This window comes from Cuculus canorus, chromosome 2 (assembly GCF_017976375.1).
Source record: "Cuculus canorus isolate bCucCan1 chromosome 2, bCucCan1.pri, whole genome shotgun sequence".
NCBI lineage: Eukaryota > Metazoa > Chordata > Aves > Cuculiformes > Cuculidae > Cuculus > Cuculus canorus.
Genome location: NC_071402.1, coordinates 117,869,254 through 118,080,972, shown reverse-complemented (window position 1 = coordinate 118,080,972; position 211,719 = coordinate 117,869,254). Strand labels below are relative to the sequence as shown.

General features: G+C 40.6%; 5 protein-coding genes across 6 annotated transcripts; 2 read left to right on the top strand and 3 right to left on the bottom strand.

Annotated features, from left to right (window-relative positions):
* Nucleotides 1-31,574: 31,574 nt before the first annotated feature.
* Nucleotides 31,575-65,426, top strand: DYNC1LI1 (dynein cytoplasmic 1 light intermediate chain 1). The gene is made up of 13 exons (XM_054058535.1): nucleotides 31,575-31,799; nucleotides 32,012-32,085; nucleotides 43,699-43,815; nucleotides 45,230-45,460; nucleotides 49,592-49,761; nucleotides 50,939-51,032; nucleotides 52,647-52,782; nucleotides 53,162-53,273; nucleotides 55,081-55,140; nucleotides 55,265-55,309; nucleotides 56,265-56,385; nucleotides 56,566-56,724; nucleotides 59,342-65,426. The coding sequence occupies exons 1-13, from the start codon at nucleotides 31,618-31,620 to the stop codon at nucleotides 59,452-59,454; spliced, it is 1,614 nt and encodes a 537-aa protein (XP_053914510.1). The 5' UTR covers nucleotides 31,575-31,617; the 3' UTR covers nucleotides 59,455-65,426.
* Nucleotides 65,427-67,637: 2,211 nt separating this feature from the next.
* On the top strand, nucleotides 67,638-82,123 carry CMTM6 (CKLF like MARVEL transmembrane domain containing 6). Its single transcript, XM_054058506.1, has 4 exons — nucleotides 67,638-67,815; nucleotides 74,900-75,076; nucleotides 75,977-76,075; nucleotides 77,472-82,123. Exons 1-4 carry the CDS (start codon nucleotides 67,693-67,695, stop codon nucleotides 77,619-77,621), a joined length of 549 nt encoding a protein of 182 aa, XP_053914481.1. The 5' UTR covers nucleotides 67,638-67,692; the 3' UTR covers nucleotides 77,622-82,123.
* Nucleotides 82,124-89,886: 7,763 nt separating this feature from the next.
* On the bottom strand, nucleotides 89,887-120,378 carry CMTM7 (CKLF like MARVEL transmembrane domain containing 7). The gene is made up of 5 exons (XM_054058507.1): nucleotides 120,218-120,378; nucleotides 97,360-97,533; nucleotides 94,308-94,406; nucleotides 93,217-93,298; nucleotides 89,887-92,872 (listed from the first exon to the last, which is right to left on the bottom strand). The coding sequence occupies exons 1-5, from the start codon at nucleotides 120,359-120,361 to the stop codon at nucleotides 92,859-92,861; spliced, it is 513 nt and encodes a 170-aa protein (XP_053914482.1). The 5' UTR covers nucleotides 120,362-120,378; the 3' UTR covers nucleotides 89,887-92,858.
* A 3,669-nt stretch (nucleotides 120,379-124,047) lies between these two features.
* On the bottom strand, nucleotides 124,048-165,221 carry CMTM8 (CKLF like MARVEL transmembrane domain containing 8). The gene is made up of 4 exons (XM_009570379.2): nucleotides 164,870-165,221; nucleotides 133,561-133,734; nucleotides 129,435-129,551; nucleotides 124,048-126,673 (listed from the first exon to the last, which is right to left on the bottom strand). The coding sequence occupies exons 1-4, from the start codon at nucleotides 165,032-165,034 to the stop codon at nucleotides 126,590-126,592; spliced, it is 540 nt and encodes a 179-aa protein (XP_009568674.2). The 5' UTR covers nucleotides 165,035-165,221; the 3' UTR covers nucleotides 124,048-126,589.
* A 17,560-nt stretch (nucleotides 165,222-182,781) lies between these two features.
* GPD1L (glycerol-3-phosphate dehydrogenase 1 like) lies at nucleotides 182,782-211,432 on the bottom strand. 2 transcript variants are annotated; one of them, XM_054059684.1, is made up of 9 exons: nucleotides 210,218-210,248; nucleotides 209,171-209,276; nucleotides 203,622-203,799; nucleotides 202,086-202,226; nucleotides 198,025-198,163; nucleotides 196,714-196,826; nucleotides 188,972-189,205; nucleotides 188,575-188,681; nucleotides 182,782-185,198 (listed from the first exon to the last, which is right to left on the bottom strand). In XM_054059684.1, the coding sequence occupies exons 1-9, from the start codon at nucleotides 210,231-210,233 to the stop codon at nucleotides 185,102-185,104; spliced, it is 1,131 nt and encodes a 376-aa protein (XP_053915659.1). In that variant the 5' UTR covers nucleotides 210,234-210,248; the 3' UTR covers nucleotides 182,782-185,101. The 2 variants fall into 2 exon arrangements, with proteins under 2 accessions (XP_053915659.1, XP_053915660.1); XM_054059685.1 differs by lacking the exons at nucleotides 209,171-209,276; nucleotides 210,218-210,248 and adding an exon at nucleotides 211,330-211,432.
* Between the last annotated feature and the right edge of the window lie 287 nt (nucleotides 211,433-211,719).

Below are 211,719 nucleotides of genomic sequence, written 5' to 3'. Positions count from 1 at the left end.
TCTCTCAGCCTGTCCTCATACGGGAGTTGCTCCAGCCTTCTGATCATCCTTGTAGCCTCCTCTGGACCTGTTCCAACAGCTTCATATCCTTCTTATGTTAGAGACTCCAGAGCTGGACACAATACTCCAGATGAGGTCTCACAAGAGAGGAATAGAGGGGCAGAATCACTTCCCTCGCCCTGCTGGCCACGCTTCTTTTGATGCAACCCAGGATACTGTTGGCTTTCTGGGCTGCGAGCACACACTGATGGCTCATGTCGAGCTTCTCATCGACCAGCACCCCAAATCTTTCTCTGCAGTGCTGCTCTCAATCACATCATCCCCCACCCTGTATTGAACCCAGGGACTGGCCCAACGCAGGTGTAGGACCTTGCACTTGACCTTGTTGAACCTCACGAGGTTCACACAGGCCTACTTGTCCATCCTGTCCATGTCCCTCTGGATGACATCCTATCCTTCTGTTGTGGCAACTGCACCATTCAGCTTGGTGTGATCTGCAAACTTGCTGAAGGTGCACTTGATTTCACTTGTCAATATCATTGATGAAGATATTTGTAGCCCTCTTCTGGACCCATTCCAACAGATGTTACGTCATGCTTGACAGGAGGACTTTGGGAAAGCTGGCTCTGTGAGAGAAAAGCAGGAGGCTGTCACCTGAAAAGAGATTGCTGTCCTCATCAGCTTTCTGCCATATCATATAAGCCACAAAAAGCCATATCTCCCACATGCATATACCCAAAGACACCTGGAGAGTGACTGCAGTCATCATCCTGATACAAAAAGTAGTTACTGTTACAAAAATGTGGAATATTTCTTATTTGACCTAAAGGAGAGTTAAGTTTCATCTAGGTAATCATATTTTTTTCTTTGAAAGTTAGACAGAATGTCCCTCTGATAGCATGTTTTCTTTCACAGAGCAGTTTTCCAGGCCCTGTTCATTCTTTGGAGATGATAACGTGTTAAGCATGATCTGTGCTGTACAGATGTCTCCTCTTCTGTAATCACCTCTGTTTGCAGCCTTTCTCTATGTCAAATGCAAGGTCAGACAGAGAGCTGGCTCCAAAGCTCCATATTAGCAAAAGACTTGACTGGAGTGAAGTTCATAATAACATTTAAATTAGTTCTTGGAAACTAATAGAATATGTATAAGATTTCTGGGAAAATTGATACATATGCACATAAGCGGGAAATATATTCTGTAACCAGCTCTTGTCTCACTGTACATGATTGATGGAGATCGGTACCTCATGTTGCCCAGGCCTGATAAAGGGTGCTTGCTTTCTAAACTCCAAAACAAGTCTTAGAGACTTTATTTGCTGGCATTTTTTGAATCAATCCTTCTTGCACCTTTTCTCCATGTCTCCAAGGACTGTTGTTCTTAAGTTGTCCTTTTCCCAGGCCGTGTAAATTTTATCTTGCGTGAACTGTGCTGTTGAATACCAGAGCATGTCTGGAATTACTGGTTTATTTCCAAACTCTACAGGCAGGGGGATAATCTCTTCCTTGGAAGGGGAGGAATCCATCAAGTGACACTTTCTCCAGAAGCATTTTGAAGGGTATGAAGACCAGCCAGAGTGTTCAGCCTTTATAAGATGATGACAGTTTGTGGCACCAAGACTACATTTTTCTATGGAGCACTGCACTACTAGTGTAAATATAACAAACTTCTTCAATGCTGTACAATAAAAAGGGGCCCCATGATGGCGGGTGTCAGCTGGGCTGGGAAGAGGCATCTAGACAGGAGCAGCCACAGGCTACTTCTGTGAGGATGTTTTTCAATTCTTCCTGAGGAGAAGGAGCAGGTGCTAATACCTTCTCTCTGGCAACCAATTATAGGACCCAAGGGAATGGCAGGAGGGTGTGCTAGGGGAGGTTTAGGTTGGATATTAGGAAAAGGTTCTTCACCCAGGGGGTGGTGGAGCACTGGAATAGGGTCCCCAGGGAAGTGGTCATGGCGCCAAACCTGGCAATATTCAAGGAGTATTTTGACAATGCCCTCAGACACATGGTGTGAATGTCGGTGTTGTCTGTGCAGGGACAGGAGCTGGACTCGATTGTCCTTGTGGGTCCCTTCCAACTCTGGACATTGTATGATTCTATGACCAAATTAACTGGCAAGTGTTGGCCACTGTCTTGGACATATTTTGTCCTTCCTTCCAGTTCAGATGTGCTGGGATCCCTTCCGGAGCCAGTAGTGGTGACACTTTCTTCGGATGTCACCTGTTGGTGGCATGGAATTCTTCAAACTCTTCACTGTTTCTGGGTTTTTCTGTGGATTATCATCCTATTTTAAGCACTGTTATTGTGCTCATCATCATAGCAATGAAGACAGGTGAGGCAGCTCCTGTCTGCATTCTGAGTGCCTGTGGAGATGGGTGTCTGAGCATCATTTCCATTCCCCCAGGAGACGCCAGGAAGCCTGATTTCACACCCTGAGTTTGAAGTGTCTCTGGCATTCCATGAGCCGAGGGTCAAAGTAGCCCTCATCTGAAGGAAACTCCAAGTAGTGTTTGTTGTTATTTTCTTTGTCATTAAAGTAGCTGACGTGGAATAAATAACGCAACATCATAAATATTAAATATTCTTAAATAATAAAATTCTTACATGCTTTTAATGACTTGGGAACTCTATGTATAGTGTTTAAGGGCTCACCTTTGCTAAGAGGTATCCTTGTAGGCTCAGCAGCCACATATTGCTTTGGCTCTTGGGGCCTCATCTCTTTGGAACCCTTGCTGTTATATACAATGGGAGATGGGATGAGACTTGGTGAAAAGGACCTAGGGGTGTCCCATCTCAGGCTAGGAGTGTCTTATTTCAGGCACCAAAAAGCTCCTGGTGTTTCTGTCCCTTGGGCTCAAGCTCTTGTGACACAGAGACTGTTACCCTTCATTGCCATTCTGTGAATGTGACTTTTCACTACTGTGCTTCCTCTGTGTCACGGAGAGGTTCCTGTAAGACACTGCTTACATAAATTTATGATCTGTTACTATGGGGACAATTTCTTGTATTGTTTCTCTAGATGTGGTTCTCTGAGACTTCCCCTCTTCCTCATTTATTGCTGTTCAACATAGACTTGTTTTTCTACTTGCAACAGTAACTGTGGATACGCCTGATTTTGATGAACAGATTTTACATTGTAGGATTCTGACCTTGTTGCCAGCAGACATTTATCAAGGAAGCCCAGACAGTCTAAAGCACACTTGTCCCTGTTGCATGCCTCTTGCAGATTAGATAAAGATTTGAGGATGACATTTGTCCTTAGAGAAGTCAGTGGCAAAAGTGATTTAGTGGATCAGCATTTCTTCTTGCTGGTCTTCTCGGGGTAGCCCTCCAGCTAAGATTTTTCCCAAACACTACTGTTTGGCACCTCAGAGAGGAAATGCTTGTAAGGAAATGCAATACTTGGTTTAACAGAGGGATACAGTTGGAAACAATACCCCTATTTTTTAGACACTCCAGCTCTGCACACCTTTAAAACATTGCAGCCTTTAATTAGCCAGGCCCTGTAAAATAAAAGATTTTGAAAACGTTATTTCAGGAATTTCAAGAGCAGGATGATTCTTATTATTTTGTAATTGAAATCCTGATTATTCCGAAGTATGTCTAATGACTTCTGTTAGCCACTACTTCTTCAGTTCCTCTTCACTAAACTAGGATATTCAGATTTTCTTTTACACACATACACATGCACATGTATATGAGAGAATCCTGCAATTCTTATTCATAACTATCTTATTCCAAGTCTCTGAATTTGTTCTATCTTCTTTTGTAAGAAATAGTTGCTGGTTCAGACCTTTAGACTGTATATGTATTAGAGATTATCTGCCAATAAGGTTGTAATAGTGAGCCCTCCTAATGTGTATGTATTCCTTTAGCGTTATTATCTATTTATGTTGGCATTTTACTTATTTATTTATTTATATATGCATACATACACATGTATGTAAAAACCATGCTGTTTTGGTAAGCATTAGAAACAACAAAGGCAAAAGCACTGTACTACTACTTGTAATGGTGATTTCTCTCTGTCTTTTATCAAAACAAGAAACCTGCCCCAAATCCATCCTGAGTGACAGATCAAGACCTTCTAATGTGGGCCTGATGTGAATGTGTATCTCCCCCTCTCTCAGGTTTGGTACAGTGTTTATCACCGGTGTCTAAGCAGTAGCCTGCTTATTCCAGACCACACCACATCCAGGTGGGCACAACAATAGATTTGCTATTCCTTACTGTAGTTTTTCTTGAATTATTTTGTCAAAGCTCGTTCTTCTCCACGTACTGCAGCCCTGGTATCCACCTTTTCACTCCATCGACATCATGACACTTGGAAGACAGTGATAATCGTTTGCTTTATCCGCTATGCTATGGTTTTACTGCAGGTCTTGTTTACCTGCAAGGTGCTTACAGCAACATTTGGTATATCTTGCAGCATCCTTTGGCCAGGTTTGTGGCTTGTAGTTTCAAAATATTTCACCACCATTACAGTTTCTAAAGCACAGACAAAGAGATTATTTTTCAGCTGGTTGAAATGGTGATTTGTAAATGGTGAGATGAAATGCCAACTGCAATGTGTTAAAAACCCCCAAGATTAACGACAAAGATAACGACAACGACCCTTGTCTTCTTGTCTCTCAGAGTCATTGAGGTGGACTACACAGATATGGTTACACCTTAACGACTCTGGGTGGGACTGATCTAATCCCTCCCGGGTATGCAACGAGGTTCCAGGAATAAAGTAGGATTTTCATGAATATGAAAACACCTCTGTGTATATAAAGTTCTCTGAAATCACAGTTGGGTGGAAGCACTCTGAGGACGAATCTCAAGTCTTCTTCAGTGCTGTATAAATTTACCGCCTTAATGGTTAAACTAAACTGTTAAGTGTAAGTTTCTTTGTTTCATGGCCTTTTCTCTTTTTTTCAGTCGGGATGATTTTAAAAAGGAACTTAGCACAAACAAAATCAGGTCTTTCCCTCCTTCTTATTAATTATCAAATCTTAATTGCCTATGTGCGTGGAGGGTACTGAAGGAGGGGAAGAGACAGATGCACTTTGTTAGCGTTACCATTCAAGCATACAGGCACGCAATCAAAAATGTTATTGACATTTTTTCTTGAAAAATATTGTCATAACCTTCCTCTAAGGACATGGGAGAGACATTCTTGCCTACGTACACATATAACTTGGATTCTGCCTGCAGATCACAGGAAGAGTTTGGTCTCAGCAAGGCAGGTACGCCATCTGCTGAGAAAGCTGTTACAGAATAAAATCAAACCCCATTTCAGATAATTTAAAGTCTGTGGAAAAGAAACTTCTAAAATATTAGCTCTCCTGTAGGTTGTTTTTTTTTTTTTCAGGAAAGAAATTACCACATTTCAGGCTTTCAGCCTAAAACTCGGTTTGAAAAAACAAACACATTATACAGATGGGCAAATTTTTGTAGGTTTCTTTTGCCTCTTTCAAGGCTACATCAAAAGAAGCCAACTGTAATTTGTAATGTGCAAGAAGGAAAGGGGGGGGGGAGTTTCATGAGGAATAAAACATATCTACTCACAGACAGAGTGTAGTCCTCGTGTCTCCTTCCTCCCTTGCACAGAACCTTTCTTTAGGAGACCAGGTTAAGCAGAAACAGGCCAGGAGTTCCTCTCAGATTTTGACCTTGCAAAGCAAACTTTTCAAGGCTCTATTTTAAGTTCTTGCAGACTGAAACCCAGCAACACAGCAGTCTCCTACCCAGCCTTGCAGCATTAGGTGTAGATAACCTTTCCACTGATCATAACAGCAAGACCTGGCTAGTAGAGGAGAAAATCAGGGTTTGCAACATGCCCAATCACTGCCAGACTGTGGCAGAGAGAAGAGTATGGCCAGCTCCAAAGCGAACTGTGAAAGTTACAATTCTTTTGCCAGATACAACAGTATAGAAATCTTGGCAAGACTTTGTTTACCTACTAGGTTCCAGAATACAAATTGTTGGATTAAAAAAAATACTTCCTCTGCTATCAATGGGGCTTCCTATCTTTTGCCACCCCAACGTTTAAAAGCTTTTAACCCCTAGATGGCACTATCTAATAAAGTGAGGCGTTGTTAAGTACTATTTCCCCCCTTACAGATGGAGTTCTTATTTAAAATGTAAAGTAGTGTAAATTTGAGTATGTTGAATGCAGCTATTAGTCTCAGCTTGGTAATGCTTTTTTCCTGAATCTGTCTCTCAAAGTCAATAAAATATACTGCTGTGAATCTCATCTAAATACAGGATTTTTGCTTTCTGAGTGCTATGGAACGTTTTTTCCTGCAAAATTATGGTGCATCAGAAACTATTACAGTGTTTGTTCTATCTGTGAGCAGTGAATAAACCAACATAGGCTGTGTTTACTTTAGCAATTCACTTGGAGCAGCAGGAGTTGACTGGCAGCCGTACGCACCTGGTGCTGAGATATCTCACATCTCCAGTATATTATCCCTGAGAAGATATTTTGCATCAGGTATTCCACATGTGGTACCCAGTACCACACATTGCCACTATACATTTTAAAACTTCCTGAGGTAAAGTTGTCTTGTAAAACTTCCTCAACCATGGGGCTTGTAGGAAGCAGCAAGTTCCCCTTTCACCTGTCTCGTGCAGATGTTTCACACCAGCCTCCACTGTCTACATAAAAACGTCATAGGTGGAAGGAAATCTTACAATTTTTTTCACTATTGCAGTTTCTGCATGACACTGTTTTACTTGTTTCTGATCCTGCTCTTCACTTTGATGCTGAAACACGCATTGCTTGGTGGTGCAGGGGAGGAACGTTAGCCTTCACTCAGCAGCCACAGTAGCAGTGCCCGGAAAATACCTTTAGCAAGCCCTTCTTACAACTTGTCTTTACAGGCAAAAAGGAGAGACAGAATGTCTTTCTGACAGCTCTTACCACTGTGACAGCTTTGCTCACAGTCAAGTGGAGATGTACTGAGCCTGGGAGACAAGCCTAGGAAGAGAGACAGGACCTCATCAACACTAGGGCATGGAAAGAAAACAGGCGGGTCCAAAATTTCTGAAAGCAGGGAGTTATGGCTGAGTAACAAAAAGAATGATGGGAGCATAGGGAATTTAAAGGATAAATTAAAATAATAGTACCACAATATCAGCAAATTCTCTGATTCTCCTTTTGAAAAGAGGTGCTCACTTTTTCCTCGCAGTATAGTACTTGGTGGCACCTAAGTACTCACATCATCCTCCTTCCCTCATTCTAGATCTGCTCTGATTTTGCTTACATATGGTGTTGTTATCTATTTCTCCCCCATTTGGCTTTCATAAGAATACTATTATCTTTTTCTGTTAGTGGGTTTAAGTACAGGGATCACCCAAATTGTGCCATGTAAGGTTTTCCTAGAATAAGAAACAAAGAATGGTTTTACATTCTCTTTGTCATTTTCCCCTTCTGGTGTCATCCAGAAGATATTTGCATACCCAATTACAATTACTTGGAAATCCAGGTAGTTGTGGAAGGAAAACTATACACATATAACATACCTTTTGGGTTGTTGAGAAGGCTACCTAAAGCTTATGGAACTTTGGTTTGCACTTAAAATCTCAAATTGACAGAAAAGTCTTTATTTCAACAGAAGTCTACAAATGCCCAATACTTGCAGAGGGGCAAAATGTCTAGCGTTACACAGTTAAGAGCGAAACAATCAGGTCTCAAACATTCTGTGATAACATCAGTACCTCTTAGCACAGGCAGGAACTAATTTGTTTATAACAGTAGTATGTCTGTGTGACCAATGTGTCAAGCATCTTTGTGCCCTTCTACACTGCAGAGTGCTTTGACTCTTTCTGAGATGTAGAAATAGAAAGTGAATGTACCTGTGTCAAATCAGAGACTGAGTAAACATTGATTCTTTTAGCCCAGTCTTAAGAATCCTTCCTGTGCCAGCCTAAGGGATACACGCACTTTGTAGAGGAGTCTAGTGCTTGACATCTTTGGTATTGCAACAGTTTGGAAGCTGGAGTTTATTGAGAAATTATGTTATGTCTCCAGGCCTGAGTAATCTATAAATCTGTACAAAGATAAGTAAATTCTTACTAATAATTTGTTTATGGTAGTTCTTGTTCTGAGTGTTTCTCTAGACATTCAGAAGGAGACAATTTTTCTCTTGAGCAGTGTAAAGCAATTCTTTTTTCACTAAGGATATAAATGAAGTATTTAACTCATAAATCCTATATGAAATGTGGCAAAAGACAAAGAATATGTTCAATACAGTTTTCTGCCTTCACACAGTGCAGTAAAATCTTTGTGTATGTTCTCATTGTGCTTCCTTTTTTAAGCAACTTTTTTAAAAGTTGCTACAGACTTCTAAGTGAATGTAAAGAATTTTTTCCTCCAAAACTTTGATGAACTTAGGAACATATGATTTTATTGTATTTTACAGGTCACACAGTGTGCTGAAAGATGTTAAGACTATTCTGACAGAGTTCTTTTTTTAGGAGACAGGAGGTTTGTCTAAAACAGTAGGCCTCTGTAAAACTTGCATCTAAATGCTTTCATACTGCACATCTGCAGATTATATGAAGATAAACTAAATTTGTTTGTTTGTTTACAGGAAATACCCTGTTGGCAGCTACCATTGTGCTCTGCAAGAGACTGTAAGGTTCTGACTCAGGTGCTCTCCAGTTCCAGTTGAAACCTCAGTATTTAATGACACGGTTAAATACAAAAGTTTTCTCTTTTTTTTTTTTTTTTAATTATATTTTAACTTAGTGTTTTACATACTAGGGATAAAATATTGCATACGATCCTGGATGAATCCAGGACTAAAATCCCAATCTGTACAACGTTTTCTTTACTTATAATGATCAATGCAGATTTTGTTTTGTTTCAATAACTCATGTTGGCTTTTCAAGTTCCAAATTATATTTGACTATAGTAGTAATATCTGAAAGCTATTTTTGCTTCTTCCTATCAGTTCTTCCTGCCTAATCAAAGTCAGTTGTCAATGCATGTGGCTTCAAAGGGAAGGAGGAAAGAAACATAATGACAATAGTCACATGTTCCAAAATGTTAAAAAGAGGGGAAGCTATTTAAAGAAAGAAACATGTCTCAGGAGCTAGAGAATCACTGCGGACTGACATATGGTAATTGTATGTCAGCATATGTCTGTGCTGCATCTACAGCATGTATCCATTTGCTAAATTCTATTTGTGTCCAAAGCTTTTTGTAGCAAGAAGATCAAGTTTCAATGCGGCTAGAAAAATGTGGAAGCATGATGATATGTTTAATTTTTCATTTACTGTAGAAGCAATCTTGTACATTGTTTATTCTTTCTTTGTTCCTTTCCCTGACCTCAGAGACCATCCTGACAGTTAAAATAAATTTACCCATCTCACCCCATATTAAATTCTCAGTGTCAGGAAAGATGAGACCAACACTAAGATTGGCTGGAAAACAGGCACTACAGAATTTCTGAAGTCTTTACTTATTTTTCCCTCTATGTGAGAACAAAACTCCAATCTGTAAGTTGCAGGAGGAAAAGATTCATAATATCCAGTGCATACAAACTTGTGGAATTAGGAGAGGGGAAACAATTTCACTCCCTTCTCCATATCTAATAATTTATAACCTAACCAGTGGGTCACTGTGTGTATTTATCCCATTCTAGACCTGAGAAATCCCCCCTTGGAAAATTTTGCTGACATTAATATAATTTTAGTTTCAATGAGATACAAATATTAGAAAAGTGCTTGGAACTTTCCAATGCTGGTCAGCTGCAAACTAGCTGTGAGGTAGGAGCTAACCCCAATTCTCTTGTTGTTTCCCAAAGAAGCTTTTGTTCCTCCACATCAAAGCTCAGGATACCTGTTTGTTCCAATTTTAGGGCCAATATTAGAGTTATGTTTGCCTATTCTGGCAAGTAGAAATATACATTATTATGAGCTGCAAATAATGTCGACAATTAACAGTGATAGCAGTGAATATTGTGTAACACTTGGCTGGTCTAAAATTTCTTTCATTACTCAAGTGTAGATGGAAAGTGAGCATTTTACTTGAAGATATCACGTGACTGTGAAATAGGTTTAAGTGAGAAGAGAGACAAAGCTGTAGGACTTTCAAGTGTGAAACCATGTTGTTTGAGTTACATGGGTAAAATAAATGGAGTATGTATTTCCTTCCTATGCAGAAACATTCAGTGAGGAATTTAGATTTCTAATCAGAAGGTCAGGGAAGGGATTCTCCTCCCAAGATAAACCCAAAATAATTCTGCCAAAGGAGCATCACTCCAGATGAAAAATTAACCCACATTAACTGACTCTTAAGCATGAATAAACACAGCAGAACAGCGAAGAAATAATTTAATTGTTTGGTTGCATTAAATGGGACACATGATAACTACATGCATCAAGACCCAGGAAAAGGAAAGCTACCTTTAAAATGCATAGGTCCTGGGGTTAGACAATCACCAGAATTTCTATCTGAGGATTGTTCCACTGAAATATACTGAAGGTTGTTATGTTAACCGACCAGGGTAGTGGTGTTTGAGGAGAGGCTGTGTGATCCTAACTTTGGTTTTTGCTTCACTGCGTTACCTTGCAATGACATTAGCGTATATTATACATTCTGTGAGGGGAATGCTTCCCTCCTCCTCTCTCCCGCTTAGAAAGAGTGAAGAGATGAGATTTGACACTCGAAAATGCTATCGCGCTGTGACCTCATCAGGGTATAAGACAGTCTTAGTGGAGGCAGAAAATTCAGCTGCCTGGAGTATTTTTCCTTTGTCCAGCTGGTGTCCTACCATCTCCAGTATGATCTAAAATACAAAGCTGCTTCCAGACAGCATTGCTTCGTGCTTTGTTATTCACTTGACTTTACTAGCCTTATCAGAGTTAATTGGATTTGTGACATGGTCAGATGTTTATTTCTTGTTTCCGTTGTGCCTTGCCTTACAGGACATGTATGCCAGAGGAAACTACAGCACATCTAGGAGATACTGAAAATATGAAAAGATACATGGACATGCTGTAAGGATTTTTAGGAATTAAATTTCAAGGAAATGCATGCTTATAATATATTTTTTTTAATTCTAGTTTGCATTAATATTGACACAGCTCCTGATGTATCAAAATAATTAGAGCATTTCTAAATCTTTTCATTTAAATATATGCATAGCTCTCTAAACAGTCTGCTATCTCTCTCTTTAGTATGATCAGGCATAAATGCCCAGCTAAATCTTGTTGTAGATGAATACTACTTCAGGGAAGATTGCACGTAGATCACAGAAGTATGAGGTTACAATGTCTTAGTTTATTAAGTACTATAAAACCTATGTTGTTTACTAAAGCCACTGCCTACAGGCATATTTCTTTTATACTTTCCTTTGTGTAATAACTTCTGTGTTTTGTATATGAGATGAAAGTCTCAGGCTACCAAACAGCTCTTGTGCAATTCACTTTCCAGATCTTTGCTACTATTACCAATTTACTATTTTTGCTGTAAACATTTTAAATACAATGAGAAACAGGTATCAATAACTGTGATAAACCCTAGGTGATTTAAACTAAAAGCCGTATACAGCTACTGCAAAAAGCATGAGTTTGGGAGCAGATTCACGAGAAAGGCTTTATTCTGAAATGCAGCCTATCTGATTGCAAAAGTTTTGATTAGACAAGAGGCCCATACATCACCTTTAAGAATAGATCCACACAGACAGAGCATATTGCTATGGAAGTCACAGTGGACCCAGTAAGTCATTATACCAGCCTTTTCCTTGGGCTCGGAACAAGGGTAAATGAACCACATTTTTGTGCGCAAAGAACATGTAGAAATAGCAGAATATTCGTTTGTATGTTGGCATGAGCTAAATTTCATCGATTTTCTATGACATTAAGAACAAGAGAGAAAGAGCGAGACAGGTTGACAAAGCAACTAAGCATGGGCTTAGCTTTAAGTTTATGCCTAAATCCTCATGGAGTCAACAACTATGCGGTTGGAGCTATGCCAGCACGTAGCTGAAGATATGACCATCATCATCTACTTTATATAGGCATGTTGTTAGTAAGTTTGTAAGCAGAAATGGAGTTAGGCGACTACTTTTAATGTCTAAATGCTGTGGAAAACATGTTAGCAAAATTTTTACGCTGACTGGTGCAAAAGAATAAGGAAATCAAAGAGAAACTATCTGTCATCATTTCATCAAGAAACAGTGTGTATGATTTATCTCTATTTCACTCTGCATATTATTAGCATGTGTCCCATGCTTTCAGCACACACAGTGCTGGAGTAACACAGAGGCAAATCGGTTCAGTGTAGTTTCATGTAGGACAGCTCATTGGAAGCATCTGCTAAATGCATACCAAGGCCAACCTTCTCCATGCCAACATGTTTTATTAGTTGAGAAACAGGATTTTAAATTATGATGTTTTTATTCTTCACACTGATTTTGATGAGCCATTGGTCCAATCGAAGAGGACGATGTTTGGTTCTTCATTTCTTGCACTGCTAGATAACACCGTATAAGCAAAAAGATTATCCACCTAGATTCTGAAATCACCATTCTATCTGACTAGGAACTTCAGGAATGGACTTAGTATCTTTAGTGGGACAAGGTATGGAGTGAAGTTGCTAACTAAAGTTGCTGAAAAAGTTACTAAGCCTGAGAAATTGATCAGAACGTCATCTTTTATAGTAATATTGTTTCTATTTGACAAATTAATGGTAAGAAACAGTAATTATCTTACGCTCTAGTGTATCATGTTAATTAAAACTCATTCATTAACTTCTCTTGAGTGTAATTGAAAAAAAGTGTAACTTCTCCAGGCAACAGTCTATAAAATATTTGTTGTATCACAGTTGCTGCATTACCTTAATGTCTTTTTCAATATTATTTAACTTGGGTAAAATAGAGATTTATTTAGTTATTTATATGGCATCTACTAGCAACCTACAAGCAGTAGCTGGAGCAGAAAAAGTTGTTCTCCAACCATACCTGCTATTGTGGTATCAGTTTATTTTTGGAATAGAGCTCTGTGGGGAAAGGTAAGTTTTCTAACAAGCTATTTAAAATAGAGTGAGCTAGTAGAGAATAATCAGAAAAAGAAAGTAAAATCTATTCGAGTGATTTTTATTATTTATTAACCTTTAATAACCTAAATTTATTAACTGAGTAATGGTTAGCTCTTATTTCATACAAACATGACCAGTTACAATCCCCCAAATTTCACTATTGTTGCTCTGTGCTATTTAAATTGTACTGTTCTGAGCACTAAAAAGATAGGGAAAAACTCTTAAGGTCAACACCCATGCACGCAGTAACATACAGCCTATGAGCTTTAATTTATTAAATTAAATAAATTTAATTTAATCTCCACAATCCATTATTAATACTGAAGTTGTATCAGCTACTGTGAATATCTGACTGATAAAAAATTGCATGTTAGTCCGCAAGATACTGGTGAGGTCTAGTTGAATCTAAAATGAGATTAAATATCTGTAGGAGAAACAAGAACATCTGTTAAGATAAAAAGAATACCCCAAACTCCAACAAAGCCTAACGCTCTGGCGGAAGCTAAATTCCAACTCAAAAAACAACATTCCTCTAGACATGATGTTGTGTTTAGTATCATTTCTAGGTGAACCTTGGAAGTAGGATTGCTACAAAGTGATGCGTTAAATGCATACATCCCTCTTTTCAGATCCAAGCTCTTCCTTAGTGAAAGGAATAGAATGTACGTTCATAAAACAATTTCTTAGAAAACTACCAAAAGCTGGCACAAAATAAGATATCTCCAGACCTGCAAGTTCCTTAGCATACCAGCCTGCCAGGAGGCTGTCGGCACAGCACCTGAGAGGAAGTCCATCTGGCCACCGGCTCTGGAGCCTGCAGCCCTAGAAGTGCTGCCATCCCTGACGCAGAGGCAGCTGCAGCCTTTGGAAGGCTGGGCAACCTGCCAGGCGGATGGGTAGATGAGCTGGCAGGGAGCCAGCAAGTTTCTGGCAAAAATCTGACAAGCTTGGGTTCCACAAGATTTCTTATTTAAATCACAAGAATGCTAGTTTCTATTCATACCAAAGTACTAAATAGTTTATATTAGGAAGTGCGTTTTGTAAAAGTCCATTTTCTCCCTCCTAAATACATGTCAAGGAAAATTTAACCTGACAGTTGTTCTTGAAGTTCAGATAAAAATACACATTAAGTGTTATATGCCTAGTTAGAAAAAAATAGCATCGAAATAAGCAGAACCATAAAATCATAGAATCATAGAAATACTAAGTTGGAAAAGACTTCTTAAATCATTGAGTCCAACCATTCCTATCTGCCACTAAACTATGTCCCTGAGTGCCTCGTCTACCTGTCTTTTAAATACCTCCAGGGATGGTGACTCAATCACCTCCCTGGGCAAGAGACATTGCTAAAATATCACAAGCAATGTATCTGCTTAACCATGGCACTTCCTCCGGTTGGCTAAGGCCTAAGTGGGCAGACATTGACTATAAAAAAGCTTTAAAATGTTATCATTCTCTCAAGTTTTTGTTGACTTCCCTTAGATGAAACTAGTAAAAAGGGTGATGTGTGCTCTCCTGTTTTAGTTCAGTATGAAGCTGTGTCAGCACAAACTTTAATCAGTCTCCAAAAGTGTTTCAGACATAAAGTAGCACATATTAATGTTAATGGAGTTATATCGTTTATTGCATCTGAGCTAATTCCCTCAGCTTCAATTGTGCAAAGTTTTCTTACATATTTAGAAAGGCAGGAAAATCTACAGTCCTTCCATTGCCAAACAGAACAATAATTAAGTAATTAAGTAACAACTACTTAGGTCTGGGAGCAGCTAAATTCTAAAGAACTTTAGTGGCTCTTCTGTATAAAACATTACTTTGGGACTGAAGGTTGAATCCACACTGATTAATCTGATCTTCCTTCTGCACTTGTGTCGATGCTTTACACTCTGACCAGGTAGCTGGCATGCCATGAGTCAAATACACGTTGCTTTATAGCCAGGAGTTCATTGTAAGGAATTCTAACAGAACCTACAGTGCACCTACATCTCACTGCATTTGGTTTTCAATATTCCTCCTTTGTCATCTCAGAACAAATGCAAGATGCATGCACCCACCTGAGTATTATTTAGCCTGAGGCCTGTCACTTGGGAGCAAAGTAGCTTTATGTTCTCTATGTAGCTTTATGTTCTTTATGTAGCTTTATGTTCTTTATGTAGCTTTATGTTCTCTATGTAGCTTTATGTTCTCTATGTAGCTTTATGTTCTTTATGTAGCTTTATGTTCTTTCAGCTCTTAAAACTGTTAGAATCAGCTTCATCGGTTAGGTACAATTTAACGTCTGCTTTTTTTGCAGGAACATAAAGAATCTGTTAAGGAAGGTAGGAATCACTGTAGGAAAGAAGGATCCACATCAGGTATTCTGTCCTTTGCCAATACGAAAACTCCTGCATGTATGATACCCTTTAGCTACCTGGAATTTCTGCTGTACCAGAATAAAACATCAGAGAGAAAATATCCGGCAAAAGTTAATGAAAAATGAAAAGCCTCGTCTTAAAGTTTCCATTTTTTATATTCCACAATTTTCTTCTTTGACCAAGCAAGAAGGTGAAGGCCAGCCCTTCTTTCCTGATAGCCAGCAGGAATAATAGACCGTAGGGGCAGTCAGTGCATATTCTAGTGTTCTGTTGTCGTGTACTCTCTGGAGCGCCAAAGGAAACTGTGCATTCCTTGTAAGGCTCCCACTCTAATGAATCTCTCCTGTTTGGCTCCTTTCCTAATAATACCTAGCAGCATCCAGCGTATTGTATCCAGCTCATATTGTACCATATTATATCAATAGATCTGTAAATGTGAAAAAGACCCACATTTTCTGAAGTCAGCAACTGCAGCCAGCATTGTACATAAAGACTGCACCACAGGAACTGATGAGACCACCTGGTGTAAGTCATAGCCTTTTCTACAGAGAAGGATACCTTTATTTCACACACTGGTTTAAGCTGACTTTCTTTTTCTACCTTATATGTCTGAAGTCACTGGCATTTTTCATGACACAAAGCAAATGCTAGTACTTTATGGGCAGTAAGGAAAACAGATGCTAATTATAACGGGGGTTACGAGAGCACTTGGTCAACCTGAATCTTCACAGAAGGTTTAAGTACCTTCAGACTGTATTTAATCTGTCAAAGCAGCAGCAAATACGACGTAAAATGTAGAGCAGGTCCAATTTTAGTGTGTCAGTAGAATCAGCCTGCAGTTATTTTTAACTGTCTTGGAAAGCTTAGCAGGCAGATACAGTTAATCCTTTAAAGGATTTGCAGGTATTCATAGCTTAATAAGTAAGCATAGTGGATTAAGCCAATAGAAGATGGTAGACGGTCCAATACAGCCTTTACATACTAACATTCAGTAAATAAAAAGAACAGTTGCTTTTACAGTTTCTCCTGACAATCACTCTCAATTGTCAGTATGTGCCATAATCCCATACTTTGATGAAATAAAAATGTTAATTACAGCCATTGAACTCAACATGCACGATGATTAAATCATCAAATAACAGTGAATTTCTGCTGTCTTGTTTTCCCATTGTCCTATGAGTCCTTTAAAAAAAAGAACTACATCCTGAAAATGAATTTAAAATGCATCTACTTATGCAATAAATAATGAAACTAAAATTCATTTTAGGGACAAGAAAAAAGGATGAATTTTTTTATAGGTCAGATTTTATATTGCTTGTATTCTTTTCTTCACAAAGAAATATTTACACTAAGAAAGTACTATGATTCACTCACCTAGGCTCAAACGAGAGATCTGGGCCTTTCAACATATTCATTAATTATGGGGGAAAGTACACACATAATAATAAAACAAAGAAAAAAATCAGATGACACAGAACTATTAAGCTGAGCAAATCTAAAACTGACTATGAAAGGCTGCAGAGGATGGTTCAATACTGAATGGATGATAAAATGCCAGAGGCTATTCAGTGTCAGTAAGTGTAACACACATCAAGAAAGGAAGGGAAAATACACAACTACTCATATTACATGAGCTGTTAGTCAGCACCACCATGAAAGAAATCTGAAAACATCTGGTGCTTAAAAAAGCAAAGAGAAGCTTAAGAATTATTTAAAAATTAACAGACAATAAATGCTAATAGTGTGTCCTGTATGCATTCAGGCCACAGACACATAATGAACACTATATGCAGTCTAAGTCGCTCCATTATCACAAAGGTTATGGTAGAATTCAAAAAACATCAAAAGAAGGATATGATAGAGATATAGTAATTCATGAATTTTATGGTAAAAGTGAGCTAGCAACAGTTATTCACTCGTTTTCATAATATAAAGGAAGGCATACACATTGTTTTGTGTAATGTTAGACTAAACTCATTTTCATTAGGTATTGTGCGTCCCAGATTGTACATGGATCAAAAAAAAAAGAATCATGACTTCATGAATTCAGCAGTTCTATTCAGTAGGTCAGCAATAACTGTCAAACAAAAGAGTCTCCTAGTCACTGAAGGCTAGAAGAGCATGATGGAAAAATCACCGTAAGCATGACTGCCTCTGTACAGTTTTTTCCATAAGTATCTACTTACTAAAACAGGTTACTGGGTTAGGTGGATTTCTCGTTTGGCTGAGTTCAGCAGGTCTCAAGTCCCCACGACTAGAATGACCGAAATAATCATATATATTGTTTGGCATATTTTTACAATAAATTTGACCAGGACATGGTTATCTCACTGTTATTTAAAAGGATCAAGATTAAACAATTTTTTTGAATTATCTGTACAACTGAAGAAGCCTAAATCCCTATATTTTCAAGGTTACATACTCTGGCTTCCAGAGAACACACTCTTTTCATCCCTCAGCTCTGTCTTTATTTATATAAATAAAATAGTTAAAATATTTGTACAAAGACAAGAGGAGATTATTACTCCACAGGTTTTAAATAGGATCCTGCTCTTCCCAGATTATTCAATAGCAGAGCTATTGTTGGCTCTGTCACTTCAACAGAATTGACAGACATTGGAACACAGGACTAGGAGGGAATTCCTGAATCACTGCAAAGATCTACTCTTACACTTGCAGTCATATCACTTAGCCCCTTTCAGAAACGAACCAAACCCCCTTTTGTAACTACTCGATCAGATGGCAGTCCCGAAGTATCTCTGCCCCGACAGAAAATTCTTTTTGATTTTTAGACTCAGTGTATTCCTAGCCAGTCAATGACTTACGCTTTTCTACTAATACTCTCCGTTAGTTTAAACAGAGCTTTCACCTCTCTGGTGATGCATTCAGAGAAAGAAATCATGTCTTCTGTTTACATTAATTTTGCCTAGCTACTCAAGTCAAGCTCTTATACAGCACATCTCTTACAACATGCTTTAGAATGGGAAGAGGTTCAAGCTTATTGGGACACTAAGCCAGTCAGTGGAGCTGCAGACAATCTACACCCACATGGCCCTGGTTCTAAGAGCTGCTATGTTCCTTCCAAGCTCATGTGCCCCCGTCACCAAGACAGCCAGTCTTCCTCAACAGGTATTCGATGCCAAACCAATGCAGCTGTACTTATTCAATTCTGGAAATAGTTTAGTGGTGGTTAGATCAATTATTTCCGCACCATACCTCACTATGTAGCGCTCCTATTCTCACACGGTATGTTTGTAATCCCATGGATCACCGTACTCTCTCTCCTCACTGACTCTGTAGTAATTTGCCTTTCTGGAAGGCAGAATTTCTGTAGAACAGACTAATTTTTTCATACATATCAAAGTCTGTGATAATCTTTGATGTGCAGGCTGAAAAGATTTTTTTGAGTTTGCACTGACAGCTTTGCTGGGATACTTAGCCTTACGAGTCACCACAATGACTCTGGAGTTCAGTGATGACTCTATTATGAGAATGACATCAATTCTTATCATTTTGGAAGAAACATCTCCTTAATGTAGTACTGGCAGATAATTGGTATCATCGTCCCTGAGTTTCTAAGAGATGCCTGAGAAGTGAAGAAAGGCAGTTAAAAGAGTAGGAAACGAAGATTGACAGAACACTTGACACTGGTTCCGCTCTTTTTTTTTGCAGGTGTTTTTGATTTTGTTGTTATTAGGTTTGGTTTCTTTTTTTATAAACAGTCTATCTTAATTCCTTACACGTATCTATCTGTCTCCCATGCAATCCAATTTTCTTAGGTAGCCTGGACATCTTTCATCCTTCACGTTTTTTCTGGCTTTGTTCCACACTGCAGATTTGTTACTGTGAGACGCTCTTACTAACAGACACTGCCTAGAGAACATGGTTCCAGGAAGTCTACCACTTATCTGACTGGATGCTTCCCTGTCACGTTAGTCAGCACTTATTTTAGGCTGGAAGGCCACGGGTCTAGGGGTAGGAATGGAAACAACTGCTTGGACGCTGGACCCTTCATACAAGCGGGAAGGGAAGACCAGCACAAAGATCAACATAAATCTTAAAGGATTTGAGGACAAAAGGGCGCTCCGAAACACAGGGATGTAGGAAGAGCTTTATCACAAAGCAAAAACATGAGAAACTCCAGGACCTTAATGACCCAGAGTAACTTGCTGGACAAGAGGATGAGGAGCATTCATGTTTTATAGATTCATTAGAAATGCTGAGGGAAAATGAGTTGGGAAAGATCCAATGGATAAGGAGAAAAGGACATACTGAAAAACATTTAAAATGGAGATTTTTTGAAAAAAATCGTGGGGCCTACTGCACAAATTGAGATTTAGTTATTGAATATAACCACATAACAATAACAACTGTATATGCATATTTATTCTTATGAAAGAAAAGATTTCTAAAGTCTGGATCACGGGATCAAGTGTATCCTAATGAACTTTGCTGATGACGCCATGTTGAATGGGCAAGTAGACATTTCACAAGGGAGAACTGCTTTGCAGGAAGACCTAGATAGGCTGGAAGAGTGGGCTAATGGGAATCTTATGAACTTCAACAAGGAAAAGTCTACAGTTTAACACCTGAGAAAACATTATCCAGCAGTGTAGCACAGGCTGGGATCTACCTGGCTGGGGAGCAGCTCTGTGGAATGGGACCTGGGGGTCCTGGTGGATAACAAGCTCAATACGAGCAAGCAATGCACTGCTGTGGCAAAGGAAGCCAAAAGGATACTGGTTTGCATCAACAAGAACATTACCAGCAGAGATAAAGAAATCATTATCCCACTCTGCTCAGTGCTTGTTGGGCCACACATGGAGTATTGTGTTCAGTTTTGGTCCCTGCTGTGCAAAAACGATGAGGAGGAAAAAGGTGGGAAAAGGTCCAGAGAAGGGCCAAAAATAGGATAAAAGGAATGGGAAGCCTGCTGTGTGAGGAAAGGCTGAGGGAACTGAGTTTTTTTCAGCCTCGAGAAAAGAAGGCTTAGGGAGACCTTACCCCTGTGTTCCAGTATGGGTACCGGGTACAAGTTACTCCAGGGGAGATTCTGATTGGATACAAAATGAAAATTTTTCACAATGAGAACAATTAGCCATTGGAATAATCTTCCCAGGGAAGTGGTAGGTTCCTCTCCATTGGACACTTCTAAGATTCAGCTGGACAGGGTGTTTGGCCATCTTTTTTACATTGTGCTTTTGCCAAGTCAGGTTGGACCAGGTTATCCTCAAGGACCTTTCCAACCTAATATCCTATGATTCTATGATAATATGCAATCAGTATGTATTTACCTCAACAGGAAACCTCAAAATGTTTATTTTAAAGTCATTTATAAGGGTTACAACATGCAGCTTTTAACATATATTTTGGAAACCTGTAACACATATCTGAAAACAGACTATGCAATTAGAGAGGGATCTGTACTTGCTTAGCAGAAGAAGCAGGGCAGTAGTACTCTCTCATTCCCATTTTGTCATCATGATAGACAACCTATTGGCACTGTATCTGACTTCTGTGTTCCCCGCATGTTGAAGCAATGAATGAACAAGAGAAAACAGCCGGCACAAAGTCTCTGTGCTTGATTATCCTTTCATGCTCGTTTTGCATTGCTGCAATACCTCTGGTGTAAGAGAGGTTTCACTTGGTTTAGTTCCAGTCGAGAAGAATCAGCCCTGCGATGTACCTCACCACCACTGAATTCCTATACCTATGCAACAACCCCTTAACGTTCCTGACTGGCATTTTGAATGCCTGTCCAAGGGCAAAACAAAGCAACGGGAGAGCTTGGATGCAATCAGAATGTAATGTGATCTGAACCAGAAAAATTCTTCAACTGAAGTGCAGCTCTTAATCTCTTCCCAAAACACGGAGTGTGTCATTAATAAACATCAATACTCATTTCAAAGCCTTCAGAGTACCTAGCTAAAATACTTTTACTGTATTCCTACAGTCAAGGTCCAGCAGGTTTCTGCCATAAATCATTATCTTAAAGACAGTTGCCACATTGGCAGTTTGCAAAGAATTTGAAGAAAAAAATTCAACCAACCCCAGAAACCCCCGATGAGAAACAGAACACTGACAACAATCAAGAAACACTTTATAGACAAAGAAATCTGAATTTCTCATGCAATGTGCCACATTGAATAAAACAAGACTCTTCCTTTTTTTTTCATTTCCTTTATTTTCTTTGATACTTTACTCACTCAGGTATTATTGATGTGAATCAGTTTCATAGCCTAGTAACTCCCTGAAGTACAGTTCAATGTTTTTTCTTTGCAGTGGCTAGATTCTAACCAAATTAATGAGAATTTTTTTTTTGTTAGCCATGAGGTGCAAGATTTATTCTTTCACTGTGAGTAAATAAATCTATAAAATATTCTGCAGGTTTTTTAGATTTTTTTATATATAAAATCCTGAATCAAATACTTTTAAATGCAGATAAAATTAACATTATTTTCAAAGATGAGTTAATCCTCAGCTACATCCCTAGAACTGCTTCCATCTTATAGGGCTTAAGAATTAAATAGAGGCCTCTCACTTGAGTTGAGCTTCACCAAGCTAAAGGCAGGAATAAGAGCCTGGGAGGGTGCTGTGAAAGGGACAAGAGCAGAGCATCTGTTCCTGGGTAGATTCTTCTGTCCTCCCACACGTTAAAGGGAGAGATGCATTTGAAGTGTGTACAGTGTTTATTTTTAGCCAGCCAGGCAAAGGGCCACCACATGGCTCTGTCCCATTACTCCTTTTATCTCAAACACAGCTACAAATGTCTGGTGCTGAGACTTGATTTTCTCTGCTCGTGACCGCATTTCCCTCTCCCCACGCACTTCGCTTTTTAAACGTTGCCTTATATGTTAGAACTGTGTCTGGACAATACATCTTCTTGGTACCCAGGGTGCAGTTCTGCTAACTGTTTTTGCACCTCGCATCTCTTAAAACCACAAAAGAAAAGATTTCTTCAGGACTTAAATAGAAGCCATAAAAAAATCCAAAGCAACCAGGCCTGCTTCCATGCTAAAGAACCTTTATAACTCCATTTAGTGAATATATTATTTCTTTAGGGTTTGCTTTCAAGAAAAAACTCTTACTGACTGTATTTCCCCTCTCATCACATTAATAACTTCAGTTTTTAAAAAAAAACATGGTAAGACACTGTGAGGTTATTCTAAGGCAATTCTCCATACTGAAAATTTTTGTTTATCTTCTGTTTGGACAATTTTTTCTACCAATTCACAGAGAGTAGAGTACAGGTTAGTCTTACATTCATAACTTGATTATACTTAGTAAATTCACCTCCTCATGCAGTTCTGGGGATGACTTCACCAGGCAGTTTCATTGACAAGGACATTATCCTTAACAGAGATACTATTCACAATTCACAGAAAGAGAAATATGGAAAAGAATATCTTCCTTCAATATATGAAACAACATATCACTTAGTTAAAACAGCAATTTCTAACCAAGTAGCTTAAGGAAGTGTGTGTGTGTCTGTATACATATATTTTTTTTCTTAACTTCGTAGACCTTCAACGACTAGAATTTTAAACGAAAAAGAGGAGAGAAACATACCGGTTCGTGTAAATAAACAAAACATATTCAGAAGTTTTTACTTTTTAATGGATAGCAGACTGAAAATAAGAGATGTATTTTCGTGAGAAACGGTATCTATAACAAAACCTGTAGCAAAACAAGTAACCTGTCCTATGCAGAAGCAGGATAAAATGGGAGTCTCAAGAACAGTAAGTCACTGAGATGATGAAAACCTAAACCTAATGTCTTTAATACAATACTCACATAACTATAATAGAATATTTCTTTCCAAGCTAAGCACTCTAGAATGATTACTGAGGTGACAGCTAAAAATGCTCAGTGTCTTCAGAGGAGGACTATGAGTTTTGGAACATTAGCCCCTTTTATGTTTTTTATAAATAGTTTTGGAGATACTACCCAAAGACTGGGCCAGAGGAAATAGACCAATTAGAAACCAAGTCCTGTAGATGAGACATTTTCTGTCCACACAACAGAGCAGTCAGGTGACGGTTTGACAACCCTGCTTAGAAGAGCAGGTTTATATGAATTACTGAAGGTAGCCTGAGTACAGGTTTACACCTTTTTAGCTAGCCTGTAGTAATTGTCTCTATGAACACTCTAATTCTTCAGTAAACAGAAGATATCTTACTTTCTTCCTATGGAAGACAGAGCAAATACAGATGTCTTCGCAGGTACCTTGAGACAACATGCACAAAGTAGCCACCACACCACAACACACATCCTTCCTTCTATTCTGGTAGCCTATCCAAGTAGCCACGTCACCTGACAACCAAAAAACCAGTATAAAGCAAAACAGTTACTTGAGAAGCAATCACTCAGTTCCCTGAGGTAAAGAACTGACTAAATAAGCAGAACTGTAAATAATGCACAAGGAAGTGCCCGCTGCTGGCTGCCTCTACAGTAATTGCAGAAATTATTAATTTGTATATATTTTGTTCTGAATAAAGAGGAGTGTTGCACTAAAAAAAAGTAAATTAACTAATATATTTGTCTCTTTGAAGAAATGATCCTGCTTAGACCAAAGAAACCATCATACTTATTTCATGTGGCCCTGAAGGAGCTGAATGTGCCCTTAGAGGAAATATACCTCGTCTCCCAATGGGAAGTAAGGGCAGATAGTTCTTGACTGATTAGATTCTGGACAGTTATCTTCTATAAATATATAGCAGGCACATATTTTTAATCATCAGCCAGACATGTAAAACACATTTTAAATCCCATTCATTCCAAGCAAATATAAGGGTGTACTTAAGCATATGTTTAAGGTGCTCTGCTGCATCTGCTGCAGAATGGTAACAAATTTATATTAAAAAAAAGAAACATGGTCTCTGTGCAATAAAAGTCTTTGACTCCTTTGCAACAGGCCATAATACTCTAGTTCATAAAATTAGTTAGTCCTGCAAATTCTTAAAAAGTTACAATGCAGTATGTAGAAAATAAATTTAGAATTAAGTGGGACATCGCTGCATGTTCTGCAGAGGTTGTATTACCAACCAGCAAAAAACACGGGATGAATAACAAGATTCATACTTAGTCAAATCAAAACCAAAACTGTGGTACGCAAAAGGGTTCATTGTCTAATATTTCTATGGATTAATCTCATTAAGTCTCCTGAGATGTATTCGTTATTCTTAAGTATTATCCATAATTTTATATAAACAAATTTCAGCATACAGATTGAAACATTAATTCTGTGTCAGTTACCCATTTGCAATTTGTGCTATTGTCAAACGTCATACAATAGTTTTTCATTTCCTGGCAGAATGACTTGAGCACTGTAAACAAGAAAATAATCAGTAATTCACTTTCAAGATTAAGTTTCAGAGGACTAGCTGTTAATGCTACAAAAAACGTACTTTCAAAGATCATTACCATCTTCATTAATGCTTTGTGAATATTAACTGCACACATATTTAGATCAACAAATAACAGCAAATCACACTTGTCTTCCTCTTTTTAAGGTTTAGTTTTGTACTTTTTAATAAACTACAGCCAAAGGCGGCAAAACATCTTCTTGAAAATCCTATATATTCTGCTTCTTGATTGCTGCCTTTTGAAAGAGATGCTTTCTGCACAGCGAGCTACTATCATGTATTGAGCACTGTGACCTTTATGATTTTGATTTCAACAACAAGGTCAACATCGTTAAAAAGCCACTTTTGCCTTAAAGGCAAAATTTCTCTAACAACCCAAAATGGATCTTTTAAATGTAATTGAACTATAACAATTCGTTTCCATAGGGTTATGGAAAAAAAAAAAGCCTTCTAAACTCACAACCAATTTTATAGTATTTGGCCACCGGCAATCCATGCAGATGGAGAAGCTGGCCTATTACTTTTTGGATTTCGTATAATGCTGACTCAGAAAAATGTTTCTATGGGAAGAGAACCACTTAAGAACAAGCAGAGAGATACAGGATAATCAAAGCATGTCAGGAAAAGACAAGGCACAAAATATGAGAGAAACCAAGATTCCATTCCCTCCATCGCTAACCATCTGTGCACAGGAGATGTCTTTGCGTGCTGGTCCATCAGTGTGGCACAGCCATCTCCCAGCTACACAACTGACACCCTCAGGGTCTGCACTTTGGCATCACCCCAGGGCAGCTCACAGAGGGATGCAGATCATGCCTCTATTAGGAAATGTTGCTATTTTGCCAATGAGATGTTCTCATAATTTGCCCTTACCCATGAATGTAGCTAAGCCATTAGCTATGCTTTCTCAAGTTAAAGCTGTTGCTAACAATCAACAGCTGAAGCAATGTTATTTTTCCTCATAGCTGATGGATCTGAATCTTCATTATCTTTGCGTGTCTTGTACAGCCACATCTACCTCTGCAAGTGTAACAGTGACTGGGTATAAGACACTATCAAATCAGAATGGTAGTTTTAAGTAAGAAAACATACGTTAAATTTATAACTTTAAAAATTATCATTAGATAGTCAAGGACGATCTTATGTTTAATGTACCTAATTAAATAGCTACAGGTTGTGTGAGGTAGGAGAAAATGAGACTTTTATGTTTGCTGGGCATCGCTACCATCAGTTCCTGTTCAGAGCTACCTTTCAGAAAAGGCTGCATGGAATGGCTGTTGCCATACATTCACAAGATCATTCTGCCAGACAGAAACATAGTTTACAGGGGAGAAAAGGAAATAATGTCTTATTGATTTCCCCCCTATCCCCTCCTATGGTTGCTTCATCTTCATTACCAACTCTTCCTAAATCTCCTCTTCCTATGCTGCTGCACGGCTAACTCTACGAATAATTTAATTGAGATACGGTATCAGCATACTGCACTGTATCATGAAGATTTGATTCTCTCAACATTTTCGTTTCCACCTTGATTTTTTTTTACCTAACCTGAGAGTATGATGACCAAGCATTTCCATTTTAACCTCCTCCTCTGCAGCTTCTGAGAGAGAAATAAAATAGAGAGGAGGCAGAAGGCGGGGGGGGGGGGGGGGGGGGGGGAGGTTGCTTCTGGTAAAGGTAGCAAATATACCACAAGACCACCTTGAGAACTGTCAGATGTGACAATCTGGTAAGTGAATACTCAGAGAATTTTGATTGTACACATCTCTTGCAAAGGCACTGAGCAAAATCCTCCATTACAAGAGGGAGAGACAGTGAAAGCCACCTTAAAAAGACTTCTGAGTGAATGGATGTCAGGGGAAGGAGGAGGGGAAAAAGAAAAGAGGTGGTTTCTCTTTCACTGTGAATAATCTTTGGTAGATTCACAGGTCTTTTTTCTTCCAGCTGGCAACATAAGCGTCTATGAAAGCAGAAGAGGAGGAAATATGCACTGTCTTTTCTGAATATCAATATGTTCCTTACTAGGCACAAAGCAACGTGGTCTTATTATCATTCTTCCATGTAACCTTCTGTTTTCTACTGCTTTCACATACTTAACTATTAATTGCTGTCATACACATTCTGCTTTCAAAAAAGTCCTAGAAGAATATCATTTACATACCTCAATTCAATATAGTTCACATGCAAACAATATTATATAGAATTTAATTTAAAATAATGAGCAATACAAAGTAGCTTAAAACCCTCATTATTTTCAGTGCCTTTGGGAAAGAGGTGTTAAAAGCTAATTCATGGAATTTTAGAGATTTTCCACTTTTTAGTAAAGCTTCACAAAAATCTCTAGACCACACACCCAGATGAATAGCAGTCTACCTGGCAAATTGTGCTAAAACCAATGTTATCTCTTTTGTTTAAAGAAGGCAACTAAAGTATGGACTCTTGGAAGATGTTTCAGTTAGGAAATGTATTCTAGAATCTTTTTTTTGGGGGGGTTGTTTGTTTGTTTCCTTTCTCTTAGAACAGCAACTCGACCTGCAGCAGAGCCAACATGACTGTTCGCTGTCACTGAAAGTGCATTCCCATCCCACTGCTTTCCAAATTCAAACTCCTCCTTCATTCTGCCGTTTCTTCTCTCTGGTCAGTTCTGTTCCCCACCCTTTCTTCTGTCTCTTTCATTCATCAAACCCTTTCTGCAAGCTGATTCAATTCACTAAATTGGAAGAGTACTTCCATCATTCTAGTAATCCATTTTCTGGTATGTTAGTGACTTAAGTTGACCCAACAGTGACAAAACCCAGAGATATCAGAAGGGAATTCATGGCAGGCCACAAGGAGACAGGGGAAGAGATGGGAGAAGAGACTCCCTCTTCCAGTTGTGGGAAGCTAACTTGCTCTGCTGTCTTGTGTGTACTTAGGGTTATGTCTGTTATGACAAGTACCTGTAATTCAGTATACGGTTACTGCTGTTTCAGCTATTTTATACCTAAAGAACTTGACTGAAATTTACTTCCATGAATGGTGACCTACAAGTTCCAAGATTTAATCTATTCTCTACTACAACAATGTATGAGAGGATCATCCATATTTTGGATTGCAAAGAAACAGAAAGCCATTCAGAGAAACATAGGAATTAGAAAAATGGATTGCTTTTTTCCTGTTTTAAAATTCAACTAAAAAGCAGTCTTTTCTGGGAAAAATAAAAATTAAACACAGGAGCAAGAAAAAACTTAAGTACAAACTGCTGGCATACATACATTGCTAATACTGCTAATACCTTTCTGTACATCCAGAGGCTTTGGGAACACGCATCTTTCTCTACTCTGCTCTTCTGCCCCTCTAATTTGCTCTTTTGAGACCTCATCTGGAGCACTGTGTTCAGTTCTAGAGTCCTAAGCACAGGAAGGACATGCATCTGTTAGAGCAGCTCCAGAGGAGGGCCATGAAGGTGGTCAGAGGGCTGGAGCACCTCCTACGTGAGGACAGGCTGATGGAGTTGGGGTTGTTCATTCTAGAGAAGAGAAGGCTCCAGGGAGATCTCATAGTGATGTTCCAGTACCTGAAGTGGGGCTACGAGAAAGCTGGGGAGGGACTCTTTATCAGGGAGTACAGTGATAGCATAGGGGGTAATGGTTTTAAGCTGAAAGATTCAGATGAGATATTAGGAAGAATTTTTTCACTGTGATAGTGGTGAGGCACTGGAAAAGGTTGCCCAGGGAGGTTGCGGATGCCACATCCCTGGAGGTGTTCAAGGCCAAATTAGATGAGGATTTGAGCAACCTGATCCAGTGGAAGGTGTCCCTGCACATGGCAGGAGGGTTGGAACTGGATGATTTTCAAGGTCCCTCCCAACCCATTCTATGATTCTATGATCATTTGTTTGAAAGGCAGGTACACAACATTAGAAAATCTCTAACAGTTTTTCCATGAATCAAAGGGGCAAAACTCACTCATCAAATCTTTATGGAACTTTAAGGTGACAATGTGTTACCCTAGCAAATATGTTACCCCTGGAAACTGAGGGTAAAAAGTTGACATGCTGGCTTGCTTCTTCTTCTGGGACTCCTAGCAAGAGTGGAGTTGTGAAAACAATGGGGACTTGGCCCATCTTTTCCCAACAAAGAACAAGTAACAAGTAGGGCTCTTGGAGAAGATAAGAAGGCATTTAATATTCTTAGCTGGACTGGGATGCGAGCTGCTTCCTTCAGGGCTGGGCTGCCTAGGGGTCAAAAGGTGCCCTGACCCAGGAGCAGCCCCCTGCTCTGCAGCAGTGTCTGGCACAAAGGCAGATGGTGGCTGCTTTGCCTCACTTCACAGGGGACAGGTGGCCCTGCCCAAGGCACTGGGCTGAGCATGTTGGGGTTGTTCAGCCTAGAGAAGAGAAGGCTCTGGGGAGACCTTACAGTGACCTCATATTGCCCGGGCCTGATTAAAGGGTATTTGCTTTCTAAAAGTCCAAACTGTGTGTTAGAGAGTTTATTTGCCCACAATTTTTATATCATCAGCAGGACTGGATCGATGGTTGGACTTGGTGATCTTAAAGTTCTTTTCCAACCCTAAAACATTCTACGATTCTATGATTTGATTATTTAGTCTATGATTCTATCATCGATTCTATGATTCTGATTGAGTCTATGAGTCTGATTCTATTATTCCATTATTCTAGGACTGATTCTATGATTCTATGATTGTTTTTATGATTCTAATTCTATTATTTTATGACTGATTCAATGACACTATGATTCTATCATTCCATTATTCTATGATTGATTCTATGTGTCTATGAGTCTACGGGTCTATGATTCTATGATTCCATTATTTTATTGTTCTATGATTGCTTCTATGATTCCATAAGTCTATGATTCTATTATTCTATGATCGATTCCATGATGTTATGATTCTATGATCGATTCTATGATTCTGATTCTATTATTCTGTGATTGATTCTGTGATTGATTCTATGACGCTATGATTCCATCATTCTAGGATTGATTCTGCAAGTCTATCATTCCATGATTCTGGTGAGAGCACACATGGAGTACTGCATCCAGCTCTGGAGCCTTCAGCACAGGAGGAACTTTGATGTATTGGTGCAGGTCCAGAAGAAGGCCACTAAAATGATCAAAGGCCTGGAACATCCGCCCTACGAAGAGATGCTGAGAGAGCTGGGATTGTTCAGCTTGTAGAATAGAAGACCCTCTTATTGCAGCCTTTCAATACTCAAAGGGGCTTATAAGAAAGATGGGGAAAAACTCTTTGGCAGGGCCTGTAGCAATAGGACACAGGGTAAGGGTTTTAAACTAAAGTTTAGACTAGATATTATTTTTTCACTGATGGTGGTGAAACACTTGAGCAGGTTGCTCAGAGAGGTGGTAGATGCCCCATCTCTGGAGACATTCAGTGTCAGGCTGGATGGGGCTCTGAGCAACATCATTTAGTTGAAGATGTCCCCATTTACTGCAGGGGGTTTGGACTAGATGACCTTCATGATCCCTTCCAATCTAAACCATTTAAATCTAATTCCAATCTAAACCAGTCTAATTCTTTGAGTCTCTGAGTCTACAAGTCTATGATTCTCTAATGCTATGATTCTGTGATTGCTTTTATGATTCTATGATTGATACCATGATGTTATAATTCTACAATTGATTCTGTGATTCTGATTCTATTATTCTAGGATTGATTCTGTGATTGATTCTATGATGCTATGATTTCATCATTCCAGGATTCTATGAGTCTATGATTCCATGATCCTATGATTCCATTATTTTATTATTCTATGATTGCTTTTATGATTCTATGAGTCTATGATTCTATTATTCTAAGATTGGTTCCATAATGTTATGATTCTACGATTGATTCTATTACTGTCATTCATTATATAATTCTACAATTGATTCTATGATTCCGTTTCTATTATTCTATGACTGTGGTTGATTCTATGATGCTATGATTCCATAATTCTATGATTGATTCTACGAGTCTGTGACTCTGTGATTCTATGATTCCATTATTCTACGATTCTATGGGTCTACAATTCTATTATTCTATGATTGATTTAATGATTCTGGGTCATTATATGATTCTATGATTGATTCTATGAGTCTGTGATTCTACAATACTATGATGATTCCATTATTCTACAATTGATTCTATGATTCTTATTCATTATGTGATTCTTATTCATTATATGATTCTATTATTGATTTTCTGATTCTACTATTCTATGATTGACTCTATGATTGATTCTATGAGTCTATGAGTCTGATTCTATGATGCTATGATTCTATGAGTCTACAATTCTATTATTCTATGACTGATTCCATGATGTTATGATTCTATGATTGATTCTATGATTCTGATTCATTATATGATTCTGTGATTCTGATTCTATTATTCTATGATTGATTTCATAATGTTGCGATTCTATGATTCATTCTATGATTCTGATTCATTATATGATTCTATGATTGATTCTATTATTCTGATTCCATCATTCTGTGATTGATTCCATGAGTCTATGAGCCTCCAGGTCTGTGATTCCATCATTCTATGATTCCATGATTCTATGATTGATTCTATGATTCCATGATTCTATGACTGATTCTTTGAGTCTCTGGGTCGCCAAGTCCCTGCTCCTCCGAGTCTATGATACCCTGACTCCCTGATCGCTTTCCTGACTCCCCGACTGACACCGCGCCCCCCCCCAACCCCGGCTCCCGCTCTCCCCGCCCCGGCCCGGCCCGGCCCCGGCTCCCTGCGGGCGGGGCTGTTGGCTCCGCCCCCCGCCGCGCGCCCCGCACCGCCCCCCCGCACATCCGGGTCCCCGGCGCCGCCGCTCAGCGCTGAGGGGGAGGCGGCGGCGAAGATGGCGGCGGCGGCCACTGCGGGGAGAGCGGGTTCCTTCGGCTCCTCCTCCTCCTCCTCGCCCGGGCTCGGCTCGGCTGCCGGTTTTTCTTCTTCTCCTTCGTCCGCCGCCACGGGCGCGGCCCCCGGGAGCGGCGCGGAGCTGCGGGCGGGCGGCGAGGAGGACGATGGGCAGAACCTGTGGTGAGCGTCCGCCCCGCCCCGCCGGCCGCCGCCCTCGAGCGGCTCCGAGCCCGGGGGGAGGCGGGGGGCTGCCCGGTGTCCCCCTGCGGTCCCTCTCGGTGGCTCCTGCCCTGTCCCCGTTCCCCGTGCGCCCCATCCCGTTCCGGGAGGTGGCGAGGATCGGGGTGAGGCGGGACTGCATCCTCCTAAGCCTTGTCATCTCTCCGCGCCAGGTCGTGCATCCTCAGCGAGGTGTCCACTCGCTCCCGGTCTAAGCTGCCTTCGGGGAAGAACGTCCTCCTTCTGGGTAAGAAAAGCATCCCGTTCCCTTTCCCGTTCCCTTTCCCGTTCCCTTTCCCGTTCCCTTTCCCGTTCCCTTTCCCGTTCCCTTTCCCGTTCCCTTTCCCGTTCCCTTTCCCAGCTGTATTTCCTATTCGCCCTTTGGAGCTTCTCTTGCTTAGTGCCCGAAGGGAGGAGGGAGAGTTGATGGTGGCAGTGTCCAGGCATAACCCTCTCGCTTCTTCCCATGTGTGTTTTTGCTTCATTTTGGATATCCAATATCCAGACATGCTTTAGATATCCCACTCATCGTAGCTACCTCGCCATAACACCCTTACTATTCTTCCCCCACCCTAGTTCCTTTGGTAGAGATGGCTTGGAAGGGTAGTTTTTATTGTCTTTCTCTACCGATTAGTGTTGACTTCACGGTGCCTGCAGGTCCTTCAACTTTTTCTAAAACCTCCCTTGTTCTTGCTTGCTGATCCTTCTGGTGTGTCATACAAACGCAAAAATTGCTTCCGTGGCCCTTATGGTATCAATGACGGCTGCTCCCTGTTGGCCAGAGGGCGGGGTAGGCTCTATGGGCGTGTTGGTTGTGTCCTGCCCGCATGCACCGAGCTTGTCAGCAGCAATATCATCAGCAAGTTGTGCAGTAGCAGCTTGGCTGTCATTGTGTTCTGTTATCTCCACCCAGTGCATGAGTCCAACCTTGCGTTGGCAAGGATTAGGAGTTACAGGATAGGGTGATAATGAGAGACCCAGCTATTATTTAATGCTGAGGGAAAGAAGAAAAAATATATATCAAGCAAAATAAAAAACTTAATGGGAAAAATGGATGCTCTCAAATGCCTGCGTCTGTATTATTGCTGGCTATTAAAGGCTATTAAATAGTATTACGAGTAAATAATTTAATGAATCTGAGTGGATGGATTTGTTAACTAGCAGCTTCTTTCCTCCTTTGCCAGCTTCCCTGTCCCCAGAAATAACTGTGTGTTAGTATTTGGAAACATGGTTAAAACCCAGGAAAGATAGTCATGCGGACTCCATGCAACCTATGATTCTATGCAGTCTTGTGGTTTGTACTCTCTTGAGGTTTTTCAAGTTAGGCTTTTTTTCCGTAATCCTAAAGCAATCACAGTGACCTTTTTCTTCCTGTTATGATAAGCTGAATGGTGGCTTAAAACTGACTATGAAGGAGTAAATTGTGTGAGGATGATGGGATGGCCTAGTGAACCTGTTATAGGACTTATAACTCTTTAATTTGTTGCGGTTTAGATTATGTAATTAAGTAGGATATTGATTCTGGAAGTTCTGTTGATATTAAAGAAAGGAAAGATTTCATAATGATTGACAGCTTTTTATGTGATACTTTGAAACTAAATTGGTTGGCTGTCATTATTGAAGCTGAAAGATTCTTCTTCAAGCTGAGATCCTTGCCAAGATTACACTCTTTGTTTTTCTCTTTCCCTTCGTAGTTAGGCGTTCCTTAGTACTCAGTAACTGGAGGCTGTGCTTCCTTCAGAACTAGAGAGGAAACTGTAGGATGTTTTCAAATGCATGTATGTTTCCTGCTGTTTAATACATTGTATAGAAATTTTCTTCTTACTCAGCTTATAGAATGACTTAATCTAACTACTTTTGTGTTGTTGTTTTTTACTGGCACATTTTTTTAAAAGATGTGCAGGTGTGCTGAAGAAATTCTAGTTCTTCCTTAGGAATTGTGATTTCTAGGCACCCATGGTGCAAGGCAAAACACAAAGAAATTTAGCATGTATTTAGGAAAAAGAGCATCAGATCTGATGACTGGTCTATGAGAATCATGGCCATTTTCTTTGTGAGATACCTAATCCAAGCATTGTGCTTTTCTGTTCACTTGCATGTCATGATGCTGCTCCTAAGGAACGGTGGCATGGAAAAGGACAGGTCTTCTGTATGGGACAGATTCAGCATGTGAAGTTCTGTCTCTTCAGGTTCTTGAGCTGTGTGTTTGCAATTTCTCCATTTTCTCACATTTCCCTTATTTTTAGGCTTTTTTTCCTTTAAATAGTTTTGTGCTAGCTTTTGTTGTTAGCACAGATCACCCCTTGCCATAAGTAATCTGAATGTTTTTAAGCAGGAGTTGTAAAGTTGACCAGGGTCTTGATGGTTTTTACTCATTTTGTGGTAGGCAAATATTTGCAGTACAAACAGTATATTGGTCAAAACTTCCTAGCTGAACCATGATAAATAGTGGCAAATGGATGCTTATTTTCAATACAGATTGTTAAAAAAACCCAAACACCTTGGCCTTTAACCCCTGCCACCCCCCGCCTCTGAAAAAAAAAAAAAACCCACACAGAAGCCTCCCCAAAAAATCCCACCACTTAGTGTTCTTTTGTTTGATAAGACCAGTTTTCTAATTTGCCTGTAGCATTTATGTTTTTCAAACACAGTAGGTACTTGTATGCCTAGTTGTTCTGGGAACTTGGCTGTGTCTGGCATGCTAATTCTGCTATTTCATTTTTAGCTATGTTAACATCTCATTTTCAAGAACCTGGAAAGCAGTTCAAGGCATCACAGAAATAATGGAAGGAAACTGGGATGCCAAATGTTAATCTCTATATGTGGCGCATGGTTTTGTGAAGTGAAGGTTAACATGTAATTCTGGTAATTGTCTGCTCAAAATTGGCCAAAAAAAATAGATTAATGTACAGGTTTCTTTCTTCAAATTGGTTTCTCAGACATTTTTTCAATAACTTTTTCTGTGAGGACTTAACTAATTTGCACCACATGTGATATAAAAACATTTTTCTTTTCTTGTATGAACAAATAATAAAAATGCAAGGTTTCCTAAACATTTCTGTAGGACAAGTACTCTGTGATTCCTGTTTTGTGATAGGGACCATAGCTACTTTATTTAGGAAACTATACAAGAAAACATGAGATGTCCCTACCTTATTAAGGACATTGGGTGCAGTCAGTGACATTTCTGGCCACTTTTTGCAGATAACCAAAAGGGTGTTTTTGTTGTGGATGCTGGGGTTTTATTTTCCCCTCCCTCCTGAACTCTCTTCTGCTCACTCTGTATAATGAAAAGGTAGCTGATTGGAGGAGATGGATGCATTTTGTTGAGTGTGGTGAGAAATCTGATGCTTATGACTGGGACCTCTCTTGTTCGTTCACTTCCTGCTATAATTATAGCTGAACCACCAAGCGAAATAGAGGGAGCAGCTAAAAAGTCACCATTGCAGGTTATGGGTGGAATCCATAGTGTTACAGAATGTGTGAAGGCTTGAATTCAGAGACCCAAACTAATTGTTTATCTACTAAACTGCAGCATGCACTCAAGCAGTAATGTTCAATGTCATTTCAGAATGCATAAGAAAACAGGCTCTTAGCTTGCAAGTGAACAGAATAGTTGCTTTCTCTCTGGCTTTGTATTTCATACATTCCTCTGTCTCTGAAGCCCAGTAGATTCTTTGCCTGCTATTCTAATGATGTCAGACCATCCAGTGACACATGTACACCTGACCTCAAGTATCAGCATTGCACACTTCAGGCTTCTACTGAATCAGTAGCATTTTGGTTTGCTTTATGCATTTTACTCCACTTGGTGATAAACCATTTAATTTAGTGGGCAGTGAGTTCAACTGCCTTTTGTCCACATTTTCTCTTTACCCCAGACATCTCACTTTTCAGGGCCAGGCCTGTTTGCTTGAATCTTTGAGCTCTGTTCCTGTCCAGTGGCTGTCAGGATGCTTGAGAAGGTGTTTCCACAGTCTACAGCTAATTTGCAGGTACACTTTTGTATGTGTACGTATATTGGGAATGGCTGTTGTTGTAGAAAATGGTACATCTTGGAGAGCTGTTTTAGGTTGCTAGTGACTTTTAGTAGACCCATGGAATATAGCAAACTTCAAAATTAAGTTATACAAAAAATTGTCGTGAGAGTATGTAACAGTAATATAAAATCGGCTTACTTAAATTCGTAATCAACACTACAAAAGTTACTTTTCTGTGTTATTAAAATAGCTGAACGTTATGCTGTGATCGTTTTGTCATTACAGCTGATGAGGTACTGCTTGTTGATACTGTCCTTACTGTTCATCTGAAATGTTTCTTAGTACAGCAGAAGTTAAGTCAGATAGCTTCTTTTCCTCCTCTTCTTGCAACTTCACTTTCTACAGTCCACAAAGGACTTCCAAATGTAGCCAAGTTTGGTTTCAATCAGCAGAGTTATAGTCTAAAGTGATTCTAAAGTGTCAGTTTAGATAAAATCCTAATTGCTTGGTTTGCAGCTGTATTTTTTTTAGAGCTAAGTAGTACTTCTTTGTAGTGTCCTGCCTCCTGTAATATACTTCCAAAAACCCAGAATTACATGGATACTATGTAGTAAAACTTATTTAGAACTGGACAGGAAGTTCTGAAAGTCTTTAGTTGTGTTTATTCTAACTTGTCTCTGCTTTGCCAGAGGTGCTGCTGGTTACTGGATCTATCTCTGAAATAGCTCCAAAGGTAAGAAACAGTGAAAGGAATTGTGCATCTGTGTTCTCCAGGCAGATAAATGGCAGGAGTACCGATAAAGATGTCACTTTGATAGTAGCATGGGATTATTCTATTTTGGTAGTGAAATGGGGTAAAATACACTAGATGACTTATTGCTGTGTTAAAGGAGAAGGCTTGTATTAGAGGTGTGCTGTTCATATTCACTATGGAGTTCTCTGTGATTTTTATCTGTCTACGGGTTTCTCCAAGCATAACACTGTTACTGCTGCACCTGTTTCCAGTCAGGCTGTGTATGCTTTTGGTGCAGGACTTGACAAAAGGCACAGTGGATGTTGTAATGCAGAAGTGCAATTTAGGTACTCCTCAGAAAAGTTATTTAATTTTTCAGTGCCCCAAAGACACCAAATGACTCAATTGTGTGTGAGGGGAAAGATTTAATTGGTGGAGTAAGGCAAGCTTGGAGGAGAATATTTTTGTCCAATGGGTAAATTGTAATTTAATGGCAAGTTATCTGAAGACTTGATATGACCTACTTAGTCTGAACTTCCATGTTGTTTTGAGGGATTCTAGAGAAGGATCTCATCAGCATAATTAATTTTTTTCTTCAGTTCTATGAAAGCAAACTAAATTTGTCTTACTCTGATTATTTTGGTCTTGTTCTGCAAAAGGCATTCTTCAAGTACCATGGTGTGTGTAAACAAGTCTCTTTCACTAATATGCCGCTGTGGGAAAGGCAGTTATTAGCTTGTGAGAAGTGTTTTATCTTGAAATTAGCTGTGGTACATATGCGCTTGGTTTTAGGAGGAAGAAGATTATGTCTCCACTCCACTGTATTATGATTCAGATATTCCACATGGTGTCAGAATCACTTTGTGATTCTGGTAAGGCATCTTTGCTCCGTTTGATAACTCAAGTTTGGGTTTGAAGACTTTGTCCTATTATATTTAAGTGAGGTGGCTTTTTTTCTGTTAATAAAAATATTGACTATTTCATCTTAGGAATGTGTTGTAAATTGTTCTACAGAAACTGTCTTTGTTTTGTAGAAAATATAAATACGATTTTTGGGGAGTGGAAGGAGTTAATTATAACCATTATCTCTAGTTTAGCTTGGCCTTGCTTGAACAATATTTTTAGAGATGAGTTGTATAATTCTTATATCAAGCTAAAATTTAATCAATGGTTTTAAAAAGAAAACAAAAAAACTCCATCAAAGAACCAGTAGGATTATAGATTAGACACAATTAAGTGCATCCAGGGCTGTTCATTCAAACAGCTGTTGAAAAGAATCAGACCCCAGGATGTAAGGGGTGCAGAACAGCGGTATTGATGACACAAAAGAAAACCTGATCTCTTACTTCTTTGCCTTGACATGTTTTAAACACACTTGACATTTTACAGTGGAGAAACAATTTAAATAAAAAGGTAAAACTCATGTCTGTCCTGATAACACATGGCTTGCTCTGTTAGAAGAAATAAATGTCTTTTTGTAAGACAAGCAAAAATCTGCTTCTGCTTTCCTTTTCTAAACTGAAAGAAATGTGGAAGTAGCATAAGTACTAAATAGTCTTAATTTTAAAATATTTAATTGAAGTTCAGAGGAGGTCTGTAATAGAGAGCCTAAGTTCTCCCCAATGTGATTGTTTATGGTTGAACCTTTTAAATAGTGGCTCATAGATGAGTGTCTGCTTGCTTGTATTCACAGAAGGCGATTCATTCACCTCATTGCCCATCCTTGCTCTGTATGGGTGACCATTCCGCTAAATTCTGTGTTGTAGCAGAACACTTAGTGATACTCCATTTTCTGCTCTGTAAATGTGCTTTTTGCCTGCAGCAGTGAGAAGAGAGGAGGCAGGGCAGGGTTTGGTAGTATGGCTTTCTGGATCCGTGAGGGCAGCAACGAGAAGAATGCTGTCAGGCTCTGGTTTGTAGGCAAAGTAGCACCTTGGACAGGGAAGCTTTGACAAGCACAGCCCAAACTTGGGTTCATCTGAATGAAGTGTAGCAGCATGGGGCTAAACGTGAAACGGCTTCTGTTTAGTTGAATGTAAGATTTCATGTTTTGTTAACAAGATGGTGCAATACTGTGTGTAAGCAGATTGGTTTGGCTTTGTTTCAACCGCTTCCCACCCTGACTTTTCTGCAAACTTAGATCTGTTGTCCCTCTTTTATTTGTGTTCAGCTTTGGTGTATAGCACTGCTTGCTGGCAGCAGCAGTTCCATTTCGTTGATGTGTAAGTGCAATTCAATGTAACGGAGACTTAGTTCTTTAGGATTTACTTTGGAACAGGAGGACTTCTTACATTACTTGCAAAAGAAGGATGCAAAATCTTAAATTTTCAACAGTCTACTTGTTTTTTATTCTACCTTGTGGTTCTGTATCAAGAACAGTGTGTCAGAAAACTTTTGCTTTGTGAGTTTCTGTACAGAAGCCAATTGTTAGCCCGGGCTAGAGGGAGGTGTCCCTGCCCATGGGAGGGGGGGGTTCGAAATGGATGATCTTTAAGGTCCCTTCCAACCCAAACCATTCTATGATTATCACACAGTTAAAAATAAAGAAGCTAAAGGACTTTCCATCTCAAAATTTTGGAGAGAAGAGGATGATCACGATGTCACTTTTTGAAGGTGCATGAGGCTCTGTTTTCTATATTGGTTAAGCTGCATGTTAAAAAAAATTCTGTTTCTTAAGATGCAGTTATGTTCAAGTGTGATGAATACAAAATTTCCCTTTTGCCTGAAACTAATCAGCATTACTTATTCATGTATTTAGAGATGTCCAGATTCAACATTTTGGTCCACAGTTTTGGTCAATAGCTGGCTGAATATGAGCCAGCAGTGTGCCCAGGGAGCCAAGATGACCAGTAGCATCCTGGCTTGTATCAGAAACAGAGTGGCCAGCAGGACCAGGGGAGTGATTGTCCCCCTATACTTAGCACTAGTAAGGCCACACCTCGAATACTGTGTTTAGTTTTGGGGCCCCCACTACGACAAATATATTGAGGTGCTGGAGCATGTCCAGAGGAGGGCAACAAAGCTGGTGAAGGGTCTGCAGCACAAGTCTTGTTAGGAGCGGCTGAGGGAACTGCGATTGTTTAGCCTGGAGAAGAGGAGGCTGAGGTGACCTTATCACTCTACAACTACCTGAAAGGAGATTGTAGTGAGGTGAGTGCTGGTCTCTTCTCCCAAGTGACAAGAGATAGAGTGGAAGGAAATGGCCTGAAGTTGCACTAGGGGAGGTTTATATTGGACATTAGGAAAAAATTCTTCACGTAAAGGATTATGAAGCATTGGAATGGGCTGCCCAGGGAAGTGATGGACTTACCATCCCTGAAGGTCTACAGATGTGTAGGTGTGGTGGTGCTTAGAGGCATGGTTTAGTAGTGGACTTGGCAGGCTTAGGTTAACATTTGGACTTGGTGATCATAAAGGTCTTTTCCAACCTTAACAATTCTACAATTCTAACAAAATGGTTAAATAATTCAGTTCCTTAGGGTCTATAAATTTATATGCCATATACTGTGTGTTTGTATTTGTATTGTAATTGATAAATTGTGTTTTTTAAAAAGCATACATACTTCTATATATGTCCCTGGTAGTACTTCATGCTACTTGCATTACCATCAAATCTAAAATAGCTAATAGGCTTCAGTTTCTTCACAAATATTTTGCCCCTTCTCTAGTGAAGAGAAGGTTTTATACATATTAAAGGTATTACAATAAAATGCCTGAGTTTTGAGAAGTCTTAAAAGCTAGCATTGCATGCACTTAGAATTAATTTCCTAATGACATTGTAATAGCTATTCAAGAGTTTTGGGTAAGCATTGGTTTAAGATTGATTTGTATTTTAGTATTCTTGCTGAAGAGTAAGTACATAGCAAAAAAAATACTGCTGCTCTTTCCTAGCATAACTTGGTATATTCAAAATGTGGCGACTTTTCAGGTGTTTTGTATTGAAGAATTTCCAGTTGGGGAAAAAAGTAACTAATAAGGATACAAATACATTTGCGACACTCCCAATTTTAAAAGGTGTGTGCAACATTCTGAAAATAGAAAGTAGAAGTAGATGAAGCCTCAAGTGTTAGCATGTTCTCTTTGGCAAGGCAGTCGTCTTTTCCTAAGTTTTTATGATGAATTGTGTGACCAAAATGCAGGAAACCCTTATGTCATATACAATGGGCCTGGTTTTACTTTCTGACAGCTTTTTCCATAATATTTTCTCTAATTTAGCTTAAATCTGTTGAACTTTAGATCTCCTGTGGAATTGGGTGCATCAGGCTAGGCATCAATCTTGCACCCTTGCAAATGAGTCATCCTATTTTTGTCAACTACTTGTTTTATGCATTGCAAACTCATTTTGGACCACTTGTCAGTATTGCTTCTAATAGTTTTCTCCACAGATCTTTTGGTTTCTTTTCTATCATCTGCAAACTGTACTACTCTCTTCATTTACCCGAGTGATTAATGAAAGTAGTAGCATACCCTTCCAACTTCACTGATGCGTCATTCTGGATTTCTAGTGAATAATAAGCACCACTCTTTGCATGCGGTAACTTGTATGATACAGTTACGTATGTCAGTGATCCACTTACCCAATGTTGTTTTGAAATGAGTGGGTATTTGCTAAGGAGAAGGGAGTAAAGAGTCTTCTTCACAGAACAGATTAAAGCAAACCAATTCCATAATGGAAAGCTGAAATTCTGACTCTGCGTACTTGTTTCCAAAGGTACTGATTTTACATCAAATCAACTTGTCTTATGCTCCACCGATAAAATTTCTGTCTGGGTAGGCTCTGAAGATAATTATTGGAAAATTTGAGAAAGGAAAATAACATTCCAGCTCTTATTTTGTCCTAAGACATTACCTTAACAATACCGAACTTCAGTTTACTTCAAGCATTTGGAAATACGAGTGTGACAAGGAAACTGCACAACACAGAGCCTTGATAGGGGGCTTGTGGGACATATATTTCTGCTTATATTGTTTAGCATGGGCACTTTCAAACAATAGTTACATAGATTTTAGCATTTGTATATGTATGTTTTAATTTAGACTGCTTAAGTGTATCTTCTGTCATGTTTAGAACTTGTTCTAAGCACAGATGTTTCTTAGCCTTAGTTATAGACACTTTTGTTAAGAACTGGCAGATGTACTTTGCAGAAGATGCTAAACTTCCCCAGTGCAAAGAAGTTGTAATTTTTATTGCCGCTTATGTGAAACACACTAGTGTGCAAGAGAACTTAGAGGTCAGCTGTTCTGAGGAACTAGGAAAGCCGGTAAGTGCAACCGCTTTTAAAAGCAATAACAAGTCTTGTTTTGTCTTACCTCTTGAGCCTTCTGCTGGCACAAATGAATTGGAGGTGCCTGTTCAAAAAGGTAAAATAACAGAATGAATCATACAGAAATTGTTGGCAAAAGTAATAGCAGCTTCAGCAATGTAACATGTCAGTGCAGTAGCTCATAATAAGTCTCCCCAGTTATTTGTAAATGACAGATTTAGGAACTTTGGGTGAGTACTTGAGTGAGGGAAGAGGAGGAATTGTAATTAATCTCTGGTAGAGAAGCTTGAACGCTTCTTGGGCAGAACTTCTATTTAAAATAATATTCTTACAAGTAGAGGAAAAACTTGATGATTGAATACAAAATAGCTGTGCTTTCTATTGTTTACTTAAAATTAGCTATAATTGTTTTCTTAGGTGAATCTTGATTTAATAAAGTTAAGGACCTAGCAAACAAATGGTTAAATGTTGGAAAGTTAAATGGGTACAATTTCATTTTTCACTTAGCTTTTTAACACTTAAGGAGATCTTAAATTTCAGTTCTGGTGGTCTTTTCCTTTCTCTTTTTTTAATGACTTTTCATTGCATTGAGTAAAATCATGTGGGCTACTTAGAGCAAAGAGTTTTATGCTTTCTGGTAGCTTTTAGACCGTAAGTGAAATCTGAACCTGAAGTTGAACTTCAAATTTAAGACTTCATGCGGTAATCTTGGCAAAGTTATGTTAAGTAAATTAAAAATAAGTCTGTCAAAATAGAATTTTTCTGCTTGTTTCTGTGATTGTATCTGTAGTCTTTTTAATGTAGCTATAATATTGTCAATAAGATCATGCTGAATTCCCTCTAAAGGGAAACTTCATCACTTTGTTTACCAGTGAAAATTAATGTCCTTGAACTCTACTTTTTTATGTAGTTAAAAATGAGTGTTTATACTCTTCTGGTATAGAACAGCCTTGGGAAAAAAAAGATGTTGTTTGGCATAAAACTGATGAAGTACTTCTTAGGAACTTAGGTTTAATTTTATAACTTGCAACTGAGTTCCGGTAATTTTCGAATGTCTAACTGTTACCTGCCCATTGTACTGCCAAATTAGAGTGGCAAAACCCTGCTACGTGTCCAAATTCAGCTTGGTTGCTCTTTCAAACTGGAAGAACTGCACATGAAGTTTCCCATCCCTGGGACGTATTGTTAGAAGCAGAATTTTTTCAAGAAGAGTCTCTGGCAATAGTAGAGGTGTTGACACTGTGCTTATGCTGTAAGATTCACTGGTTATCCGGAGCTCCCTTTAGAGAGGAGAGAAGTGAAGTGAATGGATCTGGATTGCAGGCTTGCACTGTGTGTGTACCTAATTATGCATGCATTGGTAAGGTGATGAGCTTACTGTTTGTTTGCCTTTTTTAAAGTTTTTTTTTTAGACCTGTAACAGAGAAAAGATTCAAAGCGAACTATAAAAGCTAAGGAAACAGATCTGCCTTACTGAGCCTGGTGGTGAGAGTGTTTTAAATCATATTTTTCTGATTGTAAGATGAGCTTACTGTGACCAGAGCTCTACCTTAGACTTTGTTACCACTTTGGTTGCAGTTGCAGACTGAAATTGTTGGAGGTACTTAACTACTTTTTAAGGTATCTTTTTAAAGATATGTGTAAGAGCCGATTTCAGATAGGATAGTTCATGAGATAATTGCACTTGTCAATAATTGGAAATAAGAGTTGTAGCTGAGGCATGTACTTTGTACAGATGGATGAGTTGGGCAAAGTCTGCTCTGTTTCAAAACTCTAATGAGCTCAGTCACCCTATTAATATATGGTTTCCTTCTTGCCTCAGGTGGTTCTTAATATGTAATTGTGGTTAAAGATTGAGTGGTATCTAACTTCTGTCTCTCCAGGTGAAGATGGAGCAGGTAAAACTAGCTTAATAGGAAAAATTCAAGGAATCGAGGAATACAAAAAAGGAAGAGGATTGGAGTATTTGTATTTAAATGTGCATGATGAAGATCGAGATGGTAAGTTTGTGTTTGTAATAACGTCATAAACCACTTGGAAAACAATGGTTCGGTGTGATATTTGGAACAGCAGTGGGATGTTTTTCTTCCTTGATAATTTTCGGGAGCTCAGCTTAGACGATGAGTGATTTCCATAATAAGGAAGTTTCTTAGTGTAATTCTTTTAGTGGATAGCATGAATGACCTAAGTGGTAGTGAGGGTGAGGAATCGGTCAAAAGAAAAGGCTGAAAAGACTGAAAACAGTCTTAGTTGCAACATTCTGAATGGATTATAGGCAAAGGGCGTTCCTCGGGTCTAGAGGAAAGGGCCTAGGCTTGTATCTTGCATCTTAATTATTGTAGCAAGTATTTATCTTTTTGACATACAGAGAGACTTTTGTCTTGGTGGTATTAGAAATCTGCAAGACTGCGTATCATGTATTGATGGGTAGGAAAACGTGCACAGTACTAAAAGAGACTTTAAAAACAAACAATAACAAAACCAGACAAACAAAACCTGCAACCAAACCACCAACCCAAAAATTTGGAGGAAGGAGAAAGTAAAGTAGCAGTAGTGTGTCAGGTTGTTTGAGTTGGCTTATGGCTAAAAGGTAAAAAAAGATATTTAAGATTCAGACCTCAAATAGCTACAGATATGGAATGGGTAATTGATGCTTATAGATGGGGGTACAAGGAAAGGAGTTTGACCAGGCCCTCTAGAGGTGTGGTTAATTATTTAGAGGAAATAATTTTAGAGGGAGTGGGATGTTAATAAGGACATACTGGAAACTCTGGGGAAAAATGGGAACTCTAGTGCACGCTGTAAGAACAAATATAGATAGAAGGAGAACGAGAAGAAGTGGAAACATTGGGATAGTCTATTTGTATGGTGATTGTCCTTTTGCAAATCTGAAGAACGACTTTCTTGCCTGCTAAGTCCACGTAAGTAACTAAAAAACTTGCAGTTCTGCTTCAGTTCTCTGATGGGCCAAGGTGTATTTTGTACTTTGAGTTACATAGGCATATGACATTGGAGTTTTGAAGGGGAGATAGTAGACCTTGAGATCTGAGCAGACCAAGAGTTGAGAAGCATTGGCTGAATTCACCCAGTTCCCCCCTCCTAAACTGCATCTTGAAGAAAATGTTTTCTGTCTCTAAAATGGTGAACATTACTTTTGGAAATGTTAAATGCTATCTCTGGATTTTCGCTTTGGGATAATGTATTAAAGATCTTCAATTATTAAACACCAGGGTTTGGAAGAGGAGGGTGCCCTCCAAAAACTGCAGTTTACTTGGGTTTTATGTATGTTCAGTTGGCTGATGAAACATGTCATCTGCTTTCCTCCTTGTGTTTTGCATGTCTAAAGAAGATTTAATAGCCATTATGTGCTGTACTGTTTTCATTCATAAAACGTATTTTTCCTTTTTTTTGTAGACCAAACAAGATGCAATGTATGGATTTTGGATGGTGACCTGTATCACAAAGGTCTTCTTAAGTTTGCTTTGGAGGCAAGCTCTCTAAAGGACACTCTAATTATGTTGGCAGTAGACATGTCTAGGCCTTGGACTGCACTGGATTCTTTACAAAAATGGGCAAGTGTTGTAAGAGAACATATTGACAAGTTAAAAATTCCTCCTGAAGAAATGAAAGAGATGGAACAAAAGAGTAAGTATCCTGCAAATATGTAGGAGTACATTTAAATCAAATATGCCTAATGCTTTCTGCACCATTTAATTTCTTCATTTCAGTCTTTTTCATTCTTTGAAAATGTGACTTATAGTTCGGAGTTATCAAGTAAGTCAAGCTTCTAATAAGTCTCAAGTAGCTATATGAACAATACTAGTATTTCTTTCTAACAGAAGTACCTTAATTTAGTAGGGGGGAAAAAAAAAAAAGATCTTTCAGAATGAACTCAGCTGGGTTGAATTTACCATCTTGCTTGTTACTGATCTTAATAGATAAGATTCTCCTAGCAAAAAAACTTCTTGGCTCTCAATTGTTATTTTGGTTTTTTTAAAGGCAAGTCACTGCATCAGCTTCTTAACTGTTCCTGTAATTAGTCACCCTAGAGAATCTGGGACTTGTTCCCTGCCTACTAGAAGTGTAAATGTTGAAAGGATTCATGACAGCATGGTAATGTGTGGGCCCTTTCCACTTGAACAGTTTTATCATAGTTATTATTGACATTAATGCAGCTGTATGCTTGCTTCGGCTTGGATGTGGTATAGTTCGGTCAGTGTCTTGTCTCTTTAAACACATAGAATACAAAGATTTTGCAGGATTCCTTTAAACTGTCTGAACTCGCATCATGGCTCCCTATTACTTTTGAGTAGCCACTGTATTTCCCTTGGGGTACTAAAAGGTGACTCCCATTCATCTGTCAGTGAACTACTACAAGGAAGAGCGTTAGAGAAAGCTATGTGTTAAGATCAAGTAGCGTGATTAAACTCTGTTCATATGTCTGAAGTTGCTCTCTGGAACTGGTATGTTCTTACGTGACTGCCTGCCAGACTGCTGAATAGTTTTTTTCAGAAATGCAGGTTGTAGCCTTGCAGGGATAAAGTAGCCCATAAGGTGACAGGTGTAGCTATCTGGACCGGGGGGCGGAGGTGTTGGTTGTTTTGTTTATTCTTTTGAGAGAGATTCTTCTAAGGGAAGTATCATATCTTCCACGAGAAGAAGAAGGAGGGAAGAGCTGAGCACATTTGGGTGTGGGTTTTGTTTTGTTTTGTTTTCAGGGGATGGTGTGTGTGCGTGTATTAAATGCCCCCCCCCCAACAGTTTCATGGTAGAATTTTAGTGGATGAAAATACTAAGGACACAATATCACTGTTATCAAAAATGTGTAGGCTAATAGTGTTGCTTTTTCACTGAGTGAACAGAATAATGAAACTCTACAAAGTCCCAGAAATGTAGGTGACGAAAAGCCGCTCATTAAAAGTTTTGCCTGTTCTCTTGTTCTTTTATCATCTGGTCTAATTTTTAGAGATATTGATGTTCTGCATATTTGGTATAATAGAAGCCCTAGACACAATCCAGATATAACTGGAAGCTGGTTTTGATTTGAAGCTCCTGTGATGTGGCTTCATGCATTGCTAGGTAGGCAGCAGCTTGATGCTGCCAGAAGGCAGAGGAGAGGAATCTTGCTTGCCTGACTTCTGGCTACGTGGTCCTACTTCTTATGTCAGGCTCAATGCTCCTGAGAGCCTCCTGTGAGCTGATTTAAGTTGCTAAGGGGACTGTATTCTCCTGAGGGTTTGTGTGTGTAGTTTTCTGGAGGTGTGCTGCTGTGTTTGTCTTCCAGCTCTAGCAGCTTAACTCTATTCAAAAGACAGGCTCTGTGGGCACTTAAACTGGTATGGAGAGGCAGTAGGGGCTACATAGCAGCTGCGTGTGATGGGTTGGAATAGCTCTTCCTGTTACTGAGTTCAGCTGTGTCTAATGAAGCCTTGTGGCCTGGTCTTTCTCATTGTCTCTGAGGAAAACCTGAGACTGTATTCCACAGTCTTTGAGCTGTGATATACTACATCAATCCTCCTTTTTACTGTTTTCTGTACCTGTATAAGGATTAGTACATCACAATCATACAGTGGGAACCTTGGCACTCCGCTGGAGGAATTCTAGCACTGGAGTGGTGTGACTTTTGTTATCGTGCAGTTATCCCAGAGCAGACAGGATGCTGTGTAGGAAAGATTCCCTTGAGTGGCTGGCATTACTTCAGGAGAACTCTGGGTTTAAAACATGGCCAACTGGTGAGGCTCTCAGAAGCTCTCAGACCAGAATGAAGTAGCAGCATTCCCTGAATAAAAGCCTGAGTTGACTCTTTAAGTAGAGAATCACAGAATCACAGAATCACAAGGTTGGAAAGGACCCATTGGATCATCGAGTCCAACTATTCCTAACACTCCCTAAACCATGTCCCTAAGCACTTCATCCACCCGTTCCTTAAACACCTCCAGGGAAGGCGACTCGACCACCTCCCTGGGCAGCCTGTTCCAGTACCCAATGACTCTTACTGTGAAGAATTTTTTTCTGATATCCAACCTGAACCTCCCCTGACGGAGCTTCAGGCCATTCCCTCTTGTCCTGTCCCCTGTCACCTGGGAGAAGAGGCCAGCTCCCTCCTCTCCACAACCTCGTTTCAGGTAGTTGTAGAGAGTAATAACATCTCCCCTCAGCCTCCTCTTCTCCAGGCTAAACAACCCCAGCTCTCTCAGCCGCTCCTCATAAGACTTGTTCTCCAGCCCCCTCACCAGCTTTGTTGCTCTTCTCTGGACACGCTCCAGAGCCTCAACATCCTTCTTGTGGTGAGGGGTCCAGAACTGAACACAGTACTCAAGGTGCGGTCTCACCAGTGCTGAGTACAGAGGGAGAATCACCTCCCTGGACCTGCTGGTGACCCCATTTCTGATACAAGCCAAGATGCCGTTGGCCTTCTTGGCCACCTGGGCACACTGCTGGCTCATGTTCAGTCGGCTGTCAACCAGCACGCCCAGGTCCTTCTCTTCCGTGCAGCTCTCCAGCCATTCTTCCCCCAGTCTGTAGCGCTGCATAGGGTTGTTGTGCCCCAAGTGCAGGACCCGGCATTTGGCCTTGTTAAACCTCATCCCATTGGTCTCAGCCCAGCAGTCCAGCCTGTTCAGATCCCTAACGGTAATCTATGCATGTGCTTTTTGTTATTGTGAACTCCAAGATCTGTAGAAAAGTTGAATGATCTTGGCCTAATAAATCTTTTTTTTCTCTAGGGTGAAGTAAGTCTTGCTCTGTTAATTTAGCTAATGCTTTTCTAGGTATGAACTCAGGGCTTCAATCGGTTTAGTGAAGGTAGTTGAGGTGGACTAATATAAATCGGGACAAAGCAGTAAGGATGTACTGGAGTAGTTAGCTGCTCATTTACATGATGCAGCTGAATTGTCTTGCTGCCCAATTGATTTTTGGTTTAATTGGGATGTGCTGCTCATGGAAAACTAATCAGTGGTGGGTTCTAGTAGAATCCAGAATGTTTGCTGTGTGAAACGGGACCTGTGATGTGAAAGGTACGGACGTTTTATGCCTAATATTGCATGCCTGACTGTAGGAATAGCAAATGATTGTGTAATTAAAGGCTTGGGTGTATACATTGTAACCCGACAGGAGAGTTATGCTTGTAACTATCTTTTTTTCTAATTCTTGTTATATTCTGACTTACCCTCCTTGCTAAATTTTAAAGTAGTATCTGATCTACTGTAAAAAAAAAAACAAACACCAAAACAAACAAATGTTTATTATGCTATTTACTAATTATAAAACTAGTTAGTAACTAATATTTGTGTATTCTTTTTGCTTATTACTACTGTAGATTTGTTGTATTGCAAGAGAGAAGTATAGACAAAGGAGTTTTAGGTAAAACCTAGTACACAATAGCAACTAAGCAATATGTTTATTCTAGCAAACTCTTCCATTAATTTCACCAAGAAAAATACAAGGAAACTTATGTCTTTTAAGAAAGGTATGGAGCAATAATAGTTTGTAGTAACTGCCTAGTTGTTCCACAGTGATACAATAAAAATGGGTTAATGCTATCCCTGTGGACAGTTTCATCTGATCATGTTCTGGCTGCTGGTAAAGCAGATCTCAAACTTAATAATGCTCTGCTGTGCTGCACAGAGCAAATAGCACTTGGTGCATGCTCAATCTTTTCAGCATGAAAAAGCAGTACTATTACACACTTAACAGTCCTAGGGATCAATGGCAGTGGGAATCATTGTTGAAATAATAAAGTAGCTGATCTTTTAATGTAACTTTTTTTACTTTCAGTGGTAAGAGACTTCCAGGAATATATAGAACCAGGCGAGGATTTTCCAGCTTCTCCACAGAGAAGAAATACTTCATTACAGGAAGACAAAGATGACAGTGTGATTTTACCCCTGGGTGCAGATACACTAACATGTAACTTAGGCATTCCAGTAGTAGTAGTTTGTACAAAGGTTTGTTTCGCATTTTAGGTGTTTTGTCTATTTTATTTAAGCAACTCTGTCAATTGTGGATTTGGGGTGGGAAACACATCATTCTTAAGTCATTCCAAATATCTTGGATAAAAGTTCTTTACAAATGTTTAATGTTGCAAGTTGGTTAGTTTCTGGAAGCCCTGATTGCATGTAATTTGGGAATAGTTTTTCCTTTAGTTATACCAGTTTTTAAGGAATTGAGGAATACCTCTAATCTGAGGTATTCTATCTAGTTCGTAGAAATGGGATAGTAAGCAACTAGAGTTCTCCTTGATCCCCACAGTCCTCCTTATTTGACAAATAGTGTTTTGGTAGGTGTTTTTTAAAATATTTCTGATCTTTTTATGAAGATTAATATATTTGAGTGTTTTAGTTAGTAAAGTGCTGATCTTAACTTTCTTCAGTTCTTAGGGTGTTTCTGTGATCTGTTTTGGTTTCTGTTAGATACGTAACAAATTATTAGACTGAAGAAATGATGGTGCAATTCTCTTGTGGCTGTTTTTTGTCTTTTTTCTTTTCCCACCCCGGCTCTTCAGTTCTCATTGTCATTAAGCATAACTGCATCCGCAGACTCTGCTGGCCCACAGTGAAAGAGTAAACCATTGGATGTGTGTGCTGTTCCTTCACTGGAAGGCTTAACCTTGTCACTTGAAATGCAACTTTATTCTCACCTGCTAGCTCTCTGTTATTCTTCTCCCCCATCCTTCTTTTTTTTCCTCTCCTTCCACATTTCTTGCTTTTACTTCTCTTTGCAAAGGCCTGATTAGTAACTAGATTAAAAGCACCATGTCCTGTAGTACCACAGTGTGTAAAAAAAACCCTAAAAAAGTTGTGCTGAAAATGATGATGTCATTCTGTGGGGTCAGTCTTCAAAAAAGAGTTTGAATTATTGCATTGGGAGCGTGAATGAAAACCAGCCATCAGTTTACCTCCCAAGTTAATGCTGACCACAGTAGATGCACATCAAGTTATATATTATTTTTTAAAAGAACTTGTTCAATTATGCTTCTAAACTATCTCAGCAGGTTTTTATTTTTCTCTGCACCACCCACCTCACTCCATCCCCCTTGCCCAGTTGTGAACAGGGCATGTAGCAGCACTGCTATTTCAACAGATAACGGAAAGTGGCGTATTAATTTTGTGTTTATCTTGACAGTGTGATGCCATCAGTGTTCTGGAAAAAGAGCATGACTACAGAGATGAACACTTCGACTTCATTCAGTCACATATCAGACGGTTTTGCTTACAATGTATCCTTTAACACATCATAAAGATAAGAATTACTCAATTAAATCTTTGCATTTATTATAAACAGCTTAAAAGAATATTTGCATCTGTACCTAAGTAGTATGCAATTTCTTTACTGTAGCTGGCAGTCTGCTTCAGCTACCCCTAAGACAATGTTGATTTAAACTTCTCTACTTTGGGATTTTTTTTTTTTCTCTTTTAACTGAGCTGCAGGAAGAGTCTAGCCTGTCCCCTTACCATTAATTTCTTTACTTGTTTTCATTTCTGTATTTCGATGTCAGCTTGCAAATCAGCACATCTTAGGTGACAAGATCCCTAAAATAATAAGTCCTTCAAGCATGATCTTGCTTCAGGTGCACATAAGGCATGTTACTCTTTTTGACCCAAATATGCACTTGCTTCAGTGTTCAGCAGTTCCACAGGATGAGGTGATGAGGGAAGGAAAGAATTGCTGTAGGAAAGATCCACTGGACTCTCTTGTGTTGGTACAGAGACAATGCACATGAGCTGTCACTGTGCTGTTGTTACTTTTAAACTTCATTTTATTAAAAGTGTATAAAATACTGTTTACTGGTGTTTAGTCATCTAGACGTGCTGAGATCTAGGTTTCAGATGCCAGTATTATGCCTACATTGTGTCTTCATTTATGCTGTAGCAAAGGGAAGTTTAAATGCTATTAGAGAGACAGCAGTTAACAGATGGGAAATTAGTTCAAGAACCTGAGACCTCACTTCAGTACTAAGATGGCACTTTCAAAAGGCTTCCAAGACCTAGTTTTTTAAAATAGTAATTGTAATAAGTCTTGTGAGTGCAAGAAAAATACAAAAGATTAGTAGGAATTAGTCTCTGACTGTATATGCCACGTACAACTTGGAATTGTATTATAAACTCCATTGAATGGGAATTGGATCCCATTATATATTAATAACTTTCTTCTAGAATTTGAATTGCTTGTGTGTAGAAATAAATCAAAGGGTTTGGCATTTTTATAATCCCAAAGTAAAAATTACTCAAAATTTCCCTGTCTGCTTTTATTAATCCTGTGCATAAGATCTGTTAATTTGATACCAAACCCTGCTGGAATGAAAGCACTCTCCTGATCTTTTAGTAACTGATGTACAGCACAACTCATTTGCCTTCGTTTTTTTTCAAAAGCAGATCACTCTATAATGGAAGAATTTCCTCCTCTGATTTAAAAATCCAGGTGGGGAAGTGAAAGATTTTTGGCATTTTTGAAAGTACTAGTGTTAGTGCTGTAGTGTCTGTGTTGCATTATGTGACAATGACAAGATACAAGGATATGGCATGAAAACTTTTGTTTACTAAAAGCAGAAGATATCGTGGTGAAACCACTGCTATTGTGGGATTTAAAAGTGAGAAGAGGCTGTACTGTAATCTAAAAGCTATGGCTGAATTCACCTAAAACAAATACAGAAGGAAAGATTTAAATCGCTAAATAGCTTTTTTGAAAGACGAATGTTGGAAGTTTTTGCCTATGTAATTTTGTATTCCCTCTCTAAATTCTACAAAGTAGATCACCTTTAAACTAACAAAATAGTTACTTTATTATCTCTTACTAACCACTAAACTGAATTTTCTTTAACATGTTTATTCAGATGGGGCAGCACTTATTTACACTTCAGTAAAGGAGAACAAAAACATTGATTTAGTGTATAAATATATAGTCCAGAAGTTGTATGGATTTCCTTTCAATGTTCCAGCTGTTGTTGTGGAAAAAGATGCAGTATTTATGTAAGTTATCTCCATTATGTGTATACGACTGCAGAATGTATTTGTGCAAGACTGGATAACAGCATTTAGAGCCTTGGTTTTTTATGGCTTTCAAAAATTCTTTTTAACATTCTCAGGAGTTGAAGTTTGGTGAGTGCCAGTGGACTGAGATTACAAATACTCACTGCTCCAAAGAGAAGTGTTAAACTCTTGAGATGTTGCTCTTCTCTGTTATGGTGAACCAATCTCTCATTAGTCATAATAATCAATAACTAGCTTGCATAGCAGAATGGGAGCTGTGACAACTTTCCTGGCTTTCAGTTCTGTGCAGTTCAGGATTGCATACAAGAATAACCTGAAGTAACAACAGAATTTAAAACCAAAATAATCTTTTATCTAGTCCTGCAGGTTGGGATAATGACAAGAAGATAGGAATATTGCACGAGAACTTTCAGACACTAAAAGCAGAAGACAGTTTTGAAGATATCATAACAAAACCACCTGTCAGAAAGGTAAATTGAGATATTTTGGCATTCATCTTCTTAGCTGTTTATTCACCTGTCAGTTTCTTGACTGTTTCCCTTTCTTTGAGACTGCTTCCAGTTTATCATTAGTGTGATAAACTGTGTGTGTTTATTTTGTTCTTAAGGGTCTGCTTTAATTGTCAAAAAATCATTATGTAGTTCTGTTCTACATAGCTCTTTGTCAGCTTACACTGGGCTTTTTTCTGCTTCTGTTACATTTTTCAAGGCTATGAATATACTTGTTTTGCTTCCAGTGCATATTTGTATTGAAAAGTAAGTATAATTTAACTGTTGGGCATGTTGAGTTAATATTTCTTAAGAACACTCTGTTTTGCCCCAAGTTGATCATGACTTTGTAATGCTTTCTGTTTCAATTGGAGTATTTAAAATAAGAAAGCTTGAGGCAGTGTAAAATCAAAAATAACACATGAATATGGGTTCTACATATATTCAGTGTATTTTTCCCTCTCATAATATTTAACCAAAGGTTTTGACAGAACTACTTGAAAACACACATGTGGGACTGTTGAGAAAAATGCCAGCAGCAGTGGGCCTCACGTGTACAGAAGTTATTCAAGGCAAATATTTCTATAGCTTTTCCTAACAAAGCTGAGAATTTGAGACTGATCATATTTCCGGGTGTGAATTATTTTAGCTGAAAAACTATTACAATATCCTTTCTGCAGTCTCTAGGGAAAAAAATCAAGACACATGTAGTAGTGTGTTATATTGAAAGCACCCAAGGAAAATATAACTGACTTTTTTTTGCATGCTTATAAACTTCAGGCCTGATATTTTCCCTGCTTGTCTTGGCAAAGTTTTTGTGGTGAGCTTATTTGGAGGGAGAGTGCTTGTGATTTGATGCATAGGCTTGGGATCCAAGATGTCTCTGTCCAGTTCATATATAAGTCTGATGCAACACAGTCACTTCTGCCACAGTTATGTATAAAATAATACCAAGATTTGGCCTTGATAAATTAAGAGATATGAGCATGCTGTAGAGTCTGTACATCTGTGAATGTTTCTTACAGATTCTGAGATCTATTTCAAATCTGATTAGTTTAGCTTAAATGGAATCATGAAGTAGAGGTCTTAAATATAGAAAATATGATCTGCAGTCAACATTGTGCTTCACACATTTATTTCCATTGTTGAATGCCTTAGTCATTGGTCATGGTTTAACACCAGCTGGCAACCAAGCAGCACACAGCCACTCACTAATCTCCCCCTCCCCCACAGTGGATGGGGAGGAGAATGGGGAAAAGAGTAAAACTCATGGATTGAGATAAAGACAGTTTAATAGAACAGCAAGAGAGCGCAACAATAATAATAACAGAATATACAAAATAAAGGACACATATTACAATTGCTCATTAACCAGGAGCTGATGCCCAGCCCATCTTTGAGCAGTGATTCCCCCTCCCACTGTGGCCAACTCCCCGGTTTATATACTGAGCACGATGTTATATGGTGTGGAATATCCCTTTGGCCAATTTAGGGCAGCTCTCCTGATGATGCTCCTTCTCAGCTTCTTGGGCACCTCTCTGCTGACTGACCGTGGCAAGTTGAAAAGTCCTTGGCTTAGTATAAACACTGCTCAGCAAAACCTGAAACCATCAGTCTGTTATCAATGTTGTTCTGGAACTAAGTCCACAACACAGCATTATACCAGCTACTAGGGATAAAATTAACTCTATCCTAGCCAAAACCGGGACAGGCCCATTCACGAGGAAGTATAAAAGGAAGTATGTTTCTTTCTTTTAGTTAAAATCATGTTAATGTTTTTGTATTGCAGTTTGTTCATGAAAAAGAAATAGTTGCAGAAGATGACCAAGTGTTTCTTATGAAGCAGCAGGTAATTTTCTGTTTAGAAAACAAGCAGCCAGTGTTTCATTTAACAACACTCAATAAAAATCTGCGGTTGTTTTCCTAGTTTCTGTAATATCTAACACAACATGGGTTTGTTTGGTTTTTTGCAGTCACAGTTGGCGAAACAACCACCTACTGCTGCAGGAAGGCCAGTGGTTAGTAATAAAAATTTTAAGTATCATCACATGACAGTTATTCGCTTTCATATATCTAGAAGGTTCTTTGGTTTAAATGTGTTACCAAATATTCTTTGATTGAATTTTTTTAAAACTACATAGTATTTGAAGTCTACATCATACACTGCTTTAAAATTATGACGTGTCTTCACAGCTAGTCATGACGATTTGTATTGAAAGCTAGGGCTAAATGTCATGGCTTTCCTTTTCATATGTTAAAAGGCATCTAAGCAGTTAGTTGGCTCTCCTTTCTGTCCCAGAGCTTACCAGGGAGCAGACTATGCTGGCTGAATTGCCTTGAGTTCTATATCCTAAATTTGGCATTATCTCTCTGGGAATATTAAGTCTCTGGCATAAAATTAAGATCAAATTTAAACTATGACATCACTTACATTTAAACTACAAATGAAATAACTAAAAGGTAACCCAAGTCAAATGGGGATTATGTGATCTTACAAAGGTGCATCTTTTTAGATGAACTGCAATTATGCAGAAGCATGAATTGTTATCCTTGAAGTAAAGAATAATGCTTTTTCTCCTGGGTTGCATTTAGTCCTTTCCACAGTATGGATGCTATGTGGTGTCTTTCCAAGAAATCTGGTGGCTTTTATGATCCAGTCAGTGCAGTTTTTATGGCCAGAGGCACTACTGAGTAGCAGGTGCATTTTCAAGTTTGTCATTGGCATAAAATGAGAGGCTTCACTACTGCGTTAGTTGCACTTTACTTAATAATTGTAAGAATGTTGTACACAGTCATCAAAATCTAATTCCGCATCATTTCAGATTCTACATTATTAGGAAAAAAAAGAATTGGGAGCTGTGTGAACAAAATGCTTCATTTCACATTCTCTTACATGACATGATTTAATTCTGCAGAAGATCAGCTAGTTAGTTCAGCTTTGGATTTTGTTGTTTTTTGGTTTTTTTTCCTTAGGATGCTTCTCCAAGAGTTCCTGGAGGTTCTCCTAGAACACCAAATAGATCTGTAACATCAAACGTTGCCAGTGTAACACCTATCCCTACTGGATCAAAAAAAATTGATCCCAATATGAAAGGTATCTCTTCTCCTGAGGGCACAAATACATTTGGGGAAGTAAAATAGCTGCTTTGCCTGCTTTTTTTAATATGCTTATTTAGATTCACTGACACGCAAAATCAGTATTTACTTAGAAAATCTCTTTGTTTTGTTTTTTTTTTTGTTGTGTTTTTTTTTCCCTCCCTCCCTCCCCTTGTAGCTGGAGCAACTAGTGAAGGAGTCCTGGCTAACTTCTTCAATAGTCTCCTGAGCAAGAAAACTGGTTCCCCTGGTGGCCCTGGTGGTGTTGGCGGCAGTCCAGGAGGAGGTGGCACTGGAGGTGCTGGCAGCAACTTACCACCATCAGCGAAAAAGTCAGGTATGATTAATGATAAAAGATCAATCAATTGTGAGTTGGGGATTGCAGCGAATGAAGGACTCCTCTTTCAAATGGCAAACAAAATCCCTTTAATGTGAAAAGGCAAAGGCTTATATAGTGCTCCTCGACCCAGCTAACAGCTACCCCAGTGAATTTCCATTGAGCAATGACTAATGCTGCAGATGTGGTCCGTATCTTCATGTTTTGGTTTTCTGCTTGAAGTTATGCACTTCTTTAATGATTCCAAGGTCTTAAACTCGGTAGGAAGCTTCAGGGCCTCTGCTGCTGCCTCTGTGCTTGCTGCTGATATCGCAGGTGTGCCAAGGCGTTGGCTGCTTGCGTTGGCATATGCATGGCAGAGGAATCTTTTATGCCCACAGGGGATCATTCCTATTAGTATAGTTTATCAGAAGTGTGAATGCTACTATATTTAACTAAGTGTTTTATTGGTATGGGTTTTGCTTTTGTTTTCACCGCAATTCAGTATAAACTCATGGGCTCTCAGAGGGTCAAAGAAAAATTTTTCATCTAGCTGTGCAAGTGTGAATTGTGTCCATGTAACTTCATTTTTCCTTTGTTCCCCACCATGCCAATAATGGGTTTATGCTATAAGCCATTTTCAATATCATTCAGATATATTTGGACTTGATATGAGGTTAATTTTTTTTTAACAATACTGTCAGTGTTAAAATAGTTTTAAATTTTATTTTGCTAGTGATCTAGCTCTGATGTGATGAAGGTTTTGATTGATTGTTTGTTGGCAGCTTATAAACCTATTTATGTGTTATTTTCTATTGATAGCCGTTTTTACATGATGTGATTAATAATTAGTATTAATCTAAACATGTCTAATAGTGACTAATCTAAATCTAGATTCAAGACTACTCTGATGTACCTTGCTATTCTAGATTAAAATGTTTCTATATTACTTAAGAACATACCTGTACAGACATCTTCCTGCCTCCTTTCTCCAGAGTTCGGTAAAGCTGTGCTTAGGTGAGAATGCTGGTGTTTTACTAGTACTTGACATTAGTGTTTAGAACAAACACCTTCTTTCCCACTAGCCTTTTATGTGGATCGATCCTGACTTTTATTTTAGTGTGTTTGTACTTCCTTTTTTCAAATGCAAAGCTCAGTTTGCTGAACAAAGTTTGAGTGCTTCCTACTCTGCTGCAGTGCTCCTTTGAACATTATATGGAGATTGTTCAAACAAGTGCAGCTGACGCAATATGAGATGCAGGAAGCACTCACAGAAGAATCCTGTGGGGAGTGGCCAACAATGGGTTTGGGTGATGCCAGACAGATGAAGGCGGCGCTCCAGAAAAGCGGTGTGTCCAAGGCTGTGGCAGAAACTTCAAGAACAGAATTACACTACTAAGGAGAAAAAAATGTTCCCGGACATTTCCTACCAGGCAACACATGAAGGATTAGAGCGTAGCGAGTTTAATGTGGCAAAGGACTAGGTTTTCAAGGAATTACATAAATAAAAATGATTGGCTTAGATGTGGCCTCTTCACCTTCCTCAGTATTTCTTGTTTTGCATTTACTGTTCTCTATAAAACTTACTTTTCAAATCTGAAAATTGGCTAAGATATGAGTTTGGGATTTGAGAATAACTTTTCCTCACAGCAGCTATGGGATATTCCTCTGCTTATAACTTGCAGTACTGGCTGCCTTGATTCATAGAATCACTAGATTGGAAGGGACCTACTGGGTCATCGAGTCCAACCATTCCTAACACTCCCTAAACCATGCCCCTCAGCACCTCAATTCAGATGCAGTATTTGCTCGCTTTAAATGATTTAAAGAGCAGCGCAGTACATCTGGTAAAGATCAGCTTTGTGGATAGTTCCTATTACTTTGCATCTTCAGAAGGGACGCTGGGACATTGTTAAAGCTGCGTATGTGTCAGTATTTTCCTTTACAGCTAGAGATACTAAGCAGACTTGTCATAGTGTTCTGCATTGCCCTTTCCCTTATGGTCTTCTCCATTCTTGTGATAGAGCATGGCAGGATAGAAACCTAGAGTGAAGAATAAGAGTTAAGAGTAAATTGGTGGGGTGAAAATGGTGTTTGTTAAGCTTGGGTCAGGTCTGAGTGTGACTGCACCAATATTTGTGCCATATAAAGTTAGGGAGGAGACCAGCAGGTGTGGAGAGAGGGATTTGCCATCTGCAGTTCTGTGTGTGCTTGTGAGCAACAGTGTCAGGTTTATGCTGACTGAATATTAAAAACTGACTTCACTAGTCTGTGGTGAAACCTTTGATTTACTTTCAAAATGATTTAGAATACATACGATACAGAAAATTGTGTAGATGTGTTCATAACTGCTAGCCTTAATAGACTTTTCTGTATCTTATACTTTACATTAACTCTTCATATAGTGACAATTAATATATAGTTATGGAAGTTTCTTTGAGATATCGGATGTATAGAAGGATGTGACTTTCTGCTGTTTCATTTCTGTTTGTTTTGGGATTTGGCCATATGTCTTTACTCTGCACCCAAAGTGTGCACTAAAAATGTTTAGGAATTGTCTGATCTGAGAATTAGATACTACAGGCCTTCCCAAAACTGTTTCCTAAACATGACTGAATAATATGCATTTATTTTGTAGGTCAGAAGCCAGTTTTAACAGATGTTCAGGCAGAATTGGACAGAATTTCACGAAAACCTGAAATGGTCTCTCCTACATCATCTACATCTCCCACAGAAGGTGAAGCATCTTGAAGACACCAAATAAAACCAGTTGTTCAGTTTTCTGGGATAATTCAAACTTGCCTCTGCCTCTTCCTTCAGTGACTGGAACTAAAGAACTGAAGTATCTTTCAGAACACAAAGAGTTGTTGTCTGTCTTTCTTTCATATGTGTTGCCCAGCTTTACAAAAGGGAGTTGTACAGATGGAAAACGGTTATCACATCATGTAGGACTACTGTTCACAGTGCAAGAATAGTAATTTTTTTTTCTAGGTTTTGTTGAAAAGTCAGTGTAATTCTGTAAAACTGCAAGTATGTCCACTTAAGTGATAGGGGTTGCTTACAGCAGGAAAACTGATACACACCACAGGCACTTAATTTATATTGATTTTCCAACCTGTTAAGCAAGTTTTGTACTGTCTTAAATAGATTAATCTCTACAGGAGAGAACAACTGCTAGTTTTTGGAAAAGAAAATTAATAGCACAGAGCTGTAACAACAAGCAAGAAACTCCAGTTATACTTGAAAACTTCATTTAGAGTATGATTAAAAAAAAAAATCTGTTTGATCTCCACTGAGATTTACACTGCATTCAAAAACCCATGCAAAAATTCATTCCAAGTGTAAAACTAAATTGGCAGCCAGTTTCTTTGGTTTTTCTCTTTGATTAATTTCAGACACTGAATAAAAGATGTATAAAGAAAAAGCAGAGGTTAAATGTACAGATTATCAGTATCCAGATTTGTCTATATATATATGGCTCAGCCTTAACGTCCCCCAATGTTTCCCACATTAGTTATGGTTTAAAATTGGTCATCAAAACTGTAAACAGTTAATAAAGTATTCTCTGCATTCGAATTTAAATAATGTTCATTGAAGCTATGGTATTCTTGTTCGTTTACAGTGAAATTGAAGGATATTTTACCTCTCAGCAGATAATATCCCTGATACTTAAACTTCCTCAAAACATTGTTTCTGGAAGGAAGTGGGTAAGTCTGCAGTGTTAGTAAAACTATTACAGCTTATCTGACTTTGGATGCTTTCTGCTGTGGAGTGTTTTTAAAAGCGCACTGGTTGCACTGAGGATCCTGCTGCCGACTGCAGTGTGTTGTCTGAAGAAGCAGTTGCCCGGGGTTAGGACTTTACCTAAGCTTTCACTACACAGTTGTTAAGCATCGCATTACTGTTCTGTGTGAAGTTTGTGGTTGATTTTTGCCAGCAGCCACAAAAGTACATCCTGATCAACTGATTGCTAGGAGGCTTCTTTAATTCAGGTTTTCTAGGTTTTTAAATGAGCAAGTCTTACATTATTTTCTCTGATTATTTATGAAACTTGAACCAGGGAAGAGGAGGGGTTAAATTCTCTCTATTTTGAGCATGGTGGTACTCTTCTCCAGTTCCTGTGTTCTGTAGTGGTCCTGGTGAATTACCTCCCTATTTTCAAAGTACCTAAATTTACTTAACCTCTATGTGTTACATATCAAACTGCCTAAAGTTAAGCATATATGTCAAGATTGACTTGGAATATTGAATTGTGGACTGACAAGTTTCAGTAGAGATTCTTAACCATGGACCAATTGTTCAAACTGGAGGCCTTAAAGTTTTGCTTATGGCAGTGATTCAGTAAAGGTGTCACAGGGAGAAATGGATGACCTGCTGATGAACAACTGGATAGAATAAATTATGTCTTGAAAAAAGAAAAGAAAAGATGAAGCTTCCAATCATGGGTGCATGTCATGCATTGCTATCGGAACAGTCCTCTAGATTCTGTATGCAAGCTTCTAGAAACAGAATTGGGGATATTCTTGAGAGAATGAGTCCTGTGCTTATCATCACCAGTGCACTCCCTCGTAATAGTCATAGGTGTTGGGTGAAACTTTGGATATTAGTGCAACATCTTAAGCTAGTCCGTACTGGTGAGGTGTTTGAAAGAGAACTTCAGCTCTTGCAATCTTTAATTTAGTTCATTTGAGCATCTTATTAAAGCACAACACCCTTTCTGAAGCTGGAAAAATAAGTGTGTAATAGATGAACAGCTCTTGTACTTGGGTGCTCTTCTTGGTGGAGGCTGGAAGAGTGGAGAACTTTTATAATGAGTCATAATTTCACTTCTTAAAGTTGGCAAAATGTCACATATTTAAAGCTTCTAAATTTATTTCTTTTCTAAACTGTGATAGTCATTTAGTTTTATTAGGAGGGGCAGTTAATTGTTACTTGCAAATTACTTTTACAAAAAGACTAAGACCTTGGTATCTCTCATCGTGCCTTTTCATTCTATAAGACTAAAGCAGCCTACTTCCCTCCTTAAAGTTCAAACTCTCTTAATACTGCTGTCACTATCTGCAGCTTGTCTGCAGAGTAGACAGTTAAGATGGGATTTACCAGAACTACCATAGAATCATGGAATGGTTTGGGTTGGAAGGGACCTTAAAGATATCCAGTTCCAACCCCCCTGCCATCAGTAGGGACACCTTTCACTGGATCATGTTGCTCAAAGCTTCGTCCAGCCTGGCCTTGAACACCTCCAGAGATGGGGCATCCATGATTTCTCTGGGCAACCTGTTGCAGTGCTTCACCACCTGCTTAGTGCAGAATTTGTTCCTTACATTTAATATAAATCTACCCTATTTCAGCTTAAAAATGTTACCCCTCATCCTGTCACTCCACGTGCCTGTAAAAAGCCCCTCCCCATCTTTCCTATAGGCCCACTTCGGTACTGGAGAGCTACTGTAACGTCTCCTCAGAGCCTTGTGTTCTCTGGGCTGAACAACCCATAGTCTCTCAGCCTGTCCTCATATGGGAGCTGCTTCTGCCCTCTAACAATCTTCATGGCCCACCAGACTCCCTCCAACAGGTCTATATCCTTCTTACATTGGACACCCCAGAACTGAACACGGGACTCTAGGTGAGGTCTCACCAGAGCAGAGTAGAGGGCAACTCCCCTCCCTCAGCCTGCTGGTCACAATTCTTCTGATGCAGCCCAAGATATGTTTGGCTCTCTGGGCTGCAAGTGTGCATTGCTGGTTCATATTGACTTACCAAAGTCCTCGGGACTGCTCTCGATCCACTCTACTCTCAGTCTATAATTGTGTTTGGGATTGTCCTGACTCAGGTGCAGGACCTTGTACTTGGCCTTGTTGATCTTCATGAGGTTCACAGAAGCCCATCTCTCAAGCCTGTCAAGGTCCCTCTGTGTGCCATCCCTTCCCTCTTGCAAGTCAGCAGCACCACACAGATTGGTGTCTTTGGCAAACTTGCCGAGGGTGCACTCCCAGTGTCCATGTCGCTGACAAAGACATTAAACACCACCAGTCCAAATACTGACCACTGAGGAACACTGCTTGTCACTGGTCTCCACTTGGACATTGAGCTGTTGACCACAACTCTTTCAGTGTGACCATCCAACCAATTCCTTACCCACCAAGTGGTCTATCCATCAAATCCATGTCTCTCCAATTTAGAGACAAGGGTGTTGTGCAGGATAGTTGAATGCTTTGCACAAGTCCAGGTAGATGACATGAGTTGCTCTTGCCGTGCAAGATGAGTTCTTGTGACAGAAGGCCCTTGTCACAAAACAGTGCCGGTGAATCCTTCTCACTCTTCATCTTCTTTTGCCATCAAGTCAAATGCCAAAACTAAATAAAAACCAAATTGGTTAAAACAATGAAGCTGATTTGGCAACAAAATGATACTTCTGCATAATCCTTTATTGTGTTTCAATGCCCTAAGCTGTGTGTGGGTTAGCTTTATGATGACTCCAGTTCTGAAAAGAATAACAGCATGAATAACTTTAATTTTGCTTCTAATCACTCCTGTGTGCCTTTCATGCTTTTGTGTCATTTGGTACCAAGTTTCAGTCTAGCACACAATGTGCAGAAAACAAAGATGTAATATAAGAACTACAGGGGATGATTCTTGATAAAGAACAATTAATGCTTTTTAAATATTTCATAGTATGAGTACTGCAAAAGCACTACAAAATAAATAAACCAAATACATTCCTTAAGTCTTTCAGGGCTAGTTCTGTGTAGACAGGGAGCTGGTTAGCTTCAAATTAAACTGTTTGAGGGAGTTTTACAAATCTCTTCTTCCCCTCTCTCTCCACCATGTTCCTACATCAATTCTTTGAGTATACTGGTTGTAATAAAGCTGTTGTGCAGAGTTTAAGCTTGAAAATCTTGAGTAAATGACCACCTTATTTCCAGACAGTTCATATTTCTCTGCTGCAAATGGCAGTCTCTGAAATGTGCACGTAACTTTTAAGTTATATGGACTTGATAAGGTATTACACTCACTTTAAATTTCTAGTGATAGATCTGAAATGCAAATATCAGCCTGCTGGGCTGCAGTCCCTTCTTGGGGAGCAAACTTTATTTGTAGTACATCACCTGCATCTGTAGAACAGTTGCCTATCAAAAACCTCACGGCTTTATGCTTCTCTGCCATGCAGATGCACTCACTGACAAGAGTTGGCTTAACCCTGCATTTGGGAAATGTGCAGAGTTGAGGAGGGTTTAATCTTGTGCCATAAGTGATACTCAGAAATAGCTGTTAAAAATGCTAATTCTTCATCTTCAGCTGTTTAAAAAATCGCACATTTTAACATGTTAGTATGGTGACTGAGGTTCATAGTTAGTATGGTGAAATTGAGTTGCAATACTGAGCCCAAAAATAGAGCTTCAAGAACTGATGCAACACGTCCAAATCTTCTGAGCTCTTTGATGCAGCACTTAGTATATTCCATTTGCTAGCTAGTCATCTTGTATTTATTTCATTTAAAGACAGGGCTAGTATCATGAATAAAAGCTGCTGAGATGCCTGTGTGAGAACACCAGAAGCAAGGCCAAGGAGTGAGCCCTGCCTCAGACTGGGTGACTTCAGAGATCCCCAAATTGTGCAGCAGCGATAAACCTCACCACATCTCAAATGGAATTGAGCCCAACTCCTTCAGTGGTTTGGGCTTTTAAGCTGCTTTTCTATTCCTCTACCTCCTTCTCCCTCAAGCTCTAAGAAGGAAAGCAAAAGCCCCGTAACTGCATTTATAAACATGGAAAAAGGAGGCTATCCATTAGGGATAAGTCAGATCAGTGGAGCCCTGCTGCTGTTTTTGAGTGTGAGGGACTTAGGCTTTAGCGTAATACTGCAACACAGCACAAAGCTAGTGCCTAGAGCCACTGGGGCCTCACTTCATGTAAACAATGATGCATCCCTGGCCTGTATCCACCTTATTCTAGGGCATGAATTAGATGAGGGGATTGGAACTAGATGATCTTTAAGGTCCCTTCCAACCTAAACTATTCTACGATTCTATGATGGCATTTACTCAACTGATTCAAGGATCTCCAGTCACACATTTTCGTGAATTAGTTCAACATCAGTGGCAAGGGGTGATAACTGTCATATAGCTACACTGTAATCTCCCCTAATGAGGTGGCTTTCTCAACTTAATTACTATTGCTTTTTGGTCACTATGGTGGGTATCTTTGGAGAAGACATAATGAGGGAGAAAACTAGGTCACTCATCACTAATCTGCTTCCATCCATCTCTCACTCTCTGCCTGGCTGACTGGAGATGTTGCCATAGCACAGGATCTCACTCCAGGGCTGCTTCTCTTTCACCATGTCCTGACTTTAGCTCTGGTTCTGTTATTCCAGCACAGGCCATGGTGGAGTAGGAAAGACTTCTCTTTCTTGAAAACTGTCAGATGTAGCATAGATACAGAAGAAAATTAATAGATGTACATCTGGAATGGGATTTCCATTACTGGACAGTTAATTACAGTTATTTGCATTAAACAGGCTTGTTATTTGTCTTAACTGTTGGTTTGATTTGCATTCCCTCTTTAAAGGAAAGATACTGTACTCGAAAGACAGTTCTGATGAAAAAGGGAAAGAACACCTGCAGTTCGTGTAAACAGCAGCATTTGTATGTTTTAACAGAATGCTTTAAGTATTTTTAAGCTGTCAGGTCCTACGCTGTCACCCAATTTTCATTCCTTCTGTCACGTTCCTGTTAAAGTTCCTGTAGCTTTGCTGTTGCTTTGCTCTCCATGCACCTTCTTTTAAATAAATAAATAAATTGGCCTAAATAAGTTAGGTTTTAAATGGCAAGCTAGCCTTTATCATTCATGCATCATTGATATGCATTTCCTGGAGAAGGCCTGAATGGGAAAAAAGTTACTCTTAAAGACAGCAGTAACTAGAAAACAGTTGCCATATATTTTATCTTTTGTAGGCTTGTCTTGTCTTCTTGTGACTCCTTGAAAAACAGCAATCTGTCCTCAAGGCAGTTATCTTCAATACTAACATCTGTGTTCTGAATCTATGCTGCGTTAAGAGATTGGTAATGACTCAAAAGAACAACTACAAAACAGCCTTAGACGCTGCCCAACACCTTAAAAGAACTCACAATTCCTTCTGTCACCGTTAAGTCCCGTTTCCCTCTGAACAGAGCGCAGCCCAGTCACACATTTTGTGGCTTTGGAGTTATTCAGCCCTTTTGAGATATTATCAAGAAAAAATACAAAACAAAAAGGGATTTTCCTTCAGAAGGAAGATGCCAGCCTCTGTAATATAATCTTACTTATAATGTACTGATGTAAAAAAAATTGTAATAAGGGCACTGGGGACTCCTAAGCGGTGACAGTAAATGTTATGGACTACAGCTACCTGCTCAGTCCTGCAGTATGGGACACTGCCAACCAAGTTAGGTTAGACTCATTCCAACCCCAGGCAAGAGCTAGGGCACACCCATGGCAATACCGCACTTATTTTAGTGGAACCTCCCATGCCTTGGGAATTACGGGACTTGCCTTACTCATTTGCCTCTCAAGCCAGTTCCTACAGCCAAACATTGTTTATGGCACAGACAAGCCTGTACTATCCTGCCTGGGGACCCAGCAGTGTTTTCCTAGCTTGTTTTTTCTTACTGGGAGGTGTCATGAATATGGCCTCCTGGGAGACACTTAGCACAGACTATGACCTAGATGCTTTTATCTGACCTGTACTGCTGCATCTGTCCAATTAACGGTGGCCCTTGGCGGAGTTATAAATAGCATCTGCCTCATGGGTCATTATAGTACATATCCTTCCACTGCATGGTGTGGTTCTGAGAGGCAGTGTCCAAACAAGCTGCTCTGTTCCGTCAGCACGTATAAAGCTGAGGGTAAGAAAGCAAATCACCACCTTTTCTATTGGTAGATTGTATTTGAATGAATTTAAATAAGCGCATCTGAACTTGCCTACGAAGGACCATAATAGTTCTGTGGGTAATCCATCAATAACGTAAAAATGAATGTAACACACTTTTGCTTACATAAAATGGGCTCGATCTAATCCTATGTTGGCACCAAAGCTGTAACTTTTGTAGTGGTGAGGCACTGGAACAGGTTGCCCAGGGAAGTTGTGGATGCTCCATCCCTGGAGGTGTTCAAGGCCAAATTAGATGGGGCTTTGAGCAACCTGATTCAGTGGGAGGTGTCCCTGCCCACGGCAAGGGGGTTGGAAATGGATGATCTTTACAGTCGCTTCCCGCTCAAACCATTCTGTGATTCTATGAGATCAGTGTGTTTAACCTGGAGAAGAAGAGGCTGAGGGGCAGCTTCATTGCTCTCTACAACTACAGAAGAGAAGGTTGTAGGGAGGCGGGTTTTGGTCTCTTCTCCCATGTAACAAGTGATAGGATTGAGAAGAAATGGCCTCAAGTTGTGCCAGGAGAGGTTTAGGATGGATATTAGGAAAAAATTCTCTACTGACAGAGCGGTGAAGGATTGGAACAGGCTGCCCAGGGGAAGTGGTGGAGTCTCCATCCCCGGAGGTGTTCAAAAAGCATGTAGACGTGGCACTTTGGGACACGGTTTAGCGGGCACGGTGGTGTTGGGCTGATGGCTGGACTGGTTGATCTTAGAGGTCTTTGCCAACCTTAATGATTCTTTGATTTCATTCGATGAGGAACGCAAGCAGTGAGATCTTTGGCTTTAAAAATTAAAAAAAAAAAGGCTTCTGATGTCGTAATCTCGTGTGACAAGAGCAAAGAATCTTGTAAACTCTCTCTCATCAGCATACCCCTCCCCCCCCACTTCCCCGGGCTCAGCTCCGGCGCCCCGAGGCCACCCCCGCCCGAGGAGAGAGACCCGGGGCTGCGCTGCGGCAGGAACCGCCTCCCCCGGGCAGGGGCCAGCCTTCCCTTCCCCGCCCCTGCCCCTGCCCCTTCCCCGCCCTGCCGCCGCCCTTTTGCTTTCGCTTTGCCGCCGGCTGCGCCGCCGCTCGGCCATGGAGAACAGCGCCGTCTACAACGAGACCACCGAGCCGCAGGTCAAGGCGCCCCGACGGCCCCTCGGCTGCACCGCGCGGCGCCTGCGGGGGTGGCGCTTGCCGCTCAAAGCGCTGCAAGCGGTGAGACCCCAATGCCCCCTGCCTCCTCCTCTCCCTCCTCCTCTTCCTATTCTCTCCCCCTCTCCTCTTTCTCCTTCCTCCTCTTCTTCTCCCTCCTCCTCTTTCTCCTTCCTCTTCTTCTTCTCCCTCCTTTTCCTTCTCCCTCTCCTTCCTCCTCTTTCTCCTTCTTATCTCTCCTCCCTCTCCTTCCTTTTCCTCTCCCTCCTTTTCCCTCCTTCTCCCTCCTCCTCATTCTCCTTCCTCTTCTTCTCCCTCCTTTTCCCTCTCCCTCTCCTTCCTAGTCTTTCTCCTTCCTCCTCTTTCTCCTTCCTCTTCTTCTCTCTCCTCCCTCTCCCTTCTTTTCCCTCCTTCTCCCTCTCCCTCCTCATTCTCTTTCCTCTTCTTCTTTCCCCCCTTTTCTCTCTCCCTCCTCCTCTTTCTCCTTCCTCTTCTTCTCCCTCCTCCCTCTCCTTTCCCTCCTTTTCCTCTCTCTCCCCCTCCTTCCTCCACTTTCTCCCTCTTCTTCTTCTTCTCCCTCCTCCCTCTCCCTCCTCTTTCTCCTTCCTCTTCTTCTTTCCCTCCTTTTCCCTCTCCCTCTCCTTCCTCTTCTTTCTCCTTCCTCCTCTTTCTCCTTCCTCCTCCCCCTCTCTCCTCTCCCTCCCCTCGCTGCAGCCCGGGCTGTCGCTGCTGGCACGGTGACCGTGTCCCCTCCGTCCGTGCGGCTCGGCGCTGCCCCTATCCCTGAGCGGAGCCGGCACCTCCCGCAGCGGGGCGGGAGGGGTCGAAAGTCCCCGGGAAGGGGGGAGGGGATGGATGCGCGCCGGGATGGCCCCTGATGGCCAAAAGTCTGGCTTTGCTCTGGGGGGTGAGCTTGTGTGATGACCTTCAGCTGCCTGAAAGGAGGTGGTAGCGAGGCGGGTGTTGGTCTCCTCTCCCAAGGAACAAGCGATAGGAGGAGAGGGATGGCCTCAAGTTGAGCCAGGGGAGGTTTAGGCTGGATATTCCGAAAAAATTCCCAAATGACAGAATGGTGAAGCATTGGAACAGGTTGCCAGGGAAGTGGTAGAGTCTCCATCCCTGGAGGAGATGAAAACACAATGTGGTGTTTAGCAGGCACGGTGGTGCTGGTCTGACGATTGGGCTGGATGATCTCAGAGGTCTTTTCTAACCTTAAGGATTCTATGATTCAGGGCAATCCCCCGCAGTTTAAAAGTTAGCTCTTCAGTGGCCGAGGGCAGGCTGGGGGAGGCAGCGGTGCCACGACTTCAGGGAATGACTTATGTCAGTCAGGAAAGGGCTCTCTCCACCAGAAACCCTGACTTCAGGCATAGCAGAGGCAGTGCCCACCTGTGCTGTTGGTCACTAAGTCTGCGTAGACTTTTAACTCATCTACAAAGCAGACATGATGTCTTACAACACCGTCACTGCCACAGGTTCAGATTATTTTATGGTGGGGAAGTAAGAGGCTTATTCCTTTTTCCTGTTCCAGCTACAGGAACAGGTGCTGACATGTGATGGTTGTGTGCGTCGTGCAACCAAGGCTTGGTGCTGCAGCCAGCATCGTTCAGCTGCTTGTCATTGTTGTGGTTTTAAACCAGAGGTAAACCTCAGAGGAAATTTAGTATTTTCTTCTGAGGGCCCTTTTGGGTGAACCTCAGGGTAGGGCAGTAGAACCAGGAAGGGATATCTGGGTCTTCAGATCTAGACCTCGCTCTCCTTCTGCCCCTGCAGCTTATCATGCTGTACTGTCCGTGCTAAGCTGAGAGAGTTGGGGTTGTTCAGCCTGGAGAAGAGAAGGCTCCAGGGAGACCTTACAGTGGCCTTCCAGGACCTGAAGGGGCTACAGGAAAGCTGGGGAGAGACTGTTTACAAAGGCTTGTAGTTATAGAACTAGGGGCAACGGGTATAAACTGGAGAGGTGCAGATTTAGACTAGACATAAGGAAGAATTTCTTCACCATGAGAGTGGTGAGGCACTGGCACGGGTTGCCCAGGGAAGTGGTGGATGCCCCATCCTTGGAGGTGTTCAAGGCCAGGCTGGATGGGGCCTTGGGCAGCGTGATCCAGTGGGAGGTGTCCCTGCCCATGGCAGGGGGTTGGAACAAGATGATCTTTAAGGTCCCTTTCAACCCAAACTATTCTATGATTCTATGATTCTCCTGTGACTTGTAGAAAATTGCACCACAAATGTGCAGTGTTGATGGTGGCTTATTGTATGAGACGTTGCAGAGCATCACTTCATGTTGGGTAGTCTTGTACCCACCAGGAAATAAAAGGCTTATATTCTGCCTGCTTTTTATTATTTTTGTCATTCCTGAACACTTTCAGCAGTTGGGTCCTGATTCAGATTCCTGTTTGTTCTGCATTTGGCCATGGGCTCTTCCAAAATGCACTGGTTTGACTGCTGAGAAGGGTGTGATGAGCATCATTCTGAAGCACTGGCAGGGAGGTAGTGAAACTGACAGTAGGAAAGGGCAGTCGAGTGTAAATGTGTGTCAGGGTACATTTTCTAGCCAGCAAAATGGGTTTTTTAGTCAGCTGTCTCATGCTTATGGGAATTGTAGGTGATTTCCAACCATTTCTCATTACTTCTCTACGGCAGAAAAGAGGATGTTTGGTTTTTAAAGTTCATCTTGCACTCAGTCAGACCTCTCAACCAGAAACATAAGAGTCTTAAGTGCTGGTGAAAGTAGTGTTAACGCTGCCAAAAATAATGTTTTTGCGAAGTGTTTAAAAAAATCACAAGAATGCTTTAGATAAAGAAATGTAATAGGACATAAACTTTTACTGCATCTGGAGATTATTAAAGATCTGCTGGCTGTTGTTCACTGTTCACAGTTCATTTATATAAGTAGGTTCACTGACTAAAATAAACTATTACATGTGCAAATTTACTGGTGTACCAAAGCCTTAAACTGTTTACTTGGGCAGAGGCATTATCTAAAAAGCTTTCTCGGTAGGAGAAAGGAAAAGTATGATTATTCTAAACAGGATGGGTAGCTGCTTGGTATACCCCTAAAGATTTAGTAGTTTATGTCCTGTACCTATCCTTCAACGAGAGGTAAAAGAAAATGGAATTACAGTAGCTCACCCTCCTAATTTCCGACAGTTTTTTCCCTCCTTTTTCTATCCCTTAACCAAAATGCAGAGATTTTGAAGCTCTTGGTCAAAATGCTTTAAAGAAGCACCAGAAATTACTGGCGAGCCTCAGTATCTCCAGTAAGATACGTGTTTCCTGTTTTGGGAAAGTGTTGATTTTAGGGAATGCCAGTGACTGTGATGACCATTAACATCTACGAGCCTTGCGTTACAATAGTGATTGGGAGTTGTTATTGGGATTATGCACTGATAATCACTTGTGTGGACTGCTCAATAGAGTATTGCACTTGAAAAATCAGCTGTCTTCATTATAGAAGTAATCAAGTAGTTTGCAAGATATAGCGAAATCACCTGCAGAACACTGGCTTCTAGACCTTAGAAGCGCTTTCCTTCTGATTAATAGTGGCATACTTTGTAACCTTAGCATGTCTTATTAAAGCTTTTTGGGCAAATGAAATAAGGAAAATGTAATTGCCAAAAGGATAGTGGGAAGGCATGCTTATTACAGGGTTTTCTAGAGGGTTTTTTTTTTGTATATAGGTAAAATGTTTTTGTTAGTTCATGACTGGTTCAAATTCTGCAGAAAGGTAAATGGCACAGTGCATATTGTGCCAAGATTGAGGTAGAAATGAATTCCTGTCATACTTGTCATCAACTATTTTTTTACTTTAACAAAAGTGCCCTAACTGGAAAGGAAAATTGTAATTCAACGTTAAACATCTCTTTTTCTGAGCTGTTCACTTCCTATAGCAGCTCTCATTGTGGAGACTTACAGAATTCATATGTGCCCCCACCTGAACCAGAAGATTTTGTACTGGGAATACCACTGTTGAGCAATTTCACGAGCCTGTTGGAAAGTTCATTAAACTGCTTTATTTTCATAGCATTCTTTTGTGGCCTTTCACTTATTAAATCTAGAAACTTGACACTTGTGTAGAAACTTCCAGCAGTAATGTCGATAAATCATTTCTTGCTTGTAAGAGACAGGTGAAGATGCTTCATTTCAGATGTACACATGAACAAATAGGACTAATAATTAAAAAAGAAGTTAAAAACTGCATCTCCAATGATGCTTTTCCCTTTACAACACAGAGGAAAGCAAGCAGTATATAGTGAGAGGTGTGGCTTTTCCTGCAGGAACCAGCGAGCCAGGCTCTGAACTCGAGGGAAGGTGGCTGTGTCTGCAGGTGTTACCCTGGACTTCAGGGTGAAAGAACATCTGCCTGGAAAGTTTAGTTCTCCAGAAAATGAGAAACATATGAGCTCCGCCCTCTTCACTCCTTATTGATGGCTCAAGCAAAAGAAGTAGTGATATTCTGAGTATCAACTGCTAGGGATTCTCCATGGGATCAGTGTGGAGAAGGCAGATATAAAAATATAACAGATGGAGCTTGGCCTCTTAATGTAAGCTGGTAGAGGTCTGCAGTCATCCCAGGACTAGCACTGGCTGATGAAGGTGGATCTCTGGCAGAACAGTTCTTGAGAAACTGAATGAAATGCAGAATCCCCCTGCTTGTTTAAAGCAGCTCGTGTATTTCTACTGTATCTAATAGTGGGACGTTACTAAAATGCAGATGAATAATAGAGATGATAATCTTCTGAAAAAAAATCTTGCTATGTTATATAGCTGTAACTAAATAAACAGAAGTAAGGAACTACTCTTTCAGTAGTATTTAAAACTATTCTGGTTTCACAATAGGACAACAGAGTAGTCTCTTTTGTTTCTTGTAGTGATATCAAGAAGCAAGTTAAGAAACCCAGGCAGAACTCTCTGGCCGCTTATAAACATGCTGCTGATACACTTTGATTAAAGTTCTTCAAGACAAAGTTTATTTAATTATGTACTTTATTTTGTTGTTCAGCTTATTATTAAAAAAATTGAATATTGACTTGGACAAGTCCCATACAAGACTCCACTTAGTAAATCTTATTTGTGTAATGCTCAACCTTTTATAGCTACTCTTTGAGTGGGATTTTTTTCTACTTGTTTGTACAATCAACAGAGAGGGATTTTTCAGTTGTTTAGGTCATTTATAGTTATCTGGGCTTATAATTTCCTTTATGGGCAGGTTTATGTACTTTCTGTTCTATTTTATCCTAGTTGAAAGACATGGCATTCAGTTTCCAGTGCTCATAAGAAGAGCAAGAAACATACATATACATGAAAACATACCTGACACTTCAGCTGACCTTGTGAAAAGTGTGAAATTGAAAGTTGTTGGGTGCAGCTGTAAGAAAATCTATTGAAATGCAATAAAATACTTATAAAGTGGAAACTCAGAGTTCAAAACATTCCTTGGACAGCTCTTGTAGTCACTGCTTTAGGTGCGAGGGCTGAGAAGTTTGCCTTGCCAGCTACTGTGGGAGAGAAGGGAAGTATGTGCAGGCCTGATAGTAATATTGCAGTTTCCCAGCTCAGATTCTTTTCCCTTTCTGAGATCCTGTTTACTTTATGTAATTGCAGGGTATTCAAAGTATGATGCTTTGAAACACCCATCTGAGATATGGTATAGTGAGTGGGATTTACAGTTCCCAGGTGCAAAATTGCTATTCTTATTTTTACTGTCAGAAACCTGAAACTGAAGGTTGGTGGTTGTTTTCCAAGAATAAGGTGCAGATGAAGCATCTGCAGTTGCTAATAACTGGAAAAAAAACAATTCTGATTTTTAGAATTTGATTTTTATTTTATTTTTTTAAGAACTGTCAACCTCCATGTATTCTTATTAAAAATAGGGTCGTCATCCTTGTATCAGTCTCAATTTTATGAAGAAGTCTGATTCCTATAGTGATTTTGTTTCAATTTGGTGAACAAATTACAATGTGGATCTATAATCCTGTATCAACATTATGTGATGAAGGAAACTAGCAAGAAAAGTGAGAGGGCATTTAAATAAAGCAATATTATTTCTTGTACAGTAAAATAGCAGAAAATCCAGCAGCAGATGGATGGTTACTGTAAAGGAATTAACTTGTGTTCTTTCCTCCAAACGTACTGAGGTGGGAAGGTGAACGTAAGTTTCTGCATAGATCAAACACTACTCAACATAGCTTAAACATAGTTTAGAGTTTTGGTTCCTAGAAGTATGGCTGAGCTTCTGTCCTTTCTTGGGGGGTCATAAGCACTTGAGCTGTTAGCTGCGTGCTCTTTCTCTGAAGTTCATGAAGGGAGGCAACGTCACCTGTAAATTTTCAGTCGTAGCTGACTGTGTCAGTGCCATCCAGTTTCCTCCTCTGCCCTCAGTCCAAATGCATTTAAAATTAAATGCAGTTGTAAGTAGTAAGCAACAGCATTTTTGTTTGCTCTGAGCTGGATGTGTCCTGTCCGTGCAGCCTGCTTTGTCTGCTTCCAACTGACACTTGCACAAAACCACAAATAAGGAGTCTTGACTGTCTAATCAAGAAGCCTGCATTTGGTGGTGTGTGCTCAGCTAACCTGAGTGCAGCTTATTGACCAGCTTGAAGAGCAAGTGTAAACCATGTCACTATATCATTATTTCAGCCTGTAAGAATATAATGAAGATTTTCCTTACAGCTGTCTTTCATTAATGTTCATATCAGAGACATCTATTTGCTGAAGTTATTAGAGACTTGACCCAACTTAAGCATGTTATTGGGGTTGTTCGGCCTGGAGAAGAGAAGGCTCTGGGGAGACCTTAGAACAGCCTTCCAGTACCTGAAGGTGCTGCAGGAAAGCTGGGGACGGCCTGTTTACAAGGGCATGGAGTGATAGGATGAGAGGGGATGGCTTTAAATTGGAAGGGGAAAGATTTAGATCAGACATTAGGAAGAAATTTTGCACAATGACGGTGGTGAGGCACTGGCACAGGTTGCCCAGGGAAGCTGTGGCTGCCCCATCCCTGGAGGTGTTCAAGGCCATGTTGGATGGGGCCTTGGGCAGCCTGGTCTGGTGGGAGGTATTCCTGCCCATGGCAGGGGGAGTGGAACTGGATTATTATGAAGGTCCCTTCCAACCCAAACCATAATATCATTCTATGATTTGTTTGCAGATTCTCTCTCTTGTGGCCGTTGTCTGTGAAGAAATTGTGGAGGTTTGTATCAAGTGTGAAGGCCTTTACTTCTTTGAATTCACAAGCTTCAGTGCCTTTCTTTTGAGCCTCCTGATCCTGGGCGTGTATTGCACTCAGGTGTATGAAACACTCGGTGAAGATAAAGTTCAGAAAGTGGTAAGTATTTTTTTTTTTTAAAACAAGCTATTTCTTGCAAGGGCTTAAAGACTACTGTGGAGTAAAAAGGCTATGCAGAGTGAATGTCCTTTTCTTCTTTATTTAAAGGGTAGATAAAAGTAGCTTATAGTTAAAAAAAGGAGTCTACTTTGAGAAGCCTTTTTGTATTGACAACTTTTCCAAAATTGTGTTCGTTACCTCCAGGATTTTAGGACTTGTGTGAAATTCCTTCACAGAGACTAATGCTACTGTGTAGTCATTGCATGTATGTTTGTATACCAAACACAGTTTACTGCCAGCATGATAGTTGCAGTTTGCCTGTTTACGGTATTTGTTTTCCTGCGTGTAGCCTACCTGCTTTTTCGTAATAATCATCACTCATTACACTTTATGCTTTTATATTTTGGAAGATTCAACAGTGGCACAAAGTTGCTCTGTAAAGTCAATAGAATATTATACTGTCTTATCAGTCTCCCTATTTGTCTTCAGAGCAAACAGTGGGTTCTTTATGTGACAGTACAGATAAGGGAGTGTAGCAAGAGATTTGAATGGGCGTATTTACTTACACATTTCAGATTTCCTGTATGTTTCACGTAGGGAACAATACTAGCTTGGTTGATTTGAGCTTGAATTTGATTGTGAAAAGAAGTTAGATAAAATGAATGAAATACTTGCAGAAGACAAAAACCAAGGGAGTGTGCGATGCACACTCTTTTAGACAGATGATAATGTTAAATGTTGTTTGGAATGTAGTTATAAAATATGTTTACTGAAGCTTCCATTAGCATCGAAAGTTTCAAAGCATAAATTCACTGGCAGATTAGCTCAGCTGTTGTGATGCGTGATCTTTTTCAGTTAGTGTAGCTACAATTCTATAACATTCTTTTTTTATATTTGCAGAATTTTTGGGCCGTGCTAGCCATAGGTGTCTTTTTTCTGTTAGCATCTATAGTGCTTGCTGCGACCATCTCTGGAACTGCTGTTGAAAAATCTGCATCTGTAAGTCTTAAAATTGCACGATTTACTTTGTATTTATCTTGCACATTAATTTCTCTGCCTTCTAAACTTCACTCGATTTGCAGGGAAGAAACTGGGCAGGGAATAGAACTTAGTGCATTGCAGTGTTTCAGGAGTAATTAGCTATCTCAGACCTTCCAGAAGCTACCTTAGGAAATCCAAAGAGCAGACATTCCTCGGGATTACTGGAAAGCTCTGCATGCACTTGCAGCTCCCCAGCACTTGCAGCTTGCTTCTGGGTTCCTAAGACTTCACTGCCTTGGCTCAGTATTGCTCCCTGTCGCCTGTCACTGTTTGGACATTGCCATCTCTCACAAGCATATGGGGAGACTACTGACTTGCGGAGGCTGCAATAAGAGCAGCAGTTTCCTCAGTGACAGAAGTAGAAGAGCGACAGGGTGTGCTGAAGAGCCACTGAAGAGGCTCGGAACAAGGCACTGAAGAAGCTTTGGGATGCTGTGGGTGTCATAATTCCTCACTCATTTGGAAATTCTTTTGAATAACCTTGGAATTATGAATACATGAATTTAAAATATTTTGATTTTATTCTCAAATGAGAAAAAATGATTTAGAAAAGAAAGCAAAATGATTCATTTCCCAGACAGCATGACCTATTAGAGTTACTTGATGACCTATTAGAGTTACGCTTTTGTAAGTCGTCTTCTGGGACGTTGATATATTCAGACCTAATGGTTTGATTACAAAGTCTTTAATGTTTTTTTCTGGAGCTGGAAAAACAAAACCTATTGTGATTTAAGACTTACTAGTGTCAAATTGCTTTGGGGCAAACCAGTCAGGTAAAATTTAGGTAGAATTTAGAATGATGCACATGTTTCTTTCCTTGTTTGAAAGAAGCTGCTGAAACCAGCCATCTCCTTAACACTATCTTGCACTGACTAGTAATGAAATGTCATTAACAAAATGTCATTTCATCCCCCCTTGCAGACCCAATAAGAACTTGCTTAGGCTTTGCAGATTTTATTTCCCTTCATCTTCCATGTGTTACTACTTTTCCTTTACTCCCTTTAATGAGCATCTGTCTCTTGGATAAATATTCTGATATACCACCACTTCTTTAATAATTAATTGTTGCAATAAAGCTAATATACTTTTGCTATTAGGGGCTGTTTAGAACATTATAGGAGTCACACACATTAAGAGACTGAGAAATTTAAAAACTTTTGCATTAAATGTGCTAGAATTATGATTTCTGATCTGTTTCTAATTTAAGTGAAACTACTGATTTAAGGGGGACTGTGATCTTAATTTATAAGCATTGTTAACGTATGTAAATAGTTCAGCAGATCTCTCCAAACAATGTTAGAATACTGATAATGTTTGTACATTTTAAAGTCATATACACCTTTCACTTTCGCAGGTGTTCGGATTTCTTGCAAGTGGTGCATTTTTAGCTGAATTTATTGTAGAATATTTTCACAATCGGAAACAAAACGTCAGTGGACGCCCTGAAAATCCTGCCAACACTCAGAGTGCCACAGAAAATCAGCCTTTGAATAAGCAAAGCTAACTTTCTGGATTTTTTTTTTTTTTTTTCTGAATGGAGCAAACTAAAATGAACTTTTAATGCACTGTAGGTAACAACTTCTGTCTCTTCATTCTTACCAATTTTGTATGCATTGCTCATCACAATTTTTTATAGATCCTTAGGTCAAGTAATGGCATCTTGAGCATCATATGCTAAGGTTACTGGTCCTGCTTAATAACTGGTCCTGCCACCCATGCAGGTGAAATACACTAAAAACACTTGTGTCCGAATACATTAACTTAAGGACAACAGTGATTTTGATTTTGATAGAGGTGACTAATAAAGGTTACTGTGTGATGCATACATTTTTAGTGATACCTTAAAGATATTTTCTGTATAAATGGACCAGATATTTCTGTTACAAGTTATGAATTAGTAGAGCAAATATCAGTTTTGTACACACTGGTCAAGCTGTGGATGTAAAAGGGATACCTAAATGGACCCTTACAGAAATGCTTATCCTTACGTAAGGGGTTTTGTTTTGATTACTCATATGTCTCAGTTCTGTCTGTGGAGATCAGTTTAATGGAGTACCGAGTGTGGGGGTTTTATGGGGACAGTAATGTAATGGTATATTAAGGATATAATTTTGTACCCCATGAATGTCAGCGTTTGGACTTGTATGCCAGAATCTTCTTTCCAATTGTTTTGGAAGCTGTAGAAGTTGCAGGAAGAAAGCTGAAAAGCCAGCTGTGAGGAGAAAAATATAAAGAATAAATATTTTCATGAAGTAACCCAAAAGTGGCAATCTGAACATCAATGGATTAGATGTTAGAGCACATTAGTACTGTCCTGATGAATATTACTTGCAAAGTCGATACCATATGGAGCTTGTTTACGCATAAATAATGTTAAATTTTGGCAAAACGGTCATGGACCACACCATTTTCTTTGTTTATAAATATGCCACTAGCTTGAGACTTCTTGCTGCTGACTAGCTGAGTTGGTAAACAGGTAAATAAGCACTTGTACCTTTGATTTGTCTTAAAAGTGACAGGCTGTAAGACTGCAAGAAACAACTGATGCAACACGTATCAGACAAGTGATGGATGTATCAGACCAGATGTTGATGGCTGTAAAAGAAATGAAGTAGTGAAAAGGCATTTTTCAGATGCCAGAGGTAGAAGCAAGACTGCTAGACCTCACTTAAGATGAAAGCCTTCAAAAGTAGAGCAAATTGCTGTAAGCCAGGAGATGTTCCAAAATACCAAAGCAAACGAGAAAAAGCTGATTGTGCAAAAAACAATTCCTGTCTGAGTGCTCATGACATGTGCTATATCTTCCAGGCATTAACTCCATTTCATCAATACCGTAGCCTGACAATTTATAGCCCTGTAACCTGTTGTGGCAGCAATGAGACTAAGCCCTCCAGAAACTGGCTGGGCAGGCTGTATTTGGAAAAGGATGAGGAAGCTGTTCTAAGACGAAAGACTGTAAAAGAAGATCAGAGTTCTTTTTAGTGCTGCCACTTGTTGATGAATGTGAGTTTGTGATGTTCTCTCTCTAAACTCCAAGGCTTAAGCCTGACACTACACTGCTTGGAGGACGTAAAATTTTGATGGGTGGTGTGAAGCATCAAGTTTAAGCTGTAGCTTGGTTTCAGAGCCATGCATAAAAGACCTCATTTCCATCATAGAATTTCCTGCTTTGTTAAGAAGAAATGCTCTTTGGACTGGCATTTTTCTGGGTTTTTTTTCCTTTTTTTTTACCCCTGTATTTATTAGTGTTCATTTGCACTAAAACCTGATCTCAGTCTAAGTGTAGGGAGCTTGCTGTAGCTGTCTCTGAAAACTGGGTAGATTAGATACTTTTATTTACAAGCAATGTTACCGATTATAAGAAACTTGTCATATCTCTGCTATGATTTGCAATGTCTTACTTCAGGGATTGTGTCCATATCTATGATTAACATTCTAAGGGAGGGTTGAGAGATTTTTTTAATTGCCCAGGATTCCACTGAATTTGTTTTCACATTAAAATGTCTGTAGTCTCTAAATCTTGATCTGTAATTAAAAGCTGTAAATATACTGTAGGAGTAAGAATGTGCTGCTAATATTTATTAAGCAATGCAATACCATGATGGGACTTTTATCTTGAGGTAATTTTTCTTGTAATTTTTCTCAGGTTAAGAATATGTGAAGAGAGTTCTGGGTTTTGGTTGCTTTTTCTATAGACTTTTGCCCTCCTGAGTGCTTTGTTATTGTTGTCCGCTCCTGACTTGGAGATACTGGTACTGAAAAGGATATGTAAAGTATCTGTAGAGTCATCTCTCTGCCTTGACCTCTCTTGACCTGTCTATGATAGCTACTGCTGATAACTTCACAGAGAAACTGAAATACAGAGCAAGTTATTTTTATGAAGCAGTGCCACAAGGAGCTGGTGTCAGAAGAAGCGATTCTGACAAAGATGTCCTGACTGCTATTAGGCCTTTTTGAAACAAATACTGCCAACCTTTGCAGAACGGTTTGATGGATCCTCCTACTACATACCCGCTGGCATCCCTGGCACGTCTGGGTTTTTTAGAGTGACGGAGTTTTGACATATTTTTCATTTTCATTTTAGCTGTTCCGAGTAAGTAGTTTATACCCATTCTCTCACCAACTGACTCATCCACGTATAGATTTGAGGATCAGGTTCCATCTCTGACCGAAAGGGACACAAGCATTTCCATTAGCTAATGAAAATGACAAACAATAGTCTTTGGGAAACTGGTTAGTTGTTTCCCTCTGTGTCACAGGAGATTACTAATAGGAGAGTCCTGCAATTCTTTACAACAATGCGTATTGCTCCACTCCAGATACTGTTTATCTGCCATTAATCTGTCACATAGCAGTTAAATGCTACAAGCAAGTCACATATTGGTTAGAAGTTTAAGGCAATTGCTAAATTATTGCTTTCAATCCAGTTATTGGCTAACAAAGCAGTTTCTGCATGGTGGTATATATTATAGTAGGCTGCATAGCAGACTTGTAAGTATGAGATGTTCTTTTTGTTCTGTTTTCAGATGGTCAAGGAGCAGGTTTGCTAGTGCGTATGCTGTTCTCTGGTTCTGTGAAGTTGTTTCTTTAACTGCTTTATCAGCTTCCTAAGATAAAGGGGCAGGTGTGTGTCCCTCCGAAATCCTCTGCCCTCCCAGGCTAGGTGGGGGAAGAGACTCCCTTGGGGCTGCACGGACTGGTCTCCTGCAGTCCTGAAATACCCCCTTTGATGCTTCTAGTTTCAGATTCAGGCTTTGAATGTGTCTGTCTTTTAATTAGACTGATCCCAGAGGATGGTGTTGGAGCTGGATTAAACGTCTGGTTTTGCAGGAGCTCTGAACGTGCGGTTGGATGTCTCTTACCCCTCCCATGCCCTGTCAGCAAAGCGGTTTGCTTGTTTCCCAGCCTGCTTCTGATGAAGTCAGCCTACTTTATTTAAACTAGCTATTCAAATTGCTTACATTAAGGTGGCTGATTTTGACTGAAGTGAATTAGGGATTGTTCAGGGGAGTGGTGGGAGCTCTGGCAGAAGTGCTGTTACAATTAACTGTCTTAAATTTCTTCTTCTGTTTGCAAAGTAACCATCTCTGTAGCATCTTAACTGGTAGTAAAACCTAGGGAAGAAAGCAGCTGGCCCCGTACATTTCTCTGGGGATTATCTTCTCCCTTTTTCACTGTGGTGTTTGGCAGTGGCGTTGAGAGCCTGCTCAGACACATTAAAAGCTTTCCTCTTTTCCAGCTGAGCCCTTAATACTTAATGACTCTGCACCCACTTTCAGGTTTGGTTGACAGTGCCTTGAGAATGAGTGGAAAGGATTTTCCAGGATGTATGAGCAGTTGTTGTTAAGTGGCTGGATTGTGAGCTTCTGCTCTGAAAATCTGCATGGGCTTCATAAAGGTTGTGAATGTTACCAGTGCCCTTTGGTTCTAAATATGTGAAGGAGTTGTGCCTTAGTGCTTGTACTCTTTGCCTAAAAATAGCAGGGAAGGGTTGTGGTCTGTCACAATTAATTTTCACCTTTGCACCCTCCAACACAGTTCTCAGAGCTCTGCACGAGATATTTCTGCATAATGGCTATTGTGGTGATCCTTTTTTCAAACAGCTGCAATAAAAATACCAACCTTTCTACACTGACGGGAAATAGTTTGTGAAGTTTTTGAAAGGTTACATAAGATTGTAATGAATCAAGATGCTGGAGTGCCTTTAAGATCAAAATTTATCTTTGTTTTAGTCTATTGCTGTAAACATAAGCAGCTCTTTAGATATTAAATTTTCTGCTGTTCAGAACTATCTCACTTTTAGTACCTTTGAGAATTTAAGTGACTTTTAATGATTATTAAATCGAGATGATAATACAGTAGTTTTATATATATAAAATAAAAATTTTATACAGTTTTATTGCCAGTGTTGCCTTGAGTTTCCATTTAAATAATTTTGAAATGCTTAAATATTTTTTCCATTCTAAACCTGTGGTCTTTTTTTTAATGTATTACCCTTTTTTTAGTCTTAAGAACTTTCTAAAATGTTTTGTAATAATTTTTAAAATAAAATATTAGTAAATAACTGAAGCGTTTCTCATTGCTGCTGCTGCTAGGATTTAGTGTCGCTATGTAGTTCATTCAGAGCAACCCATAGGAAATAACATCATTCTTTGTTCCTGGTTTGGAGGAAGGAGCTTGCATTGTGTTTGCCTGTTACTGGGGAAGAGGGTCCAGCTTGCAAAGCTGGATATTCTCACTGCAAGTTCCCAGGAGGAAAGGTCTGTTAAGGTCAGCATTGCCTTTTTCCACAGGGTCCCACCAAACTAGTTTGCAAAAATCTTCATCCCTGCTGTGGTCTGTAGGTTACTGTGCAAATTGTGATTCAAGTGCTGCTTTCCTATCATGTTGATTAGTTGGAGCTGAAAAAAATAAAGTGCCAGACTTGTTAAAGGAAGGAGCAAAAGAGGCGTTAAGAGCAAATATTTTCCTCTGGTGTAGAAAAATGCAGGTGAGTTACTTGGTTGAGGGGGAGCCTCTAGGACTTTTAAAATGTTTATCTGATTGTCAGTGGGAGGGAAAAGGGAATAAACCTACATGTTTTCTAGCAGGGTAGCTTTCTTGTTTCATAATCCTACAGATTGCTTATTATCTGGTGGTGGTGATGTAAACAGGTGGAGAATGGCACTTTCTTCATTGTTGGCACTGAAACTACAATGCCAACAATATATTTTTATAACATGAAAAGTGAAGGTGTCTGTTTGATGAAGTTGCTGGAGATGAGTCTAACCATAAAGGATTTGTGAGGGAAAAAGGTCTCTAATGCTTTTAATGAAATTTGAAACTTAGATGCAAGAAAACAATTGATGCAGAATGTTACACTTAAAAGGTACACCAATGGTGGATGAGAAAATAACTCAATAGTCCTAAGAAAGATTAATAAAGGTTTAATAATTTGGAGCATGAGCACACACGACAACTCCTTTCTCAGAAGAGCAATCCAAGTGAGTTGAATGTAAATTCCCAGAAGAGTGAAGCAGGGCAGAATATCAGCAGGTTCTCTGTGGCTTTCCTGTGTAAGTGTGCAGGCACTGCTTGGTGCTGCCGTTTGTGCGTCTGTTGTTCAAGGCACGTATGTGTTTCCTTGCTTTTGGTTGGGCTTTCTCCTTACAGCAAAGAGCACGACCAGGCACCTGCTTTATCACACAGCCTCATTTGTGCTGTCACACCAGAACCAAGCAAGGTTAAATACTTGGCTGGGTTTTGGATTCTGAATAGCTATTTTTTTGCCTGCTAAAGGAAACACAAGAAGGCCAGCGGTGTTTTTTGCATTCTGTTCATGCAGTCCGCACAGTGCACTTCTCTGCACAGGCATCCGCTGAGAAGCTGCAGGAGAGGAGTTTGCCCACAAGAGGGCAAACATGATCCTGTAATAGAAATTATTTGGTTTGGAGGAGTTCACCCTCTTCCCACCTGTATTTTCACTGGAGTTAAAGCCCCCTTCCCCTCTTTTTTTCTTTTGTCATTGTGGCTATAAATTGAACTGTATATTTTAGTGATACTGTTCCAATAATTTGCTTATTTCTCGAAATGTAGCTTGAAGAATTTTTATAATATAATTATATTGTCTCAAGGAGATATTTTACCTAAGCAGTTTGAAAGGGTTTTGCTTTTATTCCTTTTGGTTTGTAACCTCTCGAGAGATGGTTTTAAAACTCCCTTTTTGATTCCAAAATCAACCTTCAGCTGTGACTACAGCTGCACCTATAACACTGTCTGCAGCTTGGACGATTTTTGTGGACAGTACTACACTGTGTTTTTTGATGAAAGGTCTGTGGATCATGGGTGGGTGATAAAAGGAATGGGGAGTACTTCAGCATTTCCTGGGCTCTAGGGAAGATAAATGGGAGCAGCTTATCATTTAAAAAAACCAAACAAAACAGCAAATTATGCATGCTGGAAAAATGTCAGGGTCTACAAACAGAAATGTTGGCAAACATAGCTGCAAAGCACGCCAGACGGGGCTTCTTGCAATTCCGGTCCTCTCAGGGAAACTCGCTTTGAGCAGCCTGCGTGTCCTGATCACTCATTCGGTTTGTTTCTTATGACCTATTATCTCTTGGCTTAATATTAGATCAGCACTGTGAAAATAAAACAGACTTGGCTGTTTTGATGTTGGCAAGACCTGAGGTGAGAGTCAAGGCTTCACAAGGAGGTGACAGCATAAGCACATTCCTCTGTAGTGTGACTCATGTGCAGCCTGATGAGGACAGCAAATACGCAGTCAGGTATCTGTTGCTAGATGTGCTGCCTGAGAGGATGCGGTATTCTGCAGTGCTAAGTTTGGAGTGGACTTTAGAACTCTCTTTCTAGTGCTCACTGAAAGCATAATATTGTAAGACAAAAGCATGACAGGTTTTCTATCACCATATGCCTTACCCTTTGCTTAGAGAAATTTGCTCAAAATAATGCGAATCTGTCGGCACTACAGCCCTCCTTTGAACTCCTTCCTTTGCACCAGCTGCCCCTTTCCCAGAAATGTCAGTGCAAGCATGATTCTGAAATCTCTGCTCATCTTGAGCTGTAGGTAAGGTAAGAACAGTTAATTGTTCCGTGGGCTCTGCATGCCACTAACCAAAGCCATGGAGCTGCTACGCTGGTGTGAGCAACAAGGCACCCTCAGAATTGGAGGACAGACTCACCACCTCTACTTCTATTTTTGTTATTAACCCAACATCCATTTTCACTCTCCTGTGCCTGTTTGCTCCGTTTCAAAGGTTGCAGATAGCTGGTTATTGTTACTTGCATTGTTTAAAGCCCTGCTTCCCATTCCTGTCCCTCAAATCTAAACTAAACCTCCCTATCAGTGCAATTCATAGCAACAAGAGCTTTGGCTGAAGCTCTGCCTGCTGGTTTCTCAAAACAGCTGGGATAAAGTGGCTACGGAGGTCTATCTGAGGGGTACAATACCGCACTAGAAACCACTGTCTCATTAACATAAGCCTGTCTGTTTTCTGCCTCATAGCCCTTTTGCTCAGAAAGGCTGGGTTTATGAATGAATAAATGTTGTCCTTGACTCGATACAGTTTTTTTTTTAATTGTAAACGCTTGTTTCTGGCAATTGGGCCTCTCATTTGAGGGAAACAAGGGCATAATTATTCAGCTCTTGTGCATCACAAACTGCTGAGCATGAGGTATTAATGGAGTGCTTTGATGCCACCATAGCTTAATAGCTACAGCTGCAGCATTGTGCTCTTGTTTGGCTGGGGTTCATGAAAAAGGGGGATGCAGATCATTAAGTTTTATGTTAAGAGTGATTTACAGATGTAGAAATAACAGTAGACCGTGCTAGATGGACGAAGCACTTCTGATTTAACAGGAGCCATTTTACCAGCAGAGCTGTGATTCGTACTCAGGCAATACGAAGCCACCAGCACTGGTCCAGCTCGTAAAACCCCCAGTAGTCTCAATGAAAGAAAGTTGTGTTAGTGTAATTGTGTGTGCTGGCAGGGCTGTACTGGAGGAGAGGGGGGAATTGTACCCTATCGTCACAGCTGTCTAGCAGATGTAATAAAAGGAAGCTGGAAATGGAGAATTTTGGCTAGCTACAGGCTTTGAGGAGATACACAGCTCCTAGTCCGGTCTCTTCCCATCCACCGAGCTATTGCTTTAGCTCTGTTAAGTGCTGAGATACAAGTGGCGTAATTAAGAGGTAAGTGTTGCCCCAGCTCCACATGGGAAAGTAAAAGGAGGTATCTCTTCACCCCTGCCCTGAGATGTTCCAGCTGGGAGGCCCAGCTCCCCGCAGTAGCTGATGGAGGAAGAGGCATGTCTAGGGGGTGAATCGGAGGGAAAGGGTAACTCCTGCACTGTGAGTCACTCTTGCACTTCTCTTTCTTCATTGAAAACCCAAGGGAGAATGGCTGGGGATTAGGGCTAATCCCATGCAAACAGCCTCCAAGACACACTGTGTTTTTCCCTGGGAGAATGATATTTATTCTCTTTGGGCTGTAAAAATAAGTGCAGGATGAGTGCAGTCTCTAATTTGGTAGTCTGTCCTTGTATGCTTCAGGGTTAGGTGCCTCTGTGTCTATACCTGTGAGGTTTTTTTTCCCAAGGTTTCTAGATCCTTGGTACAATTCCTCTTACGCCACTTGTCTGCTATTGCTCTTCCTGCACAAGCGCAAACATGTAAAAAAATGAACAAGTGGTTTAGACATACTTAATTTAGCAACGACTCTACATTAGTGGCTTGGGGATATTCACCCCTGCGGGAAGAAATGCCCTAACACTCTGCTTGGCCTACCGCATCATCCACACACCCACACCAGCTCGACTTCAAAAGCTGTTATAGTCATCTTGTCTTTCTGGTAGCCCCTTCAACAGCCACAGAGACACGCAGGTGTTTCCTTCACCACCACACGTTACTTTTTTCTACGCATACCCACACAGGCAAAGCACAGAGCACTCAGTCTGTTCTTTTTCTCTTCTGCTATTCCCTTTTCCCCAGGTGCTTGGTTTGATGCACAGCTGCCTGCCTACCTCTGCGCGGTCCTAGCCTGCAGGTACAACCTCCCTGGAGTCACAGGCGAGAGGGGCTTGGAAGGTGACCTACGTGGCAGTGCCTCTGTGCACCAGGCAAGGCTGAAATAATTTAGGGGCCAGTCAGAATAACCTGGAGGCTTTGTAGCACAGAGTGTTGGCACCCAGACCCCCGCGCCTTCCTGTGTCACTTCTGGCTGAATTTCCTGCCACAGTGAGGAGGGCAGAACTGCTGCTCTGTTGGTAATGCTTTACAGGTCGCAGTTTATTCCTTTTGAATGGTTGCTTTGTGCGTTGCTGTTCTTCTAGGTCTGTAAACATCTAAAGGGCATTATATGAAATCTACAACATCTTGGGCATTTTGAATTTAACTCAGTTCAAGCCAGGATTCACAAAAGTACCTTTTAATTGAAGTAATTTTATCTATGTCCTAATCCTTTCTTCTGTTTCAAAAGCTCTGGCCTTCGTGGCTGGCTTGTGCTCTGAAGGACATACTTGGCACTTAGCCAGTGACAAAACTGCTTTTGAAAATACCTTATGCACCTTTCTCTACAGCCGTAGTTCAACAAAATGCAAAAACCAGGTGCTGCTGGACGTCACATCATGTTCAGGATGTGATAAGAAAACACGAACCCAAGGAGCGGCACTGTTCTGAGTAGCTCACTCAGGAAATGTCGGGTAGCGCTGCTACTCAAGTGGCTCCTTGGTTTTAGCTTTTTCATCTGCACTTTCTTTTCTAGCTCTGCCCTCCTTATTACCCACAACCCCCAACCCAAAAGGCAAAGTGCCTCTCAGCCTCCTTGTTATGAACACTCCCTACCACCCTACTGCCCCCCCAGCGGATAGCAAGCATCCAGAGTCCTGCCTTCAGCTACTCAACACTGGCTTCTTTGAAGCCAAGCTTTCACAGCACTAAGGGAGAACAATGCCAAAGATTTCGATACCTAAATTCTTCCTCCATATAAACCCAAAAGCTTGCCTTAGCAGCTACCTTGCCCTAGAGGCAGGAAACTCCTGTGGGGCTGCAACTATTTTTTTTTTTTTATTTGTTCTTCTTTTTTTCTTCTCCCCTAACTTTCAAGCTTCCTACCTGCATGAAATGCTGCTTCTGGGCATGGCCAGACAACTTCCATTTCACCGTCACAGCAGCTCAGACAGAAGTTTGACAGCAGGCAAAAAGCAGAGATTTTTTTTTGCCAGCTGCCCCGAGGCAGAGAGGCTGGTCCAGGCAGGTGATGAGAGCTTGTTTGGTCCTTAATAAATTGGCAACTCATTAACCCAGTAAAGCAGGGCAGGTATGAGACAATAAGAGGATAAAGCTACTTCATTAGCTGTTTATAAACACGGAGTTTGGGTGGGTTTCTTTTCCATGCAAGCTCCTGGATGGTAGGAACTTGCTGTATACTGGTCAGTGCCTAATTACAAACAATGGTGCATACTGGGCCATGAGAAACCAGAGCGCTGATGGGCTCACACAAAGGCAGTATCGAAATAAACTCTGGAGTAGCCAGCTGTGGGTAATCAGTGACCTCTAGAAGGGACAAACATAGGAAGGAGCAGCCAACAGCACTTACTGCTTTTCCTGTTTTCCAGCTGCTGCTGGAAAAACGTTGATCCTTCTCCAGGAGAGACAGATGACAAGCACCAGTGTGACTTTCTGACCTGCTTCCATGGAGCAGGGTTAAACAAGCCCTAGGACCAGGGACCGACACCAAGAGCTGCCTGCTGGTAACGTGATGGCCTCGCAAGTGCGCAGCCCTGTGCATCTGCAGAGGAGTGTGAGGTACGCCACAGCACCCACAGCTGCACCCCAGTCTGAAAACTGAAGCAGCCTAAATGGGAGGGGTGTTTAACAATACCCTAGAGCTTTGTGGCGAGGGCTCTCTCCTGTCACCTGGGTGTAAATCTGCAGGCAGAAAGAACAGAGCGTGGGCCTCCTAGCAGCCCTCTCTCCAGTACCTTCTTCTACCCATCTCACGCATCCTGCAGCACCTCCTGGGTGCCAGCCCAGTGTCAAGCTCATCAGCAGAGCCCAGCAATATTATAGCTCCAGCTTTCTTTGGCGTTCAGATGACACTTGATCTAAAAGCAAGTCTGTACTTTTGCGCCTAGACAAGGTCCCTGGCCAGCACTCAACATCTCCTGCTCAGCAGCAGTGTTTTGCTCCATGCTGTCTCTAAGAACAGTGGAGCCCTGAGCAATTTTACGTTAAACAAGGCAGAACATTCGGCAGCTTGATGCCATGTTCCGCAGCTTCTGGGTCAGGTGTAGTGCATCCTCTTGCAGCTTTAGTAGAACGTGAAAATCCCAGATGCAGTGTGTGAAGTACACACAGCAGACAAGCAGAAAGGTGAGACTTCTCTGTCACTCCAGGCGCGCCTTCCCTTTAAGTACTGACACCGCCGGAAACTGTTGATACCTGCCTGCATTTCTATTAGTGCATAATGTGCTCCTATTAGTTCCTCCCTTCATAAGAATTCTACTAATGTTTGCACTTGGCTTTTCCTTGTGCCCTGTTCCTTTTTGCACTAATAAGCTCCTAGTCCTCTTCCCTGGAGCATCACTCAACACTTCCCCCCAATATACACTTCATTAAAACCAAAAAAGTAAGTTGTCATTATCCTAGAGTCCTGCATTCCCTCCACACTCCACCCAGTGATTTGTTTCCGAAGCCTGTTAGAAGCAAGAAACCCATTCCTTCACAGTTCACGCAATGCAAAACACAATCATTTCAAAGCAACAGAAAAAATGTGCAAGCTGTCACATAGCCTGCAGTGTCTCCATCCAGCATTGTGGTCCTCAAGCTTTTCAAAGTCACCCTTTCTCTTTTTTTAAAAAAAAGTTTCATTTCCCTCTCTCATCTTCCCAGTTTCTACCTGACAAAAGCACTATTCACTCTCTAACATATTTCAAGGCCAGAGCTCAGACATCAGGGCTTTTTTTTTTGCAGTAGGAAACACTTTGTACTCCATATTTTCTTGTCCTAACATTTCCGTTTTGATTTTCAGTAAAACTGAGCCCCGAACTCTACCTGTGTTGGCTCAAAGGATACTCTACACTTATCTTGGAGCTGAAAAGGACGGGCAACTTTAGGGTAAGATAGTCAGAGACCAGCACAGCCACACCCAAGGGCTGTTTTTCTGTTTTCCTACCTCTTGTCCTGCAGTTACAGGACATATTCTGATACTCCCCAAAGAGAAAGTCACTGCTCTTGTAGAGGAAGGAAGAAAACAGGCAAGATGACAATCTGATTCTCAAAGCCATTACATCATCCAAAGGGTGAACATAGTTTATTTTTAAAACAACTGGAATCCCATATTTGAGAGTTGCAGACAGACGGAGCTTTCAGAACCAGGTTGACACTGAAGGAGACTTAAAACACTTTTGCTGGCAGAGCTACAGTAGTGAGGTGGCCAAGTCCCTGCCAGACAGAACTGTCATTCAGAGACCTCTGGCAGAGTTGGTGGTACCAGCAAAACCTGCGCTTTTCTTGGTAGACACGTTTCACAAGGAGGATTTGTGGGAAGCAAGGAAGCTTTGGCAGCTGATGTGTCAGTTTTCCAGCCTGAAATCATCCCACATTAAGAGCATCTGGTGGGTCTATGGACCCAGCACCATCATAACATAATTCTTTGGTTATCAGACTGTGTGAAATTCCTCCGAAGGTTGGTTATTTTCCTCCACATGGTGACAAGCGTCATGGGAGGCTGCAAAAAAGATGCTAGTGTAGCGCCAGGAGAAGGGGCATAATTCCAGCAGAGGGTGGAAAGAGCCTTTTCTTCAGAGCAAGCTCAGGCTCCAGCACCAATCCTTAGCAGGTGCTTCTCCCTGCTGCCACTGCAGCGCCAAGTGCTCAGCTGCATTCACACTGTGTGCAGCAGAACATCAGTTTCCCACAGGACTGGCAAGAGGGGTTAAAGCTTGTAGGAAGGTGCCTACTATCCATGTGAGGTGCTATCTCAGGAGGTTAAGGAGAAATAGAGCACTTCTCTTTCCTCTATGGGAACAGAAGAGGTTGTACCCTTAAATATCTAAAATGTCAGCCCAAATTAAAGTCAGAATGCTGGTTTCCAGAAACTGTAGTTAAGCTAGTCTTGGCAGGAGAACTGGTGACCAAACACCCCACTGCGTGTGTAATTTCTTTTGCAGGTATTTTCACTCAAAGTGCCCAGAATGAAGTCTCTCGTCCTTTGATCTGGTCCTGCGTTGGCAGGGCACGGAAGCCTGAACCATCACTGACTCTCCTTGACAGCGGATTTCTGGCTGACAACGTCTGTTCTCTTAAGCCAGAGAGCCCTTGAGACATGCTCAATTCAGGCTGTTAAAAAGAAAAAAGGCAACCCATTTCTGACCAAACACAAAATATGTTATCTGAAGGTACAGGGCAGAAAAGCAGGCCGAAGTTGGACATTCTAAAGTAATAAGATATAATCAATATTAAATTAACAACATTATAACTGCCTGTTATATAGCTTTATTTAAATAATCCTCTATATGAATGTCAAAGCAGTTTATTTTGGGGTGAATATATGTATCTCCATCCACAAACGGCAGATTTTTGTGCTTTCGAATTACTTTCTGCTCTATGTTGCTGTAAAGAGGACACTTCCTTATGAAAAGGAACAGCAAGAATAATCACAGAAGCTGTGCACCATGATAAGGGGGATTTCTACCTTTCCAGGTTATCTGCTTTGTTATTTTCATTTACTTAAAATTTTTGACACCTGGCACAGTTGGCCAGTTTCTCTCATAAAAGAGTGAAAAAACAAATCAAAGTAACGATACATATATTAGGATGAGAGAAAACAATTAGGTGGCAACCAATGGCAATGTATGATGACCTACAATGACACACAGAGAATTTTCTGAGAACCATTAAATTATTTAGCAGCACTGATGCAGATTTTCAGACAAATAGAAAAAGGCCTAGCAGGCCAGAAAATGCTTTTTTCCTCCAGATATGACCTGGTAAACTGCATAAATCCTACTTTTGGCGAAATCTGCTGTACCATCATGCCGTTGTCCCAACAGAAGAGACCAACTTATAAGCACAAGTTGTACTTCACGGCTAGACATGAAAGGGGAAGCAATAAAGAGGAGTGCCCAGTGCTTCCCTTTTTTTCCTGCAAAGAATTTCTAGCTTACCAGAGATGGACTGCAAAAGAGAGAAAGAAAAAGGTGCCAAAAAGGCATTGACTCAGCCTTGCAGTTACATAGAACTTCACGACAAGAGCGGGCTGGACAAAACTGAACTGTTCTGTCTGTCCAAGCTCCCGACAGAGTCTCCGAAAGCATGGATTCCAACAGAGGCAGAGGAAGGAACAAACCCCATGTAAGAAAGAGAAAGAATCTCATTGCTCCATTCACAATGGGCTTTCCATAAACACTGTCAGACTGCAAATAGAATAATTCACAGGAAATGCACAGAAATTTTCTACAGAACAGCTCCTACAAATACCCATTTTATAAATCAGTATTTGTGAAAAGGGAAAAAAAGATCCAACAAAACAATAAACGCATACTCTTGGGTATATATTTTGCTGTATTTGGCAGAAGGAAATTGTAAGAATAATCTTTGACTGTTAATAACCTTTAAAAATTAATGGAGGAAAAAACCTGATTCTTCATGTCCTGTTCAGGCTAGCAGGGAGCGTTTGCAGTGATGTAGTCAAGATGCAGTTCATAATTTTTGATTCTGGTGGAGCTGATGTTGAAAAAAGTCCACAGTTCTGATAGAAAGAGGTAACAAAGACTTGGGTCAGCTTATCCAGGCACAAATCAGTCTGTAACAGTTCCTTTCTTAAACAAATCATCCTTGGAAGTTAAGAATCAGGTAGAAATTTGCAGGATTTCCCTTCTGTAAACGGAGGAAATCAGAAGCAATTTTTCCATCTCCCTGAAAGGAGAACCCAATGACTCTCCAAATAAGTTTTAAATGCACTTATTGCAAATAACAGCTTGTGAGATAGAAGTTGTCCTTCTCTGTAAAGCTCATTCTTCATTATCTCTGTAAAGCAGAATCTCCATTATAAAATTCTTTGGGCAGAGGGGGGCAAAATAACTTTGGTTCAACATAGTTTTGCATAGGCATTCAAGTAGATCTTCAAAAGCTACTGGCTGTTCAGGCTAGTAACTAAATACCCATGCTCTCTCCTCAGTAGTGGATGATCATCTTTGGTATCCTATTTTGTAAGGCAGACGTCTTGCAGAGATGAAGGAGTCATACAGATGCATCTTTGAAAAGGAAGACAGTGTCATTCATGCTGCCATAAACAAATTCATCTACTTGATTAAGGAACACACAAGATGGTAGGAAGTGGGGGAGGGAGAAGAGAAAGCACCGATACATTCACTACCTGGTAGAAGCAAGTTATTTTGCTCTTGTACTTAGTTGTTAACAGCTGTGAGTAGCTGTGATAGGTCTGCGTTGACAGAAAAAGTGGAATTATTGCTTTGTGAGCAGTTTTGAGTAACAAGGAACAGGAGGTTAATAAACCTCGATAGGCACTGCCCTGTGGCAGAAAATATAAATATTTACTTTGGGAAGCATTCTGGCAGTCACTAAGCATGATACTTACTTGTGGACTGCGTGACGCAAGAAACCTTGTAAGAGGACCACATGCTTAAAACACAAAGGATCGTAGCTAGGAACCCGAAAGTCTGGATGAGAAAACAAACAAACCACAAATACTTACAGAACACCAGATGACACATATTCCATGAATGTATGGATGCTCTTGTATATTCAGCAACATATTTTATGACATTAACAGACCCCCCAAAAAAGATATTTTTACTCAACTCTGCCAACATACTAAAAAAAAGTTTCCTCAGTATAATAGCAAATTATGTCTTGTCACAACAGTGGCTGAAAGGTAAACTGAGAATCATATGCAAGGAGGGAGAATAAGCTAGACAGCAGCATAGAGTCTCGCCCCCTAGACTTCTCACTAGGGTTCTGCAATAAAGACCTTTTCTCACACCTCTGATTACTGCTCTTTCACTGCCCCATTAAAACCAGTCTTTCCCCACCATCTGACAAATAAATGAGTCAGGTAAGTCTTCTGCATCATCAGGACTAAGTTTCTGTAAGCAATTCTTTATTCTGGAGGAGCTGTATTTCAGGTCCTGCTGCTGTGAAAACAGTGTTGCCCACACTCAGAAGTCATGTCTCTCTATAAAGATCTCCAGATCAGAGATCAGAGGCAGAGAACATCTTCCAGTCCAGGACCCCAGTGGGTTTTAGCTCAGGAGAAATTATCTTGAACAGTGCTCTGTTCAGGAGCAGGAGATGTCAAAAGCCAAAGACTGGAGTGAAATCCTTTTGGTAACTTCTAGCTGCTACAACTCCCATTTGTCAAAACTGAATTGTCTTAATTCTTCCCTAAACATCTTATTTCTTACGAGCTAAATCAGGAGCCTTTGGTTTCCAGTCTTTGACAGGACAAATACCCACTTTAGGGGCCAGTCTGCAGTCTCATTACAAAAATATTTTTGTTGGCATTGTGTTACAGAAAATTCACTGACGTGAGCTAGAAGGTAGTTCACCCAAACAAGACACAAGAAAGGCAAGTCTGTAAGAAATAAAATTACAAGTAATAGATCTCCAACACCCTACTTAATATTGATTGCAATTTAAAAGTGTCAAGACTAATAAAAACAGTCTCACCGCTCCAGCCACAAGTCCTGTCAAATTGTAACTCTTGGATGCTGCTACAATTGATGCAATGAGAAGCAGAATTGTACCGATTAAATAATGAAGAAACTCCTGTAAAGACAAACACAGTCTGCATGAGAAGGGAAACTTATCAGAAAAGTATTTCAATATGCCTCAGAATGAAAACAAGTTGGCAGCTGCTCAAACCTGGAGGACAAAACACCAGTCAAAAGGAAAAAAAAATTAAAAGTTTAAAAAAACTAAAAAAAAAAAAGAGGAAAAACCCCCTCACCTTGTGAGTGGGGTTTGTACCATACCTGACTTTCTGTTCAAAAAGGGAGAGGGGGCCAATCTTCATGTTTACCAGTGTCACTGTTATAAGATCTGCTTACTGGGTATGGATGCGATGTTTTCAATTCTACATGGTACATTAGTGAGGGTCAAACATCTATCTTTATTGCATCAAGAATGCACCTTACTCAAAGACATGGTTCTGGAGGAAGAAAGAAGCCCCAGGGGCATATTTCTTTAGCCTCTACGAAATCATAATAAATGGCAGCAAATGGTGTAAGAGGAAAACAAAATGCTCCTACTTCTGATAATCTTAGAAAGTAAGCGGTGGATCTACTGCTGGATTTCCTAACAACCTATATCAAACAAGACTGGAAACAGGAGGGAAGCCATGAGAAGTACAGCTATGCAGACAGTCATAACTAACAGCCCAGCTTCGAAGCTGGTAAGTGTGGCTGCAGCTGTCCTGCAGGAAAACACGATGCCATGTTCTTTTCTGAGAGCACAATGAAGCACTGCATTTAAGCTCTTCTCTAGCGTAACGAGTATCCATCCATTCAAGAGTCAGTTTTACTTTGTTATAAGCAAGGGTTACCTGTGGATTTAGATTCTGAATCCTCATGAAGCTTATGGAAATCCAGTATGGGTGTTTGCAGACTGAACACAGACTCACAGAATGGTTTGGGTTGAAAGGGACCTTAAAGATCATCTAGTTCTAACCCTCTGCTATGGGTCGTTTCTTTTGCATGGTGGGGTGGGCAGGAGGGTATCTGTTTACTTTATCTGCGTTGCATTACTAGCATGAGCCAAGCAAATGCCACGCATAAGGGAGACTGTCTAAAACTGAAGGAGAAAGAATATAGTCCCAAAAGGAAATTGTTCAAGGAAATCCCTGAAGAGAAATAGTCTATCATACCATGCCACACCACAGTTTACCTCTGCTCAGGTGTTTATGAACAGCTGAGGAGGATCTTTGCCTAAAAGTAGGCTCTGAGACTGCAACTTACTTTTCTCATTTGTAGCCTTGTTTCAGGTAATCAAATTCTTGACCCTTACTTTTGCTAGAATAAATTGCTTCTGTAAGGAAGCTTCTCTGGCTTATCCACGATGCAGCAGGCCAATTAGATATGTCATTGCCTCCTTAGAGACACCAAATAAAGCAGTGTACACAGGCCACTACTTTAGAGGAATCTTAAGGATAGGAAAAGGTGCAAAAGAATCATCAAAGACTAAATTAGGTGGAGTACTAACCCCTAACAGGGCTGGGAGAATGCCCTTCTGAAGAAATATTTCCCTGCTTTAAAAGGTGCCAGTGCTGAACAACCTCTTGAACCATGGCAACTTTCCCGACTGCAAATCACACCCCTGACTGTAATACAGAGATCCTGCCAGGAGACTCAGCCAAACACTAGCCGTAGTTTCCTAATGTCCCTTATGGGTCTTCCTATTCTGTTCTAAAGATACGTAAATACGTAACTAAAAAGGAGGTTGGTTGTAAAAGAGCAGCAATGTTCAAGCATTGCCTTCCATAAAGTTATCTGAAGGTGCGCAGCAACAAACTGCAGTGCCTTAAATTAGTGACTCTGGAACATTCAGGAATGATTAACTGCACAACAAAACCCAAAATTAGCCCATGCAGAGATCAAAATGGCATAGTCTTGTTACAGGAATGCACATATTAAATGCTGCTTTGCTAAGTTGTCATTTATTAGCTTATTTCAATCTCTTATTTCAATCCATGCACCTGTATTATCTCTAGATAAAGAATTACTTTCTAGAGACACGTAGTGGTGATACACATTTGAAAAAATAAAAAGACGTGCAAGTCTAAGCATATTCTTCAGCTAAAAAGAAAAAGAAAACTAAATTTTTCATTCTGGTTAGAACTAGACAGATGGACAAACTGCTACCTTAGATTTGTAAACTATCTACACAGCTTCCGTTAAATGCAATCTAAGCACTTCTTGGATTTCAAAATCCCTCTGTATCTCTCCAGCTGGCTTTCCCATCCCTTTGGTCCTTCCTCTGTGGAACTAACATGTGACTATGTGTGAAGGAGACATGTTCTAAGAGGTTATTAAAATCTGTCATCCCACACTAGGACACTACTGTTAGCTGACCTGACTCAAAGCTACTGAGGAAGTTCAGGTATCACGTTTTCTATGCTGCTTGTTAGTCCTCTTCTAGGATATGAGAGATGGATGTGGAGAGGAAACGTGGGAATGAGACAGGAACATCCTGCAGGATATCCCAGGAATGGCCAGGCTATGGCAATCAGGCTGAGGCTCCTATTCCTTGCTATTGTTTAAATTACCTAAAACCGTACCAAAAAAAGACACATTTGACTTTAAATAGCACTTGTAGACTTTATTTTGGGACAGGATATAGTACATGAATTCTAATGCTATGATTTGGTACGTTAGTAATCCCTTAACTGCTATAAACAACCTGAACTAGGACTCATCTGTTGAAGGCTTGATAATCAGTAGCTTTTTTTCAGTTGTCTCAGAATAACACCATTGCCTTCCCTGGATTAAATCTGAATTTATATCTGTGTAAAGGAGGGCAGGATCAGATCCAAATCAGATAAAAAAACATCTGCTGAACTGAATGCTAATAACAAAAGCAGAAAAAAAAGGATTTGTATACAAAGCAAAAAAGAATTATGGGAAAGACAGTCTACCATTGTGTGATGGCACAAGTAAATGGACTACGTAATAGAGACATGAACTCACAAAAGAGGCAAGGAACCCAGGCTATCTAAAAGGCTTACCGCAAGTGGCCAGCTGACGCAAGTGAGCTTCCTGTAGACTCTGAAAATGTGGATAATGTAGAAGAACAAAATCATAACCAAGTCGCACATGGTGACAATCTGAAAGTAGCTGTATGCACTGTAGTTCGTCCATGGGGAATTATTTACACTTATGAATCCAACCAGCAGTGCGATCTGAAAGACAAAAGGCACATTAAAGGTATTTACAATGGTGCTCAGAGGATTGTGGAGATAATTTTAAGCACAATAAAATGGTACGTAGAAACAGAAGACAACTATCTCACGTAAGTTGCATGGTCCCAACAAAATGGAGGATAAAGTAACAAACGTGGTAATAATGTTTTATAATTTGCTCTTAAATGAGCTAAAACAACCCTGAAGAGTGGGGAAAGAGCCACCTGTTAGGAGGAAAGCAGCAGTTTCAGCCTGAAGAATCCAATCTGAAGAAGTCTCTATGTACAATACAAGAGGTCCCAAACAGCGAAGGCATTGAAGGCCTGGAGTTACACCAATGACTGAAGCATTTAAACCCCATGGACTTCCCAAAGGAAAAGACTGAGAGCTGTAAAAATGAAGGTGCCCATGATGACACGCACCTTCACTTCCTTTTAGTGAAATTTCTCACATGCAAAACTGGAGGACCAGGCTGCAACTGAGCTAACAGTTTTACCCTTTCTTTTCTACCCCCTATAGAGCCGGAATATTAGCTAACTATAAGGTAGCATCACAGCAAAATAACATAATCATTTGGAGGAACTGATTAATTCACACCACTCCCAATAGAACAGTGATAAAGTTTTAATATGTTAACATTGTCACATAAAACTATAAAGCATTATTGTACACCTTCTATCAGTTGTAGGCGTGCAAAGGACAAAAGCTATTTTATTTTTTAATCTAAAGCTACTTCTTTATTTTACTAATCTTGCTGCTTCTATGAGCCTGGCTAGCCTGGGTGATAAAAATAAATCTACAATTTTAGATTGTAGATAACCAAATATTTTCTTACTACAGACTTTGTCAATGCACACTTTCAGTCACTGTATTTTTTAGTTGATCCAAAATCAGCCAGGAGCAGTAATGATTCACATCTGAAGTGTTTCTGCAAGACATTAAAAACTATCTGAGGAAGCCAGCACTTCAAGACTCCACCATCCTTTCCTGCACACTCATCTTCTAAACTCCTAACCAACAGCATCCATTATTAAAATAATTTCCTTAAGATTAAAAGGGGAAAAAAAGACCCAACACCCAAACAACATAGCTTAGATTCTCCCTGCTCTAGTTTTAACTGAGTTTCACCTGCTTGATTCCAAGCTGACAGGCTAAACATTTGCATCCTCAAGAGCAACCAAAAGCTCTATACACACATAACAACATCACAAGAAGCTCACAAGAACTTGCCATCTTGGCCAAACTCTATCCAAACAGCCACATCAATGTTGTGGCAGTGAACCACCTCAAAAAGGTGGCTCCAAACAGAAAAGTCAATGCTGCAGGATCCTTCTCCACACAGTTGGCTAAGCTGTTGTGATATTTGGTCCAGCTCTATTATTTTTACCGTGGTAGTAGTTGATATTAGCATTTTAAGTGATGCTCAGTCCAACCCAGTGACAGGCTTCTGCACTAGAATGTGCCTACATCTCCTCCCGCCTTTAGAATAGATACAGAGTAGGGAAGATAGAACTTTGCAGGGCTACATCATGCTCAATGCTTCTCAAGAATGGAGGTCACACACGCCTTTGAAAATGCATGATATTGCTCAGGCCCTTTGTCCCCAGATATGTTCCTGCCCTCTGATTTGGGAGTGTAGCATCACAGTAGCGTCCTGCCTGTTTAGTGCTTCTGTCTGTACCACGTTTGCACTCCAAGTCTCACAGCCCAGGCACTGGGGAGTCCTAAACGCATGAAGTCTTGCATCCTGTACATGGCAGAGCTTTCTGCGAAAAAATTCTTAGAAGACAACAAAGCAATGCTCTCCACAATTCAGCATTTTAAGGCTTTTCACCCCGTTCTTCAATTCTGAGATAATTTTAATGAAATTTTGTCCAATCTATGTCTACATATACCAGGTCTACATTTGAAGCTCTGGCTTCATGAGGGCCCACAGCCTTTGTTATCTTCTCCTTCCCACCCTGATTTCACTCTCTGTCATACACTGGTTTATCCCTTCATCTGTGCTAAGCCATCTCAGTGTACTAAGCAGAAAACTGAACCACTAAAAAACCCTACCAGCTATACTCTGACCCTGCCACGACACAACGCAGGGTCAGGTGAGCAAGGATGTGTGAGGAAGAAACTAGGACTACAAGGGAAAGGATAGGAAGAACTGAGCAGGCAGGATGGCAGCAGCCAGTAACCATACTGGCTCAGGCTGCTGCAAACCATACATCTCGGTTCCTTGAATCTTACATCAGCTGAGCAAAAAGTCATCTGACTTGGCTGTTGAATAACTTGAACAATCAGAAGATGAGCAAGTAATTTACCCTACAATCTAGAAGAACACTTGAAGTGATGCAAGACACATAGGTATTACTTGCATGAGAAAATCAAAACTAAATTTAGCTAAATTTCATTCTATAGGAAGACTCAACAAGAAGTAACAGTAAACACTGCGTCTCGCTCTTGGATAAAGGTGGGACAAGGAAAACACTTCTTTAACCAACAAAGTTTACAAGAGGTCTCCCTTAATTCAGATGTCTTCATAATAATCAGTTCTCAGTTTCAATTACACTGTACAAATCAAGGAGGAAGCGCTAATTCCCAGAAATACAAAATCTGTCTGTTGGCTCATTTCATGCTTGAATCATTAACTTTTTACGGTGTACAAAGGATAAGAAGAATTGGATCCCTGAAGCACAACGACAAATGATAAGAAGCAATGGTAAAAAAACCCCTTGGTTTAAACTAGACCCAGTTCTTTCAACTTCATGGAAGCGTAAATGTTTTAGGGGGTTGTTTTCACTTAAAAGATATAAAAAATTGAAAGAATGTGAGCCATGCAAGGACAAGGTCAAGAAAGTCACCTAAGGTGTTATACTCCTCAGAAATAAGAAGATACAAGGTACCAACCAGTCAGTGAAGAATCTGCTCAGCTCCTAAGAACAGGGTAGAAAAATATATTTGAACAAACACGTTTTCCATTTCAAGTGTACTTCACAATTAAAACAATTCCAAAAACAATTAGTAAAGATTCTCTCTTCTTTGGTTTTCGATCTGCCTCAGCACATGGGGAGGAAGAAATCACTGGATGGCAAGAGGTATTTCTTTCAAAGATTTCCTTTGATAGCATAAATTTTACAACATGAGATCGCACATAACACTACTTCACCGGACAAGTGCAAAGGGGACTGTATCAACAACTTTATACAAAGCCATACCATGCTGGCGACACTGCATTGCCTGCATGGCTAGCAGGTACAATCAGAGTTTAAAACTCATCTATTGAACAAAAATGCTAACAAAGGTAGGAAACAGAACCACATGATATTACTTGTCCTTTAAATGTGATGAATATTGAAGTTCCTTCCCTAGATGTCGGTTTATCATGATATACCAAGTGATGGCTCTTTTTTTTTCCCCCTGAGAACCTGAAACGGAGTGACAAAATTATTAATATGTAACTGTCTGGGATACAGTTCAACGCATATCTTAGAAGTCAATTTGTGGCACAGAGAGAAAGAAAGAGAAACGAATGGCAAAGCATCAAAATGATCAAATGTCATGACTGTTCTTTATGCATCTGTGCTCAGAGAAGCAGGTTAATACATCTTGAAAAAAAACAACTAGAGGCACAAAAAAATTAGGTCACTGCCATTTCCATTTCAATACAATATTTCACAAATTATGAGAGCAGCAGACAGGTAACCCATAGCCAGCAAGCCAGTCAGACCAGAAGTACAGGTTAAATGATGGTCAGTCTCATTAGAAGATTTCAATGTGCTCCACAAAATATATCCAGGTTTCAGATCTGCATTACAAAAGGGGTAAGGAATGCATTGCATGACACTACTATTTAAGTGCTTTCTGGTTTCTGCAAAGAAAAACTAAGAACATGTGCATCAATCAACTCCAAGGAGGAATTTTTCAATTTAAATAAAGTTCCACTTTTACTCTGCTTCACAGAAGTTTCTTGACTTAAACTAATCCACTTCCTGACTTTCCATTAGACCAGATATTTGAAGTGAATAATGAAGAATGATTAGGAACACTGGTGTGTTTTAGGAACTATCTCACAGGGAGCCAACATGAGCTAAAGGCAGTCAGCAATTGCCAGGAGGCACTCAACACCTTACCAGACAGACTAGAGATCAAAACCAAAAGATGGTAAGAGGCTGCATTCTCTATTTTGAGCTGGAGACAAGGCAACCACATCCTCTGCAACATGCCTGTGGAAAATGCTGGCTCTTGAACAGCACTGACACAAGATCCTGAGCATAAACTCCGTTCTGACTCCAAGCGAGCACAGCTCTACCAAAAATGAAACATAATTTGCTCTTTTCTGATACAGTTTTCCTTCAAATCCAACTCATGGTCCCTAAAAAAAGGGTGAATAAGCACAGATCTTTCGAGGAAGTTAACCGGCAGATGGGACATAGTCTGGGAGATCTAATCTCCGCAACAAAGAAAAGCCAGGTGTCATGCTGCTCCTGCCTTTAAGTGATGAAGGCAAGGCTCAAGACCCTTTTTCCCCTGTGCTATGGCACCACTTGCTCAATGTGCCAGGCAGGGGCCAGGCCAAACAGTCACACGCAGGGCTGAGGGGTGAGAGACGGGGTGCAGCAGCACTATGTGTGACATGCGGGAAATGTAAATGCAAGCCAGTTGTGTGTCTTGCGCTCACAGCAAGGATCACTGATTCAGAGAATGGTTGAAGTTGGAAGGGTCCTCTGGAGGTCATCTTGCCCAGCTCCCCTACTCAAGCAGGGACACCTAGAGCTAGTTGCCCAGGATTGTGTCCAGCTAGGGTTTGTTGGTCTCCAAGGATGGAGACTCCACAACCTCTCTCGAGAACTTGTGCCAGTGTTTGACCATCCTCATGGCGAAAAAAGCATTTTGTGATGTTCAGATTGACTTTCAAGTGCCCAGTGCCTTTTGTCCTGTCACTGGACGCTACTGAGAAGACATCAGCTCCCTCTTCTTCACTCTCTTCCGTTGGGTATTTATACATGTTGTTGGGCTCCCCTGAACCTTCTTTTCTTCAGGCCGAACAGTCCCAACTCTCTCAGCTTCTCCTCATGTGAAGGGTGCTCCACAATCTTCATCATCTTTGTGGATCTGTGCTGGACTCACTTCACCAAGTGAATCTCTCTCTTGCGCTGGGGAGCCTGGAACTGTACACAACACTGCAGATGTGGACCCACCTGTGCCAAGTAGAGGGGGAGGATCTTGACCCACTGGCAACGCTTTCTAAAGCAGCCCAGGCCGCCTTTGCCACAAGAGTACATTGCTGGCTCATGGTCAGCTTGTTGTTTGCCAGGATCCCAAGGTCTTCCCTGCAAAAATGCTTTCCAGCTGTTGGACCCCAGCCTGTACTGGTGCAGCGGCTTACCCTCAGATATCCTTGGATTAAGGGCTTCACATTTCCCAGTTTTGAACTTGATGAGATTTCTCTCTGTCCAGCCTGTCAAGGTCCTCCTCCATGGCAGCACAACCCTCGTCAGTCACTCCTCCCAGGTTTTTTATCATCTACAGACTTGCTGAGGGTGCGTTCTACCCCATTGTCCAGGTCATGAATGAAGATTCATGAATGAAGGCCTCAGTATTGGCCCCTGGGGTATACTGCTAGTGACTGGCCTCTAAGGACTTTGTTCCACAACCCTCTGGGCCTGGCCATTCAGTTTTTTATCCACCTCACTGCCCCCTTATCTAATCCATACTCTTGTCAGCTTGTCTACAAGGATCTTATGGGAGACTGTAGCCTTACTAAGCTCAAGGTAAACAGCAACCACCGCTCTCCTCTTGTCCACCAGGCTAGTCACCTCACTACCAAAGGCAGTAAGGCTGGTCAAGCATGATTTCCCCTTTGTAATCCATGTTGATTACTCTTGTTCACCTTCTTGTCCTTCATATGTTTGGAATGCTCTCCAGGAGGATTTTCATCATCTTCCAAGGGACTGAAGTGAGGCTGATCAATTTGTACTTCCCTTGATCTTCTTCTCTGTCCATAGAGATGACATTAATCTGCTCAGAATAGCACACTTTTCTTCTGTGCGTCTCAGGCTACAGAGGATAAGGAAGGACTGGACAAGAAAAATTCTCTTTCCCTGTGCTATAAAATGCTGCTTTAAGCATTCCCTGGAAATGCTGAAATACTGTTCCTTTTTAAAAATCAGCTGTTTTCCTTCTTGATTCTTCCTGCCCCTGTTAAAGAATGGGAATATAAAGTCTACTGATCATTGATTATGCTACGTAAAAAAGAAGGAAAATGTGTATCAAGACTTCAAGGAAGTCAATCTTCCACTCCAGGAAAATTCAACATCTTCTTAAGCAAAGGAGAGATTATATACAGGAAGAAGATCGAACTTCCAATTACTCTCAAGGCAAATGTACACTGCAGAAAATACCCGTGGCATTATGTCCAGATGCCACTGTCCTGATTTCAGATGGTTTGAATTCCACCTAACTCCCTGTGCTTACTCTTGGCTGGCTGTAGTTCTGCAGATGCAGTTAGATTACAGAGAAAGCTTGGCTCCAAACTTCCTAGCTTCTCAGGAATGGGCATGATGTTGAGATCAAGAGCAAAGCTGCAATACAGTTCTCAGACCCTTTAGTTGCGAGATCTTCTTGTGGTTTCCAGTCTTCACATGGGCCACCATCAAACTGCCCAAGAGGTGTTCAACGCCAGCTTGGGTGGGGCCTTAAGCAGCCTGATCTAGTGGGACATGTCCCTGTCCACGGCAGGGGCGTTGGAACTGGATGATCTTTAAGTTCCCTTCCAACCCAAACTATTCTATGATTCTAATAGCTGCCTGCATCTCAGGACTAATAGGCCGGACTCACCTTCACCAACATAGCTGTGCTGGATTAAAGCAGCAAAGATATAAGAACCTGGAACATGCTGGGAAGTTCAAAGCAAATCAACAGAGAACCACCCACTCCAAGGAAGGGGCAGGTAGAAGTGCATGTCCACCACTCAAAAGATTATAGACACAATTTTCCTCACTAGTGTCCTGAGGGTAACGAAGGAACCACAACACGAGAAAGGACTTGTTTTATTCTCCATGTACCTACAGGCCAGCTAGCACCACTAAGCATTTTCTGATCATGTTGTAGAAAACTGCAGTTTATCTGACCACAGAACAACTTTATAACCCAGGAATCAATCTGTGCAAGTGCTCTGTATGATCTTTTTTCCTACTGTCTTGCTTTAATGGATCTAATAAATAAAGCTCTGGCTTTATTACCAATACTTAATTCACCTGTAACACTTGGAGAGAACTAAATTTTCCTCAGGCACAGCTACCTGCACAAATATAAATCCAGCATGATCTCCATTATTGACAAGAACCTACTGTAAAGGAAAACCTAATATTCTAAGCATTAAAGATGCATTCCCACAAACACTAACACAACAAAGAAGGAACTGTATGTCTCTGGTTCTTGAATTCTGATTCCAGTTTTGTAACTATCTTGCTGTATGAACTTCGGTAAATTATGTCTTTTGCTGCTTCAGCTCCCCCATTCACCAAATGAGGACTAGTAAAGACTTCACACACGTTGTGCTGAAGTTTTTCACCTTCAAAACACTTTAGATATTCAAAATAAGGGAGTGAGCACCCTTAAACACCACTAATAAGACTCTAAGTTGTCTGTTTTTCTTTATAGTGTGAATTAGAACAAAAGCCAAACAAACAAACCCACCTTCCCACTCCCCCAGAAAATAGCCCAAATCAACAATAAACAGATCACAGATGTAAGACACAGGTGAAAACATGTGTGGGAATGACACAAAACCATCCTAGCAGGAAACCACAGAACAAGTAAAACAGTAGGAAAAGGTTGGTCTTCTGAGAGTTGTTTCTTTGTGCTTTTTGGTTGATTTGTTGCCATTCCACCACACAAGATAAACGAAAATGAGAGTCCTAGCTCACTGTAAAATGGAAATTGGTATTTATTTCCTGGCTGTCACTTATTTATTTTGTTATCATGTGTTGTGAAGAAACCGCTACGCACAAGACATTGCAAATAAACTCTTTTCTAACTGGAAGTACAATCTTTAAAGCTAAGGGTACTTACTATTCATCCTCTTGACCATTCCTGACTGTTCTGTACCGCACATTATCACTTGCCCATATTCAGCTGTTCTATCACAATTCTGTTACTGACTGTGAAGTAAGAGTTACTCTATCCCAGTGTCCCACTGTGCCTGTACAACACCCCACACAGTGGTGATATACTGGCTATGGTTGGGATAGACTTAACTGCCTCCACAGCACCTCGTCTGGCACTGTACTTTCCATTTGTGGTTAAAACAGTGTTGATAACACTTCTTTTGGCTGGTGCTGGACAGTGCTTGCACAGCAGCAAGGTTTTCTTTCTCCATCTCTTCATCCCAATGAAAGTAGGCTTGCAAGTGGGCAAGACGTGGAGAAGGGACACAGCCAGGACAGCTGGCTCCAACTGACCAAAGGGTTATTCCTGACCATAAGATGTCATGTTCAATGTTAAAAGCTCAAGAAAAGGAAGCACAAGAGAAAATGTTAGAGGCTATAGTGTTTGTCTTCCTAAGCAACCAGTTCACATGCTGAGGTCCTGCTTTCCAGGAAGTGGCTAAACACCTGCCTGTGGATGGGGAGTAGTGAATGAATTCCTCTTTTAGCTTTGCTTGCATTTGTATCTTATGCTTTCCTTATGAAATTGTCATTATCTCAATCCTTGAGTCTTCTATTTTCTCCCCACCCTGCAGGAGACGGGAATGAGAGGCTGGGAAGGTGTTAACCCACTGTGGGTGGCCTACTCCTTGCCTGCGACTTCTAGATGCTGCAGTAGGACCAAGAATTAAATTAAAAATCTTCATTGCAAAAAGGAACTGAACATGGGTTTTACAAATCTCAAGATCATATCCCGAACTGACAGGCTGAAACTGCTGTCTTACTGTGCAACTTTTAAGTATGGAAAATAATTTTCTTTTTCTATATAGAACCAAGATGTGAAACGCCAGCTAAACCTCAGGGAGGAAAGAAAGCGTTGATAAGAAGTAAAATTGCCGCAAGATGTCCTGTTCTAGAGAAACACTATAACTCTTATCTCAAAGATTTACCATAGTACTGTGACACACACATTGTCAGGCGTAATCCACCCAGCACTGCATTATCTTTTCATTGAATTATTTTGCCATGCAATGTATAACCACATTCTTGCTTTATGCAGAATATTTTCCTATCTTTCTTGATACTCCCCTCTGCTACACTCTCCCATAAGAAGGTGTACTATGACTTTTTGTCTCCAGTGTTTCCTTTACTTTTTTTTCTGCTCTTTATCCCCCTTTCCTCTTCTTTCCCTACATAACACTCCATATTTTTTCTCCTTTATATGTTTTATTCTGTCCCATCCAAAATATGCAAACGCACCATAATTCTCTCTTTTAATGTTTCCTAGTTATCATCTTCCCCACTATCTTGCATCAGGACATGTATTGCAATTAACTAACTACAAATACTTAATTTCAGGGGAGAAAGGTCAGGGGAAAAAGGTCAGGGGGTAGGATTCAGCATAGTACTACACCTCTACAAAGACAGCTTTGGTTTACCAGTCGCCAATTGCTAGTTGGCAATACCTGAAAGTGCTTTTCCTTTCCACCATTCTCTGACAATTTAACCCTTTAGAAGACCAAAACAGTGCTTTCCCCTCCCTCCCAGATGCTGTTTAACAGCGTTATGAACAGAGCTTCTCCATCGCACTTGCTGGAGCACAGATGAACCTTTGTACTGCTTTGAGGTCCCTCCTCCTGAACCTGAAAAGAGGAGGACCCTGAGAACTATCCATTAAATTGATAAAAACTAGTCGATTTGCACTCTCCTAACACTTACCCAAGTTCTAGTGCAAGCAATAATACAGAAATTGTCTACGGATCTGGAGCAAGGGAGAACACTGACTCATATCCAGTTTTATCACTGCCTTTCTAAAAAAAAAATGCTAAATGCTTTTCATATTTGAATGAAAAAAAAGGCAAAGTTTCCAGCTTGTGACACCAGCCAAGTAAGTGGAATTTTCCATCCCTAAGTGAGCCAATCAGGATAACCATGCCCTGAAAACATGTCACTGACTGCAACCATACATTTCCGAATGTTACATCTCAACACAGTGAGGCAACACCCCGTTTATTATTAAGTACATATTTCTGGACAGGATAAAACATTTTTTTTTAACAGCTTCCCAAAACAGAAAGATGAGCGAAGCGCTGGCCAAGGTTGCAATTGTAGTTCATGCAAGACTGGTTCAGCTAATTTAAGCACCAGCTTTGACTGCTGCGGCAACTGAGATTTTCTTCTTCCAGGGTGGTGTTGGAAATGTGAGCTGTAACAGCCAAACCCCTACTAGAAAAAGGAGATAAAACCCCCAGCCCACTTAAAACTTCACTAACGTCATATGAAATCAGCTGCCTTCAAAGTGCATGGTTCTGTGAAGCAGTCAGTCTTTGGTTGCACAAGAATCTCTCAGCCCCTGCGTCTGGGCAGATTTCCTTCTTGTCTGGCTGCTTTGCTAAAATAAAGCGGCTGCCTGTCCTCTGATAAGTGACTTCTCTTGTACACCAGCATCCACAGGATATTTATTGAAGATAAAAATGGTGAGAGGGTGAGAAAAGGTGAAATAATCTTCTTCAGACCCTCTACGACTCAGATAAGAGGACAATCCTAAGTACAAGCAAGTGGTATTCTTTATCTATTAATAAGAAGTTATCTATCTGCTCAGGCACAGGCCCCAGCGGTAGAAAAGGATGTGTGGCAAGCACAGAACCAGCCTATGAATAATGTTATTAAAAAGCCCTTGTTATGGGGTGTTAGCCACAATCATTAAACAGGCAAGTCTTATTAATGCCTAGCTACAATTAAGTCCTGCCTATCACTGCTCACAGTTTACACAATACACCAATCCCACCACCGCCAGCTCAACTAGCTCCCTGCCTCAATCCCTGCAAATACCTCCAACACCACTGCACCACACTGTAAGACACGATAAAATCCTGCACCTTGTTAATGGAAAGCTGAGGACTTTACAGTTATATGGCAAAGAATATGCTATATTCTCACCGGGTCGTGAATTAATTAAAAAAACCAACCACAATATAAGTTTGTTACCACCATCAACCTCATAATTTCATTTCTTTTCTCTCCAATTCAATATTAAAAATTTGTTTTAAAAATTAACTTAAAACATTTTAACTTTAAAAGCATAATTAGTAAGCTTTTCAAATCTACATAAAAGATGCACACACAACATTCAAAATACTGCAGCAACATAAGTGATAGTTGAGTAACATTGCACAAGTGCCATATTGAATTACAAACAATTCCCAAAACACATAAAACTCATTGCAAAACAGTATTTTTAGCATGTCTGCAAATGATAAGAACAGCATTTGAAATACAGCAAATGCCCTAGCAGGTTATTAAATCTGGGAAACACAGCTGCTTTCCCTCTAACTCTCAGAGGTGCTTATGTCTTTCTGGACACCTGCAACGACTGAAAGTATTACTCTGGATAAAGCCAGGAGACCCTTACACTTTGCGAGCACATAGCTTGTCTATCTATTAATAAGGAATTACTTCTTTGTGCAGGAAACAGCCTCAATGTAACAGCTGTCCGGCCAGCCACACTGGTGGTCTCTTTTATCTGAAATCAAGCCATGATCATAGATGAAAAATACTACCTGGCTGCTGCAAAAAGCATGCGTATGTGCAGCTTCTGCTGTAATAATATAACCAAATCTCTGCAGATACAGAAATTGCACAGCAAGCTGTGACTGTTACTTCTCTCCTCCGCAAGGCAAGCAATTCTGACATCTAGATCCACAGGGAGAGCCACATCAACTGTTCTCTCAACCTGGTCAACCCAAGAGTCAGACAGAATGTCAGGAGAAGACGATCCACAGTGTGGGTAGGCTTGTGGAAAAGGGAGCACACAAGGTGCTTCAGAGGCAAAAAAAAAGAAAAAGACTGGGGGGAGAAGAGAACTGTAAGCCAACAAAAGTGGGTTTGGTAGAAGCTAATAATTAAGAGGTTTGAGCTGTTCTAAGGAATGGTAGAAAAGTAGCTCTTGATGGTGGAAAGGAATCCAACAATGATGTATATAGGAATACACATGTTTACGGAGGTACAAAGATACTTAAAGCATGCAAATATTGCTGGAGAACTTTGTCCTACGAGGCTGTTCAACAGAGCTCATTGACCCTGGGTCTGGAGAGGGAGCCCTCCTTGGGGGGCAGCTGACCTCAAATATTGCTGGAGAACTTTGTCCTACGAGGCTGTTCAACAGAGCTCATTGACCCTGGGTCTGGAGAGGGAGCCCTCCTTGGGGGGCTGCTGACCTCATCTGACATACTTCCTTTTAATTGGTGGGGAAGAAGAGCTCCTTGTAGGAGCAAGGCAACTCTGAAACCACTACTCTAATCCATTCTCCGCACATATTGTTTGGGTTGTTTGTACTGTCTGCTCTTTAAATAGTCAATAAAGTCACACATTATCAGTGATATACAATATAGAGAGAGCTTAATCCTTACTTGTGAGCTATAGAGCTCTTGCACATAAAAGTTCACGGCTGTCTAAAAACGGATCTACCGACCATGCATGGCAATACCACCTACAGCCCAAATTGCCTGACTAGCCAAGCCTGGCTCAGACTGGCTGGCTGCTTGAAGCCCAGGGTACACAGCATGTATTATGAACAAACACCCACAAACTCTGCACAGCAAGCTGTGAAGTTTCCCCCTTGACCTGGATATCAAATACATATCTACTAGCATACAGCTCCTTGAAACACAAATAGGAACATAAACGGGCCCTACAGGAAAGCTGAGGAGGGGCTTTTCATCAGGAAGTGCAGTGGCAGGATGAAGGGGAACAGTTTTAAGATGAAAGAGGGGAGATTTAGGTTAGAGATTAGGAAGAAATTTGTTATTGTGAGGGTGATGATGTACTGAAACAGGTTGCCCAGAGAAGTCATGGATACTGCATCCCTGGAGGGGTTCAAGGCCAGGTTGGATGGGGCTTTGAGCAACCTAATCTAGAGGAAGGTGTCCCTATCCATGGCAGGGGGGTTGGAACTGGATGATCTTTAAGGTCTCTTCCAACCCAAACCATTTTTTGGATCTATGATCCCATGATATAACACAAAACCAGTAACCCATGGCAACAATTATTCTAATAATCTATCAATCTAGATGCACAAAACATAAAAAGCATATACAACTTCGTCTTCCTGGAAGCAGTTACTGAGATAAAGAATTCCTTGGGAACTGCTCAGTGAAGTCTCAGTGCCTATGCCTGCTAAGCCTAAGCAAGCAATCTGTTCATCACTTGCCCTTACAGATGCTGCTCACAAAACAACCCCTTCTCATTGTCTGAGGCATTTATTGCTTGACTGACTCAAATCTTCAGTTAACACCTGTCGTATCTCTCCTTGCCCCAGAGAACACCACACTAGCATCTGGCAGCTGCACAGACAGCAGTTTAAAAGTTCGTATCTGTCATCTCCAGCAAAGGCGTTGTTAGCCATGGCAACAGAGCCTTCCACACAGTCTCCTTGAACAAGCAGAGGACTTGTTTACATCCATGAAGGCTGTGCTGTTAGCTGTGCTAGAACATCATAATTTTTATCAGTAAAAAGCAGGTGAGTTACCAAAGACGCTAACATAATGACAATTTCCAGACCAACCGGCATCTTTCCAACCTAGCTGCTGGATCAGACTGGCCCTTAGCACACGAAAGAGCAACCTTTTCTAAATGCAAACACTTGACGCTTGGCAAGGTGCCATGGAAGTGAAGGGCAATGAATGAGGGGGGGGAAAATGAGAACAGACGAGATACCCCAGCGGCACTATCACAGTTGACAGCTTTCAGTGACTGCCTGGAATCTGGCAGGCCTCTCAAACACGTTGGGATAGCACTTCTGTGTCTACTAGGAAGCTTCGCTCAAGCCATCTACAAAAAGTTCAATTAGCCAGCAGGCAACAAGCAGCATCTGGGGACTGTATTTTTCCCAAACAAATGAAAGAGCTCTTGAAGTGGCCTTCCCAGAACATGATTACAGACTTGCAGGAAAGTATGTGAAGTCTTTCTGTAGTTCTGCAGCTGCTGCCGGTCATCTCAGGTTAACAGCACACTTCTCTCCCAGCAGTCAGCACTTGTTTTTTGAACTCACTAATGGCATTTTTTTTTAAAAAAAAAAAAAGGGAAAAAAACCAATAAACTATCAAAAACATTTTAAGAAAATTTTCCCTTTAAGCAGTTTCTCAGTCTTGTCACCACCGCATTTCCATTTTACTTGAGGGAAGCTGTGAGCAGGAGAGGAAGCCACAAGCGTTGCAGCTGCTGCTATTGTTACGCGAACAGCAGCCAAATTTGCTTTGGCTTTAAAAGCTACAGCCACCTAGCTTTGACCAGCCAGACATTCCTGTACTCGCCACTACGTTCATCAAACTATCTGCACTGTAGCACAGGGAGCTGCTTCAGTCGTGACGATGCCTTAAGAATCTGAGTTATGTAAAAAAAAGAGGAAGCTCACAGGTGAGTAAAAGGAAATTACAACAATTTGAGAGTTTGATCTCTGTGTACAGAAAGTAGCACTTTCTGGCTGCTGTATACTTTACATCTCGCCACAAAATAGGAGGACAAGGCCATACTGTGCACGATGTGACAATAGGACAAAGGAGACAACTCAGCGACAGTACTGCGTGAATATCTCACAAGGACTCCCCAGGGAGGAGAGGAGAAGAAACACTTCCTCAGAGCATGCAAGCACTGTCTGGCTTTGAGGGACAATACTCTGTTACCCCAGTAATGCAGAGCAGCTACGTAAACGAACCCCCCGGTTAGATGTACTGCCTTCACTGAGGTATGAGCTATGTGCTATGAGACACAACAAATTGTTCCTGCATCTACAGCCTGGAATGCTTGGCAAGATGCGCTTTATCATTTATAGGCTCTAAGCTAATGGAGACTGCACTCGGAAAGAACTGATCCCAGGTTTCTGTTTCTCTGTGGCAGGAAAGGAGGACGTTCCAAGGAACACCATCTCCAAAGAGAGTGAAGAACGGGAATGCACTTGCATCTCTTGAAGGAAAGTCACAGAGCAGTAAAAATCCATGCTTTTCACCACATCTCATTATCCATGGGCACCATGTACACCTGATGAAGATTTTTAAATGGCATTTGCAAATCTAACTTCCTGTAAAACAAATGTGCCAGGAAACCACTGCCAATACTTCACTCTGCTCTTTGAAGCATACTAAACACGTCTCAGGTGATGTGGTAAATTTCTAGGCTTCATTTCCTGTTTTTTTTGTTTCAGAAAATGTATTTGCTAACTCTTGTTCAACAATCTCTCTACAAAAAGCACTACATGCACTAAGGTTGCTAATGAATGCATTGCAACAAACCCTAATGGATGCGTGAAATGAGCAATGAAAGGTAGCTCCAACTTCGTGCTTTTAGGAAGCCTCTTCTAAGACACCAATAAAACATTCACTGACACATTCAGAACAGATTCCCTAGTACTTGACAATGATCATAATTGTCTTTTTAGAAAATGTACTGGAGTTGAATTTTTAGACTTCTAGAACAGTTTCTACATTAAAAAAAAAAATTACTAGAGATAGAAATTAAAACAGATGGTACAAAACCTTCCCCTGCCCAAGAGAAAAAGGACTAAATTCTCATCTTGTGGTTTGAAGCACATGGAACCACTTCAGGCTTATGTAGTTCCTGCCTTTATAAGCCAGACACTTGGTCTTGCTCACAGTAGTCTCTAGGGCTGCACTATTCTCTAAAAACTCTTATGGAGAAAAGAAAAATGAAGGATAGTTGAAGTACAGCTACATAACTTCCCTGGTTTTGTTTACTGCGTAACCCTGTGAACAGTGGCACTGCCACAGCTGAGAACAGCTGCATGGAGGTGAGACACAAAGGAAAAAATCCTTAGACTGATTCTTGTGGATTCTTGTCTCATCAAATAAAACTGTGTCAGCTTACAACCAAGAGCTCCTTGGTTAACACACAGGGAACACACTGTTTGCTCCAAGCTCTTACGCAAATACCTGGGCAGAAATTCTAAAATTGCCACCCAGAGTAGAAGCATGGAAAAAGTACAATTGGCCAAGCCAGCCTGTTTCAGTGACCTCAGAATGGAAATAACAGGACTTCACAGAGCTATTGATTTTAATTACAAGGTTTGGACATTCCTCACTCAATTGCTCCTGCTTACTTTGGAGCCATCGAAGACTTAGATATTGTTTCTCTCTTTACCCACCATGCCAAGCAAGGTGCTTTTACTGCAGCTTCTAGCAGAACAACAAAAATAATTAGCAGCTACAACACAGAGCTCTGACTTAGGTCCTGAAAAAAACCAAACCTTGCTGTTAAAAAACACGTCCCATTCCTTGTTGCTTAGCCAGCAGTTTATCACATAGCTGCAGACTGAAGACCTGTGCATTCTTGGGGTGTTTTTTCTCAAGTATTATTTTCTTTGCAGACATAAAATGCCTCCTGCACGCCTCGAAATAAGACATCACTGTCAGCTATTACAGCATTATTTATCATGTTTTCTGTTACCAGCCAGATGAAAAGTCAAGCAGAACACAGAACTATTTGAATTTAAGCTTTGTAGGTTAGCATCCAGCAACTTTCAACAAGCTTGTTACTTCTCGCCATTATCTTCCTTTTGAATAACTACAGAGACAGTGATAGCAATGGAAAGTTGAAAGTGCAGTCCACACAGGACCCAAAGAAAGGCTTACAATTTCAGCTTCTCTGCATATCACCAGAATCCCTCTCTTCAGACTGAGCACCATTACCACCACACAAGCAAAATCATTTCTCATTGACACATTGCTGCAAAGAATTCGATGCTTTACTTCAATCACCTCCATGGGCAGAAAGACACTTCAGGCTCAAGATCAAGTTAGAACATTGAGTAGCTCTCAAACCATTCTAAACATAATTTGCTTTTGTGACTTTCCTTTTTCCTGTATCAATAGTTTTGATTAGGAATTGCTTTCTTCCACTAACATATTTCGCTATTTTTTCATATTTTAACTTCTTCTAAATGTAGCTGCCCAGTAAATTTGTCTGATACCATCCAACACATTCAGAAATTTACCTTGGCTCCAGCAACCTAACGACCAGCATCTTCTAACTTTTAGTGATAGATATATTAATATTCTCTTGAATACTATTATTCAACTGTATGTTCATATATGACTAACCAGAGACGTCTCAGCACACTTCCAAAAAAGATTGTCTTTTTGGCCGTTTACTTATCAAATATGTACTTGCTTTTGTCAAGACACACTTTGGAAATTAAATAGATACTCCGCAGAAAAGCTTTAACTATTGCCTTAGTATTTTTAACAAGTTAAAATGATGCTGGTAAGCCAACTTTATTGAATTTATTATTGTTTACCTTGCAATTGTTTGCAAATTTTTTCCTCAGCCTTGAGAAGATAACCTAGATTTTTTTCCTTTTCTATCTGATGAAGGAGCTTTTTCCTGCTTTAGACTGAGCTGAAACAGTCACAGTGTTTTCAGCTTAAAACACCCTGTATACTGAGGCTGTGCTTACTGTGCCAGAGCTATTGTCCACTCAAGTGACAGCAGCATTATTGTGCAAACAATTGTCTACAGTCTGAACTGTGCTCAAAGTTGGCTTGGCCCAGCCTGAAGGAGAGGAAACAGAAGCAAAAAAGGACATGGCCAGGTGATACAATCACAGCCATTCCTACCAGCAACTGCCTAAGATGGAAGGATACCCATACAAGCTGTCAAACACGGGCTGTGCTGAAAGCAGGACTGAGCCCAATAGAGCGTTTGTGCCATCATCCAGATGTCAGTTTTTAAAATACAAAAGGCACAGAAGGGCTGCATAAGAAATTCAGCTAAACCAGAGTTGTTTCGATCTATGAACGCTGCCTACTGAGCCACCTTGGCAACAATATGGGTGCAAATTCATATGTTGTCTCTAACAGCACAGGATGCCTCAAAAGGTTTGCGAGTACCTATCTGCTCAGAATCCATCAAGCTAAGTAATGTAGATTCCTGGAAAGTCCTGTAATGACACAAGCCAGTGGTGGCATGGGCACAGAGCAAACATGCTTCAAACAAATCAGCACAGTTACTGTGGCACACTGAAGATTGGCACGTGGCTCGATTTTGCCAAGCTGGTTAAAATTCAGCTGTTTAGTTTCTCTGTTGTATCGTGCACACTGATACACACCCACCGGCACACTTACTTAGTACACTGCTGCTATAGAACCACGGAGGCCACAACGGGATCCCGTGCGTAAAAGACATCTTGGCAAAACTGCAAATACAAAAAGAAAAGGGGGGGAAAAGGAAAGACAAAGCAAACGCTATATGAATCACCGTCAAGTTAAACTAGTTGAAATGGTTTAGATGCTGAATATACTTTGTAACTCCCTGTTAAAATCAGAACCTCAATTCAGACTGGATTTTGAAAGCGGAGCCCCTACTAACCTTAGCAATACTCACTCATGAAGAACAGCATTCAAACTATCCTACTGCCATGCAAAATACACAAGTCACAAAACTATGCTTTCTCCTCCATTTCATTTTCAAAATATTTAGAGATAATTCCCTAAGCATTAGAAAGCCAGGAAATCAATGCATAAAAACCGTTATCATTTCAAAGCTACAATCATTCTACAAGGTTAAAGGAACTCTCTAGCAAAAAAAAAAAAGAAAGGAATTTGTGCAGGCTTACAGGCAAGAAACACATTTTTTTTGCTTCCTAGATTCAGTCTGTGCTAGACACCACAGCACTCGGCATCTTAAGAGAGAGCACTGGTAACATGTAGAGAGTAGCAACAATTCAGTAAGCGTCATATTGCTGCGCAATCTCTTCATCTTATCCAAGATTGCTGGGTTTTAGTCCTTGTGTTATGACCTTTTTTACAGAAGAACACTTGTAACAGAATTATCTTGTTTCCTCCATATAATTTTGATAGCTTATTGATGAAATCTATTCAAATTACTTCATGCACATATACATAGGAGTTTTTTTTTAGCTTGCGAGCACTGCAAACAGCCCTTAACATTGCAGTAAATGACAAAATGTTTCTTTCTTGTTCGCCCTCTTTACTTCTTGGTGAAATGGATTGAGGAAGAAAGAGAAAACAAGAACCAGTAATGTTCCCTCTTCATAACCACAGCCATTCAGAGGCCCAGTATCCAATTTAGGGTGACTTATATCTAACCTAGAAGATCCTATCTTTGTCCTTTGACAGCATAATGGTTCTCCTTAGTAAGACCACCGTCCCAGCAGCCACACTAACACTAATGCAGGAATATTTATAGGTTCAGCATAAAGAATTCTTTTCAAAGAAGGATACATCAAACGCTTACATCTTACCAGAAGAACTAAATGCTAATACAAACGGATCCATGGATGTAGTGGAAATACTGTCTGAGAAGAGATAAAGGGGAATTGCAAAAATATTTAGCTCACCGTATTTGATTGCATGCAGGAATTAATCCAGAAGTAACCTAGCCTGCTAATTTCTGTACAATGCAGCACAAATGTTTCATTTTCTTAGGAAATTACTTGAGAAGATGACACTACTGTGATACCACATCAAAAGAAGTTCATTTGCCCAAAGTTCCTTGGATCCCTGAGGTAACTTTTACTTTTAAAAGTTAAAAGATAACTTTTACTGATGTTATTTACAGGCAAGTTGGAAAGCAGAAAGATATAAGAACGTGAAGGTGAAAGAACTCCATTTACATTACTTTAACTGCTGTTAAAGTCACCGAAGAAAAACACTAGCTTAAATTCTGATGAATTTGATATTGAACAGCACTGATAAAATATTACTTTATGGAAAGTATGTGAAGTATTACATCCAATTACATAGCTTTACATACATGACATATACACCAAAACTGAAATTTCAGCACACATCAGCACGCCTGTGCTAGCTGTAAGTCACACATCATAGCAGTAGTGACACCACAGCAGGATGGAGAGTAGAGAGGACTAGGTATTTCTAGTCCATAAAAGGAACTGTTCTTCTCACAGTGGTAAAAGCAAAACAATAAATAGACTTTCAGCTGAACAGCAAAGTGCCAGTCTACCCTTTTAGAACTACAGGTTCATTTGCAATGTAGACACACACTCAGAAGAACACGTGATCTGTCCTCCAAAAAGATACTCCAAGTCCACGTGATGGTTTGAGAACAACCCAAAAGAAAGCAGCACACGACTGTTTGCACTCCCACCAAACCGAATTCATAGAGAGGAACAACTCTGCAGCCTCATGAGTGCTCAAGTGCTCAGCAGATGCAGGTAGCTGTGCTCAGTCACATTCTATGAGGCTGCTCGATACTGAGGCTCATTTCTAAAGGCAGCTGATGGATGAGGCTACGTCTGTTAATGAAATGGAAGAAATAAGGTGTCTTTTAAATAGAGACTTCAGCATCTGATATTAGTCCTCTGTAACCTACAACAAAATGATTCTTAACTTCTAATGTCAATTGAGGATGGATGCTAATAAATTACACAGGTTTAAAAAAATGACCAGACAATTAAATGCAGGGTGGGGAGGGGAAGGCATTGTAGGCTATCAAAAATGAAGGCAACAACTCCACAACACACTGTTGTCAAGGTACAAGTTTTTGCAGGATGAGACTATATGTGAGGAAGTATCCCTGTACACTGTCTTCCATGCTTTTTCCTAGCCATCTGTTAATATTCACTATCATTACTGGAATTAAGCTGCCAAATCGCTCCATGGACAATTCTGTGCCACAGAAATGAGAGTTTATCCATCTGTTAATCCTCTCCGCATGCAGATGGAGCAAAATTTCCTGCACCGAGTCAAGTTAAGGCATCAGCTCAAATCCTGGCAGTGGTCCACTATGTATTTATTTTGAACTTCTGCTTTTCAGCCATACATCTCCCTGATCACTCCTCGGGTCACCATGGCACTGCCTGGAAGTCTCCAGCACACAGGGCATGGAGCCAGCTGGACAAGCAGTCTCAGCCGTGGTGTCCACCTTTACCACTGTTGGTGCTGGCACTCGGCCCTGGCTTTCCCCCAAAAATGCCCATGCTAAAAAACAAGGTCTTCCACTGGAGCATGATGTGCCTTTGCATCACGGTGTCATAGAATCATAGAATGAATCATAGAATGCTTTGGCTTGGAAGGGAGCTTAAAGATCATCCAGTTCCAATCCCCCTGCCATGAGCAGAGACACCTCCCACTACATCAGGTTGCTCAAAGCCTCATTCATCCTGGCCTTGATCACCTCCAGTGATGGGTGCATCCACGACTTCTCTGGGCAACCTGCTCCAGTGCATCACCACAACAAATTTCTTCCTGATACCTCAGCTAAATTTCCCTTCTTTCTGCTTAAAACTATTCTCCCTTGTCCTACCACTTCACTCCCTGACGAAAAGCCCATCCTGCAGGCCCCCTTTTAGATACTGGAAGGCTGCTCTAAGGTCTCCCCAGAACGTTCTCTTCTCTAGGCCAAACATCCCCAACTCTCTCAGCCAACTCTGAGATAGATTGTCACCATTAGTAATAATTAACTACTAAGTTGTTAATATTAAAAATTACCATTAGCTACCATAATGTTAATAGTTGTTAACACTAAAAATTACCATTAGAAAGGGAGAAGGACTTGTGGGTGGTGATTGATGAGAAGCTTGACATGAGCCGGCAATGTGCGCTTGCAGCCCAGAAGGCCAACTGTGTCCTGGGCTGCATCAAAAGAAGTGTGGCCAGCAGGTTGAGGGAGGTGATTCTGCCCCTCTATTCCTCTCTTGTGAGACCCCATCTGGAGTATTGTGCCCAGTTCTGGAATCCTCAACATAAGAAAGATATGGAGCTGTTGGAATGGGTCCAGAAGAGGGCTACAAACATGATCAGAGGGCTGGAGCACCTCCCGTATGAGGACAGGCTGAGAGAGTTGGGGTTGTTCAGCCTGGAGAAGAGAAGGCTCAGAGGAGACCTTATAGCGACCTTCCAGTACCTGAAAGGGGCTACAGAAAAGCTGGGGAGGGACTTTTTAACAGGGCATGGAGTGACAGGACTGCAGGCAATGGGTATAAACTGGACAGGGACGGATTTCGACTAGATAGAATGAGGAATTTCTTCACTATGAGAGCGATGAGGCACTGGCACAGGTTGCCCAGGGAAGCTGTGGATGCCCCATCCCTGGAGGTGTTCAAGGCCAGGTTGGATGGGGCTTTGGGCAGCCTGATCTGCTGGGAGGTGTCCCTGCCCATGGCAGGAGGGCTGGAACCGGATGATCTTTAAAGCCCCTTCCAACCCAAACCATTCTATGATTCTGCGGTTCTCAACACAACGCCGGGCAGCACTCGGAGCAGGCGCTGTCGCTCCGGGCTCACACCGGCTTCACCCCTGCCCTGGGGAGAAGCGAAGAAAGCGAAGAAGCAGCGAAGGCGCCCTCTGACAGAGCCCTCCCTCCTTCTCTCCCTCCCTCCCCACCTCGCTTTGCCGGAGGAACCGAGACTTTCCTTCTTCCCGCGAGTTGCGAGAGCTGAGCAGCAGCCCCGCCGCGGCCGGGACGGCCCCGAACCGCCCTCCCGATCCTCTCCGGACCCTTCTCCCAAAGGCAACCCCTCGGGAGGCTCGGGCAGGTCCCCGCCGGCCGCTCACCATCTGTGCCACCTTCAGCATCCCGGCGCACGAGCGGAAATAGGCGCCGTCCATCAGGTCCCCGTCCGAGCCCGAGGACGCGCTCGGCGCCGCGGGTCCCGCGCTGCTCGCCCCGGTGCGGATCACTCGCGCTCCGTGCGACATCCCTCCCTCCCTCCCCGAACTCCTCTCTCCGCAGAACGGCCCGGGAGAAGGGTTACGGGACGGGACGGGACGGGGCGGGACGGCGAGGGGGCGGGAGGCAGCGCCGCTCTCCCCGCCCGCCCTCGCTCCCTCCCCGGCTGGCGGGGCGGGGGAGCCGCGGGGACAGCCCGGGGCGGGGAGGAGAGCAGGGCTGGCGGGGCTGGCGGTGGGGGGGCGCTCACAGACGGGGTCCCGCAGCTCCTTCTGCCACCAGGAGTTCCCGGAGCTCCCGCATCTCCACCTCCTTCTCCCACTCGGAGTTCCCGCATCTCAGGGTGCGTTTTGGGCAGCCTGATCTAGTGGGAGGTGTCCCTGCCCATGGCAGGGAGGTTGGAACTAGACGATCTTTAAAGTCCCTTCCAACCCAAATTATTCTATGATTCCATGATTCTGTGATCTCCCACTCATAGTTCCTGCATCTCCTTCTCCCACTCATAGTTCCTGCATCTCCTTCTCCCACCCGGAGTTCCAGCATCTCCTTGTCCCACCTGGAGCAACCACATCTCCTTCTCCCACTCGGACTTCCCGCATCTCAGGGTGCGTTTTGGGCAGCCTGATCAAGTGGGAGGTGTCCCTGTCCATGGCAGGGAGGTTGGAACTAGACGATCTTTAAGGTCCCTTCCAACCCAAACTATTCTATGATTCCATGATTCTGTGATCTCATGATTCTGTGGTCTCCCACTCATAGTTCCTGCATCTCCTTCTCCCACCCGGAGTTCCAGCATCTCCTTGTCCCACCTGGAGCTCCCACATCTCCTTCTCCCACCTGGAGCAACTGCATCTCCTTCTTCCACCCAGAGTTCCCGCATCTCAGGGTGCATCTTGGGCAGCCTGATCTAGTGGGATGTCCCTGCCCGTGGCAGGGGAGTTAGAACAAGATGATCTTTAAGGTCCCTTCCAACCCAAACTATTCTATAATTCTATGATTCTGTCATCTCCTTCTCCCACCTGGAGTTCCCGCATCTCAGGGTGCATCTTGGGCAGACTGATCTAGACAGGTGTCCCTGCCTATGGCAGGAGGGTTGAAACTAGATAATCTTTAAGGTCCCTACCAACCCAAACTATTCCGTGATTCTGTGATCTCCTTCTCCCACCCAGTGATACCGAAAATGTCAGCAAATAAAACTTTCTAAGACTCATTTTGGAGTTTTAGAAAGCAAGCATCCTTTATCAGGCCTGGGCAACATGCAGGAATGATCTCCAATAATCATGTGCAACGAGATAAAGGCTGTTACAGAATGTACCTCCCACTTACATGCATATGTATATATTTTCCCAGAAATCTTATGCATATTCTATTACTTTCCAAGGTCTAATTTTAATGTTATTATGAAACTTTGCAATAGCCAAAACTCCTGTTAATTTGGAGCTGGCTCCAGCTCTCTAAGTGACTTTGCCTTTCAAATTAATAAGGATTCCAAACAGAGGTGATTACAGAAGAAGAGACATCTGTTTAGCACAAATTGTTCCTCACACAATACGTTATAATTTTCAAAGAAAGGACAGTGTCTGAAAATCACCATCTTAAGGAAAACATGCTCTCAGAGGGACATTCTGTCTGACTTTCAAAAACCTCAACTGCTTAGACAAAACTTACCTGTAGTTTAGCTTAAATCAAAATATTCCACTTTGAAATATTCCACATATTGTATCACCAGAGTTCCTGCATCTCCTTCTCCAAACCAGTGCTCCCGCAGTTCCTTGCTGGAGCAGCAGCCACAGCCAGGCCACCCCTGTTTTGCTGTACAGGGCAAAAGCAAGCAGTTCTAAGGAGGGAGAGAGACATCCGAGTATACATGGTGGGGTCCCAGGAGAGGACATGAGTGCTGAATGGGCCCTCACAGCTGTTTGCAGCTGGACTCGAGTGATACGGGACCCCTGAGTGTGTCAGAGTTCCCTGGAGATGTTCTTGGAGGGGAGCAGCTCCGGTGCTTTGTAGAACCATAGAATCTCAAGGTTAGAAAAGACCTTTGAGATCATCAGCTCCAACCACACCTGTCCACTACTAAATCACATCCCCAAGCCCCTCATCTACCTGTCTTTTAAACACCTCCAGAGATGGTGACTCAACCACCTCCCTGGGCAGCCTCTGCCAGTGCCTGATAACCCTTTCTGTGAAGAAATTTTTCCTAATGTCCAACCTGAGCCTCCCGTGGCACAACACGAGGCCATTTCCTCTCATCCTCTCACCTACTACTCGGGAGAAGAGACCAACACCCACCTTACTACAACCTCCTTTCAGGTAGTTGTAGACAGTGATAAGGTCTCCCCTCAGTCTCCTTTTCTCCAGGCTAAACAACCCCAATTCCCTCAGCCGCTCCTCGTAACCCTTGTTCTCCAGACCCTTCACCAGATTTGTTGCCTTTCTCTGGACACACTCCGGGACCTCAATGTCTGTCTTATAGAAAGGGGCTTCATAGTGGAGGGGCAGCCGCAAATAGTATCTTCCCCACGCATTTATCCCCACCAAAAAAACCCTAAACCTGCCAATTCATGATCTCGTAAGAGAGAAAATGCACTGAACAGGCAGCTACAGGCAAAATTGTACTATCCAAATGTCTCAGCCCCATTGTTTAATTTAAATTGCACAGAGATACTAATAGATTTCAGCAAACGAAGCTATAAGTTTCCTCGTGTTTAAAAATAACTTGTTTTGCTTTCTTACAAGTGAGGTAATAGCAAGCCTAGGAGCTGGGCAGGTGCTGCTTTTATACTCCTTGGAGGAGCAATCCCATCTCCTGCTGCTCTGTTCTGCAGTTAGGATGCACACTCTGATCATACTTGGTACACAATAGCTCCTTCAGCAACTGAAATTGTCTTAGGAGGGAAGATAGGTAAGATCAGATATTTCCAACTCAAATCAAGGGCTAGTGTTAGAAATTCACATGAGCAAGCAGGTGTAGGCAGTGGTCTGTAACGGACTAAAGCACCACATAGTTTGGGGCTGCTATTAAGCCAGCCAGTAGTTGCGATAAAAGATATTACTTGTCCCATCAGATTTTATCTCGAGTCATTAGATATCAAAGCTGAGACACTGCCAGCCTGCACAAGAGTAAAATGCTAGTGGTTAATAAAGAGTTCTGCTTTTTTTTTAAGCAGCTACTTCTTTTTTTTCTTCTTCTCCCTAACAGTTCTAGTCAGGAGCATGCACATTTATAGGTTTCTTGCAAACCCCATGGAGGAAGGCTCTAGCATTTCTGTACTTCCTATGATGAAATTTTTCTGAGTCAGCTTCTTTAATTCTTAACTTCTTTTGAAAGTGTGTTTGAGTGGGATCCTGCTGAGCTGAGGTCAGCCCAGTGAAAGAGAAATATATTTAAATAAGTACAAGTAGAGCAAGTAATATTTTCAAAGCAGAAATACAGGCATCTTCTGTAAACCACTGGCACAAACTCAGTCTAAAACACTGCTGCATTTGAAGGATTACAGTTCTCATGCTATTTACTTACATCTTGTTAAATGCATTATGTATTATGATGATAAGAGATACTGACAATAAATGAAAGTGGATGGCCGTAAGTTGACATCCAGTATCCGTAAGTGGGCAACTTAGATTTTTCAGAGTGATTGTCTGAGAAAAGTTATTTATAATGCCAAATACCCCTATTTTGCCAATTGATTAGCATTTTCTGTATTCTTCTAAATATCTGCATGATGAATTTCACCAATTTCATCACATACCAGTTGTTCTTTCAGTCTTCTGAGCACAAAGCAATGCCTGCAGCCACTAATCTTGCTTTAAATTGTTGAATGATAAAGCACAGCTAGCTTATCTTCTTTATCAACATTAGAATATACAAAGGCGTAAGTCACAGTCTGCAAACCAGTATTTAAGACTAATGTGCTGGAAGAAACAGCCTTTTGGGTGCTTATGCCTTTCTTCTGGCCTGCAATAGGGGGAGCAAACTTCAGAAGTAATTCTCAGCTTGTACAGATTCCTCTAATATTAACTAAATATTCAGACAGTCAGTACTCAGGGAACAGATGAGAAATGTGACGGATAAGAGCAAGCATGGGAGGCAAGATAATTATCATTGTAAAAGGAAAGAGCAAGGCAGGCAAGTTATGCACAAGCACAAGGCAAATTTCTGCTTAGTAAACATTTTTTTTTAAATTCAGAATTAAGTATTCTACTCACAGATTTGCCTTTAGACATTCCATACCTCTTCTCCTGAGGATCAGGGCTGAAGACTCAGAGAGGTGGTAGGTATTTTGCCAGAATCGTGCCCTATCTGCTAATAGCATGGTTTTGCTAACTAGTTTATTCCGACATGTAGCAGCTATTTTGTAACATACCTTTTAGTTCCCCTGATAGTTTTTGGTAAACTGGATAAAACACATTACTCCCTCTTACAACCTCTGTCCACAAATGTTGCTGGGTTATAACTTTAGACCAGACCATCGCAGTTACCTCAGAATCATGAAACATCAGTGCAAACATAGGCACATTATTTTGAACTTCTATTACTAAAGCATTTTCATTTATGAGATTTTAATTCTGGCTTTATTTCTAGTCACATTCCATCAGTTGACATTTGGATAATTTTTATGCCTTTGATTTTTTTTTTCCAGCAATGGAAAAGAGCACATGGGATTTTAGTGACACATTTTATCTACGTAGATAAAATATACAGTTGGTAGCCCTTCTTCCTTCTCACAACTGGATAATTTTAGCAAGCAGTAGACAGCCTGACCTTTGTTGTGCAGGCCAGATGCAATTTGCAGATAAATATAGGTTTTTAAATAATATCTTGGCTTCCCTTACACTGAAATCCTGTGACTTTGACAGATAATCAAGAACAAGACAATGTGATAGAGAACAGAATTAGCTGGCTGCTGATAAATCTTTGCTGCAGAGCATGCACGTAAGCACACACCATTTCGTTACAGGGAAAAATAAGGAAGATTTCTGAAGCAGTAGGATTTCACTACTACTGCACATAATTGTCCAACTAAGTTTTTGAAGACTAGAAGAGTCCAAATCTTCTTAATCCAGGAATAAAAGATTTACCAGCATTTTTAAATGAGGAAAACGTCAAATAATATCACAAAATAATGACCTTACAGTCACCATATATTTCCAGGAAAAAAAAATGCATAGGTATTGTATTTGAAAGTTATTTTCAAAGGTATCTGTTTTGAAAGTCATAATCTTCTGTCATACTCCTGCTTCACTCAAAGCTATTTATATATAAGCGTTAAACTAAAAAGTTCATTTGTTAAACTATCAGCTCACAGATGATGCCAGCAGACAGTATAGGAGGGAGGAAATTCTTTGTTTCTAGCACTGGCCTCTTGACAATTCATCTATGGATTTAATCTTTACATAATTTAATAGGATTTAAAAGTCCATATTTAATTAGGACAGATTAATGGCCTAATCTGATGGGAAAAGAGAAAAATACAGTCCCCTAAGAAACAAAATCTATTAATTTAAGTGATATTCTCAGTGGCTTAAACACTGATCACTAAGGGATTGTTGTCTAGACTTACACCCGAGAGCCTGCTGGATTCAAGAAACCTGTTGAGATAGTGTGTTTCAGGTGCAACATTCTTTCTGCGAGCTTCAGACCTATAGTAACATATTCCAAAAGCAATCTCATGATTGTGAGAAGCTGTTAGACTATGCAAATTGACAGGATCATCAGAATTCTTAGTAGTATACATTTTACTCTGCAAAAGAAATCAGAAAAGCAACCTTCTGCTCCCAGTTTAGAAAACATGCACAGTTGGGTGATTTATATATTTATTTTTAAAGTTTTGGGTGTTTTTTTCCTTCACAAAGTCACTTTCTATACATAATAATGAGACAGTATCAATCTTAGTTTTGATTTGCAGCATTCACTATCAAAAGTATACAGTAACATTTAAAAAGTTACATTTACAACATTGGCACATTGAGAAAGATTTATTAAAGCTTTCATAATCTAAAGACATCTATACAATGTCTAGAAAAATACCACGTTAATTCTAAAAGAAGCAGTACAAAATTTTATTATGCAGTAGAAAGTCAGTGTTAGATGTCTCTAAAGATGATACTGTATTATAAATAATCATTTTAATCTCAAGATACGTTGTGTCAAATCTAACAGAAATGTTCAAAAAGACCATGTCCATCTTCCAAGCTTTTGTCCAAAAAGTATAATCCTGAAGGTATTTTATACTACAGAATTCATTTTAAGAAAATATTTACTGCAATGTTCTTGATCGCCATGATATAAAGCTGAAATATGTATTTCCAGCATAGCAGGAGGTAACCACGAAGGCAAAGAACTGTAGAGAGAGGGAGGAAAAATGTATTAGAAAACAATATGTATTTGAGAGCACTGTAATTTCTATCAAAAAATAGTTATGGGATTTGGAAAAATGTGAAATAGCAGGCTGAGTAGAATGGTGCTCTTTCACCTGCTTGTACTTGTGTGGCTATCACAGCCTATGCTGTTTAAATAAGCTTATATTATGTACAGAAATAGGGGCCCAGAAGCTCACAAAATACGGCATATTTCCACTTGCATCTCCACATTATACCGCCTCAGTGCAGATCTTACAGACTGGACTCTCACCAATCCTATTCTTGCCGGTTGTAACATCAATTGCTGGACTGAGGGGCAGTCTATGGGACAGCATGAGCTCAAGCCAACACTCTTGTGCTGCTGCCGTGTTCCCCAAATTGCCTACAGCCCATCTGTACCTCAGTTCGTCAGGCTGTGCATCAGAATAGCTTGTTTACAGAGAAAACCTGGGTTCAAATGTAGGCCTAAACATGTTCTCAAACAGCAGTTATTGATTAGGTTATCAATTCCAGAGGTTCTCTACTGATGAATAAGCATTCCTCAGTTCAAGTAACAGTGACAACAACCATGCTGAGATATCATTACTTTGTCAGAAAGCGATTACAGAATAAGCCTTCTGTAGCAGGCTACATTTATTTTCTGTTTAAAGATTAAAACTACACAGTATCAGCGGTGCTGCTGTTGCAGACCTTGCAGCATATGCACACAGAAAGCGAAGAACAGCTGTGAACTATTTCAGTTGTACTGGTGAAGTCCAATTCAGTGCCAGTGGCTAAGTTCCTGCTAATCACTGCATGGCGTTCAAAATAGACAATGTTCAAAATGGTCTTATGATAAGACCAGAATGTTTTGCGCTGGTAACTGAACTAAATAAAGCTGACAATGCAAATAGGATTAACGCTACTTCTCCTGGAGGTGAGCAGTGATAGGACAAGAGGGAACACTCGTAAGTTACAAGAAGGGAAATTTCACTTAGATATTAGGAAAATAATATCACCATAACAGTAATCAAACACAGCAACAGAGGCCCAGAGGCGCTGTAGAATAGCCATCCTTGGAAATACTCAAAACTCAAGTGGATAAGGTCCTGGTAGCCTGAAACATGTTAGCCTTGCTTTACAGAGGGAGAGAGCAGAACAAGATGACCTCCAGAGGTCCCCTTCAGCCTAAAAATATTTTATGATTCTACCAATGTTTCTTGTTTATATATCTTCGTTGGCCTGGGTGGGCAATGAGAGCTCTGAGAGCAGGGCTCTGCATACAGGCAGTAAATCTAAGCCCTCCAACAGAGGGCTCTTGGTGAGTCAGGTCTAACAAATTTAATCTGTGGCACCAAAAGCTGTATATGATGACATAAAATACCATAACAATAGATAATTGTAGCATTCTTCTTTTCCAATATTTTTGTTTCCTACAAAATAAAAAGCACCAGCTAAAATCTTTCTAATGAAGAACAACTGTTGGGGATAGATGCTTTGCTAAATTCTCACAAATATCCATCCATGAAACACTTAATGGGTTCAGAAAGCAAGAATCTACATTCAATAGTTTATTTAGACAGTGCATTAGATAAACACTATTAAGAGGTATTAGAAGAGATTCCAAACATCCCATGAGACACTGAGCATTCATGCGTTTTGCATAAAACCTATATCAGCATGGGAACTTATCTAGAAGCAAGGAAGTTCCTCTCAACAGCAGTGGCTGAGTAACAGATCAATAGTTACAAACTGCCAAGAGGAGAAGATCCTGATCACCAATGAAATGACAGGGACATAGTTATCCAGTTGCCCAAGATCAAAACAGAGAAGGTGGTGTTCAAATCCCCGTGTTCATGACCACGTACAATAAGCTTCAGACAGGATTTGTGAATAGTCCAGAGAGAACAACTGCAGAAGCACAGCCAGCAAAGCAGCTGTAATTCGGTATAACTCTATACAGTTGAATTTGACTACTGTTGCCACAACATGCAAGAAGTTCTAAAAGAACTCCCTTAACTTAGCTATGAGAATGGATTCAGCTAGTCAGAAAGTGACAAGGCTCTTTTAAGAACAACCAGTTGTTTTTCACCCACATCGACTGACTGCTTTTGATTTCCAAATACAAGTAGTAAGACAGCAAGGTCAGACTAATTAATGATTTGCACCCACTTTTAAACATTAGGAAGTTATATGACTTTTCAGGCGTTGCCTCCCAACGCAGAAGAAAGATTATCAGAAGTTGAGGCTGTAACAGGAAGATCACTGTAGAAACGGCAACACAACTTCAGGACCTTCCCAAAGGCACTGTGTATATGTCTCAGCCCACAAAAAGGCTGAATGCACCTAATCCACATGCATGCAAAGTTACCTGAGATAGTTTAAACTGCTTTTAAAGTTGTCCAAGTGCACTGAGGTGAATTGGTGCTCACCAATCTGTTTTGTCTACTCTGATGTGCAGGCTACAACCTCTGCCATAGAGAGAGAAATTAATGGGGGCAGCAGGGTAGGAGAAAAGCAGTATGATCTTAAAAACATTACAGCCTTTTCTGATGTGTCTGTCATCTGGTGGACTTCCTAGTCACCTCCAAAGCCTGTGAACTGAATTGCAGCTACCTAAAGATTTTTGTGCATGAGCTTCTGTATTAGTCTGCAGCTTTTCAAAATCCAGAACGCACGTATTTCAACCCATACTTCCAGTAAGCCTTCTTTTGATATAACTCGATTTGACATACAACTGATTTAAACAAAACCCAAACTCACTGAAGAAGCTGCCCAGCTGTTGTAATTGTGACTGTCCAGTTCTTTGGTAACTGAAGATGCATCTACAATGGCAGCAATGAGGTACAAAATGAAGGCACTTCCGTTAAAACACAGACCCTGTTGAAAAACCAAACATAAGTCATTAATATGCACGTACATTTGTTACTTATTTTCTTTTCCAACATCACAAAGCTCTTTTCTGAAATATAACGTACACATGCAATGTACACAAGAAATGTGATTCTTGACTATTTTTACCTTCTTCCAAGCTTCCATCTGTAAGTTTAAAATGTAACTGCTTATTTTGTAGATCCATAAACATTAAAGCACATTTTGGACAAACTGTTCTCCCCATCACACTAAATCTGGAAGAGTCTTAAAGCTGGTGTGTTGTGATTTTTTTCAAAATAAAGAGATAAAACTAAGTAGGTGAACAGTCTGAATGGACTACAAGGTTCGTCAGGATTCATCTATGGCAAATGTTGTGTTTTCTCTTCCAAGGAGCAGACCTAATGTCTCAGGGTACCTACATTATTTTCATTACTTAGTAAAAAGCAAAGCACGTAACACTGATCTCACATGGCACTACAGGGAAACAAGAATAGTTTGGGTTTTTCATGTGAGAGAGAAAAGGAACAGAAGGGAGAATGGAAGTCTGAGAAGATGAAAGACAGATAAAAAGGTATGGTTTTTTTTCAAAAGCACTTATAACACTTTGTCCTTTACTTACTCACCACTTGGTCATGGCTATAGGAAGATCACTCTTATTTTTTTAAAAAATCCCCCAGAACTCCATCCTGCTACTTGTCTAAAGCATTTGAATTTGGCCATAAAATATACTTTTAGTTCATTAGTGCCATGTTTAGGTGGAATCCCCATGACATGTTTTGTGCCTACTTACAACTGTAGGAATCAGTAAGTCAATTTAGAACAGGTCCTACTGTTGTACGTGCCCTTCAGCTTCTGGACTCATGTTTGCACTCCAGTGTGCCACACAATATCATAACCTTTAACTCTGTTTCCCCAATTGTCTCTAAATGTGGCCATACTGATGCAGCTCCAACTTATTATCTCTATGGTGTGACCCAGTGGATGCTAGTGAATACACACCAATTATCCACTAGTCACTGACTCTGGCAGAATCGAAAAGAAGATCTAGCTGCGGCCCAGGAAGAGAAGTTTAGAAGGCAGCGATAGCAGCTGTATCCACATCAGGAATCCCCTCTGCACCAAAGCACAGATCAGCACCTTGAAGTGGTTGGTATGGAAGCTCCTCGCATCCATCTCCAGGACATTTGGTTCTGGCAGAGTTTACTTCAGACTCAGTGCAGTCTGGTCCACTGCTGCACATTCCCATGACACACAAGGTTCAAAACTTCCTGAAGGGAAAGTGATCCCCCAAACACATGCTTTCTTAACTTTGCAAGCCCCTTCAGAGAGCAGCTCGTTGTGCTGTCATCTGTCAACGTGTCAGTCTTCAGGTCACCACTGCCTATATGGTACTTCCCAGGCAAAAAGTCTTCTTACAGTATCAGAGCAGGCTGAAGGACGCACGCATCCTCCTGTGGTTTCTAAGACCTTGCAACTTCAGGACATTTGGAAAAGAGCCACTTATCCCCCTTTGCACATCCAATCACGGGCAGTGACTCAGCACTCGGATAGTTCAAGGCCTGGCACTTCAGGTTTGGTTTCATACGCTTATAAGTGAGTGGGGTTTATCTCACCTCTATCAGTTGATCTAATAAAAGGTATTATCTCCTCCCATCTCTCTTGTTTTATCTGGCCATTACAGTAATACAACATCAAACAGTCAATTTTAAGATAAAACACCAACAATTGGCAGGTTCGGGTGAACTTCTGTAAAGCACCCATTTTCAAACTCCAAATTTGATTGCCTAGATTACTTGTTGTTGTTATTTTTAGATTCCCCATTCCAAAAAGACTCAATTACCCTGGAAAGCTACAAATCCCTGCAATATCTTGTCATGTAGAAAAGAAAAAAGCACATAATTTTCGAGAAGTGCTGCTCTGGGAAATAACACTGTTGGGGAAGATGGAATGCAATGCAAGCTGATTGGGCCTTTACTGCCAATATATTACTCAAGCCAAATGGTTCATGCTAAATTACCATCTGCTTCTTAAATTCAGATTTACCAGATTTTAAAAGCTTCCATTGATTGTTTTAGCAAAGAACTTTCACTATTAAGGGGAGTCAGTCTTGAAGCTTGTCCTTTCAGTTAATTTGCAGTAAAAGCAACTGCATCTTAAGCAATTTGGTAATATGCTTAACCTGCACAAAGTGAATTTATGACACAGAAGTCCAGATGCAATTTTGCATACTGCATACAATAGGCACAGTATGAGCTGTCGCCTAAGGAGGCAGAGCAATAACTAGCAGAGACTGAAATTCAGTATACTTCAGAGAATGGGGGGAAGGTAGATGTAAACTCACTCACTGAAAAGGTGTGTGTCATGCGCTCTTGAATGAATACATTAATAACATCTCTCTGAAAAGAGACCCAATGTTGGCCAGCCAGGAGTGGCAGGTCTAATTCACAGGCTGTTCCCAACAGCTCTTTAAATACCTTAGGGCAAAAGGAGCTGGAACGCCAGCATCTTTTATTTATTTTGTGTTTATTGTCTCTTCATATTATGCTTTATTACAAAAGGAGACTACCTTTGGAGCTACATTTATGTGATTTTACCTACAACGTGTGGAACTCAGAGCAAGAAATACACTCAATATGAAGTAAAAATGAACCAAATACCTCAGCTTGTCTACCAGACAGATCAGGGGCAACTAATTTCTATGTAGCTGTTGCCTAATAATAGTGTTAAACTGGTGAAATAAAGGTAATGACTAAAGCGTGTCCAAATGGATACAAAGATGCTTTCCCTTTGAATGTACTGTACTTACATCTAACGCAGCAGGGGAAAAAAAAACCTCCACACCTTTAAACGTACCCAGACACATTACTGGTGTAATTGAAATAATCCAACATTTCTACAGCAGCGTTATAGCCTTAATGGTAATTGCTGGTCATGAAACTTGAAAACAGAGAAGCTATCTGAACATAATCCTGGTTGTTCTTATTAGTAATTACTGTACCTGGCTATTTATTACAGCAGCAAATGGGAAGACTAGAAGAAAAGAGTATTCAATTTTAGTCATGTACACAGTATAGCTGATAACAAGCTGTTTGCAATACAGAAATCAAATATATTAGATCATAAAAATAACAGAATTCTAGTCAATAAACCTTTAGCTAGCAAAAAAATCCCAACAAATACAGAACAGTATCTCACTGTATCAGACAAATGCAAAGCTAAAGCTTATAATAATTCTTGGATGGGTCACAAATACCCAGTTGGCTGAGAAGACAATGATTTTTATGATCTATTAATCTGAATGCCAGCTTGTTATGAAAATCATGTAAAAAAATTTACTGTTAAGTAGAGCTTAGCTCAGTTTGTTCAAACCACAAAAACTGGATCTGAATTTCAAGTGCCTGTGAAATTTTTCTGTAATTACAGTAGCTGTTTATCTGATTTGCGTTAAGTCTTAAGCTAAAAGCAAAGGACTACATAGCATGTATTTTACATATATATAACACTGATTTTCAGCACCACTTTCACAACAGGCCATATACAGCTTGTCAGACTGTTGCTACCTCTGAACCACTTTTACTTTAGTAGAGGAAGAGTCATGTTTTAAGAGGCAGGAACCCACTCTCAATTCATAGTGTTGATACAACTAGGGTTTTCTGCTGTTTAAGCCATATGGCCAGTTCTGTTAAATCAGAGGCAGCAGCAGACTTATTTTTCATGGGATGCAATCACTACAGGGAGAAAAAGAGGTGACTGTGCATAACTACCAGTCACATATATATTATTAAAAAACAAGCCACTACATCAACCGCTGAACAAAACGGTGAAAAAACATAGGAAAACCATTTTAACAGTGTCTGTGTAGTATGAAGGTTAAACACTGCAGGTACACAGCCACACAGTAATCAGGGAAAAATCTGCAAAAAGCACAAGTACAGTTGGTTATCTACACCCACAGAATACATCAATATTTTATTTACCCAACAACCCTGAAACAAAAAAGCATGGATGTATTTACCACTGTGGTCCATGGCACCTGGGGGATCCTGGTGTAGGTCATTGTCATGTAGATGATCAGAAAGAAGACGGTGAGAACCCAGTAGAACACGGCTACAAACATTACCCAGCCAAAGGCTGGATATAAAAAGTATTCTGTTCCAGCAATGAGGGTCCACACCAGCAGCCCCAACACCTATAAAAGTTATGGAAAAGAGAGGGAACTGTTAAACAGTCTTAGACTTCATATATTTCTTCTAGGTCAAGGAATGACACCACTGCCATTCACATAACCATTTGAATTGAGCTGGGGTACTACACTGACAGAATACTCATCTAACGAAAAAGAAGACCATATAAAACTGGTTTTGCTGTGGCAGGATGGCACAAAGAAAAAGGCAGAATGAGGCACTGATTTAGCTCATTTTCAGCTATTATGGAGCCATATTTGCAGTGGTTTTACAACTAGCTCTCAAAAAGATTGCTTATTATAGCCTACTACCATAGATGCATGAAAGGTAAATACTATTATTTTGCAGACAGTGAAATCACTTTAGAAACTGAAGCCTGTGAAGGACCACTGGGATCTTCGGGTCCCATCTGCCACACTTACAGGTAGACGACCCTAGTAGTAGGGATCTGGTTCAAAATGGTCCACACTTGCTCCGTAGACTGACAGGCACCATAGACAAAACAGCTACTAGGACCTTACAATAAAAAGTAGCAGTGAAATATGAACAGCCACCACTGCTGTAACGTGTTGCTGGATCAGCACAGGTCAGGTTGGGAACGTCATTATATTCCACAGTTCTTAAAACATCTTCCGAGTGACCTGACCCTAAGTAGTAGACAAGAATTCACACTCAAGCAAAACCCTCAGGCAAGCCAATCTGGGGAGAAAATTCCTTCCTGATCCTGAATCTAGCAATGTGTTCACATCTAAGACATGAAGAAATACATGAACCAGAGATTTTAACATACTCTTTTCGGTTTTCTCTAGTGTTAGGTGATGTCCAATGCATTAAAAGGGGATAGGGAGCAAACAAAACAGAAGTCATGTCATAGGCCACAGGATGAAAAGTTGTGTTTTGCTAAGTTGTCCGGCAATTAGAAAAATATTATAAAATGAAAAGGATATTTTATACCATAAAAACAAACAAGAAAGTCCCAAACACCACTACACATACTTTACTAAGCCAGATGTGGGAGCTAAGATTCTTGTATTTGAAACAAGGCTCATCTCTTTCTCTTATCAGGTGAAATTGCATAGCAGTGAGAAGTGGAAGGAAAACAAAATTAAAGCAAATAGCAATATACTTATTTAACAGACAATAGCCACAGCTGGACAATCTGAAGGACCTTCTACTCCAATATTCTGTTTCCAGTAGCGGTTAATAACAGATGTCTGAAGAAATATATTAAGAATAGACAGTACAATAGTAATATTCTCTTGGACTACCTTCCTCAGCTCTCAAGGATTTGCAGTGGAGGGAATTCCTGAGCCTGCAGAGGTATGTTTGTAATCAGTAGCCCCTGACAGGAGATGATGGTTTTGCTATAGCTTCATTTGCACAAAAGCTAATCCTGTTCCCATGCAAGATGTTGGCCGTGATCCCACTGAATTTTGCATTGCACAATCGAACATTTAAACATTAATGATAAAATCTCTAAACATTACATAGAAGACAAAACCATACTGATAAACAAAACTTCATTGTAATTGGTCCCGCTAGCTTTCAGCGGCTACCTAGTACCTGTTTATTTTGTCTTCAATTCATCCTTCAAACTGCCACCCAAACTTAATTCATCCCTCAACCTGTGATCTTGTGTGTTCATGGTATATCCCTGCATATTATTTCTCCACTTATCCACATCTGCACCAGGAATAACTAAAAATGCTGCATAAATGTCTATTCCACTTTTTATTGTCTTGCAATAGAGAAGGCACATAATGACCTCTTTAAGAGTATTTTTTTCGACCATTTTCACCAATTCAGCAATTTCTCTCCAATCACAAGAATTCCTAGAACTTCCTCAGATTTGGATAAAAATCCCTACTTTCCACAGCATACCAGGAGAGGGCAGCATTGCCTCATAAGAACAGTTCAAATTGCATTATCTGTGTAGTTTAAAATACACACTATTCTTTATGCAAAGTTATCGCTCCAGCAATGCTTCCCATAGTTCATTTTAATTCTAGTTCCAACAACATTTTACTGATAGTAGCAATTCAGTTAATAATGCCTCAAATTGCACGAGCTACTCACGATTAGATTAAAACCAACTCAATTTTAGTGTAGCAACTGCTTTAAGATTAAACAATCTTGATAGACTGTTTAGCTAACAAAATACCATTTTCTTAGGATACAAAGTTGCTTTTCACTATGTCCATCCACTTTAATTCAAATTTTAAATTCATCATCCAGAAATTATACCAATTGGTCTCATGCTTGATAAATAATTATTAAAGACAGATCTATCCTAGATCTGAATATCTAGCAAAGTACCATGAACAGGAACTTCAAAGATGAGACAAAGAAAGCAAAGAAGTTAAACATTTTTAAACACCACAACCTACTGACAATAGTGTTCGGTTTTAGAAATCTTTTAAAAGTAGAAGTAGGCTTTTTCATGAAAAGCATAAAAGAACAAAAAATGCTTAATACTAAACTCAACACAAATAAGATTGATAAAGACATCTCCGCTTATATAATGGATTATTTATGGAAAGAGTAAAAACTTTGTAAGCAGGAAATCATTAACATTCAAAGGGAAAATTATGAGCTTACTCGAGACCCCTAATCTTACCTTACCATACAACGAAGCTAGCAAGACATTAACTAGAGCATTAGTATTCTCATTGCCCAACCGTATCTTGGGCTGCATCAAAAGATATGTGGTCAGCAGGTCAAGGGAGGGGATTCTCCCCCTCTGCTCTACTCTCCTGAGACCCCACCTGGAGTACTGTGTCCAGTTGTGGAATCTCCAACATAAGAAGGATATAGAACTGTTGGAACAGGTCCAGAGGAGGGCCATGAAGATGATCAGGGGCTGGAGCACCTCTGCTATGAGGGCAGGTTGAGAGAGTTGGGGCTGTTCAGCCAACAACCCCGAGAAGTGGAGGCTCTGAGGAGACCTTATAGCAGCCTTCCTGTACCTGAAGGGGCTACAAGAAAGCCAGGCAGGGACTTTTTACAAGGGCATATAGTGATCAGACAAGTGGGAATGGCTTTAAACTAGAATGGGGAAAATGAAGATTAGACATTAAGAAGAAATGCTTTACGATGATGAGGGTGGTGAGGCATTGGCACAGGTTGCCCAGGGAAGCTGTAGATGCCCCACCCAGGGAGGTGTTCAAAGCCAGGTTGGATGGGGCTTTGGGCAGCCTTGTCTGGTGGGACGTGTCCCTGCCCACGGCAGGGGGGTTGGAACTGGATGATCTTTCAGGTCCCTTCCAACCCAAACCATTCTATGATTGTTTTTTCCAGTAATATTCTAATATGGTGTTACCACTCCTCTTCCAAGGTCATTTTAATATTTAGGCGGCTTGTACATATCACATGCATTCTGGAGAATTATTTTAATGCATGTTTTTAGCTAGCCTGTATCAATGGCAGAACAAGTTATCTAAGCAATTGAGATTCACCACCGATGTTACAGATTTACATCCTTAAGCTTGGTTCACATGCATTGTAACTTTGATGGGTTGCACATTAGAGCATATCTGACATTTTCAGTTAGATCCAGATACTCTTCCTATATATTACTGGAGCTGACAGGCTGAAATAATATTTCAGGTTTCTTGATTAGACCTGAAAAGGTCAGATCAGCTCATGGTCAACAATTCACTCTCTGTGTAGTTAAATGACATGGCAAATGGTTTTATTGCCTATGTAAACATAGGCAATAAATTGATTTAAAGTTCACACTGGCCGTCAGCTTCTACAAAATACTGAAGGAGTCAAAGGGACATAGACATCTAGACAAGTCTTCCATGATTAGCTTGTCTTCTGAGCATGTTAAATGCTTCTGTAGTGTTAAAAGCCTGTCTTGTAATATTCTGACTGTCCCTTACACTACATGTTTGATGTTCGACAGATCAGTACAAACTGGATGACACTTGTGTATCTGCTGGAGCCAAGAATGATGCTTTTCCTGATGATTTGATAATAAACCTCCCCACTGGGAATAACTGGACTATATTCAAATGCCATCTCAATGAGTACCTAGTGTACAGAATCTGGCAAGTGAGTGATAGATATCATAAAGCAAAGACCAGCAACTGCAGTATCTGCCCACAGTAATTCAGCGTGCACAGACGGTGCTTCACTGCTTCAGTCAGCTGAAAGTCAAGGGAGAAAGCTCCACTCAGTAACTGGGAAAGGCCTGTATCTCGTTAGAACCAGGTATGTTAGTGTATTAGGAATAGCCAAGCATTTGATTTTAATTTATGAGCAAGCCAGAATACGGTTATTTAGAATTACAGGAACATATCATAATCCTGTCAAAAATGATTCTGACAAAGGGAGGAAAGGCATCAAGATGACTGAAGAAAATAATGTATGTTGTAGTCAATGAAAAGGGATGCCAAGACTACAAAGACTCCACCAACTGGGTCCAGTTTTTCAAGTCAGATGGGAGAAAGGGATTTCAGGATTTCACTCCTCAATACATGATAAAAGCAAGTAGTTTCCCTTGTTTGTTGCAGTCTCCTATTTCACCTTGAACATCTATTTTGTGATCATTTGGCTGCTGCTTGATCAGGTACCTCCATTACTAGAATGCATTAATATGTCAAATGTACTAATGCATACTTCAGCAGTTGGCAAATACCATAAAAAGGAAATAACTTTGTAGCGAAGTCCAATATTATTGAGTGTGCAGGTTTATAATTAGATGCTTAATTGCATATTCAAACCCTTAAATAAGTGCCATAACTTTTCTGCAGTGCCAAGAACTTCAAAAGTATTGGACTATTTAGTCACTTCAAAAAAAAAAAAAAAGGCTTTGTTGCCTAGTGGGTGAGAGACATCTCTTCTCATGTTGCTGGTACAAGCCAGCAGGTATGAAAGCAGATGTGAGCTTGAATCCATGTATACAGTTTTGGTTTCTAAAGCAAACTGCAGAATTGAATTTGTACTTGCAAACTGTATTTTGAAAGCCTATGATGTAGAGACTCCTCTCCAATGACGCTAGCGTTACAAATTCTGCAGCATTCATCTTGACTGATTAACTCTGCAACACAGTAAAAAATGTTTTTGTTCCCTTTCAAAGGAAAAAGAAGTTTCATTGTGGCAGAACTGACAGAGAGAAAAACCTCATGTAGTTTCATGAAAAAAACCTCAACCCAACAACTTTTTTAACATGTTTGGCTGAAGCTTTTCCTATTCTTTATCCTACAGATGCTTCCTAGGACCATTTCAGTTCTCTGTACACATAAGTATTGTAGGATTTATACAGAGTTCCTACTAGCACAGATGGAAATGACAAGAGGAGGCGTCTAGAAGAGTTACGCATTAACAGCAACAGGTGCCTGCTGTATTCAAGCCACGTAAAAATGGACAGAATCCAGCAAGTAGAAAGCAAGACATCTTGCTTCTCCATCCTAAGGAAGGAGATATATGACTACAAGAAAGAGAGACCACTCTGAATTATTGCACATCATTATTTTACTACTAAATCACAAGTTAAGAGCTACCTCAGCAGCAGCACAAGCAGACGATGAATGTCTCAACCACCATCCTTTTCTTCCCTTAGCTACTCTCTACAGGCGAAAAAAAAAAAAACAACAGGAATTCTCCTGTTGGTAGGGAGAGCACAAACATTTCTCATGCCTGCTCCCTCGCTTCTTATCTCACCTTTCATGGCCCTTGGGAAGACAAGGTTGGAGATGCTTTTGATATCAGGCACAAAGAGGGTAAGCAAAGATCCCTAAGGGCAGCCAGACCAGCACTATAGTGGCTCTCCTTATTTGACGTTCATCAGTCAACCACCTCTTGGGTGTCTGTAAGCATTTCGTAAGATTAACGTTCTGCCAAACCTATCACAACATTGATCACACACCAAAACGCAGGATCTTATACTGTGAATCAAAATATCTGGAGATGGAGGGAGTTATTTCAAGAGAAAAAAAGACGGGGAGAAAAGGGCATTCCTCCTCTAATGTTTCTGTAAGACATACCCAGTCATAAGAACACGTAGAATTAATTGTCTTATGTTTGACAGATACAGAATGATTTTTTTTTTCCTTCCAACTACAGCTAATGGGAGTAAATGTTTACGCTGCCCTTAAATAATGACCTTAAACGAGAGTTTAAGTGACACCACCAAGTGACACACAGAAATCCCTTCTCCTGCCACTGGAGGGACCACAGCCATCGCTTTTGTTTAGGAAAACGCTTTGGAAGGGGCACATCTGAAAACATTACAGGGACAATTTGCACACAGCACCAAAACCCTGCAGATTGAAAGGGAATGCTCAAAGTATTTTATGCGCATATATACACATATGTCTGTATATATATACACACAGATGATCTTTAAGGTCCCTTCTAACCCAAACTATTCTATGATTCTATGAGATACATCTACATATATATATCATATATACATATATAGGATATTGAGAGAGAGAGAGAGGAATCTTTCACAACGGTCATGCCGAGTTAGAATGTCTGCACAAAGCAACTTTGGTAGGTTCATTTCCATAATGGGTACAATGGCAACATCATAGAATGGTTAGAATGGTTTGGGTTGGAAGGGACCTTGAAGATGATTTAGTTAGATCATCAAACATAGGTTCATCCACAAACTGCTTGAAATAAGGATCACTTATTTGTTTTACTTCGGAAAAACATCCCACCAACACCAGACAAGCATAATATGAAATAAAAAACAATCAAACTCACAAAACTCTTCCCTCCTGTTTAGAAAACTGTATTTTAATGCCCATGGAGGAAAAATACCCAAGAAAAAATAAAGTGAAAGCCTACAAGTACCAGATAAATAAATGAAATATCAATCCAGACTGAAACAGAAAAATATAAAAATCTTGTTTATGCTGCAGTCATGGAAGAGGTGATAAAGATATTTTAAAACTTAGCTTTTAAGACTGGAAGGATTCAAACTTATTTTTAATAACACTTAGTAAAGATACAAAGATGGAGAACAACAAAACCAACTTTCAGCTACCTTTTTGTTAGAGATACAAAGATCCTTACTTAGGTGTCTCTGAAATTTCCAGGACCACATTAACATGCTCTGCAGTAATCAATACATTGCCTTAGCCTACTGATTCTCTTTCCCAGTCTCAAACACTTTTTCAACCCAAAACATTATGAGTTAACATTAGCCAACTACAACCATCTTCCTCCTCATCACCAACAATACTGTATACCACTTCTTCCCCTCAAGCATTTGGTGCCACCAGCAGTTGGAAGCATTTATTTTGCTATGAGCTCCTTGGTGGAGAAAAGCCCTGTGACTCTTCCACACTATCTTCTGGTAAGACAGTCCAATGGAAGAGAATTCAGCTCTACAGGAACAAAATTCCTTTGATTTCTGCATGTTTTTGCAGGTGGTATCCCAGAAAAAAAGAAAAGGTTAGTGTTTTTGTTGATACTTTCCAGGGCTTTGCCTTTCTAGCAAACATGCCAGTGGTTACAATGGACACATTAATGAGTTATTTCATCATTTGCACAGTACAAGTCTTAGTGTCAAACTGATTAGCAGCTACAGAATCGCCCCTTCTACCTTTGAAAACATTTGTATTTGTAATAAAACCACAAAATTCAGTCTCTTCTACTTTCACAGAATTTCTGAAAATTGGAATAATACCTTTTAAATTACTTTCAAGCAACCAGTTTCAGCACTGAATCCTCCCACAAGTCTTCAAACTTTCTGTCATGCTCTTGGCTCCATGGCAGCACCAGGAAGCACTCCTCACTCCCCAGACCAAATGCAAGGGCTCGAATTACTTGCAAAACTATCGCTTGAGAGAACTACACCACAGAGTTGTTTTCCATGATTAATTTGCTAAGAAAGAAAACTGCTGGAAGTAGGATGTGATACTTGTTTCCAGAAACACACCTTCACTGAAGATTGAACTCTTACTCAAGAGTTTAGCCTAAATCCTATTACAAGACACAGAAAAAAACTCCTGACCCAGGCTTGAAATGGGTCAAGGCCTGCTGGCACATTCATTCAATAGAGAACGCAGCGGCTCTGGAGTGAGAATTCAGACCAAGCCATTCAACGCTGACAGACCTCCAGTGCCTTTCACACAGCTCCGTGGAGCAGGAAGTCCTCCTACACCTACTTCAGTTCCCCAGGAAAGAGTCCAAGAGCATCTTTGCCTTAAAAACGGGGATCAGCTCTACCCATGCTTGAGCCAGTAAAGAAGGGCTAGTCCTGATGTTCAGACTGTAACACTCGTTATCCAGATCACCCATACAGCGAGGATGTACTGAACTGGCCACGGCATGCGTAAATAAGCGTATTGCTTGCACTTACAAATGGATTCATACCAAGAGACAGAACCAACTTGCAGGAGTACCCAAGAAACTATAAAGTCTCATTGGGAAGAGCAGAGAAAGGGGGGTAGTTAATGTCTGGCATGCAAACAGGAAACTTATTTTTCTGATCAGAACGGATATTGCAATACTTCAGTACTGCCTAGGCATGAAGACAACAGTATCCGAGCAAAATGCAGTAGCAACCCTTAGCTTTATGCTACCTTAATAAGCCTACCGCCTATTAAAGAGAATAAGTCACAAAGATACTCCTTCTCTAGTCTCCACTATTGACTCCTCTGACCACACCGCAGTTCATCCATGAGAAGACTGCTACGATACGGTGCTCTGGCTCACTGCTGCTGACAGCTAAGAAAAACAACTCAGGGGTAGGAGAGAGTGAGGAAACTGTGCTGTCCATCCCAGCCATGTATTACAACGCTGCTTCACCTGAGAAATATGTGTGGAATGTGTGAGACCTGAGCTAATACCAGTAACACAGACTGAAAGGAGGTAGCTTTAATTAAAAGATCAAGAGATATTTTCTGGAACACATGGATGTCCCATCTACCATCAAAATTGTGAAATCACTATAAAAGAGTTTATTTCTTACAGTTTCTCAGGAAGTTTTGACTGAAAAAAAAGCCCTAGAGGTAGGGCAGTGGATATTCAGAAGGTAAAGAAGAAATAAGACTCAGCTTGGGTTATAAATTTCGTTCCATGTGATCAAAAACATCACAATGGAAGACTAGAACTGTTAGGAAAGGAATGAAATAATAAAAAGCTCCACTAAACAGAAGATATCACAGTGCTTTATAAATCAATGGTGTACCCATGCATTGAATATGTTCGGTTCATTCCTTTCTCCCATTTCTGAAATTATTCAGTTGGATTATGCAGAGAATGGCTCCTGAAAGAAAATAATGTTAAGGTTGGAAAAAACATGAGTCAGATTTTCTACCGATGAATGAAGGAGGGTGTAAAGGAAGTCTGCAGAGTGGCAAGTGGCATAAAGAAAGGAACACGGACTGGGTTAGGACTTGCAACACAAGAAGCATCCAGCTAAATTATCAGGCAGAAAGTTGAAAAACAGAAGGAAGCAGTATTAAAAGAAATCAAGAACAAGAAAAAAAAACAACGCATAACCAAATTACAGAATTCGTTGCCGTAAGAAACATCATACACACTACCAGAAGACAGGTCAGCCCCGTCTGTATATAATATCTATATACACAACAGTCAAGATGCAACCTATAGCAGAGAAGGATCTTGCCATATGCTTTCCTTCTTACATTCCTCCCTAAGTTTTCAGTATCAGTCATTATCAGAGACTGAATATCAGATTAAACAGACCACTGACCAGATGCATTACAACCACTCTTACTAGCTTCTGGTTTTAATTTGCTTTACTTTCCTGCAGGAAACCCTGGCAACTAAGTACTGGAAGCTACAAAAGTGTTAACAGAATAGGATGGGATGACTACGTGCCACATCAATATACCTTTTTGTTTCTAAAGCAGAATTACAAGGAATAATCTCAAGCATTGGTGAAGAAACCAGCTTGAATTATACCATCATAAAATCTATCTTCTCGGCAGAGCAGTGGTTGATGATTAACAGGTCATTCAAATGAGTACAGAGCATAAAGATTGGTCCTTGTCCCAGGGCACTTTCCACATTAAACGCTTTAAGGTTTTTGAGGGTTGCATTCAGGAATGCACTACTGTTTTACCAATGCCTGTAAATTCTAACTTAATGCTCATGCTTTGCCTGCAGATCTGCACACATAGAGACATTTATATATATATTTATATACATTTCTATGCACTACATGTATATTAACGTACACGTCTGTGCTAACACAGTGCTAGCTATCATTTTATCTACATAGCCACAGCAGAGGACACAGCCTCATCTTTGCCCATTAGTGTTCTATCACCTAACACAAGGACAGTGCCATGGGCCCATCCCAGGTCAGTCAGGATGAAGACCGGCAACCAGTCTCAGAGCTGCTTAAGCTGATCGGGAACGCACGGGTTACTACTATCAGTGGCTCCACTGGGGCCATAGTTTAATGTAAAAATAAAAAGGGGTGGCACAAAACACCACCAAAGTCAAACCGCCTGTTCTAAAAAGCACTTGCTCCATAAGGGCACTTGGTGAGCAGCTGGAAGGCAATGACCTCCACAGCACTTAGTCTCAAAATGTGACCTCAAAGCAAAGAGACTGCATGGCCTCTTATCCAGCAATCACAAGGCATACGAATAAAAGGAATGCCGCTGCTCCCTTTTCCTTCCACTTCAGCAAGGCCTGGTTGTGGCAGGAATCACTCCCACCCCTAGCATTTCCCAAAAAGAAACAACTTGCTATCATGCAGCAACGTTGTTGATTTCAAATTTCCCCTCTCCACAGTTTCCTCATACTGTTGGGAGAAGCACTATGGCAAACACCATGATATCATGGAGCTGGGAATTACTCACTAGAATTCCTGCTACACTTTGCTCTTCAGCAGCAGAGAAGGGAAAATGTAAAGTACGAGCATGTTAGGTCCAAACACAAAATAATCCCCCTTTTCAGTTACTTTCTGAGGAAATTGTCACTTAATGCTGCTTTTGAGCATGAATATTAAAGCAGACAATGACAAAGCAAAATAGTCGCACTGAGACACACAAGGCACAGAATACATATTTCTTTGTTTCCTAGCAGTTGCTTTTGTGCAGCCTCTAGAGGTAGGGGGATTGGGAAAAAAAATTGAAGATTTGGTACAAACACCTTCACTTTTAAAAGCAGCACATAAATTCCATAACTTGATCATTTTTTTGTTTTAGAACTTTGGTTATAAATCATCAAGACAAGTGAAACTACAAGGGGTTTGAGGTTTTTTTTAACATTAAAATACTAATGCATTTTGGAGCTCTGAGTAAAGTCGTAGCTGGTTTCTTTGAGAAGTAACACTCACAAGTTGGTCCTTTAAACAGTCCTGTCCTTAAACAGTCAGTACAGAAGCAAAACCACGTCCTATATGACCCACGTGAGATGCAATAGTAATTAATTAAATTGATTTCTGATATGTCCTATTATCAAATTGATGCAGTGTTGTATGATTTCATTTATTTCAATTTTAAAAGATCTTCATACTACAAAATTATGTGCAAATTTGAGAGCTCATATTACTAGGGAACAACAGCTACTTGATGGAAGGACTTAAAAGGGCTTGCAGTGCTTCTTTGCTGCAATTTAAATTGAAAAAAATTAAAATAAACTGGTAAGCTTTCTGAATTCTTATTTTGACATCTGAAGCCGAGGTTTGGATAAAGGAATAAACTTCCTCTCCTTAGACTTAACAAGAATTTCTACAGATTATAAATTTCATAGTATCATAGTATAGTAACGGTTGGAAGGGACCTTAAAGATCATCCAGCTCCAATCCCCTGCCATGGGCAGGGACATCCCACCAAATGAGGCTGCCCAAGGCCCCATCCAACCTGGCCTTGAACATGTCCAGGGATAGGGCATCCACAACCTCCCCGGGCAACCTGTGCCAGTGTCTCACCGCTCTCATGGGGAAGAAATTCTTCCTAATGTCCAGTCTAAATTTGCCCCTCTCCAGTTTATACCCATTCCCCCTGGTCCTACCCCCACAAGCCTTTATGAATAGCCCCTCTCCAGCTTTCCTGTAGGCCCCCTTCAAGTACTGGAATGTCGCTATAAGGTCTACTCTGAGCCTTCTCTTCTCCAGGCTGAACAACCCCAACTCTCTCAACCTGTCCTCATACGGGAGGTGCTCCAGTCCTCTGATCATCTTTGTAGCCCTCCTCTGGACCCGTTCCAACAGCCCCATATCCTTCTTATGTTGAGGATTCCAGAACTGGACACAGTATTCCAGATGAGGTCTCACAAGAGAGGAATAGAGGGGCAGAGTCACTTCCCTCGCCCTGCTGGCCACACTTCTTTTGATGCAGCCCAGGGCACAGTTGGCCTTCTGGGCTGGGAGCGCACATTGCCGGCTCATGTCAAGCTTCTCATTGACCAGCACCCCCAAGTCCTTCTCTGCAGGGCTGCTCTCAAGCATGTCATCCCCCATCGTGTACTAAAAACGGGGATTGCCCTGACCCAGGTGCAGGGCCTTACACTTGGCCTTGTTGAACCTCATGAGGTTCTCACAGGTTTACTTCTCCAGCCTGTCCAGGTCCCTCTGGATGATATCCCGTATCTCTTTCATATCTCTTCTCCAGGCAGAAAGGGTTTCAAGAGTGCAGCTGTAGTTTAACCGTGGGATAGGGTCTGTCCCCTCCCAGTTTAGGGGGGCATTTCTTGGGTGGGGCAAATGACAAGGTTAACATACTACCTTTTGATTGTGCAAATGTGGTGACTGGTTCACAAATATACTGGAGTTTTTCTGAGAAGGGACACAGGCTTTCAAGTCAAGTAGTAGAGATGCATCTCTGGAGGTAAAGACCATGGTATAGCCCTTGTGCTCCAAGTAAGATTGCTCCTTTATAAAGCACACATACAGACTGTGAGTGCATAGGTTTATCTTACTGTATACACTGAATGCATGGCTGTCTTTGACACTTTTGAAGTGCATTGTGAGGAAATGATTCCCACTGCACAGAACAATTAGAAAAAGAAGACTACTAGTTTCACTAATCTCTAACTCTGTAATCACTTCTTACTTTTTTTTTGTTATTTAAAGTGGAAAAGCTCAGAAGTGGATTCTGAAGTCAGAAGACACAGGGACATATGTTTCTGGCTGCATGTGTCTGACCCTACTGTGTCTATTTATTACTACTTTTATTACTACATCTACCATTGTTTCTTAATGGAACATGATGGTAGGAAGGGCTTGCTCTTTTATTCTTATAAATTCCTATGAGTGAAAAGATGTTTGAGTTTTCTACGTGTTCTTCTACCTTGATCTTGCCTCTTCTACCTACACACAAACTTTTCCTTTGAAAGAAGTTTTATAGCACTCTGTCTTCCTTTCTCTCATCTTCCCTGGAGGGATACAGTTCCAGAGGGTACAAAAATACCAGCTTCTCAATAAATGGCAATGATTTCTGTAAGTTACTTTTAACATTTGGTGCATCTGTACATGTAAAATGCACACACCCACAAAAGAAGTCATTCTGCCATCGTTTGTACGTTAATAAGCTGAACTATTTTTAAAAGAGAATTCCTAACAATGGTTACTTATGAATTATGACTGATTATTTATGTAGTCCACTTTGTTTAACTGGTGTCTACGTTCTTCAAGAAAACAATGCTGTATACAGCTGCTTTATTAATAATGTCACTGGCTCTTTGTTGCTATTTTTACTCCTCCATCTTCCTGTTAGGCCATGTAAAAAGAGATGCCTATAATTAGCGGACACAGCATTGTTTCACAAATCTTAGCTGTTACATTAATATAGAAAGCTTACTACTTGTTTGGGAATAACTTTTATTTTGCCCTGTAGTTAAGATACACAGTCATAAAGCCAGATATGATGCAATGTAAAAATCAAAGACAGTATTTGCTAAGAAAGGCTATTGATGCATTCTACATCCATTTAAACACAGAATTTTTGTTTGCTGTGAAATAAAACCCTCTGGCTGCCAGAAGTTGTTCCACTTCTCCTTGCCTGACAAACAGAAGACATAAGAAAATAAGTCTGCATTCAGATTTGTTGTTTTCTGCCTATTTAGAAGCTTATTCTTTCTCTTGAATATTTCTATATTGAGTCCCAAATATAAAAGTCCAACCCGAGGAACCATTATCCATGTTTTTAGGTGACTATTAAGGATTTTACAAAAATTGATCCACATGTTGTGGAAGTGCCTCACTGAAAAATCTTTTCCCTTCTCTGGCAAAATTGTTTTCCTTCCTGAATACATTTGCATTAACAAGAACAAACAGCATGCCTATAAGTATTTAACATTTGCACATGCTTTTCTGGAGGTTTTGTGTCAGAAAGGCTCATTTTGGCCAAGCGGGCAATGGTATAAAGATTACAATATACAACATGCTTTGTGGAAAGAGATGACATCTTGGCACAGACACTGCAATGGTAAGATTCATCTTGTCTCTAAATAAGCTGCCATAATGCCTTTTACTCTCACTGTTAAAAAAAAACCCTCAGCCTTGCTTCTCATCTGAATTTGTCTAAGGTCAGTTTCCAATCATGTCCTTCTCTGAAAACTCCTGTCTGTCACTGATATATCAAAGATAACTTTGTACTAAGAGCTGTATTTAAAATTGTTGACAAAACACAACTGAACAAGAGATAATCATAAACACTAACATTGCTCCTGACAAAAAGCTATGCTCCTCTCGTTTTTATCTTTCTCTTTTTTTCTTTTCATGGTAGTAGAAGAAAGTATTTATCTTCAAGGAATCGGGACCAACGCAAATCCAGGATTAAGCTTTTAATAGAAAACTATTTAAATGTTACTACTGTCTCATAATTAATGCTTGCAGAGAAGTTAAGGGTACAAAAGCAACTTTAAGATGAAGAATTCTATGGAAGTGAAAGTATTAATGCCAAAGGAAGACAATTAGTGGGACAAGCATGCAAAAAGACACTGCAGTTCAATCATGCTTTCAGAGAAGTCTTTGTTACAGTGCTTCATAGCTAAATTTTTAAGGTTCTGAAGAAAAAAAAGTCCACAAGCCTGAAGGACATCCCACAGCCTATCTGCTCTCCATAATAAATACTCAAGTGGTGCATGCAACAGAAGAGAACAAAGTCAAAAGCTCCATGGGATACCCAACACTTGAAATTCAAACTACCAAAGTCATAAATTCAGTATGTATTCCTGTGTGTGAGGCAGGGTATAATGCCCTCCAACTGCTTCAATGGGTCTTGTGTAAACATAGAACAGAACAACTGGCTCCGACTGTCAGCTTTCCAGTACAAGGAAAAAAAAAGTCTCTAATCAAGAAACAATATTTCAGGACCTGAAGACATTGGTTTATTCAGATTTAAATAAGTGACCAGAAACTATTTAACATCCCTCAGATGTCTGCTCGGCTTTTCTGCCAGAGGCTGCTGCCCTGCAAGGATGACTGCATACAAAGCTGCTCCTGAATGACTGCGCTCCACTGCTCTGTGTGTCTGAGGTAAACAAACCACTGGCCTCGGTTATCACCGTATACTGGACTGTGAATGCACTGAACAGCAAGGCATAGAGACCTTTTCAGCTGCCTGCATTTAAGAGCTACCAGCCTGAAATCAGAACTTCTGTGTTTGCCTACCGTACTAATACATAAACATAGAAAAAAAATCAAGAAACAAGCAGGAACAAGTCCTTCTAAGCTGCTCGCACTGCATGCACTTATGCTTTGCTGTCCCCACAACACAGTTGATAGATTTTGGGTTTTCAACCATACTCAATTTCATTTCTCTCTCTAAAGCTGATTTTCCAATACAGTTCACAGATGTCAGAACTGTTGCAGACTACAGAGATTACTACAGATTAGTGAATATCCCATGCTCGAATGAGAAGTGTTAAAGCAATTACACTTCCTAGTGGAAAGGCAATTCCCACACATTCCCCTAGCTCCTCTTTCCTCTGGGAGACAAGCATGTTGTTAGCCTGAAAACTGGTATCACCTCCAAACATACCATAGAATCATCAAATAGTTTGTGTTGGAAGGGACCATTGAAGGTCATCTAGTCCAACCTCCCGTGCAATAAGGAGGGACATCTTCAACCCAATCAGGTTGCTCAGAGCCCCATCCAACCTAACCTTGAACGTTTCCAGGGATGGGGCATCTACCACCTCTCCATGCAAGCTTTTTACCAACCTCACTATAAAAAAAATAATTCTTCCTTAGATCTAGGCCAAATCTACCCTCTTTTACTTTAAAACCATCATCTGTTGTCCTAGTGCAACAGGGCCCTTACTTAAAGTGTCCCACAGTCCCGGCACAGGCTAGCATTCTGTCTTAAGATTTGGACAAATATTCTCAGCATGAGATCAAAATATTGGTCTAAAATATAAGCACTGCTTGCTCTCCATCCCCCCTAACCTCTTGCCACCCCCTGCATTACAGAAGGTGAGTCAGCAGATCAGGATACCAGCTCTGTCTAAGGGCACAGTCTCATGCATAGGCATAGACTAAACTGTGAAAAGAGAGGACAAGACTACCACACCATTAGCCACTGACAAAGGAGTAAGGCAGATAACTTAGACAGCAGTGACCTCATCAGCCTTCAGCACCGACCTCATCAGCCTTCAGCACCAAATCTACAACTGCTTACCAGTCAACTGCCTGTGCAGCGCTCGGGTCACAGTTCAGTATGGTTTAAGGTGACAGGAACCGTGACCGAGTCAGTTGCTGGTTCAGTGAAGGCGGCCACAACCTGATTGAGCAGGCAGCTGGCAGTACCAACATCCAAAAATGCAGTGACCAACTTTGTTGAAGGCTATCTGCATCTGAGCTGCGATTCATTAGCGGCAAGTGATGCAGCAAACACCCAGAAGTTATAAGGAGGAGAGCTCTAGGTAAGGTAACAAAAGCCAAGGAGATGAGCGCTACAGGCTGAGGGCATGCTCTGCTCTAGCAGCAGGGGCCCTTCTCACCCAAGTGGTTCTTCTGAAAAACCCAAGCCTTTTCCTGTAGTTCTGTTTATATTACACCATCCACAATATACACGACCAACTAAGTTATATTTACTTGGCTAACTTCCACACCTCTTCCCTTTCTCCTTCCTCAGATTTGGATCACAGCTTGCTTCTGCCCAGTATTTTCTTTCCTAGAATGACAATAGGGCAGCTAGAATTAAGAGGTGTTACCAGTCTTTGTTCAAATACTCTTTGTTCAGTATTTCAGCTATTTACCTCCCGCTCAGAAGTTCCTGTTTTCCCACTGAGGGGGGAAGGGAAGTCTGTCTTTGGCGGCTTTTTGTTTAAAAAGTCTGCGTTCAGTCAGAGATATTTAGTACATTTTTTTCCCTCCAAAGCATGATATGACTAGTTTCAAATCAAAGAGGGAAAATTAAAATCAAATAGGCAAAATTCTTTAGAGGACTCAAACAATACGACTGCAAAAGCAGTATTTTGCAGGAACCCCTTTCTTCAAGCTACCAACTATTCCTGCATCAAAATGCTCAAATCAACACACAGTGAAAACTCAAGCTTGCTATCATGAACTGCACTCAAACACGGAGACTTGTAACATAACTTCTTACTGCCAACAATATCACAGGTCTTAGCAAGTAAAACCAAGAAAGCAGAAAGGAATTAGGTCACTGAAAGACATGACTAGGTGGGAGCTTTTCTAGTTCACACAAAGTGAAAAGGAAGAACACAGCATGCACAGCAATTTGCCTTTGATGCAGGAGACAGCATATGTCATTTAGTAATCTAGTGATAAGGCAGGACAGCCATAGGACAGACTCATTTGTTGGACTGAAGAACATGTTTAGATTGACATTTGTGACGTTGAGTTGTTTTGACATCTAGGATTTAACAGTATCATGAAGTTACCACAATGTGGGTGTAACAAAATGGCTAATGCAATATCACGAAATAAGATATCTACTTGTACTGTGGGATACATGACTACAGGGAACTTTATAGAAATATGTAAATTAGATATTTGTTTTATAAAAGGGTATGCTTGAGGAATGGGTCTACACAGCTCCCCATTTTATCATCTATCAGCTACTCTGTTCAAGCCAGAGAAACTGCACGCATGAAACTGGTAAACAAACTGGTAGCACATTGAGGGGAATCTTGGTAACAAGCGGGTTAACTGTGCTTTTAATTTTACCAAAGTCACTTTTAGCACAGTAGGTCAACACAAAAAAAAAAAAGTGTTAATTACGGTCCTCCTAATCTCAGTCTAATTTGACAGCAAGTACTCCATCCACATAGGGGTATTGGAGAGGAAAGGTCTTACGGGAGGTAATGTCTTTTATTAGTCTAATCCTCAGAGCTGGCAAATGAAACAAATGGGGAAAGTATCTGGGCATACACTTTTCTTTAGCACTGAGCGGAAGGAACAACAGAACCACCCCTTTACCAAAGGCAAACAAGTGGATAGGAAACGACTATCGGAAAGGACCTGCTGATCTTTAAGAGCCTGACGAACAATATAAGTGCCAATTAGCGTGCACAGCCTTCTCAGTAGGAAGACTTTCTTGTTCTTTTTATTTCATGTGCGGATATGTCGGGATGACCGAAGTCAATGGGCAATTTGCAACAGGTTTTACAGTATCAAAACCCGATTCATTATAACCATCTCTTCATAACAATACTGTTTGTGTACATGAAATCTTAGTCTGATTTCATTCCTATCATCTCCTCTGGGCTCTATTTGCACCTCTTCTCGGTTTTATCTTCTGGTTTGTGTACACCGTCTATGTAAATCTTACATCATGAGTCAAAATTATGCATTCTTTTAAAATGCACTTCTCTACCTTTTTTTTTATTTAATTGAGATCTAAATTGAAGAGGCATTTTGAAATAATCTTGGGTTTTAAAGTGAAAACTACTTCAGATGGAGGTTGGTTTGGGTTTTGGGGTTTTTTTTGAGGCTAGCATTCCACTGTTAAACTTAATAAGAAAGTGAAAATTAGATGTAACCAAGCTTAGAGAATTCCATTTCATTTGTTGCTATGTACTCTGTTTAATTTTAACTTCACTTTGTAAAACACTCTAAGAGACCCCATCTCACCTTTAACACATTATCTTGACTTATTTACTTCAGGCAAACATTTCCCAGATAGTCCTCTGTTACTGCATAAAGAGAATGTCAATTTCTTGTACAAGTGTCTGCTCATGTTTCAAGATTGCCGAAGTCTAAAAGAAAATGCAGGTTTGAACAAAATGTTTAGAAACTTTATTGTCTTGGCTAATATTTCTACCCTCTTTCCTGAGAAGACAAACAATTTTTTATGTTACTAATTGCATCTTCATTGCTTCATTTGGTATATTTAAAGAATTTTCCCCATTTATAATTATTCCAGTTCTAGTAAGTCCCATTATTAAATTATAGTTCTTTCAGCCTGTGTAATATGTTCTAAACTGGTCTTCTATATCTTCAGATGGATGTTGTAACTCAAACAAAAAACACATCACAAGAGAAGCCATCTCTTCAAGTAGGTCATTACTTTCCTCTTGCACACACTGCCTTTTAAAGTCAACTGTCATTAATGCAAGAATCCACTCAAAGCAGTAAAATAAGGATTATGGTTTTCTGAAACTAAATACAGTAGTTTCTCAATAACTATCTTTCTGTCCAGTAGGAATTTTATATAGCAACCAGTCTCTGATATTAGCCAAACTCTTGTGTATTTGGAGAAGAAAAGAAGAACACAAATAATGTATTTATTTGTACTGTGCTACAACTTAGTAATACCACAGGGAAGGAGAAATATTTTCATTGTAGAGGCCAACTGGCAATCCATCATAGTAAATAACTGTTGTAACTGAATCACACAGTCCAATGAACAGGGCTTACACAAATGGTGAAGCTTTGAAATATAAATCACAAATCCCAAGATCCTGTTTTTCCGTGTATTTCAAATTTCTCCTACGGAACTTTTCAGCCTTTTTCCAAAGTCTTTCATTGCGGTCATGACTAGACAGTGGTAGGTTTGACAAAAAACCAAGTCCGTCCAACGTGCTCTATGCCTATGGATCAGACAAAAGCGTTTGTTTATTTAAAAGAAAGCACCTGCTGCAATATAAGAACCTGGCGTATCACAATATTCACCCCAAAAGCACCTAAATCACTGTATTACTATAATATTTCAAATAGTCTTCTGAAACACTACAGTATTTTTCATCATTTTGTCCATCTACAGTTTTCTGAAACCATTAAAGATGAATATCTTATACTGAGCAGAGCCTGTTCTTTCCGTTGCCTCACACTTTCATCTCCAAAGACTCCATTTTGCCAAATTCTTCTTCTTCTATGTTGATTATCTGTGTCAAGCCTGAAGAAGAGCAGTCTGGATTAAGACTGTGCAAAAACAGGCTGCCTGCAAGTTGCCCTGAGCTGGTGAGCAAGGAAGGCTTGAAGGAATGAAAGGACAAAAAAACTTCCACAACTAAAAGAGCTGGAAAGATAGGACTTATGACAAAGAGGCACAAGAGTGTCCAGGAGATAGACAAGCATAAACATATGTTGAAATACTTTCCATTAAGTATGCAAGTTCTTCACATACCTTATTTATGTCATTAGTTAAGTAAACATTATTGTATAGTCAGTATTGACACTAGCACATACTCTCCCCCTCTCCACACCACCACCTGCATGCAGCAACAGAACAGAGAGCCTTCTTCAGAATTAACGCCTTTCCACTATTTTGCTTTCTCCTTGTTTGCTTGTGAAACCTGTAGACTTGTTCCCAGCCTGCAACTCAGGGTGTTGTATCCATGTTGGGCTGTTTGGAAATGCTTTGTTATCCCAGTTCTCTCACAGGTCACTGGTAAACTATTAAACACATCTTGGTGAGATAAAGAAGTATGATATCCCAATTGCACAGACAGTGCACTAAAATTAAGGTCAAAATTCCTGCTAAGTGTCACCAGAAAACTCTTTCCCCACACCACTTAACATTGTGCCTCTTCAGAACATAGCTCCTACTGACTTCAGCTACAACTGCGAATAATCATTTCTTTTGCACCTCAGACCCGAATTTGCAGATCCTGAAAACAAAGATAAAAGCAAGCACGCTGAAATTCCAGGCTTACTTGCCTTATCTAGCATCCTATAGGAACACTGTAGTGCAAGCAGAAGACAAAAAATCAGATTTTCCAAGGAAGCAATTAGCTTTGAAACAGCATGTGATATTACTGGCAGCAAGCTACATCATGGTTCAGAAATTAAATCAAAAACAAATCAATGCAGATGCTGTAATTTTCAGGTGTTTTTTTCCTCTCTAAGGACTGAATAAAAGCACCAGCCTCCCCAGCATGCATCACAGTTGTGCTCTGATCCTGTAAAGGACAATTATGTATTTGTTTATGCTTTCCAATCTACAGCAGTAGCAGCAGGCAGTGAACCACAGGTTCACCCTCACCTGATCCTTTTCAGAGTCTGCCCTACGGTGGCTGTTTCCAGTTGGAGACAACCAAAGCTGATTTTATCAGTTGAAGTGTCATTTTAAAGATAGATCGCAGAGGATTTCCTTTTGTTGGAGGCTTTTTTTCGCCTGTTCCCCTGCCTGTAAATGCTTAATTCCTGCCTGCAACACTTTGTGTCTCCGTTTTTTACACTCCTCCTACAGTTCCTCACACTCCTTTCAAAACTGCGCTGCCACATTCAGCTATTACCTGCTGCAGCAGCTACAGCCTGGGGAAGAGCACTACTGTTGAACGAAGACAACAAATGCTAAAATATATATTAAAGGGATTCTTTAATGTTATCACCGTGTACATACACAAATGGGGGGGCGGGGGGAAGGAACCCTGTTAGCAGCTGTACAGCCTACAGCTAAATAAATGGAACCTTTGTGAAACAGTGTCAGCTTTGATATATTTAAATCCAGGCCTGGACATAGCAGCCACATTTAAAGCTGATGATACAAACCAGTCTTGTTTTCAGATATGAAGCAGAGCTTCTTGACAGGTTTCCTTTCAAGCTGTGCACATCAGGCCATCAGCTAAACACAAGCAGCAATTACCCGAGTGTGATCAGAGAAGCTGCTTTCCCCATATGGCCTCTTCCCAGTCCTACTTAGCTTTTTTCAATATATTTACTCCTTGTAACTAAATTATGATATAAGCAAAGACTAACAACATCTTCCTGATTGTTACCTTGCTTACTTAGTTCACCTCAGTTCTACAAAATATGGTTTGAGCTCATCTAATATTGGCCCAAAAACATTTTAGCTGTGCAGAACAAACTGCTGGGACAGCATCCCTCTAGTGATCCAAATTTGTTGAAATTGTTTTTATTTTGCTTTGAAGAATTTTGTCTCAGTGAATTTGTAGTTGCATCATCATCATCTGCAGACCCACACCTTGCAAAAGTGAACAGTGTAAATACTCAATATTGTGCTCTAACTTGGCAAAACCTCAGTCACACCCAGGTTTGATCCAAGTCTGTGTAGCAAAGTGACCTGGCAAAGCCTGGATCCAGTATTAATGAACGTGGAACCAAGACCCCAGCCTCTTCCAGTTCACTAACATAAGCTTAACACCAAACCTTCCTTAGGCCAGACCTAGCTACTACAGAAAGCAGTGACTTGATTATTTCCTTACTCAGTCTCTCTTCACTGGAGTTCTACCAGTTTTACACCTGAGCTGCCCTTCAGAGGCAGGTGAAGCTGTGCCAGCGGCTTCCAAGGGAACAGTCTCAGGCCACATGAGCAGAACTACCTTGCCAAAGGTTTGATGGATGTTAAAATGTATTTGCTATTTGACCCTAAAAAAGAGGGCTTGGTCCTCTCTGCGAGGACTGACTTTCTACTGCTTTCCTGGAATTTGAAAAGGAGCCAGTGCAGAAATATCACACTGTTACAGTATGTACTTTATCCAAAAGAAAAACCAAGCTAAAAAATACATACATATATATCTCTACATGCGTAAAAGCAGAGACGTTAGAAACCGACTCTATCATCTTGCTATTATTCCCAGGAGAGAAGAGGAAAGAACAGCAAGCTGAACAACAAGAGCAGTACATTGTAATTCCCTCTATGCTTTCTATTCAGAAGGGCTCAGCATCCCTAAGAGAATTTTTCTGTGGGTTTGAGAATTCCATTTTTAAGAAGAATCCTTGAGCCACCACTGTTCTAATCCTGCCTGTTGCTGCTACGCAGTCAATGCGGGACACAGGACAGAGCAGATAATCTGCAGGCTCCCCAGGTATGCAGCATCCTAGGGCAGGGAGTGAAAGGCATCTCCTCTTGCTGTGCAAGAAACACTTGGTTAATGGTTAAGATTCAAAATCAGAAACTTGAGGACCATTTATGATTTTGTAAGAGTTCTGTGTGAGTCATAGTCAATCAACCTTTTTGTCTTCATCCTTCCCCTGCTCACGTTCTTACTACACTGCCAGCATATGCACCTCTTCATCATACCTGGCACGGAAAATGTTTGGTTTTTTTTTAGATAGGCATACACAACTTTAAGATCCTCTAATTTGAGATCTTAACAGTATGTAATAAATCATTACAAGGAGAAGGGCGGAATCCCAGCGTAGAAAGACGAAAAAAACAGTGTAATATGATGGGAGGAAAAAATCCAACAAACCAACAATCACAGATTAAAAAGACACGGCCAAGTTCAGGATTTGTGTTCATCTCAGGACAAAATGCAGCATTAAGTATTTCCATCATTTGCTGTATCTGACAATACGACTGCCTTTACAAGCAATTCAGTTCCCATAGTTCAATTACACAGAGATGTGGGACTTCTGGGGGAAACAATAACAACCAAACCAACACAAAAAACCCAAATGAAACAAACCAACCAACCACCAAATGTCTTCCATAGCTTCCATAATGATCTATATTGAATCAGCTGGCATAGCTAGGAAAAGGAAGTTTTCAGGGATGCACTCCTATCTCTTTCCAACTATATCCTCAACCTTTGTCCTCAGACTATGATAGTTTTAGCCTCAGCACTCATTCTCATGAGTCACACACCCAGCCACAGCATCACGCTAGAGCTAACAACCTAGGAAGTTGTATCTATTCCATTAAGAATAATAGGAGAACTGCATATTTCACCAACATATAGACACAGGCTACCGGAGGCTAAAAATATTATTTAAAACTAGCTATGCGTTACATAAGAATTTTTGTAGGTATAATAGAAAGAAATTGTTTTCTAGGGTTGAGGAGGGGGCAGGCAGAAGGAATTATATTCACTATCCACCTAAGAACAACATTGATGTTTAAGTATGTCTTTAAAGCACTCTTCTCATGAAGAGATAATGACATTTCATACATATTCCACCTTAACCTTGAGGTATTGAGAATATTTTGCATTTTTGACCTTTTGTAAAATATTTGCTTTTAGTCTGAGAGTCATTTTCACCCTCTTGCCATGTCAGTCCTAATACTTTTTCTATCTGCACTTGGAGCATATTCCAGCCAATATTTCCCAAAGCTTCTGTTTTCTTGTGTCACCTAAACAGTTCTCTCTTCCCAAGGAAACACCCTGATCTTGTCCAGGAAACCAACGACCTTTAAGGAAACAGAACTTTAAACAACAATATAATCCCAGAGGAAGATGAAAATCATATAGATGCATGTATCCACTACAAGAAGGACAGTTACACGAAGAACAATGGCACCTAAAAAAGAGAGAAGTGAAACTTGACTTCGATGAGTTTTGTCTGATCAAGAGAAAAGGAGAGTATGTGCTTTGCATTATGTGGTTTTTTTCACTCATGCCCAGGAAGATGAAGCTACTATGTGAAGTGACTGACTAGTACAGAATACTTCTTTTCACTCAGTAATTCAAAGTGAATTGTTTTAAGACCATGCTTACATATATCTCCTCTAGGCAAAGCACTCCTTTAACACATCAGAAGGTGCCTCAGTGTTGTCAACTTCATGCAAGAAGAATTGCTACAACTGGAGTGAAAATCACATTATCAGAAAAAAAACACAAACAGAAAAAAAATATCTACAGCTCCTGTTAGAAGAAAAAGTCTTGCTGCTACTCAGGTGAGGAAGGGGGCCTTGTGAAACTCCTTCTGTGTTTCTGAGGGCTCTTCAAGAACTGTGGGTGCAGGAGGAGTATGGGATCTATACACAAAACTCTGACCTGCAGTCAGAGAGGGCATAAGACTAAAACAAAAAGCTAAATGCAAGGAGAGATTTAAAAAATTAAATACAATTTTCGTCTTTTAGCTTTGTCATAAGTAGATGGTCCAATTGTATTATTTCTGTTTTTATTAACATTTATATGATTTTATTGCTAACTTAATTCAAGACCTGAATATCTGTAGATTTTGATGCACCTCTTCTACAAAAAAAAGTTGGGGAGAAAGCCTATTGAAAAAATATTTCAACATGTTCAGTTGTTCTGGTTTTGGTAACCTCTTAAATCTGCCATAACTTTCAGCATCTATTTACTTTTTTTCTGGCTCACCACTCTACCAGACTAAATAAATTCAACAATATTTCTTTTCTCAATTAAGCCTTCAAAGGTCTCACGTTTGAAGAATAATGAAATAATGATCAAAACTATTTTTATTGTCCATAAATGTAATTTCAAACTCTAATTCTATGTGGTGCCAATAATGTAAATAACCTCCTCTCAGGCTTCTATTTCAAATACATATCTTATTCTGGGCATTTCACTCAAAGAATAATCTGCATGCACAAAGAAATACAACTGTAATTACTATATACTAAAATTTATACCATCACAAGCTTTTACTTGCAGCAGCAGCATAACTTCCCAAACCTTTCCAAACTATGTAGTATGTGGTTTTATTAAAGATAAATGGTTGTCACAAGCGTTAAAATTAGTAGGGAAAGTTTTATGAGAGACTGTATCTAGCAACATACTGGTGTGAGGCAACAATCTGAAGTAATCAATGCCATTCTGCTAGAAAGTAAATATTTTTATAAGTATCTCCATAGCAACCACAAAACTCTCCACCTCTGCAAAGTGATCCATAATGCTCGACTTGAGAAGCTGATTTAAAGCTCTGAGAAGGTATCACTAGCCACCATTTATCTTGGCCATAAAATTCCGAGAAAGACAAATATATAGTCTTTCTAGACCATCATTGTACAGAAAAAAAACCCACTCAGAAGACACCTCTGGAAATTGCTACACTTGCTTCTTTTGAAAATAAAAATCCTCCAGGGTGTGTGTCTGTATGTGCACACTATAGGAATAAGCATCAATTATCTTCTATAGGAGATATTTTTACTACAGTGTCAACTCAGGTGACCAACACCTGGATTAAAGACTTTATATAACGTTGTTTATGCCTTACATACTACTTTTCGCCAACAGACCTCAGAGTGCCTTACAAAGATTTATATCCATATTCTATGAACAGAGAAGTCATTTGGAGAAGACAGAGACACAGATTAATTCATTGTCAGTAGTCACTGGCCAACTAAGGTCAGTAAATCCACATCTCCCGAGGCAGAAGCCCCTGACCTGTTCTGTAAGATTCATCACTTCTTTTTATAAGTAATTTAGATAAGTTTCCACACACCAAAGCTGTCTTATATGCCAGTTCCCAAAGGCCTCCGTCAGAAATCCAGTGGTATTTTCTATTTTGCTCTTTGGACTGAAATAAACTGACCCCAGTTGTTTCCCAGTAAGTGGCAGGAAACCTTGCATGCTCTCTGGTCACAGAGGCAAATGTAGAAGGCAATGGAAATCTGTCAGCACCAGATAATTTAGCCTGCATTTCACACTGCAGTTCTGTGTTCGTTCATAGTAGACGTGTGCAGTGCTAGATCAAATGGCTTTACAAAATTAGGCTGAACCAGGTTTGGGTACGTGACTCCATTACTTCCGAATATGCACAGTCTACCTCATTGCAGATTTAAAGGCTTTAAAGCAGCTACGTAAAGGACAGAAAATACCTGATCCGTTACAAAACCCATCTTTATAAAGCTAACTCATTTTGAACAAATTGGAAACTGCAGACTGAGTTAATAGCTGACCAGTGTTTTGTAGCACTGCAAAGAATCTTTTAGGAGGAGATGTTAAGCTGAATTTTCTGTGCCACTAAACCACAGCCTCAGCACAGAGGCAGGCTGGTTACTAGCACATGTAGAAATCCACACAGCAATTAATTCATCTTCACAGCATCCAAATTAGGGAGATAAAAGCAAAACCCAATCCAGGTCCTTGATTTAAGGGACTGAAAGGTTTAGTTTATGCGGTAACTTTGAGCTTTTCCATTGTCTTTGGTTGAAGAATAACACAGATTTGCCCTTTGCCTGTACAGAGAAGGGAGCTACAGTTTCAAAGCCAGGAGTCACAGACTGCACTCCTCCTTGGTCACATGCAGTTCGCTGACTGACAGCGTGAATAATCAAATTTTTATGCAGCCTCACAGTGCAAACCCTCAGAACACTCATCGCTGTTGTCTAACAACCCTAGTTTAGCTTTAACATCGTGTCCCAATGAACACGGAGTCTGGCAGATGAGTAGCTACAGTGATAATAGATATTACTAAAACCAGTCCTCTTCCCCTGTCCATCTTGCAGGTGTCTCCAGGGCAGGGGCAGCAGAAGCAAAGGCATGCTCTGAAACACAGCGGCCACAATTCAGAGCTTGGTGCTTACACTGAAAGTTGTCTTATAGGCTGCAAACCCTTGAGACTGAAATACAGACACATAATTCAGACATCAGTCAGAGGTTTGCAAATCCTTAGCAGAAGGATCATGCTGTGAGCTGGGGGATCAGTACTGAGGGTCAGAAATATCCTGAATGGCCAATCAGTGCAGGCAAGCCACAACTCATATCCACAAAGGATGATCAGAACAGGCATGATGACTGATTTAGGGCACACAACTCCACTTCTGCTGAATATGCACAGTCAATTTTGAAATAGTGATCTTGTGTAAAGTTAGTCATGCTCTCTTAAAATATATTTTCTCTCAGGGAAAAAAAAAAAAAAAAGAAAATACAGAACTAGTAGGAAAGGTCTGACCAAAACCCAATGCCAAACATATATAGACACATATGTATAAAGAACAGCTACTCTACCAGCTCGAAAATGAGTGCAGTTAAGAGCCAGAAGTATTTCCTCAAGGACACTATCTACCAATACTCTACTGCTGTAGGGCTTGCCTTAATGTTTTCAACTTCATCTTAAACATTGTACTCCATTCTCTTGAGTACATCATCACAAACCAGTATAAGTTCATCTACGTTAGAGACTTCTGTTGGCTCCTTTGAGTTGGCCAGGTACTTCACATCTTCACACTGTTGATCAATAAAAATACATATCTATGGAAGTCTGTAGTGCAGACACATGTCCAAATTAGCCTACAAAGTCAGGTAGCACTGAGGTTCTTTCTGAAGCTGGTAAATGTGTTCTCAAGTGCTTGTGAAACTTAAAGCAAAGCTAGCTCTAAATGTCAATATTAATGGACTCTAGCATCTCAAAATGGTGTCTGAAGAATGATTTTATAATTATTGTAGGAATCAGAAATGGCTGACAGAAAACAAAGTCCTACTAAAAACCACCATCGCTCTGTTTAGAAAGGTGAGCTACACAAATATCATCACCTGTCAACACAACTAGAAAGCACACTTCCAACAAAGAGTCAGCAAGAGCCTGTCCGTGCCCTGTGGCCATGTAGCTCAATGCAACTGCAGCTAATGCGGTATCCGAAGTCAGGCTGAATATACAACATTCCAACAGGGCTTGGGAAATGCCTTAGGCACCTCTCTAACAGTGAGATCACTCTTCAAATAAAGTACAAGAAAGGTTCATAATTCTGTTGTAATTAGTAACTGAAAAAGAATGGAAAATAAAGCAGCTTTTCTTTCACAAACTGACTTCTTTATTCACAGATCTACCGCAACACTGGCAGTGAAGCATGCCCTGTATTTAACAAATGAATCAAGCCTACAATCACCTGTCTACTAAAGATCGCCAGAACTACCAATCATGCCGGCATATGAGGTACCAGCTGGTAGTGGGCTCTGACTTTACATCCTCACCACTACTCGCCCACATCATCAGCTGGCATCTCAATGCACATCCTCTCTCCAACCCAACGGCACTGTTCCTGCCAGAGGTCATAGAAACTTAGAATAGTTTGGGTCAGAAGGGACCTTAAAGACCAACCAGTTCCAAACCCCCTGCCATGAAGGGAGACACTTTCCACTAGACCAGGTTGCTCAAACCCTCATCCAACCTGGCTTTGAACACCTCCAGGGATGGGGCATTCATCCCTGGGCAGCCCGTTTCAGTGCCTCAGCACCCTCACAGTAAAAAATTTCTTCCTCATTTAAATCTCCTCTTTCAGCTTAAAACTGTTACCCCTCCTCCTGTCACTGCACTCCCTGATAAAGAGCCCCTCCCAATCTTTCCTGTAGGTCCCCTTTAAGTACTGGAAGGCTGCTCTAAGGTCTGCCTGGACCGTTCTCTTCACAAGGCTGAATAACCCCAACTCTCAGCCTGTCCTCATAGGGGAGGGGCACCAGCCCTCTGATCATCTCCATGGCACTCCACTAGACTCACTCTAACAGATCCAGGTCCTTCCTGTCCTGAGGTCTCCAGAACTGAACGTGGTACTCCAGGTGAGGTCTCACGAGAGCAGAGTAGAGGGGGTTGTTCATGTCTCTCAACCCGCTGGTCACACTTCGTCTGACGCAGCCCAGGATATGTTTGGCCTTCTGGGCTGCAAGCTCACATTGCCAGCTCATGTAAGCCTCAAGCTTCGCTTGGTTATTTTCACTTTGAAGTTAGCAAAGCCAACAGTCATTCCACTGCTTTGGTGAAGCACAATGTTTTCAAGCCTTGAAAATTAATCTAGTCAGATAAGTTAATCCTTACAGCACAAGCAAAACGTAATACAAGAAAAAAGGAACTTAGGGCTGTTTGCCCCAACTTAAATACAGTGCAGATGAGCAGACTTAAACGCACTATTTTGTTTACACCTTATCAAATACCTGCAAAAAAAAACCCTCACCACTAAACCCAAGAGGTGTTAGCTTATACCCTGCTCTGCTCTGCACAGACATACCTACTTGCTAAGAGCATAAGGAAATGACTTTATTGACCTACAAAATAAAGATAAGCTGCATAATTACCTTTCATGTTATGGTCATGTGTGCACTATGAAGTACAATGGCTTTAAATTAGAAGATTTAGATCAGACATTAGGAAGAAACTCTTCACGATGAGGGTGGTGAGGCACTGGCACAGGTTGCCAGGGAAGTTGTGGATGCTCCATCCCTGGAGGTGTTCCAAGGGCCGAGTTGGATAGGGCCTTGGGCAGCCTGATCTGGAGGGAGGTGTCCCTGCCCATGGCAGGTGGGATGGAACTGGAGGGGGTTTAAGGTCCCTTCCAACCCAAACTATTCTATGATAAACCTATACAACCACTGTAGTTAAAGAAATGCCTCCAAAAATCAGTTCCCGGTGTGCCAAAGCTAATTTTTCTGCTACGAGAGCTGACAATACTGCAAATCCCATGAGAGAAGTAAATGAACCACGTGTGCCCTGTATCACTTTGGCATGTGTCGATAGCTTCCAAGGGGGAGCTGCTCTTCTTTCCAAGCCATCCCTTCCTGCTGCTTCACCTGCCGGTACAGACCCATGGAAGGCACACAGGGTGATGAACTGTGTGATCCTGAAAAATGCCAGCAAATAAACTCTCTAAGACTCGTTTTAGAAAGCAAGCATCCTTTATCAGGGCTGGGCAACCCGAGGGAGCAATCTCCATCAGTCATGTGCAGTGAGATAAGAGCCTGTTACAGAACATATTTCCCACCCAGGTGAATATGTATAGGTTCTCCCAGAAATCTTATGCACGTTTGATTACTTTCCAAGGTCTAATTTCAATGTTATTAGGAAACTTTGCCATAGCCAAAACTCCTGTTAATTTGGAGCTGGCTCCAGCTCTGCCTGACCTTGCATTCGAGACAGAGAAAGGCTGCAAACAGAGGTGCTCACAGAAGAACACATAGTTCCGCACAGACCATACTTCTCACAAGATGTTATCACCTCCAAAGAACGAGCGGTGTGTGGAAAAAGTACTGTTTTAAAGAGAATACGGTATCAGAAGGACATTCTGTAAATACAGGTACTTAGATGAAACTTTACGTTAGCTGAAATCAAAGATATTCCACATTTTTTTTTGCCACGAATGGCACCCCAAACCCCCCCGGCCCCTCCTCGCTCCCCTATGCCGCCGCTTCCCCGCGGTCACTCACGATCTCGGTCACCATGAGGAGCCCGGGCACGGTCCTCAGGAACTCCCTGTCGTAGGCGAGGGTGCTGGAGCTGCCCGAAAGGTTGGCGGTGAAGGAGCTGCTGGTGGTGGTGACCGTGTGCGAGCGCGGGCGCGGCGGCTCCTGGGGCTGCCCCGGCGGCTCCATCGCGGGGTACCCGCGCTCCGGCCGGCGCCGAGCCCGGCAGGGGCGGGGGAAGGGAAGGAGGAGGTGGGAAAGGCGGTGCTTTGGGTGGTCCCGGCGCAGAGAGAGGCGGCACCGCTGCGGGGCTGCCCGCCCGGAGTCCCGACAGCCCTCCCGCAGCTGCGCTCGGCGCGGGAGCGGGGCCAAGAGCCCTCCCGCAGCTGATCCATGCGTGGAAACGGGGCCAAGAGCCCTCCCGCAGCTGATCCATGGGTGGGAGCGGGGCCAAGAGCCCTCCCGCAGCTGATCCATGGGTGGGAGCGGGGCCAAGAGCCCTCCCGCAGCTGATCCATGCGTGGAAACGGGGCAAAGAGGCCTCCCGCAGCTGATCCATGCGTGGAAGCGGGGCAAAGAGCCCTCCAGCAGCTGATCCATGGGTGGGATTGGGGCAAAGAGCCCTCCAGCAGCTGATCCATGGGTGGGATTGGGGCAAAGAGCCCTCCCGCAGCTGATCCATGGGTGGGATTGGGGCAGAGCCCTCCTCCAGCTGATCCATGGGTGGGATTGGGGCAAAGAGCCCTCCCGCAGTTGATCCATGGATGGGAGTGGGGCAAAGAGCCCTCCCGCAGCTGATCCATGCGTGGAAATGGGGCAAAGAACCGTCCCGCAGCTGATCCATGGGTGGGATTGGGGCAAAGAGCCATCCCACAGCTGATCCATGGGTGGGATTGGGGCAAAGAACCGTCCCACAGCTGATCCATGGGTGGGATTGGGGCAAAGAGCCCCCCTGCACCTGATCCATGGGTGGGAGTGGGGCAAAGAGCCCTCCCTGAGCTGATCCATGGGTGAGAGCAGGGCAAAAAGCCCTCCTACAGCTGCCCCTAGTGTGGGATTGGGGCAAACAGCCCTCCCGAAGCTGCTCCCAGCATGGGATTAGGAGCAGGACACCCACCTCCCCTGCACCTGCCCCCACAGTGGGAGTGGGGCACCCAGCTCTCCCGCAACTGCACCCAATGTGGGATTGGGAGCAGGGCAGCCAACAATTCTGCAGCTGCCCCTGGCACTGGAGTGGGGCACCCAGCCCTCCCACAGCTGCCCCTGGTGTGGGAGCAGGACACCCAGTTGTCCCACAGCTGCCCCTAGCATGGGAGCAGGACACCCAGTTGTCCCACAGCTGCCCCTGGCGTGGGAGCAGGACACCCAGTTGTCCCACAGCTGCCCCTGGTGTGGGAGCAGGAGTGGGGCACCCAGCCCTCCTGCAGCTGCCTCAAAGAACCGGACACCCAGCCCTCCATCAACTGCCCCCAGGGCAGGAGCAGGGCACCCAGTCCTCCCGCAGCTGCCCCCAGCGTGGGATTGGGAGTGGGACACCCAGACCTCCCGCAGCTGCCTCCGCTGTAGGAGTGGGACAGGTGCTTCACAGCGTGGGCAGCAGCACAGTGAGGGGGGGCAAGGCCAGTGTGGGGGACCCCGTCCTGGGGGGTGTGGTGGATCCCCAGCGCTAGGGAAGGGCCCCTCTTAGAGGGCAACACGGGACTACTCCAAAGCTATCTCCTGATCTCCCAGACTTTTATACACACAGAAGCCTGGGACCATGTCTGCTTGCAGTGTGGCTAAGAAACCAAACTGAACCGTCTGTTCTTTGGAAAAAAACCCACAGGAAACCATAGAATGGTAGAATAGTTGGGTTGGAAAAGACCTTTGAGATCATTGAGCTGAACTGTAACTGTCCACTATTAAACTGTATTTCCGAGCATCTCATCTACCTGTCTTTTAAAGACAGGATGATGACTCAACCACTTCCCTGGGTAACCTATTCCAGTGCCTGATAACCCTTTCTGTGAAGCAATTTTTTCCCAATATCTAATCTGAACCTCACCTGGTACAAATTGAGGCCATTTCCTCTCATCCTATAACTTGTTACTTGGGACAAGAGACCAGCACCCTCCTCCCTACAGCCTCATTTCAGGTAGGTGTAGACAGCAATAAGGTATCCCCTCAGCCTCCTTTTTTCTAGGCTAAACAACCCCAGTTCCCTCAGCCGGTACTCATAAGACTTGTTCTCCAGTCCTTTCACCATCATTGTTACCCTTCTCTGGACACGCTCCAGCGCCTCAATGTCCTTTTTGTAATAAGGCTCCCCCAAACTGGACATAGTATTTGAGGTGTGACCTCACCAATGCTGATTACAGGGGAGGGATGATTTCTCTGGTCCTGCTGATGCTTCTGATACCATGCCATAGCCTCATTGGGAAGTCCAACCTCAGGCACCTACCGTTGTCATCCATCTAGACTGTTGCCCGTGGCTCCATGAACAGTCGTTGACAGAGGACATGTGGTCATCATTGCTCATCAGTGGCATGTTGTTGTGAGAGGAGCCACCATGAAGTGCTGTGGGCAGGGACGAAGAGGCTAGGAGGTGCCACAGCTGGAAATGGGGGTTCCGCTGGGATCTGCCAAACAACCAAGAGTCTCCGTGATGTGAAAGACTATTTCAAAGAAAAGTAGATGTGGTGTTAAGGAACATGTTTTAGTGGTGGACTTGGCAGTGTTAGGTTAACAGTTGGACTCCATGACTTTAAAGGTCTTTTCCAACTTAAGTGATTCTGTGATTCTGTTGCTGGAAGTGGAATGTGTGAGGTCATTATTGGCCTACTACTTGACAGTGTCAAGCTGTTCCCTAACCTGTCTTTTTTAGTACTTTTCCAGCCTAAAGTGTCACCTTTTAAAAACAATCATTTCCGGTCATTTAAGAGCTCCTAAAGTGATCTTCCATTCCACAAAAATGGATGCTTGTTTCGACAACAAGCAAGCATGATATGGGTTGGCTTTTCTAACACTCAGGAATTCTTGTTGGCAAAGATTTGCATGTGGTAGTTCAGTAAAACTGAAGTGTTTTCCATATGCCTGGTGCTATTGTCCTCAATTTGTTTACTGCTGCTCTCCTGCTGGCTAACAAAAGATGGATTTTATGGTATTACCTTTCAGCACGGGATTGAATCAGATAGGGAGGGAGGAGGAAGGCGAGAGAGAAATATGGGAAAGGTGAGTTACCCAAAGGAACTGGTTCTCTTGCATGATTGTACCTCTGATGACAGCGTGAGTGTCTTGGCTCAGGCTTTGTGGGTCCTTCTCGTACTCACAGGCATGGGTGACTTTTTGGTTTAAGTTGGCAGAAAAAATGTGGCAGAGTTTTGCAGACATGAGGTGAAGGTCATCATAATGAGATGCCAGTCACCGGGCATGATATGATTTGCAAATATCCTTCGTTGTGAGGGAAAAAAAATTAGCAAACCACCCCCTCAAACCTTTTAACACAAATTCTTGATTGCAAACAATGACTTTTACACTTTCTGGCAAAAAACATCATTTCTTGTGGAGTTACCAGCATTTCTTTATCGGTTCTCTTCCTGTTTTATCCCCTTCTCTTAAATAAGAGTTGAGATTTTAAAGGAGAAGAACACATCTGTGCCCTGGTCTGGTTAGAGACCTGCTTCAACTGGCTTGCGAATAAAAACTGCTTTATCTGATTGCGCAGCACTGCCAACCTTCCTTCCAATGCCAGAGCTGTTTTGAGGTGCCCCTGTTGCTGTTAGTGAGGATCCATTGTAACAACATTGATTTTTCTCTTCTGAAAGGCTCTTGTCTTTTCAAAGGTTCCCACCTATAACATCAATAAATAAAAGTGAGTAAATGTGGGGGTAAAATTCATGCTGAGGGCAAAATTAACACAAATTTCAAAATGGTTTCACATTACTTTCCCTTTGAGAGCTGATTTATTTTACATTGGATGTATATTCTCACCCTGTTTCCAGGATGTTATTCAGTGATTGCAGCTTTGATGCATAATGGTAAAGCTCTGTATTTATTTCGCTCCCTAATCTTCCGGATATCAGTGCTGTTTTTCTTTCAACCATGATAATCTGAGCAGTAAATTTCATTGCTTTTGGTCAGCACATCTATTATTTGAGCATCCCAGGTCCTGGAGGGGGCGGCTGGGGGGAAGTAAATAAAAAATACAGATAGGGAAACATTTGTTTTCTGTTTCAATTATATTAAATGTATGAATATAGCTTAAGTTTTCAATATCTGTTGTAGACGTCTAGTATCATGACTAACTCAACAAGAACTGGATGGCTACATTTCTGGGCAATTTCTCTGAACGCTGTCTGCCACTCTGACTTCCCTTGTTAGCACATTTTTCTCCTGCAAACGTATTTGAAGAATGAGTTTCACTCAAAAAAGGGCAAACACTCCAGGAGCATTTCTGTATCACTGACATTCCAGGAAGCAAATTTCATTCTTTAATTTGACAGCATATTACATTAAACATTTTGAATGTTGGCTGAGGCTTTAATTTTTTGTTTTCCATCCTTTCTCTTAAGGATAGAATGTGAAAGCCTGCAGGGACCATCTGAGCTTAGCTAGACTTTTTTACACATAGATAGGATCAGAAGCAAAATAATTGAATGCTGCTGCTTGAACAATCAGCCTTTTATTACAGAACTACCAAGAGAGAAGAAGGTGGCCCGTTTTCTGTATTTTAAATTAACCTTTCAAGGGAAGGATTGCTGAGGCTTTTAAACACCAGTCAAGATTATTACCTCCGTTTGTTAAATGCTACCATGAAGTAAACTGTGATTAGAAGAAAATACACAGTTTGGTGAAGCCTTTCAATGTGACTGTTTTAGTAAAAGCAAAACAGCTGAAACAAGTATCACCAAGTTTCTAAGTAAAGGGCTTTTTCCTGAATGTCTCGATATCTAATTAACAGATTATTCCATTTAAACTGGTTTGGTTCTCAAATCCTGAGGTATCAATGTATTTGAAATTACTGATCAAGCTCTCTGGAACTACCTTCTTGGCAACAATCTGGCCGACTGGAAGCACTAATTAAAGTAGGCTCATAGGCCCAAGGAGTGGAGCTGACTGGAATTTCCTGAACTGTTTTTCTCTTTTTTGAAATACAGTTTCCCTTTCCCCCTCCCAAATCCTAGAATTTTCAAATGTCAAAGTACTAAGACATATTTTTGAGGTAAGTAAAACAAATAAACATGTAAAAGGAAAGGTGATTGAGATTTTTCACTGGTCCTCATCAGATTTTACTCAACAACAAAAATTTACTGTTTTTAAACCACCTAGGAGTGATCCAAGAAAGCTAAAGGAACTTATTCTGAAAAAGGGCAAGAAAGGAATTGTACTTTCCATGGAACCCAGCTCATATGTAAGGAACATGAATTCATGTCGGATGTCCAGGACAACTATTCTAACCCTTGACATCCCATTGTGCTGATCTGAGGATGAGATATTTTTAGTTAGCATTAAATCAAGAAATGTTTGGAATATTTCCTAAAAGCTTTTTGAAATCAGCAAAGTGTAGGCTTTGAGCTACACATGCATTTAAGTAAATAATTAATAACATATATTACTCTTTGGCAGCTTACAACTGTACAGAAAAGCTGATTTATTCTAACCCGAACTAGAAATACTTGATTTGTACCTTGGTAGTGACATGTGCTGTAGGCATGCCTGATGATCAGTCAAGGTAAGTGACTCAGTGTGAACTCGTATTTTGCAAAGTAAAGATGGTTTTCGTGGTTGAGATAATTGGATCTTCTAATGTTGCTGCAATGAAGAGAGAATAGAGGAAATGACCGTATTTTCAAAATAGCTGTTATTCTGCAAATCTGTAGAACTGTGTTTGTATGTGAGTTTACTAAACATGAGGCTTGTTTGGTTTTGCAGCTTGGGCACCTCAAAATTAACAAATATAAAATCAATACCCATTGAATCCACAGTTCAAGTAATGACAGAGCATGAGGTTTGCTCTTAAGATAGATAAGTTACTCCCCTAATGCTGGAAAATGCAAAATTTTGCTGTTTAATGTTCTGTACTTCTTTTCTCTCAAATATTTCCTTCTTTATAGAATGTTTACTTTAATTCTGTGGACAAAGGCCTGACACACAGACATTTTACCTGCCCAAAAGCTGTCTTAGAACATATACATCACCATTCAGAGAATTAACTCCATGCTATAAACAGTAACATACTGGCTTTAAGATTGGTTGGGTTTTTTTTTTCTATTTTGAAACGCATTATCATGACACTAAGTAAACTGTTTGGTGAAAGACACCGTGCTAAGAAAAGAAATCACAATGTATGTAAGCCATGTATTTTTCTGTGCATTAGCCTTTCACCAGCTGTTTTATCTGCTCTGGGAATCTAAAAATCCCTCCCAGACCTGAAATACAAACGTGTCTTAGATACTGTGCTGAGGAAAAATTGCTTACTTCCTCCAGAGCAGATTTGTACTTGGAACACCAGCCCTGCACGCTATACACGTATGCTTAACTTCAAGGCAGAGAGCACATTAAGAGTTCATAGTAAGAAGTGCGAAATCTATGTACAAATCTTCTCAGAATGGGAGTTTTTATTATTGTGTTTTGAGGTCAGGGACCTCAAATCTGTAATGCATGTGCAAGGGTATGCCCAGATGGTATTTCACAGGCTACTTCTCAGCTGTCTGTCTCTACAGTGAGCATCTAAGCACAGCTCCAAATGCAGCTGGTGGCCATGCCTTCTCACACCTACAAATCACGAGTCACCTGAACAGTCAATTGTCCAGTATCATGTTATGGTAGGAAGGAGCTTATTCTGTCCCTGAGCATGTCCAAACAGGCTGTCCTCGAGGCAGGCTCATAAATACTCTCACTGGGATCACCAGCCCTCTGTAGACTTCTAAATATTACTATGGTACGAACACATACTAATGTGCAATACTTGAGAATATAAACTTTTCCACTGAAGACATGTATCTTTCCATGCCCTGAGGATGGTGCTTGCCTGAGTGTTTATGTAAATCACAGCAGATAATGTTTATACAGAACGCAGGCGCAGTGCAAAACAGCTGGAGGAAAACACCTTCAACAATTTTCAATGCCATATATGTTTTTAGATAATTAATGAAAGACTGAACAATTCCACTGTGGTTTCATCACAGCATCATCCATGTTTAGGGAGTTTATAGCCACCTCACCACTTCTGCTTCATCTTCTTGCTTGTGCTTGCAGGCTTTACTAACAACATCTATGCCGTGGTTCGTACAACATCCTGAAAGATGCCCGAGACCTAAAGTGCACCTTAGAATACGATAAATTATTAGGATGTGACTTGAGCTTGCTGTGTGCTCATATACGCACAGAGAAAGTATCCAGTAACTGGCAGGCAAAAAACTAACCAATTACCATAGCTGAAAGCTGAAGTTGGACAAGTTGAGACTGAAAAAAAGCATCTTTGCTGTTTGGAAGTTTTTAATACAGCACAATTAGCAGTTTGAATAATTTGTTAAGTAAAGCAGTAGACTCTCCATTTTAAAGCTATAATTCTAAACCATGGATTTGTTTAAAATATACTCTTTACCAAGCTGATATTGCTAAATTTTGTGGTCTGTATATGTAGAACATGACGAAAGATATCTCGAGTGATTTGAGAAACACAGAAATTAATTCCAATTAATTCCATACAATCTTGTTGATGTTCTAGTCACCCAGCTGTACAATATACATGCAATACCAATGCCCAGCACCACACCTGAAGCAGTATCAGAATAAAGGATCTCACAAATCTCACTGGCTGGGCTGTCTCTGGCCAATAGTTGGGTAATGAAAGTGCTGTACAGGGAGAATCAGTTTTATGCAGGTGGGCTGCAAGGTTTAAGGGCGGAAAATCCCCATCCAGAGAAGAAAAAAGGCCAGTGGGCTGCCTGCAGGATCTGCTGAGAAAGGCAGCAGATGGCTGAGGTGAGCTACCAGAGCATATGTGCTCTGTTGTAGTGGGCTGGTGTGCAGGAAAGGAGAACTGGGAGCCTGTCAGGGCACTAACGTAAGTCTTGGAGAGCACAAGAGTGGAAGGAGAAGGCAGAGAATTGAAGGCAGGTGTTTTACTGCTGTTTGTAAAAAAACCACCTTGATTCGCACAACCATTCTCTTAGCATGGGATAAAGACATTTGACATCTATCCATAAACAGAAGGAGAGCAAAATGTTATCAGAGGAACACATTAAACCACATAATGGTCTGAAATCTCCAGGTAACTAACCGATATGGTATCAGTATTTTCAAATCATCAATTTGTCTTTGCAAGCAGACCAGTGCCAAAAGACTGCCACAAACACAAAGAACACAATGACCCCATTATTTATATTCATAGAACAATCTTAGCCCTGAACAAAACAAAACCAAAGAAACAAACCTTCCTCGCAAAAAACACAGTCAGGTTCAATTCAAAGCAGGACACAGAAGGGCAGGCACCAGTGTTTTAGAATATACAGAACAGTGCTTATGACTACAAATAATTATTGTATGCTTTCATACTACTGGTGTAACAGATAGGCACAAAACCAGCATGCTAAGCTGCTGATAGCTGGTATGTCTTATATCAGTGCATAAAAAAATAGCTGCAGTGATGCAAGACACTTAGTACATTCTTCTATTCTAGGTTCCTGAAAACAACTTTTGCAAGAGAAATGGAAGATAAATAGGAGATCCTTTTTTTTTTATTATGGCTGCATGTATTTACAGGGAACAGAATGTGTTGTCTGTTGCCTGTTTAGCAAAACCTGCTGGGATTTTTAAAGTAATCAGAAAGCCAAATTTTGTTAATTTTTTCCACTTACTTTGCTTTGAAAATTTCAGGCTTTGGGCTCTGTGAGAATGGTGCATGGTATCAGTCTGTAGAGCAGTGAGGGGGTGGGTGATGGGCTACCTTTGGGAGGGACTGGGATTTCCTGAGAACAAAGGTTTATCCCATTTATGACATGTCTTGAGAAAGCTTATCCTGTCAAGTCATTTATCCCCCTACTAACTAGCTACTGAGCATGGATAATGCTTCTTTGCTAGTTCAGTGAGGAAAAAGAGAATTTCAGAAGAAAGGAGGGTTTTTATTCAGGGATTTTAGGAGATTGCGAGAAGAGCTGATAGGACTTGGGCTATCTAAGCTCTTTGAACCATGAGAAAAAACACACCAAGACGGATTTTACTAAATGCTTATAGTGCAGCTCAAATACAGCCTTTCTACTGAGGGCAACTCATTTCCTAGATATTTAAATTACATAAACTGACAAAGCCCTGTGGTTTGCAGTATTAGATTTGGAGTAAGTAGAAGATGCTCTGAGATGGATGTGACTCTAATTACTAATATTGCGGTGAATTAAGTCCATCATATATTTATGAATATGTGTGTCTGGCTTGGTGCTAAGGATAAGGCAATTCTGACACAAGATCTGTTATAACACAGCTGTCCCCATAAGCCCCACAATTAAAAAGCTTTGTTTCCCATGATCTTTGAAGTTGGCTCACCTTAATGTTCAAGAACGTTCAGACTCCGTTGGAAGTACTTGCTGTAGTGGGGGTATTTGTAAGGTCAGTCTACTTTGTGTAACTTTTTTTCTACTAAGACAGTATCCTCATAACATTTTCTTGGCTTTTACAAGAATTTGACATCTTTTGGTACTCTTCTACTTTGTGACGTTCACCTGGAATTGACCAATATGTTAAAATACTGTGAAGGAAGATGAGGTCAGTTAGTGCAACAGCTTAACCTTCATCTCCTCAGCATATTAGAAACTTGGTTTTATATATATGTAGATATATGTCTATATATATATATATGTACAGATACACACACACACAGATACACAGACATCTATATAATTAAAAGAATGTCTCCTAGACCTAGAGAATTATTAAAAAAAAAGTAGTCACTAAATATATCAAATGTATGATCTTGGAAAAGCAGTCTGGTTCTCTGAATATGCCAGTCAAATAATTTCTTACTTCCATTCCTCACAAAGTCTCAATCAGAGGTTCACGAAACAAGCTGTATCAGTGTGTGCGCATGAAGGTCATGCACCAAACTGCTGTGCCTTCTTTTTAAGTGATGTTATGATTTTATTCCAGTGAAGTACTAATCAGAGAGGTCATATTTTCAGGAGTCATTGTTTCATCAGGCAGTACAAGGGAAAACATAAAAGTTAGCAAGGTTATATTCAAACCAGGTCTTACTTTGATGAAATCTGTGATTATTTCTTGCATATGAGCATCCCATTTGTCCTAGAAGCCTATTTTATGGGCTGTTTGAATTCACTAGTAAAGGATTTCCTGATGTAATTCACAAGTAAGAGAAATAAAAGTGGTGAAATGCAGGATTTAATACATTACCTTCATAAATAGCAATGAACAACACTGAGATGTTTTAAGGGGTATTTCAAGATATCTGTCTAATTGGAAGACGAGTTATAGGTGACATCCTCCAGCCTGCAAAGGTACTGCCATCTGAAAGCAACTGTGTGTAAGACAACCAGCAAGAAGAAGAAAACACTGACAGAGAAGGAAAAAGAAAGGTGCACCTCTACTACAAAGACAAATGTGTCTTCTCATAATAGCATAGAAGGGGAGCTGTGAGGACACAAAACAACTGCCTCTCTGGGGGAGGGGAATGGGGGGGATGGTAGGCCCATAGTCTGCTTCATCTGAGTGCAAGTGATACAGTTCAAGTTCACCTCCAAATCTGGGGAGCTGAAGAAGAGGCAGGACTTGGAGAACTACACCCCCAGATACTTGTTCTGTAGGTATCCCTGCCTTGAAAAAGAAACCGTTATTTCACAGTATTTCATTAATGTAATTGAAAATAACTTTTGGCAACCATGGGTCATAAGATGAGTGACAGTGAGAAGCGCAGTCTCTCCATTAGCCCTACACAGAGAAGCAGCCCTTGTTCTGTGTGCACAGTAGAGAGTCCCCTGACATAAGTCATGCTAAAAGAGAGCCATCATCATGTTAGAGTGAAGAATACTGGACTAAAGCAGATGCACTAGGCTGTAATTGCTCAAAGGCAGTACAGAAAATAAAAAACTTGGCAAGTTGAACCACCACCAACCCCAAACACTCCAAATCTATATTATAATGCATATGAAGATCAGCTATTTCTTGAGATCTGCCTACTGGATTTCAATATATTTTACTAGTCACCTCAAGTCAGATAAGGCTTTTGAAAGCAAAATAATATTCCCAAAGCTCCATCTAGCTATGCAAAGTGTGGCTGGGTAAGCCCAAGAAACCTGCATTGAATAGAGATAAATCATATGTTAACACTCATACATCAGACCTGAAAGCAGACTTGAAAATTAAGCACTTTCCCTGTTTGTGTTGTCTGTGTGTGTGCACACATCTCCTTTTTTATAATGTGAATTTAACATACAAAGCAAGCAGTCCTGGGGAATGAAGTCACCTGTTCTTTAGGACATGTTCAGTCAGCATTCCCAGGAACTTCCTTGTAACAGCCCAGCTGAAATGCTTTCATCCTGACTCAAGCAGGCTGCCTTGAATAGTTTAGGTTCCCTGCTCATTTACCCTATAACTTTAACAATATACCACTTCATCATTTTTAGCAATGAATCCAAAAAAGACTCGTCCAAGGCCTCATTGCCAGGTACAGAGTTCCCCATCATTGCAACAGAATGAGTTTCAAATCTGTCTACTCCAACTCAATCATTACAACACGGTACTTGGAGCTATGCTTCTCAAATTTGCACATACCGGGCCTTTCCTCTCTGTTTCATAAAAAACACCCGTCCATCCAGTCTGGACCTAATTACTGCCCCAATATTAGAAAAGCAGAGATCTTTAAAGCTCCCGGTATCTGCTTACCACTGCTTAGTTGCTCTCCTGACTCAGCCCACATGCTGACATGGTGGGTTCTGTCTAAATGGGATCATTCTCAGAAGGGCTTCTCATACCCTCATCACCATAATACTTAATAATTCACAAATCACGTAACCAAGTCCCTTACTTTTCACTTTAGAACTGATTACTGTAGCAATGAGAAAACCAGCGATGCTGTCTTTGTGCTAGTGGAGAGCTTGTACACAGCACATAACTTCTCAAGTGGAAAGAACTAGCAAGATTTCCAGCCCACTTGTGGGTTAGAACCTATTTTAGATGGATAAAAATGCATCAGCACTCAGGAGTATCCTTGGAGCGTTCTTACTCAAGTTCTATCACTTAACATCAAACTCTGGTAACACCAGGTTACAGCTACTAATATTGTTATAATCTTTTGGTTGTTAAGATCACATAAAGCCTTAAAAAGCTGGATCTATGGGCACATTGCTATTACTAGGGCTCCCACTTCTTGCTCTGAACCTACAATTGCAAGGGATAAGGAAGAAATTTCAGGAAGAACATTTTGAAGAGCTCTTCTTTGAGGGACCATCTTTGACTGCTTAGTCAGATCTAATCCGGCTTAGTTTATCTCTGAGAAAAATCACGAACTGACAAGGAGTTAGCCAATAATTCTGAATATTTCTCACTTGTTAACTGCAGCACGAACAAGAAAGAATGGGGCTCTTTACCCCAAGCAGGCTGCAGTTATTTCTCTTTCCAGCCTTTCTCGTGACTATTAGTGTGTTTTTCAGAACTCTTCATGATCCCACTGCAGAGTGAGTAAACTGCATATTTCCTCTGTATCAGCTCTCTAGAGTGCATGAACATCATATTTTCCTCATCTCAAGAATTTTCCATCTCTTGCTTGGAGTGGTACATGGAAGGGAGGGGGAACTTCAGTAGTAACTGTTGTACCTCAGTGCATTTTGATAATACCGAGAATGCTTGTGAAATCTCTCTTCCACTTGAGCAACTGCTAAGTTCTCTGAGGAGACATTTGCCAGGTTTTGGTTTTGAAGAGAACATTGCTGCACTTAGATGTTACCATGAGGCCACGCTTAGTATAGAATGACAGGCCAGAAGGGGCTCAAGTCAACTCTCAACAGCTTTGTCTTCATTCCTCTTGCATTTTAGTGCATGTTCTTGTGTTATCAGGTCTTGCACTAGTTAAAAATGACTTGGTCTCACTCCCTATTCTCCAGCAAGAGAAATATTCTGAATTCTATTCCCTCTCTTCTCCACAGAGAGTATAAGAAGTTACACTTAAAATGATTCACCTGTGGGGTAGGCAGTCTAATCCCATTCCACCCTCTTCACTCGTTTCTTATCTGCTTGCTTTCAGAAAGCCAATTGTTCCTGCTAGAAAACAAATGTGCTGCTCTTCAGTGCCCAGCACTGCCAAGTTGACCCCATTTTAGCAGAAAATCCACACCTAGAAATTCCTCTGCTTAATGGTTACAAGCAGCTGCGTTTCAAGTTTTAGAATATCCCTGTGAATGATGTATGGTCATGGAAAAGTTGGAGACAAAATTTCTGAGAGGAAAAAAAAGTCTTATTTGAATGAGTATGGTAAGTAGTTACCCTAAACCTAAGTGTAGGTCACCATGGCTCTAGAGTAGCAATATATTAGAATCAAATTAAGCAGCAGTTGTTACAAAGTTTAAGGACTGTGGCTGGGTAAAGAATTTCTAGCTCCTGGGATTTTGGTGTGATCACATAGTCTAGAGATTTAAAGCAGCCTGAGAAACAGCACCAAGGAATAACCCTATGAGAAAACTTGAGCTTCTGCTGTTTTGAAACAGTGAATATATGAACAAAGATGCAAGCAGCAGAAGGATTAAACCAAACAGGATCAAATTTTGGAAGATCTTATTCTACTCGTAATGGCTCTGTTGGGCAATGAACATAAGACAAGGCTTAATGCAGATGGTAGTAAGCTGAACTTCCTTTGCCATGCTGGCTAAAGCGCTGGGAGTAATGAAAGGTATTCCGTCTCCATAGTAGCCTACAGCCTGGAGAAAATGCAGATGAAGAAAACCAGAGGATAAGACTAAACACAGACAAGGGAAGACTGGCATGACTAAGTGTTACTGCAATTACCACTGAACTTGAAGCTTGGAGAAAATGATGCTGATGAAATCTGCATTAAAAATAAAAAGACAACAAACAAAAAACGTCCTGTCCCCTGCCCTCCCCCCCCAAAAAAAAAGAAAACCAACCCAGCTCCCCACAAATGAAGCATCTCTATTATTTTCAAATGCAACTCTACACGGTAAATGGAAATTAGAAAAATCCCTAAACTGGGTTTAAATACCCCACTAAAAACACTTGTACAAAAACTGGGCTCTAATCCAAAGCAGCGGCATAGCCAAGGCTGGCTCTGCTCAGCTGTAAGAATACTTAGCAGCTTTCTTTGAGCTCACTTTGCTAATACACTTTCAAGTGAGTATTTTGAGCCTCCAAAATCATGTATTACCATACATGTTGTTTGATCTTGATGCAGCAATATAGGAAATAGGTACTAGAATAAAGAACAGCATTCTATGAAGAAAAGAAAAAACAGTTTACATTTACCAAGAAGCTGTGATGCTAGTACTTGTGTTTGAAGTTTGCATTTTAAATACTAGCAAATGCTTCCAAATGTCTCCATATTACTATTTACACAGATCAGGAACTCAGCCAGTGCTTGCTCACAGATTTGGCTTGCTTTCCAGTTCTCTCCAGCCTTCAAAAAGAAAAAAAGCAAACTAAAAATCCTCAGGGCTGTACTTTCTGAGCCCACAACATGCTTGTGCTTAGTAATCATCAAACTGAAAGATATTCACTAAGTCCTCAAAACAAACTATTCAATAAGAATGTACCACACTGAAAGCTGAAGTGTTTTTCTATGACAAGTGTGATGTGATTTTTAAAATGTGATTTTATAATGAACCATTATTTAGAGAAAGAAAAGATAAAATAGCTCAATTCATGTCATTATTATTTTCACCTAAGCATTGAATATGCACTATTTTTTACAAACACGGCATTTTAGAGCTTCAGTGACTGGTAGAATAGATGTGATAGTAGCAATGTTTTCAATTAACCCAAGCTGACTTACTGCCATCCCAGATGCTATAGGAGGGTTTGGAAGACATCTATGCACCAGCTTCACAGCCAAATAGCTTTAAATGAATGGATGGACACAGCTAGTGCAAAGGGAGCTGAACACCCGTCCTCCTGGTGGCCTCGCTAAAAGCTTCTGCAAAATTCCCACCCCCTTACAAGGCTTACATGTGCACACAAACGTTCAATAAAAGATAGGTAGGGGTTTACCTGTATAGATAAGCACACGTGTGTGCAGGAAACACACACCCACCTCTTGATACAAAGAGCCCTTCTTAAGGTTCACTACAGAATAGCACACACAGGCGCAGTCACATGAAGATGAGAGGGAAGCTGGAATAGATATGAAGAAAAGCTGTAGGGTGACACACACTAAATGACTCCCACCCAGATGAGAAAATGAAATGCTCAGTGTAGTGACAACAAGCAGCGCTAATGTCACACGGTGCAATATGCATTATACTGAGCAGGCTTTGGAAGTTACCGCCACCTGAACAATCAAGACTGCTCACAGGCCAGAGCTGAGCTTAATTTATTATTCACTGATTCCTACAGCACGAGTTACAAGAAGGACATAAATTTAAAAGCACCAATTCATGCTGTTTCTAGCAACTTAGTGAAACAATCAACATATGGTTCCCAGTGCTTCCTACAATTCCTCTTCACAACCTCACTCTAAAGCAGACGCGCTGGGTAACAGGTAAACATAATAAAAAGGTAAACCAAATTTATACATAGGGAACTCTGACAGAGATGCCATTCTTCTGGGCATCACCCTACTGTTCCCCTCTTAAAATCCATTTCTGCAATTGCTTTCAATAAGAGCAGGACTAGATTGACAGATCGAGAGTATTAAGTCCCTACCTAAAGCATATTGGCAGGAATCCAAAATGAAGTTATAACAGACTGACAAGAGAACTAGGCTTCATTTAATCTGAATACTAGATACCTCTCCTTTGCACATGCTGGGATTGAAGGTAGATACTCCTCATGCATTATTCAAAACCGAAATGTTACCTTCTGGCGCTCGGATATCTATCAGCTCATGGCAAATCACAGGAGACAACTCTGTGGCCAGGAGACAGGCAGAAGAGAAATATTTTTATACTCTCTAATAATACAAAGTGCTATGTGTTCCAGGACATTTTATTTCAGCATTAAGCAACCGTTATGATATCTATGTATAATAGTTCATTTGTACATCTCCAGCCTTACAATGAAGTTCAGGGTGGGAGCGTTATGAAGGCTGTTATGAAGGCACAGCCTGTTGGAAATGGACTTCTCATCCACCATATTTCTGGTATCTCAGGGCCAGCCTGGGTGTTATTTAGTCAATCAAAGACACCCAGCCTGTAAGCACTGATTTAGTGAGGAAGTACCACCCCTTCAGAAAATAATGCCCATATAAAGGAAATGTATCCATCCTAATTCTTTTGTGATGTTTTTTATTTTCCTGTTAACTCAGATATAGCAGAATTAAAGGCCCTATGGATGGTAAGTTTTAGATATCTACATGTTTATTCTAAGAGTTGATTTCTTATGCCCTTAAAATAAAACATTTCTTTTTTAGCCAGAAGTACCCAATGGCTGAAATTCTGGCTTAAAATTAGGAATAAAACGTATCCAGTCACAGGTTCACTGCGCAACCACCTTCACCTTTCTTGGTATCCCTGTCTGTAAGTGAGGAATTAGGACATTTCTTTCATTTTATGAAATGCTTTGAGGCTTTCAGGTAGACAGTGCATTATTCTCTTCACCAAAAAACACATGCTTCTTTTACAGTGTGGTGTCCCACTAATAACTAGTAGATCTTCCTTTCCCTGGCTAAACTCTTGTGACACCTCCCACCCCTTTAGCTCCTGTAGAAACTAACTAACTAAACTGAGCACAGCATGTTTTATCATTTTCCAGGCTCTTGTAACTTTAGGATGCAACAGAAACAAGCATTGCTGGATGCACATTACCCGACCCCAAGCGATGCTCCAAGGCCTCACAGACCATGCTGTGCAAGAGCTGAGGTAGTGGCTGTTGCCCTGTACTGGAAGGGTCTTAGACAGTAGGCAAGACATGGCATTGGGCGGAGGTAATAAGGTGTTGCATGTTTTATACCAAGCTGCTTCTCTCCCTTCCAGTGGATCTACAGCACATGCACCTGGTGCTGAAGTGAAACCATCTTTAAATACAAGGAGTAGCTGATGGAAGTGGAGTAGTTTAGCCTGCAGAAGAGGAGGCTGAGGGGAGACCTTATCACTGTCTGTAACTCCCTAAAAGGAGGTTGTAGAAAAGTGGGTGTTGGTCTCTCCTCCCAAGTGACAGGTGATAGGACAAGAGGGAATGGCCTTAAGCTGCGTCAGGGGACGTTTAGATTGGGCAATAGGAAAAATTTCTTCACAGAAAGGGTTATCAGGCACTGGCACAGGCTGCCCAGGGAGGTGATTGAGTCACCATCACTGGAGGTGTTTTAAAGGTGGGTAGATGAGGTGCTTGGGGACATGATTTAGTAGTGGGCAGGTGCGACTTGAGCTGATTATCCCAAAGGTCTTTTCCAACCTAATGACTCTGATTCTATGAATGCAGTGTAAGACAGCCGCAGATATACAGGGACCTAAGGCGATTCAGAACTAACAGAATGCGAGAACCGTGGAGAATGTGGAAGCGGTCACTTACCCACCTGCGCCCTCTGGTGGCTCACACAGCAACTCAAGGAACTGGAGACAACCTGTTGCAGAGGTCACAGGCACCATAATTGCTTCACTAATGGACAGAAATTAAAACGCTGACATCTGGATGTCAAATAGCTCTTTTTAAAACTTAAGTTCTTGCCCAGCAATCTCATATCTGCTATCGTTATGTACCACACCCATAGGAACCTACGTTCCATCCAAGTGAATAAAATGTTAATTGCAAGCCATGTAAAATGAGACAGAAACCAAAGTGATTCTCGAGTCAAAAATGTTTATTTGTACTAATTCTTCAAACAGGTATACATTCACAGTCCTTAAACAAAATCAATACACGTCTAGGGCCAGCTGAGTAAGTATCGATAGCAGATAACGCCTGCCTTAGTAATTAATGTTCACAAGTCAATTTATGGCCTTGTATACAAAAATCTTAAAAAGGGTTAATGTTTTCTGTAAGACTATCCCAGAACTAGGCAAAACAGAATGTCTGCAGAACAGGATTCTAATCCTTCAACTCCAGTATCACACCCATCTTTTAAAGAGCAGTAAATATTAATGGGGAAAAAATACCTAGTGCCAAGCTGAATGCTCATAAGCACAGAAAAGCAAATACAAATGACAAAGAGTCTATAATAATTTCAATAAATTATTTTAGTTAGTGAAGCCTCACTTTTTTTTTCCAAAAAGAACAAGAATATCATTACAGATTGGAGGGAAGAATTCCATAAAAACCTTTTCTCTGGATTTGCCTTAGAATAAATAGGCTGCTGAACAAAACAAGAGCAATTAAGATTTTGGGGTTTTGGTGGTAGAAGTAATATTGGAATAATAAAGAAATCATCTTAAAATATATATTAATTTACCACATTTAGGTCATATAGCCCTTTATGTATCTTACAAAATGCTACTGTTCTACACACTGCACGTAAAAAAAAAAAGTTTTTATATATGTATATATACAGAAAAGAAGGCAAAGCCAGTCAGCTTGGCATTTGGAAAGAAAAAAACCACAAAGCATAAGCAGAAACGCTGGATGCTATGCAGTAATGAGGAGTGTTTGCTCCACGTGTGCGTTAGCGTAACAGTGCTTCCAATCTTAACACACCCTTTTAATTGTCTAAGCAGAGTGCTTACTCTAAGTCAGCTCTACCAGCTATTTCCTCAATTGCCACAAACATCTGATGTTACTTAACATTTTGGCCACCTGTTGTATTTAGCACTAGACCAGAAGTAAGGCAAAAATAACTTCACATCCCTGAATATCTGATGACATTTGTGAGATCTTCCAAAAATTAATGCAAAACATTACAGGAGCACAAGAACTGGTACCCCTGAGCTGAAGCATCTTTCTGGTTACACAAAGCTGCCCCAAGGCTCACCTATTTCAGAGTAATCCTGGCTACTTAGGTATGACAAATATCCTCAGGCATCTTGTCCAATGGAAGAGCAACTTCAGAATCCATCATTTCTCAGAGGAGGCTGGTTCAGGACTACTGTCCTGTTGACGTGTCAGCCACTGTCAGGCACTGAAATAAATGCAGTCAGCATAACTCATTTGACAACACAGGTATGATCTACCAGGGAATTCCTCAAACATTCCTTGGAGTGTTGTGTGGACTGCAACGCTTTGTAGCTAATGGTTAAGCTAGAAACAGAGCATGAGAATTTTGAGCAATGGATACCCAGGAGTATCCTTCCAAACAATACCAGTCAAAAACAACCACAGGTACACCACAACTAAAATGAACACCAGGCTCTAGGATTCAGAATCCCGAGGTAACATCTTCCACTTATTCTGGGGAATGGGATTCTAGAAGAGCCTAACTTCTGGGAACAGGAATAGAGAAACAGAGAAATACAAAAATGCAAGGATTAAAAAAAAACAGAAGGGAAGGTTATGATCCCCCTCTAGCACGCTCCCTTTACAACAGTGTAATTAAAAACTTTAAATTCACTTAGAAACTGGTTTCAAAATAGTCTGAACGTTTTAAAGACTTCCAAAAATTAAAATATTCTTCACCCAAGTTCATTAAAATATCCATGTAGCCCCTTGAATGACTGCTACAACTTGTTTTGCATTAATTAAATAAAAGTAATATAATCATAAACATGCAAAATGTTAAAATGTCAATGTGTATGCAGAATAAAACCAAGTTCTAATAGAAAGACTGCTAATATTTCAAGGTTATAGGCTTGACTTGGTCTCCATCAAAACCAGTGGGATTCTTCCCATGGTGTCCAATGGATTTTAGACTAGGCCTTACTAAGAGACAACAAAACATGGTGTTTTATGGTGTAGGAACACACGCAAAGTACACTTGTGTATATACTAGATATGTAGTGCAACTTTTGCATTGCGCATCTTAAAACACTCGTATTTTAGCCAGTAAAATGATAATCACCAAGCCAACACTGCATGCTGTGTCAAACTAGGCTGTAAAACAAAAAACAATACCCAGAGACATTCATGTTATTACTGTTGCCTAGTGAGCAGCTTTGAATGAAGCTTAATGATACATCCACTTGAACCCAGATATAAATTTAAAAGGCAGAAAGCTGCTTTAGTACGATGGCCCGATGGATTTTATATGTGCTCTGGATGACTTTGAAGGCAGGATATCATCTCTCTGACAGGCTTCCCTTCATAGCAGATTTGATACACAGCAGTGAACAGTGGAAACCTGAGGAAACAGGGTAGGGAAAGCAAAGGCAGGGTAAGTTTATTCTGTAACATTTTCTTAAATGAAAGAAATAAAATGGGAAGAGGAGAGGCAGAGAAATGAGAGACTGAAGCATCAGTTTCTTTCAGTATTTGTCAAGTGCTAACACTAGGCTGAAAAGCACTGGATAAATACAAAATCTAGAAGTATCTCTAAAATCAGTCACTCTCAGGAGCCTAGTCAGCTATAATGGAGCCTGCAACACACATTATGTATGGCACATTCATTAAGTGATGTAAAAAATTAAAAAATTAAAAACATGCATGTCTTGCCTTGACATTCTAACAGCAGTACTCACCTATGGTTAAAGAAGATGACTGGCACAACGGTCACGCATTATCTCTGAGCAATAATTTGATAATACAATTGCAGAATATATGACACGAAAAGACCCAAGAAGAAATTGGGTCCAAAATTAAATGTGGTTTTTGAAACCCTAAGTTCTAACTCTTCTTTTTTCCCCCTCTTTTAAAATAGCAACATCTCCAGTAACCCTCAAAGTCTTCAGGATTCTCTGATAACCTAAAGGCTTGTTGTAGCCAACATGCTTTACAGAAATTTATATTTTTTCTGTCCATCCTGGACAGTGACAGCCAGACAATTTCCATTTTCATACAGAGCCTGGTGAATTGTAGGGATTAATTATCTGTTTATAGAATCACAGAATGGTTTGGGTTGGAAGGGGCCTTTACAGGTCATCTAGTCCAACCTCGCTGCAGTGAGCAGGGACATGTTCAACTCTGTTCACCAGAATAAATACACCATTTCAGCATGGCCTTTTATGCTGATAAATTTTGACAAGCACACTACTTTATTTTGGCTAAAATAATTTAAAAAAAGGCATTGGAGATGGTGATATTCAGAACACATCTGGACTAGGACTTTCTGTTCAGGAAAGTGGTCCCATCAGTCACTCTAAAGCTTTATCTGTAAGAGTACACAAATGCAGCAATGAGCAGAACCCCCAAACAGTACTAAGCACCACAGAAGCTTGCGCATACACTCTGCTGGCATGTGCTCTACTGATGCCACTCTGTTCTCGCCACAGAGCTCTGAACTCCTCAAAGTGAACCCCAGGTCACAAGAGAAGCCATGAGCCATTCAGGAATGCCATGTAAGCATGGCGACTGCTGCGTTCTCAGGGCAGATGCAAGATTTGTTCTTGGCTGAATGCAGTACTTCACATTACTGAGGAAGAAAAAGGAGGGGAATGGACCTGCTTGTGAATTTAGTCCATTGTTTCTAAGGCTTTTATTGCAAGTGCTCAAAAATGAAATGATACATTTTGCATTAGCAGGGCATTAAAATGTTTCAGCTATGACTGCCTGTCCATTTCTTTCAGTTTATTTTTGTAGAGAACAAGACAAAAATAGCAGCAACAGCAAAAACTACTTCAGATCAATCCAACTGACTTGAATTTTTGTTTTATTTCATTTGTGGAACGAAAATTAGCACATAGCCACACAGCTGCTCTTTCGCATAGACCGCTACACTGCTGAGGTTGCAGAATTCTTACTATGAAATACGTAGAAAAAAATTTAATAAACACAAACATGTAACATGCCTCACTTACCACTCATTTTTTGTATACTACATTGAGGGGAGCTGAATTTGCTGTTAGAGTAAACACTTAAATGCAGGCACTAAAGTAAAATTTGTAATGCCTATGTGAGATTTTACTAGAGACGGCCACAGAAGACATGAGCCTTCCGAAGAAAAAGAAAGTTTTACGCAGCTCTAGATACAGTACTGGCAGTTAAGTACCACTACTACAAACCATATCTTGATACAGAAATCTTGCTGTTTGTCACAGAGAACATTACGCTGCTGTGCACGGGGCTGCCTCACTTCACCTGGGGGAAGCAGAATCAAAGCTCACTGGAGGCTCATGGCCAGCAAACTCCAAATGCATCTTATGTTTGAACACAGTAAGAGGGGCAGTTCTACAACTGTGGAAATGAAAATACAAATTGCACTGTAAATATCAACTACTACTCTGCTACCAAAACTCTTCTACTGAACTTTGACTTTTGCTTATTTCTATGTACCCTTGGAACTCTTTGTAGGATGAGAGTATTAAATTTTACTGTTGCCACATTCCTACCTCTTCCCTTTGAAACCACGGCTGTTTTACTGTATTTTGTGTTTTTAAGCAGTAGCAAGAGAGTTTTCAAAAAACACTTTGCTTTGAAAAGTCTTGTTGAACTAGACCTTTTACGAAGAACTGACGCATAGGTGTTGGTACACCAAATAGAAATTAGTAACTCCGTTTTCATATCTTTCATTAAAAACACAACCCAAAGTCTTCTATAATGCACTCCATTTGTTCTAAGATAGAACAGGGAAAAAAACCCAAGCAAACAAAAAGAACCCCTGAACGCAGCATCCTATGTAATTTAGGGAATCACAAACAGCAACAACTGAAGACAATATTTTAATTAATTTTTTTTCTGCAACTAGCTTAATTACTGTACACTGCAGATATAGACTTAAGTGCCTTACTGTCAAAGATAATGTTAACAAATAAGCAAGTTAATGCAGCTGATTCATTAAACCTACACTTTAAAACCTGATTTGGAAAAAAAAGTAACAAAACTTGATCTTCTGACTGGCAGTCATTTATTTTCCAATTTTGCCTCCTCTACTAATAGGAACAGATAGAGATAATGCATCCCTTAATCTTATAATAAGACAATTGCATGTGTGGCTTTAGGAATCTTAGATGTTTTGACTTGAACACAAATAAACAAACCAGGACAACCTGCTTAATTTCATACTACAAAAGAAACCTGACCTACACAAGCAGACGGCAGGTTTTATTCTATAGCAAACTGGAAGTCATGTTAGGAAAGAGAACTGCAGTATCTAACCAAGAATCCACGCGGACAGAAGCAGTTCAGGTATATAGATCCTTAATAACAAGGAGGTATATCCTCGGAGATAAGCAATGAAATTTCAACTATGAAATGAGCTGTAGAACCCATTCACAAGTCTCTTCAGGAAGCTCAACTTCCATTTTCATCTATTCCATTCTTTTTGCATGTTAAAACACACTCTGCTATGCTTTTCTATGATAGGAGGAGGCAATAATACATTTCGTAAAAACAAGGGTGTTCATAAATCTAAGGTCACGTTACTAGCAATATTCCACAGCAATATTATTTTAAGGTTTTATTCACTTCTTTCTGCAATGCTTAACTGGGGATTAAGCTACTCTTATCATAGTGACTTTGTTTCTCGCTAATACCTTCTTGAAGATATCAAGACTAAAAATGCGAAAAGAGATAAGGAGATAAAGAAGGGGTATTTGGAACTTGCTTCATCTGTTCTTACGTACTTTTCCAGCATTCCTTTCTGCTTGAGGATGCGATACACTTCTGCAGAAGTCTGTGGTCCTTGCAGTTTCTGACCATTCAACATTTCTTGCTCCAGTTCTTCAATAGACTGAAAAACAGAGGGTTTGGTGGGGGAAAGGAAGAAAATGAGAGCTAAGATAAACTTTTCATAAGCCTGACAACATTGTCTGGATGTCAAAAAAAAAGAAAAAAAAAAAAGATGTTACCGAGGGTTTTTCCTTTCTTGGAAGTGTACTGGAGTAAGCATATATTACATTCTCCTATATTCCTGTTTGTAAATATTCTTTCTTCAATCTGCACCTCCCAAAATGTTATCTGTCCAATCTTTTTTTTTTGCTACTACTTGCATCAGTGGATTTCACCCAGTGAATAAAGTACCTTTCCAGTTTTAACGAACGCTTCTGCTATACGTCGATTCCGGCCACCGTAACACGTTGTGATAAGATCAGCAACTCCACAGCTCTCCAGGAAAGTGGCAGTTGACACCTGTCCTTTGCAGAAAATTCTGGCAAAGGCAATCATCTCCATTAGACCAAGGCGAATGACGGCAGCTTTGGTATTGTCACCACAGCCAAGGCCGTCACAGAACCCAGCTCCTACTGCCACTATATTCTAATGAGAAGAGAAAAAACAAAAGGGAAATGAGTCAATTATCGCTTACAGAATCCCAGAAGACACTAGAAGACAAAGTGCAGATGTCCTTAAGAACTACAAATACGTTATTAATGTAAGACTAGACTGTTGATTTGGAGGGGGGAAAATTTTTTTTGTTGTTGTTTTGGGGTTTATGGGATAACCTTTTAAAAAAGAAATGGTAAATCTTACATTACTAAGTATTTCCAAGGATAAACACACAGTTAAAGATCTGGAACAAGTTGTCCCAGAGGTTGTGGAGGTTATTACTACTGACTGTCTTCAAGAACAAACAGGTTACACTACATCCAAACAAGGTTATATCCAGATTGAGCTGTTTCTGCCTTGAAGCAAGGGTAAAGCTAGATTGACATCCACAGCCTCTTTATCCATATTTTATTTATGATGAAAATAATACTGAATCTAAGAAACATTCATTGACTTCCATGCTTATATGCTAAGGGACCAAATTCAGTCAAGCTAATCGTATTCAGCTCTTTTAAGTATTAAGAGTTCCTGTAACAGTAATAGTTAATCAAGGGTTCCCAGAAGGTTCATAACACAGGAAGACCTTTCCCAAGCAAAAAATGTTGGGTTTTTTTCCCTTAGACCTAGTGACAGCCTTCCACAAAGAATGTGCTGTTTCTTTGTGAACAATAAGCTATATAGTCCCTTCTTTGGTGTACAAACAAAGATTAGTTGAGACACTTCGAGTAAGGTGACTATAAAAGCAATTTTTTGGCCTGGGACTGAAAGACCAGCCACGGTTAGTTTACCCCTACCAAAGAAAATCCCAGCAAACCCTTTCCCAAAACACTCCAAAAGCTGTGGCATTCTGATGTGCTGATAGAGTAAACATGGAAGCAATAGGTGTAGTAATACCTTACTGCATGCAACAAGCAGCAGCAGTGACCTCAACAGAAACCAGAACCAACATTATGGCACCTGATGTAGCACCCGATGGAGGGAAAAAAACTCCAAACAAACAAACAAACAGCAACAGTCAGAAGCTGCTAATGAAAGCAACAAGCTGATTAACAGCCAGTTTTGTTTTGTTTGTTGGAGTGTTAAGAACAAAAAACTGCAGGCAGCCGCATTGCTGTGTGGTCAGTAATGGTTAGGTGATTCTCAATCAGATAAGGTCAGATGAGTCTGCTTTTTGAGTAGATAGCTGAGGTCTAGAGATGAACTTAAAAATTGCAGACAGATAGCTCAACATCAGAAATGAAGCAGCAAAAACGATCAGACTTTCAAAGCTGTTACTTTAGATCATCATCTTAAATTTTGGCTGTGATGGTTTAGTCAAGGTGTATTTCCATCAGCCACCTCTCCCAGAGCAACCTCCAATATTTGTTCATTTGGTAGCAAAGCAAGAGGAAGTCAAACAGGTATTTAAGAAGTTTTCAGATGGGATAACCCATTTTACTGGAATTTACAGTGAAGTCTACAAGTGTTTAGTGTTCATCTAAAACCAAAAACACTTCTGAACACCTCTGGGCTTTTCCCAGTACTTCTTGAACACTCCAATACTAAGGCTTTCTCTTCCCTCCAACCTTTGACTGCCTTGATTTTCCTTTCCACTTTGAAGCAGCCTACCTGATTATAATGTGCAGTATGATTTGGCCTGTGGTATTTTGTTGTCTGCTTCAGCCTTTTGCAATGTTTTACTTTGGAGCAATAGAAATATTATTTTAAGCAAGTCACACCAATACTAGTTACTTCTGAGTAAACAGAGTAGGGAAGAATGGAAGTTGTCTTACTCTGAAACACCACACTTCTTGTTTGTACAATGTCCCCATTGTACTTTCTTATACGTAGTTTACAAATAATGAGGAAATGACACAACCGATCATGCTCTAGAACACCCACCTGCACCTAGGAGACTGATACATCCTGATCAACATAACCCTCAGGCTGCAACTATGAATTTACAAGCTCTGCCATCTGGTTTCATTTAAATCCTTGAAGAAATCCTTCTCTCATGTCTAATAGACTGTAGAGAACTGAATTATATCACATTGAAAGTTACACTTTACTGAAAGATAAACCAGTCCTTTTAAAAAACAAAACACACACACAAAAAAAATCTCACAGAACTTGAGATGGAGTCATCTTTCTGTCCAAAGCAAGACCAAACCAGGCAGCTTGGTACTCAAAATCTCTGGGTGCAGGCATTAAGTTAAGTTTGTTTCAGGAAGATGCATAAACAAAGCACAGACTAACACACAAGAGTTTAATGGCACGAGCACTATAATGATTCTCTGAGAAGCAGACTGGGGTGGGGGGACAATCATGTATCTACTTGGCCAAAACATCTTTTGGTATCTGATACGGTTGATCCTGAACATTGCCATCATCAAAGCCTACACCTGAAGTTACAAGAGTTCCTGCAAATGCAATGAGCGTACATTTGCGCAAGAGAAAAGAGCCCATGATTCCATGAGCTCAAAGACTGACTGTATTGGCATACACAACATGGGAGTCTGAGGGCCCAATAAGCAAGGATGACTTCAGCCTACAGATGAACCTGTTGTTTCAAAGGTTCAAAACCACTGTCACAACAACCTCAAAATGACTGCAATGACAATGTTCGTCTTGGCCTGAGGGATTCAGAGCTCTCAAAACCACTTCATACTTGAGCAAACACATTTCCTCCACCTTGGCATTAATGGCTTTTTACATTAAAGCATGCATCCTGTCAGAAAGACACACAGGGCCACATACAATACAACATATTGTAAATGGTTCTAAGCTACTAAAATACTTTGTGCTAACAGGTGAGTCTTTAGCTGACCTGCTATCCAGAAGCTAGCATTAGTCCTAGTTATTCTAGAACATGAGCAAGGACTGGACTTGCTTTATCACCTGGATAGTGAAGCTACACTCCGGTAAAGAAATGTTGATGCCAAGTGGTGCTCACAGTACATGTCAGAGCAAAAAGTGTCCTTTACTTGCACATGACCTGCTGCAAACATGCCCAGAGGTCACTAATGCAAGGTCAACAGACGACTAAGCAGCCAAGATTAACAAGTCTGCAGACTTTGCTGACAGATTGTTCTCTTACAGTCAGTGCTCAGAAATATCCAATTTACTGTCCTACTCTGTTTACAGCGAATCTGTGGTGTGACCATGAAGACAACTTCAGAGACCTTTTCTGAGGCAACCATTACCTTTCCATAGTTAAGTGTACCCTTAGAGAACTAAACAGAAATGTCAATTCACCTGGGACATCCAGCCTTCTTTGAGGTAGCATCACAGCTCAGCACAGCCTGCTCTCCCTCTTACTTACACATGGAGAAGCTCCTTGATTCGTATCATGGCTGAGAGAGATCAAATGAAGACTCAACAAATCAAAGACAGTAACAGCAGGACTATCATAGAGGTTAAGCATAAACTGCTTGCTCGCTCCTGCCAAACTCTAGTAGAAATAATGGATTTCATTTCCATTTAATCTCAGGAAAGAGTAATTACCACCATCAACTTCTACAGTATTTAGGTTGACTGTCCAAGAGCGAGTGCCTAAACACTCTTTGCAGGACGACCATTGTAAGTAATCACACTGCTTTACATAACCCCATAAACAAATCATCATTATCCTTATTTCTTTGCTTAAGGCTAAGCTGGAGCCACAAGATTTAAAGGTGGGCCTGAAGCAATCTGAAAGGCAACCACAGCTGCTGCTCCTTTTCCTTCCTACAGTAACTGTCACCCCTGTCTCACCCCTGTCTCATCCTTGGCTCTTGCCACTTGAGGAAGCTTGACTCTCCAGAGCCCAGAACAAATACATCTGGCACCTGGTGCATGGCCATTTTACCATGTCCAACGATTAGATTCTCACTTCTTCCCTCACACTCATCCCTGTCACCACTGCAGTGGGTAAAAGATTCCAGAACAGTTTACACCCACTATGTTTGTATCACCTCTCACGTATGCCGCTAGGTTTATACACCATCTCGGCCTTGCCTCATGTCTGTGCTGTTTGATTTTAAAGCCACACACGCTGGCGCAGGCACTAGGGACACTTCAGTGATGATAACCCTGGGTCTGTGAAGTATCACATCCATAAATATCCAGGAGCACATCCGTATGTATGCACAGCTGCACATACTACCCTCACAGTGGTGTCATAAACTTTAAGAACCTCCTAGGAAGGCTCCTTCATCGCCTGGAAGACGGCAGGTAGGACTTGTAAGTGGCCTGCGGTCACACTGCCTGTAAAACCAACTGGACACCTTGAAACTTAACTATCCAGTTTTTAAGTCTGTTAATATCTGACCTCAACCCTTCGAAAAGGTCAACAAATAAATGTGAAATGTGCTTCAGTCCTCAAAAGAAAAAAAATCCAATAGAGAAGAACACACCAAGCACTATTTATTCCTACAGCCAACAAGTTACAGTTGACAGCTGTTCTTCCTCAGTATCGTCAGATTTTGTAAAGTGCCTGCCATTGTTTATTCAGGCAGCCGCTAGGCTGATACAAGGCTGCAGTTTCACTGTGCTGATTTCTATACTTCAATACATCTCCATCAGCCCATTGTCATAAAAAATAAATACAGTAAATGAAGTGGATATTCAAAATATACATGTATATAAATAGCAATCAAGCACATATTCTTTCATGATCACCCAGCTGCAATACCTATTATTACAGACTGAATTCAAATATGCTTCAAAAAATGAATTTCAAACCTAAAATTATCATTATTGTGAGGGAAGGCTGCACTTAGAGCACTCTGTTACTCTTCTGTACCTTTTCCCCATCTTTACACAACGATGCAAATCGAAAATCAACCCTGCTTAGAAAGTCCTGCAGAAATAAAGAGCAAGGTAAGTACAGGCTTTTAACAAAATCTAGCCTATTATGCCAGAAATACCAGAAAAGCCTCCTTTTCCCAAGCTGGTATTTATAGAAAAATGCAGAAGTTGGGAGAATATGCCATTTCTCCTAGTGTACTACTTCTCATCCTTTAAATACCAATACAGGAGTTGTTTTCACTATTTCCACATCCAAAAAATCAGCAGGTGTGCCTGCTTACTTGTGTCCTCTAAGCTGTAGTTTGCAGTGACACTGCTGACATTCTGAATTGGTGCTGCTATAGAAAGAGCGTAGGATCTCTCTTTTTATACCTGTCTCTTCATATAACATTACACCGTCATCTTCTGAAATAGGAATTTCTTCCTTCCAGCAGATTAAATACTGCTTATTTTTACTATTTTTTTATGAAGTAACTTTCCAAGTTTGATAAAGTAACTGGCAGCTGATAGACGCTACACTTTAGCTTCAAATCACAGGAAAATATGCTTATTTTTCATATTTTTATTACAAAAATTATCAGATCAATCATAAAAAAGCAAAGTGCTTGTTGTTACCCTTAGCAAACAATTCTCCTAATAATAAAAAATGTACAACTTCTGAGGAAAAAAGCTCAAGTTTACATTTCACTATTCACATCCAAGCTTTGTATTTTGCTTTGCATAGGCAATAAAAACATATCCATCTGTTTAGTTTTAGGTTCTTTATTTTCTTTTAGAGGCTTACGTGTTCCCAATGCATTAATAAAATTTTGCATGTTCGAGTTAAAAACAGCTCAGGAATTACTTATGTGCTGTCAGCACAAGATTTAGGATTAAAATAGAAAGGGTTTTAAGTGAAAAATTACTTTTAAAAATACAATTTTAATAAAACTTCCTTTGAGATTAAGGTGAGTTGTATGTTGAAAACACATTACCTATACTAGCCTGCCTGATCTATGCCACTTTTTAACAGTTCATGCCTTTTAGTCAGGCAAGAAATCCATTGTATTTTTAAACAAGTTAGCCTATCCTTAATACGCTTTTTGTTTAGAGCTCACACCATGCGTTTCTTTCCAAGTCTCAATTCAGTTAACGAACTATACTGCAATCCATACAAAATGACCAGAGTACACAGAATACAGACAGCTTTTTAGGAACGCAACTAGAGAGTTTGGTCTGTTGGATGAATAAAGAAGCTGGAGGGAGGAACAAAACAAGGCTACAGAGAAAATACCTCAGTACATTTTTCAGGTCAAGAACAACAGTGTATTTAATTTCTTCTGTGCTTCCAACGAGATACTGGTATCTTGCCTGATTTGGACCTTTACCGTGGAGTTTGAGCGTCTGCTGACTAGCTGCTCAGTTTGACGGGCACACTCATGTCTAGTGCCCTTTCACAAGATTTGTCTGGAATAAAAATTATCTGGGATAGAACTCTTACCAAGAAAGAATTTAAACTAGACAGAAAACAACAGGCTGAGCAGATTTCAAAGAAAAATAAATTTGTAAAATTTATGATTAATTTTGTGGGTCTATACACAGGAATTTCTTTCCTGATAATCTCACACATCACCACAGCATTTTAAAGTAATAGCTGTGGAAGTTAAAGCATGAGCTCCACAATCTTGAGAAATTGCTATAAATACAGCAAGTCCAAAGCAGATTACACCAAAGTGTATCCCATTAGCCCAGTGCACAGACCCATGACCTCCTCCTTCTCAGGACTTCCAGTATGACATCTCTGAAGACAAAGTTACCAAGAAAACCAGTATGCCAAAAATTATGCCATTACATCAATCTACTTCCCATTACGTGAAAATCAGAACTCTTTAGCTCAAAGACATCATTCATTGGCTTGGTAGCTTTGCAAGTGAATGCTGTAGTTTGCACATAATTTCAGAAGTGAAAACAAAAGCAATAAACATAATAATCCAAAACATAAAAAATTAAAAGGTAAGTCGAATTATCTCTTAAGCCACTGCACCCATCAGAAACACTTCCGTGACAAAGATAATGTGAACTACGTTCTACTGGCCAGGTTGCCAAGCGACTAATGCCTTCCTTTCACAAATCGCCTGTAAATTAGCCTGAAAAAAAAAATAGCAATAAGCATATGCTTTAGCTAGCCTTTGCTTGCTGTCAGCACCAATTTTTGTTACCAGAAACATTCCAGATGAGTAACTGTCTGAAATATCTTTTTTACTATTCAGGTCATTTCTCTATGTGGTTACCCACAGGAACCTTATGCAGTGTATGTCCACAAAAATATACAACATGAGCGCTCGCACTGTGTAAACAAGAGGGAAATAGTTTTTGTCAGATACAAAGGATTAACCCCAACTTCTTTCTCCCTTTCTTTTTGTGAACACATTGTTGCATAAGGAAAAAGGGAGCTAGAATGGATTTAGAAATATGTTGATCAGTTAGACGAAATCAACACTTCTTTCACGACTGTTTGAAAGCTAAGTGAAAGATGTAGAAAGAGAGCTTGGGAGATGGTGAGACAAGGGTCTAAAAGCCAACTCTCGGAACATGCTGTTCCTTAATTTCCCGTCTGGTTCTTCCAGAAGTTATGTAGCAGCTTTATATATTATATAAAGCACAATAATCTTAATTCTTTAAATGAAAATACCCTCTCTTTTTTCTACAAGGATCACCATTCTATCTGTGTACCAACAGCTTGTTAATCTTACCTTCAAAGCACCACAAAGCTCAACAGTATCTGCATCATCTACTACAGTTATTCGGAAGTTTGGAGTCTGCAGGAGCTCTTTGAAGAGAAGGCCGTTTTCCAAGATTTTGCTGCCTGTTGAGAGAGAGAAAGGAAGGTGAAAAAAATGAATGATTTATCTGAGTGTTATTTAGCCTTTCCTGTGTAAGTCAAAACACTTAAAAGCAGAGATAAGGTTGTTCTATCTTCATTCTAAACAGACTCCTGTTTTAAGTGATTAAGGATATGTCCACATCACACATAAAAGCTCTGCATTGAGTTACTCTGGATTTCTTCATAATTCATTGCCTGCTCAGCAACAGATTCTAAATAACAAGTCCATTAATTCTCTGTACGCTTTCTTTTTTTTTGATAATTCCCTTTAAAAAGTACAGTTAATAATAAAACAAAGGGGAATTAAAAATACAGTAGTTGCAACTCTACCATTTTTTTTTTTTATGGCACGCATTCCAGAAAAATATCTACTGATAAAGGCATATCAGGGATGTTTTATTAACTGAGCATGCTGCTACTGACAAATGTTTCTAAGGTAATTCAGCTGGTCAAAAATAAGTTTAATGCAAAACTGTTGATGAGAGGTTACAAAACTAAAAATGCACAAAACTAAAAATGCACAAACCTAAAAATTAGCACTGAAAAAACCATCATGAAGTCTGTGCTGTTATGTATGGCTACCCGAACGTGTACACACACACACACACCCCCCCCTATCTAGACAGTGTGAAATCCAAGACTTGGCACATCTTTGTGCTGCAAAGACGTGCAGGCAACAACACAGGACTAAAACCGTGTCTAGCTTTTGGTAGAACTAATTACTCTGAGAAATTAAAATAAATTAAGATAATGATACTTTAAAAACAACAACCCAAACATGCATAAAGGTACCATCTGTGACCGTAACACCCATAACCTGCAGTAGAGAGTATCATTTATCCATACAAAGCCATGCACATCCAAGAAAAATCTTAAGCACAGTAATGAAATAAGTCAGTTTGTTATGTAGAAGGTAATAAAAAGCATGCTTAGTATTTCACCTGCTAAGGTCACAGCTCTAGTGAAATTAGGTAAAATTGAACTCTCCTTCCCTTTATTCCCAGTATTATTTAATACTTTTGGAAGTGTAAACATTCCAGGAAATTCAACATTAAAAGAACCACCCAACAGTTTCTAATAACAGCCAGCTAGTGTTGAAAACAATAAAATTTGAACTATTTGGTGTGCAACTGTGAGGACAGGAGCACGTTTCAAACATTCTTATGACTAGAAACAGTACCTATTGTGGTTTCACAGAATTTCTCTGCTGCCACCTCATTGGCAATGTTAGCTCCCATCAGCACACTGATGTCTATTCCCATCTTCTCTCGAATAATGTCAGAGATCAGTTTGAGTCCCTCTGGGCCTTCATCTATTCCCTGCAGCCAACATTAAATGGAATTACTAAAAAGTCATTCATTAGATGCAGTAGAGAAGAAAGCACATCAGAGTTAGTCTTGTTCACGGGTGAGAACTGCAACAAGGCCTATTCAGATTGAGACTAAAGATGACAGACTTGCTGCTGGTGAAACTTCTGATATCATTGTGACCTCTCCAAGCTGACTTCTATTCATAGGAGGCAGCATCCTGAGAATTAGGACTAAACTATTGATGGTAGTAACAGTTTCTATTCCATGCTCAATCATAGATATGATTCTAACAAGTGCTGAATATTCAGCTTTATTAGTTCAGAATCTCAGCTGCTTATCAGCGTATCCTGACTAAAACCAGTAAAGCATCACCAATCCATCAGTTGTGAATCAGGCCTGTGCTTGGATTTAAAATTGCACCAAAACTCACAAAGTGACATCTCAACAACTTGTTTTGTGAAGAGGTATTGGAACTGAAACATCAGAGACAGATTCCCTTGGGTACCATACCAGCAACCGTTTACTAGTACAAACGCAGTTTAACCATTTTGAATACTATTACAAATGGAACAGTTGTTCACAGATACGTAGAAAGCTGAACAACTGAGAATAGCCTAGCTTCTAAGGATATTTTTAATCTGTATTTATAATGCACCCTTTATAAAGCATGGAAGTAGGGGCAGAAATAGGATTACCCCAAGGAGTAATGCTGCAATGTATAAGGTAGCCTGAACCAATAACTCCAAATGAGACCACTTTCTTCTCACAAACCTCTTTTTCTCCTAGCCTGCTAAATGCAGGCTCCTTTTAAGTTTTCAGAACAGGAGCATGGCAGAAAAGGTACTGAAACGGCCCTTCTTTCCCACAGTATACCACCTTTTACACAGCACTATTTTCTTTATGTTGGGGATTTGGTACTTTTGGGATCGGTAATTTTGAATTAGGATTCAAAAAGCAAAAAGACAGTGTGACCCCCTACGATGTTCAGATAGACATATCACAGGATCAGAGAATGGTAGTGGTTGGGATGGACCTCTGGAGATCATACAGTCCAACCTCCCTGCTAAAGCAGGCTCACCTAGAGCAGGTAATACACACATACACTTTTTCATGTTGTCAGCAGTGACATTTCAGGCCCGCAGCAATTTGCATTTCCACAGATCAGAGGTGCTATTCCTTAAATAACATGGTGCAATCAAGAAACATGCAGAAATGCCTGTATAAAACCAGACAATTAAACTACAGACAACAGTGTTTGAATTTCTGCATTATTTTTCCATCTGTATCACTTAATGCACAGCTCTTTAATAAGCCATATGGAAAGAATCTGAAAGCAAGCACATATATACGTGTTGTATCTTTCCCTCACAGTGCCAAAAATGTCCCCACAGAATAACTGCAGGCCCCCTCCTCCTAAGCAGGAAACTAATAAACAGAAAAGCATGCACATATTGGGAAGAACTCCAGAAATGTGAATATGTACACAACAATTATTCATCCAAGTGAAAGGAGATCAAGGAGGCTTAGGTGCCAAATTTAGCCCCACTGTGAAACAGATGCAACTTCTGACAAAGTCAAGGAGAGCTGCACCTGATTCTTGCAGAGTTAAATCCAATACTGAATGATGACAGGAGAAAAATCAAACACTACTCCTTCCTCAAAACACCAAGGCTCCAACATGGGAATTTCCACTAGGCAGCAACAGTTTCCAGGCAACCAAAGTCCAGTTCTGTGGTCTTATTGCTGGCATCCTAACATGCCTGCCAGAGCAATCCCTGGGGCCTGTGTCTAGAGAGATGAAAATGAGAATGATGTGGACACTGCTTGAAGAGGATTTTAAGTGACCTTCATCTATCCTGCTTCCTGTGCTTACTGCTGTACCACACTTTAAGTTGTATATGGTTCCCCTCCCCTGACCCACACGATTTGTTAGGTTTTCATACACATCAGTGATCAGAACGTATGTAAAGCAACACAGATGCAAATGTTTCAATACAGACAAATATCTGCATTTCCTGAAGACTCAGTTTTATTAGCAGATATTAAGCTCCGCTTGAAAATAGGACTGACAAAAAAAAAGGAATAAAAAAAGATAAAAAAGACAAAAAGATGACACATTGCTAACTTACCAAGCAATTTAGAAAGCACAAAAACAAGATGTCCCACTAATGATATTTTCCGGAGCAGAACTGCACTTTAACTGCCAAACTTAACACAAGACACTTTACTAGCATTAGTGTTGTGCATAATGAAACCACTAAAAATATGACTTTGATGAAAACAGCATGCATAAAGAAGCTGCAAAAGCAGAGGATAGAATGTATTCCTGCCTCTACTACTGACTCTCATAGCTGTGTTAAATCTCCGCCATTACTTCTTAAATGATAATTTTAATGACGCACAGTTATGTCTTTTCATAAAAGCTAGAAGGTACTTTGCATTCTCCTGAAACAAATTTAAAAGGGGCCTCACACCACTTCTTTTGAAAGACCACTTACTGATGCAATGTGACAGTGTGAAGCTGCCTAGTAATGAACTCTGCTTTGCAAGGCACGTGTCACTGTTTTACTCACACTACACTAAGTAAGGGCTTTTTGTTTTGTTGGGGTACTTTTGTTTGTTTGGGATTTTGACTTTTTTTTTTTTTTTTTAAGACAAGCACACACCGACACCTTTTTATTTTTTTCTTTAAACACAGACATTAATCAACACTTCACTAAAGCACTAGTAATCAATATCCAGAGCAGTAATCCCAAGGGAATACAGGCTCACATTCTGACTTCAGATACGCTGACATAAATTCTCAATCACTCTTCTGATCTCACTACAGTTATTCGTACCACTAAGGACATTAGAACATAAATCACATTTAGCAAATTAAAGGAGAACACAGTTTATCTTGAGCATAAACAGAAGCATAAACAGACAACTTAAAACCAATAAACTTAAGGGCATCTAGGACAGTTGTGTGGTTTCGATACTATTGTGTTTAGCTCTTTTAACACTGCCTCATTTTATCCTCCTACAATATGAAAAGTTTTTCTACAAATTGCAGCACGTGCACTTGGGAAGCATTACTTTTTCATACAAGCCAGCAATGTATCAGGTCAGCACTGACAAAGCAATACAGATTTGACAGGCTTAGTTAGCCAAACTAAAGAAACAAGTCTGCAGTAAGTAGTAATGCAGGAGGCATGTCCTTTTTAAACACAGATCCATAAATGTATAATTTTCCAGAAATGTCAGCAAACAAAGGGATGTGTGCTGAGAAAACTGTACTCTGAACTAAGTGCAAAGCAACAACAAATCAGTATCTTCTATTCCTTGCAGGAACAGCTTATTCTTTGCAGTTAAACGAGAAGTCCATCCACATTTAAACGTTCTCCTGCCACAAAAACTAGAAACACTTCAGCAAAACACTTCCTGTACCTCTGCTCCCCGTTTCCTCTGCTCTAACTGTTTTTATGGGCCATGCTAAACTAGACTTTCTTGTTGCAACATATTTGACAGGAACAAGAGCACCATCCTCTCAGCCACATGAAATTCTCTCAGCAGTTCTTAAAATGATCAACTCAGCATGAGGGACGTGCGTTAACAATCAAACCATTATGCTTGTGCTCTGTTCTTCATCTAATGATGAGTTTGGAAACAACAATGAAAAGATTAGAAAGCTCGGTGGTGCAAAACATATTTACTCCCTCTTTCTTTTTAGAAGCCTTGTGAACAGCCTCATTTTCCTCTTCCTGCAAGTGCTAACCTAAAATAAAACATCCCATAACTCACTAATGACTGAGATGAATTCCTGTCTTACATATAAGTTTAATGGAACAACAAAGTGCAAAGAGACTTTTCAAACCAAAATAACAAGCTATCATGTTTTAGAACACTGCATTACATATTGTCAATTATTAATGCATAATATTTATTATACCTTTATGAGAGTTATACCAAGTGCTTTCTTGGGTACTTGTCCTGTGATTTCATCGCAGACTTTATGGATGAACTGATGAGGAATGACAAAAACCAGCAAGTCTGCATCCTGTACAGCTTCATTAAGGTTTGGGACGGCAACCTGTGTAGTTACAGGAGAGAAATGCCACATAACTTCTTAAAATTAACCCTACACACAAGTGTTACCTGTCAAGTAAAAGCACATCTTGGTCTTAACACTCAATGCTACAAACTTCATAATTTCTTCATCATTGAAAATGAGTAGAAAAATGGACTTCCCAGAAAAGCAAATGAATTTAAGCTTTCAAACAAGCTACTTTATGTCTTGAAAGGGCAATCTTCACAGCCACCTGCATTGTTACTGCAATGAAAATACAAAGGTTCTGTAACATTTGAACAAATCCTTTCAGCAAGAAAATATAAAACAAGAAGCTGCCTTCTCTTCGACAAAATAATTTAATATTTTTATAAGTTTTTGCATGTAGAAAATTAGTTCCTTTACGTAGTTCCTTAGACACTCAAATTTCTTCTCTGGGACTCTTACACTTATTAGTTCATATTCTCTTTCTCTGTAGTCATAAATTTTGTTTACCCTTTAAGAAAGTGACCTGTGTTGGAAGTTTCTTGCCAGACTCCACTTTTCCTAACACCTGATGATCATTTTAAAATAAATACTTATGTTTAAAACGTAGCAATAAGCTCGACCTATTGATAAAGATACAAACCTGAATGACCAGGCAGTGGAAGGTAGAAACACCAAACCTGTCGAAGGCTAGGGAAATGGGATTTCAGTGTTATTGTTAAAGCAAAACCTGACATATGGCAATTCATGTTTTCCCTGCCCAACATCTCTACTGAATTGTTAGCCACTGCAGTCTCTTCCTATAATGTTTTTGGGGCAAGAGCCACCATGTGCCCACCAACCATTGTGTTACACCAACACAGAACAGATAGAGTCTCAGTGTTCTGTCATAGCAATGCTACATCTAACACACTGATCTACTGTACATAATTGAAATGTAACCGAGAACCAGATAAACTGCAAACTGCTAGCAGTTTGCTAAAGAAATTCCCTAGCTCTCATCCTGTAATACTTTATAAAAGTTTCAGAGTATTTGAAATCCCTTCAATTCTCACTAACAGCCAGTTCTCTTCCAAAGTTCAGGCCAGGTTTTTTTTTCTAATGGGTGCGGTCATAGCTGTTAATCTTGTCCTCATTTTCACATTTGCTTCCCTAGACAGAAGCAGAAGTAACACAAAGACAACAGTGAGACTGAAGGGAAAAAAAAAAAAGAGAAAAAAAAAAAAGATTACAGTGCTTTGGATTTACCTACCTCCATAACTGCATAATTTTACTTGTTCAAGTCTCTTATCTCATCAGTAAAATTGCATACAGTCTGAAATATTAAAAACTTCAAAACCCTAAAGCTGTTAACAAAATAAATTTCTACTTCTGTTCACAGCATGAGCAATATTCCCTCTGCTCTACAACCAGAATCGAGCTTCTGAGCCTTACCACATTATCTGGCAGCTTGTGTCCAGGGAGATATTTCACATTTTCATGTTCATTATTTATGATATCTGTCAGTTTTCTTCCATTAATATTCTCCTCGAAGACCCACATCTTCACCGTGGGAGCAAACTTTTGCAATTTTTTTACATTATTGCCTATTATTTTGGCAACCGCAGAACCCCTGCAGGAAAAAAACCCCAAAAATATTCAAAAAGAGAATATTTTGCTCCAGGAGAAAGAGATTGTCTTCAAAACAAACAGAAATTCATAGGTTATCAGACCAGTTACTATGTAGCATTTTTTTATTTAGTAAAACAAGTGGAAAAATACACTAGTCATTCATACCGCTGCTTCCTCTCAAAGAAATATATCTAGAGCAGGTCAGATTGAGGCATTGACTGAAAACATCTTTATTTATTTTGTCTGCATATTGGCTAGCCAGTGAGAGTTAGGGTTGTATTTCCACAAACAAAATTGATTATATCTTCAAAGCAGTGGTAAGAGTGACATGCTCAATTTTTAAAAAATAGATTATTTTTCACCTTTAAGAAACAGGAAACCCTCTTTGCTGAGATGGCTTGACCCATCAATTGCTGTACAATACTGATAAGCATTTAAAGGCAAAAAGCATTTGTATCTTGCATAAGTTGTAAGCTTTATGGTTATGCTGCTAACCTCACAGAACCTCACTATTGCAACGGCATCCTCTAAATCTGCAGGCAGACAATTCAAATACCGTTAGCTTCATTCACTCCCCAAAAAGAGCATACAGTGAAAGCTGTAGAGCGGTGATCAATTTTACTACCCAAATCTCTAAAAACAATGAAATTAATCAGAAGTACTGAAGCTAAATGCAAGAGGAACAAACACAACCTTCCCTTCCATTCCTAGCCGGAGTGCTACATGCAAGAAAATCATGCAATTTCATAAAGCCTGTTAAGATAAATTCCTTTCCTGGGACAAGAATGTGGCTGCATAATTATTGATAACCTATTAAGCAGACTGAAAAATACCCTCATAAGTATGTGAAAAAACACACAGAGTCACCAATCCGAGGCTTGTGAGTGTGAATATGGGACATTTTATTAGGAGCTAGGAATACTTTAACTTTACAAATCCAGTTATACTCACGCTCTCCCCTACATTTATTATGGGCATTGTTTGTAATAAACTCATAGCTGGCAACTACAACAAATAAACTCATTCTCCTCCAAGAGCTTTTAATATGGCATAACTCGTGCTGCATTAAAGACGTGTCTATCACAAGCCTCAGGTCACTCTCTAAGTACTGGCAGAAAAAAATTATAGTCTATTAAGTAGATCTGCAGTTAAACCATACAACTGTATGTCTTAAAAGACTGGAATTTATTTCTCTAATAGCATTTGACACACTACAAAGTCCCCTGGGTTCAGAAGTGACACAGAAGCCTTAATTGTCAGCTAGCTCTTATCAAGCTCCTGTTCTTGATCTGCATGCATGGTTTCTGCTGTGATGCTAGACAACTCAACAGCTCAACCCCCACATTTCAGATCCACACAAACAGTATGAATTGCACTCAACACAATGCAGATATGTGTTCTCTGAAAGTGCTTTGAGTTCCTTGAACAAAAGCATATTTAGTATTGCAGCTTTATAAACAAAGTCTGGATACTGGTAAATCACTATCTTCACTTTTGAACTTCAGTGCACATTCCGTGTGCTTTGTGTTGATAGAGAAAGACAGAAATAACCGATTCAGCAACTGTCCCACAGCGGTTTTCAAACAGTTTGCCAGCATAACGTTTGGCAGCCTGTACTACTTGAGCGAGACATTAACTGCATTACTATTTAACACTTAAATGTGTTAGCTGTCTTTTTTTCCTCAGCTTTTGAATGTAGGATTTAAAAAAGTGAAGATTGGTCTAGTCTTAGTTCCTGAATTCAAGAACATCCTCCTCATTGGCTTCTCCGGTTCCTCGTTTCCTGTTATGTTGCAACAACTGTGGAAGGACTGAAGAAAGCAAGGTCAAACAACTGATACAGAGTCCAAGATCACTCCATGCAAGGTGAAATACCAACTCCCCACACCTGTTAATCCAACAAGCAAGCCTATATTCTCTTCTGTGCCTTAATACTCGTCAGTATGCACTCTGAAATAATTTACTGGAATGTCTGGCTCATCTTGTATACTCCTGACACATCACAAGGCAAAGGAATGGGAATTCCTGCCAATTTATTCCTAGCAATAACAGTTCTAGCATGAGATAGGTTGAAAGACTTGGTGCCTGCAGCAGCTCAGCAACACAAGAAAAAACAGAGTGAAAGGAAAACCATATTGAAAGATTTTCTCATAACCCTAACTCGAGATGCTCTGAGGAATGGTTAATGCTACTCAAGTAGAACACAGTAGTTGTGTGCCAAATAGCAGTTCTCTTCCTTGCAAGGAGTATCAAAGTTATGCCCAAATGCCATCTCATACGCTGATTTAACATTTCTGAAGAACTCTGACACTCACTGAGCAAGACCACTCACTTTGCCTCCTGCCAATCATTGTGTGTCACAGTTTGTCTGCTTTTCCCCTATAACTTTAAAAGCACAAAACTCAGAAACTCAACTTGTCCCAATACCAGCACCAGTGCAGCTCACAAAATGCAAGTGCAAATAATATTTACTCTAGCGCTACCACTTGTCCCTATAAAATCACTTCAGTTAAGCCCCGAAGTCTACATCCCATTTTTCTACAGCAAGTTCCTAGACATATGAACCCCTCTGTCTCAGGAACTTCCTATCTCTTCCCAAATTCTATGGGTGCTGTTCAAGTCGGGCAATCAGATTTATTAACAACTAGCTCTCGCAAAACAGACAGGAATAAATTCTGGCCATGTACACCTTGTTAACCTGCCCTGCTAGTGTTATCAGAAAAGCAGGCTATAGCACGTGTCCGAGGCAGTGCTTGCAATCTTTTAACTGAATCCAGGCACCATCTTTGAATCCTGAGGCTCCAAGTCATATTCCCAAAGCATATTCTCTTCACATCCAAAAAGGCTTATTTTATCCTCCTTCTTAAAGGCCATAGTACAATCACGAATCCACCAGCTCAGCAACCCTAAATGGGCAAGGCCAGCAAAAAGCACAGCTCCTCTTCGGTGCCTTGTGGGCCATCTGTCCCGTCCCATGATCTTATATCATGTGTTGAGTGACCCTTGCCAAGTCAACTTCATTGTTAAGGTGACCTTCCCCCACAGCAAACCGACCAAACAGGTCTGACTGGAAGTAATCTATCACCCAAGGTGATTGGTTCAACCCCTCTGTCCTGCCAAGCCCCTTTAGCAGGTTTGGCTTTGTCCCAGATATAGGTTAAAGGGCTGTGAGAAAGGCAAAGATGTCCGTACAGTTACTGGCACGTGTAGGACAGAATCATCTCACACAGAGCCCAAAATCCCACAGCCTCTGAACTTCTAAGTTCACCCAGTCTAACTGCTAACTGCTCAATAAGAACTACTAAATCTCCACACTCAGCTCAACTACTTAAATGCTTAGAATTTAGGCAACACCAGTCACACACTCCTGCAATCCAGGCTTCAAAAATACATAATCCCAAAATATCAATAATGAGATGTACCTAAATGCTTCCATTTCTTTCTATGTACCTGCTTTTGAACACTAAATGCTTCCACTTTAGGACCACAGGCACTAGTTCGAAAAGGCACTTACGTGCACACAGGTACACAATTCAAATCTAAGTCCTATTTAATTCAATGGTTGCTTAGGGACCTAGTTTAGTGATGAACTTGACAATGTTAAGGGTTTGACTTGACAGTCTTAAAAGGCTTTTCCCAATCTAAACGATTCTATGATTCTATATACAATTGAATCACAGTGCTCTTCGCAGGCAGAGTTTGGTGTCTGGCATCCCTTAGACTCTGAGGAAGAAATCACCTACCTCTCCAAGAATTCCTGTTTTCAGAAATGTTTGGGGGAAGGGGAAAAGATGCGAGAAATGTTGCACATCAAATCATTTGAAATTTAAGATTTTGATTACTTTGGTTTTTGCTTTCCTGACACCAAAAGAACTGCCACACTGCTGTCACATATGAAATAAGCTATCAGTTGTTTGAATACTTTCATCCTCAAAAGAAAGAAAAAAGCTGATGCTAGGTAATAACATTTTCTCTTTCTCTCAGCATCACAGACATGGGCATTGTGCCACGCAAATCCATCCCATTAGGCAGGAGCTTTTCTTGTTATTGAACTGATCCAATCAGGTGAAACCAAAATGTGTATGCATGTGGTTATTGCTAGTAGGCAACATCTACAAATCCTTTTGCTTTTGGAAGTGTGTTTCACAGTGAATCAAATATAAGTGCAGTCAAATTTCCTGCAAAACTTTTTGCTAGATTTCAATTATGGAGGAATAGCAACAATACTAAAAGATAGAGAGGTCTAGCTGCATAATTTCCTCCTGACATATTGCAATGCACAGTATCTCTCTGTCCATCTTACAAGATAGGAAACCAAGAGGTGGTGCACTGAAATGTTCAGCTATTCCCTCCAAGCCATCACAAACAAGACCACAATTTGGTAGTTGTTGATGTTTCAGCTATGCAAAACAGCACCAAAAGCCAATTGCTGGGCTGGGCCCCGGGATGAGCAACAAGTCTAGGATCATCTTGACAAAAGGCTACTAAGTTTTGTTTAATAAACCGCAGTACTTTGCTCTACACCAAATTCATCTGAATTTAGATTTAGCCTTAAAAAACAGAATGTTATCAGAAATAAAATATGCTTAGCATTAGTGATTAAAGTGACAAACTGTATAGATACATTTATAGAATACACTGTACCTAAATTATTAATTGCAAATAGGGATCCAGGGTGGTCAAAAACGGTAGAGATATTGAAGAAGCAACACAAAGCATTTTTAACACAATTCTCCTCTTAAGAGAAAAGATCAGTAAATCCGTTGCTTTCAGTGGATGCAACAGTAAATTTATTTAAGTCTAACAACAGTAATTTAAAGTCTAATAACTATAACTAAAGTTAAAACCAATTTGAAAAAGAAAAGGTATTTCAAATACTACAGCCTCTCACAACTCTTCTCTGAACTGCCTTGGAGAGAGCTAAGACAGGAAACCCCAATCAACACTTGTGTAGAAGCCATACAGGCAGCGCCTGGTTAGCCGTGACCTGCTGAAAATAAACATTCAGCATCTTTCACATCTACGTCACCTGACATTGTACAAACCACACAACAAATACCAGGATAAAAATACCCTAAAATAACTTATGCACAGAACAGATGGGTGCCTACAAGCATACCAAAACACAGTGCTCGATTCTGCCACTGCTTCTCCCTCCTCCACCTCCGGGGGAGACTAAGGGCAGAAGTCTAATACAAGAAGTAGTAACCATTACAAAAAGTGGAATACTTTGATTTTAGCTAAAGTAAAGTTTTCATCCAAGTAACTGTATTTTTTGAAAGTTAGACAGAATGTCCCTATGACAGCATGGGGTTTTACAGCATGATTTTTCAGTGTTTTTCCAGATGCTGTTCTTTAGGAAATGATAATACCTTGTGTGAAGTATGATTTGTGCTGAACAGATGTGCCTTCTTCTATAATCACCTCTGTTTGCAGTCTTTATGTCAAATGCAAGGTGCGACAGAGAGCTGGAGCCAGCTGCAAATGAGCAAGAGACCTGCTTGTTGTGAAGTTCATAGTGATATTAAAATTACTCCTTGGAAAGCAATAGAATATGCATAAGACTTCTGGGAAAATTTATACATATGCAAGTAAGCGGGAAATACATTCTGTAACCAGCTCTTGTCTCATACATGTGATTGATGGAGATCGCTCCCTCATGTGGCCCAGGCCTGATTAAAGGGTGATGCTTTCTAAAACTCCAAATGGAGTCTTAAACGAGAGTTTATTTGCTGGCATTTTTGGCATCAAGCCCATCCATACCACACAATTGTGCCCAAAACCTCACCACAGACCAAGCCAGGTGACACATAGTGTGCCACTGACACCAAAAATGCCAGCAAATAAACTTTCATTTAAGACTCATTTTGGAGTTTTAGAAACCAAGCATCCTGTATTAGGGCTCGGGAGCAATCATGGGGGAGCAATCTCCATCCATCACGTGCAGTGAGACGAGAGCTGGGGACAGAATGTATTTCCCACCCATGTGCATGTGTATATATTCTCCCAGAGATCTTATACATATTTATTCCTTTCCAAGGACTAATTTTAATCATAGAATCATCGAATAGTTTGGGTTGGAAGCGACCTTAAAGATAATCTAGTTCCAACCCCCCTGCCATGGGCATTGTCCCACTAGATCAGGCTGCCCAAGGCCCCATCCAACCTGGCCTTGAACACTTCCAGGGACGGGGCATCACAGTTTCCCTGGGCAACCTGTGCCAGTGCCTCACCACTCTCATGCGGAAGAAATTCTTCCTTATGTCTAGTCTAAATCTGTCCTTCTCCAGTTAATACCCATTGCCCCTAGTCCTTTCACTACAAGCCTTTGTAAACAGTCCTCAGCTTTGTTGTAGTCCCCTTCAGGTACTGAAAGGTCGCTCCAAGGTTACAGAAGAACACACATCTGTCCAACCAACCCAGTGATTCTATCATTCTATGCTCAGATCATGCTTCACACAGGATGTTTTCATCTCCAAAGAATGAACAGCATCTGGAAAAACAGATTGAAAGAAAACAATATGCTATAAGAAAAAATGCTGTAAGAAAACATGGTATAAATAAAACATGTTTTAAGAAAAGATGCTATAAGAAAGCACGCTATAAATAAAAGATGCTACGAAAGAATTCGCTATAGGAAAAAGTCACTATAGCAAAAAGTCGCTATAAACGAACACGCTGTAGGAAAATACGCTATAAGGAAACACACACTATAGAAAACAGGCCATAAATGAACACGCTATAAAAGAACATGCCATAGGGAAAACATGCCATAAAAGAACACGCTATAGGGAAAACTCGCCATAGGGAAAACTCGCCATAGGGAAAACACCATAAATGAACACGCTATAAACGAACATGCCATAGGGAAAACATGCCATAAAAGAACACGCTATAGGGAAACTCACTATAGGCAAAACTCGCTACAGGGAAAAGTAGCCATAGGGAAAACACGCCATAGGGAAAACACGCTACAGGGAAACATACACTATAGAAAACACGCCATAAATGAACATGCTATAAATGAACATGCCATAGGGAAAATATGCCATAAAAGAACACGCTATAGGGAAACTCACTATAGGGAAAACTCGCCATAGGGAAAACTCGCTATAGGGAAAACTCGCTACAGGGAAAACTAGCCATAGGGAAAACTCGCCATAGGGAAAACACGCTATAGGGAAAACTCGCCATAGATAAACTCACCATAGGTAAACCCTTCATAGGGAAAACTCGCCATAGGGAAAGCACGCTGTAGGGGAAACCCGCTATAGGGGACACCCGCTATCCCAGGGACATGCTGTCTAACTTTCAAAAAGTACATTGACTGAGACGAAACTTAACTCTACTTTGGCTTATACCAAAGATTTTTCACCCTTTTGGCTACTTCTCGTACCGCCCCGCGGGCAGCGCCGACCCCTCCGGAGCGCCGGGCAGGGCAGCGCCGGGCAGGGCAGCGCCGGGCGGGGTAGGGCCGGGCGGGGCAGCGCCGGGCAGGGCAGCCGCGGTGCCGCCGTTCTGCCGCACTCACCAGTTCCCCGATCCCACGATGCAGACCCTGAGCGGAGCGGCGGCGAGCGCCATGGCAGCAGCCCTGGCCCCGGCCCCACCCGCCGGCCCCGGCCCCGGCCCCGCCCCCGTCGCCCCGCGGCTGCCGGGAGCTGTAGTTCTGCCCGCGGGCGGGTGCCTCGCGGCGTCCTGCGCTCCGCACTGCGCTGCTGCGATGGGGTGAGCGCAGCGGGGAACGCGGGAAAAGCCAGGGGTGTGATCCATCTGGGCTTCCTCAACATAAGGAGGATATGGAGCTGTTGGAAGGGGTGCAGAGGAAGCTAGGAGGATGATCAGAGGGCTGGAGTACCTCCCATGCGAGGGCAGGTTGAGAGAGTTGGGGTTGTTCAGCCTGGAGAAGAGAAGGCTCCAA

Excerpts from the sequence above, each read along its gene's own strand:
- DYNC1LI1 (XM_054058535.1), top strand. The coding sequence starts at position 31,618 with ATGGCGGCGGCGGCCACTGCGGGGAGAGCGGGTTCCTTCGGCTCCTCC. Across the intron at positions 43,816-45,229 it reads GCATGATGAAGATCGAGATG|ACCAAACAAGATGCAATGTA; the intron begins GTAAGTTTGTGT and ends TTTTTTTTGTAG. Across the intron at positions 55,310-56,264 it reads CTGCTGCAGGAAGGCCAGTG|GATGCTTCTCCAAGAGTTCC; the intron begins GTTAGTAATAAA and ends TTTTTTCCTTAG.
- CMTM6 (XM_054058506.1), top strand. The coding sequence starts at position 67,693 with ATGGAGAACAGCGCCGTCTACAACGAGACCACCGAGCCGCAGGTCAAG. Across the intron at positions 67,816-74,899 it reads CGCTCAAAGCGCTGCAAGCG|ATTCTCTCTCTTGTGGCCGT; the intron begins GTGAGACCCCAA and ends ATTTGTTTGCAG. Across the intron at positions 75,077-75,976 it reads AAGATAAAGTTCAGAAAGTG|AATTTTTGGGCCGTGCTAGC; the intron begins GTAAGTATTTTT and ends TTATATTTGCAG.
- CMTM7 (XM_054058507.1), bottom strand. The coding sequence starts at position 120,361 with ATGTCGCACGGAGCGCGAGTGATCCGCACCGGGGCGAGCAGCGCGGGA. Across the intron at positions 97,534-120,217 it reads TGCTGAAGGTGGCACAGATG|ATCGCACTGCTGGTTGGATT; the intron begins GTGAGCGGCCGG and ends TTTGTCTTTCAG. Across the intron at positions 94,407-97,359 it reads GCGTCAGCTGGCCACTTGCG|GAGTTTCTTCATTATTTAAT; the intron begins GTAAGCCTTTTA and ends TTGTCTTTACAG.
- CMTM8 (XM_009570379.2), bottom strand. The coding sequence starts at position 165,034 with ATGGAGCCGCCGGGGCAGCCCCAGGAGCCGCCGCGCCCGCGCTCGCAC. Across the intron at positions 133,735-164,869 it reads TCCTCATGGTGACCGAGATC|GTGTTGGGGCTGCTGGTGTG; the intron begins GTGAGTGACCGC and ends TAACTTTTATAG. Across the intron at positions 129,552-133,560 it reads AGGTGCCATGGACCACAGTG|GGTCTGTGTTTTAACGGAAG; the intron begins GTAAATACATCC and ends GTTTTTCAACAG.
- GPD1L (XM_054059684.1), bottom strand. Across the intron at positions 203,800-209,170 it reads CAAATCATACTTCACACAAG|GGGTTCTGCGGTTGCCAAAA; the intron begins GTATTATCATTT and ends TTTTTCCTGCAG. Across the intron at positions 202,227-203,621 it reads ACAAGCTGCCAGATAATGTG|GTTGCCGTCCCAAACCTTAA; the intron begins GTAAGGCTCAGA and ends GTAACTACACAG.